General features: G+C 41.7%; 1 protein-coding gene and 1 long non-coding RNA gene across 2 annotated transcripts; both read right to left on the bottom strand.

Annotated features, from left to right (window-relative positions):
• Positions 1-13,165: 13,165 nt before the first annotated feature.
• On the bottom strand, positions 13,166-183,757 carry gpc4 (glypican 4). Its single transcript, XM_034181484.1, has 9 exons — positions 183,017-183,757; positions 67,399-67,557; positions 29,526-29,923; positions 21,822-21,987; positions 17,428-17,558; positions 17,199-17,345; positions 16,591-16,715; positions 16,341-16,513; positions 13,166-16,263 (listed from the first exon to the last, which is right to left on the bottom strand). Exons 1-9 carry the CDS (start codon positions 183,168-183,170, stop codon positions 16,025-16,027), a joined length of 1,692 nt encoding a protein of 563 aa, XP_034037375.1. The 5' UTR covers positions 183,171-183,757; the 3' UTR covers positions 13,166-16,024.
• LOC117520169 lies at positions 84,946-93,310 on the bottom strand. The gene is made up of 3 exons (XR_004563554.1): positions 93,301-93,310; positions 89,446-89,456; positions 84,946-85,023 (listed from the first exon to the last, which is right to left on the bottom strand). It is a non-coding gene; the product is annotated as an uncharacterized LOC117520169 (long non-coding RNA).
• Positions 183,758-210,145: the final 26,388 nt, after the last annotated feature.

The following is a 210,145-nucleotide window of genomic DNA, read 5'->3' as shown; positions in this document are numbered from 1 at the left end:
TAAAAATGGTACCAGTCTGGTCTCCATGTCATGAGGATTCAGAATATATATAGTTTTTTAGGGCTACATTGTATTATAGTTTGGGTGGGGTGGAATTAGAATTGACCACTTTATACTTTTTATACTCAGGCTTGTTGACATCATCAGGATGGGGGGGGGGGGGGGATTAGAATTGTGACTGCTTTATAATTTTTGTACTCAGGCTTTTTTGATGACAGTAACCATAAAAGATAAATAGATAAAGAGAATAGATTAAAGCATTAATTTTTTGGTTACGTTCAACGTTTTAAAAAATGGTACCAGTTTGTTCCGCATGTCATGAGGATTCATAATATATATAGTTTTTAGAGCTACATATTATAGTTTAGGAGTTTATCCCAGACAGACAGACAGAATTAGCACTTTATGTTGTGTGGGCCGCCAGAAGAGGAGGTACTGCTGGCCCACCACCAGAGGGCGCCCTGCCTGAAGTGCGGGCTTCAGGCACGAGAGGGCACTGCCGCCACGGACACAGCCGGGGGTGACAGCTGTCACTCATTATCTCCTGACAGCTGTCACTCATTCATGCTTCATCATCTCACTCCATAAAATCCGGATGTCATCTCCACCTCATTGCCGAGATATCGTTGAACCGTTCAGGTAGTATTCTCAGCCTCAAAAGTAAACTGTATGTCAGTCTGAACTCTTATTTGCAGCCGTTTTCCTGTGGTGTTCCTTGTCTGTGAGACCGGCGTTCGGTGTGACCAGCGACGGAGTCGCTTCACACCTCTACCAGATAAGTGTTTGAGACAGGAGCTGCAGGAGTGTGTGTGAGAGGTGGAGGTGGACTCTCCACCATTGTTGCTACTGGGTGTGCACACACCCATATCTTATTGTCTCTTCTCCCTGCCAGCAGTACCAGATCCGACCGTCGAAGACGGTGGCCACCTGGGGACTCGGGACATGGCGGCTCCAGTATTCTCCGGGTTCGGTGGCGGAGGAAATCGTGTGGTTCTGGTTCATCTCAGGACAGATGTCTTCTATCCTTGAGCCTGCCCACACTTCACCCTTGTGATTGACTGTAAATTTCACATTCCTCTGTGTTGTGCTCATTCACAACAGTAAAGTGCTCATATTTCACTCTTTCATTGTCCGTTCATTTACGCCCCCTGTTGTGGGTCCGTGTCACTACACTTTCACAACAGGATATCTCGGCCAATGTCATGGATCCCGAGGGGCGTCACCCATCTGTTGGACAGCCAATGGAAGAGCGGGGTGCACAGGCGTCTGCAGGAGGCGTGCTCGGTGAGTTGCAGCAAATCCTCACCGCCTTTACCGCTCGGCTGGATTTGATGACCGAGCAAAACGTCATCCTTAATCGCAGGATGGAGGCTCTCACCGCACAGGTGGAAGAGCGCGATCAGAGCGCTGCTGCGGCTCCTCCTCCTGCCGACCCGGTGCCTGATATTAACGTTCCACTGGTTGTTCAACGAACCCCCCCACCATCCCCTGAAGCATACATAAGTCCCCCTGAGCCGTACGGGGGTTGTGTGGAGACGTGCGCGGACTTTCTGATGCAGTGTTCGCTCGTCTTTGCACAACGACCCGTGATGTACGTGTCTGACGCCAGCAAGGTGGCTTATGTTATTAACTTGCTTCGTGGTGAGGCACGCGCTTGGGCTACAGCGCTTTGGGAGCAAAACTCACGGCTCCTTACCTCTTATACTGGGTTTGTGAGGAAGTTCAGAACAGTGTTTGATCACCCTAACAGAGGAGAGGCCGCTTCAACAGTGCTGCTGTCAATGCGACAGGGGCGCCAGAGCGCAGCCGAATATGCAGTCGACTTCCGCATCGCGGCTGCGAGGTCCGGGTGGAATAACGTTGCGCTCCGCGCCGCCTTCGTAAACGGACTGTCGTCGGTCCTGAAGGAGCACCTGGTAGCTAAGGAAGAACCGCGGGATTTAGACTTATCGATCTCGTTATACGGTTAGACAATCGGTTGGAGGAACGCCGTCGGGAGCGAGACGAAGGACGTGGCCGGGCACGCCGTCCCTGTCCGAAAAGGTTCCGCCCTCCCCACGCTCCACAGCCTCAACGCTCCATGTGGCTATAGCTCCCCCTGCTGACGAAGCTATGGACGCGAGCAGGGCCACATTTAGCCCACCTATTAGACAGCGGAGGCTGGCCCGCGGGGAGTGTTTTGTCTGTGGTTCTAATGAGCACCTGCAGAGAGACTGCCCCAAGCGGTTAAATCACCAACGCCCGCCCCTAGAAACTGGGCTAAGGGTGGGCCAAGACATTCACGTGGGACATACACATATTTCCACACGACTCCCAGTTACAATCCTAAGCGGGGATTTAACCCTTCAAGCCCCAGCACTGGTGGACACGGGGTCAGAAGGGAATCTGCTGGACAGCAGATGGGCAAGGGAGGTAGGGCTCCCTCTGGTAGCGATTCCTTCGCCATTGCAGGTGCGGGCACTAGATGGCACCCTTCTCCCTTTAATCACGCACAAGACACAACCTGTAACTCTGGTGGTGTCTGGAAATCATCGGGAGGAGATCGAGTTTTTTGTGACTCCTTCTACCTCCCGTGTGATTTTGGGTTTCCCATGGATGTTGAAGCACAATCCCCGGATTGATTGGCCGTCTGGGGTGGTGGTTCAGTGGAGCGAAACCTGCCATCGGGTGTGTTTAGGATCCTCGGTTCCTCCCGGTTTACAAGCTAAGGAGACCTACATCCGGGACTCATTAGCTGCCGGGCTGATCTGGAACTCCACCTCCCCGATGGGTGCAGGTTTCTTTTTTGTGGGCAAGAAAGATGGCGGACTCCGTCCATGCATTGATTACAGGGGGCTGAATGAGATTACGGTTCGCAACCGATACCCGTTGCCGTTGTTAGATTCCGTGTTCACCCCCCTGCATGGAGCCAAAATCTTTACTAAGCTGGATCTTAGGAATGTGTATCACCTGGTTCGGATCCGGAAGGGAGACGAATGGAAGACGGCATTTAACACCCCGTTAGGTCACTTTGAGTACCTGGTCATGCTGTTCGGCTTCACCAACGCCCCCGCGACGTTCCAAGCCTTGATTAACGACGTCTTGCGGGACTTCCTGCACCGATTCGTCTTCGTATATCTTGACGATATTCTCATCTTTTCTCCGGATCCTGAGACTCATGTCCAGCATGTACGTCAGGTCCTGCAGTGGTTGTTAGAGAACCGACTGTTTGTGAAGGGCGAGAAGTGCGAGTTTCACCGCACTTCTTTGTCCTTCCTGGGGTTTATCATCTCCTCTGACTCCGTCGCCCCTGATCCGGCCAAGGTTGCAGCGGTGAGAGATTGGCCCCAACCAACAAGCCGTAGGAAGCTGCAACAGTTCCTCGGCTTCACTAATTTCTATAGGAGGTTCATTAAGGGCTACAGTCAGGTATTTAGCCCCCTGACAGCCCTGACCTCTCCAAAAGTCCCCTTCACCTGGTTGGATCGGTGCGAAGCCGCGTTCAAGGAGTTGAAACGACGGTTCTCTACTGCGCCAGTGTTGGTGCAGCCCGACCCTAGCTGCCAGTTTGTGGTTGAAGTGGACGCCTCTGACTCAGGGATAGGAGCCGTGCTATCCCAGAGCGGAGAGACCGATAAGGTTCTTCACCCGTGTGCCTACTTTTCACGCAGGTTGACCCCAGGCAAGCCTGGTGGTCACTGTTCTTCGGGCGTTTTGACACGAAGAGGAGGTCAAAACTGCGCTGTCGGATCCACCGGAGCCCTGGGACGTGGAGAAGATCGTCCGGAAGGCCCTGGAACGAAGCCCGGACCCGGGAACTGGACCTAAGAACAGACTATACGTCCCACCAGAGGCCAGGGCTGCGGTCCTAGACTTCTGTCATGGTTCCAAGCTCTCCTGTCATCCGGGGGTGCGAAGGACCATGGCAGTTGTCCGGCAGCGCTTCTGGTGGGCGTCTATGGAGGCCGACGTCCGGGAGTACATCCAGGCCTGCAACACCTGCGACATGGGCAAGGCTGACCACAGGAAGGCACAAGGACTGCTCCAACCGCTTCCTGTGCCTCATCGCCCCTGGTCCCACATCGGCCTGGATTTTGTCACGGGCCTCCCACCGTCCCAGGGCAACACCACCATCCTCACGATAGTGGACCGATTCTCCAAGGCGGCCCACTTCGTGGCCCTCCCGAAGCTCCCTACGGCCCAGGAGACAGCGGACCTCCTGGTCCACCACGTTGTCCGTCTGCATGGGATCCCTATTGACGTTGTCTTGGATCGTGGTCCCCAGTTCTCCTCACACGTCTGGAGGAGCTTCTGCTGGGAACTGGGGGCCACCGTGAGCCTCTCGTCCGGGTACCATCCACAGACGAACGGACAGGCAGAACAGGCCAACCAGGAGTTGGATCAGACCCTCTGCTGTGTGACATCCGCGCACCTGACGGCCTGGAGCAACCACCTGGCCTGGATCGAGGATGCACATAACAGCCAGGTGTCTTCTGCCACCGGCCTCTCCTCGTTTGAGGTGTGTTTGTGGTACCAGCCCCCATTATTTCCTGTGGTTGAGGGAGAGGTCGGTGTGCCCTCGGTCCGGGCCCACCTTCGGAGGTGCCGTCAGGTGTGGCGCACCGCCCGTTCTGCCTTGTTGAAGGCCCGGACGAGGGCCAAGGCCCATGCAGACCGCCGGCGGTCCCCGGCCCCTGCATACCAGCCTGGGCAGGAGGTGTGGCTATCGACGAAGGACATCCCGCTTCAGGTGCAGTCACCGAAACTGATGGACAGGTTCATCGGACTCTTCCGACTCCTCAAGGTCCTCAGCCCTGCCGCAGTGAAGCTCCAGCTCCCAGCTTCTCTGCGGATCCACCCGGTGTTTCACATCTCCAAGATCAAACCACACCACACCTCACCCTCTGTGCTCCCGGTCCGGCGCCGCCTCCTGCCCGGATCATTGACGGGGAGGCGTCCTGGACGTCCGTCGAATGGGCCGGGGGTTCCAATATCTGGTGGACTGGGAGGGGTATGGACCCGAAGAACGCTCCTGGGTGAAGAGGAGCTTCATCCTGGATCCGGCCCTCCTGGCCGATTTCTACCGTCGACACCCCGATAAGCCTGGTCGGGCGCCAGGAGGCGCCCGTTGAGGGGGGGGGGGTCCTGTTGTGTGGGCCGCCAGAAGAGGAAGTACTGCTGGCCCACCACCAGAGGGCGCCCTGCCTGAAGTGTGGGCTTCAGGTACGAGAGGGCGCTGCCGCCACGGACACAGCCGGGGGTGACAGCTGTCACTCATTATCTCCTGACAGCTGTCACTCATTCATGCTTCATCATCTCACTCCATAAAACCTAGACGTCATCTCCACCTCATTGCCGAGATATCGTCGAACCGTTCAGGTAGTATTCTCAGCCTCAAAAGTAAACTGTATGTCAGTCTGAACTCTTATTTGCAGCCGTTTTCCTGTGGTGTTCCTTGTCTGTGAGACCGGCGTTCGGTGTGACCAGCGATGGAGTCGCTTCACACCTCTACCAGATAAATGTTTGAGACAGGAGCTGCACGAGTGTGTGTGAGAGGTGGAGGTGGACTCTCCACCATTGTTGCTACTGGGTGTGCACACACCCATATCTTATTGTCTCTGCTCCCTGCCAGCAGTACTAGATCCGACCGTCGAAGACGGTGGCCACCTGGGGACTCGGGACTTGGCGGCTCCAGTATTCTCCGGGTTCGGTGGTGGAGGAAATCATGTGGTTCCGGTTCATCTCAGGACAGACGTCTTCTATCCTTGAGCCTGCCCACATGTCACCCTTGTGATTGACTGTCTGTAAATTTCACATTCCTCTGTGTTGTGCTCATTCACAACAGTAAAGTGTTCATATTTGACTCTTTCATTGTCCGTTCATTTATGCCCCCTGTTGTGGGTCCGTGTCACTACACTTTCACAACCCTTTATGTATATAGATATATGAGTATATACACACAACCCCAATTCCAATGAAGTTGGGATGTTGTGTAAAATGTAAATAAAAACAGAATACATTGATTTGCAAATCCTCTTCAACCTATATTCAATTGAATACACCATAAAGACAAAATATTTAAAGTTCAAGCCGGTAAACTTTATTGTTTTATGCAAATATTTGCTCATTTTGAAATGGATGCCTGCAACACGTTTCAAAAAAGCTGGGACAGAGGTATGTTTACCACTGTGTTACATCACCTTTCCTTCTAACAACACTCAATAAGCATTTGGGAACTGAGGACACTAAGTGTGAGTGTCATGATTGGGTATAAAAGGAGCATCCCCAAAAGGCTCAGCTGTTCACAAGTGTCAGGAAAGATGACTTTAAGCTTGCTTTCAGCTTGTTTTCATCTTGGAATATAATACGTGCCATGGAATTAATATACATGCTGTTGGATTAAACTGCACAGTGTTTGGTACCTTCCAGGAGTAGGTGAGGTCATACCGGACTTTTCCATTACAAATGGGGAGGCCCACGGAATGAACTCGGTGGTGAAGACGAGGGATGTCTAAGAATGATTCTAACATGACAAGTATGATCAAATGAAGTAGTAATGTGTTAAAATTAAGAGTTGATTAGAAGATGTATTTTACAAATAAGTGAAATGAATGATTATATGAGTTGTTTTTCATAAAGAGTGCAGAGTCAGAGAAAAAGAGGAAGTGAAGAAGATGTCGTAAGTAGGGCAAGAAAAGCTGATGTTAAACAACTGATCAAATGATTAAGATGTTGGTAAAAATGAAAAGAATAATAAGGAATGAGAATGTTTGTATATGATCATATGAATTGTTTTTATGTGAAAGAGAGTTGTAATGAAATGATTGAATATGATTGATGTGATTTTGAAGAAATGATTTAAAAGAATGAATTCTCGGAAAAGCTGAAGTGTTAACAGAAAAGAGGAACTTGAGAAATAAGTTACTGGTAGGGGCTGCGGGGATTTCCAGTAAAGCAGAAGGAGAAGGGAGGAGGTTTTGAGTCAACAGCGTCCCCATGGTAACCAAGATCATCTGAGGACGACTGGAGTCAAGAACATATATAACTTGTTGAAACACCAGAAAATGGGGTTATTCTTCCAGGGAGAGGTGCTGTTGCCACTACTCCCCTGCTACGAGGAGATCACAAGACTTGACCATCTTGTGAGCATCAATTGGAATCGTGGAGTGAGAGGATTGGAGCCATAAAAGATCATTTGAGAGAGATTTCAACTCCCAGTCAGGCCGTCCAGTCATGGAGTAGCAGAACAATGGAGTATAACCACTAGCCTTAAGTCTGAGTGGGGAATGTTCAATGATTTCTCTCTCAAGGAACATCACCGCATACCAGAATGGATTAGATCAACTTTTGGTTGATTGAAGACGGAATAAATTCTTATGTGGATTAACTTCCTGAAGGATTACAATGTCACACAAGGATCGTGATCAGCTAACGACTAATAGCTGATGAAGAGGAAATCAAGTTCATCGAGCTGGGGACCTTAACCTCGAAAGCCTTCCTCCCTCACTCCTAGGAAAATTTGTTGAGAAATCAATCCAGTCCCAGTCAAAGTAAGATCGGTCAGAATTATTGAATTAAAAAAAACAAAAATCTCTGCCAATCATTATTCTAATTATACTCGAATTACTGTTGTGAAATTATCACCATATAACCTATTTTGATTATGTTATCGGCACTTGCAAAACCTGCAATAAAATTCCAAGTATGCAGTTAAAGTGTTAAGGCTCGGACATTGGATTATTGATGCTTCTTAAGGTGTAAAAGTTAAGTTTATTGGGTGTACAACACCAAAAGGCTCTAAAAGGTTAGTCTGTTTTTTTAATGAAATTAACACATCCTGGGGACTCGCTGTACGAGTCACTAAATTTAAAATCTAGCAACATTCCAAGAGCCCTGATCCATAAGAGGAGAGCTGCCGTTAACGGGCGTGGCCGGTTCGTATCCTGGTTCCTGAGAAGGCTATTCGACCGGGGTACGAGATCATCTTCAGTGGGGTGGACGTCCGGATGGAGGCAGTGAGCAGCTAGACGAATCTCCTCGCCACCAGCTTGAACAGCCTTTGAGAAGCCCTGCCGGGTAATACCCGTGGAGACACGAAGGTCGGACCCCAGAGACGGAGAGCTGGTTTTACACAAACACACTCATCGGAGGGTGAGCGTGTGCCGTGTATCTAAAAAGCGGGATCTGACAAGCAAAGATGGGGTGAGGATCAACACTTTGTGAACAACTGCGTGAAAAAATAGACTGAATCAGAAGATACAGAGAAGCTGGAGAATGCCCGTGACCTTTGATCCCTCAGACGGCACTGCATTAAAAACCGACAACATTGTGTAAAAGATCTTACTGCATGGGCTTAGGAACACTTCAGAAAACCATTGTCAGTTATCACAGTTCGTCACTACATCTACAAGTGTACCATGCAAAGTGAAAGCCAAACATCAACAACATCCAGAAACGCTGCCGCCTTCTCTGGGCCCGAGCTCATTTGGACAGATGCAAAGTGGAAAAGTGTGCTGTGGTCTAATGAGTCCACATTTCAAATTGTTTTTGGAAATCATGGATGCCATGTCCTCTGGATAAAATAAGAAAAAGACCATCCAGATTGTTACCAGCCCAAAGTTCAAAAAACAGCATCTGACCGTGCTTACATTTGTTAAAATAAATGTCACATTTGAGTTTCACCATGAAGATTTAGTCAATGATTAATACTACCCAACTAGTATACTAATGATTTTCATTGGTTGTCCCAACCCTAGTGTTAAGTAAGTGACAGCCCAACCACGTGTAAACTGAACGATAGCTGTTCTGAATTTTCAGTAATCCTTGCAGCATCCACAAACCATCTACCAGGTGGAAGATGTGTATGAAAAATGCCTTAGGGAAAAAAAACAAAGCTGCATTTTCAAATGATGTGGTGCACCAAAGCTCAACACAAAGTAATTCTTCATCCTCATGACGTGATCTTTTAGCCTTGTGACCTACAGGATGGTTGTGTTTATTGTTTTTGGGTTATTGCTAACATAAATCTCCACCGCGACGCGCAGAACTCCTCAGCACGTCTGTCTCAATGTGCCGAAAAAGTGCTGATGTCCACGTCTTTTCACAATTCCTGTGCTAGTCAGACGACATACCAGATCAAGACAGAGTCCACTTTAGAAATGAACGGCACATTCCACTGTTACATGAGTTTTTGTCATGGAAAGAGGAGCGGAGGAATTCCGCGCGTCGCGGTGGAGCCGCATGGTGCAAAGCAACGCCGTGATGAAGCCTCACAGGACATGTTGGGGCATGTCCAGCTTATGCTCAATTTCTCGGATAATCACACAACTGAAAAGCAACCGACAGCCATCTGAAATCCATCTGAAAGCCATCCTGTGAGACCAACACGGAGGTGGTTTTGTGCCGCGTAATGAACGGCTCTGTGGCACATCCCTCCACTTTTCTTTCCATGAAAAAAACTCCTGTAACAGTGGAATGTTCTGAAAAAGTGCTGATGTCCACGCCTTCTGCCTTTTTGTGAAAGTTAGATGACGTCCCGGATCAACAAAGCCTTCACGCTGGAAATGATCTGGTTGTTTCAGCGGGGTTTGAGCCTGTCGATCGGCGCTCGGAGCGCGGCGCGCTTTCAGCAGTTGTGGGCGGTCTTTAAACCGTCTGGATCACTCCTTAATCTGTGTAATCCCCATAAAACCGTCCCTGAAAGCCATATTAATTTTCCGAACTGTGTCCACCTGGAGGTCTCTCACAGTTTCTGGAAAAAAAATTGATGCAGCCTAGCTCCAAATCATTCAGGCATTTATTTGCAATAAAAAAAATGATGAGAAGGGTGGACCACTGCTCACACAAAGCCTGCTCACAGGCGAATGATACAACCGACAGGTGTGAAAAAACTCACGCATGCGCACGAAGGTTCAAGCTTGGCTGATGCAGTCACACGTGATTCAAATCCATATGGTTTTTGAAAAAAAAAAATAAAAAGGTCCGATACTTTTTGGACAGACCTCGTACATAATATCTATCCCAGTAATACTCCCACCAGGTTTGCGGGAAATCCATCCAGCTGTTTTTGATTTAACTTGTCCACAGACACATGAACACACAGACACACAGGCAGTGAAAACAAAGATATTACCTGTCCGGAACACATCAAAGATTGTACATGGAAGATCTCCACCTAGGAGTTGTTCATCTCTAATACTGGCAGTATTGACATTATACCACAGATTTCTAGAGCTTTCCCAGCTCTCAGCTGTTTCACAGTTTGCAAGGTCATTTATGTTTAGTGGTTGGCTGTTGCCTGGAGAATCAGCCACAAGACCCCTGAGAATAATAATCTTACACCTTGCAGTGCAGTGGGACCCAGAGTAGTACCAATCAGAATTAGCCACAATAACCCTGACAACAGAGATATCTAACATCTCAGCAGGAGGATCAGACATGTACACCTGCTCACAGTAGGCAGTTCAGTTAGGACAGTACAGCAGAGACATCTGTCAAGACCAAGGTGTCATCTGTCTTGACTGCAGTGGGACTAGCTGTAGGTTTGGAGGAACATAGTGCTTTGATTCCTCTGTAAACTGTGGGTCATAGAGTCACATGAAGTGTGAGTGCAAACAACACAGGTCCACTGAAGAAATGTTACTGCCACGATTGTTTAATATTACGATTACTATTTGGACAATACAATCATTTCATTCAGAAACTTTTGGATTCAAAACAGTTCTGGTTTGTCACCTTATTGATGTGACATGCATTGTTCAGCATGCAAAGATGCAAAAGGTTTCTTTTTATCATGCATGCAGTGATTCATTGATAAATTCATTACTGCATAAATTTTTCAGGGGAGACAGGCATTATATGGGGACACAGGGTGAAATAATTACAAAAATCTTGACACCTTGGAACATGCCATGTACAGAATGCATGTATCCACATACCTTGTGCTTTTACCTTTTATAAAACGATCAAGATTTACCTCAGGTTGTATGAATAAATATTGTGTGGACACAAGCGTCTGTGTAAACGTTTTCCACTGTTAATGTCCTGATATGGAAGTGAATAACCAGACTGATTTGATACACACACTTTGCATCTTTGGCTTACTGATGCTGTGCTCGAAACAGTCAAGCAAATGTGGCGCACAAACCTGCCACATTTTATCATGAGCCTGTTAGGGCGGTTGTACGTAACCCCCAGTGCGACTGGGCAAGAAGACGACTGCGGGTAACTCAGTGGCAGATGGTGATTCACCAGATTACGGACTCTGCTAACCTGGGCCCCCCCTCACCGTCATCGCAGCCAATTTTCTTATCTCACTGTACAGCCTGAAACATCCATGAATCTGGATGATATTCAGAGTACCATCAGGTATAAACACCCCCTCATATGAACATTAGTTAAAGTCCAAGTGGTCCCAGTGATAATTAGGAGCTGTAAGCCCCAAACTGGAAGAGTAGCTCCAGCAGATTGCAGGCACAATATATGAGATCATCATATAGTCAGTCCTGAGTGCAGGACGAGGAACACCTAAGAAGCTGTGCAGAACCCTCAAAACTCCCACTGGTAGATATGCAGGGCCGGTCCTGGAGGCGGGCTGACCGGGCAGCCGCCCGGGGCGACATCGCAGGAGGGGCGGCACGACCGTGCGGAAAAAAAAAAACGGGGTGGGGGGGAGTTGTCCTGACGGGGGGGTTTGTGGTTTCATTACGGCAGAGCGGCGTCCCCACCTTCCCGTCCCATGGCGGCTTTCCTCTCACTCATTCCCGCAGCTTCACAGTGCTATAAATAGTAGCGAAGCAAATCATGTAGCGAAACGAGACGAGTCATTGGATAAATGCTGGGCTTTGTCCCACCCATCGGATGCTCAGCTTCTGCATGATGATTGGATGATCTGTCTGAGGCTGAATCCCTTTTTGATTGACAGCGAAATGAGCGAATCAGCGATCTTTTGGTGTAAACATCCGTGGGAGCATTTTAAATTTTCATTATTTTCTGAGTTGAACCGGAGACTTTCCTAATCCTCTTAGTGGCATTTTCTTTGTTAAAAACGACTAGCGACAAATCGAGCTTGTATTTCTGGTGAGCTGCTTGTGTTTGGAGACTGACTTCTATCGCAGTTTCTGTTCCTACCGAGCAGCGGGTGCTGCTGAGCTCCTCCACCGTCACAAAGCGCTCACAGGCGGACAAACTTCACACGAGCCTCGCGCCAGTCCCAGCTAGTGAGCTAGCTAGGTAGCAAGCTGCACATAATGGCAGACAATTTGAATGCTGTGGACCAGATTTTGGTGAAGCCATTTGATAGTCTTCCTTACGAAGAAGCCGTGGCTGCTGTCATGGCTTCAGCTCTCAATGGTTTGCAGACCAAAGTTAAAGCAACAGCCCCCAGGTCAATGTTTGTGCATTGCTATGCTCACAGACTGAATCTGGTTCTGTCTCAGGGGGCTAAATGCTTATCTGAGTGCAGAATATTTTTTGCATCACTCTCTGGGTTTGCCACATTTTTCTCAAAATCCACAAAGAGGATGTCTTTTCTTGAGTCTGCAGGCTGCTCAAGGTTGCCCAGAAATGCTCCTACTGGATGGAATTTCACATCACGGATAGTGAGCACTGTGGCAAACTATTATGATGCCCTCCTGCAAACTTTTGAGATGATCATTGCAGATAAGTCCATGGATGATGACACATTAGACTGTGCCAATTTCTTTGTGTTTTATTGCAGTAGTCATTAAAACCGGAAATTTGTTCTTGAAAATAGCTGTTGTGAGTTAATTTGTGGGATTGTGGGTGTTCAGGACGAAGTTAGTGTTTTCATGGGTGGTGGCCACGTTAGTGTGCGGGGGGGGGGGGGGGGGGGCACGCAGGGAGTTTCGCCCGGGGAGTAAATCACTCTAGGACCGCCACTGGGAATATGTGAGTGAGAGAGAGCATGCATGTTCTCAAAGTCATGTCAAAAATCATGAAAACTGTTATTTTTCTTTTAATGATGAAGTAGCAAGCATCACATCCCACTGATGTTGTCCGTGTACCTTTAGTTTCTGTATCTGTAACTGCACAGACGGAGGTAGAGCACAGAACGCCACAGACATGAACATGACTCACAGAAGGCATCATACAAGGTTCACAATTCAACCCTTTGAAGTGACAAAGTGGCAAGTTATCAAGTAAAAAAAAAACCCTTTCACAACAGTTTAAATATTGGCAGTCTTTATTTCAACAAGACTAGGAAATGTTTAATATACATTTTCTATTACAATTTAACATCTATCTCTTCTCACTTTCCATAACATTTAGGAGATACTCTGACAAGTAGAAATCTGGCGTACTGTTAACGGCCTCTTTTAGAGACATCTAAAAACGGCTGCTCTTTATTTACACTTTAAAAAAAAAATAAACAAAAAATCTTTTCAGTCACTTTCTCCTTGGAAAATGAGTCCACTGTGTTCTTGTGCACTAAAGGCAGACGAAGGGTCCCAATACCCGTCTAACAACGTTTAAGTCACGAGACTGAAGATGCTCTGTGGATGAACTCCTGCCTGTTGGGAAACGTCACTGCCCTGGCCCGCAAGCACAGACATTTACCATCTACACCCAAAACCTTCCCTGTAACTTTTGGAAAGTTCGACTTCATCGTACTCTGCACGACTTTTCCATGTGACCCGAACACACGCACCAGCCTGTGTAGAAATGTTGGTACACTGAAATGGAAGGAAGCCACTGGTGATCTGCAGGAATTATGTCTGAACTGCTGCTGCAGCACGGCTTCAGCGTGTGTTGCGGTTTGCATAGGTGCTTCATCTTTTTGGACATCAAATCCTTCAAACTTCGATTGTTGTTCAACACGCTCACTGATTTGATAAATGGGGACATGACTTACAAAGGGAACCAGACTTCAGTTCACAGTCAGCCTGACAATTTGGAGCCAAACAAAGAAGCACAAGACTGAACAAATTCCCTTGACCAATATTTGACATCTGTCCATCACAGATCAGTTTGAACCCACAGCGGGACATACATTTGAATCATGTTTTACATTTTCACAAAATGCATTTAAAGCTCCAAATCTGATCCTGTAATTGTTAAATCAAACACTATGCAAAACTAATATTTATCACCTAAATTTCACAGAGCAGTACATTATGAATACTGTATATGGGAGATTCTTTTGTTAGTCCCACATGCATGTTTGCATACAATATTAAACATACACACACACAGTTATTGTACAAAAGCTAACGTAGGCAGCTAACTTTCATAAATGAAATCACAATGCAACTTACAGACCTGATTAAAAATGTGCTTGTCAGCTGGTAACAATTGGAAATATTGTACTGGTAATTTGAGCAGATAGAAATCTGCAGCGCTACAGTCTTATTTATTTATTTATTTTAACTGAAGTGGCTAATATTGTACCAAAGATAAAAAAAAGGCACTATATTGCATTAATTTGGCATAAACGTCTGACAATACTTCAACATTCAACCTTCAGTTGAAATGATGAGACCTTGAGGATGAGGAGTCAGTGCCTGAGAATGACACCGGCCATCTAAGAGGTACAAATGTGTATTGTGAAAAACAAACAAAAAAAACTGCACATGGACTGAAAGTGCCGCTGTTACCTGTGCTGACTGACTTCTCGCACCACCGAAAACTAGCAGTAAACTCCACTGTAGTACCTAATATACATCTTCATACGAGAAACGGCAAAAAAAAAAGGCACTCGGAGAGCGCATACCTTTGCCAAGGATACATACGTTCCGGAAAATATGTTCCGGATCAAATTCTAAATAAAATCCCTCATTTTCGAGGACATTATCCATCTGCTCACCAAATTCCATCAACATCCTCTCACAACATTTTGATTTAAATGTTGCTATGTGCCAAAAATTCTTCTGGATCACCTCCAATATTTCCTGGAACATTATCTATCTAATCATCAAATTTCACTAAAATTTTGCTTTCTGTTATGGAATCATCATGTTCTGAGTTACCATGGTAACAGACAAACAGTGGTGAAAACATTACTACCTCTTTGGTGGAGGTTTAAAAAAATAAAAGGATTCTCTGGTGTAAAACAACGTACTTGAGTCATCTTGATTTAATTTGATATAAAAAAGCATCATCTTTTGTCCTTCTTTGCCACCTTCTGTTTAGTAAGACGTTCAAAGCCTCTGAGGCTTAGGGTATCAAACAGGGCACTCAGGACTCGTCCGCTTTGCCTTCTTTCACACTCATGACAGGTGAGTCCCTCTCCGTCCAGTGGTTGTTATTCACTGGAACGTCAGCCACACATTCCGACTCCATCACACAATTTCTACTCAGCCTCGCTCGACTGCATCAAGGAGAACACGCAAGAGGTACGTCGTCAGTATGGAAGTCCTTAAAGTGAGACATTAAATTAAAAGTGATGAAAAATTTAAGCTGTGATAATACTCATAGCAGACCTACAATCTGTAGGTGTGGGCCCAACGCCCCAAAAAGCTCGTCTAAAGGATGAGGTCATCTCCACGTGAACCATCAATGCCTGTGTTGTCACTCGTATCTCAGAATTCCTGATAGATGGGCTTCATTTTGCCTTGATGTTTTCCTAATGCTTCTCTAAAATGGGGAGGAGACGTTGTATTGTGAAAACAGACACGTGAGAAGACGCCCTCAGAAACACAAAGATACGGCCCACCACAGGCAGTAAGTGTTCAAACATCACTCCTGTTCATCTGATCACAATCTTCAAATTATGAGGCGATAACGGCCACAATAAGACAATATATATATTTTGTTGGCAACGCTGCAACCATAGCTCCAAAAAGAGCTACAAAAGAGTAAAAGAAAGGAGGACTTCTTGGACAGAAAATCATATTGCTGTACACTCATGTCCATAAACATACAAACAAATAATTAAAAGTGAAGTTATGGTAATATTAAGAACAGTGTTCCCGCAATGCTAGACAGTCCAAGGACCTGAAGGCAGTCTTTCCAAAGTCTCTGTCAGTTTTCTCCTTCGCTTCACTGTTCCTGCTTGTTCTCTTGCTCTCACCCTGCTGAGGCAGTTTTATCTCAAGTGGGGAGTGAGCAGGTTCAGGACGAGCCCACAGAGCGCCAGCGCAATGCTCCCGCTGCTCCCCTGTGGCAAACAGGCGCCGCTCCCCGTCGACGGCTTGCTGTTCACCCGTGGAATAATATGAGGTTTGGCCGGGTTCGGTGGGGTTGAGAAGTACATGTCCCGGTCTGTGTTGCAGAGCGGAGTGTTGCAACCGCTGCCACTCTCCTCGCCCCCACTGCCCTCCTCAGCTGCACACACAGAAACACAGGTCAGACATCGACAAGCAGGTAAATGAACCGGAGAATCCAGGCTCGACCATCCTCACCGGTATCAGAAGAGATGTCATAGCCGCTATGTGCCGCCTTGAGTCGGCTCGTCATTTCCTTCAAAACGGCAATCTGACTGCGAATCACGATGTCTGGCTTTGTTATGTCCACATCCACGTCAGGGTTTGATACCTGATTGGCCAGTCCATTGCCAATGACAACAGACTCGTACCTGTGTAGAGTAAAACACGGGTATTAGCCAAGGGACCACGCTGCTTTCAAACACAGATTTACTTGTGTGCCACAGACCTGCTTTTAGCTGTTCCGTTCCAGCACTCATCCCCGGGTGCAGTCCTTTCTCCTGCACAAACCGTCTCCGGCAATGTGGACCAGAACTTCTTTGCATGTTTCAGCTTCTTTTTCACATCCTTGGTCTGTGTCGAAGACAAAGTCCACCATAAAAGTGATAACCAAATAAGAGCTAGTGACACGCTGATGCTAGCACGGATGGTACTTGTGTAATAGTACTTGTTAATGCAACATAGACAAAAAGGCAGGAGTCAGAACTCAAGTGGTTTGTAAATATTCTAAACTACGATGACAAAAATAAAGGCAATTACAACATTTACTCGTCTGCAAAACTGCCCAGACGGGGAGGGAAAGACAAGTGAAACCACCCAAGTTAAATGACAGTTTAGTACTTGGTGGGCCAGTGTGCAGATCAACATCGGTTCTACTGTGGCGACCCTGACTGAAGGGAGCAGCCGAAGGGACTTACTTTTACTACTTGGTGGTTGCCAGTAGTCGGGTTCTCTTATTTGGAATATGTATTTGTCAGTGCGAAAATCTAGTAAGTGGTCATCCTTAATCAGATCGAGAGAATCTTGGCTTAGCTGTGGGTTTTTGCCAAGACTTACCAATCTATCTAAACTGGTCCCGGCTGCAGTAGTGGGCCTTGCATCAGGGCTGTAGGGACGGAAGCGACCTGTGAAGCCAGAATCTTTGACTGAACGTCGGGAACGGTCGGCCCCACGCTGTTTAGGCTGGCCACACCCCTGGAAAACCTGCCAGTGTGGGACAAATGTAAAGATGAGTGGAAGAAAACATCTCCAGACATTGTATCTCAGACACTGAAATGATACTGACTTTCTGCGACACTTGAATGCTGTTGTCTTGCATATTCATGATGGCCTCAGAGATCTTTACGTCGATGGGATCCACGATAGACTCAAAATTAAACGGGCCTTCAAGCCTGTCAGCCAGACCAAGCATGGCATCTAACGAACACAATTAGAAGAGCACAAGATAATTCATTGGGGGGGGAAACTTTTCCTCTGTGAAGTTCTATCACGACGTTACACATAACTCCCACTAGATGGCAGCATGCACCAGCTGCTGCTGTGCTGGAGGAGCTTGTTGAACTCAGGTTATGTCAGAAACCAGGTCCCCACACACAGTCCGAGTGCCAACTGTCAGTCAGCCTAATCGACAGATGTAGTCATCACAGCGCAGAAACTACCAACATTTTTAGCAGTAGCGTTATAAATAAACAGTATGAATAGAGGAGGGCAGCAGATAAATTAACCACTCTATAATATGTAGATGATAAGGTACTTTCTGCACACGCACACACACACACGCACACTGTACAACCTGTGTATGTGCTCCCATGCTTATCCTCCTTATGTAACATTACATAACATTCATTTAGCTGAACTTTCATCCGACGTGACTTATAAGGAATCACAATCAAACTACTGTTCAAAGGGGAATTTTGCCACAACAACAAACACTTTTTTTTTTAGATTTAAAGTAGACTTCAGCATAGTGACGAATACCATCTTTAACTCCTCATACAAATCACCAAGTTAGTATGCAAAAACGTAATGCCCCGTGTCCATATAGCATTTTTTTTTTCCTGTGAGCCGGCGTCCATTTGTCAATTGGTCAAAATGAGAACACAGCGCATGCTGCCTCATGAAAGAAAAAAAACAAAAAAAAAACACTGCACCCTGCATCTTGTTTCAGACTGGATCACTTTTTTTGTGTGCCAGTTCAGGGGGCTTTTACACTGAAAAATCTCTGAACTTAGCATAAGGACATTGTGATGTTACTGCAGTTCATTTTCAAGCAAACAGGAGCAGGGGTTTATTACTGCTGATACGGTGCATCCGGAAATTATTCACAGCACTTTTTTTATGTTACAGCCTTATTCCAAAATGGAGTAAATTCATTTTTTTCCCCCTTAAAATTCTATTCACAACACCCCATAATGACATGAAAAAAGTTTTTTTTTTTTTATTGTTGATGTACATGATTGTAATTGATGTACATGACATCAATTCCAGCCTCAAGTCTTCTTGAATATGATGCCACAAGCTTGGTGCACCTATCTTTGGGCAGTTTTGCTCATTCCTCTTTGCAGCACCTCTCAAGCTCCATCAGGTTGGATGGGGATCATCGGTGTACAGTCATTTTCAGATCTCTCCAGAGATGTTCAATCAGATTCAGGTCTGGGCTCCGGCTGGGTCACTCAAGGACATTCACAGAGTTGTCCTGAAGACACTCCTTTGATATCTTGGCTGTGTGCTTAGGGTCATTATCCTGCTGAACGATGAACCGTGGCCCCAGTCTGAGGTCAAGAGCACTCTGGAGCAGGTTTTCATCCAGGATGTCTCTGTACATTGCTGCATTCATCTTTCCCTCCAGCCTGACTAGTCTCCCAGTTCCTGCCGCTGAAAAACATCCCCACAGCATGATGCTGCCACCACCATGCTTCACTGTAGGGATGGTGCCTGGTTTCCTCCAAACATGACGCCTGGCATCCATGCCAAAAAGTTCAATCTTTGTCTCATCAGACCAGAGAATTTTGTTTCTCATGGTCTGAGAGTCCTTCAGGTGCCTTTTACTAAGGAGTGGCTTCCGACTGGCCGCTCTACCATACAGGCCTGATTGATGGATTGCTGCAGAGATGGTTGTCCTTCTGGAAGCTTCTCCTCGCTCCACAGAGGAATGCTGGAGCTCTGACAGAGTGACCATCGGGTTCTTGGTCACCTCTCTGACTAAGGTCTTTCTCTCCCGATCGCTCAGTTTAGATGTGTGTCCAGCTCTAGGAAAAGTCCTGGTGGATCTAAACTTCTTCGATTTACAGATGATGTTGGCCACTGTGCTCATTGGGACCTTCAAAGCAGCAGAAATGTTTCTGTACCCTTCACCTGGATTTGTGCCTTGAGACAATCTTGTCTCGGAGATCTACAGACAATTCCTTTGACTTCATGCTTGGTTTGTTCTCTGACATACACGGCATGTAAATGAGATATGTTCAAACATCTTCAAGCTGTGTAACAATTTATTTTGTGGTGAGCTGCATAAAATAATGAAAGACAAGCGAGAGCTTTTGTCTCTTTGGCACTCTGCCACTAGGAGGCGCTCTTATTTTTCAGATAAAACACAGGGACGGCATCAAACACGGTGTACTTTTCACAATGGTGACAACATGGTGACAGTTAACTCACTAAACCTACACTAAACCTAACTACAAAAACACAATAAATCAATAACACTAACAACACTGTTAAACTATCATGGACTACAATAATAACGTTTAAAACCCCACAACCCAGAACTCCCATAAAGCATTGCAGCACAAGAATTTACAGGTTTACTGGCCCGGCGATTACTCCAAATTAATTATGCTGAGTATCATCATCATGACATTAAATTATTTTCACGATTACGCATTTCTTAATGCAGTTATATGATCGGCAGATTTTACTGTTCATTCATATGTAGGAGTGCAGAGCGCATTTATTTTATTATTTCCCCTTCCCTTTCTGTGACAACCAATCACAGCTCTTACAGGACCCCCGTCTCCTCACTAAGATAGGAGTTTCTGTCAACTCCTTGCCCAGAGTTGCTCTCAGATACCTCTTGGGGTCTCTCTTAGGCTGGGAGTCCTTCCCAGGATATTTTATTTTAAGTTAGGAGCTCTTTGAGAGGACTTTGGAATGCACCGAGCATAAGGGCCCAGGTGCACAAGGAGAATGGGGAATGGGTGGGCTTGAACAGAGAACCTTCTTACTGGGAGGTGTACTAAAAGTTTATGCCTCCATACCTCTCCATTTTACAGACATACTAATGAAGAAAAGAACTACATTTCATCATAGGGTGCTTGACTGTGTATCGATCATTTAAAGGTGATAGAGAGAGGTTGAATGGGGCATTAATCCTTGTTCTGTGATGTGATATGTAGCCCCCAAAAAATTGGGTCTATAATGGCTCAGAACCTTCCTAAAAGGCTCTCTGAAACAGCTATGTTACTATGCTGGGTTTAGAATGCCTCATTAGCTTTTAATGGCGTTGTTTCGGAGCTTATTTGGCAACCTCATTATGAAATGCACGTAGGTGTTGGCGCTGATCGGTTGCCGTTGTTTGATTGGCTGCCCTTGTTCTCACTGAAAATGCCGCTAAGAGGATTAGGAAAGTCTCCGGTTCAACTCAGAACAGAATGAAAATGATCGCTGATTCGCTCATTTCGCTGTCAATCAAAAATGGATTCAGCCTCAGACAGATCATCCAATCATCATGCAGAAGCTGAGCGTCCGGGCCAACCGAGGCCCGCCCACTGCCCCATAGACCCCCAGACACGCAGAGCGTCCAATGGGCGGGACAAAGCCCAGCATTTATCCAATGACTCGTCTCGTTTTGCTGCACTTGTGTCGCTATTGAAGTCTGTGGATGACGGTTTAAAGCACTGTGAAGCTGCGGGTTTGAGTGAGAGGAAATCCGCGTCGTTACCAGTGATAAGAAGCTGATTCTGAACAAAAGTTGAGCGCGTTGTAGCGAAAACGAAACGACAGTAATCTTCACTAACTTATTTAACAGATCAGCGGTTAAAAATGAATAAAAGCCAGTGATCGCGTACATTGCTTTCCGTGGGAAGAATATGTAAAGATCGTAGTCCGCTATGACAGCCTGGGAAGGCACACCTGTAGCTCGCCATTGCTCCTCTTGCAGTGGTAGGAATGTGTGGGCACAACCTTATGAATAATTAATTTCGAAGGGGCGTGTGTGTGTGGGGGGGCTATTGGTGAAAAAGTGACGTAACTTTTCTCTCAAACACGGATTGGCCTGTTTTCTGGCGGCAATTCAAAAAAGGAGAAATACTTGAAATAGAGGTTCTGAAACTTGCTGGCACTTTGTGTGTTTTCCCCACAGCGGGGAGAATCTGAACTAACACCAAAAACATGACAAAGATGATTTTGATTCTCTATCCCCTTTAATTACTCCAATTTCATCATGTCAAACTAATTTTGTGGACAAAAGGGTAGAACACAACATAAGTTTAAATGAGACTTGATTAGGTTCTATCAAGGTTTTACGATTAGACAGAATATCCAGTTGCGACATGTAGAAGTTGGAACAGAAAAAAAAACTAAGACTTCGCTGCCAACTGCAACACTGTGACACAAAGAGATTTTCTGAGGTTAAGCCAAGCATGGCAACAGAATATTTTGCCCATTCACACGCTGACCACTTACCGAGGTAATTGTTCCATTCTGTGTCCAGGTCGGCCTGGTTGGCCAAACACCCCCGCATCACGTTCAGACAGTAGTTCTGGCAAGGTTTGAGGGCCACCTGGCCCGAGCAGTACGGGCAGTACAACATCTTCATGGCTGCTCGCACACAGCCAGGAGAGGCGCTGACCTGCAGGAGGCAGTCAGCAGTCTGTTATGATCACACCACAGCTGACAGCAGAAAAGCCCGACTATCCTCCCCAAATCAATCAGACGCTTTTTTTTTTTTCAGAGAAACATATGAAGGCAGCAAGCCAAGAACAGAGGGACAGAGCCAACACCACAAGATGCTACGTGCACTCAAGAGATTAAAAAGGACCTTTTGCAAATTGCTTCGTATAATAGTGTCATTCTAAGTGGTAAATAAAACAACTTTTTGCAGTTATTTTCAAAATTTTCATTTTCTATTAATAATTATCGTGCTAAACAAATTCACTAAAAATTAATCGCCACTAGAGGTGCTGAATTTAAAGCAGAAGTGTGATATCAAATCAAAATCAAATCAATTTTATTTATATAGCGCCAAATCACAACAAACAGTTGCCCCAAGGCGCTTTATATTGTAAGGCAAGGCCATACAATAATTACGGAAAAACCCCAACGGTCAAAACGACCCCCTGTGAGCAAGCACTTGGCAACAGTGGGAAGGAAAAACTCCCTTTTAACAGGAAGAAACCTCCAGCAGAACCAGGCTCAGGGAGGGGCAGTCTTCTGCTGGGACTGGTTGGGGCTGAGGGAGAGAACCAGGAAAAAGACATGCTGTGGAGGGGAGCAGAGATCAATCACTAATGATTAAATGCAGAGTGGTGCATACAGAGCAAAAAGAGAAAGAAACACTCAGTGCATCATGGGAACCCCCCAGCAGTCTAAGTCTATAGCAGCATAACTAAGGGATGGTTCAGGGTCACCTGATCCAGCCCTAACTATAAGCTTTAGCAAAAAGGAAAGTTTTAAGCCAAATCTTAAAAGTAGAGAGAGTGTCTGTCTCCCTGATCTGAATTGGGAGCTGGTTCCACAGGAGAGGAGCCTGAAAGCTGAAGGCTCTGCCTCCCATTCTACTCTTACAAACCCTAGGAACTACAACTAAGCCTGCAGTCTGAGAGCAAAGCGCTCTATTGGGGTGATATGGTACTATGAGGTCCCTAAGATAAGATGGGACCTGATTATTCAAAACCTTATAAGTAAGAAGAAGAATTTTAAATTCTATTCTAGAATTAACAGGAAGCCAATGAAGAGAGGCCAATATGGGTGAGATATGCTCTCTCCTTCTAGACCCTGTTAGCACTCTAGCTGCAGCATTTTGAATTAACTGAAGGCTTTTCAGGGAACTTTTAGGACAACCTGATAATAATGAATTACAATAGTCCAGCCTAGAAGAAATAAATGCATGAATTAGTTTTTCAGCATCACTCTGAGACAAGACCTTTCTAATTTTAGAGATATTGCACAAATGCAAAAAAGTAGTCCTACATATTTGTTTAATATGCGCATTGAATGACATATCCTGATCAAAAATGACTCTAAGATTTCTCACAGTATTACTAGAGGTCAGGGTAATGCCATCCAGAGTAAGGATCTGGTTAGACACCATGTTTCTAAGATTTGTGGGGCCAAGTACAACAACTTCAGTTTTATCTGAGTTTAAAAGCAGGAAATTAGAGGTCATCCATGTCTTTATGTCTGTAAGACAATCCTGCAGTTTAGCTAATTGGTGTGTGTCCTCTGGCTTCATGGATAGATAAAGCTGGGTATCATCTGCGTAACAATGAAAATTTAAGCAATGCCGTCTAATAATACTGCCTAAGGGAAACATGTATAAAGTGAATAAAATTGGTCCTAGCACAGAACCTTGTGGAACTCCATAATTAACCTTAGTCTGTGAAGAAGATTCCCCATTTACATGAACAAATTGTAATCTACTGGATAAATATGATTCAAACCACCGCAGCGCAGTGCCTTTAATACCTATGGCATGCTCTAATCTCTGTAATAAAATTTTATGGTCAACAGTATCAAAAGCAGCACTGAGGTCTAACAGAACAAGCACAGAGATGAGTCCACTGCCTGAGGCCATAAGAAGATCATTTGTAACCTTCACTAATGCTGTTTCTGTACTATGATGAATTCTAAAACCTGACTGAAACTCTTCAAATAATAGACCATTCCTCTGCAGATGATCAGTTAGCTGTTTTACAACTACCCTTTCAAGAATTTTTGAGAGAAAAGGAAAGTTGGAGATTGGCCTATAATTAGCTAAGATAGCTGGGTCAAGTGATGGCTTTTTAAGTAATGGTTTAATTACTGCCACCTTAAAAGCCTGTGGTACATAGCCAACTAATAAAGATAGACTGATCATATTTAAGATCGAAGCATTAATTAATGGTAGGGCTTCCTTGAGCAACCTGGTAGGAATGGGGTCTAATAGACATGTTGATGGTTTGGAGGAAGTAACTAATGAAAATAACTCAGACAGAACAATCGGCGAGAAAGAGTCTAACCAAATACCGGCATCACTGAAAGCAGCCAAAGATAACGATACGTCTTTGGGATGGTTATGAGTAATTTTTTCTCTAATAGTTAAAATTTTATTAGCAAAGAAAGTCATGAAGTCATTACTAGTTAAAGTTAAAGGAATACTCGGCTCAATAGAGCTCTGACTCTTTGTCAGCCTGGCTACAGTGCTGAAAAGAAACCTGGGGTTGTTCTTATTTTCTTCAATTAGTGATGAGTAGTAAGATGTCCTAGCTTTACGGAGGGCTTTTTTATAGAGCAACAGACTCTTTTTCCAGGCTAAGTGAAGATCTTCTAAATTAGTGAGACGCCATTTCCTCTCCAACTTACGGGTTATCTGCTTTAAGCTGCGAGTTTGTGAGTTATACCACGGAATCAGGCACTTCTGATTTAAAGCTCTCTTTTTCAGAGGAGCTACAGCATCCAAAGTTGTCTTCAATGAGGATGTAAAACTATTGATGAGATACTCTATCTCACTTACAGAGTTTAGGTAGCTACTCTGCACTGTGTTGGTATATGGCATTTGAGAACATAAAGAAGGAATCATATCCTTAAACCTAGTTACAGCGCTTTCTGAAAGACTTCCACTGTAATGAAACTTATTCCCCACTGCTGGGTAGTCCATCAGAGTAAATGTAAATGTTATTAAGAAATGACCAGACAGAAGGGAGTTTTCAGGGAATACTGTTAAGTCTTCAATTTCCATACCATAAGTCAGAACAAGATCTAAGATATGATTGGTGGACTCATTTACATTTTGAGCAAAGCCAATTGAGTCTAATAATAGATTAAATGCAGTGTTGAGGCTGTCATTCTCAGCATCTGTGTGGATGTTAAAATTGCCCACTATAATTATCTTATCTGAGCTAAGCACTAAGTCAGACAAAAGGTCTGAAAATTCACAGAGAAACTCACAGTAACGACCAGGTGGACGATAGATAACAACAAATAAAACTGGTTTTTGGGACTTCCAATTTGGATGGACAAGACTAAGAGTCAAGCTTTCAAATGAATTAAAGCTCTGTCTGGGTTTTTGATTAATTAATAAGCTGGAATGGAAGATTGCTGCTAATCCTCCGCCTCGGCCCGTGCTAAGAGCATTCTGGCAGTTAGTGTGACTCGGGGGTGTTGACTCATTTAAACTAACATATTCATCCTGCTGTAACCAGGTTTCTGTAAGGCAGAATAAATCAATATGTTGATCAATTATTATATCATTTACTAACAGGGACTTAGAAGAGAGAGACCTAATGTTTAATAGACCACATTTAACTGTTTTAGTCTGTGGTACAGTTGAAGGTGCTATATTATTTTTTCTTTTTGAATTTTTATGCTTAAATAGATTTTTACTGGTTATTGGTGGTCTGGGAGCAGGCACCATCTCTACGGGGATGGGGTAATGAGGGGATGGCAGGGGGAGAGAAGCTGCAGAGAGGTGTGTAAGACTACAACTCTGCTTCCTGGTCCCAACCCTGGATAGTCATGGTTTGGAGGATTTAAGAAAATTGGCCAGATTTCTAGAAATAAGAGCTGCTCCATCCAAAGTGGGATGGATGCCGTCTCTCCTAACAAGACCAGGTTTTCCCCAGAAGCTTTGCCAATTATCTATGAAGCCCACCTCATTTTTGGACACCACTCAGACAGCCAGCAATTCAAGGAGAACATGCAACTAAACATGTCACTCCCGGTCCGATTGGGGAGGGGCCCAGAGAAAACTACAGAGTCCGACATTGTTTTTGCAAAGTTACACACCGATTCAATGTTAATTTTAGTGACCTCCAAGTGGCGTAACCAGGTGTCATTACTGCCGACGTGAATTACAATCTTACCAAATTTACGCTTAGCCTTAGCCAGCAGTTTCAAATTTCCTTCACTGTTGCCTGCTCTGGCCCCCGGAAGACAATTGACTATGGTTGCTGGTGTCGCTAACTTCACATTTCTCAAAACAGAGTCGCCAATAACCAGAGTTTGATCCTCGGCGGGTGTGTCGCTGAGTGGGGAAAAACGGTTAGAAATGTGAACGAGTTGGCGGTGTACACGGGGCTTCTGTTTAGGGCTACGCTTCCTCCTCACAGTCACCCAGTCGGCCTGCTTTTGCGGCTGCTCGGGATCTGCTGGAAGGGAACCAACGGCGGCTAAGCTACCTTGGTCCGCACCGACTACAGGGGCCTGGCTAGCTGTAGAATTTTCCACGGTGCGGAGCCGAGTCTCCAATTCGCCCAGCCTGACCTCCAAAGCTACGAATAAGCTACACTTATTACAAGTACCATTACTGCTAAAGGAGGCCGAGGAATAACTAAACATTTCACACCCAGAGCAGAAAAGTGCAGGAGAGACAGGAGAAGCCGCCATGCTAAATCGGCTAAGAGCTAGTAGCTGCGCTAAGGTAGCGGATTCCTAAAAACACACAAAGTGAATAATGTGTAAATAATTTAGAGGTGATTCAGCAGAGGGAGTGCTTTAGTTAAGGCATGTGAAGATTACACTGTGAAACAAATCGTTATCTAGTTAACTAGATCAATCTAACTGCGCAGATTAAACAGCTAACAGATACAGCAAAACATCGCTGTGCTCCGGAACAGGAAGTGATACAATACCGCAGTGAGAGCCAACCACCAGTAGAGGCAAGCAAGAGTATAATGGACTCTTCTCTTATAAGCGTGTGGGGCAAGCCATAAGCGCTTCATCTCCTTCACTTCTTACACAGACACCAAACAGAGTAATTGAATGTTTTTTTAGAATTTTTATTATTTTTTGTTTTTGTCTTTGTGGATTTCTTTTCATTGCAGGAAGAGCTGACTGATAGCTGTGATAAATGCTGACGTAACGTTAATGAATGAGGCGCTGTGACTCACCAAAGCACTGGTGTTCTCTGGTTCAGGCTGAAAACACAAAGGGCCTCTTTTAAAATGCTACGTTTCTTCAGCCCCCAACAAGGAACTATTTTCAGACGTCGTTGTCCAAAATCAGGAGGATTATGTGGATAAGACCCTGGTCCCACTGAATAATGAAGGATGAATAATGAGCCACGTAGCATGTTTTTTTGGTACGAATCCAGTTATTCAACAAACATGGGAGAATAGTGGCTCTTAGAGGCAGAAAATATGGCTAATGAGGCTCATCTCTGAGCATGGTGTTAATTTCAAGAAGTTCAAAATTTAGCAACAAGAGCGTGGGGCAGTTTGTGTACGGGTTACTACGAGGACTAACGAGGATGTTAGAGGCATGTTTGTGGTGAGGACGAGGCTGTTAGAAGCCCATTATCTGAGCACTTGGCAGCTACGAGGACGAGACAGGTTATTTTGGACAGGCTATTTTGGCTCCACCCTCTCACACACTTCGTCGTGACTATGCCACCTTCTTTGTGTGCTGGATATTGTATATAAAATAATTATTTCATAGTGGATTAATCATTTTCTGTCAGAGTTGTGCTGTTGAAAATGCCACGAATTGCTTCTGGAATCGCAGAGGACCGCTACTGCTGGAGCCTTTTTTTTCCTCTCTACCTTCTGTGCTGCATGAGGTGGTAAACGTATCTTAAACAGCCTAAATGGTAATTATTTGTAATGTTTTATATTGTAACGGCTTGGTAAAACCGTTGCATGTTCACTCCTTATGAGCAGCTGTAAAAGTATGTTTATAACAGATTTAACATCTCAATATAATCGATCAGATGAGCTGCGCTGTGTGTCCGCTGATGCAATAATTACTGAAATTTCTGATGTGGCTCATTATTCATGGCTTTACTATTTGGGGGGACTGAATAGTTTTCATCAGGCTGTTTTACATAACGGCTGAGTAGATCCTCGTCATTTGATTGATGGTTTGTATGTCACGCAACATTGATTATTTGTACCATTTGCCATTGTGTTTCATTTACCGTGCAATAGTGCTTTTTAGCGTTCAATTTTGGTTCGGTATGAAATGTGCTATTGCACACCACCGCATGTGCTCACACTACCGGGGACAGCGTTTAGCTAAACATGGTAGAGTTTGTTTTGCTGATGGATGAGGATTTGAAGGAACTAATTGATGGTGCTAATTCTTGTAACTCACACAAACACACACACAAAAACAAATCCACTATGCCGTAAGCCGACTGTAGGCATGAAGAGCTGTTAGGATGAAGTTAGGATGAAGAGCTGGGCAAATTTCTAATGATTTTTTTTTTTTTTTTTGCTGGATTGAGGAAAACAGACAGCAGTCTGTATACAAACTCAGTGCATGGCGTCACGGACTACATCGTCATCTGACTGTTTTTGCACAATTTTGGACTCATGTTGGACTGTTTGGAACCTGTTGACATCAACGAATCAGTGACACACACCAAAATGTAAGTCCCTTTTTTGTTGTTTATAAATTAATAAAATATCAAATGACAAGGATCTATTTTAGCCATTGTATAAAACAAATGATTTTTTTTTTATTCATTCAATGGAACAAATATTTCATTGAATGGTATGTTCCATCTTTCAGCTCATGAAATATTTGTACCGTTGAAGTCATAAAAACATTCATTATTTGTATAATGATGAATTGGACTGAAACAAACAGGTAAGATAAGACTTCATATTTGAATTGTTATGTTTCCGGGCTCACGTTGGCTTTGGCTCGCAGCGCATTTACACACTTACTGTCAAATAATGTTGAGACTGCAGTGTCTTTCAAAAAAAATTTTTGGTTTCGAACCCATTCTCAGCAGGACAAGTGAGGAATTGTGGGTCACCACCACGTTAGTGGCTGCGTCTATACATGAGTGAGTCAGACTCTATTTTAAACAGCCAGCCAAGTCTGTCCAGACACAGAGGCTGTTTGTGACAATCGCGCTGATGGCACCTGAACTTTGTGAAACGTTTGTCAGTACGTCTTATTGACATTCTGCCTCTCCTGCACACAGAATTCAATATGGATACATTAAGGTGGGAGCTTGGTCTCCACATGCATAAGTCATAAAATTTCTGACCAATCAGATGCGTTCTTTATAATTTTTATTTTATCAATTTATTAATTATCAAAAACAAAAAAACTTCTAAGAAGGATGGGAAATGCATGTTTTTAGTATGTTTTATCAGATAAAATGAGAATTATTTTTCAGCTAGCTCCTCTTTAAAACAGACTTTACCAATCATATGCATAAACAAACAAAAACTTACTAACCTTAGAGACCTTATTGACCACCTCCGGTAAGAGTGAGAGTCCACGTACAAATGTTCGTGCAGCAATGAAAGCTCGCGTCAAATGGACGCGCAGTTTGCGAGGCACATCGCCGAAGGGCTGTAGCTGCTCCGTGTGGCGGCTGACGCACTCCATATAGGCGTCGCTGAACTCGTATTGCACATTGAGCAATCGGAACATCCTCTCCAGAAGGTCGGCCCAGAAGTCTGACAGCATGGATTCCAGGTTGACGGCAGAGCTGCCAGACACATAGTAACGCTTCAGTGTGTCAAAGAAGTTCTTGAACATCTCTGCGTTCTGCACGTACAACATCCCATATGTTTGTACAAACATGCTGTTCAGCGACTCCTCTGCATTGTTCAACAGCTCACGGAAAAACTCTGTGGAGAGAAGGAGCGTGGATTAGTGGGACCAATATTACATGCAGCATTAACATGTAGGCGTGTTTATCTCTACAGGAACACATTTATTTCAATGATGCAAAAGTTAAATTTGTTGAGAAACATGTTTAGAGACCCAGAGAATGAGAGCAAATTTTAAACAATCCCTAAACAGAAATATTTGGATTTTGACTGGATAAAGGAATCTTATTTTGAACTTCAACACACACCACTGAATACTCTAAAGAAAAAAAGAAACGCACAAAATATAGAGCTGGGCAAGGGGATGGACCAAAAAGTATATCTTAGCATTTGATTAGATGGTATGTAATACTGGTGTCACGGTGCACAAAAGTCATGGTTCGGTACATATGTGTGTTGAGATGTGAGGGTTTGGTACGAGGTCAGTACAGGAGCTTCAATCTGAAGTCTCTTTCACACCTGGGGTGCTCCCAGTTGCGCCATGCATCATTATGACAACGTCACGTGGAAGCGACTCAGTGCCGAGACGATGCAGCTCGGCCGCATAACAGCGCGAGGGGCGCAAAGGAGGAAGCAAGTCGGGCGCCGAAAAATTAAACCTGTTTAATTTTTTTGGCGTCCTGTGCTCGACGCAGAAAGGAAGCGGTTCCAGCAAAAGTCGGGGCAAAGAGGCGTAACTCGGGGCAAAGAGGCGTTACCCGGCGTGACTCGGAAGCCAATTTATGATTCCTGTTGTGTTCCATTGTTCCCGCAGTATAAATCACGCAGGACTGCTTTTATACCGTGTACTCAATGCAGTAAAAACTACACGCTAAAAAAAAAAAAAAAAAGACAACAGAAAAAAAATAAATGCTGATTACAGCTCAGCTTGTTCTCTATGTGGAGCTGTCAGGTGAAGAGATGCACTGTGAGGCAGCAGCAGCTTCTTCTCTCACAAATGTGTTTAAATAAAATCCATAAAAGTCCTGCTCACAGACTGATTGCCAGAGACATCCAGTAAAAAGTCCGGACATCTCTAGTCCACTCATGGACGTTTGTTCACGTGCGCACATGTGAACAATTAAAAGAAAAAGGCGTTAGTTCCTTGTTCTCTGCTCAAACTCTGTCATCACAGTTAAAAAAAGGACAAAAAAAGGACATAAGTCCTGCTCACAGATTGATTGCCAGAGACAGGACATGTCAACATCAAGTAGAACTCCAGACATCTCCACATTTGGTTATGGACGGTTCATTCACGCACGCATCTTGCGGTCAAAGGAGGAAAGATAAACTATAACAGAACTCAGAGCGCAGCCCTGCAGCTCTGCACAAGAACAAATGTAAAGTAGAAGAGAAGTCAGCGTGCACAGTCTGTCTGCAGCCAAACTGTGCACTCTGACTTCTCTGTGCAGAGAACCTACAGGCTGCGTTCTCACCTCCTCTCTGCCCCCTGCTGCGTGCACCTGACGCAGATATTCCTGCGTTGTCATGACACCACAGGAAGCAACTGGGAGCAGCCCCGGTGTGAAAGGGGCTTGAGCAGCACAGAGCTGCCATCAGACACTTTGGCACTGTGAGACAACGTGTAAATGTAAACCTTTTCATTAAATCTTTATGAATTGATAACATCTCTTGTCAATCGCGTTACAAAAAAATAACAGTGCAACACGTTATTCTGTCCATTTTAAGTTTGTTTTATTTGTACTCAAATGACAGCATCTCATAAAACCTCGCTCACTCACGCAGTGTCGCTATTCGGCAGCTGTGTCATCCATGAAATTTTACACTAGTTCATATAAAACATCAATTTCTAAGTTGGTGGCGTTTTCTGTCTAAACTCAAATGTGCACTGATCTAATCCTGGGACAGTGATTCAACACAAACACGTATCAGTACACTTTCACATTCAGGTTCGTGTTTCAGAAGAAAAACAAAAATTAACCAACTCCGTTTATGGTCACAAACTTTCTGATTGGAATCATTTGTTCATTTGCTTTAACTGCCTCAGGGGTGTAGCCACGCCACCTGCACTAAGGGTCTGGCCACACATCCTGCACAGAGCAAGGAACTAGAGTGACACACAGTTAGTGGAAATGAGATGAAATGTCAGTGACTTACAAAAACAAATAAGCATGTGTCTATCATATTGCACAGTCATACTGTGTATTCTGCGTGCAGTTGTGTGAACCGAACTGTCATATGCGTACCATACGTTCAAAACAAATACATGTATTGTGATACCACCAGTATGTAAGAATAGCTGTTGCAATTACAATAATTATTACAACAGCAGGTAGGAACTCACCGCTAACTCAACCACTAATGTAACAAATGCTCTTAATGTTATAAATAATTTCAATTTCTTTTCATTTATATAGCACCAAATCACAACAGAGTTGCCTCAAGGCACTTCACACAAGTAAGGTCTAACCTTACTAACCCCCAGAGCAACAGTGATAAGTAAAAACTCCCTCTGAGGAAGAAACCTCAAGCAGACCAGACTCACAGGGGTGACCCTCTGCTTGGGGCATGATACAGATACAAATTACAGAAGAAGTCATAAAAGGAATATACAGGAAATGCTGTTGGTGCACAGGACAGGAGGGTCTCCAGCACAAATACAACTCCCATCTCTGGATGGAGCTGCACCTTAAACAGAGAAAAAACAGAATCAGACATCAGAAAGACAAGAAATGCAATATAATTTGCCGCCAGCATTAAACAACAAGAAAAACAGGAACTACTAAGGTGATCACCGGCCACTAGCCCTGAGCTTCACTAAAAGACCCAGAATTTAGGTAAAGTTGAGGCCCTGGCACGCTCCAATTCCTAATAAAATGAATTAAGAGTGAAAAATGTAGAACTATGGTATGCTAGCCATACGAAAGGGAAAATAAGTGCGTCTTAAGTCTGGACTTGAAAATCTCCACAGATTCTGACTGTTTTATTGATGCAGGGAGATCATTCCACAGAACAGGGGCACGATAAGAGAAAGCTCTGTGACCCGCAGACTTCTTATTCACCTTAGGGACACAAAGTAGTCCTGCACCCTGAGAACGCAAAGCCCAGGCCGGTATGTAAGGTTTAATTAGGTCAGCTAGGTAGGGAGGTGTCAGTCCATGAACAATTTTATAGACTAGTAGCAGAACCTTAAAATCTGATCTCACTGGGACAGGAAGCCAGTGAAGAGACGCCAAAATGGGTATAATGTGGTCGAACTTTCTGCTTCGTGTCAAAAGTCTGGCTGCAGCATTTTGAACCAGTTGGAGAGCCCTAATGCTGGACTACGGTAAACCAGAAAATAGAACACTGCAGTAGTCCAATCTAGAAGACATAAATGCATGGATCAGTGTCTCAGCATCAGCCATAGACAGGATGGGACGAATCTTCGCTATATATACCTCTAAATACCTCTTTCCATGAATATATAAACTCAAATTCCACTATTATTAAAATAAATGTTGCATCAACAGCATTATGTGCCATGAATGTACATCTATACACACATGGCCCACTATACACACTGATGGAGTATTGTGTGTACATTTAGAGGCATGTTTCCGTGCAATTTCTCCTGCTACTGCAATAATTATTACAATAGTCGAGGTTCCCTTGCTGTTTCGTCAAGGTCACCCCTGCCTATTCCCATGTAATGTGGAGATGCGTAAGGAAGATCATCCGGTATAAAACCTGTGCTAAATAAACACGCTGTGGTGACCCCAAGTGAAAACAAGGGAGAAGCCGAGTGGAGGTACTTAATAAAACAGTGAATTATTGCAATAGCAGGTGCAATATTTGGTCTTGTATTATATTCCAATATGTATCACTTAAGAGCAGCACAGTTCATACTTCAGATTTAAAAGCTTTTTTCTTCTGTTCACTACTAAATACAGAGGGAGCAACCGTATTATACATCCAAAGGTATTTTGAAAAACATTACTGGTACATTTTGAACAAATTATTGCTTGAATTTTAAATGAAAATCTTTCACATTATCACATACAATGGGATCACCACTGATAGGACGGACACACACACACACACACACACACACACACACACACACACACACACACACACACACACACACACACACACACACACACACACACACACACACAACAAGCAGCATTATGTTGTAACTTTAAAATGGTAAATGGACTGCATTTATGTAGCACTTTTCCATCTGCATCAGATGCTCAAAGCGCTTCACAATAATCCCTCATTCACCCCGATGTCATTTAAGATGGCATCAGAGCATTCTAGGGGTACTTCTGTTTCATGTAATGGAAATGTAAAAGGATCCATTTCAAGACTAAAGTTTTCTTATACCAGGCAAATTCCATGACGTAGAGCAGGGGTGGGCAACTTGTTCCAGAAAGGGCCAAGAGGGTGCAGGTTTTCTTTGCAGCCACTGATTCCACCAGGTGATTTCACTGACTGACTGATTTCACTGCTCAAAGTGACATTAATCAGTTTCAGAAACACTGAAACCTAACTGAGCATAGCAAAACAGAAACACAAGGCAAAAAATATTGTTTATGATTGATTGATTGATAGAAGGGCATTATTGAACATGTACAAATTGCACGTAAGACAATAGGATTTTAATCATTAATTAAACAAGGCAATGCTCATATGGCCAAGGGTATTTTAGCATTTGTTATATTTGATGCTTCACAGATCCCACGGAGTGTCTGCTTATGTTAACTACAACTGTGTTCTAAATTTGAATGACATATAGTGACATTTCACAACAAAAGACATTTTGGAAAGCAAGCAGTGCTCAATCAGAATAAAGAAAAAATTCACGCCTGCCACTTCATTAGGTTTCAGTGTTTTTGAAACCTAACTGTCATGTCCATAAGCTGTCCCAAATGATCCCCACTACAAAACACAGTCATGTCATCAGCAAATAAAATGCAACTCACAAACTTAGAAACCAAACATATGTCATTAATATACAAAAGAAACCACAAAGGCCCAAGGACTAAGCCCTGGGGCACCCAACAATTACACTTCAAATATTCAGAATTTATCCCACCAACATGAACACACTGATACCTATTGTGCAGATAACTTGCTATACAATCGTGGGCTAATCCTCCGATGCCATACTTCCATAGTTTATCCAGTAATAAGGTGTGATCTATGGTATTGAATGCTTTCTGTAAGTCAAAAAAAATCCTACAGTATACGAGGGCTGTCCGTAAAGTATAGGTCCTTTTTATTTTTTTCAAAAACTATATGGATTTCATTCATATGTTTTTACGTCAGACATGCTTGAACCCTCGTGCGCATGCGTGAGTTTTTCCATGCCTGTCGGTGACGTCATTCGCCTGTGAGCACTCCTTGTGGGAGGAGTCGTCCAGCCCCTCGTCGGAATTCCTTTGTCTGAGAAGTTGCTGAGAGACTGGCGCTTTGTTTGATCAAAATTTTTTCTAAACCTGTGAGACACATCGAAGTGGACATGGTTCGAAAAATTAAGCTGGTTTTCAGTGAAAATTTTAACAGCTGGTGAGAGATTTTGAGGTGATTCTGTCGCTTTAAGGACTTTTCACAGTGCGAGACGTCGCGCAGCGCTCTCAGGCAGCGTCATCAGCCTGTTTCAAGCTTAAAACCTCCACATTTCAGGCTCTATTGATCCAGGACGTCGTGAGAGAACAGAGAAGTTTCAGAAGAAGTCGGTTTCAGCATTTTATCCGGATATTCCACTGTTAAAGGAGATTTTTTAAATGAAAGACGTGCGGGCGGACTGCAGCGTCGGCTCGCAGCCGCCGCGACGCTCCGTCACAGGAAAAACACCTCTGTTGGAAGCCTTGAGGACAAGTTGGAAAATCATATACTCACTCCACTGAAAGCCATCAAAAGCCAACTGGATTTTAACAAATGGTTATCAACACGGAGGTGTTTTTCCTGTGCCGCCGCGCCGCGTCGGCCGCGTCCCGATGCGCGGACCCGTCCGCACGTCTTTCATTAAAAAAATCTCCTTTAACAGTGGAATATCCGGATAAAATGCTGAAACCGACTTCTTCTGAAACGTCTCTGTTCTCTCACGACGTCCTGGATCACTAGAGCCTGAAATGTGGAGGTTTTAAGCTTGAAACAGGCTGATGACGCTGCCTGAGAGCGCTGCACAACGTCTCGCACCGTGAAAAGTCCTTAAGCGACAGTATCACCTCAAAATCTCTCACCAGCTGTTAAAATTTTCACTGAAAACCAGCTTAATTTTTCGAACCATGTCCACTTCGATGTGTCTCACAGGTTTAGAAAAAATTTTGATCAAACAAAGCGCCAGTCTCTCAGCAACTTCTCAGACAAAGGAATTCCGACGAGGGGCTGGACGACTCCTCCCACAAGGAGTGCTCACAGGCGAATGACGTCACCGACAGGCATGGAAAAACTCACGCATCCGCACGAGGGTTCATGCATGTCTGACGTAAAAACATATGAATGAAATCCATATAGTTTTTGAAAAAAATAAAAAGGACCTATACTTTACGGACAGCCCTCGTATTGTTTGTTTTCAATTGCATTTGTAATATGTTCCACAAAATCAATTACTGCCAATGAAGTAGTCCAATTTTTTTTCTAAATCCATATTGCTGCGTATTTAGTATGTAATGTTTGGATATAAAATCATTTAACCTGTTCATGAATACCTTTTCCAGAATTTTTGAAAACTAGAGTAACAATGAGATTGGCCGGGAGTTTGAAAAAACATGTTTGTCACCAGATTTGAACAGCGGTATTATTTCAGCTATTTTCATTTTGGAAGGAAATCTCCCAGTCATTAATGACAAATTACAGATATAAGTTAAAGGCTTAGCGACACAATTATGGAGTAATCCTGTCGTGTCTGATGATTTGCGGACGTTCATGCTGGTTATATGGTCGCAAATTAAGCTTTAACGGATATTTGCATTCCCATTTGTTTGCACTGTTTATTTTTCTGTAGGTTTTCTTGTGTGGCTTGTCGCATAAATCGACAGTTCTACGTCCCAACAATATTGTGCATGCGTGCGCATGTGCAGTTGTGCAGAGGACTGAACTGTCGACTGGAATGACATCTCATCAGAACACCGGTCAGGGCGTGGAGTAATACATCTAAAAGTGAAACAGTCAAATATTTTGCCACCGCTACCCCGATATTATACGGTCTGAAATCTCACACGATTAACCAATCAGATTTGCGGAAAAAATGTAACGATTAGAATTTTTTTTTTCATCAAAAACATGTCAAAATTATTGCAATCAGTGGATTGTTTTTCCCTTTTAGTTTATGAACTATATCAATTATTTCATATTCATCAGTTTCTCTGATAAACATTGAATCCGAAAGGTTATTTCTTGTGGGACTGTTATCCCAAGAACACATATTAGAAGGTACTATTGAGTTTGCTAAGTTTTCCCCATGTTAGCAAAATCATTAAAATGATCTACTATGGCTTTCTTTTCCTTAACAATTGTTTCAGTATTTGTGTAAAAATATACTGGATAATGTTTGACAACTTTTTTATTTTTGATGATTTTGTTTAAGAGCTTCCAAGTACCCTTAATGTTTGTTGTTTTTTTTTTTTCAATAAACCACTGTAATACTGCCTTTTGCAAGATCGCATAATATTGGTTAGCTTGTGTTTATGTCTTATATTTACACACAGCTTCAGTTGTTCTGAGTTTTAAAAATTGCTTGTACAAAACTTTTTTTGCATGCATTCAGCAGTCCCTTTGTGATCCAGGGTTTAGCAGTATTTCACTTATTACCAGGGGCAGATCTACTGGGGTGGCAAGGGGTGGCAACTGCCACCCTAAAAATAGCTCTTGCCACCCCAATCAGAAGTGGGTGACATTTTTTTCAAAAAAGGGACCTCGCAAATGTCTTTAACCGGCGAAAACTGTGCTCTCTGAGCACCCTTGAATGCAGCACAAGCTGCGCTTCGCGCTCTCCCTAGAGAGGCTTCACTTTCATTTCATAACGTGACAGTGGAGCACTTTTTTATTGCTGAGGGGAGAAAACACTTTGTTGTGGATTTAGAGGAACATTGGAAACAAGAGAAAAGGGTGTGAGGAGAGGACAGAAGGATGGAGAGAGGGATGAGCAGAGGACAGAAGGATGGACAGAAGCCAGAGGACAGAGGGATGGACAGAGGACAGAGGGATGAGCAGAGGACAGAAGGATGGACAGAGGGATGAGCAGAGGACAGAAGGATGGACAGAGGACAGAGGGATGGACAGAGGACAGAAGGATGGACAGAGGACAGAGGGATGGACAGAAGATAGGACAGAGGGATGGACAGAGGACAGAAGGATGGACAGAGGGATGAGCAGAGGACAGAGGGATGGACAGAGGGATGAGCAGAGGACAGAAGGATGGACAGAGGACAGAGGGGTGGACAGAGGGATGAGCAGAGGACAGAAGGATGGACAGAGGACAGAGGGATGGACAGAGGGATGAGCAGAGGACAGAAGGATGGACAGAGGACAGAGGGATGGATAGATGACAGGACAGAGGGATGGACAGAGGACAGAAGGATGGACAGAGGACAGAAGGATGGACAGAGGACAGAGGGATGGACAGAAGCCAGAGGACAGAAGGATGGACAGAGGACAGAAGGATGGACAGAAGACAGAAGGATGGACAGAGGGATGGACAGAAGACAGGACAGAGGGATGGACAGAAGACAGGACAGAAGGATGGACAGAGGACAGAGGGATGGACAGGGGATGGACAGAAGACAGAGAACAGAAGGATGGACAGAAGCCAGAGGGATGGACAGAGGACAGAGGGATGGACAGAGGACAAAGGGATGGACAGAGGACAGAAGGATGGACAGGACAGAAGGATGGACAGAAGCCAGAGGACAGAGGGATGGACAGAGGACAGAAGGATGGACAGAGGACAGAGGGATGAGCAGAGGACAGAAGGATGGACAGAGGACAGAGGGATGGACAGAGGGATGAGCAGAGGACAGAAGGATGGACAGAGGACAGAGGGATGGATAGATGACAGGACAGAGGAATGGACAGAGGACAGAAGGATGGACAGAGGACAGAGGGATGGACAGAAGCCAGAGGACAGAAGGATGGACAGAGGACAGAGGGATGGACAGAAGCCAGAGGACAGAAGGATGGACAGAGGACAGAAGGATGGACAGAAGACAGAGGGATGGACAGAAGACAGAGGGATGGACAGAAGACAGGACAGAAGGATGGACAGAGGACAGAGGGATGGACAGAAGACAGAGGACAGAAGGATGGACAGAAGCCAGAGGGATGGACAGAGGACAGAGGGATGAGCAGAGGACAAGCGCTGATACACACACCCTTGAGGTGTGTTTCTGTGAGTCTTCAGCTCAGGTAAGACTCATACAGCTTCTCTGCTGTCATTTGATTAAATATGTTGTTTTCTACTATAGTGGTGCAGCTTAAAATTTCCATAACAATCATTCAGTTTGTGATAAAAGCATGAAATGTGGCACAAATATTCTAAATTAACTAATATTTATTTTCAGATATGGAGGCATCCTGGAGCTGACCTCTAATGAGCTACAGGGGTCAATAAAGAATTACACAGGGGTCAAACTTTAACAATGCTGCAATCATATTGAAAAGTATACCACGTTATTTATCTGATTACACAGCTTCCAAAAAGGTATAGTTTGGACTATCTATGACTGAATGTTCTGGAGTTATGAGGTAAAAACAGCAAATATGGTGACAAAGGTGAGTTTCAGTTTGTACAGGGGTCAAACATTAAACTTGCTCCAATTTTGGTAAAAAATTATGCAAATTCTTGGTTTAGTTAATAGTATTTTAAAAAGGAATAGTTTGCACCATCTATCACACTAAGTTATCATGTTACGAGGTAACATATGTCACATGTCATAGAATCCAATCGATTTCAACCTTGTTTGACCTTTCTCACCATTTTTGCTGTTTTTACCCCATAACTCCATAACATTCAGTCATGGACAGCCCAAACTATACATTTTTGGAATCCTTATGATCACACAAATAGTGCGATATAGTTTTCAACATGATTGGAGAATTTTTATATTTTGACCCCTGTGTAATTATTTATTGACCCCTGTAGCTCATTAGAGGTCGCCTCCAGGATGTCTCCATATCTGAAAATAAATATTAGTTAATTTAGAATATTTGTGCCACATTTCATGCTTTTATCACAAACTGAATGATTGTTTTGGTTATCTGCTGCACTACTACAGCAATGTTCATTTTGTCATCATGAAAACACAATTTACAGCGCTTGAAATTACCATTCCACTCACGCATTTTTTACACACATTGTTTATAGTTTTTTCTATATTGGTCTGCAAAAATGTTGTTTTAACATTACATGAAAATTGGTCCGTGGCACAAAAAGCTTGCGGGCCGCTGCTCTAGGCTATATGAAACTTGGACTCGTGACGCTATAATCCAGATTCCTGACCTATAATAGCATAATACATAAACATTACATTGCCACCCCACATAATAGTGCCTGTCCCTGCTTGTCACCCCATGAATTTATCTCTAGATCCGCTCCTGCTTATTACCAAGTTTTAACATCAATGGACAATGTTTATCATATAAATAATGGAGATAAACGCTATATGTATTTGACTATGAGAAATACTATACTTTAGAAAATCTATGTTAAAGTTTCCACAAACAAACAAAAGCTTGTTATTTTTAATTGAGTTGTACAATTCAGTCAATTTCTCCACAAAAATATCTGATCCGGGAACTCTATAGATGCAACTTATATTTTTTGTTTTTTTCACATACAATTTTCACAGTAACACATTCCATAATGTTGTCCAAAGATAATGACATATTTTGAACAATTTCACAGTGATGGCTATATCTAAGATTGCCACACCTCCACCCCGTTTATTTGCCCTATTTCTAGCAAGCAAAAAAACAAACAAACAAACAAAAAATAATAATCATAACCTTCAAGCTGGACAGAGTCAACATACTCATGTTTTAACCATGTCTCGGTCACTGCAATAACTGAAAAATTATTTATTAGCAGTTTTTAAACAGTCCAGAATTTTGGAGAAATTCAAAGAAAGACTTCTGTTATTAAAATGTATAATAGAGAATGTCCCATTTATGAAGGAATAATGCTTAAATTGTTTCTCAGTAAAATAATTACAAAGATGATTTCTATTTTCAAGAAAAAAAAAACAGTTTTCTGTGTTATGACACAATTAATCTATCATCTATAAGTATACAATTTTGAATAAAATGCAAAGGAATGAATTACAGGAAGTGGAATGGTAAAGCAGAGCGGGTGAAAGGTGGAGCGTCTCTGTCAGATCCTCCATCGCTGCAGACGTGCCCTTCAACGGAAACGTCTCTCCACATCAGGCTGCTTCAAACTGATCATCAATGGCATTTTTCTGTTGTCACAATGCATTCTCTCTCCTTTCTCCCGGCTTCTCTTGGTCTGTCCTCCAGAGGCATTTTCAATAGGATTACTGAATAATGTGACCCCCCTCCCTGTCCATATACGGACCTGTACACCCCTCCCTCTCTCCTGCTTTCACTTCATCAGTTCCTTCAGAGAGCTCTCTTCAGGAGAGACGAGGAACAATGACCTACTTCATCCTGAGGAATGTCTATCACCCCTCCTCAACCCCCCACTCCATCCCCAATAATCCAAGCCCCACTCCCACGATCACCCCTCCTCAACCTCCCACAAAACTTTCTTAATCTCAAGAAAATGAGAATTCCTTTAGTCTTCCAAACATGTGATGAAGCATTCACCCTTTCACTCACATTTTTTAAATGCTCTCTCTCTCTCTCGCTCTCTCTCTTTCTCCTCGCTAAGCACACAACCTGGATACTTCCAGGTTGGCTTTGAAATGTAAAGTTCCCATGCTCTCACAGACGCATGCACAGTTCCCAAGCAGCGCTGTCACTTCCACTTCAAACTGATACACTGAAGAAGAAGAAAAAAAAAAAAACGAGGGTAGGGATGGTGAAGATGGTTTGAAGCGGGTTAAACTGAGCGTTTAAAAAAAAAATCCAAATCCCCACTGTCATCAAGGATACCGGAAACACTGCAGCTCTTCCATGTGCTCTGCCCCCTCCAACACCCCCCCGCCATCATCACGTCCCCTCACAACACGCTCACACACACACACACACACATACCGGGGAGCGGGCACCACGTTCCACGCTCCATTGCCAGAGATTAAAACAAAAGATACACCCCCACAACTGGAATGTCACGGCGACCACAAGTTTAAAGTCAGTGGAGATGAGGAGGAAGAGAAAAGCCCTAAACGTCACCGTCTCCTCTCGACAGCGGACTGAGTCTACGGTGAAGAGACAGAGGCTGAAACGAGTTTCCACACTGAGTGGTTTGGAGGTTCTGCTGTGGCCCAAGCTGAGGGTCGGCAGTACGAGCTGCTTCACACAGGCATCTTGCATTGTCATTAAAAAATAGTTTATGACAGGCAGCCGTCTGCCAACAGTCCAAGGAGCCGAACATTCCCGCAGGATTCTTCCATTATTTAAAAAAAAAAAAGTGCTTGTCAGACAGCCAATGGGCTGAGAGAATGTAGGTGAAAGGTTACACGGCAGAGCTGCAGCAAAGCGAAGGAGTTCTACCTCCGTCAACACGCGTCTTTCCCTTCCTTCCTACCTCACGCGCCATTTCCACATCTTCAAAAATAGCACAAAATTATGAGTAATGATGTCAGGCCCAATCCATCACACCAACAAGAGCCGGCCTCCTCCCACTCAGTCCTCCCACTTCCTCCTACAAGGAACTAACGCAGCCCCCCCCAACAATGTCCCTTTAAACTCTGCTCCTCCCAATCCCAGCCCAGGCAGTAATTGCATCCTATTTGTGCCAATTAGTCCCTGCGCTCTCCCTTTTCTCTCGGGACAGGATTCTGTCCCTCCTGCGGCTGCTGGACTTCAGCGGTCGGGATGGACGTCTCTTGTCGTATGTGTGTGTCTGGAGGCAAGGGGCTTTAATCCAAGTGCTTAATGCCCAGACACAGGCTCGCTCTGCAGGACGGGGTCAGTGCAACCGGACAGACAGGCTGAGCCCAGGATAAACACTGGCTGAGCACAGGGAGCAAGGGCAGAACTATTTCTGTCCCTGGTCTTAATTGGCCATAACTCCTAGCTCCAGGCGCACTGAGAGCGCCTGTCTAATCACATACACCACTTCCTGAGTTGGTTAGCGTGTGTGCGTACTGCACTTTTGTAGTGGTGTTTATGCATTTACAGTGTCTGCATGCACTGGACCATTCCTGGCCGAGCATCAATCCCCACCCCCTGTTTGTTGAAGACTCAAACCAACCAAAAACTAAATGATTTCTTGACCCAAGACACAGTAAAAAAAACCAAAACATTTTCACAATGTTTTCTCACCTTTTCTGTGTCTTACCTGTGATGGCATTGGTATGTGCCGGTAGTAGTTGTGGTGGAAATGAAGTTTATGTTAAAATGTGCTCTTATTTTGAAAGACTGTTTTGGAAGAAAACAGAAAGTGTTACGGGAGAATGGCTAGCTTTGTGTAGGTTAAAATGCTTGAAGTTCAGTATTGTTGCAAGAGCTAAATAAAGGATCGGAGGTTAAAAAGCATTTGCTAGAATCACTCACGCATAACAAGGCATGGTGTCAGAAGCGGTGAGCAGCAGGGGAAAGGCAGCAGGAGAGTTTAACAAGTTTAGGGATGGCAGACAAAGAAGGCATGCGGGCTTCCCAGCTAGCAGCTAATACTCCTCCGAATGCACCTTTGGCAATTTAACCTCCAGAGGCGATTGACTTTTCAAAATCCCACGACTGGGAAAGATGGATTCAGAGATTTGAGGAAGTTGCACGACGATGACGTCAATTTCAAAGTTTGCAGTCTAGCCTCGTTTCCACCAAGCGGTCAGGGTTGGTACGCACAGTACCACCAGCAGTACCCTTCTGTTTAGCAGGCAGAGCATTTAGTGTCAACAAGCACGTCACAGAGCACGTATGCTGTCGCGGCCTCGCCCCTCCACACGGAGTCCACACAGTGTAATTTAACATTTTTAAAATTAAATTTCATTTTATGTTGTCTTAGTGGATCATGGGATTTATTTTCATCACATATCGAATACTGAAGAGTCGACTGACCCCTGTGGTAAATGCTGGTGTGAATTAATGAGGCACTGTGACTTTCTTTCATCTTTTAAAATAAGTTAATTTTCTTGTTGTGGGACAAACCGTCGTGTTCTCTGGTCCAGATTGAGAAATGCACCTGGAGCAGACAAACACAGAGGGATGTCTTTAAAAACACATTTCTTCAGCCACAACAAGGAACTAAAGTATTTTCAGATGTCGTTTTCCAAAATAAGGACGCTTTATGTGGATAAGTTTTCATCAGGCTGTGATGATGAATCTGACTGAAACACTGAAACAGGTAAGATTAAGACTTTATATTTACTCAGTGTGTGAATGGATTTAATATTTGAAACAGTCTGAACTGTTTGCATGAGGACTCCAACTTTCGCTTTAGCTGCTGAGCCAATCAATGGACAGCAGCGGGTTAGCACCTCCCTTTTGCAAACAGTCCCTAAAATTTTGGACCCCAGCTGAAGGGTGCCAAAAAAGTGGTACGTACGAGTTGGTTATTTTGGTGCCCATTCCTAAATCTGGATGTGGAAACGCACAAAAATAGTGTACCAACCTGGACCGCTCAGTGGAAACAGGACTGATGAGAGTTGCAGCGATAGTCGCACAATGTGAAGCATCGAGTAAGCTATTAGAACGGATTTAATTAATGATTTGTCAGGAAGCAAAAATTGTGTAGTGTGTCGGTTTTTGGTGGATTTTGGCCTCTGATGGAATAAGTGGACAAACACAGATTGTTGGTGTGCAGCACACCTCACGTCACGTGACGGTTTTTCTCCTGCAGATGAGAAACCAGCTTGACGTCCACTGGCAAGTTACAAACAAGTACAAAGTCAAAACAAATGTGTGACCTTCGGGAAAGTTCTCTGGCTGATGTCTGCTCAAAGTTTTGAGCATGCACACAGTCTTCTGAAGGATTTGCCAGACATCAATTGACATCAGCTAACAAGGAACAAATAAACAAATGAGAAAAGGATTTGTACAGGACAAAAAAAAAAAGGCTATTTGCAATTTCATTTTTTTTTTTTTTTTTTTAATTTGTGATGAATCAGAGAATTTACTAAAATGGGTGTTTCTGACGAACGTAATACTGACTGTGCTCGTGCATCAGCCCATCCCCTCTTCAGGCAGAATTTCACACGGAATGCCCTGGGCGCTCTGACACGCAGGTACGGTAATTTAAGTTACTGTTAATGTTATAGTTGCCGTCATTAACAGTAAATGCAAAATTTGGTCTTGATCTACCAATGACAAATGCTTGATCCTGGGTGTCTCCACGTGACAACTACAAATAATAGGAAGGCCGGCCAAGTGGTTAGTTAGTGGTTAGTTACTGCACTTGGTTTGAGTGTGGAAGGCTCGTGGTTCAAACCCCAACCCTTCCACATGTCTCAGTGTAATGTGGAGTTGCGTCAAGAAGGGCATCCGGTGAAAAACGTGCCAATTCAACATGCAGATCCACCTTGGATTGGCTGTGGCGACCCTGAGTCCAAACAAGGAAGCAGCTGAAGGGACGTACTAATGGAGTGTGTCACCTTATCCAGTGAGAGAGCAAACTAATGGCCCAGGTGGCAGAGAGCACAGCAGGTCTTTGTAAAAGGATCCCACATCTAATAGTTCACAGGCATGCAGGTCTGCACTTAGACAGCAGCAAAGTGTCTGTGTGGATGAATTGGGAGGATGGGGGACAAATAAGAGGACAGGAAATGAAAAAACAGTAAACAGTCCATCATGTCAAGGGCTGACTACTACTACAGGTCAATTATCCTCAGTTTCAGGGTTTTCATTCACGTAACTCATTGTACAGAGTAGGGGTCTTTACTAAGTGATGTTTTAGTTCCCAAAAGTTGCTTGATTTGTTTAAATCAACTTTCCTTTCAACCAGCTTTTCCCCTCTGGCAAACAGCAAGCTATCCCTAAAGTCAATGAAATAAACAAGCAAATGTCACTTAAAAAACAAAAGCCGTTTTTCCCAAATGTCACTTGAGGTTTCTGAATTAGCTTTGGCACACAGTCGCATCACAGGTTCAAATTAAATGGATTTTTTTGGGTGCTGATAGGAAAGAGATATCAGGGAGCAAAAACTACCTAAATATATAAAACTTACAAACAGGGTTGGGCAGGATCACTTTGAAATGTAATCCAAAAGTAATCAGATTACAAGTAATCCAAATGTATGTACATACATTCATGTAATCCACATGTATTCTTTCAAAGTAATCCTACCCAACCTTGCTTACAATACTGATATACTGTATCTGCCAATACATAAAAGTGCTTATTTTTCATTAACATTTACCAAATAAAAGTGGGGGTAAAAGCCTAACATATTATATGTATACAGAAATAAAGCGGTCTGGGAGCGTATTCCGTCATCTTGGATTGTTTTATTTAGAAAACCAACCAGCAGACCTCACACTGCGTTCACTCGGATTGTTGCATTGCTCATCATTTGCCAAAAACAGACTTCTCATCTATTTTGGGGAGCGCTATTGACTTGGTTGCGACATCACTCCCAGTTTACTTCCGCGTCAGGTCCGTCGCTGGTGTGAAACGCCGCGGGTGTCGGCGCATTTTACCATAGAAATACATTGTGTATGTGGGAGTGGTATTTGCTCTTGAATTCCAGATTTAAGTTATTATTTATTTGAATTTCATTGTATTTCTGTTGTTGGGACCTTAGTGTGACCTTCAACTATTCAGAGGGTTTGGATAATATCGCCCGGGAGCGATATAAAACCAAATTAGCAGCAGCAGGACTGACATCTCGTCCACGAAGCTGGACGATAGAAAAATGACCCCACACAATGGCTAGATGTTCAATGATTATCCTGATATTTATTCCTACCTCATAGACACACCAGGTATTTTTTATATCATTTATGTTGTGTATAAACTCAGCCACATGGGGTGATCAGCCAGTACATTCTGAGTGCCGGTCCCAAGCCCGGATAAATGAGGAGGGTTGCGTCAGGAAGGGCATCTGGCGTAAAACAAGCCAACCCAACTATGCAGACTCAGAATCGAATTCCCATACCGGATCGGTCGCGGCCCGGGTTAACAATGTCCGCCACCGGTGCTACTGCCCAACAGGGTGCCGGTGGAAATTGGGCTACTGCTGGGCGAAGACGACGAAGAAGAGGAGGAAAACGTTGCCACGAACAGCGGGAGAAGAAGAAAACTAGAAGGGTGGAAATGAGAGTGGGGACTTTGAATGTTGGTAGTATGACTGGTAAAGGCAGAGAGCTGGCTGATATGATGGAGAGGAGAAAGGTAGACATATTGTGTGTGCAAGAGACCAAGTGGAAGGGAAGTAAGAGCAGGAGCATCGGCGGTGGGTACAAGTTGTTGTACCATGGTGAGGACAGGAAGAGAAATGGTGTTGGGGTCATTTTAAAGGAAGAGTATGTTAAAAGTGTGCTGGAGGTTAAGCGAGTGTCTGACAGGGTGATGAGTGTGAAGTTAGAAATTAAAGGGGTGATGATGAATATCATCAGTGCATATGCCCCACAGGTAGGTTGTGAGATGAAGGAGAAAGAAGATTTCTGGAGTGTGTTAGATGAGGTGGTGGAGAGTGTGCCCAAGCATGAAAGAGTGGTGATAGGAGCGGACTTCAATGGGCATGTTGGTGAAGGGAACAGAGGTGATGAGGAAGTAATGGGTAGATATGGTATCAAGGATAGGAATGGGGAAGGACAGATGGTAGTTGATTTTGCAAAAAGGATGGAAATGGCTGTGGTGAATACCTACTTTAAGAAAAGGGAGGAGCACAGGGTAACATATAAAAGTGGAGGAAGGTGCACACAGGTGGACTACATTCTTTATAGGAGATGCAAGCTAAAAGAAATCAGACTGTAAGGTGGTAGCAGGAGAGAGTGTCAGTAGACAGCATAGGATGGTTGTTTGTAGGATGACTTTAGAGGTAAAGAAGAAGAAGAGAGTGAGAGCTCAACAAAGGATCAGATGGTGGAAGCTGAAGGAGGAAGACTGTTGTGTGAAATTTAGCGAGCAGGTGAGAGAAGCACTAGTTGGAGGGGAAGCAATTTTGGACAACTGGAAAAGTACTGCAGATGTGGTGCGGGAGACAGCTAGGGCAGTACTGGGTATGACATCTGGACAGTGGAAGGAAGACAAGGAAACTTGGTGGTGGAATGAAGAGGTCCAGGAAAGCATAAGGAGAAAGAGGTTGGCGAAAAAGTTTTGGGATAGTCGGAGAGATGAAGAAAGTAGACAGGAGTACAAGGAGATGCGGCGTAAGGCGAGAAGAGAAGTGGCAAAAGCAAAGGAAAAGGCATATTGCGAGCTGTACAAGAAGTTGAATAGTAAGGAAGGAGAAAAGGACTTGTACCAATTGACCAGACAAAGGGACAGAGCTGGAAAGGATATGCAGCAGGTTAGGGTGGTAAAAGATGCACATGGTAATGTGCTGACAAGTGAGGAGTGTGTGCTGAGAAGGTGGAGGGAATATTTTGAAGAGTTGATGAATAAAGAAAATGAGCGAGAGAAAAGGCTGGATGATGTGGCGAGAGTAAATCAGGAAGTAAAAGAGATTAGCAAGGAAGAAGTGAGGGCTGCTATGAAGAGGATGAAGAGTGGAAAGGCAGTTGGTCCAGATGACATTCCAATGGAGGCATGGAAATGTCTAGGAGAGATGGCAGTAGAGTTTCTAACAAGATTGTTTAATAAAATCTTGGAAAGTGAGAGGATGCCTGAGGAGTGGAGACGAAGTGTGCTGGTTCCTATTTTCAAGAACAAGGGTGATGTGCAGAGCTGCAGTAACTACAGAGGCATAAAGCTGATCAGCCACAGCATGAAGTTATGGGAAAGAGTAGTAGAAGCTAGGCTTAGAAAACAGGTGAAGATCTGTGAGCAGCAATATGGTTTCATGCCGAGAAAGAGCACTACAGATGCAACGTTTGCTCTGAGAATACTGTTGGAGAAGTACAGAGAAGGACAGAAAGAGTTACATTGTGTGTTTGTGGACTTAGAAAAAGCTTATGATAGGGTGCCAAGAGAAGAGTTGTAGCATTGTATGAGGAAGTCTGGAGTGGCAGAGAAGTATGTTAGGGTAGTGCAGGACATGTACAAGAATAGTGTGACAGCGGTGAGATGCGCAGTCGGAATGACAAACTCATTCAAGGTGGAGGTGGGATTACACCAAGGATCAGCTTTGAGTCCTTTCTTGTTTGCAGTGGTGATGGACAGGTTGATAGATGAGATCAGACAGGAGTCCCCATGGACTATGATGTTTGCAGATGACATTGAGTCTAGTCTGGAGAAGTGGAGATATGCTTTGGAGAGAAGGGAAATGAAAGTCAGTAGAAGCAAGACTGAGTACATGTGTGTGAATGAGAGGGAGCCCAGTGGAATAGTGCAGTTACGAGGAGTAGAAGTGGTGAAAGTAGATGAGTTTAAATATTTGGGGTCAACTGTTCAAAGTAATGGAGAGTGTGGTAGAGAGGTGAAGAAGAGAGTGCAGGCAGGGTGGAGTGGGTGGAGAAAGGTGGCAGGAGTGATTTGTGACCGAAGAATATCAGCAAGAGTGAAGGGGAAAGTTTACAAAACAGTAGTGAGACCAGCTATGTTGTATGGTTTAGAGACAGTGGCACTAACAAAAAGACAGGAGGCAGAACTGGAGGTGGCAGAGCTGAAGATGTTGAGATTCTCTTTGGGCAAGTGACAAGAATGGACAAGATTAGGAATGAACATATTAGAGGGACAGCTCAGGTGGGACGGTTTGGAGACAAAGTCAGAGAGGCGAGATTGAGATGGTTTGGACATGTGCAGAGGAGGGACCCAAGGTATATAGGGAGAAGGATGCTGAGGATGGAGCCACCAGGCAGGAGGAGAAGAGGGAGACCAAAGAGTAGGTTCATGGATGTGCTGAGAGAGGACATGCAGGTGGTTGGTGTGACAGAGGAAGATACAGAGGACAGGGTGAGATGGAAAGGATTGATCTGCTGTGGCGACACCTAACGGGAACAGCCGAAAGACAAAGAAGAAGAAGAAGATTTATGTCGTGTATGCATTGTGAATTGCTGGTCTGCTCCAGGAGGGGCTAGCTGCTGATTATTTTCCCCGAAGTAACGCATGATTGATGTGACGCACAGATTTTAATATTCTTTCTCGCTTTGTGGCACAACCCACTGCCTCACATTGCTGAGGCATTAAAAAAAACAAAACGGTGAAAATGAAAAAACTCGCATCAACTTAACATTGTCCGCTATGGATTGTCTACAAACCAGCTGGCGTTGCTAAGCATGTTGCTAAGACCTCACAGGCAGAGTTCCTGGATGTGCGACCGAGTCAATATAATGACACCATTTCCAACAGCCAAGTGTGTTTCTGCAGGGTTCATTCTGGAAAAGGTCTCATATCAGCAAATATAATACAAATACTGACATCTCTGTGAAAGGCTCAGAGAGACTGACATCAGCTAAGAGATTTATTGGTCTGAGCTCATCCACCCGCACTTGATGCCGTGCACGTACGTCTGTTGTGGGCGCCCACTGCAGGCCTGGTCATGCAGACTCATTGTGGTTGGATTTTCATCCTTCAAACGCCTTGCCTACTTCCTGTCTGTACTGACACCCACACAGATGTTGTTATAGACAACACACGTTCATCGCTGAATGTTTACGGATGCACAACACCCATTGTGAGGAATTCAGTAACAGTCATCTATAACATATCTGCACATGCCTGAAATTGAAGGTGAAAACATTTGGTGCAGCAAGAGTCAATAAGGAAAGGATTATTCAAGTACCAGTTTCACTTTAATACCTCGATTGTTATTGAAATACTCATGTTGGAGGCAAAACCTTTCAGACAACCCTCATATATAGCGGATATTTAGAATGCCATTTCCAGCAGGTGGTTCGTTTCATCCACTGTTACTATTAAACACTAATATCAAGTCATAAATCAACTTTGAACTTGGGTGACTCTGATAGGTCAAATGGAAATGAGAGTTTAACTCAAAGAAATATGGATTAAACATGGCAGAAGAATGACATGTTAGCCAAGGATGAAGTGGTTCAATTCTGGACAAAACTGAGGAAACACCAAGGCCACAGAGAAACATATTCTGGTAACAGTGAATCCCAAATAATTATTTTGCATGAATCAGTGTCAAACACACAAGGTGTAGTTGTTTCCCACTCAGCCCCTACTTGTTCCACTTATTCTGGGGATCTTCTAAACAGTAAGTTTGCTTCTTTTGGACTACTTTTCACAAGCGCAGGTGCAATCATTTGTTTCTCTTGAGTAATGTGGGATCACTGGTCTGAAGGTGAGAGACTAATCTGAATTAGGGCTGCAGCTATCTATTATTTTAGTAATCGAGTATTCTATCAATGATTCTGGTGATTAATCGAGTAATCAAGTATTCGGATAAAAAGTACTTTTGCATTTTTAAACAACATCAATATTCAGGGGCACTCCCTAAGGGCCCCTTCACACAGTAGGAGTAAGTACAACCAGGGGCGACTCACGGCGGAACAGCTCATATGAGCGAACCACGAAAACATCGAGCCGACTGGCAGGCATGCACGATGCCGATGTGGTTACACATTGCGCAGCTGCTGTGAAGAAAAATAAAAATGTAAAAATACATGCTGCAATGGTTTTGTGCACATGGAGCATGTGTCTAACCAGATCGTTACTCTGGATGGCATTTCCCTGATCTCTAGTAATACTGTGAGAAATCTTGGAGTCATTTTTGATCAGGATATGTCATTCAAAGCGCATATTAAACAAATATGTAGGACTGCCTTTTTGCATTTACGCAATATCTCTAAAATCAGAAAGGTCTTGTCTCAGAGTGATGCTGAAAAACTAATTCATGCATTTATTTCCTCTAGGCTGGACTATTGTAATTCATTATTATCAGGTTGTCCTAAAAGTTCCCTAAAAAGCCTTCAGTTGGTTCAGAATGCTGCAGCTAGAGTACTGACGGGGACTAGCAGGAGAGAGCATATCTCACCCGTGTTGGCCTCTCTTCATTGGCTTCCTGTTAATTCTAGAATAGAATTTAAAATTCTTCTTCTTACTTATAAGGTTTTGAATAATCAGGTCCCATCTTATCTTAGGGACCTCGTAGTACCATATTACCCCATTAGAGCGCTTCGCTCTCAGACTGCGGGCTTACTTGTAGTTCCTAGGGTTTGTAAGAGTAGAATGGGAGGCAGAGCCTTCAGCTTTCAGGCTCCTCTCCTGTGGAACCAGCTCCCAATTCAGATCAGGGAGACAGATACCCTCTCTACTTTTAAGATTAGGCTTAAAACTTTCCTTTTCGCTAAGGCTTATAGTTAGGGCTGGATCGGGTGACCCTGGACCATCCCTTGGTTATGCTGCTTTAGACGTAGATTGTGGGGGGGGGTTCCCATGATGCACTGTTTATTTCTCTTTTTGCTCCGTATGCATCACTCTGCATTTAATCATTAGTGATCGATCTCTGCCCCCCTTCACGGCATGTCTTTTTCCTGGTTTTTTCCCTCAGCCCCAATCAGTCTCAGCAGAAGACTGCCCCTCCCTGAGCCTGGTTCTGCTGGAGGTTTCTTCCTGTTAAAAGGGAGTTTTTCCTTCCCACTGTTGCCAAGTGCTTGCTCATAGGGGGTCGTTTTGACCGTTGGGGTTTTTCATAATTATTGTATGGCCTTGCCTTACAATATGGAGCGCCTTGGGGCAACTGTTTGTTGTGATTTGGCGCTATATAAGAAAAAAGTTGATTGATTGATTGACATGGGAACACAATGCGAGTAGATGCTGTGAAAAGAAAAATTACATGCCACCCACGGGATTCGAACCTGCACTTTCCAAAAGCTCTGATTGCCAGTCAGAAACGTCACCACTGAGCTACCATTGCTGTCCTGTGAAAGGTGCGGGAAAATGCCTGTTATCAAGAAGGACATGGATGTATATAAGAAAAAATAAAACCACACACCATATAAAAACACCACATTTTATAGAATCTCTCTTATCAATCTATTTTTTTTTGGGGGGGGGGGGGGGGCACATACAACAGACTCGGAGCTTTAGGATTTGATGTTATGAGCCCTGACAAGGCAGCAGTGCTTCCCGCAGTATGTCTGGCGAGTGCCATTTAAACAACTGACTGCGGTTCCCTTTAAATGCACACTGCGTATTTAAAGCGAACTGCAATCAGTCTATTTCAGATGCTCAGCGTGGACCCTCTTCCTCTTAAAAGGTTTTATTTTACTCTGTGTTGCACTGGAAAGTTGTAGCTTTTGGTACTACATTGATTAGCTCTTGCACAGCTTATGAGCATGCTCTTCGGCTGCAAAGTCTGACATAACGTGTCGTGATACAACCCCTGGCAAAAATTATGGAATCACCGGCCTCGGAGGATGTTCATTCAGTTGTTTAATTTTGTAGAAAAAAAGCAGATCACAGACATGACACAAAACTAAAGTCATTTCAAATGGCAACTTTCTGGCTTTAAGAAACAATATAAGAAATCAAGAAAAAAAAAATTGTGGCGGTCAGTAACGGTTACTTTTTTACACCAAGCAGAGGGAAAAAAAATATGGAATCACTCAATTCTGAGGAAAAAATTATGGAATCATGAAAAACAAAAGAACGCTCCAACACATCACTAGTATTTTGTTGCACCACCTCTGGCTTTTATAACAGCTTGCAGTCTCTGAGGCATGGAGCTAATGAGTGACAAACAGTACTCTTCATCAATCTGGCTCCAACTTTCTCTGATTGCTGTTGCCAGATCAGCTTTGCAGGTTGGAGCCTTGTCATGGACCATTTTCTTCAACTTCCACCAAAGTTTTTCAATTGGATTAAGTTCTGGACTATTTGCAGGCCATGACATTGACCCTATGTGTCTTTTTGCAAGGAATGTTTTCACAGTTTTTGCTCTATGGCAAGATGCATTATCATCTTGAAAAATGACTTCATCATCCCCAAACATCCTTTCAATTGATGGGATAAGAAAAGTGTCCAAAATATAAACGTAAACTTGTGCATTTATTGATGATGTAATGACAGCCATCTCCCCAGTGCCTTTACCTGACATGCAGCCCCATATCATCAATGACTGTGGAAATTTACATGTTCTCTTCAGGCAGTCATCTTTATAAATCTCACTGGAACGGCACCAAACAAAAGTTCCAGCATCATCACCTTGCCCAATGCAGATTCGAGATTCATCACTGAATATGACTTTCATCCAGTCATCCACAGTCCACGATTGCTTTTCCTTAGCCTATTGTAACCTTGTTTTTTTATGTTTAGTTGTTAATGATGGCTTTCATTTAGCTTTTCTGTATGTAAATCCCATTTCCTTTAGGCGGTTTCTTACAGTTCGGTCACAGACGTTGACTCCAGTTTCCTCCCATTCGTTCCTCATTTGTTTTGTTGTGCATTTTCGATTTTTGAGACATACTGCTTTAAGTTTTCTGTCTTCACGCTTTGATGTCTTCCTTGGTCTACCAGTATGTTTGCCTTTAACAACCTTCCCATGTTGTTTGTATTTGGTCCAGAGTTTAGACACAGCTGACTGTGAACAACCAACATCTTTTGCAACATTGCGTGATGATTTACCCTCTTTTGAGAGTTTGATAATCCTCTCCTTTGTTTCAATTGACATCTCTCGTGTCGGAGCCATGATTCATGTCAGTCCACTTGGTGCAACAGGTCTCCAAGGTGTGATCACTCCTTTTTAGATGCAGACTAACAAACAGATCTGATTTGATGCAGGTGTTAGTTTTGGGGATGAAAATTTACAGGGTGATTCCATAATTTATTCCTCAAAATTGAGTGAGTCCATATTTTTTTTCCCTCTGCTTGATCTAAAAAAGTAACCATTACTGACTGCCACAAATTTTTTTCTTGATTTCTTATAGTGTTTCTTAAAGCCAGAAAGTTGCCATTTGAAATGACTAATTTTGTGTCATGTCTGTGATCTGCTTTTTTTCTACAAAATTAAACAACTGAATGAACATCCTCCGAGGCCGGTGATTCCATAATTATTGCCAGGGGTTGTAAATCTCCGTCCGGACCCAAACAAAGAAAACACGTGTTTTTCTCTGCACTCGTTGGTTCTGGCGGCACAGTGTAAACAGTGAAAGAATGCCACAGTGTTGTGTGCCCATGTGCACCAATCGATCTTATACTTCGCCGGATTTGTCTTTCTATACATTTCCGACTAATGGTAAAGAAAAAAGTAGATGGGTACAGCTGATAAGGTAAATAAAAACGACTATATTAGATATGTTACTGCCAAGTGGACCCAACAGATAATGTTAATGTCACCTTCGCAAAAGTATTTAATTTAGATCAGTGACTGCAAGTGGGACGGGTATCGTTAAGAATCTAGAAATTATTCATTATTCAGTTCACATTGTGCCAGAGCTAGCTTATGGCCGGAGATTAATACCTCTGACCACTTACCATGACGAAAACGCTTGTTTTTGTCTCGCGACAAAACCAGACTGACAACAAATATGACAAACGTAAGTACTTTTATGTACCTTTTGAGGCATTTTGTGAATGCAGAAACGCGCGGTTCCATGTCATTAAATAAACGCACCCTCGCGCACGCTCCGCTGTGGAAAAAGAGATTAGCTGCCTAATCAGTGGGTCAGAGTCCGGCGATTTAGCCAAACTGACAACAATTATGAGTAAAGTAAGTACTTATGCATTTTTTGTAGTTTCGTGAGGCATTTTGTGAAGGCATAAATGAATGAATGAATGAATGAGAGAATTATTGTCACTGTCATCACAAATGCAACAACAAAATTATGTTTACACTCCAATTACCTCAGACAAAATACAACAATTAATCCACAATTATTACTTGTTTACCGTAATAATGGCACACATCAAAATTAAAGACAACACATACACATTTGACATTGTTTATGTGCACTGAACTTGAAGCAGTCCGTCATCTGAATTGAGGCAAAGTGGGTGAGGGCCGCTGCAACATGAGTTGCACTGCCAGCACGAGCCGCGCCGCCAGCAAATGCACTTCGTCCTCAAAATGCTCTTCGGTGACATAAACCTAACGCACCCTCTCTTCTTTAGCGTTTAATGGCAGCCGGCATCCTTATTGTTACATTGTACCATCTGCAACATTTACAGACATCACCCGAGCAGAATCAAACGAATTCAAGCCCTTTTTAATTTGTTCTGGTGAGCAAGAAAAGAAGTTTGCCAACGTAAACAAAGTGACCGGCTCAGCCATCGCTGTAGAGAAACCCTCGTGCGTAGTTTGTTTGGGTCTGGAAAGAGATTTATCACATGACGCGTTACGTTATGGCATTGCAACCAACTAGTCTTCTTCTCTTTTTTTTCCTGGGGACATTACAGCGCCACACATAGGCCTGGCATATGTACTACAACGTTAAATGGAGCGTCGAGGCACAGAATTTGCCTCGAACATTTTTTGTAATTGAATTATTCGAGTTATTCGACTAAACGTTTCAACCCTAATCTGAATCAAACATCGGAAAAGAAAAGGCATGCGTTCTTCACTACAAGAATTTCCATGGTATTTATTCATCACTCATGTGAGTCATGTCAATCAACTTGCAGGTTGATCTGTACTGTAAAGATGCTAAATTGTTCAAACTGACACCTGCTCCTGAGCAACTTCAGATGAAAACCCTGCAGAGTATTGAGTGTGGTTAAGCAGGCAGTCTGTTGTAAGATGTGCTTAAAGGGGTGAACTCACCTACCACGAAAGGCTATGAGGCACCCCAACAGTTTATAACCACGGTGCACACCAGCATATTTGTCTCAGACGTCTGTCTTAACAAGATCACAGTGTGTTGAAACTGTAAAAAATGAATAAAGTGCACCACGGATACAACACAAGTTCATGACAGGGGGCATTGCGGTGCCCAAAAGAGCAGGTATTCAATCATATGAAGCTTGTTTCCCCACGACAAAACTGGTAGCAATGGAATTGTTCATTTTTTGGTGAACTAACACACACATACACACACACACACTGCAGTCTGGGCTGCACAAGAGCACCTTATGCACACAAAGTCTGTTTTTTTTAAAGACGTGTGAGCGGGACCCACCGTGGCGGGTGGTGCATGTTTGACCCAACTTACAGAGGTGTTCTGAAAATGGTCCATCTGAAACTGCACGCAAGATACAGATAAAATACTGAGTCCCTTTTCCAACGTACTTGTCTGAAGGGAGATTTCCTGCGGTGCAATACACCGATTACTGCCCACATGTGAGCTCAAACATGTGGGAGCACCCGTTAATGACACCACAGTTCAACTGAACAACTGATACTAATATTAACAGTACTTTGATAACACAGTCTTCATTTAGTAACTTTAAAAACAGGACTGGTTTCTCATGTTATGAATGAATGTTCAGTCTTGGTCGGTACACAAATCCACAAAATATTCCTTCTGCCTTCATGTAAACCTTATGTGTGCAACATGATTGATTGATAAATCCCTTATTTATTCATATGGGACATGTTTTTTATGGTTTTATGTGGGGATGTGGATGAAATCCTCAGTAATTTGCTGCATCTGAACAACATTAACGGACGAGCACAAAGTCAAAAGTTGAGTCACGGTGTCAAAACAAATAAAGCCAGTGAGAGGAAGTGCAGAGGTGATTGTCCAGGAACCCGTGGTTCAGTTCTAGCTGGTCTGGTGCATTTAATGACCCTGGAACACAGGTGAACAGCAGCCTGATGCACGGCGCACACCGGCCCGGACTATACTGGGGCGTCTATTTTTGGATGCGTTTAAAAAATGTGACAAAGTCTTGAATGGATGTTGTGAATTGAAAACCCACACTTTAAAGGGACCAAGTGTGGGAGGGCTGGAGGTTTGGTCCAAACCCATGCCTAAACGTGCATCAACATCACATTACATGGCACTACATGGATCATATGTGGCTTGATGTGGATCATATGTGGCGACACGAGCCACCTGAGGCTGGATGGGTCTCAAATGACAGGTCAGTTGTGACTCACTAGAGGCTGATACCTGGCACATGTGAGGTACAGAGAGGTACATAGAGGCGCGTTAGTTTTGGATACGTGACGGCTTAAAACGTGAATCATTCTTTGAATAATTGCTGACATAATAGATGTAAACTCCAAACCAGCTGCAAAGCATCAATTCCAATCCAATCCAATTTATTTGTGGAGCACATTTAAAAACAACAAGGTTGACCAAAGTGCTGTACAACAAAGATGGATTGGAAATGGATACATGGTAAACAACAGTGGCAATAAATTACTTTTAAAGACTTCCACAGCACATGTTGCAGGTCTGGCTGCGGTAAAGCTTTCTTAAGATTTAAAATTTGTAATCAACTGTAAAATAAAACTTCCCTTCTCCCTTAGGCTTCTCCCTTGTTTCACTCGGGGTCATCACAGCAGGTCTGAGGTTGATCTGCATGTTGATTTCACAGAAGTTTTACACCGGATGCCCTTCCTGATGCAACTTCACATTACATGGAGAATAGTCAGGAGTCACGCCCTATGACTGCTGGGAGTTGCGCCAGGACCCCATGAACTTTAAAGGACATGTCCCACAGAAATCCTAACAACTTAGATTTAGGCTGTTACTGACCATCCAATGATACACTGCGATTACTTTGTGCACTTCCGTGACTGGTTTTACAGTATACGGTATTCACAACAAACAGCTATGGAGATAAAGTACTCATTTTTCCAACAGTGTTTACGTAGCTTTGAGGAAAAACATCCCAATGTGCTGTTGAACAGAATGTTGCTGCCAACATTACGAATGGAGCCAGAGAATAATTGCAATAAGTGTGATGTCACGTTATGATGACTTGTTTTTAAGTGATATCTGTTCATTTTGATGCAGTCACAGTAAAAGCAGCAGCCACTCTCCACTGTAAGAAGACTTCGTGTGCATGCACATTGAATTTGTCATGAATGCACTCTGTTAAAAACAGTCTCTGATAGAGGTTCAGCTTTGTGCACACTTGTAAGTGTTGTCATCGATATAACTGAAAAATCTAAGAAATACATGTGTGATCAGGCAGCCTGTAAAACAGTGATTTCCCGTGCACGTTCACGGCGATACCCATAATGGGGTTAAAACGTGCTGCTATGGTACACAGAACAGACTCCGCACACATCGAGATCCAAAATCTGACAGACTCCCTCAAAGTAAAATAAAATGAACAAAGCTTATCAGCTCCACTGAGGACAACAAAATACAAAAGGAAAAAAAAACCTGAACAGAGCACTCACCCACTTGTAGAATGATTTCCAAGATTAAATATGTAAAGTCCACACCATGAAAGAAGTTGTCACACACAGATCATGTGCACCTGCCAGCCAAAGAACAATGTCCAGGTCCACGCCATCAGAGAGGTCCTGGCTGGCACAGTCACACACGAATGGCGTGCGATCACCAGCCAGAGAATAATGTCCAGGACCATGCCATCCTCCCTGCTTCCACTGTGTTTACGCCCAACTCTGAGCGTGGGGGCTGACCACAACCACTGTTGGATATAAGTGTTTTACATTTTTATGAATTAGCTTATTTTAGCTTTGCATACTAATTGTATTCAAATGTATTGAAATTGAAGATACGAGGTCTGTTAGAAAAGTATCGGACCTTTTTATTTTTTGCAAAAACCTGATGGATTTGAATCACGTGTGCTTGCATGAGCAAACCTTGAACCTTCGTGCACATGAGTGAACTTTTTCACGTCTGTCGATTGCATCATTTTCTGGTAGGCAGCCTTTGTGTGAGGACATGTGCAGTGCGCTCGGCGGATTTTCATTTCAAGGAAAAAGACGGAATGACTGGAGCAGCGCCGCATCAAATTTTGCCAGAAACTGGGCAACAGCCAGGTGGAAACCATTTGGATGATTCAGGCGGCTTTCGGTGACTTTTCAGTCGTGTGACTATCCGAGAAATTGTGGAAGAGGTGGGCATGTCACAGCATGTCCTGTGAGACTTCAACATGGAGGCGCTTTTGCTCCGCCGTCAGCAGCTTCAGCATGAATTTCACCGCCACTCTTTTCATGGCCAAATCTTCTGTCACAGTGGAATGTGCTGAAAAAGTGCTGATGTCCACCTCTTCTGCAATTTCTCGGACAGTCACACGACGGTCCCGCATCACCAAAGCGTTCACTTTGGAAATTATCTGGTCATTCCAGCATGTTGATGGCCGACCGGAGCGCAGCTCGCTCTCTACCGTTGTGCGGCCATCTTTAAACCAGTTGTACCGCTCCTTAATCTGTGTGATGCCCAAAGCATCGTCACCGAAAGCCGTGTGAATCTTCCGAATGGTTTCCACCTGGCTGGTGCCCAGTTTCTGGCAAAATTTGATGCGGCGCTGCTCCAGTCGTTCCGTCTTTTTCCTTGAAATGAAAATCCGCTGAGCGCACAGCACACGTCCCACACAAAGGCTGCCTATCAGAAAATGATGCAATCGACAGGCATGAAAAAGTTCACGCATGCGCATGAAGGTTCAAGGTTGGCTCATGCAAGCACACGTGATTCAAATCCATCAGGTTTTTGAAAAAAATAAAAAGGTCCGATACTTTCTAACAGACCTCGTATATATATGATATTTTGCTCATATTTAGCTTTGCATGCTAACAATGCTAAACGTTACCACATTGAATAAAATGTTTTGTGTTCATTATTTTGAAAAAGTAACAAATGTTTAGAAGTATGTGCACTGTCCCAGTTCCACTGAATTAGTTATTGTATGGACTGAATAAAGTTGATTTTAGGTCCCGGTGTGATATTTCTTCCGTAATGTTTTTAAGGAATTTATCATGATGCCAAATTAATGAAAATGTGTATGCTTATGCTTTGATGGGTGTTCAATTGAGTTATGATGGTTTTGAAATGATACAATATTATACGGCTTGATTAAGGATTGTAATATGTGCTTATGATGAATTGTATTGACCAAGTGTAACTGCTGACATGTGTTGTTGACTTTCTGTTGGTGTAATATGCTGGTTTAAAAAAGCCAGGCATTGACTACTTTTGAATAAAGTCATTATTTGATGCCAGCGTGATGTTTCTGCTGTAATATGTTTAATGATCTGATGTTTTATTAAAGTGCACATAATCCTTTGGAAATGCTTTGGATGATTTATCATCCAAATGATGTGACCTTTTTCTGTTGACTTCCTGTATAGGAACTGAAACTTTTCACTGTGTTGGTAACAGACCTGGGCAGCACGGTGGCTTAGTGGTTAGCACTGTTGCCTCACAGCGAGAAGGTTGTGGGTTCAATTCCCGTGGCCTTTCTGTGTGGAGTTTGCATGTTCTCCCCGTGTTTGCGTGGGTTTCCTCCGGGTGCTCCGGTTTCCTCCCACATCCAAAGACATGCAGGTTAGGTGGATTGGAATCTTTAAAATTGTCCGTAGGTGTGTGTGTGTCTGTTTGTCTATTTGTGGCCCTGCGACAGACTAGCGTCCTGTCCTGGGTGTACCCCGCCTCGCACTCTATGACTGCTGGGATAGGCTCCAGCCCCCCGCGACCCTTAATTGGACTGAGCGATAGAAGATGGATGGATGGATGGATGGATGGATGGTAACAGACCTGTGGTTTCTCGCTGTCTGCACGTTGGCGCACTAAAACTGAAGACACCTCCATATATGGACTGTAAACAGGTTTAAACTGGTTTTAAGGAACAGATGTCCAGGCAGACATCTGACTTAGGCGTGAAGTGCTGGTAACCTCTCCGCCTTTAGATTCTGAGAACCAGTTCACCACAATATTGGCGAGTTCAAGAGGACCAATCAGTTTGCCCCAGACACCCCCACTATGCCATTTCTACGAAGACCTTTTCCCCAGACTTCCCAAAGACCTTTAATGTCATCCCTTGCCCTGGCCACCAATCAGAAGATGATAACACCCCAACTGAACTGAACTGTATAAAGACTGTGTCTTTCCAGCATTCGAGGTTCTTGGCTGAACACACAACCTATTGGTATCGTTGTTGCGTAATAAAGTGTGTTGCACTGAACCCACCCTGCGCTCGGTGATTGATGACAATCTGCTGATCTGTTCTGCTGTATTGTTCAATAAACCCTTTTAAGGTCTGTATAAGTGCAAATTGAATTCTGAGTTTTTCTGTGTCTCTCACAGTTCACGAACACGCGAAGAACACTTCCAGGTCTTTCGGGACGTAGGGAAGGGTGGTATCCTCAGCACTACCAGCATGAGACGTTTTTTCCATTGTGATCCTGATTTAGAAGAAGAGGGATAATCCCAGCTGGTGCAGAAAGGTGTGTTCAGCCCTCTGGCCATGACACACTTTCATGCCGAACTTTCTCGGCCACTTCCAAAAGTGGCTCACTCTCCGATCATCCCCGCTATTTTGGCCTGCTCCCACAGCAGCTCGGCTGTCCGCTCCTCACAAAGTTCTCATGATTCTGGCACGTTAGATAGAAAGTCCGTTATTTCCTGAAAATAACGTATTCCCCCTTTTTCTAATGTAAGAAATACATCTGCATGTTCAGGCAGCCTGTAAAAACAGCATTATGGAGACATTCCACAGACATGCAGTAGCAGCAGCAGTAAAAGTCCTGCGACACAAGCAGCACATGTTAGGATCCAAAATCCAAGAGACTCTCAAAAAATGAAGAGTTTCAGTGTGAAGTGTGTCATCTCCTCTCTGTACAATGGGCCTCATGTATCAACGTTGCGCACTTGTGTCGTAAATTTACGGTGTAAACTTGAAGTACACCAAAGCTGCCGTGACATGTATCAAGCAGTGCGCACCTGCCCATTTCCAGCGTACGCCTGACGTGACCTTGATAAGTGCGGTGGGTGAAAACAATCGTAATTATAATAAACACGCCCATAAATATTAAGACTCCGCTTCAGACACACCCTCATTTTACGACATGGAAGCCAGGAAGACGGCAAAGAAAAAGAACTCCACCAATCACAACGCATGCCAATAGAGTGTCAAAAGCGGCCGTCGTATCAATTGTTTTGTAGTATAATCAAAAAAGTGTTACAGTGGTCCCTCGTTTATCGCGGGAGTTACGTTCTAAAAATAGTCCGCAAAAAGCGAAGTCTGTGAAGTAGTCAGCGTTATTTTTTTTTATAATTATTACAGAAGTTTTAAGGCTGTAAAACCCCTCACTACACACTTTATACACTTTTCTCAAACAGGCATTAACATTTTCTCACGTTTCTCTCGTGTGTAAACACTCTCAAAGTTCAAACCTTATTAGAAAAATCAGACCAAACTGTTCTCAGGCCCAAACATTTGTTTGAGAAATAAAAATAGAACGTTTTCCTATAAATAATTATGATGGCTTTTAGAACTAACAAATTTAATTCTAACGATCAACGTACGAGGTTGGACACATAAGAAATTATTAATAGTGACTGACCAGTATTTCACAGATCGTGCCTCTGCGTCCTGACGCCGCGCCTTTTTCCACTCACACCTGGCTGCAGGTGTCTGTTTCCGAGTGACAAACACAGTTAAGAGTAGTTGTTGGCGCTCTTTTTCCTTCTGGGCGAGAAGATTCTTATAAACAGACACGCAGACCACAAGCACTGTAAAAAAAAAAAGCATGCAAAATTGGACTAAAAAACGCGAAACGATGAGGCCGCAAAAGGTGAACTGCGTTATAGCGAGGGACCACTGTATTCTCTTTTCACATGTCAATAATTTGGATTTATTTATTCTTAAAATGTATTTCTTTCTTTATTTTATTGTGACAAACGAATGGAGACGACACAACCTGATTGCAGCACGGGCAAAGGGAATGACAACACTACAGTTGTAATTATAAATTTCATTGTCTAAAATGATCACACCACATAAAGTTAAGCTCAGAGCTGCTCTGGCTCCAGGCTCTGGAGAAAAAGGCGAGCAGCGCTTTCTCTACAGTCAGCGCTGTGGCCACGGATCGTGCTCGATAGACCAACAATCCCGCAAAAGCGGGATTTGTATTGATTATTATGTAGTATAATCAGGAAAGTGTTATTTATGTAACATATGCATTGATTTGTATAATGGCACTGTTTATCATGTTGATAATTTACATTTTTATGTGGATTCCAGTGCTGGTTCATTTTGGTGTACAACCCCTGGCAAAAATTATGGAATCACCGGCCTCAGAGGATGTTCATTCAGTTGTTTAATTTTGTAGAAAAAAGCAGATCACAGACATGACACAAAACTAAAGTCATTTCAAATGGCAACTTTCTGGCTTTAAGAAACACTATAAGAAATCAAGAAAAAAAGATTGTGGCAGTCAGTAACGGTTACTTTTTTAGACCAAGCAGAGGAAAAAAAATATGGAATCACTCAATTCTGAGGAAAAAATTATGGAATCACCCTGTAAATTTTCATCCCCCAAATTAACACCTGCATCAAATCAGATCTGCTCATTGACATTGACCCTATGCCATGACATTGACCCTATGTGTCTTTTTGCAAGGAATGTTTTTGCAGTTTTTGCTCTATGGCAAGATGCATTATCATCTTGAAAAATGATTTCATCATCCCCAAACATCCTTTCAATTGTCCAAAATATCAACATAAACTTGTGCATTTATTGATGATGTAATGACAGCCATCTCCCCAGTGCCTTTACCTGACATGCAGCTCCATATCATCAATGACTGTGGAAATTTACATGTTCTCTTCAGGCAGTCATCTTTATAAATCTCATTGGAAAGGCACCAAACAAAAGTTCCAGCATCATCACCTTGCCCAATGCAGATTTGAGATTCATCACTGAATATGACTTTCATCCAGTCATCCACAGTCCACAATTGCTTTTCCTTAGCCCATTGTAACCTTGGGTTTTTCTGTTTAGGTGTTAATGATGCCTTTCGTTTAGCTTTTCTGTATGTAAATCCCATTTCCTTTAGGCGGTTTCTTACAGTTCGGTCACAGACGTTGACTCCAGTTTCCTCCCATTCGTTCATCATTTGTTTTGTTGTACATTTTTCGATTTTTGAGACATATTGCTTGACGTTTTCTGTCTTGACGCTTTGATGTCTTCCTTGGTCTACCAGTATGTTTGCCTTTAACAACCTTCCCATGTTGTTTGTATTTGGTCCAGAGTTTAGATACAGCTGACTGTGAACAACCAACATCTTCTGCAACATTGCGTGATGATTTACTCTCTTTTAAGAGTTTGATAATCCTCTCCTTTGTTTCAATTGACATCTCTCGTGTTGGAGCCATGATTCATGTCAGTCCACTTGGTGCAACAGCTCTCCAAGGTGTGTTCACTCCTTTTTAGATGCAGACTAACGAGCAGATCTGATATGATGCAGGTGTTCGTTTTGGGGATGAAAATTTACAGGGTGATTCCATAAATTTTTTCCTCAGAATTGAGTGATTCCATATTTTTTTCCTCTGCTTGGTCTAAAAAAGTAACCGTTACTGACTGCCACAATCTTTTTATCTTGATTTCTTATAGTGTTTCTTAAAGCCAGAAAGTTGCCATTTGAAATGACTTTAGTTTTGTGTCATATCTGTGATCTGCTTTTTTTTCTACAAAATTAAACAACTGAATGAACATCCTCCGAGGCCGGTGATTCCATAATTTTTGCCAGGGGTTGTATAATTTACACCATCTCTCGACCTGGTGTATATTTTCAGCGCAGCCTACGCCAACGACCACATTGATAAATGCAAGTAGCGCAGCCGTTTTGGCGTACATATATGCTCAAATATCGCCGTACTCACGTTGATACATGAGGCCCATTGTATGTAAATCCGAGCCATCACTTCCGAATGAACGCTCAGAAGCTTCGTTATCAGACTTAGCAGCATTTGAGTCACTCTGTTGGCCATAGGGATGTTTCTGCATTGCTATAATGTATGTTACACTCAGAGAAACGAAGAAAAATGCAGAGTAAGGCGTTTTCTGGAAGTCCACCTGCTGACTCGCCAAGCAAGAGGAATAATTAGCAACTGCTTGTGCACTGACAGCCTTACAATCATGAATACTTTGATGTTGTGTTGCTAACTGGGATGTTAAATAACGTGCAACATGTCCTTTAACTGGAGTAAGCAGGCATAGAAAATGGATGGATAGGCAGAGGGCGGCCTTGAGCTGGGAAACTTCCGCACCAAAAACAAGCGCACTTAACTGCTTAGCCAAATTCCAAATTTTACAGAACTCGCTAATTCCACTAAAATGGGCAAACCGTTTGAATAAAATTTGTCTCAAGTTTTATCAGATTGTGTCTGCAACATTTGTCCTAAAAGCTGCCTGACCATTTTAGAGAAAGTGATGCCAAAGTACAGTTGTTTTAGAGCGAGAGAAAAAAAAAAAAAATCAAAGTGGAAAGTTGCACATTTGAATAAAAACAAAAGAAAAGTACGGACTACTTTTTGAAGAGGAATGGGTGAGGCTGGAGATTGGGACAAAGGGCAGTAAGAAAGTTTGGGGTTTGGGGGGGGGGGGGGGTGGCGGCTCAAGCAGCCACTGTATTCCGACACCTCACATTCCTGTTCACATCTGGCTGCAATACACAAGCTCACTGTTACTGATGATCCCTCAGCCCTTTTCACAGACACATATGATCTTTAGGTCTCTGACCTGCAGACTCAAGCGCACACCAACACATGCAAATGTACACGGAAATTGCTCAACCTGCAGTGTTAAAAGTAGTGTCTTAGATTTCCCATCTGTGGAACTTTATCCAGATCTACAAGGCATTTTAGGGGACTCATTCTACACCCCACCCAAAGTTTTCACCATTTTATTAAAACTGGTTTATCAGCTTTTAAGGAATCTTTTAAACAACCAAAAAGCTGAAACCAGAGCAGCTCCAAGTTGAAGGTGAAACCAGCACATCACGTAAGAGCATGCGTCCCATCTTGCTAAAAAAAAAAAAAAAAAAAATGGACTCGTTCTTTCTTTTACAGTTGGTCTGCTGAAGAAAATCCTTCTTTCATCAACTCCTTTCTTTGCAAAGCTCCAACGGTGACACGGTTGGGTGACTGAGGGTATTCAAAGCTGCCCTGCTTCCAGGGTGACTCAGCACTGCTGTTTGTTCCCATGTGCTGCCACCCTCAGCAAAGAAAACCTGATCCTAATATTTACAAGCATGCATGCATGCATGTGCTCGTCGTACACAGAGGAACAGGAAATACACAGAATACACAATCTGAAAATGTGTGTGGTCCGCCTGGAAGCATGCATGTCTCTGCAGACACGGGAAGGGGGTAGTGTGGGTCCAGGCAGTAAGAGGGAGAAGAGGAATCGAGCTGAGATGCAGAGACAGGTGGACGGGGACAACTGATGCAGACTGTTCCTGCACCAGTCAGCGGGGAGCGTCCGTCAAAAACACGCATGTGTCACAGCTTTTGTGGACTCAGAGACGGTTGTAGTGCCTGTGTGCATTTGTGCAATCGTGTTTGCTTACTGTCAAAGTGGTTGTGCCTCTGTTTGAAGTTGTTTTGTAGGTTGGTGCTAAGCTGGGAGACGGGGGCTTTGATCTCAGAGTGGCTCTGCTGGCTCAGTTTCTCCTCCATCTCCAAGGTGCAGCAGGAGAAGCCCTGTGGACACACTTTCAGAGGAGCTCCTAGAAGAAACGAGAACAATACAACACTCATTTCAGCATTCTCCACAAAAACTGCATTGTAAGTTGCAGAATCACAATAATCAAGTTATAATCTACAACCCCAATTCCAATGAAGTTGGGACATTGTGGGAAATGTAAATAAAAACAGAATACAATGATTTGCAAATCCTCTTCAACCTATATTCAACTGAATACACCACAAAGACAAGATATTTAATGTTCAAACTGATAAACTTTATTGTTTTTGTGCAAATATTTGCTCATTTTGAAATGGATGAAATGGACACGCTGGAGGGACTACGTCTCTCTGCTGGCTTGGGAACGCCTCGGGGTTCCCAAAAACGAGCTGGGGGAGGTGTGTGCGGATCGGGAGGCCTGGGCGGCTTTGACTGAGCTGCTGCCCCCGCGACCCGACCTCGGATAAGCGGAAGAAAATGGATGGATGGATGGATGGATGGATGTTTCTCAACGTTCAATTGCAAGGAATTTAGGGATTCCATCATCTACAGTCCATAATATAATCAGAAGCGTCAGAGAATCTGGAGAACTTTCTACATGTAAGCAGCAAGGCTGAAAATCAACATTGAATGCCTGTGACCTTCGATCCCTCAGGCGGCACTGCATCAAAAACCGACATCATTGTGTAAAAGATCTTACTGCATGGGCTCAGAAACACTTCAGAAAACCATTGTCAGTTAACAAAGTTCGTCGCTACATCTACAAGTGCAATTTAAAACTCTGCCATGCAACGTAAAAGCCAAACATCAACAACATCCAGAAACATTTTGCCTCCTCTGGGCCCGAGCTCATTTGAAATGGACAGACGCAAAGTGGAAAAGTGTGCTCTGGTCTGATGAGTTCACATTTCAAATTGTTTTTGGAAATCATGGACGTCGTGTCCTCCAGACAAATGAGGAAAAAGAACATCCAGACTGTTACCAGCTCAAAGTTCAAAAGCCAGCATCTGTGATGGTATGGGGGTGTGTTAGTGCCCATGGCATGGACAACTTACACATCTGTGATGGCACCATCAATGCTGAAAGGTACATCCAGGTTTTGGAGAAACACATGCTGCCATCCAAGCAACGTCTTTTTCAGGGACGTCCCTGCTTATTTCAGCAAGACAATGCCAAGCCACATTCTGCACGTGTTACAACAGCATGGCTTCGTAGTGAAAGAGTGCAGGTACTAGACTTGTTTTAAAGAATTACTGCACACTTTCTGAAAATCCTATAAACTTCATTTCACTTCTCAAATATCACTGTGTTTGTCTGCTATATGATATACAGTGAGGAAAATAAGTATTTGAACACCCTGCGGTTTTGCACGTTTTCCCACTTAGAAATCATGGAGGGGTCTGAAATTTCATCTTAGGTCCATGTCCACTGTGAGAGACATAATCTAAAAAAGAAAATCCGGAAATCACAATGTATGATTTTTTAATAATTTATTTGTATGTTACTGCTGCAAATAAGTATTTGAACACCTGTGAAAATCAATGTTAATATTTGGTACAGTAGCCTTTGTTTGCAATTACAGAGGTCAAACGTTTCCTGTAGTTTTTCACCAGGTTTGCACACACTGCAGCAGGGATTTTGGTCAACTCCTCCATACAGATCTTCTCCAGATCTTTCAGGTTTGGACTTTCAGCTCCCTCCAAAGATTTTCTATTGAGTTCAGGTCTGGAGACTGGCCAGGCCACTCCAGGACCTTGAAATGCTTCTTATGGAGCCCCTCCTTAGTTGCCCTGGCTGTGTGTTTGGGGTCATTGTCATGCTGGAAGACCCAGCCATGACCCATCTTCAATTCTCTTACTGAGGGAAGGCGTTTGTTTGCCAAAATCTCACAATACATGACCCCATCCATCCTCCCTTCAATACGGTGCAGTAGTCCTGTCCCCTTTGCAGAACAGCACCCCCAGAGTATGATGTTTCCACCCCCATGCTTCACGGTTGGGATGGTTTTCTTGGGGTTGTTCTCATCCTCTAAACATGGTAAGTGGAGTTGATTCCAAAAAGCTCTATTCTGGTCTCATCTGACCACATGACCTTCTCCCATGCCTCCTCTGGATCATCCAGATGGTCACTGGTGAACTTCAAACGGGCCTGGACATGTGCTGGCTTGAGCAGGGGGACCTTGCTGCCCTGCAGGATTTTAAACCATGATAGCATCATGTGTTACTAATGTAATCTTTGTGACTGTGGTCCCAGCTCTCTTCAGGTCATGGACCAGGTCCTCCTGTGTAGTTCTGAGCTTTCTCAGAATCATCCTTACCCCACAAAGTGAGATCTTGCATGGAATCCCAGACCGAGGGAGATTGACAGTCATCTTGTGTTTCTTCCACTTTCTAATAAATAATCATAACAGTTGTTGTCTTCTACCAAGCTGCTTGCCTGTTGTCCTATAGTCCATCCTAGCCTTGTGCAGGTCTACAGTTTTGTCCCTGGTGTCCTTAGACAGCTCTTTGGTCTTGGCTATGGTGGACAGGATGGAGTGTGATTGATTGAGTGTGTGAACAGGTGTCTTTTATACAGGTAACAAGTTCAAACAGGTGCAATTAATACAGGTAAAGAGTGCAGAATAAGAAGGCTTCTTAAAGAAAAATTAACAGGTCTGTGAGAGCCAGAATTCTTGCTGGTTGGTAGGTTTCAAATACTTATTTGCAGCAGTAACATACAAATAAATTATTACAAAATCATAGATTGTGATTTCCCAATTTTTTTTTTTAGATTATGTCTCTCACAGTGGACATGCACCTAAGATGAAAATTTCAGACCCCTCCATGATTTCTAAGTGGGAGAACTTGCAAAACCGCAGGGTGTTCAAATACTTATTTTCCTCACTGTATTTAACTGAAATTGCTGATCCAAACATCCAATGATTTATAAAGAAAAATCATTGAAATTCCTTCCGGAAGCTCTTGGCAACCAATGTCATAAAAAATACATTTAAAAACATTAATATATATTTACAACATAAAAGCATATTTACTCTGGACAAGTAATATGTACAGAGGGTGTATGTATATAACAAATTAAGCATTGGGCGCTGGCAAAAGGGTAGAGCAAGCAGCTGGGCTACCAATATGGAGACCTAAAACTTGCTCACGCTACCTGTCTGAGTCCTTGGACAAGACAATGTGTTGTCGTCTCAGTCCCTCCAGCTACATATACAGTACAGGCCTTGGCTGGGGAAGTAACTTGAGTTACAGGAGGAATCATAGACTCTCATCCGCTTCACGCCATCACCTCTGGAGAAAAGCGCCTGCACCCATGCACCTCCGGATGTGTATAAGATTTAATTTAACCAATTCTGCCAAAAGAAGTAGTCAAACACTGCATCAGAGTTCTGCCAAAAGCTTGTTGGTGGCTACCACAAGGACCTGGTCAAGATAAATCAGGCGTGAATACTTGTAACCCTGTGTTGACCACATGATTCAAAGTAAACTAAAAATTCTGCATCAAATTCCCAGAGGTTTCTTCCCTACTGAACCTGGATGTTGTACAATCATTCTGCCCCAGAAAAGAACATTTCAAAGAAATACAGAAAGCCCAATAGTGCCACAACAGTCATGCCCATGATGAATGTATTTAAACTTCTGACCACAACCATATATATATATATATATATAAATATATATATATATATATATAATTTGAAGCATTTCAGGCAGGACTACACAGAACTTTGAGAATATTAAACAAGTCTGTATTTTAGTCTGAAGTATTTATTAATCCAAATGCACTTCAGTCTATACCAGTGTAAACATCAAGTGCTCCCACTTGGTTTCGTTCCTGAATACATTTCACATGCTGCACAAGCAGCTGAGTGTTCTATACAGAGAGAGGGGGGAAAAATGTTATTTGACGTACTGCCCGACCTGTGGAAAAACTCTCCATATTCATCTCGGCACATACACTTTATTTTTCTTGTTGCATGTACAGACTTAAACTTCAGCATTTAATTAAGGAGGTGTTGTCTGTCCACATTGTTTGGAACTTTATCAGGCTGTCACATGTGATACAAACTATTTCACACATACAATGTTTAAAAAAATGAATTAAAGCTCAGTTCTATTTTTTAATGTTAGATTATAACTGTTGCTCCTACTAACATTACCCTGAGTTTTAGAGTTGCTCTTTCTTGATGGAGCTTTTTACTGTTTTGAGTGCAGCTGGAAGTGGTACGGTTTGAAAAGGAGTGTGAAATCACTGTTTAGTATGTTCAGAATAATTATGCATATAAATTGCAGGAGCATCTGGCACAGTTGACAGCCACCCTGCCAAACCTACAGAAGAGGAAACAATTACCTTAATCATAGGTGTGGTTGTAAAAACCGTGAAACTGAAAAACACAACAGTTTACATTGAGCAAACTGTGTGCTGTGTACCATAACTAAACATGAGGTTTGAAACTGTGCGCCCTATTGTGCACACGGTGCAAAGCACAGTGCAAGTGTTACTGCCAATTTACGCTTTCGTCATTTTCAAACCCAGCGGCTGCATCCTTTAAATTACAGCGCAAACCTCCACCAAGGCCAGAGGGTCACTTATTCCACATCGTTTCACGCATCTACCATCATGTTTCAGATTTAGTGAAGAAAAAAAAAAAATCATCCAACCATTATGGAATAACGCTGTAACATAAAAAAAATGTTGAAAAAGTACATAGCTGTAAATACTTGACCATGAACTGCTTTACCTACATTTCAAGCTCCAACATAAAAGCAAAATGTAAAATATTTTCCAGTTTGAAGAAAGATATTCCACTGTTAGAGAAGATTATGAAAGTGATGGTAAATTGTGTGCATATTTTGCTGCATCTTCATGTGGTTCAACAATGTCTTTAAAGATGAATGAGATAAGAAGCTACACCACAATCAAGTCCAATGACAAAACATACTGTATAGCTAACTAAATTGTTTTTGCCAATTTGACTGGGCATCAAGACTAATCATCATTGCACCAAAGTTTAACAGTATTTTCATAATGACAAACTTTCTGAAATATTACTGTGTAAACAAGAATCTGTCATATTTTTGGCAGATGTATTACTTAATATATATTCTTGTTCACAGCTTGAGGGCTCTAGAAGAGGCTGATATTACATCCCTGTGTTAGAGGGAATATATAGCCATGGCCCTCAGCTTTTAGAAGGTCGTAGAACATGTCATTCGGGAGTATGTCCCTCTAAAATGGTGACTGAATTGTTAATGGGTATGGATACAGATTTCACCTTATGTTGCTGTTATTGGATCTAAGTGAAGTTTTTGCTACAGATAATCACTGTATTTTGATGGAGAAAAGTGAAAACTATTCTGATATTTCTGGACAGATACTTTTGTGTCTGAAATCCTACTAGGTGGATTAACTACATTGTGTTCATAATAACTGCAAAACATCTGAATTCGCAACTATAAAGTATAAAGTACCTCAGGTTTCTGTTCTTGTTCCACTGTTATTACTGGTATTATGTCTTTATGCAGCAATTTTGTCAGATAGTCATGGGTTCACTGTTCTGTTGAAGATCTGCAGATATGCCTGTGACAAACTGGGCACCTTCTAATTTTCCACCTTTGAACTCAAATTAGATTGAGATGATTTCTACTGATCCTCTTCGACAGGTACAACTTTTGGATCAATTACCATGGTAAATCATCATTTATTTATGTAACATTTTTTTAATCCTCCTCAGTTGATTGTAATGTTTTATTTTCTGACATGCCATGTAAGAGAATAAGATGATAGCATTGTATGTGAAGTCAAAGTCTGTAAACTTTTTGTTATCAATAAAGACATGTAAGCCACTGGTTTCTACAACTCCAGTCCATTCAAGCATTGAACAGTGCAGGAGAAAGAACACTTTTGTGATTAATGCCAGGTGTATCATGAAAAAATTCTGAAATTCGGCCCCTGCCCTGCACAGCAATCAAAATACCTGCATATACTGTAGGCTGCCTATTACAATATGTCCTCAACAACTTCTTTGAGATCCCACAAATTCCTGTTGGTTCAGTTCCTGTCACTAGGTGGCATGAAACTGGAAATGAATCATGAACAGTGAGGAACAAAAATTTATTTTTTTGTCCTGTACACCTTAGAAAGGTTAGTACTGGAGCACTCCTGTTGGCCATGTGGTTTTGTGGCTGAACAACACTCCCTGTCTATTTCATTTGTACAGCATATACACAGTGGGTGATGACCACATTTCACAGTTCGCCTTTCCTAAATGGCTGTTGTGGTGGCATTCTTTTTTTTTCATTTCTCTCTGTGAATTATTTTATGTTTCAAAGTACTCCTGAGCTCCCTGTCAAAACATTGCATGTTGATAAATCCCCAAGTCATACTTAAACCAATATTGGTCCAAAACCTTTATAATCCTTGCCCTCAGCAAACCTTTACATACAGGCCAATGCCAGTCTGTTTTTTTTTATCATTTGAACTTGACAGGTTGCAGTATTTTGAGTGGACCTAATCCATAATGCTTGATACCACTCTTGGCCAAAACCTATAACGTATTCCAATCAAAGCTGTCAGAATGTGTGTTAACGTCTGAGGGTAACTTCATTCATTTACAAGATTTCTGCAGTACAATATTAATGTCAGAGGCAAAAAGTAAGTGTGAATCAATTAATGCGAACTACAAAATATTAAACTGTCTTCTTCCTTAAATGAATGATATCTGATTACATTCTTGACTTTATTATTAAATTACATTAATGGAAAAATCAAAATACATTATTAAATAAATACACAAAACACATATCTGAATCACAAATGATTAATTTTATTAGATGCATGTTAAACTCATATGTTGGTATCAGGAAAGTATTTTTTTTAAATACTTTCTGCTCCGCTAATCTGCTAACCGATAATTATCAAAGCTAATGTTTTCATTATGGGATTAGTTTTTCAGATAATTTGAAAACCATCAGCGGATTAATTATCTTCCGATAAATTTTAGACTGCTCACCTATTTTTGCAGGTGTGATGAACAAAGCTTAACAGTTTACAATTATTTTGACTCCGGTTATACGTATCAGATGGTTGTCAAATCAACTTTTTGGCTCAGCAAATGGCTTTTTTTTAACAAATAAAAAATGGCATATTTTACAAAAGCACATTTGTATGTAAACAGCAGGGGTGGTGGCCAAGTGGTCAATGTACTTGGTTTCAGTTCAGAAGGCTCCGGGTTCAAATCCCAACCCTGCCACATTTCTCCATGTAATGTGGAGTTGCATCAGGAAGGGCATCCGGCGTAAAACCTGTGCCAGTTCAACATGCAGATCCACCTTGGATTTGCTGTGGTGACCCCGAGCGCAAACAAGGGAGCAGCCGAAGGGACTTACTTTTACATTTATATGTAAACACCATCACACACCTCATATTAACGTGTTGGTTTTTATATAAAATGAATGAGTCAACCAACCAGTGTTAGCAGAGGCTCATTTAGCCATAATCCCTTTAGCATCTGTCTGTGTTTGTTACAAAATTTCAGAATTAGTGTATTATTTAAAATTAAAAGATATATGTTATATTTTAACTTACAAATGACAGAATTGACATTAATGGAGTTTTTTCTGTCTGTACTAATTTTCTTTACACTTCAAAACATAAATCAGCACTGCTTTATTTTCCAAGACCTCCACCTCACAGCAACACTGCTATTGAGTAGAGAGTTGAGCTTTGCAGCTTCTCTCAGCTGCTTTACTACTACAAGCTATGTAGTAAACAGGAGCTTCCAGCAGTGGGCAGAGTGCACAAAGACAGAAGTGCTGACTCATTATTTGGGTCTGTGGTAGTCTTTGACGCTGCCATCTTGTTAGTTGCAAGTGTACCCGAGACAATACTGAAAGTTATCGGTTAGCTGTAGCTTCCGATAAATGTTTGGGTGGTTTAGCTTCATAAAAGACAACATTTCAGTTAGCTGATTATCTGTTATTGAAGCTAACTTTTTGGTTCGCTGTGCCCACCACTGAAAATTAGAAACAAAGCATTTACTTGATGTAAAAAACAGAGCAGGGGTCAGAGTACACGGCTAGGCAGTACACGGCTAACAATACTATGAAGAGAGCTGGTAAGTGACAAAAGTCAACGAACGAGCAAAGAGGAAGTGAAACAGAAGCAGTTTAAATAAAGACAGGTGCTAATTGGATAACAAGATGCATGTGGTGAGAAAAGGATCTGGAAGGGGGTGTGGTCAGGTGAATCCAAGAGGGGAAAAGAGAGGCAAGAAAAGGCAGTGACAAGTGGGCAAGGAAATGACAGACAAAACAGGGTGTGGCCAACAGAGATGAGGAAGTGCAAGTGCAGGACAAGAGAGTGCTGTGATCCGAATACATGAGAACAGAGATGAGTGTAGACAAGGGGCAGACAAAGACAGGATGAGACAGGCAGGTGTAAGTGAACATTGAAAGAATACGGACGATGACAACTAATGGCTACACAAAGGAAACACAAACTGGCAGAAGTGAAAAACGAACCATCAGAAAATAAGTACTGAAACAAAACTACATGAGAACTGGTAAGAGAACAATAATAAAACTAGGACTGCAAGCAGTCATATATGGGCCCTCGTTCCGTGCAACCGCCTACCCAGACCAGTGGGTGCCCTTGTGACCACATGTGGGCATGTGCATGCAGGAGTAACCACTCATCACACAGTTAAAATTTTAAACAAATCACACAATGCATCAAGGAGGTATGACATGTTGATTGTTCATCCACTAGGGGGCGCTCAGTGTACAAACAGAGGGGCTGGGTGTGTTCAGGGGCCAACCATCATCATACATGTGAAGTTTCAAGTCAATCAGGCAAAGCATGAAGGAGTTATAATGACTTGATGTTCCATGGCAAAGGGTCAAAATGGCGGCACCATAGCGGCCACACCCTTCAACATAGAGAAAAGCTTTCGATAACTTTTGGTCAGTATCATCTCTGGGTGATCTGTAAGAAATTTGAAGTGCATTGGACAAAATCCCTAGGAGGAGTTCATTCAAATACAACATGTGGAAATCATGCCAAAATGAGAAGAAAATTCAAAATGGCCGACTTCCTGTTTGGAGTAGACCCATGGTGCAAGAGACTTTTTTGTACGTCTATGCAAGTCACACGTGTACGAATTTTCATCTACCTACTCCAAAAAAAAACCCTATGGGGAGGGGGTTTTGAAAGTTTCAAGGGGGCGCTATTGAGGCATTTTGCCCCGCCCATGGGCGACGCCCCTATGAATTGTAAGAGGTTGTCGTGCTCGACCTGTGTATCAATTTTCATGATGATGTGACAAAATTAAAGCCATCAAAAGGAAGAACGTAATTTCATGGCGAATGGGCAATATTCGGTACGCCGCCACACGGACGCCGTTACTCGTAACTTCACGGCGTTCATCGCCTACATTCACCAATTTGTTCTGCATGTTTTAAAAGTGGAATGAAGTTGATTGGGTTAAGTATGTGACATCAGGACGTCTTAAAGTAAAAATAGGACATTTCCCACCACCACCGGGGGGCACTATGGCGCAGGTGGGAACTTAAGATATGTAGACATTCAGGGCGGAGCCCTCATCATGTCCAGCAAGTTTGAAGGATCTACGATGAAGTATGTGGGCATGACAGCCGTTCAAAGTGAAATGGCGTGCTCCGAAAAGCTCGCCAAAGTTTGACGACCCCTAGCAGCCACGCCTTTTGACTTAATTAGAATCTTTTGATAACTTTTGATCACCATTGTGTTGTGATGATTTTGACCAAATTTGAAGTCGATCGGATGAAATCCCTAGGACGAGTTCGTTCAAATGTAAGTAGTGGAAATGGCCAAAAATGGCAAAAATTTGCTCAAAATCGAAAATTAAAATGAAAATGGCCGACTTCCTGTCGATATTTCACCATGACAGTAAGAGACTTTTTTGTGCGTCCTGGCATGGTAAATATGTGTACCGAATTTCGTGAGGCTACGATGAAAAAAGCCCAATGCGGAGGGGTTTTTGAAAATTTCTAGGGGGCGCTATTTCGCGATTTTTCTGCGACCATGTGCGAGGCCCCAAAAATATCGCATTTCGGATCCGGCCGGATGACTTTGGAAAGTTTGTGAGTTTTTGAGCATGGGAAGAGGCAGAAATTTTGATTTCAAGAGTGAGAATAATAATAATAATAATAATAATAATAACTAGGACTGCAAGCAGTCATATACAGGCCCTCGTTCCGCGCAACCGCCTACCTAGGCCAGTGGGTGCCCTTGTGACCGCATGTGGGCATGTGCATGCAGGGGTAACCACTCATCACACAGTTAAAATTTTAAAACAAATCACACAATGCATCAAGGAGTTATGACATGTTGATTGTTCATCCACTAGGGGGCGCTCAGTGTACAAACAGAGGGGCTGGGTGTGTTCAGGGGCCAAGCGTCATCATACATGTAAAGTTTCAAGTCAATCAGGCAAAGCATGAAGGAGTTATCATGACTTGATGTTCCATGGCAAAGGGTCAAAATGGCGGCACCATAGCGGCCACACCCTTCAACATAGAGAAAAGCTTTCGATAACTTTTGGTCAGTATCATCTTTGGATGCTGTCAAAGAAATTTGAAGTGCATTGGACAAAATCCCTAGGAGGAGTTCGTTGAAATACAACATGTGGAAATCATTTCAAAATGGTCTGCTTCCTGTTTGGAGTAGACTCATGGTACAAGAGACTTTTTTGTACGTCTATGCAAGTCACACGTGTACGAATTTTCATCTCTCTACTCCAAAAAAACCCCTATGGGGAGGGGTTTTTGAAAGTTTCAAGGGGGCGCTATTGAGGCATTTTGCCCCGGCCATGGGCAACGCCCCTATGAATTGTAAGAGGTTGTCGTGCTCGATCTGTGTATCAATTTTCATGATGATGTGACAAAATTAAAGGCGTCAAAATGAAGAACGTAATTTCATGGCGAATGGGCAATATTCGGCACGCCGCCACACGGACGCCTTTACTTGTAACTTCACAGCGTTTATCGCCTATGTTCACCAATTTGGTCTGCATGTTATAAAAGTGGAATGAAGTTGATTGGGTTAAGTATGTGACATCAGGACCTCTTAAAGTAAAAATAGGACATTTCCCACCACCACCGGGGGGCGCTATGGCGCAGGTGGGAACTTAAGATATGTAGACGTTCAGGGCGGAGCCCTCATCATGTCCAGCAAGTTTGAAGGATCTACGATGAAGTATGTGGGCGTGACAGCCGTTTGAAGTGAAATGGCGTGCTCCGAAAAGCTCGCAAAAGTTTGACGACCCCTAGCAGCCACGCCTTTTGACTTAATTAGAATTTTTTGATAACTTTTGATCACCATTGTGTTGTGATGATTTTGACCAAATTTGAAGACGATCGGATGAAATCCCTAGGACGAGTTCGTTCAAATGTAAGTAGTGGAAATGGCCAAAAATGGCAAAAATTTGCTCAAAATCTAAAATTAAAATCAAAATGGCCGACTTCCTGTCGATATTTCACCATGACAGTAAGAGACTTTTTCGTGCATCCTGACATGGTAAATATGTGTACCGAATTTCGTGAGGCTACGACGAAAAAAGCCCAATGCGGAGGGGTTTTTGAAAATTTCTAGGGGGCGCTACTTCGCGATTGTTCTGAGACCATGTGCGACGCCCCCAAATTATCGAATTTCGGATCTGGCCGGACGACTTTGGAAAGTTTGGTGAGTTTTTGAGCATGGGAAGAGGCCGAAATTTCGATTTCAAGAGTGACAATAATTATAATAATAATAATAAATAATAATAATAATAATAATAAACAGCGCAATTACAATAGGGTCCTCGTAGGACGTTGCCTACTCGGGCCCTAATAAAGACTAACACAAAACCCAACTGGAACTGGCTAAGACTAGTAAAACAAAGTGGTTAACCAAACGATAAATCAAACAGCGACTAAGTGATAAACAGAAAACAAAACCGATACTACAACATAACTGATAATATCATAAATGAGAAGAACAAAATAAACAAGTGATAGGCTAGGGGAGGTGATCTAGTGGTTGTGTTGGGCTTGAGACCAGGAGATCCTTGGTTCAAATCCCGCCTGCCTGGAAAATCACTTGGGCAAGGTCTTTAATCCCCTATTGCTCCCGGTGTGTAGTGAGCGCCTTGTATAACAGCACCCTGACATCGGGGTGAATGTGAGACATAATTGTAAAGCGCTTTGAGCATCTGATGCAGATGGAAAAGTGCTATATATATGCAGTCCATTTAAACAAGGAAAACACAAACTGACTGAACAAAACCAGAATGGAACTGAATTATGGCTAAAGAATGAAAAGTAGCAAAGTGGCAAAAGAAAACAGAGCAGAGAATAAACAGGTGACAAAAATAAAACACTAATAAATCAAGGCCGGGGCAAACAGAGGGTATATGAAAGAGGGAAAATGAAACCATCACCCTGATCAGGGCCAAATCCAATCCAAACTACAGCACCACACTCACAGAGTACAAACCTCTGACAACACTATTTTGTATTTTATTATGTGATTTCTTAGCATTTTTCATTTTTTATAAATTTGCAAAAATCTCATTTTTTTCCACATTGTCATTATAGGGTATTGTCTGTGGAATTTTGAGGAAAAATGAATTTCATCCATTTCAGAATTAGGCTGTAACATAAAAGAGTGGAAATTGTGCAGCACTGTTAATACTGGATGCCCTTTATCTAATCATATTAGTATGTAGTATCAAGTAGACTTTATTAGCCCCCCAGGGGCAATTCGTTGTGCAGCCAGCAGTAGAACACATTCAGACATACATAGACATAACATGATCTAAAATATAGCATAAAAACTCACCATGAAAACTCACCACACAGTAAACATAATAACTCAATAATAAGAAAACCTAGTTAAAAACCATTCATGTGATAGTGTTTAAAAATCTAATAACAATAGGAACAAAGGAGTTTTTATACCTATTGGTCTTACATTTCGTAGACATAAATCTACGACCAGATGGAAGCATTGCGGACAGTTCACTCGCCTGGCATAAATGTTTTATTATTGCTGTTACCAGCTCTCCCTGCATCCCACAATCAAGTTTTATGTCTCTTTTTTCAGGACGTGTACTTTCAAAATATATATGCTATAGTTGTGTTTTATAAGTGTAATAAAGGTTTACAATCAGAAATAAGAAAGGAAAAAGTAAAATGGAAAATAATTTTCTACACACATTTATTCAAAACACACAGCAAACTATAATAAACAAGTAACACATCAATCTTAAAAACAATCTTTGGTGTGTCATGTGAGGTGAATCTGCCCTACGATTGGACACTCACATCACACAGCTTCTATTAGGAGTACAAAGATGGTGGACGGTGGCTCGAAAGTCCGCAGAGCTAACTTTTCAGCAAAAAAAAAAAAAAAAAAGTAAGTTTCTATCTCATATCATTAAAAAGTTATTTATAATTTAGTAAAGCTTGGTCTTAGCTGTCGTATCCAACGGCGCCAGCCCGAGATGGTTAAACCCTTAGATCTTCAGCAAATGTATTTATAAAGAGAAACTGCATGAACTACACAAGTTTTTTATTTTCTAATAACAAGTTTATTCAGTGAGGAGAAACAAATGCTAAATTATTGTTGTGTCGTAACTTAATTTTTGTTCAGCCTTTGTGACCCGTCTTCATGAAGTTAGATGCAAAAATGTTGAAATTGGCCCGATCCTGCAATCATAAAGAATCCTTAAAAAAATGACTGGATCTGGATCGTGTTCTGGATCATTACAAAAATTTAATCACGTCTAAGTTAGGCCAAGATACACCCCTGGTAAAACTTTTTTGAGTAATCCTGCTAACAAACCAACCAACTAACCAACCAACAAACAAATGGACGCGACCGAAAACATAACCTCCATGGCGGAGGTAGTCGGGCGCAAACATGGTATAGAGCCCGTTTACGTGTTTACCAACAAAAACCAGGTCTGTAGTCCAGCTATGTCTAGCACTGTACAAAGAGCGCAACATTCAGGTACACCTGACATAAGGGGCTTCGCAAAGTACCTTCACTCTGCTTCCACATATTGTCACCAATCACTGACAACACTGTAGTATTAATATTGTGGTGTATTAAAAATAATAGGCAAAATTAAAAAAAAGGGAAGAGCAAGGGAAAAAAATACTTGGAGGAAAAGCATAAGGTGCACTGACACTTGCACGCACGTTGTCATGATGATCCCAGCCTCTGTGATCCCAGCTGGATGCCATGCTTTGTTCCACCACCTGCCGCATGCTCTTTGTTGAACGCTGTGTATATAAAATAATTATTTTGTAGCATCGCTTCTTGAATCACAGAGGATTGCTCCAGCAGTGCCATTCACGCACGCACACTGAATAAGCTGGAGAAAGCATTTGGAGCCATCTAAAAAGGATAATTATTTGTCATGTTTACATTGTCATGGCTTGGTAAAACAGCTGCACTTTCTTTCCTTCTTGTGTGCAGTTTTTAAAGTATGTTTATGATAGATTTAACATCTTGTTATAATCCCTCAGACAAGTTGCGCTCTTATGCCATCCGCTGACATCACCACTCGCTCTGTTCACTACTTCTTTACTCCACTTGATGAGCTGCATGTCATGTCGGTGAGCAGATTGCGCCACGTAGCACAACATTTATGCGTGAAGGATTTTCTAAACATTTCAAAATCCTCTTTCTGCAATTGCATGTGCCGGCGCATCTCTCATGTTCAGTCTACACCTGTTAAAGATAACTTTACTCTCCTGCACGACACAGGTCATGCAAGTGCATGAATCAGTGTCAGCGCACCTATACTCGTCTTTATCACGCATGTTCTAAATTCAAAAATGAATTAAAGTATTTTGAAGACTGGGAATTATCTAAATGTTTCAGGGAAAATTTAAATAATTTAACTTGTATTAAACTTGATGCTCTTGAATGTTCAGAATGAATCTATGTATGAAGGTCTACTGTCTGTGACTAAGGCTGAATCTCAATGCTACCTCAGCCCTTCCCTTACCCCTTCCACTCTGTTTTGCACGGTCACGACAGACAGAGGGGTGTCTCAATTCTCTTTGGAGTGAGGCGGAGGGGAAGGCGGAGGGCTACAAACCCCTCCACAACCCCTGCACACTCCGTTTGGAGGGGTAGGAGGAGCTTACTGCTGTCTCCGAAAAGACAAACACAGCGCCGAAAGAGCCACACAAATGAAGCGGCTTTTATTACAAATTACACTGTTTAGAAAGTTATAACTTGCCAAAAAACTTTACAGGCAGTTGCCTATGACAGCAACGTGTATGCTGCTGGATGCATGTTGTATATACTGTCGTTCTGAAGAATATCGTAACTTTGCTCGTGCGCTGAGGTGTTAAAATGCACATACACACGAACGCTACGATAAGACACTTTTATATCTCACAATGGAGAAAATCATGATAAAGGACAAGCACGTTAATTTGTATGTTCATAAATCTTTGGATAATATCGATCCCTGCTGTTGGATTTCAAGGTCTGTAACGTGTGTGTATTTTGTAAACAAACAGGAGCCCTGAACACACTCGTCTCCTAATATACTTTCAGGCACAAAATGAGGAGAAGTTTCATCAATGGGAGTAAGTTGGAAAATATATACACACACATGTATATGTGTAACATAACCTGATGTCCTAACAGACTGATATTATTTGTCAAAGAAATTTCTAAAGGAAATAGGACTGGATGCAAAAAAATGGGAGAATTTGAAAAAGAAATATAAGGTTAACAGAACTAGATGCAGCCCATAACATACATACAGGTGCTGATCATATAATTAGAATATCATGAAAAAGTTGATTTATGTCAGTAATTCCATTCAAAAAGTGAAACTTGTATAATGTATACATTCATTCCACACAGACTGATATATTTCAAGTGTTTATTTATTTTAATTACTAATTAATTAATTACTAATCAATCAATTAATGATTAAACAAAATATTAATTATTACTAATACTGACTGATTATTATTAGTATTAACATTAATCAATTACTTATTAATTATTAATACTATTAATTATTATTATTATTATAAATTACAAATTAATTAAATTAATTAACATGACATGATTGTGATGCGTGAAGAAATCTGCGACTTCTTCTATTTCTTTGCATTTACGCAGAAAGGCAAGAAAATAAAAAGAGCAAACAGGCCACTGCAACAAGTTGCATTTCGGTTGCCATGTTAACAAACAGTGAAGACGGCAGTTTGACACCAGCAGGTTTTTTTTTCTCCTAAGGCGGAGGGGTGTCTCAATTCATAGGGCTAGAGGCATACTACTTCGCCTTACCCCTTCTTTTAAAGGGGTAGGCGTAGGGGTAGGGCCAAGGGGAAAAGGTACAAAAGAGAATTGAGATTGGGGGTAAGTGTATCCATAATAAAACTCCATGGGGAAAAATAGCAGATCATCATCATACAAAAACATTTCACTGAACAAATGAAGATTATTGTGGTTTGTGTTGAGTTCACATACTTGAATCAGCTTCCAACCTGAACTCTTATCACAAGAGAAATGAGCTGTTATTTCCTGTGTTATATTGACATTTGTGTGTTTCTTTAATGATTTACCTCAAAGACAAGAGTAACAGCGCAGAGGGACTGCTACATATGTTCTTACTATTTATCCGGAAAAATGAAAACAATATTTATAAACTTGAGAGGACATACATCAGTCTGCCGGGAAAATAAAATTCAAGTTTTCACTTCAGAAACATTTTACTCAACAGGAACAATTAACAGCCTCGTGTGTGAAGGCACACTGCTTCTCCCTTGGGGAGATGCTCCACCCATAATCTCTTAATTTTTATTAACCAAGCATCCATGGATAAACTACAGTTACTGGTCTTTTTTATATGAACACTCAAGCAAATAAAAACCTTCACCTTGCTTCAGGCTTCACGCTCCAACAGGCTGGAGTTAATTAATCCTTTAACAAGATAGTCGTCCTGTCACTTGCATCTGCTTCCTCGATATCATGGCTCCGGGTGCCCGGGGCGTACCTGTTCAAAGGGAACGGCAGATGCCACTCTGGCTGATGTCATATTCAGACTACAAAATGTCCATCACTAATGAACACAGTAAATCTAACGCTTTTGCAAACAGCGCCAGCATTGTGCAGGCATTACCTCAGCATAACTAGGAAAGTGCACTGGGACAACTGTCCACTGTGCAAGTTCATTTTGTATTCACTTTTAAAATCTGGGACACTGACTAACTTATACTGTCATGTTCAGATGTTTGATTTTAATGTGGTTACACAAAACGCAAATAAAATCATCAGGCAGAATGTTCAGCATATGAACAAACAAGCCAAAAGTGATATTATTGCATATTTAGAATTTTGTGTAAACCTTTTATATTACATCATTTATGGGGAGACACGTCAGCAATGTACCATGATTTGAACTGTACCATGACCTAACAACTATGATTTATACCGAACTGTGAGGGGGCTGTACCACTGCACTCCGTTTTAAACTGAAGGAACAGAAAGTCACTAGTCAAAGTATGAATGGAAAGTACACAAATACAGTGGTCCCTCGCAATAACGCGGTTCACCTTTCGCGGCCTCGCAGTTTCGCTGATTTTTTTAGTCCAATTTTGCATGCTTTTTTTTTTTTTTTTTTTTTTTACAGCGCATTGTATTCTGCGTCCTCATCAAGCAGGCCGGTTGCGGCATCACGAAGGGAGAGCACGTGCATTGTGTTCTGCGTGTCTGTTTAAAAGAATCTTCTCGCCCAGAACAAAAAAGAGCGCCAACAACTACCCATAACTATGTTCTTCACTCAGAAAAAGACACCTGCACCGAGGTGTCACTCAGTGGAAAAAGACGCGACAGCGGAGCGGCGCCATGATGAAGAGGCGCTATCAGAGGAACTGTGAAATAGTGCTGGGCGGTATACCGGTTCATACCGAATACCGGTGTTTTTTGTTTTCTATGATATGAATTTTAGAAATACCTCCATACCAGTGAGTGCGTTGCGTAGAGCGGCGGAACGCCGTGCCCACAGGGCATTGTTTGAGTGGTGACAGTTTAGCGATTAAACCAAACAAGCAGCACGAGTACAGTCCCTGTAGAGTGAACGGATGTTTAGCGGTGAGCATAATGGCAAAACAGGGGGAAAGTTCTGAAACTGAACAACCAGAACGAGAAACTGAAACGGAAGAACTTGTACCGAAACGAGGAGCTGTGTCCGTTGTTTGGAAGTACTTTGGGTTTAAAAAGTCAGATGTCGACCAAACTACAACACTATGCAAATGCTGTCGCGCTAAAGTTGTAGCAGGAGGAGGAAACATGAGCAATTTACTCCACCACCTCAGCCGCAAACATGTCCTGGAATATCAGGAATGTAAACTACGAGCTTCGTCCTCTTCGTCTGCAGGTAAAGTTAAAGTAAGCGGCACACCTTTTCTGTTTATGTTATTTATTTATTTATGGATGATTCCTTACTGAATGTTCAGGGAATAAAGAAGTTTTACTTCAGTTACTTTGGAGTTACTAAGTTTACTTTGGAGTTACATGAGTCATATAGTTTACATAGTTTACATTGTTTTCGAAAGATGTTTAAGTTGGAAAACTTGCATAATAAAAAGGTCTATTTTGACTATAACAATCAAGCATTCTGATTCCTCTTCATTAATACTAGTGTGGACATTTATTTTTCTACAATATTCACTCCTCTTAACAGTAGAATACGCCATTCCAAGCCATTTTATTGCAGTAATTATTCTCTAAATCATTAGAAAATAAGGCAAACACCCAGTTGTGCTTGAAAAGAAAAAATACTGTCAAATACCGTGAAACCGATATAATTGAGAAAAATACCGTGATATACATTTTTGGTCATACCGCCCAGCACTACTGTGAAATACTGGTCAGTCACTATTAACAATTTGTTATGTGTCCAACCTCGTAGGTTGATTGTTAAAATTAAATTTGTTAGTTCTAAAAGCCATCATGATTATTTATATGAAAACGTTCTATTTTTATTTCTCAAACAAATGTTTGGGCCTGAAAACAGGTTGGTCTTATTTTTCTACTAAGGTTTGAATTTTGAGAGTGTTTACACACGACAGAAAAGAGAGAAAATGTTAATGCCTGTTTGAGAAAAGTGTGTAGTGAGGGGTTTGACAGCCTTAAAAAGTCTATAATAATTGTAAAAAATAATGCTGACTACTTTGCGGATTTCGCCTATTGCGGGTTATTTTTAGAATGTAACTCCCGCGATAAACGAGGGACCACTTTTTAAAATTTAATTAAAACTGAAAATCAATAAAGAAGCCTGTTCAGTGGCAATGATTTCAACACCATCCACAAACTTTGTAAAGGCCGCAAAACTAATGGATCGTCTACTTTCTTTGCGGTCCCTCTGCAGATATTTATATTTGGTGTTACAACAAGTTATTATTATTATGTCTTCATAGATAATTGGCAAAGCTTCTGGGGAAAAGCTGGTCTTGTTAGGAGAGACGGCATCCATCCCACTTTGGATGGAGCAGCTCTCATTTCTAGAAATCTGGCCAATTTTCTTAAATCCTCCAAACCGTGACTATCCAGGGTTGGGACCAGGAAGCAGAGTTGTAGTCTTACACACCTCTCTGCAGCTTCTCTCCCCCTGCCATCCCCTCATTACCCCATCCCCGTAGAGACGGTGCCTGCTCCCAGACCACCAATAACCAGTAAAAATCTATTTAAGCATAAAAACTCAAAAAGAAAAAATAATATAGCACCTTCAACTGCACCACAGACTAAAACAGTTAAATGTGGTCTATTAAACATTAGGTCTCTCTCTTCTAAGTCCCTGTTGGTAAATGATATAATAATTGATCAACATATTGATTTATTCTGCCTTACAGAAACCTGGTTACAGCAGGATGAATATGTTAGTTTAAATGAGTCAACACCCCCGAGTCACACTAACTGCCAGAATGCTCGTAGCACGGGCCGAGGCGGAGGATTAGCAGCAATCTTCCATTCCAGCTTATTAATTAATCAAAAACCCAGACAGAGCTTTAATTCATTTGAAAGCTTGACTCTTAGTCTTGTCCATCCAAATTGGAAGTCCCAAAAAACAGTTTTATTTTGTTATTATCTATCGTCCACCTGGTCGTTACTGTGAGTTTCTCTGTGAATTTTCAGACCTTTTGTCTGACTTAGTGCTTAGCTCAGATAAGATAATTATAGTGGGCGATTTTAACATCCCCACAGATGCTGAGAATGACAGCCTCAACACTGCATTTAATCTATTATTAGACTCTACTGGATTTGCTCAAAAAGTAAATGAGTCCACCCACCACTTTAATCATATCTTAGATCTTGTTCTGACTTATGGTATGGAAATAGAAGACTTAACAGTATTCCCTGAAAACTCCCTTCTGTCTGATCATTTCTTAATAACATTTACATTTACTCTGATGGACTACCCAGCAGTGGGGAATAAGTTTCATTACACTAGAAGTCTTTCAGAAAGCGCTGTAACTAGGTTTAAGGATATGATTCCTTCTTTATGTTCTCTAATGCCATATACCAACACAGTGCAGAGTAGCTACCTAAACTCTGTAAGTGAGATAGAGTATCTCGTCAATAGTTTTACATCCTCACTGAAGACAACTTTGGATGCTGTAGCTCCTCTGAAAAAGAGAGCTTTAAATCAGAAGTGCCTGACTCCGTGGTATAACTCACAAACTCGTAGCTTAAAGCAGATAACCCGTAAGTTGGAGAGGAAATGGTGTCTCACTAATTTAGAAGATCTTCACTTAGCCTGGAAAAAGAGTCTGTTGCTCTATAAAAAAGCCCTCCGTAAAGCTAGGACATCTTTCTACTCATCACTAATTGAAGAAAATAAGAACCCCAGGTTTCTTTTCAGCACTGTAGCCAGGCTAACAAAGAGTCAGAGCTCTATTGAGCTGAGTATTCCATTAACTTTAACTAGTAATGACTTCATGACTTTCTTTGCTAACAAAATTTTAACTATTAGAGAAAAAATTACTCATAACCATCCCAAAGACGTATCGTTATCTTTGGCTGCTTTCAGTGATGCCGGTATTTGGTTAGACTCTTTCTCTCCGATTGTTCTGTCTGAGTTATTTTCATTAGTTACTTCATCCAAACCATCAACATGTTTATTAGACCCCATTCCTACCAGGCTGCTCAAGGAAGCCCTACCATTATTTAATGCTTCGATCTTAAATATGATCAATCTATCTTTATTAGTTGGCTATGTACCACAGGCTTTTAAGGTGGCAGTAATTAAACCATTACTTAAAAAGCCATCACTTGACCCAGCTATCTTAGCTAATTATAGGCCAATCTCCAACCTTCCTTTTCTCTCAAAAATTCTTGAAAGGGTAGTTGTAAAACAGCTAACTGATCATCTGCAGAGGAATGGTCTATTTGAAGAGTTTCAGTCAGGTTTTAGAATTCATCATAGTACAGAAACAGCATTAGTGTAGGTCACAAATGATCTTCTTATGGCCTCGGACAGTGGACTCATCTCTGTGCTTGTTCTGTTAGACCTCAGTGCTGCTTTTGATACTGTTGACCATAAAATTTTATTACAGAGATTAGAGCATGCCATAGGTATTAAAGGCACTGCGCTGCGGTGGTTTGAATCATATTTGTCTAATAGATTACAATTTGTTCATGTAAATGGGGAATCTTCTTCACAGACTAAAGTTAATTATGGAGTTCCACAAGGTTCTGTGCTAGGACCAATTTTATTCACTTTATACATGCTTCCCTTAGGTAGTATTATTAGACGGTATTGCTTAAATTTTCATTGTTACGCAGATGATACCCAGCTTTATCTATCCATGAAGCCAGAGGACACACACCAATTAGCGAAACTGCAGGATTGTCTTATAGACATAAAGACATGGATGACCTCTAATTTCCTGCTTTTAAACTCAGATAAAACTGAAGTTATTGTACTTGGCCCCACAAATCTTAGAAACATGGTGTCTAACCAGATCCTTACTCTGGATGGCATTACCCTGACCTCTAGTAATACTGTGAGAAATCTTGGAGTCATTTTTGATCAGGATATGTCATTCAAAGCGCATATTAAACAAATATGTAGGACTGCTTTTTTGCATTTACGCAATATCTCTAAAATCAGAAAGGTCTTGTCTCAGAGTGATGCTGAAAAACTAATTCATGCATTTATTTCCTCTAGGCTGGACTATTGTAATTCATTATTATCAGGTTGTCCTAAAAGTTCCCTAAAAAGTCTTCAGTTAATTCAAAATGCTGCAGCTAGAGTACTGACGGGGACTAGAAGGAGACAGCATATCTCACCCATATTGGCCTCTCTTCATTGGCTTCCTGTTAATTCTAGAATAGAATTTAAAATTCTTCTTCTTACTTATAAGGTTTTGAATAATCAGGTCCCATCTTATCTTAGGGACCTCGTAGTACCATATCACCCCAATAGAGCGCTTCGCTCTCAGACTGCAGGCTTACTTGTAGTTCCTAGGGTTTGTAAGAGTAGAATGGGAGGCAGAGCCTTCAGCTTTCAGGCTCCTCTCCTGTGGAACCAGCTCCCAATTCAGATCAGGGAGACAGACACCCTCTCTACTTTTAAGATTAGGCTTAAAACTTTCCTTTTTGCTAAAGCTTATAGTTAGGGCTGGATCAGGTGACCCTGAACCATCCCTTAGTTATGCTGCTATAGACGTAGACTGCTGGGGGGTTCCCATGATGCACTGTTTCTTTCTCTTTTTGCTCTGTATGCACCACTCTGCATTTAATCATTAGTGATCGATCTCTGCTCCCCTCCACAGCATGTCTTTTTCCTGGTTCTCTCCCTCAGCCCCAACCAGTCCCAGCAGAAGACTGCCCCTCCCTGAGCCTGGTTCTGCTGGAGGTTTCTTCCTGTTAAAAGGGAGTTTTTCCTTCCCACTGTAGCCAAGTGCTTGCTCACAGGGGGTCATTTTGACCGTTGGGGTTTTACATAATTATTGTATGGCCTTGCCTTACAATATAAAGCGCCTTGGGGCAACTGTTTGTTGTGATTTGGCGCTATATAAAAAAATTGATTGATTGAATTGATTGATGTTTGGTATTAAAGCTTTCAGCTGTGAGCAACTTTATCTTTCACCAAATCAAAATGCAGCTGGGTGTAGAATCCCCCTTAACTGCACTTTACATGGATTAATTGCAACATTCAGCTCTGAGCCACCTTTGGCCGGCCACTTTACAGAACCCTGCTCTTATCCAGGCGCTCTCTGTCCTGACTGATAGCTCAGGACTTCTCACAGACTTTCAAGAGGAAAGGATTATCTCCTCACACACTTTGCAGGTGAACTTGCCAGCAATGATGCACTCATCAATCAAAGTAAAGTCTTTTAAAAGAGATATTTCCCCCAATTTGACTTTGTATACACAATAAGACAACATATTGCACAGAAAACTGTTGAATGCAGAGGTGGGACGAAGTCACCAGCAAGTCACTCTCAAGTCGTGCATCGGCAAGTCACAAGTCACAAGTCAAGTCTCAAGTCATAATGACCACCAATTGGTGCAAGCTGACTTCAGACTTGTGACTTGAGACTTGCCAATTCACAACTTGACAGTGACTGCGTCCCATCTCTGGTTGAATGCAACATTTATTATTGGTGAGTTTGTTGGTTACTTATTTCCAATTCACTCTTTAACATCTATAATGTCAGGAAATACTGAAAAACATCAGTCACAATATCTTTCGGAGCCTTGCGTTGTGGGATCATTGGTCAAACCCAAAAATGTTGTCAATAATACACTCAACAAAAATATAAACGCAACACTTTTGGTTTTGTTCCCATTTTGTATGAGATGAACTCAAAGATCTAAAACTTTTTCCACATACACAATATCACCATTTCCCTTAAATATTGTTCACAAACCAGTCTAAATCTGTGATAGTGAGCACTTCTCCTTTGCTGAGATAATCCATCCCACCTCACAGGTGTGCCATATCAAGATGCTGATTAGACACCATGATTAGTGCACAGGTGTGCCTTAGACTGCCCACAATAAAAGGCCACTCTGAAAGGTGCAGTTTTATCACACAGCACAATGCCACAGATGTCGCAAGATTTGAGGGAGCGTACAATTGGCATGCTGACATCAGGAATGTCAACCAGAGCTGTTGCTCGTGTATTGAATGTTCATTTCTCTACCATAAGCCGTCTCCAAAGGCGTTTCAGAGAATTTGGCAGTACATCCAACCAGCCTCACAACCGCAGACCACGTGTAACCACACCAGCCCAGGACCTCCACATCCAGCATGTTCACCTCCAAGATCGTCTGAGACCAACCACTCGGACAGCTGCTGAAACAATCGGTTTGCATAACCAAAGAATTTCTGCACAAACTGTCAGAAACCGTCTCAGGGAAGCTCATCTGCATGCTCGTCATCCTCATCGGGGTCTCGACCTGACTCCAGTTCGTCGTCGTAACCGACTTGAGTGGGCAAATGCTCACATTCGCTGGCGTTTGGCACGTTGGAGAGGTGTTCTCTTCACGGATGAATCCCGGTTCACACTGTCCAGGGCAGATGGCAGACAGTGTGTGTGGCGTCGTGTGGGTGAGCGGTTTTCTGATGTCAATGTTGTGGATCGAGTGGCCCATGGTGGCAGTGGGGTTATGGTATGGGCAGGCGTCGTTATGGACGAAGAACACAGGTGAATTTTATTGATGGCATTTTGAATGCACAGAGATACCATGACGAGATCCTGAGGCCCATTGTTGTGCCATACATCCAAGAACATCACCTCATGTTGCAGCAGGATAATGCACAGCCCCATGTTGCAAGGATCTGTACACAATTCTGGGAAGCTGAAAATGTCCCAGTTCTTGCATGGCCGGCATACTCACCGGACATGTCAGCCATTGAGCATGTTTGGGATGCTCTGGACCAGCGTATACGACAGCGTGTACCAGTTCCTACCAATATCCAGCAACTTCACACAGCCATTGAAGAGGAGTGGACCAACATTCCACAGGCCACAATTGACAACCTGATCAACTCTATGCGAAGGAGATGTGTTGCACTGCATGAGGGAAATGGTGGTCACACCAGATACTGACTGGTATCCCCCCCCAATAAAACAAAACTGCACCTTTCAGAGTGGCCTTTTATTGTGGGCAGTCTAAGGCACACCTGTGCACTAATCATGGTGTCTAATCAGCATCTTGATATGGCACACCTGTGAGGTGGGATGGATTATCTCAGCAAAGGAGAAGTGCTCACTATCACAGATTTAGACTGGTTTGTGAACAATATTTGAGGGAAATGGTGATATTGTGTATGTGGAAAAAGTTTTAGATCTTTGAGTTCATCTCATACAAAATGGGAGCAAAACCAAAAGTGTTGCATTTATATTTTTGTTGAGTGTAACAACGATATGAAATAAAACATGATGGAAATTCTCATGTTTGAGAAATTAGAACAAGTGAATAATTGTCATTTCTGTATTGTGAATATGTTTATTAACAAACCCACGGTCCTTCCTGGGGTGAAATTTCATTGGATTAAAAAAACAAAACAAAACAAAAAAACAGTGTTGCATTTTAATTTTAACAAACTGCACAAAGACATTAAAATAACTGAACAGCTTTACATTGGATTTTGTTTCAAGAATAGAGACAGTGAAGTTTAATATTTTATCAAGATTTTTATATTTTTTTATGGCACTGCCCATTATAATTCCAGACTCACATTTTAATACTTGGAACAAACTAATTTCACGTTTTATATGGGCAAGTGCCAGACCAAGGGTTAAATTTAAAACACTCCAAATATGTAAAGAAAGTGGTGGCTTGGCTGTTCCTAATCTGAAATATTATTATTTTGCAGCCCAATTAAGAAATATAGCATGTTGGTGTTCTCCTAAATCTGAAACCGGATGGAAACAAATTGAGATAGATTTAGAGCCTATACCACCAATGGCGTTATTGGGAGACAGTATGAACAAGCCAAATAGCAAAAACTGTATTGTAAAGAACACTTTATTTATATAGCATAGAATAATCAGAAAATATAATTTGTTGAAGACAGTTGGCATTTTGGTCTGGCCCTCCTTCTTTTCATGGTTTCAACCAGGCAAGTTGGATTCCACATTCTCAACTTGGAAAGAAAAAAGTTTATCAGCTCTGTGTACATTTATTGAGGGAAATACTTTTAAATCTTTCGGAAAACTGAAAGTAGAATTTAATTTGGATAATTCAGACTTATTCATATATCTGCAGGTTCATCATTTTTATAATGTTGAAATTAAATCTGATGACCCCAGCACAAATAATGCTTTTTTGAAAGTATTCACAGACGCTTATAAACTTTTATCTAGTAAAACAGTATCCAAACTTTATAGAGGGCTGCAAAAACAAAAAGGTAATAACACATTTTATATAAAATCTAAATGGGAAGAAGAACTCCAGCATTGTCCTGTTAGAGGGTGATTGGCTCAAGATGTGCAATACACAACAAACCACAACAAGCTCCAAAAGGTGGAGGGAATTTGGGTGGAAGTGCCTCATGTGTTTCTTCATTACTCCTCAAATTACAGCTAAAGTACAAGGGTTTGATCAGCCGTGTTGGAGACAATGTGGTCACTCAAATGCCAATCACTCTCACATTTTTTGGACATGTACAAAATTAAAACCTTTCTGGGACAATGTATTTGAAACAACACAAAGTATTTTCTCATATGCAATTCTCAGGGATCCCTAAATCTATCTCCTGGGCCTTCTAAGAGGTTTTTCAGAAAAAGGACATGTACCTTTTTAAAGTTTTGTCAGTTGCATCGAAAAAAGCTATCACAAGGAACTGGATTAAACCTGACCCTCCAAGTCTTAATCACTGGCTGGACATTAAAGAAGAAATCTACATTATGGAGAAACTGACCTTTTCTCTTAGACTTAAAGGACATGACTGTTTGTTTTGTTACTGCAAAAACTCCAATAAAAAAAATAAGTATTAAAAAAATAAATAAATAACTGAACAGCTAAATACTGGAGCAGCTGTGTCACAAAAGATATGAACAGCACGCTGCAAAACTAGAGAAAAAAAAAGATACGCATTACAGATCACACAAAATTAATGTTCGCCACTATGCCTTACAAAATTTGTGGCTCTTAATCTGTGGATATTTATTTGCATTAGTTTTACTAGTTGTTGGGCAGCATGTCTCATGGCCATATTCTTGTTTATTTGATAACTTAACCCTCTGGGGCAGATGCCATCATATACGACGGCTGGGACCAAGCTTTACTAAATTATAAATAACTTTTTAATGATATGAGATAGAAACTTACTTTTTTTTGCTGAAACGTTAACTCCGGACTTTCAATCCACCGTCGGCCATCTTTGTACTCCTCATAGAAGCTGTGTGATGATGTACACAATGTGAGTGTCCAATCGGAATTGGTTCACCGTCACATGGTTTTCCAAAATCTAATTGTAGGGCAGATTTACCTCACGCGATAAACCAAAGATCGTTTTCAGGAGTGATATCTTACTAGCTGGCCCATTTGAATAGCCCCTAACTCCTCCAATGTGCCCTGCGCCATTACGCACAGCGAAAGTGAAAGCAGACAGAGAGCCTTGCTGACAATCTCACATGCTCAAACAAAGAGTGTGTAACTATCAGGATTGCTCCACTAGTTTGCATTTGAATGTTACTGGATTACTCTGTGGCTCTCTCCCTCTGGCGTAAAGCACTGTTTACCATATCAGTGGGGTGAGGGAGAGGGGCCGCTCCTCAGACTGGAGCATAAATGCATAGACCATTTTGTATATATTGTTCAAAATGTGCATGTGTTTATTGTTTGAACTTTTTTGTTGTACAGTCTTTCACACAAGACCTCAAATTACCTTTATAAAGTGTCAAAACAGTTGTTTATTACAGTTTGCTGTTTGTTTTGAATAAATGTGTGTGGAAAATTATTTTTCATTTTACTTTTTCCTTTGTTATTTTTGATTGTAAGCCTTTATTACACTTATAAAACACAACAAAAGCATATACATTATGAAAGAACAGGTTGTCCTGAAAAAAGAGACATAAAACTTGATTGTGGGATGCAGGGAGAGCTGTTAAGAGCAATAATAAAACATTTATGCCAGGCGAGTGAACTGTCCAAAAAAATGCCCTCGGACCCCAGAGGGTTAATATCTTCTCTGGAACACCACGATACATACTGTTTTTTGCTACACAGACAAAACACAGTTTCACTTTTACACATACTGTTTTAGATAATACAACGCAAGCAGTCACCCCATATAAATGTCAAATGCAACAGTTTTCAACCAAACGGCCCACCCATCTGGTTGCGGAGTTGAGGGGCAGGAGGCAGGCAGAGTGCTGTGTGATCAGTTTGCAAGCTGTTTTAGCAACTCTCTGTTTAGTGAAGGCATCTTTCAATACAACATCTAAAACTGAAGTCTGTTTCCTGTCAGTCTTTGTCTTCTGAGTTCGATGCCCATATTAAACCAGGAAAAACCCCTTCACAGTCATCACTGGAGTAAAACCAATGGTGAAAAAAAGCAAAGTGGGTACAGTGTTCTAGCAAGCTGTGCATTTGCAACGCATTGAAATTTGAATGAATAAGAATGTGCGGAATAAAATATTCAGCTGAAAGAGCCCCACACGGCCGTGTTGGCTGCCTCGATGTACGGTACAGTCAGCGTCAGCTCTGCTCCACTCGAACTGCCTCCATAAACCTGCCAGGACGTGTCTGATTTCCAACACAAACTGATACGTAAAGCAATCATCGACTGAATAAAATTATACTGTGAAAAAATATCGCAGGGAGATGAAAGTCAATGTAAGATTCTTCTCATGAATGTAGAAATAACAGGGGATCACAGCCCCAGGAGTAAAGAAATGTTTTTGGAAACCATAGTCACTTTCTAATGTCGTTCAAGTTGCAGATATAAGTTAGTCTCACAGGAGAGATCAAAGTGCTTTGTAAAATTCTTTTGTCATTTCAGTGTTGCTTCAGAATTTCTACACACAGATATAAAATGCTAGCATGGGAAAGACAGAGGCTAGAGCTGCAAAAGCTACTTTTACAAAACTTATGTGCATTAGTGTACACGTCTTTAATTTGAGCAATTATATTCATTACGTGCTCACACACTATTGCTGGGTATTTCCAACAAGATCCTAAAAAGTGCTTGATTATAAAGAGAGCAACTGCCAACTCTGACAACTGGAATCTTAACATCCAATTAAAAGGCGAGTCAGAGGAGAACTACTGCAAAGTTGCAGCTGCAATAATGTTTTGTTTTAAATATGACTGGTGGAATTTAGGAGCATACAAGGATCCTTTCACTAAATCTAGGCACCACCGACTTGTTTAGTTTTCTCCGCCGGCTTCTGGACTTCTGGACTGGCTTCACGGGCTCCTGCTACTTAAGAGGTTTATATTTCATATAGACTTGAGGAGGAAAATTATCTTTAACTTTTTTTTTGTTATTTTTGCTGGATTTTACACAGACTTTGAGGGAGACGTGTGCAAGACTTTCACAAAGTAGTACAACTCACTGACCTGTTGTCCAGCTATGTGCACTGTATATTAAAACAGGTATTATTATAACGAAACAACAATAACATTATAAAACTAGAAGCACTCAGAGAGCGCAAACCTCTGCCAAGGCCATAGAGTCACTGACGTCACACGGAATACCCTTTGGCAAAGAGACTTATTCCACGTCGTTTCACGCATCTACTGTCATGTTTCAGATTCAGTGGGTAACCCTTAGATCTTCAGCAAATGTATTTATAAAGAGAAACTGCATGAACTACACAAGTTTTTTTATTTTCTAATAATTTTATTCAATGAGGAGACACAAATGCTAAATTATTGTTGTGTCGTAACTTAATTTTTGTTCAGCCTTTGTGACCCGTCTTCATGAAGTTAGATGCAAAAATGTTGAAATTGGCCCGATCCTGCAATGATAAAGAATCCTTAAAAACAAAAAAAAATTACTGGATCTGGATCATGTTCCAGATCATTACCAAAATTTAATGACTTCTAAGTTAGGTCAAGATACACCCCTGATAAAAATTTCATTGAAATCTGTTGAGGATTTTTTTGAGTAATCATGCTAACAAACCAACCAACCAACCGACGCGACTGAAAACATAACCTCCTTGGCGGAGGTAAATATAAATAATGGCCATTTCCTTAAGTCGAGAAGCTCATGTTTCTAGATGACTATTGAGCAATAGGCAGGGTTCCACCTAAGCAATGGAATAATGGTGCTGCACCATCATGTTATATGTCAGCGCCATCATGCATTTTCTCAAATGTGTCTCGTTTTTCCCAGGTAATTATTATTCATTTTTTCATGTTGTTACATGTTGTGGAGCTTTCCCAGGCTGCAAGTACCAGTGGTCAGCAAAATCAGACTGTGGAAGGGCTGCGTGTGCACGTGACAGCAGCCTGAGAAAACCTGGGCTGTGGAGCGGAGCTTTTCCACATAAGACACATTAATAAATCAGCTGTGCACCCTGTTGATAAATAGAAGAAAACTCTAATCAAATCTGATAAGAATCAGCCTGATAAAGGAAATTTTTGAATAGTTAAACTTGAGTCACTTAAATTGTGCGTCCTTTCACTTCGTTTGCAAGGTGCAGAGGCGCCAGTAGATCAACACACAGCGCTGTCTGTTAAAAATACACAAACACACTGCTTCGTTTTAAATAGGCATTAGGTCTATTTTGGATGATCAACAGTGTACATCTGTTTCGCTGTGCGGAGTCGACAAGAACTGCCAGCGAACCCTCTTTCTCTTAAAAGAGTTTACTCAGTGTGCCACTTTGTAAAATTCTTGCTTCTGCTGCTATACTGATTAGGTCCTTACACCAGTTACGTGCACGTCTTTGTCTCTGTCCTTTGTGGGAGTGTTACAGTGCCACATACAAACCTGACATATATACTACAGCGCTTTCAGTGGGTTTGTGTGGATTTCTTGAAGCAGTGCCATGTTTACTGAAAACGAAAAAGAAAAAGATCGTATCCATTTCAATGTGGACACGGCCTTAGTCTATTATTTTAGGTAAGATGTAAAACTGAAGTTGCAGGAAATGGTTTCCATTGATATTTGAAAAAGACAAAATGCTAGAGCAGTGGTGTCCAAAGTATTCTAGAAAGGGCCAAAAGGGTGCAGGTTTTCTTTGCAGCCATTGACTCCAGCAGGTTTTATCCACTGATGAACTTGTCGCACCTGCTCAAAGTGACGTTAATCAGTGAAATCACCTGCTGGAGTCAGTGGTTGCAAAGAAAACCTGCACCCTCCTCTTGTCTCTTTCTGGAATACTTTGGACACCACAGTGCCAGAGCTTCTCCCTAACTGATCTACAGCTCAATCATGCTCTAAATTTCCGAGAAGAGCCCTGAACAGGCTTGTCAAAACATCCAGACGTTCAGCGCTGGAACAGTGGACTCAGCCATTAATAACATATCTTAGTGGTGCAAATGTTAAAATGTCAACTTACTTGTTCGGAAATCACGTTTTAAACTTTTTAATGTACCTATGTGCTGCAGTATGTGTATTGCAATATTTTCCCAGTGATACTGTATCAATTTTCCTGTTCCTCATACTGAGACATTGAACATCCTTAAATTTCCATCCTATCCCTGTGATCACTATCACCGCTGCTACTGTAGATGTTGCTGCAGAGTGAGCAGACTGGGTGGCCCTCAGTACTTTGTACCTGTCACTTCCAGCATTATTTCAGAGACGAGCATGGTGGAAAATCTAAAATCAACACCTTAAAAGTCTTAAAAGACATCTAAGGGTACTTTAAGTTTTAAACCAAAACAGTAGTGTTGGATGGCACACTGGTCTTCCTGGTGCATAGTCTTAATTTCTGGTATGGTGAGTGTCACAGTGCTAACAGGGACTAGAAGGAGAGAGCATATCTCACCCATATTGGCCTCTCTTCATTGGCTTCCTGTTAATTCTAGAATAGAATTTAAAATTCTTCTTCTTACTTATAAGGTTTTGAATAATCAGGTCCCATCTTATCTTAGGGACCTCATAGTACCAATAGAGCGCTTCGCTCTCAGACTGCAGGCTTACTTGTAGTTCCTAGGGTTTGTAAGAGTAGAATGGGAGGCAGAGCCTTCAGCTTTCAGGCTCATCTCCTGTGGAACCAGCTCCCAATTCGGATCAGGGAGACAGACACCCTCTCTACTTTTAAGATTAGGCTTAAAACTTTCCTTTTTGCTAAAGCTTATAGTTAGGGCTGGATCAGGTGACCCTGAACCATCCCTTAGTTATGCTGCTATAGACTTAGACTGCTGGGGGGTTCCCATGATGCACTGAGTGTTTCTTTCTCTTTTTGCTCTGTATGCACCACTCTGCATTTAATCATTAGTGATTGATCTCTGCTCCCCTCCACAGCATGTCTTTTTCCTGGTTCTCTCCCTCAGCCCCAACCAGTCCCAGCAGAAGACTGCCCCTCCCTGAGCCTGGTTCTGCTGGAGGTTACTTCCTGTTAAAAGGGAGTTTTTCCTTCCTACTGTTGCCAAGTGCTTGCTCACAGGGGGTCATTTTGACCGTTGGGGTTTTTCCATAATTATTGTATGGCCTTTCCTTACAATATAAAGCGCCTTGGGGCAACTGTTTGTTGTGATTTGGCGCTATATAAATAAAATTGATTTTATTTTATTTCAGTCATTTCCCAAAGTTTGTGAGTATTGGTGAGGGTAGGAGCATAAATCAAAAGCTGTGCCTTCTAGCTCAGGTTTCTTTTCACCACAATGGTCTAGTACAGTGTCCACAAGACCTCAGATGCAGCCTCAAGTTGTCTGTCAATCACATTCTCTATCTTATCCCCTTTTGTGAACAAGAACTAGAGGTACACCTCCACTTGGAAAAATAACTCCCTGGAGCTGCTCAGTGTGTCAGAGGGCAGTATCTGAAGCCAACACAACCATATAATCCACAAACTGCAGAGATGCAGTTCTGAGGTCACCAAACTGGACACCGTCCAATTCCTACCTGTGCCTTGAAACATGCTTATTAACAAGCTTCTTTAGTGTCTACTCCTTTCTCTGCCCCCTGACCAAGGCAGTGTCTCTACGTCTGGAGTTGGTCCCCAGGCGGTGGATTGTGTCTAACTGTAATTAGGATGGATTAAATGCAGAGGACAAATTTTGTTGTATGTGTATGTACATTGACAATGACAATAAAAGCCATACATTATTATATGCACAGAGGTCCTCATGTTATCTGAAACACTGACAGGTCAGTGTGCCTAAGGTTTGCAAAGCGGTGAAAGGAAAATGTATGAACTTTATTTTCATATGATGTTACAGCTTCTGCATTGTAGTACATTCATACAATAAGAATATTTGCACTTCATCTTTGTGTAATTGTAAGGGATCTTTCACTTCAGTGTGTTCAGTGACACTGTGCAATACAAATACTGCCCTAATTAAATGGAATGGAAAATTAAAATGAAATAGCTTTGAATCAATACACCTGCAGGAGACGCGCGAAGCCTCTGCTTCTCTTTCCATGACAAAAACTCCTGTAACAGTGGAATGTGCCGTTCATTTCCAAACTGGACGCTGTGTTTTATCCGGGATGTCATCTGGCTAGCATAGGAACTGTGAAAAGACGTGGACATCAGCACTTTTTCGGCACATTGAGACAGACGTGCGGAGGAATTCCGCGCGTCGCGATGGTGCCGCATGGCGCAAAGCAACGCCGTGATGAAGCCTCACAGGACACGTTCTGGCATGTCCAGGCACATCCACAATTTCTCGGATAATCACTCCATGGAAAAAGCACCAACAGCTGTCTGAACGCCATCTCAAAGCCGTCCTGTGAGACCAAAACGGAGGTGGTTTTGTCTCGCTCTAGTAGCGAATCCATCGTGACGCGCGACGCCTCCGCTCAGCTTTCCATGACAAAATCTCTTGTTAAAAGTGAAATCTGCCGGAAAATGGTTGATGTCCAGCTCTTGCGATAACCACAGAAATTGCACACGATGGTCACGGATCCATACAGCCATCCGTTTAGAAATGAAATGGTCGCTCAGCCTGTTGATGGCGGCTTCGGAGCGCGGCGCACCACCAGTCGCTCTGGGCAGTCCTTAAAGCGACAGTAACACTCCGTAATCTCTTTGAAGCCCATAAAATTTTCACCAAAAACCATCTGAATTTCTCAAATGGTGTCCACTTTGATGTTCTCACAGTTTCTGAAAAAATTTTGATCAAACAAAGCGGCAGTCTCTGAGCCATTCCTAAACAATGAAAAAAACGACGAGAGGGGTGGACCACTCCTCACTCAAAGCCTGCTCACAGGCGAATGACACAACCGACAGGCGTGAAAAAACTCACGCATGCGCACGAAGGTTCAAGCTTGTCTGATGCAATCACACGTGATTCAAATCCACATGGTTTTTGAAAAAAATAATAAGGTCGGATACTTTTCTAATAGACCTCGTATAAAATATTGTGCCCATGTATTATGTCGCGTTCACACTGGACGCCACGCAAGCGACAGCGGCGAGAGGTTGCCATGTAATCCCTATGGAAGGATGCGTTGTGGTGCCACAAAAGTTCAAGCCACGCGACGCGATGGACACGAATAAAGCGACGCGAATAAAGCGATTTTGAGCGATTTCTGCATTTGTGACATGATATCGCATTGCATCGCGTCGCCCTCTTCCCCAAGTTGAAAAACTTTTTCGTCTTGTCGCGCTGCGATGACCAATCAGGGACTGGATATGTAGGACATGAACATATCTGTAGTTTATACATGATGTGGACATGTCCTGTCTCTGGCAGCCAGCCTGTGAGCAAGACTTATGTCCCCTTTGTCCTTTATTTCACAATTATGACAGAGTTTGAGGGGAAAGCAAGCAGCAGCACCGCAGCAGCAGCCAGTTTTTTTCCACGTGCGCGGCTGCGCGAGTGAACGAATCATCCGTGAAGATAATTTTATTAACTACACAGATGTACAACAAAACAAATGGTGACTAGTTTATAACACAATTATGACAGAGTTTGAGGGGAGAGCGAGCAGCAGCACCACAGCAGCAGCCAGTTTTTTTTCCATGTGCGTGTGAACGAATCATCCGTGAAGATTATTTTATTTATTAACTACACAGATGTATAATAAAACAAATGGTGAATGGTTTATAACACAATTATGACAGAGTTTGAAGGGAAACTGAGCAGCAGCACCGCAGCAGCCAGTTTTTTTTTCATGTGCGCATGAACGAATCGTCTGTGAAGATAATCTTATTAACTACACAGATGTATAATAAAAAAATGGTGACTGGTTTATAACACAATTATGACAGAGTTTGAGGGGACAGCGAGGAACTGCAGCGGCAGCCTTTTTTTTTTTTTTATTGTTCACATGTGCGCGCACGAATGGGACAGGAGATCCTCAAACTGGGTCCTGGAGAGGCGGAAGTACTGCTGAAGTGGCCATCATCCAGACGCAGCTCATGCAGCAAATAAAGAAACCCCCCGAATTGGGAACGTCTCATGAGGATGTTGTGAAAGCAGGGACGGTGCCGCTGATGACATTTGTCAGCTTGCCACAACAAACAGAGCACAACAACTCACTCCGTGTGATAAGGTCCGCCATTTTGACTTGACGGCGAGCAGAATGGAAGCTCCTATTTGATGATGCATTGGGGCGAATTTTCACAGCGAAAGCAGAGCGACACACCAGGTGATGGTGACGTGTCCATCGCCAGGCAAGGGATGTGAATTTGTGGCATCGCGTGGCATCCGGTGTGAACGCGGCATTACAGTATGCATCATCTTGAATCATTACAAATAATGGCCCAATTTCTAATGTGACCACAGATGGTGACAGCACCTGTCAAAGGTTTGGATACTCTTCTCCATTCAACTGTTTCTCCATTCACTTTCTTCAAATACTTGTTCTTTTCATTTTGCTGCTACCTTTTGTGTTTTTGTTGTATTTATTATGCATCCCTCTCTGCAGAGTGTGTATGTCATGGACTTGACACATGAGGCTTTCTGACTATTGTATTCTTGACACAACAAACAGACTGCACTGACTGGACCGGGGAGAGACCGGGGTCTCTGGCACAAATGTTTTTGGTGTTAGACAATATGAACACACCAGCTTTGTGGTTGGCCACACCTTAGTCTGAGACCAGCACACACACAGCAGGCTTTACATTAGAGGTTTTGGCCACTGTGTCCTGGGACACATTAGGTACATATTGAAAATCTGAGTCCCAAGGAGGAGCACCGAATCCCAGCACCTAAAGGCAGCAAAGCTGTCTCGCATCAGCGTCGGATTCAATTCATGGAGCTGTTAATTTCAGGAGCTACTCAAGTGGCCTTTACAGATTTATGCTCAAACGCACAGCAGGCTGACTCCTCTCTCCTAAAATATGCAGTGTGTTTTCACAGAGGAGGAAGACAGAGAAGTTGTCAAAATGACTATGTCCTTGCAAATTAGAGCGTGGATACCCGATCCAGGCCTGATGGGGTAGGTCGGGTTCGGACAAATATTTCAAAACAAAACTCAGTTTGGGTCGGGTTCGGTCACGTCAGCACAAAGACTGATACTGAATTTTTGTGAAGCGACGTCCTCTGTAAACTCGGCGCTCATAATTAATGACATGTTAGTGTTGTTAACCATGTAATTTAAGACTTTTTTGTTTTGGCGGACAGCCTGGTATCTGAAGCGTGAAATAGCAGAGTATGACTCATATGAAGCAATGCTTCATTTTGCTTCACTTACAGAGACGAGCCCACTCTTTCATATTACATTTCGATAATATAACTATATGGTCGAGCCTGACTCTTACAAAACATTGCTTAATTACAACCTACTTCAAAAATAATGAAGCCTAACTGCTGATTTGCATTGCATTTGTCATGAACAAGCCATTATTTTATTTAGCACCATCCAGATTTATCTGTGAGTTGCCTATAGTCTCTTTGACAGGTACTGAAAATTTCATGGACAAATTTCGCACGGTTCCAGAGATATGCATGAAATTTACCCCAAAAATAGTACTTTTTTCATCGTTGAATGTTAAAGAAATTACCTTGTATTTTGTCAGTTTGTTTGTGCTTCATACTAACACACAGTAATACATTTTTGTAAAGGTAGAAATGTCACGTTTCTAAGGCAAGCTAAAACTGTTGCAAGCATAACGTTGAGAATAAGTCCTTGATTTATTTGTGTCAAAACCTTAGCTACATCTCCTACTCTGCTTCAATAGAATAATTATATTACTTGTTCAATAATACCAGGAACTAATGGACAGAATTTCTTTGTTTCAGGCTTCTGCAGACTAACGAAGATACCTGCAACTGTTGTCGCAGGCGTTACGCACATTATAGTATATATGCACTGATCATTTCTAGCAATGACTGAACCGAGACCAATAGAAATATTGAAACTCTGATATATAACCATAAATAAAATAACATTTCACAAAAAAGACCACTTTTAAATTTTGATGGTTATGTCACACTTTGGCTTTGGCCTTACGTCTGCCAAGGACGGAATAAAATCACTGGCGTTTATTCATTTGTCTGTCTGTTTGTCTGTTAGCAGCATTACGTCAACACTACTGCACAGATTTTGACGAACTTTTCACCACAGATACATATTAGGCCATGGAAGACTCCATTGAATTTTGGAGGTGTTTGTGATTCCGGATTAAGTTTCACTTTATAGGCTTTGACGGATCACGTAAAAACTACTTCACGGATTCTCACTGAATTTGTACCACAGATAGATATTGGGGGCATGGAAGACTCCACTGAATTTTGGAGGTGATCCGGATCTGGATTGGCAGACGTTAGAAATCTCTGATTGCTCGTTTCGCTTCGTTTTCGGAGCCGATTCTGACTGTTATGAAGCAGTGCTTCATTTTGCTTCACTTTCACCAGAGAGCAGTGTCAGATCAGTTTTGTTTCAGCGTCGAATCTGTAAAGCTTCATTATGAAGCTCATTTGATTCAATGAAAAGTTGTTGAGTTAGCCTTAACATTATTTGAAATAAAGCAGCTGACTTGATTACACCATAAAAATGAGTTTGTTCAGTTGACTCAGTGTATCAACAGAGGGAGCGAGCCTAAGACCGTTTGAGAACTATGGTTTTAGATCATTCCAGCATGTTAAACACAGAGGTTAACACATTTAAAACACAGTCTAGTGTCACAATCCCTCACATAGAACAGTGCTGCACTGTGGCACCATTTAAACTGAACCCCCTCAGTCTGGAATCAGGTCCATATAAGCCTCAAGTTGAACTCACCTCTCCCTGTACTCATCCCTCACCCAGGGCCGTTCCTCCTCACCCCCAGACCCACACACACAGGGACTCGTACACCAAGGCACAGTTGGCAGCGCTTACCAAAACATATTCACACATCACATCACTGCTCAACACATGGCTCTTTGTACCAGCCAGACTGTAGGTAGAGGGAGCAGTACACACACACCCACACACAGACACTGAACTTTTAAGGTGAAACACTCGCTCATTCTCTTCTCTACTACGGCCTCCTGTTTGCACACAGCTCAGCCACACAATCAAAAGGACAATATCCATATGGAAAATAGCCACAGTCACCAAAGTACACACATACAAGTCCAGTGGTCAATATTTCAGAGGCAGGTCTCTACGGATTTCACGTTGTTCACCTGAAAACCTAAGTTTAAGAAAACCAAAGAGTCTTAGCTAATGCATTTTTTATGACAACATTTTGGCAGTCAGTTTCTCAAACTGCTGGGAGAAATACAATGAAACAAACTGGAACAGTATGTGTGACATTTCAGCCTCTCAGTTTCACAATAAGCTTTCAAAGTGCAGCAGTGTACTAGGGCAGCAACTCAAGATTGCTTTCATAATCAATTAATGGAATGAAAATAGCTTTTGTAAAAATATTATGGTGATTTTATTCTTTATTAGTTACATTTTCTTTTTCTTATGCTAGCGTGTCTTTCTATTGTGACCTGAATAAAACCACTGTGCCTTTGCGTGCTAGAAAGTGCTGATAAACCAGTATTGAGACAGGATGTGAAAACATGTTTTTCTAATTTTCTGATGATTCATGTAACCGAGACAAGGCCGAGTTTGTTTGTGTTATTGGGCGATCAGGAGACGAGGTCAAGTTGTTTCTCTCATTGAGGCAGGGGTGACACATGCAGCTGAATCAGGATGGGGGGGTTGTATGGTATTTCATTTTTAGGTCATGATACAAGAAGAAACAAGCCTGCACTGCACGCAGGACGACAAGTGGACCAATCAAGAAAGAATACAACAGCTTAGTGTAGTGACGCAATGTTCTGACAGAAACTCAGATAGTATATACAAGGTCTGTTAGAAAAGTATCCGACCTTTTTATTTTTTTCAAAAACCTGAAGGGTTTGAATCATGTGTGCTTGCATGAGCCAACCTTGAACCTTCGTGCGCATTCGTGAATTTTTTCACGCCTGTCGGTTGCATCATTTGCTTGTAAGCAGCCTTTGTGTGAGGATGGGTGCAGTCTCTCGTCGTTTTGTTTTTTTTTGCAAGGAAATGGCAGAACGACTGGAGCAGCGCGACTGCATCAAATTTTGCCAGAAACTGGGTGACAGCCAGGTGGAAACCATTCGGATGATTCAGACGGCTTTCAGTGGCTTTTCAGTCGTGTGACTATCTGAGAAATTGTGGATGAGGTGAGCATGTCACAACATGTCCTGTGAGGCTTCAACACAAAGGCGCTTTTGCTGCGCCATCAGCTTCGTGCCAATAAATTTCGCCGCAACTCTTTTCATGGCCAAATCTTCTGTCACAGTGGAATGTACCGAAAAAGTGCTGATGTCCACCTCTTCCGCAATTTCTCGGATAGTCACACGACGGTCCCACATCACCACAGCGTTCACTTTGGAAATGATCCAGACATTTCAGCATGTTTGATGGCCGCCCGGAGCGTGGCTCACTCTCCACCGTTGTGCGGCCGTCTTTAAACCGGTTGTACCGCTCCTTAATCTGTGTGATGCCCATAGGATCTTCACCGAAAGCCATCTGAATAATCCGAATGGTTTCCACCTGGCTGTCGCCCAGTTTCTGGCAAAATTTGATGCAGTCGCACTGCTCCAGTCGTTCCGCCATTTCCTTGCAAAGAAAAAAACGACGAGAGACTCCACCCATCCTCACACAAAGGCTGCTTACAAGCAAATGACGCAACCAACAGGCGCGAAAAAATTCAGACATGCGCACGAAGGTTCAAGGTTGGCTCATGCAAGCACACGTGATTCAAATCCATCAAGTTTTTGAAAAAAATAAAAAGGTCGGATACTTTTCTAACAGACCTCGTATGGGTTCAGGGATAGGTAGACGGGGTTCCTGCTCAGAGCCTGATTGCTTGGGCAAACTAAGCATGAACCCAGAGACTTGCTGTTATTGTTGCTTTGGTTCATTCTCTATATTGAAGGCAAAGTCAATCTGAGAACTGGACTGAGTCCTGGTCATCTTTCCCGCTCTCATCAACGGACATGTGGGGTGTGACCGAGGTAAATTGTTAAACAATTTCATATTGATGTTTTGGGTTTACAGTTGTGTAAAACTGTTGTAAAAGGTCTGCTCCAACACTTCCTTGTTAACATAAGGCAGCTAGGCACAAGATACTCAAGATAATCTACAACCGGACAATAAAGATAAGAAAATTTAATCATATTTTCAAAATACCTTTAATTGAATTTAAACTTTATTTAACCAGGTTAGTCCCACTGAAATCTAGCCCTCTTTTGCAAGGGAGACCTGGACAACCCTGTCGCATGGCCACATATAAACAAACAAACATATTCACACACACGCACACCTACAGACAATTTAAAGTTTCCAATTCACCCAACCTGCATGTGTTTAAATGTACGAGGAAACCGGAGCACCCGGAGGAAACCCACACAAACACGGGGAGAACATGCAAACTCCCTAACCCTAACAGTGTTAACACACTTACACTCACACACTTACTCAGTGATCCTTTCTCATTTACAGGTTTTAAAAAGACTTTGTGTTATGGATAAACTAAAAGCTTCCAGCTGCCTCAGGGAATTCTTCTGAGGGACTCAACCATGCAAGTACTTGAAGATGGACATGGGACATGGACATGTACAAGTGTCACTCAAAAGAGGTAAACTGTCATTTATGGCATCCAAAAACAAGGCAACAGCATGTTGTAAACAAACATCTGATTGTGTATCAGGGTATTGACTAGCACGCTGCTGCTTTTTCACTTTTCCTTTTGGAGGGGGGGAGCTTCTAAACGGCTCATAAAATAAGTCACTTCCCTTTGACATTGTTCTGCCTCTCAAACTGTGTTCTCAGAGGAAGGATGGTGGGGGAGGTGAAAACGACTCAGACAAAAACCAGATTAGACACCTCAACGCCCCCTTGGCCTGCCATCATGTGACCCTGAACCAGACAGCCATCAGGGTGCGCCCCCCCACACACCTTGACCGCACCACCACAGGCTTAACCAGTGAGGTCAGGGGTTAACAACCACTCCTCTGAGAGAGGTCTTGTCCTCTGACCCCCCCCCCCCCCCCATCCCCGTCTAACAGCCAGTACATCCACCACACAGTAATTCACCCACCAAACCCTCAGTCAGTCCAATAATAAGACCACCATCCAAAAACAAAAAACACGTCAGGCGACTGAGTTGTAAAAGCCATAAACTACAAACCTATCTCATCATATATTTCAAGTCACCAAAAAAAGTCCATGAATGATGATTTCTGTACTCTACTGAACGTAGGACATCACTAAAACTGCTGAAAGAGCTGTGAAGGAGGCCTCAGGGTTCTCCATGTGACAAGCCAGCCATCAATGTCTGACACTAATTGGAGTCTGGTGGTCCGACTGAATCTAATCTTTGAGCATGCAGCCATCACTGCTACATAATTCAAAGACAGGATTTACAGCGTGCTGCTTCTGATTTATACAACTTGATATGATTCCACTGTCAGCCAGGAGCAGCAGTGCAGGTTCCTTAAAGGTCATGGAACAGCTGCCGCAGTATGGGGTACCCGGATTGCTGCTTGTGTGACGCAGTCTCTGTACAACCAAAGTAGATGTGTCAGCATTCTCTGCATCACATCAGACCTGTTCCCAGTGGGTGTTGGGCTCTGCCAGGGCTGCCCCCCTTGTCAACAGCCCTGTTCATGATTTTCATGGTCAGGATTTCAAGGCACAGGTAGGAATTGGATGGTGTCCAGTTTGGTGATGTCAGAACTGCATCTCTGCTGTTTGTGGATTATATGGTTGTGTTGGCTTCAGATACTGCCCTCTGACACACTGACCTCTAACCTCTAGTTCTTGTTCACAAAAGGGGATAAGATAGAGAATGTGATTGACAGACAACTTGAGGCTGCATCTGAGGTCTTGTGGACACTGTACTAGACCACTGTGGTGAAAAGAAACCTGAGCTAGAAGGAACGGCTTTTGATTTATGCTCCTACCCTCACCAATGCTCACAAACTTTGGGAAATGACTGAAATCAAATCAAATCAATTTTATTTATATAGCGCCGAATCACAACAAACAGTTGCCCCAAGGCACCTTATATTGTAAGTCAAGGCCATACAATAATTACGGAAAAACCCCAACGGTCAAAACGACCCCCTGTGAGCAAGCACTTGGCTACAGTGGGAAGGAAAAACTCCCTTTTAACAGGAAGAAACCTCCAGCAGAACCAGGCTCAGGGAGGGGCAGTCTTCTGCTGGGACTGGTTGGGGCTGAGGGAGAGAACCAGGAAAAAGACATGCTGTGGAGGGGAGCAGAGATCAATCACTAATGATTAAATGCAGAGTGGTGCATACAGAGCAAAAAGAGAAAGAAACACTCAGTGCATCATGGGAACCCCCCAGCAGTCTAAGTCTATAGCAGCATAACTAAGGGATGGTTCAGGGTCACCTGATCCAGCCCTAACTATAAGCTTTAGCAAAAAGGAAAGTTTTAAGCCTAATCTTAAAAGTAGAGAGGGTGTCTGTCTCCCTGATCTGAATTGGGAGCTGGTTCCACAGGAGAGGAGCCTGAAAGCTGAAGGCTCTGCCTCCCATTCTACTCTTACAAACCCTAGGAACTACAAGTAAGCCTGCAGTCTGAGAGCGAAGCGCTCTATTGGGGTGATATGGTACTATGAGGTCCCTAAGATAAGATGGGACCTGATTATTCAAAACCTTATAAGTAAGAAGAAGAATTTTAAATTCTATTCTAGAATTAACAGGAAGCCAATGAAGAGAGGCCAATATGGATGAGATATGCTCTCTCCTTCTAGTCCCTGTCAGCACTCTAGCTGCAGCATTTTGAATTAACTGAAGGCTTTTCAGGGAACGTTTAGGACAACCTGATAATAATGAATTACAATAGTCCAGCCTAGAGGAAATAAATGCATGAATTAGTTTTTCAGCATCACTCTGAGACAAGACCTTTCTAATTTTAGAGATACTGCGCAAATGCAAAAAAGCAGTCCTACATATTTGTTTAATATGCGCATTGAATGACATATCCTGATCAAAAATGACTCCAAGATTTCTCACAGTATTACTAGAGGTCAGGGTAATGCCATCCAGAGTAAGGATCTGGTTAGACACCATGTTTCTAAGATTTGTGGGGCCAAGTACAATAACTTCAGTTTTATCTGAGTTTAAAAGCAGGAAATTAGAGGTCATCCATGTCTTTATGTCTGTAAGACAATCCTGCAGTTTAGCTAATTGGTGTGTGTCCTCTGGCTTCATGGATAGATAAAGCTGGGTATCATCTGCGTAACAATGAAAATTTAAGCAATGCTGTCTAATAATACTGCCTAAGGGAAACATGTATAAAGTGAATAAAATTGGTCCTAGCACAGAACCTTGTGGAACTCCATAATTAACCTTAGTCTGTGAAGAAGATTCCCCATTTACATGAACAAATTGAAAGAAAGAAAGAAAGAAAGAACCTTGAAAGAACAAGGTTGGAGATAATAGCGGTGGAAATAACATTCCTCTGTCGGATATTTGGGTTTATACTCAGGGACAGGTTGAGAAGCTCGAATATTCAGGAGGGACTCTGAGTAGAGCTGCTGCTCCTTCACTTTGAAAGGAGCCAGTTGGGGTGGTTCCAGCATCTTGTGAGGATGCCCCGTGGTCATCTCCCAAGGAAGGTCTTCCAGGTACAGCCAACTTGCCAGAATCCCCAAGGAAGACCCAGGACAAGGTGGAGAGATTATATTTTCAAAGTGGTTCGAGTTGAAGGATTTGGCTAAGGATAGAGAAGTGTGGAATGAGCTGCATCGTCAAATGAATAAAGGAATGAAAAGTTTGAAAGATGGATACAACATGAAAAATGTCTGGTATGTCTGTGAAAAACTCAAAAAAAAAAAAAAAAAATGTACAAACTGAGTAGCCAAGAAGTACATGAAACAATAATCATGGGTGCAGACGGTACGATTAATTAGCATACTGTGCTCCCTGTTGTAACATGCTGAGTGCTGCCAGTCTACAAAGCATTACTCACAAAGGCTGCAGTAAATTTACACATCCTGCAGCTATAACATTTTCCTCGCACTCCTCACTTCTCTCAGGGTGCAATTATCCCGAGGGGTAACGAGGACTGGTGCCACTTGCTTTAACTTTGTGTTTTGCTCCACGGTCACACAGGCTGGTGTTCTAATGAGTCCACAATTCCTTTTTTTTATTTCAAGTTTATACATTGTTATTCATAATATCCCACAACTCGTTTTAAGGGGTACAAGCTGAAACCACATCTTAAAGGATGGATTAGAAGTAAAGCTGCACAGCTTCGTTAGAGGCTTTCCTGTTACACCACGATGGAAGTGAACCTCCCTCCATCCTTCTTTTTCTTCACTGAAGAAGAAAGAATATAGACACAATGATTAAAACTCTGTGCAACTTTTTATGAAAAGCATTCCTGTCCCAGTTCTCGCTCAGACCAGGTCAGTTCTGAGAGCATAAGCTGGTGCCGCACATTGACACATCCACTTCACCACAGAACCCACAACCACCCAGGCAAACAACTGGCACATCACTACCTCTCAGAAGTCAACAGTCTATCTGCCACAGCCAGGCAAATCACGGGCATCGCTGCCCTTTTCCACTTAGAGTGATCTGTTACACTGAGGCGCCTGCATGCAGGATCGTGTCCATGTGACACACTGCCAAACTGCTGTGAGTGACACGCTCCATAGTATAATCCAGTGGTACCCTAGGATCCAAGAGGCCTAGCACCAAAGTCATCACCTTAGGTCACAACTTAGTGTCCATGTCTCACAGCCATACAGCAACACAGGAGGCACTAAAGGCTCGGACCTTGGTCCTCCAGCCAAGGTATTGGCATCATCAAACACCTCTCTACAAGGACGTCCTGACTGTAAAATCTCTTCCAATCCTCTCGTGAGATCAGAGGCTGACGACCTCGAGACATGAATGTCAGTGCAGAGGAGGGATGGGCATTGGAAACCGGTTCTTGTTAGCAATCAATAAGAAATAATTCGATCCACCGACATCAGTAGCTTTTTTGCTTAATGATTCCCTTATAAATCGGTCCTTCAGTTCACATTACGCCTTTGCTTTTGAAGGTGTTTATCGGGAAAAAGATCATTTCTCCTTTGTCACTAACTGGGACGCTTGTCTTGTTGTGGGCAAGAAACGAGAATCAGCCTCCGTCCTCTTCCCGTTTTGTGGGACTAACTGCACAGCTCCAAACACTGCGCGGCTCTGTGCCAAGTAAAGTTGGAAAGATAGATTTCGAAAACAAAATCTTATCAATACCCATCCCTAGTGAAGTGAATCTGTTAACTATACCAATTTTGTCTTAAAAAACTGGAAGAAATGCAGTTCAGGGCTGGTTTACTCAACATGCTTTTAAAATAACAAATGCATGTATAAGGCAGGTTAAAAAAAAACATGTATGTCCATGAAACAAACTACTAAGCACATTTGCAGGGGTATTTTTAGGAAAATTTAGCAAGAGGGCAACACCAGATGTGAGAGATGGTGGGGGGGGGGGGGGTGAAATCTGAGGTCAAAATGGAGCATTCTAAGACTTCTTGAAAGACCAGAACAACAACAACCAGGACAGTAGCCAGGATCTTAAAAAAGGGGGGGGGGGGGGGGGGGGGGGTTCGTTTTTGGTGAAAGTGGACCCTTTCTGGTAGGGAGTCTGGGGGCCTTCAGCAGCCCCCAGAAAATTTTGGGATTTTGATGTCCAGGGATGCATTCTGGAGGTTTTTTTTTATTTTTTTGATAACTATTTTCACTGCATAATGTGTAGTATTTGTATTTTTTTGCACATTTTACACTGTTTCTTTGCCTTTACCCCAGATTGATATCACAACCTACTTGTTCATTTGATAAGATTACTATCAATCAATCAACATTTATTTGTATACCCCTTTACAGCAGCCAGACAGTGTCCAAAGTGTTTTACAGTAAAATTAAGTAAGAAGAATTCACAAAAATAAAACAAACGCACAACAGAATTAAAAAGGCACATAAAAACAAAACATGTCACAGTGCCACCAGGTGTTAAAAGCTGTTTTAAATAAATGAGTATTGAGCTTTGATTCAAAAAGTGCTGGGTCAGAAATTGTGTGTAAATCATGAGGTAATTTAACTACCACAAAACACGATCACCCCAGAGTTTGCATTTTGACCTCAGAACATCTAAGTAAAGTTGACCAAATGCCCATAATGTCCTACTGTATGTGTGTAGAGTTAAAATTTCAGACAAGTAAGATGGTGCAAGTCCATCAATAGCTTTGAGAACAAACATTAAAATCTTACATTCAATTCTAAAACAAACTGGAAGCCAGTGGAGTGAGTAAAGTACAATTCTTTAACTTGACAAACCTCAAAGCCTCCCTCATATTATCATTTTGTGACAAAGCACCAAATTTGGCACACATATTCTAAATTAACTAATACTTATTGTCAGATGTGGAGGTATCCTAGAGTTGACTTCTCATGACCTACAGGGGTCAATGAAAGGGGGGGGGGGGGGGGGGTCAAAATTTAAAAATATTCAAATCATACTGAAAGGTATATCATATTATTTGTCTGATCATAATGATTCCAAAAAGGTATAGTTTGGACTATTCTTGACTAAATGTTGTGGAGTTACAGGGTAAAAACAGCAAAAATGATGACAAAGGTCAAAAGATGGGTCAAAAGATAAAATCTTCCAATGTTGGTAAAAAATTATGCAAATTGTTGCTTGATATGCCATATGTCACAGAATCTAATGGACAGCAACCTTGTCTGACCTTTACTTTGGAGACCAACCATTCAACACAGACAAAACTATTCTGTTTATTAATCCTATTAGCTCAACCAATCTCAAATCTCAATCTCCCCAGTTGTGGGATATTAACCTTTCATATGATTGGAACATTTTTAAATTTTGACCCCTGTATAATTCTTCATTGTCCCCTGTAGGTCTTGAGAGGTCAGCTCCCAGACACCTCCACATCTGAAAATAAGTATTAGTTAATTTAGAATATGTGTGCCAAATTTCATGCTTTCGTCACAAAATGCACAATCATTTTGCCTATCTGCTGCACGAGGAGGAGTTTAAGGTTAAAAACATACACACATTCACACTGGGCTGTTGCTCAGTACAACAACAGACTCTTGCTCAAAGGAACTGTGCCAGTACTTGCTGAGAGATGGGAAAGTACGGCCTGTTCCCATTTCCCCATTCACTGTTTTCCAGTTTGTTTCAGAATCCAAACCAGTGAGATCTTAATGACAAACTAAGCTAGCTAATAGTTAGCTAATAGTAAAACTATGCACCACTTTTACTGGTGTTAACAGGATAAATAACACAACCTGTCATATTTAAAAATAAATAAATAAATAAATATTAATAAGAAGAAAGTTTCACTACCCAAACAATCAAATCAGAAAATAAGCAGCATGATCACAGATAGTTAGTTATAGGCCTTGTAAATAAACAACAAATAGATTACTAATCTTCAGCAATAACAAAGAACACTTGATTCTGCAGACAGAACAGAGTGTTTCTCTTAATGAATCACAATGTACTTCAAAAGCCAATACAAATGACATTGCCAAATTCTCATCAGTTGAGTGTCACAAACAACAGAAAACGGTCATCAAAGAACACAAATAAGAGCTAAATCTTTAGTGAAATGAAAAATGAGCCAAGAATCTGTCTGTTATTCTTTACACAGCAACTTTCCAAAACATATCAAGGAACAGAAAACCACTAGCATATTCAAAAATAGAAAGAAAAAACACTGAAACTGGATTTTTAAAAGCCAAGATAAACGTAAACTTCCACACGTTACATTTATCCAACACAGTAACAGTCTGTCTGCATGGGTACAGTCAAACGCAGGACACACTCACCGCAAAGGAGAAATATTCAACAACATTAAGCTGTCAGCCAAAACTGTTATTAGAGACTCAGCTGTTCATGTGGAGATAATCAGGGTAGGGCCTTACTTCCATCGACACTGTTTCTACAATTTAGACATGCACAAAAATAGTGTAATGGCAGGTTTGTAGCAGTAAGGCCCAAACCAATAACGTTTTACCAACTAAGATCAAACTCACAAGTTCAATGCAGCAGCATTGAATGCAATTCAGAATTGGTCTGAAGATATGGAAGGCGCTAGACATTAATTTGCAATAAACGTGGAGTTACACTTATCAATGTTCAAGCACCACCAAAAGTATAAAAGGATAGTATATTTATAATTCCTGCACGTGTTCTCGATCATAAGGAAGGACAAGGGCAGTAAACTAGTTGACACTAAGGATGTGAATCTTTCAGTATCTCATGATTTGATTTGGATGCATGGCATCATGATTCAATTCAAAAATCGATTTTCAATTCTAAACTAATTCAGTACACAGAGCTGATAATTTCAGGAGCTACTTAAGTGTGCTGCAGTGTGCTAAGAAAGGTGGTGTGGCAGACGATGGTACGAAAGCAAAGTGTGTCTAACATGATTTATGTTTTTATTTGAAAAAGGTCAACAAAAGTGAACTGATGACTACATGTGTTCATTTTCCATGACGCTGTAGGGGCACAGGTCTTTAGAAATGAAACAGGTGTTGGATCTAATTACTCTTTTTCCACATTCAGAATTGGCTGGAAATTTGTTAAAGTGAAGCAGAATAAAATAAAATAAACTTAGGATTTGTAATTTTTTATCTACAACTTCAGCCAATTAAATTTAATAGGTAAATATGATGCAAAATTAGTATTTGATTATTATGTTATATTTCATGTCATGTGATGTTATATATTAGTCACAAATAAAGTTTAAAATGTTAAAAACACATTAGTATTGGATGGATACAGTGTTTGTTGCCGTGTTCATAAATGTACATACAGTAAGTAGTTTTATTCTGTGAACAGTAGGGAGCTGCATCAGACACTTGAACACCGTGGCACAGAGCAAAAATGTGAACTCTCCTTTTTCATTAAATGTTTTTGAATTGGATTCCAGATCTCATCATTCGTGCTGGATGAATTTACTCTGCAGCACATTGTTTGTTTGTTTTTTGCTGCTGTTGTTTTTTTGTTGGACAAGTACCACCCTTAATATATGTCAATTTTAAGATCATTTGATTTTTGTACAAATTACAGCATGTTATAAATCATCACTCTGTACAGATTAGATCGTAGGCAGTGTCACTATTCTGCAAAACATCACACCCATGAGACCTTACACTAATTCATATAAAATGTCAACTTTGTAATACACTGGTCACATTGTCTACCTAAACGTGCAAGTAGAATGATCTGAATTAACCCTCTGGGGCCAACGTCGTCGTATACAACAGCTGAGACAAAGCTTTACTAAATTATAAATAACCTTTTAATGATATGAGATAGAAACTTACTTTTTTTTTGCTGAAAAGTTAACTCCGCGGACCAGCCATCGGCCGCCTTTGTACTCCTCATAGAAGCTGTGTGATGATGTGAGCAATGTGAGTGTCTAATCGGAATTGGCTCACCGTCACATGGTTTTCCAAAGTCAATTCGTAGGGCAGATTCACCTCACGTGACACACCAAAGATTGTTTTTAGGAGTGATGTGTTACTAGTTTATTATAGTTTGCTGAGTGTTTTGAATAAATGTGTGTGGAAAATTATTTTCCACTTTACTTTGTCCTTTTTTATTTCTGATTGTAGACCTTTATTACACTTACAAAACACAACTATAGCATATATATTTTGAAAGTACAGGTTGCTGTGAAAAAAAGAGACATAAAACTTGATTGTGGGATGCAGGGAGAGCTGTTAACAGCAATAATAAAACATCTATGCCAGGCGAGTAAACTGTTCAAAAAAATGCCCTCGGACCCCAGAGGGTTAATAAGTAGACAGGGATTCCACACAAATACAGATCGGTACCCTTGGGCTATTATGTTCCTAGTTTAGAAGAAGACAGTAAGTAAACAAATCCCATTTATTTTTCCAAACACTTCAGACGGAGTGATGCAGGCTGGTCCGCTGTTGTGTGCTGGCCACTCTAAGTGCTCTATGTTCAAACTCACAGCATGCTGTCTCTGCCTCCTGAAGACAGCAGGAAATAGAGACAGCAGCAGTGAGAAGAAACAAACAAAATGGAGATATTTTTGAAAGTTTTGAATGCATTTTGAATCATTAAGGTTAACAGTTGCGATTCTAACATACAGTGATTTGTTTCAGCACCCCTAGTTGGACACCAAGATTTTATGTAGGGCTGCAACTGATGATTATTTTCATAATAGATTAATCAAATTAATTATTTTCTTGATAAGTTATTACATCCATAAAATGTCAAAATGAAGAATGTCAATCAGTGTTATCCAGAGCCCAAGGTGATGCTGACTTGTCTTTTGTCCTCTACCTAAACATAATCAGTTTACTACCTGTTAGCAATAACATTAGATTTGATTAGGATGGAGAAAATTACTTATAATCTTAAGCTGAAAGGGGACAAATATGACAAGCAATGGAAAAAGTGGAAAATCTTCTTAAATGGCACCAATGTAGTGACATAAATATTTTGATTTGATATTGTAATATTGTATTAAAATATCTGTCAATCTGTTATAGAAATCTGTAACTTCAGACTGTTATTTTACTGTGACTGATGTTATTGTTGATTTAATGTTGGTATGAACCTTTAAAAACAATAAAAATAAAGTTAAAAAAAAGATTTCATTAGATATACTTTATTGATCTCACAGAGGAGAAATTACGTTTACACTCCAGTTACCTCAGACAGCAATTAGTCCACAATTATTACTTGTTTACCGTAATAATGGAACACATCAGAATTAAAGGCAACACATACACATGACATCGTTTATGTGCACTAAGTTTGAAGAAGTCCGTTATCAGAATTGAGGCAAGTGGGTGAAGGCCACGCAGCAACCCCGAGATGCGCCGCCGTCAGCTTGGAGGGAGTGACAGGGGCTGCAGCTAAAACTGCACCGCCCCCGCCGAAGGGGGAAGGAGTGACGTTTAGCAGGCGCCAGAAAGGGGGGTGGTGATGGGGGAAGGAGGGGGTGGGGGGAGGGAATGGAGCATGCTTCAGTCCTGTGAAAAGCAGTTTATTGTCTTTGTGAGATGAGATAAGAAACAGCCAATGTTCCCCAGGCCCAAAAAAATCCTTCTGGAGGAAAAACAGTCGGGCAATTTGACCTTCAGGCTGTAATGTTGTGGTTTGAGCAGTGAAAAACGCTTTTTAACAGTTCCACTTGCACAACCTTCTTCTTCTTTGTCTTTCGGCTGTTCCCGTTTGGGGTCACCACAGCAGATCAATCGTTTCCATCTCACCCTGTCCTCTGTATCTTCCTCTGTCACACCAACCACCTGCATGTCCTCTCTCAGCACATCCATGAACCTCCTCTTTGGTCTCCCTCTTCTCCTCCTGCCTGGTGGCTCCATCCTCAGCATCCTTCTCCCTATATACACTGGGTCCCTCCTCTGCACATGTCCAAACCATCTCAATCTCGCCTCTCTGACTTTGTCTCCAAACCGTCCCACCTGAGCTGTCCCTCTGATATGTTCATTCCTAATCTTGTCCATTCTTGTCACTCCCAAAGAGAATCTCAACATCTTCAGCTCTGCCACCTCCAGCTCTGCCTCCTGTCTTTTTGTTAGTGCCACTGTCTCTAAACCATACAACATAGCTGGTCTCACTACTGTTTTGTAAACTTTCCCCTTGCTGATATTCTTCAGTCACAAATCACTCCTGCCACCTTTCTCCACCCACTCCACCCTGCCTGCACTCTCTTCTTCACCTCTCTACCACATTTTCCATTACTTTGAACACTACCTCATCTAATACACTCCAGAAATCTTCTTTCTCCTTCATCTCACAACCTACCTGTGGGGCATATGCACTGATGATATTCATTATCACCCCTTCAATTTCCAACTTCACACTCATCACCCTGTCAGACACTCGCTTAACCTCCAACACACTTAACATACTCTTCCTTTAAAATGACCCCAACACCATTTCTCTTCCTGTCCTCACCATGGTACAACAACGTGTACCCACTGCCGATGCTCCTGCTCTTACTTCCCTTCCACTTGGTCTCTTGCACACACAATATGTCTACCTTTCTCCTCTCCATCATATCAGCCAGCTCTCTCCCTTTACCAGTCATACTACCAACATTCAAAGTCCCCACTCTCATTTCCACCCTTCTAGTTTTCCTCTTCTTCCGCTGTTCGTGGCAACGTTTTCCTCCTCTTCTTCGTCGTCTTCGCCCAGCAGTAGCCCAATTTCCACCAGCACCCTGTTGGGCAATAGCACCGGTGGCGGACGTTGTTAACCCGGGCCGCGACCGATCCGGTATGGGAATTCGATTCTGAGTCTGCATAGTTGGGTTGGCTTGTTTTACGCCGGATGCCCTTCCTGACGCAATCCTCCTCATTTATCCGGGCTTGGGACCGGCACTCAGAATGTACTGGCTGCACACCCCATGTGGCTGAGTTAGTTCCACTTGCACAACCAAATCCCAATTATGAATTAAGAATATTCACCGGCCTCTGAAATCTTCAGCTTCAACTGCAAGGCACGCATCAGCTCCAAGATGTCATCCAATTTGCGAGTTCAAGAGTCATCGCAGTCTGAGAATGCACTGCCTTGCCAACCTCGTTAATCATGATGGACAAGCGAGGGGCCGTGGTTCTTGATGCCGCCGTCTTGCCAATTTTCCGGAAGATCAGGGCAGCACATAAGCCAGAAAGTACCAGCCCTGCTACCATAAGGCCAAAAATGAATAAATCCTCAACGTCCTCAACGCAGAAAGGCGCCAAGCATGCCACACGCCAGGAACTCCAGGAGTCGAGAGCATAGCCCGCAGGACACGTTCCATCTGGGCAGGTAGGATCCCCCGGTCCTGACCTTCTTGTAGAAAAAATGGTGTCAATAGCGTTCAGAGACCAGCTGATCAATTCCATGGTTAATTCAATAGTAGTCCAATAGATCCAGAATCCAATATAATTTGAGGAATTCACAGTCTGGTGAAGTAGGGACTTGAAGGTTAAAGGCAGAGAACAGAGACAAGGGAGAGTGGAGGAGATGCGACCGCCCTCGTTGGAGTCCCAACCTGCAGTGGGACTGGCTAATAATAATAATAATAATAATAATAATAATACTAATAAACTATTCAAATTTTAGAAGCTGAAACCAAAGAATTTGGGTGTTAAAAAACTCAACACATTTAACTGATGTCAAAATTGTTGTAGATTAACTTAGTCAATTCACTGTAGCTCTAGTTTTAGTGATCTGGGGGCAGTAAAGCCCTATTCTGAAAGGATGAGCTTTATATGGGGAGGTGGAGTAATGTGACTTTACCACAGTACATCTGATATTTATGGCTAATTCATACAGGATAAGAAACCTCAGAGATGGGAGTGGCTAGTCAAACAGGCCCGAGGCACGACTGTCACAGAAAAAAATTAAATTAAAATAAAAAGTTAAAACACAAATAAATAAAGACCAGAAGAGTCTGGTTGCAGTATGTGCACTCTCCCACAGAGCTTTTTCAGTGAGCAATCTTCTAACTAACCCTAATCCTAACCGTAACCCTAATTTGCAATCAGGAAGCGATTCCGTGGTTACATTTCCCACATGCGACGTTGGAGGCACAATGTGCATCTTGCATGCTGTGCCTCTTCTGCAACCAGACACTATTGGTCATCTTCACATTTTTCCCCCCACTTTTTTTCTGTTTTTGGTTGTTTTCACGTCTTACAGTGGTGCACACTATGTGTGTCAAAGCATAGCAAGTGCACAGAACTCCTCCCAAACAACAACAAAAGAGTCCTCTCCTGATGACTTTGTATTTAACGGGTCACTTTCTTTTTAATCACGTTAGCCTGTGTTGGAGCAGGGAGACAACTAAGAGTGTCAGGACAGTAGATCTCGAGGACCGAACCTGGGCATGCCTGCTCCACAGTGATGAGAAGAAGACTGTCACCTGTGCGTGACCACACACAGTACACACGCACACAGATAAGCTCTGAAAGCCTCCTCTTTACCGGTGTGCTCGGAAAAATCTAGCACTCCTGGTGACGTGAGATATTCTACTCCGCTTACATCATTTAGTCAAGAGTATTTTTTTGGTTTAGCAGAGTGCCTGCCAATGAAAGGTTTCGGCTGCAGTGGAAACCACAAGACTCTGGATAATGTCCGTGTAAAATGGTGTTTCCGAAAATAAATTAAGAATTAAAATTTCAAACAATCCAGCTGTCAAAACATCAAACTGCCAAAAATAGCCCTGTATACTGGCAAGACTGCTCAAAAAGAAAAAGTGCATTACTACAGCAAAGCAAAAAAGCCCAACACAACTCATTATGTTCACTCAGTTGCTTCTTTTCAGACAAAAGTACTTTACCGCCAGGGGGATCTCTTTGTTTCTGAGTTTGTGTCAGCATCTGTCACGATACTCTTTGTTTGTACAAAAATCAAACACCTTTGTCCAGCTCTGTGTGGGACGAATGTCAATTTTTTTTTTTAAATGAACACCAGCACATAAACAAAACACGTGTTACGATCCATAAATCTGTGCTCCGTGTCACCAGACTCCATTTCTTGCTAATTATTAAACCAGTCGGGGCCTCCAATTAAAACTCTCCATTTGTGAACATTCCAAAATGCTGTCATCCATGAACATTTACCCAGAAGCCCCGGGGAGATTCCACAACACTGCCCTGGCCTGTGGCTGTTTCCCTCTCCTGTCCCAGCACTGCATCTGTCTTTGTCTACCTACACAAAAGCTCCCTGCCTATGCCACTTCCCAGGTCACCGCTTTGTCAGGGGCTCAGCTCACTCCTGCACCTCTCCAAGTACATTTAAAAAGTCAGACACCAAGTACTAGGGTTGTTCCCAGAGTCCACCTGCTGCACAATTTACATGAAAAATCATGTAGTCCAAGCCACTTTGAGTTTTATCTCTGCATTCAACCCACAATGACAGAAACATAACTGCCCATTTGAGAGTATGTCGATAATGGATCAGATTCAGCAAAAACACAGTGTAACACTATTACAGTCTTGGAGAGAATGATAGGTAACCTTGAATTTTAAGTGTAGAATTCATAATGTGTTCAGAAATAAACACAAACTAGCTTTTATTTTATTTTACAATACAGAATAAAATGACCAAATTTTCTGAACATCAACTACAAATGCTTTCAGTGAAATAAAATAAATACATATGACAGTTATAGGGCACTGCAGTCTTGTTTGAACTCTGCGTGACATCCCAGGATTTGTACCACTTATGGGGACCTCCGGTCCATTCTGCAATATATATACAGCATACGTTCACACGTAAAAATGGTGTACTGTTTTGTTTTCAGCTTTTTCAGTTCCCAGTGGAGAAGAAAAGATGAGGCAGATGGCCGACGTGTCGGTAAGTGTTAGCATACACAGCTAACCAGAGTAGCTCCGTTCTCTTGCCTGCAAAACTGCCTCGACACATTTGTGCTACGGACAAAAATACATATGGTGCATATGACAATTTCACACTGTCATTATGGGGCACTGTGTGTAGAATTTTGAGGGAAAAAAAAATTAATGTCATCCATTTTGGAATAAGGCTATAATATAGAACATTGTGGAAAAAGGAAAAAAAAACATTTTGATTGATTGCAGTTTGTTTGTATTACAACATCTGGAAAGAGGTGTCATTTGATTCAAATGGCGTTTCGCTTTGATTTTATTAATTCCGACTGGACTCTATCGTTCTAATTTGACTCGGCAAAGAGCCGCGCAGCGTTTGGAGCTGTGTGAACAGAGTGGAGGACGATTCTCATTTCTTTCTCCCAACAAGACAGGAGTCCCAGTTAGTAACTTTAATCTGCACAAAAGTGACTCACGATTGACATATTCAGGGATGAAAGTGGTGAAAAACAAAAAAAGCTGAAACCCAAAATTACCCCCCAACACCACCTGCACAAAAATGTTTGAATTCTAGAAGCTCTGAAATGCAATCTGGGACTATTCCAGACGATAAACTGCAGTGAGTGCAGCATCCATTTAGTGAGAAAAAAAACCCAGCTTTCCTTATTCAAATTCATTCCAGTAGTATTCTGCTCTTACTAGGATGCAGCAGTTTTCTAGTTTGGCAGATAGTTCTGGAGGAAATCACTGAAGAAATTAACAAATTGAATATATGGTTTGACTGAAACAAATTGTCATTAACCTTAAATAATTAAAAAAATGCAATTTTTAATACATTTGACTCTTTTACAGGCCATTAATTATTATACAGAAAACAAATGCACACAAATGTGCTGAGATGCGAACAGCTTAATGCTAACTTTAACACTGAAAACGCCATAGACATGCTAATGTGTTAGCATCAGTCCTGTTTTAAGTTATAAAATACATCTATCAACTGTTTCAGAAGACCATAACAGGTCAGTTTAACATAAAAAAGGTAAATATTACTCACAGACATATGCTCTTTGGGGTTTTAGCGGGGAAAAGTAAGATAAAGTGAAATAAAACAAAGAAGCAGTGAAGCAGCAGATCAAAGCACTGCTTCACTGGTTCAAGGTTCAAAGCAAAACCGTGCTGCAGAAACAGTTGATTACAGACCCGCTGCAGGGTTTGTAATCAATGTAGAGAAATTATCATTTTCCTGACAAACACCCCCCAAAAACAACGGCCACTCTGAATGACGGATAAGGGAATTGTTAAGCAAAAAGGTTATTAATGTCGATGGATCAAATAATTTCTTAACGATATCCGAAAAGAACCGGTTCCCAATACCCAACCCTATTAGCTCCCGTCCTCAAATGAGACTGCGGTGCCCAATTGGCACACTTTAATAAAGTTACAATAACTCACTTTTACAAACAGATTTCTTAAAAAAAAAAAATGCTACACAATGTGCTGTCACCCCAATCACAAGTCCCAGAAACCTATTACACCAAAGTTTTCATGGCTATCTTGGTGACTTTGTAACTGTGGTACTTGAAAAGCCAAATATTTTCTAAGGTGGTACTTATTGTAAAAAGATTGAGACACACTGGCCTAGAATATTGACTACTGTACAACTTGAGCGATATCTATCACGGTATATTCATTCATTCATTCATCTTCCACCGCTTAGTCCAATTAAGGGTCGCGGGGGGCTGGAGCCTATCCCAGCAGTCACAGAACGCGAGGCGGGGTACAGCCAGGACAGGATGCCAGTCTGTCGCAGGGCCACAAATAGACAAACAAACAGACACACCCACACACACACACCTACGGACAATTTCAAAGATTCCAATCCACCTAACCCGCATGTCTTTGCATGTGGGAGGAAACCGGAGCACCCGGAGGAAACCCACGCAAACACGGGGAGAACATGCAAACTCCACACAGAAAGGCCACGGGAACTGAACCCACAACCTTCTCGCTGTGAGGCAACAGTGCTAACCACTAAGCCACTATCACGGTATATTTGTCTTAAAATGTTCATGTAAAAGCTTTTGAAATGGGAAACCATTGCCATGACAACTGTTTAACAGCATTACAAAGACATATCTCACATTCATTTTAGAACAGTTATTTTGCAAAACTGTAATGAACAGAAAAAACAGTGCAACTGCAATAAATAGGAAAAGTGCAAACATTTCCCCACTATATAAACACTTTCTCATTCAACATGCACACAGCAGCTCTCATAATAAAGAAATGAAACACACATAGCTGCTCGTCAGTTACAGGGCTGCAGGAATAGGCCTGCACAGCGTGAAAACAAAGGCTCTTTGAAGGATGTCGTATCTTATGGATTTGTTCTTTTCCATTTTCTCCCCCCCCCCGCCCCCCTCAAAGACACAGATGCTAATTTTTTTTTCCCTTTGAAGGGCCATAAATTAATCTGGATGAAAGGCCACAGGCCAAAAATAAATGAATGAATGAATGAATGAATGAATGGATTTATTCGGCACACACACAAATCCGAAAGAACAGAAACATACCAATAATATGAATGTTATATAAACAAGCCTGTGAGTCCGAAAGGGTGTGGGCAGAAGCAAACGCCCACCCCTGCTAGAATGAGTCCAACAATTATAACAGTCATAACAACATATACACAAATTCACAACACACTATCAATCAATCGATTCAATTTTATTTATATAGCGCCAAATCACAACAAACAGTTGCCCCAAGGCGCTTTATATTGTAAGGCAAGGCCATACAATAATTACGTAAAAACCCCAACGGTCAAAACGACCCCCTGTGAGCAAGCACTTGGCGACAGTGGGAAGGAAAAACTCCCTTTTAACAGGAAGAAACCTCCAGCAGAACCAGGCTCAGGGAGGGGCAGTCTTCTGCTGGGACTGGTTGGGGCTGAGGGAGAGAACCAGGAAAAAGACATGCTGTGGAGTGGAGCAGCATATCAACAAAGACATACACTTCAATATTCAATTACATTTCAATTCATGTATAAGTATGTTATGTATAAAGCGCCAAATCACAGCAAACGTGGCCCAAGTCACTCCATATTAACCCTGCCGACCCCCAGAGCAAGCACTAGGCAACTGTGGTGAGGAAAAACTCCCTCTTAGGAAGAAACCTCAAGCAGACCAGGCTCTAGGGGGTGACCCTCTGCTTGGGCCGTACATATATACCTGTATACGTACATACATACACACACATTATATACATATACACACTCACATATATACCTATATACAATACATACATACACACACATATACACATACATACACACACACATATACACATACATACACACACACATATACACATACATACACACACACATATACACATACATACACACACACATATACACATACATACACACACACATATACACATACATACACACACACATATACACATACATACACACACACACTACATATACATACACACTACATATACATATATACACACACTACATATACATATATACACACACTACATATACATATATACACACACTACATATACATATATACACACACTACATATACACACACACATACATATACATATATACACACACTACATATACACACACACACATACATACACACACACATATACATATATACACACACTACATATACATACATATTGACTGATTGATCATTTATTTTGAGTTTTACAAAATAAGCTGTCCATAAAGTATAGGTCCTTTTTATTTTTTTCAAAAACTATATGGATTTCATTCATATGTTTTTACGTCAGACATGCATGAACCCTCGTGCGCATGCGTGAGTTTTTCCACGCCTGTCGGTGACGTCATTCGCCTATGAGCACTCCTTGTGGGAGGAGTCGTCCAGCCCCACGTCGGAATTCCTTTGTCTGAGAAGTTGCTGAGAGACTGGCGCTTTCTTTGATCAAAATTTTTTCTAAACCTGTGAGACACATCAAAGTGGACATGGTTCGAAAAATTAAGCTGGTTTTCAGTGAAAATTTTAACGGCTGATGAGAGATTTTGATGTGACACTGTCGCTTTAAGGACTTCCCACGGTGCGAGACGTCGCGCTGCGCTCTCAGGCGGCGTCATCAGCCTGTTTCAAGCTGAAAACCTCCACATTTCAGGCTCTATTGATCCAGGACGTCGTGAGAGAACAGAGAAGTTTCAGTTTCAGCATTTTATCCGGATATTCCACTGTTAAAGGAGATTTTTTTAATGAAAGACGTGCGGACGGGTCCACGCGTCGGGACGCAGCCGGCGAGGAGCGGCGGCACAGGAAAAACACCTCCGTGTTGATAACCATTTGTAAAATCCAGGCGGCTTTTGATGGCTTTCAGTGGAGTGAGTATATGAGAAATTGTTTAACAGGCAGGACATGTTCCAACTTGTCCTTAAGGCTTCCAACGGAGGTGTGTTTCTTGTGGCGGAGCGTCGCGGCGGCTGCGAGCCGACGCGCGGACCCGTTCGCACATCTTTCATTAAAAAAATCTCCTTTAACAGTGGAATATCCGGATAAAATGCTGAAACCGACTTCTTCTGAAACTTCTCTGTTCTCTCACGACGTCCTGGATCAATAGAGCCTGAAATGGAGGTTTTCAGCTTGAAACAGGCTGATGACGCCGCCTGAGAGCGCTGAGCGACGTCTCGCACTGTGGGAAGTCCTTAAAGCGACAGTGTCACCTCAAAATCTCTCATCAGCCGTTAAAATTTTCACTGAAAACCAGCTTAATTTTTCGAACCATGTCCACTTCGATGTGTCTCACAGGTTTAGAAAAAATTTTGATCAAACAAAGCGCCAGTCTCTCAGCAACTTCTCAGACAAAGGAATTCCGACGAGGGGCTGGACGACTCCTCCCACAAGGAGTGCTCACAGGCGAATGACGTCACCGACAGGCGTGGAAAAACTCACGCATGCGCACGAGGGTTCAAGCATGTCTGACGTAAAAACATATGAATGAAATCTATATAGTTTTTGAAAAAAATAAAAAGGACCTATACTTTATGGACAGACCTCGTATATATACACATATATATACATACATACATATATACATACATACATACATACATATACATACATACATACATACATATACACATACATACATACATACATATATACACATACATACATACATACATATATATATACACATACATACATACATACATATATATATACACATACATACATACATATATATATACACATACATATAATTATAATTATATAATTCTACAGCTAGCCAGGCCCCTGTAGTCGGTGCGGACCAAGGTAGCTTAGCCGCCGTTAGTTCCCCCCTGGCAGATCCCGAGCAGCCGGGAAAGCAGGCCGACTGGGTGACTGTGAGGAGGAAGCGTAGTTCTAAACAGAAGCCCCGTGTACACCGCCAACCCGTTCACATCTCTAACCGTTTTTCCCCACTCGACGACACACCCGCCGAGGATCAAACTCTGGTTATTGGCGACTCTGTTTTGAGAAATGTGAAGTTAGCGACACCAGCAACCATAGTCAATTGTCTTCCGGGGGCCAGAGCAGGCGACATTGAAGGAAATTTGAAACTGCTGGCTAAGGCTAAGCGTAAATTTGGTAAGATTGTAATTCACGTCGGCAGTAATGACACCCGGTTACGCCAATCGGAGGTCACTAAAATTAACATTAAATCGGTGTGTAACTTTGCAAAAACAATGTCGGACTCTGTAGTTTTCTCTGGGCCCCTCCCCAATCGGACCGGGAGTGACATGTTTAGCCGCATGTTCTCCTTGAATTGCTGGCTGTCTGAGTGGTGTCCAAAAAATTAGGTGGGCTTCATAGATAATTGGCAAAGCTTCTGGGGAAAACCTGGTCTTGTTAGGAGAGACGGCATCCATCCCACTTTGGATGGAGCAGCTCTCATTTCTAGAAATCTGGCCAATTTTCTTAAATCCTCCAAACCGTGACTATCCAGGGTTGGGACCAGGAAGCAGAGTTGTAGTCTTACACACCTCTCTGCAGCTTCTCTCCCCCTGCCATCCCCTCATTACCCCATCCCCGTAGAGACGGTGCCTGCTCCCAGACTACCAATAACCAGCAAAAATCTATTTAAGCATAAAAATTCAAAAAGAAAAAATAATATAGCACCTTCAACTGCACCACAGACTAAAACAGTTAAATGTGGTCTGTTAAACATTAGGTCTCTCTCTTCTAAGTCCCTGTTAGTAAATGATATAATAATTGATCAACATATTGATTTATTCTGCCTTACAGAAACCTGGTTACAGCAGGATGAATATGTTAGTTTAAATGAGTCAACACCCCCGAGTCACACTAACTGTCAGAATGCTCGTAGCACGGGCCGAGGTGGAGGATTAGCAGCAATCTTCCATTCCAGCTTATTAATTAATCAAAAACCCAGACAGAGCTTTAATTCATTTGAAAGCTTGTCTCTTAGTCTTGTCCATCCAAATTGGAAGTCCCAAAAACCAGTTTTATTTGTTATTATCTATCGTCCACCTGGTCGTTACTGTGAGTTTCTCTGTGAATTTTCAGACCTTTTGTCTGACTTAGTGCTTAGCTCAGATAAGATAATTATAGTGGGCGATTTTAACATCCACACAGATGCTGAGAATGACAGCCTCAACACTGCATTTAATCTATTATTAGACTCTATTGGCTTTGCTCAAAAAGTAAATGAGTCCACCCACCACTTTAATCATATCTTAGATCTTGTTCTGACTTATGGTATGGAAATAGAAGACTTAACAGTATTCCCTGAAAACTCCCTTCTGTCTGATCATTTCTTAATAACATTTACATTTACTCTGATGGACTACCCAGCAGTGGGGAATAAGTTTCATTACACTAGAAGTCTTTCAGAAAGCGCTGTAACTAGGTTTAAGGATATGATTCCTTCTTTATGTTCTCTAATGCCATATACCAACACAGTGCAGAGTAGCTACCTAAACTCTGTAAGGGAGATAGAGTATCTCGTCAATAGTTTTACATCCTCATTGAAGACAACTTTGGATGCTGTAGCTCCTCTGAAAAAGAGAGCTTTAAATCAGAAGTGTCTGACTCCGTGGTATAACTCACAAACTCGTAGCTTAAAGCAGATAACCCGTAAGTTGGAGAGGAAATGGCGTCTCACTAATTTAGAAGATCTTCACTTAGCCTGGAAAAAGAGTCTGTTGCTCTATAAAAAAGCCCTCCGTAAAGCTAGGACATCTTTCTACTCATCACTAATTGAAGGAAATAAGAACAACCCCAGGTTTCTTTTCAGCACTGTAGCCAGGCTGACAAAGAGTCAGAGCTCTATTGAGCTGAGTATTCCATTAACTTTAACTAGTAATGACTTCATGACTTTCTTTGCTAACAAAATTTTAACTATTAGAGAAAAAATTACTCATAACCATCCCAAAGACGTATCGTTATCTTTGGCTGCTTTCAGTGATGCCGGTATTTGGTTAGACTCTTTCTCTCCGATTGTTCTGTCTGAGTTATTTTCATTAGTTACTTCATCCAAACCATCAACATGTTTATTAGACCCCATTCCTACCAGGCTGCTCAAGGAAGCCCTACCATTATTTAATGCTTCGATCTTAAATATGAGCAATCTATCTTTGTTAGTTGGCTATGTACCACAGGCTTTTAAGGTGGCAGTAATTAAACCATTACTTAAAAAGCCATCACTTGACCCAGCTATCTTAGCTAATTATAGGCCAATCTCCAACCTTCCTTTTCTCTCAAAAATTCTTGAAAGGGTAGTTGTAAAACAGCTAACTGATCATCTGCAGAGGAATGGTCTATTTGAAGAGTTTCAGTCAGGTTTTAGAATTCATCATAGTACAGAAACAGCATTAGTGAAGGTTACAAATGATCTTCTTATGGCCTCGGACAGTGGACTCATCTCTGTGCTTGTTCTGTTAGACCTCAGTGCTGCTTTTGATACTGTTGACCATAAAATTTTATTACAGAGATTAGAGCATGCCATAGGTATTAAAGGCACTGCGCTGCGGTGGTTTGAATCATATTTGTCTAATAGATTACAATTTGTTCATGTAAATGGGGAATCTTCTTCACAGACTAAAGTTAATTATGGAGTTCCACAAGGTTCTGTGCTAGGACCAATTTTATTCACTTTATACATGCTTCCCTTAGGCAGTATTATTAGACGGTATTGCTTAAATTTTCATTGTTACACAGATGATACCCAGCTTTATCTATCCATGAAGCCAGAGGACACACACCAATTAGCTAAACTGCAGGATTGTCTTACAGACATAAAGACATGGATGACCTCTAATTTCCTGCTTTTAAACTCAGATAAAACTGAAGTTATTGTACTTGGCCCCACAAATCTTAGAAACATGGTGTCTAACCAGATCCTTACTCTGGATGGCATTACCCTGACCTCTAGTAATACTGTGAGAAATCTTGGAGTCATTTTTGATCAGGATATGTCATTCAAAGCGCATATTAAACAAATATGTAGGACTGCTTTTTTGCATTTACGCAATATCTCTAAAATCAGAAAGGTCTTGTCTCAGAGTGATGCTGAAAAACTAATTCATGCATTTATTTCCTCTAGGCTGGATTATTGTAATTCATTATTATCAGGTTGTCCTAAAAGTTCCCTAAAAAGCCTTCAGTTAATTCAAAATGCTGCAGCTAGAGTACTGATGGGGACTAGAAGGAGAGAGCATATCTCACCCATATTGGCCTCTCTTCATTGGCTTCCTGTTAATTCTAGAATAGAATTTAAAATTCTTCTTCTTACTTATAAGGTTTTGAATAATCAGGTCCCATCTTATCTTAGGGACCTCGTAGTACCATATCACCCCAATAGAGCGCTTCGCTCTCAGACTGCAGGCTTACCTGTAGTTCCTAGGGTTTGTAAGAGTAGAATGGGAGGCAGAGCCTTCAGCTTTCAGGCTCCTCTCCTGTGGAACCAGCTCCCAATTCAGATCAGGGAGACAGACACCCTCTCTACTTTTAAGATTAGGCTTAAAACTTTCCTTTTTGCTAAAGCTTATAGTTAGGGCTGGATCAGGTGACCCTGAACCATCCCTTAGTTATGCTGCTATAGACTTAGACTGCTGGGGGGTTCCCATGATGCACTGTTTCTTTCTCTTTTTGCTCTGTATGCACCACTCTGCATTTAATCATTAGTGATCGATCTCTGCTCCCCTCCACAGCATGTCTTTTTCCTGGTTCTCTCCCTCAGCCCCAACCAGTCCCAGCAGAAGACTGCCCCTCCCTGAGCGTGCTTCTGCTGGAGGTTTCTCCCTGTTAAAAGGGAGTTTTTCCTTCCCACTGTAGCCAAGTGCTTGCTCACAGGGGGTCGTTTTGACCGTTGGGGTTTTACATAATTATTGTATGGCCTTGCCTTACAATATAAAGCGCCTTGGGGCAACTGTTTGTTGTGATTTGGCGCTATATAAAAAAATTGAATTGATATAGATATATATATATAGATATATACACTATTTACACACAGTTCATTTCATACAAAATGGGAGCAAAACCAAAAGTGTTGCGTTTATATTTTTGTTGAGTATATTTGACTAGCATTTCAACTACAGGATCATGATGTATAAAAATAATACTTTTGACCATGGTTACGACACCGGCAATAACAGGTATTATGCAAATATGTTAACATCTATTATATTAACAAACATATAGTAAGATTTTATTATCATTATTATTATCATTCTTTTTTTTATAATATAGTTTACAATTATGGCTATGATATATATAATTAAATTGATGTACAGGATAATTCCAGGTATTTTATGAAAGTTTGTGTGTCCTAGCGAGACCCCTTCTATTGCTGACAAGGCAAAAAAGCAAAGGTAAATTAACTAGAAATAAATTAAAAAGACGTGACGATCACGCACCTCTCTCCTCATTCATGTATTTCAACAGAACCCTTTCTTTGTATCTTTTTTTGAATTGATGGATGTTAGGACATCGCTTGAGCTGAGGTACCAAACTATTCCACAGCTTAATGCCACACACGGACACACAGAAACTTTTCCCGATAGTTCTCACTGCCTTGACTTTAAAGTTACCACATCCCCTAAAATTATAGCTCCCTTCTCTCTGGGAAGGAAGAGACTTCCTTCCCAGAGAGAAGGAAGTCTCTTCCTGTGTGTAGTCATTCCCTAAATGACTACACACATACAATTACATTACAAGTAAATAAACAATATTATAAATCTTAAATTTAAACAAACAAACACTTCTCTTTGGTCTGCTTAACAGTAATTTATTTATGTCCAGAGTGCTTGTCAACTGGCAGACGCACAGGCCCAACAATGTTCACCTGACACACGCGTGGACACAAGAAGAGACAAGGAAGAATAAGCTTGTGCTGCAGTGATAATGTTTGTGTTTTAGAATGTAACCACTGTGAACAATCACAAGCAACATTTTATTTCTATGATTAATAACTATTTTAGCTGATGTCTTCCTCTGTCTCCCTTCCAAACTACCTACACGGGACAACAGTCAAAAACAACCCAGTTTGTATTCTGGTGTGATACATGGAATGTTCATGCATCATCTCCTGACTTGTCCATAAAAAAACTGGTTGTAAATGTGATTTTTCTTAAAAATAATCTTTATCTTCACTTTGTCTAATTACTTATGGCTTCTGAAAATGTTGTGACTGTGTGTAAATTGTCCATAATTCCTAAATGGTTAATGCAAGTTTATTCATTTATTTATTTAAATGAAAATCCTTGAACAGCGTGGTGGCCATGCAGTTAGTGCACTTGGTTTCAGTGCAGAAGGTTCCCAGTTCAAACCCCACCCGTGCCACATTTCTCCATGTAATGTGAAGTTGCGTAAAGAAGGGCATCCGGCGTAAAACTTGTGCCAATTCAACATGCAGATCCACCTTGGATTTTCTGTGGCGACCCTAAGTACAAACAAGGGAGCAGCCAATGGAACTTACCTTGAATTAAACATAAAAGTCTACATTAGGAGCAGATCTTGGCTGTTTCACTGCGGAGCACAGAGGCATAATAACAGAAATTGTCACTGTTTAACTCCTTATGGAGCCAACTGTTGCTTGGGGGGGGGGTTCAGATCATAAAAACAAAAGCTCAAACCATGAACACGTATAAATGATGTCTGTTCTGAGTGCTGGAGGCCATGATTCATGGGAACAGTTTTTGGTAAATTACATCTTTCAAAAGAAACAACAACATAAACAATGTTCGATTTTATCCACTTTCATCTTCTCCCTAATATTCATGTCAAAATTCCCCAACACACAAAAAAGTCACAGTGCCTATAACATCCTACAACACTAACTATAAAAAAAGAAACTAGAACACCACAAACCTCCGCCAACACTAGTTTCCAATTCCACAAGGTCAAAGTGCTGTTAGTGGCTTTTCAGCTGAAATATGACTATAGATCAAAAAGGCTTTTCAATGTTAAAACCAAATATCTGCTAAATCCGCAATATGGATCAAATGGGGATCAAACTTAAGTCTATTCACTGAGAGTGCCAATTTGCCTTATTGTCACCTTATTGTCACAAATGAGAGTGAAATGAGAGTGACCAGTTCCTGCCAATATCCAGCAACTTCGCACAGCCATTGAAGAGGAGTGGACCAACATTCCACAGGCCACAATTGACAACCTGATCAACTCTATGCGAAGGAGATGTGTTGCACTGCATGAGGCAAATGGTGGTCACACCAGATACTGACTGGTATCCCCCCCCCCCCCCAATAAAACAAAACTGCACCTTTCAGAGTGGCCTTTTATTGTGGACAGTCTAAGGCACACCTGTGCACTAATCATGGTGTCTAATCAGCATCTTGATATGGCACACCTGTGAGGTGGGATGGATTATCTCAGCAAAGGAGAAGTGCTCACTATCACAGATTTAGACTGGTTTGTGAACAATATTTGAGAGAAATGGTGATATTGTGTATGTGGAAAAAGTTTTAGATCTTTGAGTTCATCTCATACAAAATGGGAGCAAAACCAAAAGTGTTGCGTTTCTATTTTTGTTGAGTGTGTATATATATATATATATATATATTCAGTATTACTAAGCACTCTTCAACCAGACAGGGCACTGAGATCTGGATTATACCAAAGGAACATCTGATGGTAATATTCTTGTTTATATATTGTAAAACATTCAACAGGAGGTGCGGCTCAAGAGAGGTGAGAAAGGTGCCCCAACACACACACACACACACACACACACACACACACACACACACACACACGCCCAAATTAAATGTGTACTGGGAAAAAAAGTATTTTCTTCTGTGATAGGATTCTGGTCACAGAAGACAAGAAGAACAAGACACATGTGCCATGAAACAGCTGAAATGCAGCCAAACAGACAGCATCTGCTGTGTGATGCACTGCAGGTCACCTGCAGAAAAAATAAATTCACTTAATTTTTTTTAACAGTCTACTCCTGGTTGGGCTGTCACCCCACTCCTTGTCTGGAGGTAAAGGCCCTGTCACACCTTGAAAATTTAGCGAGTGTATGCCAACTGTATTACAAAAATGCTGGCATAAGTAGGGCTGTCACGATTAGGAATTTCTGGAGACGATTAATGTGATTGACAATTATATTGTCTATTTTTTTTTTCATTTTTCCCTTCTTTATATTCTACTATCGTAGTATGATTACACAACTCTGGAAGAACGTTTGGCTTCTGTGAGTGGAGAAACTGAGAATAGTGCAACATTTTTATTTTTATCTTCATTTTACATACAGTCCCAACTTTTTCTGATTTGTGGTTGTTTCTGTTGCATTTCTGAAATTACAGAACTGCTATAAAGAACAGTGTGAACATTTTTTTTATCGTGTTTTAAAACTTTGTGGAGCAAACACCAAACTCTTATAAAGAAGGAAAAACACCTGGACATGTGCAGGAAAACTGATATAAACTGAACAGAACAATGCAGGCTGATTTCACTCCCCATATTTTTGCATAAATAAATCAGAATAAAATAAGAGGTACCTCACTTTGAAATAATTAAAACATATAACTGCAGCTTATAATAACTTTGAAAAATAACAGAAATCAGCAGCTTGTATTTTTATTCTGACTCCAGTTCATTTTAGTGTGATGAAGTCATCCTTTTTTCTCATCAGTCATGTTTTGTGCTTAAACACGACATTAAGCTCAAGACTGAACAAATACATACCTTTGGAAAATAAACAGCTGTTAAAGTTCAGCTTTTTGTGATCTGTGCCTCTGCACAGATTCTCCATAGCAGGGTTTTTTTAACCCGTGTGTGTGTGATTTTTGCTCAGTTCATTTATATATTTTAGGGCTGAAACGATTACTCAAATAACTCGAATAATTCGATTACAAAAAATGATCGAGGCAAATTCTGTGCCTTGAAGCTTCGTTTAAACGTAGTACATATGCCAGGCCTGTGTGTGGCGCTGTAATGTCCCCAGAAAAACAACAGTAGAAGACTAGAGCATGCTCTCAGGCTGTGTAACAGCTAATAATTTAGACCTTAAAGATTTCCAATGCGACACAGAGTAAAATAAAGCCTTTTAAGAGGAAGAGGCTCCACACTGATCATCTGAAATAGACTTACTGCACATTTAAACTGAAGCAGTGTGTTTGTCTGTTATTAAAAACACGGTCTGCTAGACATGCTGAGTGACTATTGACCTGACGGCCGGGTTCCTACAGTCGAAGCCGGCTGCTGTTCAGACTCACACTAAGTGTTTCGCTTTTTCTGGGCGACACACAATGCTTCACAAAAACGGTAACTTAAAAAAAAAACAGTAACTGCGAGGATGCATGTTCAACCTCCTGCTGAAATGCATCTGCTGAATCGCAGAGAAACAGGGACGATAAAAAAAAAAAAATATCACGTAGGGATCCAGTCCACCAACCTTAAAAAAAAACTCAAAATGGTTACATTTTACAAGTTGGGGGAAAAAAAAAACAGAACAGAAAGCCACATCCCACTGCCATTTCAGCAAAAGGTCAAGACTTTGGCACAGGGACACTGTGCCATTGCTTAGGGAGAGCCGTGGACTACTGATGTTGTTTAAAAACGCAAAAGTACTTTTTATCCGATTACTCGATTAATCGTCAGAATAATCGATAGAATACTCGATTACAAAAATAATCGATAGCTGCAGCCCTAATATATTCTCATTTTTTAAGGATGTTTTAAGGATATTTGACCGTTTATTTCATCTTGTGATCTCATAAATTCAGTATACGATGCGCACATGGTGTGAACAGGTCGGTGCCATCAGAAGCACACATGTAGAGAAAGTACAGAGTAAAGGCAGCTCCACGGTTGGTTTGGTTTTTTTAACATGTTCACTCGGGTTAAAATCCTCTCTCTGCTCCGCGCTCGCTGTCTCACATGCACTGATGGTTCACAGCAGAACGTAACGTCTCGTGCCTCCGTTCAGAAATCTCACTCCCTCACCTGCTACCTCCCTTGCAGTCTGTAGCGAGTTGACTCCGCATGCACGCACACACACACACACAGCTCCTTCGGTAAACTACCCATTTTAAACGGCTTTGAATAAGACGGCCACTGTTTTAATCGGCCGTCTCATTCAAAATTTGAACGTCCAAATGACAGCAGGATGGCAGCCTAAAACTATGAATTGAGAGGGAAAACAAAGACTTAAATAAAATAAATGACTCGTCAACTACTAAATTAGTTGTTAATGATTTCAATCGTCAACGTAGTCGTGACTAGTCGACGAGTCGTGGCAGCCCTACTTAAAACCGAAATGCATCCACAGCGGTGCCGTGGTACGTGGCTTTGGAACCAGAACCTCCTCACGCTCCGTGTTATTATCCGAGCCTCGCTAACCATCCGACCAAGACGAGAGGGAAACAGAGTGAGTGAGGCAGCGTGCGGCTGCTGCAGCACGATGACGTCAGATTCTGAGTCGTTTTATGCAACTCTGTGGAAAAAATAAGTAATTCACGGTAATCGCGATTATAAAAAATATTCGCGAATATGAAAAATAATCGCGACTGGCGAATAGTGTAATAACTATGACTGCCCCAGGCACAAGTCTAATAAGTTAAGGGTAAGATTTTTATAAGTTAAGAGCATGTTGAAGCTCGCTGATATACATCCTAATACACTGCACTCCTTGAAAAATTTTGGGCATGCTGAAAATTTTCAATGAATGCCAGCGTGTGACTCATATGCCTTGCACATGCGGGACTTAAGTTGTAGGTAAGTTATGCGATTGTTGGCACACGTTTCTTGTAATTTACTCATAAGTCTAAATTTGTCCATCAATGCTGGCCACTGATTGGCTGAAACCTGCAGTCCTCATGCGGACAGACTGTTTCATTCACACACGGAGTAAATATTACCTGTTTGTTTCAGTCTGATCCATCATGTATCCACAAAAAGCTCCTGATTTTGGAAAATGACGCCTGAAAATACTTTACTGTTGTGGCTGGAAATGCAACATTTTTAAAGCAAGTCTCTTGGTGGTTTTTCTGCTGCAGGTGCTTTTCTCAGCCAGTGTCGTGCTCTGAACACACAGAGGCGCTGTGATGATTTAAACTTTTAAAGCACCAGTTGACCGCAATCAGGTGTGATCATCAGACAACCTGAGTGATCAGAGCCGAATGAGGTGCTGTGACTCTTTAAACTTTTAAAGAGCCGGTGGACCACGATTAGGTGTGATCAAATGATGACATATGATAGCAATCTTGATTTTTTTCCTTTAAAAAAAAAAAAAAAAAAAAACTTAAATCTATCAGAGGGACTTGGCCGCAATCACCCTAATTTTTCACTGTGTGCACATAGTTTTTTTTTTTCAGGCAACACACCTTCTGAGGAGCTGAAGAGCTCCAGTGTTTGTGATGTACTGCCTTTACAAGAGTCCACAGTGATTCTGTGACAAGATCCATGTGTGCATTAGCAAGCCAGTAAACATAAGTGAGTAAAAAGAGACAGTCCCATTCAAGGTTTGTAACGGCAAGTGGAGGTTCTGCAAACAAACAGAGAAGACAAATTACAGCCCAGCATGATTATCACAAGTTAAAAAAAAAAAATAAAATAAATAAGAGCCTTCCTGGTTTGTTCCTCTACACCAACCAGCCTTCCATCTTTCTACAGACTCAGGGCACACAAATGAAAACACACTTTACTTGAGCCTAAACACTTTGCTGTGAGACCCTCCGTAAAGATAGATAGACAGAGATAGACAGATACTTTAATGATCCAAACACTGCAGTGCTGTGGACAAAACAGACTCCTGTTGACACTTACAACCAAGTCCTCTTTCGATGTGCTTCACATGCTGATTGAAAGCCATCTAAGGACACATACACTTAAACCTTCTTTGTGGCATGGTCATACATGCACACACACAGGCACGCGTGTGTGCACACAATGCACATAGCACATGACACCACTCCTTCCAACTCCACAAAAATGCAAAAATCTGTGCTGAAACATATGAGATCTTTTACACAACAGAATATATTTCATCACTGCCAGTAAAAACCAGCAAACCCCACCTAAGGACACGGAGTGATGTTTATAACAGACATCCAAAAGCAGCTGAAGTCCACCAGATGTTGAGACAGGATGGGGCCCGACAAAGCCCCCCCCAAGCAGAATGAGGTCAAGTACAGGATCAGGTTTCTGGGAGCTCAAAGCTACAAAAGGGCAGCAAAGATTCTGATATACCTGTTAGGCCTTACGAAACTGGACACCAGTGAAGGAGGTAAGAAGAGAACCACTCATAGCTGACTGTCAATGGATGAGAAATTTAACAGTACAATGGTTTAATGCACCTCAGTCATGCATGGCTTGGTCTTTTCTGGATGACATGTGATCAATGAGTCAGTAAATCATACCTACTTTACGTTTAAAATACACAATATTTCAGCTCCTGATGAGCAATCCTGCATTCCCACATAAAGACCAATGTTTCTGCCAGATCTTAATCTTACTGACCAAATGATTTCTAGCCATGGAGCCATCATTTACAGAGTATTTGATGTTTTTTTTTCTGCATCTTTTTCCTCTCTCACCAATAGGTCATAAGCCAGCAGGAAATCCGCCACAAGTTGAATTCTTTATTTAATTTTTGCCATTTTGATTAGCTGTTTTTAAACACGTGGCATTAACTCGTGAGTAAAAATTAAATTCAGAGTCCCGTGGAAAAAGCTGGCCATGCCCACTGCCGTTTCTGTTGAACAAAAGATGTTTTACAAATGAAGGGGGAGGGGACTTTGGGGTTTCAGCAATATTAATTAAAAGGTCACAGATCACAGCGAGATTAGGCAAAAGGTATGAAAGCAAACTAGTTTGGAAAACGGAGCTAAGTGCGAGTGACTGCCTCAATAGTGGTGGTCTTGATGTAGGCCTTGGGAGTAATTAGCAGATATTACAGATCCTCTGGCCAGCTCCCAGCACACAGATTCCAGTCCAAACTCCCAGGCAAGTCCCTGGCTTTAGTCCTGCTCTGCTTTCCCAAACCACATCAGTCTCTGGCAAGTCGCAGAGAGCTGGTGGAAAAAGACCGGTACAACATCCATTCTTTGGACTTGGTTCAAATTTAAGCCACCTGATGAGCAGCAACAAACTACACTCTTTAGAGTGTGTGGGGCATCAGCTCTGGCTACAAGATGTAACATGACTACTAGTGATGGACATACTGAAGCTTTTTGAACCAGTGAATCAATATGAAACAATTGTGTTGAAATGGCTCAGTGTTTCAAAGCATTTGATAGAATTAAATATGGAGACATCTGCTGGCCAATCATCAACATAGCACTTGCATGGAACAATATAGAGCAAGGTGTCATTAAAAAGTAAGGCACAGTTATGTATGTTTAATAATAAAGGTTCAATAAGTATCTTGAAATTTTTGACTATATTTTGTTTCAATGACATTAATAATATACTTGTGTTATATATAATGTGGTAGCACCATCACAAAAAATTGTATGTAATGGAGATATAAATTGTGAAATGCTTCTGCAACTACAGACAGTTCTGAAAATACTTGTACAAAATGACAGATTTGGACATTTTTAAGGTTTTTTTTTTTTATTTAAAAACAAGATCATCTCAGTGGTGTTAGGATTGAGTCTGTTCCTCTTCTTTGTTACTACCTCTCCAGTTTTGAAGAAGACCCTCTTACACGGCATAGACATTGCTGGCATATGAAGACAGATGTTGTCCAGCTTGTAAAGAGTTGGATAAACAGGAATTTAGCAGTTTGTCTTTCCTTAGGTTCTATGTAACCTGTTGTGAAATAGTTCTATTATAATTTATATGCCGTGATATATATCATTATTGCAAGAGGCTGCAATGTATATCACAATATAGATTTTAGGCCATATCACCCATCCCTAGTCATTGGTATCATGACCAGGAATGCTCTGATCCAATATTGCCATTAGTACTCAGAATATACTGGTCTTCAAATATTGCATGGACTATTCTGAGAACCGCTGGATTTACAGCTGGGAAAACACAGCCAAAGTCTCTATTTTTTTATTATTATCATCATTATTTACAGTTTCAACTTTGGCATTGCTTTATATTCATTAAGCTTGGATGATGGGGTAGATGGTTCCTGCTCTTTGCAAATAGGATGTGGGTTTGGATCCACACGATTCCAGTTCCTTCCTGTGTCAAGTTCGCATGTTTTCCATATGTCTGAGGATTTTTCCCAGGGTCTCTGGTTGCCTCCCACCACTAAAGCATGCACGTAAGGTTCATGTCCCAATACGGTGAGTGGCAGGATTGGCACTCAAGTCACCATAAAAGCCTTCACCCATTTCAGAACCGCAGGAGTGCAGATTCATGTGGTGCTAAGGTGTCATCCCCATCAGCCTTTGCTGACATGCAAAGCAGAAGGGCACGATTCAGTCAAATCTTTATTATAAAACTAATGACACTAAGTAATACCACATGCCATGTCCATACAGGGCTCAAATTAGTATGTGCATGTGCTAGTTTGTGCATGTATTATTCGAGTGGTGCATGTAATTTTATACTGCACTTGCACTGCTGCAAGTAACTTTATCCAAGTTTTATCAACTATAAGCACTGGTAAAATGAACCAATAAAGGAATAAATAAGGGAAAAAACAATTTCCAGTGTGTTGTCTTCGTCTTCCCTGCATTTTATGACTCAGACACTTGTTGTGCTCCATTTGTTGTGTTCGCGCGCACACATGTAAAAGAAAAGAAAAAAAAACTGGCTGGCTGCGGTTCCGCTCTCTCTCTCTCCCCCTCAAACTCTGTCATCATTGTGTTATAAACCAATCACCATCTGTTTTATTATACGAGGTCTCTTAGATAATAAACCGACCCTTTTATTTTTTTTTTAACTATATGGATTTGAATGACATGCGATTACACCAATCATGCTTGAACCCTCGTGCGCATGCGTGAGTTTTTTCACGCGTGTCGGTGACGTCATTTCCCTGTGGGCAGGCCTTGAGTGAGATGTGGTCCCGCCCTCTCGGCTGAATTCCTTTGTTTCACACGCTGCTCGAGACGGCGCGCGTTGCTTTATCAAAATTTTTTCTGGACCTGTGAGGAATATCCGAGTGGACACTATTCGAGAAATTAAGCTGGTTTTCTGTGAAAAGTTTAACGGCTGATGAGAGATTATGGGGTGTTTCTGTCGGTGTAAGGACTTCCCACGGAGCGGGACGTCCTGCAGCGCTTCCAGGCGCTGTCGTCGGCCTGTTTAGAGCTGAAAACATCCTAATTTAAGGCTTAATTCACCCAGGACATCGTGAGAGAACAGAGAAGATTCAGAAGAGGCCGGCATGAGGAATTTATGCGGACATTCCACTGTTTAAGGACATTTTTTTAATGAAAGACGTGCGCGCAAATTCGCCGAGTCGTTTCCGTGACGACTCGGCAAATCTGTGTGCGCCGCGACAGGAAAAACGCCTCCGTGTTGAAAACCATTTGTAGAATTCAGGCGGCTTTTAATGGCTTTCAACAAGTGAGTAACTGAGAAATTGTTTAACAGCTTGGGCATGTTCCAACTTGCCCGTTAAGATTTCCAACGGAGGTGTTTTTCCTGCCGCGACCCCCCGCGGTCGGGTCCAGCCCGACATGCGACTCTGCCCGCACGTTCTTTCATTACAAAATGACCGTTAACAATGGAATGTCCGAATAAACTCCTCATGCCGACTTCTTCTGAAAGTTCTCTGTTCTCTGACGACTTCCTGGGTCAACAGAGCCTGAAATGTGGAAGTTTTCAACTTGAAACGGCGAGACGCTGCCGCCTCGAAGCGCAGATCGCCGTCAGGCGCCGTGGACCGTCCTTAAAGCGACACTACCAGACCAAAATCTCTCATCAGCCGTTAAAATTTTTACCGAAAACCAGCTGAATTTATTGAATGGTGTCCACTCAGTTGTGCCTTACAGTTTTGAAAAAATTTTTATCAAACAAAGCAACAGTCTCTGAGCCATTCCTAAACAATGAAAAAAAAATCGACGAGCGGGTGGACAACTCCTCACTCAAAGACTGCCCACAGGCGAATGACGTAACCGACAGGCGTGAAAAAACTCTCGCATGCCCACGAGGGTTCAAGCATGTCTGATGTAATCACACGTGATTCAAATCCATATGGTTTTTGAAAAAAATAATAAGGTCGGATACTTTTCTAATAGACCTCGTACATCTGTGTAGTTAATAAAATTATCTTCACAGACGATTAGTTCGTGCACGCACGTGGAAAAAAAAAAAAAAAAAAAAAAAACTGGCTGCCGCTGCGGTTCCTTTACGGAACCCAGGAGATGTCACTTAAAGTGCTTTTTTTTTCCCTGCCCGTGATAATTCGTGCGCATATTTTTCTTTAATTGAGCCCTCGAATTAATAAAATGTGCGCACATTTTCCTTTCGTTTAAAATTAACTTCATAATATGACCTAAATTGTCATCCTCACGACGGGGAGACACTTCGCCCTCAGCATCCTTTTTAATGTGCTTAAACTCCAGATGATGTCATGCTGGGCAGCTGGAGTTCTCTGTATGTCCTTGTGCGCCCAAACCATGATGATACACTCTGACCAGATCCATTTCTAATGGGGAAATGTGTTACACTGTGTCCTGGTTTGTTGACTAATAGTCAGCATTTATGTGTCAAGACAATATTGAGTGCACGTTTTACAAATGTGGCCACGTGTAAGTAGATCGTGCCCTTATTTTACTTAAACAATGCTTAAAATGTGCGCACAATATCATAAAATGAGCGCACAATATCATAAAATGAACGTGCAATATAATAAAATGCGCACATTCTCTCCACATGCAAAACATTTTGCGATGACACTTCCAGGGCTCCGTAGTTCCTCGCTCTCTCTCCCCTGAAACTCTGTCATAATTGTGTTATAAACCAGTCACCATTTGTTTTATTATACATCTGTGTAGTTAATAAATAAAATAATCTTCACGGACGATTGGGTCGTGTACACACATGAAAAAAAAACCTGAGGGGAGAGCAGCAGCAGCAGCGGCAAACTCTCCCCAGAGAGGAATTAAGAGTGTGAACCATCAGAGGAGGAGTTTTAAGGTTGATATAAGACTGACTTTTGGTTGTGCAAGTAACTTTTTTTTGGTGCAAGTAATTTTTTTTTGTTACTAGCACCAGTACAAATAGGTTAAAAAAAATGTATTTCGACCCCTGCCATATAATTTAATTGTTGGTGCCAGAGCTTAAAACACAGCAGTTGCAGCATCAATGTGTTGAGGTAACTGTCGGCTTAGACAATTGGGTGTAACAGCACACAAAATGTCTTTGTCCATCGTCATAACTATTACATGAGGAATCATGGTGTTCCCAAACAGCAGGCCTGAATAATTGTGGAGAATCTGTCTACTGGGCTGAACCAACAACATCTGGCCTTTTGCGAAAGTTACTTGCGGGAAATACACAGTTTTGAAATGAGTTACACACAGAGGAAAAAAAGTTCAGCATGTGCAGCTGCTGTATTTGTTTGCTACACGTGTTGAACCAAAAGTCCGGTTCTGACAATTTTTGGGACAAATACATGTTACGTGACATTGACATGTGCCATCTGATCCTCACAGACAGACCAAGACGTAAATGACTATTACAATCTTCAGCAAAACATGCCATCTACAGGAATTTGTTAATAAAATAATCCTCTCAGTCAATATAATGTACGGCTCTACCACACAGCAAAAAGTAAGTCCCTTCGGCTGCTCCCTTGTTTGCACTCGGGGTCGCCACAGCAAATCCAAAGTGGCCACACAGCAAGAACTCATAAAATCTGTGTCATATTCTGCACTTCACACAAGAGGTGAAAAGTTTTTTTTTCCTGCATCCTTGAACAAACAGAAAAGCTTTTGGTAAATTTGTTTTCTTTTGTGAAATAGTCTATTTTCTGCTTTGGCATAATTTCTGTTTAAGGACAGACTGTGAAGGAGAACACTAAATGCGTACAAAAGACAAAGAAGGAAACAAAACCTCCCGAAGGAGCTACTAAAAACAAAAGTACAGGAAAAGAAAGTGAGCAGATGTGTCATTGAGGATGTACGAGGGAAGAGTGTGTAAACAGGACGTGTTAATGAGGAGTTTCAGAGAAAGCGACTTACACATTCTCCAAAGGCCCCGGCCAAAAACGGACAGTCTGGAACCGTGAGGTCCGCTCACAGTTCCAGACTGAATAACACGTTCTTAAAACAATGTACCGTGTGAAACAGAAAGGGGCGCCTAAGAGAAGCAAACCCTAAGTACAAGTTTGTGTGACTGAGTGAAGATGAGTCATTGTCCATACATGTATCCAGTTACCTCCCCAGATTCCCCAAGCCTGTGTCACACAGACACACTCGCTCTCTGGCTCCTGGCCCATTCCCCATTTCTTTTGGATTTTCACTTCAACTCGCCCTTGCACAAAACTCTTTCCAGTCAGTAAAATCCCCCCTCTCTGCCTCAGTCAGTCCCTCCAGTGCTCGCTTTGTTGTCATGTGTTCCCAGCTCTGGGGCTCCCTGTGAGTGGGTCTTGGTGGTCCAGTGTGGAATTCGGTGAGGGGGGGAAGGCAGGCTAGACCTAAAAGCTGGGTGTTCAATTGTTCCCACACAGATCACCCAACCCCGCCCCCCGGTCTGTCACTCACTTGGCCAATTGGTGCAGCAAAGCAAAGGATGCAAAGATGGAATTACGGATTTCCAGTCGACACACACGCGCACACTCGGCTATTCAATTGATGCAACATTCAGAGCATACCAAATGAGTTTAAGAGGGAACTTAACATTCCACAGTCCTGCATATTGAAGAAAAATGCTTCCCAAAGACCAAATCAGGCCTAAAATGACATTAACATTTCATGCACCAGGCTGATGGTGACAATACCAGGTAGACTTTACTCTTTATTTTTTACTTCACTGATACAGAACTTACTTTTTTGTAGTTTATAGGAATCCAATTTGCCTTGGAGTAACAATACAGCAGCTGCTGCTCAAAGAGTAGAACAAGATGACAGGAGAGGTCATTTCTCAGAAAGCTGATGGGAACAGTGAGATATCAGAGCGCTGTCAGGCACCTGTAGCTGCTCTTCCTTCTTCAGTTTGCCCATCAGGACGCAAGCAGCCAGGCAGACTCACAAGACCTCACCTTACGACACACAACCGAGATATCCTGATGCTTTAATTATTTTTTAAGTTTGTTAATACAGGGCAGAAAGCAAGACGTTCCCTCATAACCTCACTGTAACCCATTTCAAAGACGACCCACTGAAAGATATACGTCAGTGAACAGATTCAAAAAGAAGAGTTGCTCCACGAAGGGGCTCAGGGTCTGTTGATTGGCTGGCTGACAGATTTTTAGATGAATGCTAACTGCAAATTTTTTAAAACTATAACAAACAACCACTGCTACCTCTGTCAAAATATTTACTAATGACCACTGCCAGTAATAACTCTGCCAACTCAAAGACTAAATTTCAGAGAAATCCATCCATTAAGTTGAGGTCACTCGTGCGCAGACTGCAGTGATCACACATCGAGGGCAATATGGCTTTTTACACCCTGAAGAAAACCATAAAACATTTATCATTTATAAGTATATGATAAAATCATTATCAAGTTGTTTTACCAATGAATATGGCTTTTTACACCCTGAAGAAAACCATAAAACATTTATCATTTATAAGTATATGATAAAATCATTATCAAGTTGTTTTACCAATGAATATGGCTTTTTACACCCTGAAGAAAACCATACAACATTTATCATTTATAAGTATACGATAAAACCATTATCAAGTTGTTCTACCAATGAATATGGCTTTTTACACCCTGAAGAAAACCATAAAACATTTATCATTTATAAGTATATGATAAAATCATTATCAAGTTGTTTTACCAATGAATATGGCTTTATACACCCTGAAGAAAACCATAAAACATTTATCATTTATAAGTATATGATAAAATCATTATCAAGTTGTTTTACCAATGAATATGGCTTTATACACCCTGAAGAAAACCACACACCCTTCGGCCAAAGAGTGTATGGTTTTCTTCAGGGTGTATAAAGCCTTAGTCATTGGTGAACAACTTGATAACTGATAATATCCAACTGTTTCATACTGATTTTCAAAGCTAAAAGGCTTCATATTCTTTTGACAGCATTTCATATTTGGAGTTTCTGAAACCCAAATAATACTTAATTTAACCATTTTTTCCCCACAATGATAAGGCTTGTTTCACATAAAGCAAAATGCAGCTGAATTTTAATGGCATCGACCTCGAGAGGACTGTATGACATTTGGCCTGCCATTTATGAGTTAATTATTACAGGTGTTAAAACACTTGTCCACAGTTCTACACAGTTGGAACAACCCAAATATTGTCTTCTACCTGTCTCCTGTGGACTACTTATGTTCCAGTTCCCTTTTCTTATCTTATCTGCTGAATGTCACTGCAACAACACAACCTGTTATTTCCAAAACTGTAATGAGGTAGGGCGTGGAGCCACTGGCTGAGCAAGAAGAAGCCCACAAAGAGACTGCAAAATGTCTCAAGCTTACTGAGAGGCCAGTGAGCTGACGTCATGCATGATTTGAGTTTCAGTCAGAATGCAGTGAACTGATTCCGAGAGCAGACTGGAGGGAAACTAGCCATGTTACTGTTTGATCTTTGCTCGTGTTCCATACCTGGAGCATGACATCAAACAAGTCCATCAGAATAAACCAAAACAGACTATGATGGGAGAGCTGTAAAAACCAGAATGCAGCACCCAGCCCTGCAGCAAGCAGCCTCTGACATGACAGACACAAGCCTGGTCAGTGTTAACTGTTCCACAGAAGAGTGACAACTGACAACATTGCAATAACCTTTGTTCTAAGCCACTGTTGAATTTACGCCTCAGCTGTGCATTCTGAGCTGTGTAACAATTTTCTTTTTTCAAAAATCCTGTTACAGATGCTTTTTTTTTAGTTCTGTATTTTCTGCTGGATGTTTTTTTTTTGGTTTGTTTGTTTGTTTTAATTTACAAGATCAAGAGGTCCTGCCATTTATAATCTGGTGTGATGCTTGTGTCAGAGAGAAGCTCTAGCATTTGGCTTTTTGCAAATAAAAACTAGCATGTTGCCCATGGGGATCCACGGGTTCTAGATTAGGTAGTGTTTATAAAACAGGTCGCTGACATTTGTCAGTAGTAGTAAATTATGCAAGGTTTCTATAATGATTTAAACTGAAAATGGAGGAAATTAAAAATGAGAAAGGTTTGTGAATAATTGTATTTATTATTTGGCACATTTGTTCAGAGCTTGTCTGGTTACCAGGGACTGATTAATGGTGAATCATTTATTTATTTATTGTTTATTTGATGAGGACAATGCACATTAATTAACACTTTGTATATTTTCATGCCTTAGTGTAAATAAGCCAGATTTAGCTAAAAGCTACTTTCCATCTGAAGTCCTCAGACACACAACAAACAATTACAATAAATAAATTAAAACAAAATATGAGATTATGTACAATACATCTCACCTGTGTTGAGAGGTTTGATTGTCTTTGAGCCATTTTTAAGCTCATTTTTAAAAGCACTCAGGGTGGGACAGTCTTGTATCCTTGTTGGAAGGCTGTTCCAGTTTGTACAACCCTTCACCGAGATGGTGTTTTGTCCTGTGGCAGTTCGTCTGAGGGGCACCTCACAGTCCCCTCTAGAAATCATATCAACATCCATTGTTCATGGTTGTTACCCAATATCCCTAATTTCTACAAAAATATTTATCCTATTAACTTTCCATTTTTGCAGCATTCATCCTTGACCAAAAATAGATAAGCATACCAAACAGCAAATGTCAGCTCTCCCCAGTTTCTCTGTGATCGAGGTTAAACACACGCATACACGTACACAGAGGCCATTTAGCTTTTAATATGGAAATGGAAGCCATTTCCTGCAACTTCTGCAGCTTTACATCTTATCTAAAATTACAAACTAAGGACTTGCCCACTTGGAAACGGGTGCAATTTTTTTTTTTTGGTATTTGTTTTCAATAAGTGTTCTGTAAACCAATCGGACCGGGAGTGACGTTTAGCCACATGTTCTCCTTGAATTGCTGTCTGTCTGAGTGGTGTCCAAAAAATGAGGTGGGCTTCATAGATAATTGTCAAAGCTTCTGGGGAAAACCTGGTCTTGTTAGGAGAGACGGCATCCATCCCACTTTGGATGGAGCAGCTCTCATTTCTAGAAATCTGGCCAATTTTCTTAAATCCTCCAAACCGTGACTATCCAGGGTTGGGACCAGGAAGCAGAGTTGTAGTCTTACACACCTCTCTGCAGCTTCTCTCCCCCTGCCATCCCCTCATTACCCCATCCCCGTAGAGACGGTGCCTGCTCCCAGACCACCAATAACCAGCAAAAATCTATTTAAGCATAAAAATTCAAAAAGAAAAAATAATATAGCACCTTCAACTGCACCACAGACTAAAACAGTTAAATGTGGTCTATTAAACATTAGGTCTCTCTCTTCTAAGTCCCTGTTAGTAAATGATAAAATAATTGATCAACATATTGATTTATTCTGCCTTACAGAAACCTGGTTACAGCAGGATGAATATGTTAGTTTAAATGAGTCAACACCCCCGAGTCACACTAACTGCCAGAATGCTTGTAGCACGGGCCGAGGCGGAGGATTAGCAGCAATCTTCCATTCCAGCTTATTAATTAATCCAAAACCCAGACAGAGCTTTAATTCATTTGAAAGCTTGACTCTTAGTCTTGTCCATCCAAATTGGAAGTGCCAAAAACCAGTTTTATTTGTTATTATCTATCGTCCACCTGGTCGTTACTGTGAGTTTCTCTGTGAATTTTCAGACCTTTTGTCTTAGCTCAGATAAGATAATTATAGTGGGCGATTTTAACATCCACACAGATGCTGAGAATGACAGCCTCAACACTGCATTTAATTTATTATTAGACTCAATTGGCTTTGCTCAAAATGTAAATGAGTCCACCCACCACTTTAATCATATCTTAGATCTTGTTCTGACTTATGGTATGGAAACTGAAGACTTAACAGTATTCCCTGAAAACTCCCTTCTGTCTGATCATTTCTTAATAACATTTACATTTACTCTGATGGACTACCCAGCAGTGGGGAATAAGCTTCATTACACTAGAGGTCTTTCAGAAAGCGCTGTAACTAGGTTTAAGGATACGATTCCTTCTTTATGTTCTCTAATGCCATATACCAACACAGTGCAGAGTAGCTACCTAAACTCTGTAAGTGAGATAGAGTATCTCGTCAATAGTTTTACATCCTCATTGAAGACAACTTTGGATGCTGTAGCTCCTCTGAAAAAGAGAGCCTTAAATCAAAAGTGCCTGACTCCGTGGTATAACTCACAAACTCGCAGCTTAAAGCAGATAACCCATAAGTTGGAGAGGAAATGGCGTCTCACTAATTTAGAAGATCTTCACTTAGCCTGGAAAAAGAGTCTGTTGCTCTATAAAAAAAAAGCCCTCCGTAAAGCTAGGACATCTTACTAATCATCACTAATTGAAGAAAATAAGAACAACCCCAGGTTTCTTTTCAGCACTGTAGCCAGGCTGACAAAGAGTCAGAGCTCTATTGAGCCGAGTATTCCTTTAACTTTAACTAGTAATGACTTCATGACTTTCTTTGCTAATAAAATTCTAACTATTAGAGAAAAAATTACTCATAACCATCCCAAAGACATATAGTTATCTTTGGCTGCTTTCAGTGATACCGGTATTTGGTTAGACTCTTTCTCTCCGATTGTTCTGTCTGAGTTATTTTCATTAGTTACTTCCTCCAAACCATTAACATGTCTATTAGACCCCATTCCTACCAGGCTGCTCAAGGAAGCCCTACCACTAATTAATGCTTCGATCTTAAATATGATCAATCTATCTTTATTAGTTGGCTATGTACCACAGGCTTTTAAGGTGGCAGTAATTAAACCATTACTTAAAAAGCCATCACTTGACCCAGCTATCTTAGCTAATTATAGGCCAATCTCCAACCTTCCTTTTCTCTCAAAAATTCTTGAAAGGGTAGTTGTAAAACAGCTAACTGATCATCTGCAGAGGAATGGTCTATTTGAAGAATTTCAGTCAGGTTTTAGAATCCATCATAGTACAGAAACAGCATTAGTGAAGGTTACAAATGATCTTCTTATGGCCTCAGACAGTGGACTCATCTCTGTGCTTGTTCTGTTAGACCTCAGTGCTGCTTTTGATACTGTTGACCATAAAGTTTTATTACAGAGATTAGAGCATGCCATAGGTATTAAAGGCACTGCGCTGCAGTGGTTTGAATCATATTTATCTAATAGATTACAATTTGTTCATGTAAATGGGGAATCTTCTTCACAGACTAAGGTTAATTATGGAGTTCCACAAGGTTCTGTGCTAGGACAATTTTATTCACTTTATACATGTTTCCCTTAGGCAGTATTATTAGACAACATTGCTTAAATTTTCATTGTTACGCAGATGATACCCAGCTTTATCTATCCATGAAGCCAGAGGACACACACCAATTAGCTAAACTGCAGGATTGTCTTACAGACATAAAGACATGGATGACCTCTAATTTCCTGCTTTTAAACTCAGATAAAACTGAAGTTATTGTACTTGGCCCCACAAATCTTAGAAACATGGTGTCTAACCAGATCCTTACTCTGGATGGCATTACCCTGACCTCTAGTAATACTGTGAGAAATCTTGGAGTCATTTTTGATCAGGATATGTCATTCAATGCACATATTAAACAAATATGTAGGACTGCTTTTTTGCATTTGCGCAATATCTCTAAAATTAAAAAGGTATTGTCTCAGCGTGATGCTGAAAAACTAATTCATGCATTTATTTCTTCTAGGCTGGACTATTGTAATTTATTATTATCAGGTTGTCCTAAAGGTTTCCTGAAAAGCCTTCAGTTAATTCAAAATTCTGCAGCTAGAGTACTGACAGGGACTAGAAGGAGAGAGCATATCTCACCCATATTGGCCTCTCTTCATTGGCTTCCTGTTAATTCTAGAACAGAATTTAAAATTCTTCTTCTTACTTATAAGGTTTTGAATAATCAGGTCCCATCTTATCTTAGGGACCTCATAGTACCATATCACCCCAATAGAGCGCTTCGCTCTCAGACTGCAGGCTTACTTGTAGTTCCTAGGGTTTGTAAGAGTAGAATGGGAGGCAGAGCCTTCAGCTTTCAGGCTCCTCTCCTCTGGAACCAGCTCCCAATTCAGATCAGGGAGACAGACACCCTCTCTACTTTTAAGATTAGGCTTAAAACTTTCCTTTTAGCTAAAGCTTATAGTTAGGGCTGGATCAGGTGACCCTGAACCATCCCTTAGTTATGCTGCTACAGACTTAGACTGCTGGGGGGTTCCCATGATGCACTGAGTGTTTCTTTCTCTTTTTGCTCTGTATGCACCACTCTGCATTTAATCATTAGTGATTGATTTCTGCTCCCCTCCACAGCATGTCTTTTTCCTGGTTCTCTCCCTCAGCCCCAACCAGTCCCAGCAGAAGACTGCCCCTCCCTGAGCCTGGTTCTGCTGGAGGTTTCTTCCTGTTAAAAGGGAGCTTTTCCTTCCCACTGTCGCCAAGTGCTTGCTCACAGGGGGTCGTTTTGACCGTTGGGGTTTTTCCGTAATTATTGTATGGCTTTGCCTTACAATATAAAGCGCCCTGGGGCAGCTGTTTGTTGTGATTTGGCGCTATATAAATAAAATTGATTTGATTTGATTTAAACAAGGCACCACTGAAAAGGCTGTAGCATTTACACCGGCTCTGTATGAGGCGCTGTAATGCTCCCACAAAAAAAAAAAAAAAAAAAAGAGCGAGAGAAGATGACATGAAGCATGAACATAACCGGTGTAAGGAGCTAATCAGTGTAGCTGCAGAAGCTGTGGCTTACTGTGTATTTAAAATGAAGTAGTGTGTTCATGTATTTTTAAACACACACAAACACACTGCTTCCCTTTAAATACACAGTCAAGACCCTGCCACACCTTGCCGATTTAGCCAGTGTGTGCTAACATATTAAAAATGCGCTGAATACGCTGGTGTACTGTACGTCTATTAAGTTATGGGTAAGTTTTGCATAAGTTAAGAGCACATTGGCATACATCGTAGTTCAGCAAGTTCGGCAAAAAATAATTTCTGCATACACAATATTTTTGATGCATGCCAGTGAATGGCTCATACACCCCCGCATAAGTGGGCCATAGGTTCAGGTTACTTTACTGATACCATAGGTAGATCTGACAAGAGAAAGCATTCAACTTATTTAACATATAGGACAACACTGACGTACACAAAGACGTGACACAGACATAAAAGTGCTCAGAGCCTCATAGACCACAGCTTTGCAACCACCTAAAATGGTGCAAAATTTGCTATAAAGATTTGTTCATCTGAATAATAGCAGTTGGAACAAAACCGTTCCTGTAGCACTTTGTTCTACACTTCGGGACTGTAAACCTCTGACCAGAGAGAAGAAGGTGGAATTCCCCATGTAGAGTGTGTGACTGGTCATTTGTAATAGACGTGATCATCTTGTTGTAGGTAAGTTATGCGATTATTGACATACGTTACTTGTATGTTACTCACAAGTCGAAATACATCGAGATACTGCCCAGTGCACCCAAAACTTATGAGTAACTTGCTTTGAACCTATGAGCAACTTATCTCTGCATTTCTCAGCCTGAACCAGACAACACCGGCGCTGTCCCACAAAAAGACAATTAACATATTTTAAAAGTTGAAAGAGTCACAGCGCCTCATTCATTCATGTCAGCATTTACCACAGGGATCAGTCGACTCTTCAGCATTCTGCACGCGGTAAAATAAATCCCATGATCCACCAAGACAAATTAAAATAAATGTTAAATTAATATTTATTTCATTCATTTAAAAGAAAAACAGAAAAGCAAAAACAAAGCACCACAATACCTGAATGAAAAGGAGCAGAAAGAACAAGTCTTATGATACGAGCAAATTACTCTGTTTGGCCTCCGTGTGGGGGGGGGGGGGGCGCACACTGCATGGCCGCATATATGCACTGGATAAAGTCTATGTCGACAGCTACATACTCCGCCTACTAAACAAGAGGGTACTGCTGGTGGTGGGAATGCAAGCCAAACCAGACTTAACTGTTCTGACCCATACCACTCAGTGGAAACGGAGATGGCTAAATCGTAAAGGTGTGACAGGCCCATAAGTGTGTTGATCCACTGGCTGCTCTCCACCTCACAAACGAAGCAAAAAGACATGCACTTTAAGTGAATCAAGTTTAAGTATTCAAAAAAAAAAAAAAGACAAAAAAAAAAAATTGGGTTAATTTTAATTTTTATTTATATATATTTAAATCAGACTGAATAGTTTCATCTATTTATCAATGCAACTTTTGCGGAAAAACTGCACTCGTTTTTCAGACTGCATTTATGTGCATGTACACCCAAGGAGACAATTTATTCATATAGACAGAATAAATAAATAAATAAATAAATATCAAAAAATCACATTGTATGATTTTTAAGTCATGTGATCAATGTGATTTTCTAAAAAAAATTAGATTGTGTCTCTCACAGTTAAAGTGTACCTACAATAAAATTACACACCTCTCCATTCTTTGTAGGTGGGAATCTGTGGATCAAACACTTAAGGCCTAGTTCAAAAATAATGAAGCCAAAGTGTGACATAACCATCAAAATTTAAAAGTGGTGTTTTTTTGTAAAATGTTATTATTTTAGGTATGGTTATATATGTTGTGTGGGCTGCCAGAAGAGGAGGTACTGCTGGCCCACCACCAGAGGGCGCCCTGCCTGAAGTGCGGGCTTCAGGCACGAGAGGGCGCTGCCGCCACGGACACAGCCGGGAGTGACAGCTGTCACTCATTAATTCCTGACAGCTGTCACTCATTCTTCATCATCTCACTCCATAAAACCCAGACGTCATCTCCACCTCATCGCCGAGATATCGTACTTCTTTGGAGGTAACTTTCTCTGCCTATATTAATTGATTCTAAGAGCTATTGTTTTGCAGCTGTCAACCAGAGGACCGGCGTGGGTCGCGACTGTTTCGTCCTACGTCCGTCAGATAAGTGGTTAAACAGACGCTGCACGAGTGTGTGTTAGAGGTGGAGGTGGCATTCCCACCGTTGTTGTTACGGGGTGTACACACACCCACACTTGACTGTCTTTGTTCTTCGCCAGCAGTACCAGATCCGACAGTCGGGGACGGTGATCACCTGGGAATTCGTGACTTGGCGGCTCCAGTATTCACCAGGTTCGGTGGCAGCGGAAATCGTGTGGTTCCGGCTCTTCTCAGGACAGACGTCTTCTATCCTCGAGCCTGCCCACATGTCACCTTTGTGGACTGACTGTAATCATATTCTGAGATTGTCTGTGTATTCGTTGTGCACCTTCACAACATTAAATTGTTACTTTTTGGCTCATCTATTGACCGTTCATTTGCGCCCCCTGTTGTGGGTCCGTGTCACTACACTTTCACAACAATATATCAGAGTTTCAGTATTTGTTTTGGTCTCGGTTCAGTCATTGCTAGAAATTATCAGTGCATATATACTATAATGTACTAGAGCGTAACGCTTGCGACAACAGCTGGAGGTATCTTCTAGTCTGCAGAAGCCTGAAACAAAGAAATTCTGTCCATTAGTTCCGTTGGCGAGCTACAGCTTAGCATGCCGGACGAAGAGCTAATTCAGCCAGCACCGTCTTTGCTGAAGGCAAATGTTTGAGCGCATTTTGGATTTTATTATTTGCTGCATAAGAAGGAGCTTGACATGAATTGTGCAATGTGCAAAATCTGCAAAATGAAAGTCAAGTACTTCGGAAACACTTCAAATCCGCAAGCCCACATGCTACGTCATCACCCGGAGCTACAAGAGGGGAGCAGCAGTATCTGCCGACTACGACTACTGACCAGCGCTTCGCTAAACTGCCAGCCAACTTCGAACGAGCAAAGCAGATAAGTAAATTTACATCTAGAATCACTTGATTAACCTTGTAAAGCTGCATTTTCTTAAACATTTTTTTAAGTAATATAACTATTTCTCAGAGCTCTTTGAATCGAAAATCGATTGTGAATCGAATCGTCACCCCAAGAATCGGAATCGAACTGAATCGTGAGTTGTACAATTCACATCCCAACTGCTTATGGACCTATCAATGCAGAAAGAGCACAGATTTGATGTGCACACTTGAGATTTGGTGAAATATAATTTCTGTATTGATCTTCTTACACGTACCGTTAAGTCAACAAAAATTTGAACAATGATGATTTTTGTTATTTGCCTCTGTGCTCCATCACAATAAAACAGAGTTGAAATGAAACAATCAGATGTGTTTTAGTGGAGACTTTCAGGTTTAATTCAAAGAAGTAATAATAAGAAATATTTAGGGTAGGACAATGCTAAATAAGTAGAAAATTAAGATGTCTGCAGTAAAAATTATGATGGTCAATGAAATTGCGGGGTTTAAAGACAGACTTGTATGTAGGTTTTGTCAAAACTGTATCACAATCTGTCAAAGCAAGAATGCTGGAATCTAATCGCCGGAGTGTCAAATATGTACTAAATACACAAGCTGTGTAACAGTAGGCAGGTCTGATACCATTTTTGCACAGTAGTAAGTAAGTCCCTTCGGCTGCTCCCTTGTTTGCACTCCGGGTCGCCACAGCAAATCCAAGGTGGATCTGCATGTTGAATTGGCACAGGTTTTACGCCGGATGCCCTTCCTGACGCAACTCCACATTACATTGAGAAATGTGGCAGGGGTGGGATTTGAACCCAGAACCTTCCGAACTGAAACCAAGCGCATTAACCACTTGGCCACCACCCCTTCAAGTGTAAAAAACAAATACACAGTGAAAGTACTACTCCCATTCTGCAAGATTACTAACATTAATTTTTTTTTTTTTATCATTATGACAGTCATTTATTTTCCATTTAAGCAAAGTATTCAACCACAGGCCCCAAACAAATGATCATCTGGCAGGCAAGAAACACTGAAACTAGGTCTTGAACAGTCTTAGCATGAGTGATTGATACTGTGGGACCAACAGGAATTTACCAACTCAGCCTGCTGTTTTTTCTGTCTCACATAATTTTGTCTACATTGAAGTAATCAATGTTTCCATTTAAGTTTTACTGCATTAAAACATCTTTGTTGAATCTCAAGTCTGACTTCATCTAAGATGTCAGTAGTTTGAACAGAAACAAACATTCTTAGGTCTGCGCTGCCAACAATAACACGAGATGTTTGCGGTTGTAAATGGCAGGTTTTGAATCCTGTGTCTACAATTAGCCACATACCCCAACAGGCTGATTTATGAGGAATGTAGCAGAGGAGGTGAACTTCTTAAAAAACCACTTCTGTGAAAACTGGCAAGAATACAGGATATCTTGAAAGGAGGCAGCCAACGTAAGGCTAAGCCGCCATGGTTAAAACAAGAAGCATTATTACTTTGGTGCAGATCTTATGATCTCACATACACCATCCTGACCGACACTTACACACTTTTTGATGGAAAACACAAGTCCTTCTCTCTGTCTTTGGTCTTTCCTCCACTTGAAGTTTGTGCTTTTCATGTTTATAAATGGTGCTTTTCAAGTTACTTTTCTGTGAAAAGCCTGTATTTACAGCAAACGTTCCAAGGTTTTCCATTAACTAAACTCTAGAGGCTGCAATTGTTTGGCATCTCTTCAGTTTCATTATGAGCCAACAATAATTTATACCACTTATAATAACATGTATTATGTGGCTGATTAGCCGATTACCAGTCGGATATTTTACCATATCGGATCGGTTACGGTTACCATGACAATCCGTCAGCAAAGCATATTTTCAATACAAACCAGGAAGATAAAAACACGATTACAAAAACCAAGTCAGACATGAACATACTCCATAAATAACTAAACAGCATTGGAATGCTTTAATCTATTCTATTTATCTATTTATCCATTACAGAATTCATCTTTAATCTTAGACAAAAAGAACTTTCACTTTAATGTGTGTGTGTGTGTATATATATATATATATATATATATATATATGTGTGTGTGTGTTCGCACACGTGCGCTTTCAACACAAAGGCCCTAAAGACATCCGCCTTGGTGCTCCCAGTCACCACACCAAGTTTGGTGTCGATCACTTGATCACTTTGGAAGTTCACCCCGAACACAAAATCGGGCCGTATACATACATAGTCTTTTATATATAGATAGGGCACCGCAGTCTCGTTTGAACCGCATGATTCTGCAGGATTTGACCACTTATGGGGACCTCTGCTCCCATTGCTGCAATCACCGAAGCAGTCAGGAAAAGTGTTTTTTTTTTTTTCAGTTCCCAGTGAAGAAGGGAAGACGAGGCAGATGGGAGATGTTGTGTTGGCAAGCTTTAGCCTACACAGCTAACCAGAGTAGCTCCGTTCTCTCGCCTGCAAAACCGCCTCGACATGTTTGTGCTCCGGGTCATAAACAAACCGCAACATATGATGACTTTCCCCCTGCATCGTCATTTTTTCTTTACATTTTCACTTTGTTTGTGTGTAATTTGCCCAAAAACCCAGAGAAAATGCAGGGGTTTTTTTCTCCGGAAGTAGAGAAATTATGTCGTATGCGTCATATTTTATCCCTTTAGCACCCGCCCTCAAACGACACTGCGGTGCCCAATGGCCATATAATAAAGGAATTATTAACCTTGCTTGCTTGATCTGTACGGGGATATCAGACCTCTGTGTTTTTCATACGGGCCTCACTGACGCTCAGTCCGTACTGTCAACACCTGGGCCAGATATTTCCACGTACAGACCTATCGCTCGGTTAATAATCTTTTAATCTCTCAGACTGTCCTTCTGCAGAGCATCAATAGCGCCACCCTATCCACGCTCACATAAATGCACACACTGGAATCTTAGACCAGGCGGAGTCTGAGACTATGCACTGGTGCCACACATTTCTGCATCCACTACACTACAGAAACGGCCAACCAGAAAACCAGTCCATCCCCATCTGTTGGGGTCTTGAACACTGAAGTAACCTGTGTGCTAAATCACACTGAGAGAAACATGCCACATGGCTGAAAGGTCATGGTCAAAGTTCCCTCATAATGAAAGTGACACTCTTCATATTAGCCTCCCTAAGTAACTAAGCAAATGACACAAAGTCACTTCACTGTCTTAGGTCACAACCACACAGTAAGACAGGAAACACAAGGACCATGAAGCCTTGGACCTTCATTCTCCTGCAAAGACTGCACAGATTGAAGGAAGTCGTTCTGTCAAAGCACTGCAGAGCTGTTCAATTGTCAAGCATATACTCTAAACTAGATTGACTTTAATGTGCTTTCAGTGTGCCTTGTGCAAGCGTATTATGTAGTTAAATAAAAATTATCGGATCAGACTTTGTATCGGCAGATGCTCAGTAATAACTAACTGCACTCTGGATCAGGGACAAAAAAGTTTGTTTTTCAGTGTCATATCTACACAACCAATGTGTTTATGATTAAATTACTAACAAAACTGTTTACAAGAACACAAAGTTCTTCATTGTTCCAGTTTGTAATTTTGCTCTCAAAGTGCACTAAATGGATGCATTTAACTTTAATGTGCACAAAAATTTTTCTTCTAGTGGAGCGTGCCCTTGGATCCGCCTCGAGTCAGAGGTCCACCTGCCTGTTTCACAAAATCCGCTGGGAGATTCTGTTATGTGTGAATTCACCCTTCTAAATGATCTGTTTTCTTTCATTAAAAAGATCAGAAAATAGAACTGTGATATACATGTGTATGTCATTAATCTCACACCCTTTCTGTAACCTCATGTCTAGTTCAGTTTTAACACACACACTGGGTTATTTTCAAAAGAAAATTAATGGATTGAGGCTGACATTAAAGTGAACAAGTATTGCTCCTAAAAAACATGAGTGAAGATGTTCAATTAGACTGAACATCTGGAGACATTTCCCCAAAGCAACATCAAAGATTTCAACAGCAAACACCTTTTCTGTCTGCTTTAAAAACATTTTCTTTTTAGAGATGCCAAAACACTCTAATGACAGTAAAGCGCATTGGTTTCACCGTATCAATTATCTTAGGCCAAGTTCACATTAACAGAGCTCAGACTGAAGCAGTCAATAAACCTGAAAACAATGTCTACCCACACTGGAGTGTCTTCAAAGAACACATAAATTAGGCTCTTCTGAGATTTCTCCAGTGGGTTCAAATGGCAAATGACATCAACCTATTTAAGAGGAGAACAGAAGATTCCACTACCACAGATGAGCAGCAATCACAAAAGATGACATTACACAGCAATCAACCTTTTAAATTTCTAAGTTTGTGGACCTGCTGTAGTGACAAGTATACTGGATCATAGACTACTGATTATGTACTAGGCCCGTGTATTATTGCTGCATGCTAGTTTCAATAATGTCATGGGAAAACAACCTTTCGTGCAGAGGATTAGTGTCATTCCTTTTTTGTACACTGTAAGGGAGAAGGAATGTGTTAGGGTTTGTTGCCCTAATATCCAGCACAAAACCTGCCAATTTACATCTCCGTTTTTATGGGGATGTTCCACAGAGCCCCGTTCCTTCCAGTTTAATCCTGAATAGCAAGTTGGTGCACATTTTGAATCATCACAGTAACGTCTTGATACATCTATTTCAATCTTGAACAAACTTTGTATACGTAGTAGTTATGGGCAATCATCGGCCCCAGATTTGAAATTGGGATCCAGTTTTTGAACTGTTCAAAAATTTCATCCCGATTCTCAAAAATCACTTAGTACATGGTAAGTTCCGGTTATTCATATTCTTAAAAGTTTCAATCATGTCTGAACTTCTTTAAACAGGGGTATTCTTAGTGACCTCAGCTTGAAACTTGTGTGATTGTGCCTCTTGGGGGTTAAAGATTTGATGCCAAAGCAGCATCTTTTTCAGGGACGTCCCTGAAAAAGACGTTGCTTGGATGGCAGCATGTGTTGCTCCAAAACCTGGATGTACCTTTCAGCATTGATGGTGCCATCACAGATGTGTAAGTTGCCCATGTCATGGGCACTAACACACCCCCATACCATCACAGATGCTGGCTTTTGAACTTTGCGCTGGTAACAATCTGGATGGTCTATTCCTCTTTTGTCCAGAGGACACGACGTCCATTTGAAATGTGGACTCATCAGACCACAGCACACTTTTCCACTTTGCGTCTGTCCATTTCAAATGAGCTTGGGCCCAGAGAAGGCGGCGGCATTTCTGGATGTTGTTGATGTTTGGCTTTCACTTTGCATGGTAGAGTTTTAACTTGTACTTGTAGATGTAACGATGAACTGTGCTAACTGACAATGGTTTTCTGAAGTGTTCCTGAGCCCACACGGTAAGATCCTTTACACAATGATGTCGGTTTTTAACGCAATGCCGCCTGAGGGATTCTGATTATATTATGGACTGTAGATGATGGAATCCCTAAATTCCTTGCAACTGAACATTGAGAAACATTGTTCTTAAACTGATGAAATATTTTTTCACGCAGTTGTTCACAAAGTGGTGATCCTCGCCCCATCTTTGTTTGTGAACAGCTGAGCCTATTGGGGATGCTCCTTTTATACCCAATCATGACACTCTCCTGTTTCCAATTAACCTGTTCACCCGTGGAATGTTCCAAACAGGTGTTCGAGTATTCATCAACTTTCCCAGTCTTTTGTTGTCCCGTCCCAGCTTTTTTGAAACGTATTGCAGGCATCCATTTCAAAATGAACAAATATTTACACAAAAACAACAAGGTCTATCAGTTTGAACATTAAATATCTTGTCTTTATGGTGTATTCAATGGAATATATGTTGAAGTGGATTTTCCTATCATTGTATTCTGCTTTTATTTATATTTTACACAACGACGCAACTTCATTGGAATTGGGGTTGTAGAATACATTCAGTGGTTGACTTATTATGCGTGAGGCCTGACTGTTCCGGTTGCTAAGCAAGAAGTACCTGGAAGTGAAACCTGTGAAGAATCCTAAGCGCCTTCCCCGGCACTGAGAGCAGTGTGATACCCCTACAGTAGTTACAAACCAAACGATCACCTTTTCCTTTACACCAGGTCGTCATTGTAAATGAGAAAGTGTTCTCAATTGACTTACCTGGTAAAACATTGAATAAATAAATAAATAAATAAACACTTTGGGACAACAAGTGCTTTCTTCCCATCTGCACCAAACTGAGTAGTTCCATCATAAAAAGTACTGTTTCTGAATCGTATTGTAGCCCATGTATGTAAACGCATATCATTTTATAAAGAGAGAGATGCACACCCCCACTGAACAGCAAAAATGGTTTCACTCATATGACTTCTATCAAATCAGAGAAATGTAGGGCAATTAACTACATAGACGTGTGTACTTAATGACTTTTACTGTAATAAAGTTATACAGGCATAAACAAAAAACCTACATACTTTTGTGAGATTCTGGAGAAAACAATAACCGGCTCTTGGCCTACAAACTTTTGTGATGGCAAAATTATTCAATTAATCAGTCAAGCAACAGAAAAATAATCAGCTATTTTGACAGTCATTTATTTGTGTCACTTATCTAAAGCCCCTTTAATACTTTAAGTAAAAGCTGTGAATCCCCCTTTAGTTCGATTTAAGCATTACGTGCTAATAAATGGAAATGGTAAATAAATGGACGGCATTTATATAGCGCTTTTCCATCTGCATCAGGCACTCAAAGCGCTTTACAATAATGCCTCACATTCACCCCGATGTGAGGGTGCTGCCATACAAGGTGCTCACTGCATACTGGGAGCAAATAGGGGATTAAAGACGTTGCCCAAGGGCCCTTTGTGAATTTCCAGTCAGGCTGGGATTTGAACGGAGGATCTTCTGGTCTCAACCCAACGCTTAACCACTAGACCATCACCTCCGCTAAAAAAGAACTGATCCAATTAAATCAACTTTATTTATATAGCGCCAAATGGCGACAGTGGGAAGGAAGAACTCCCTTTTAACAGGAAGAAACCTCCAGCAGAACCAGGCTCAGGGAGGGGCAGTCTTCTGCTGGGACTGGTTGGGGCTGAGGGAGAGAGCCAGGAAAAAGACATGCTGTGGAGGGGAGCAGAGATCAATCACTAATGATTAAATGCAGAGTGGTGCATACAGAGCAAAAAGAGAAAGAAACACTCAGTGCATCATGGGAACCCCCCAGCAGTCTAAGTCTATAGCAGCATAACTAAGGGATGGTTCAGGGTCACCTGATCCAGCCCTAACTATAAGCTTTAGGAAAAAGGAAAGTTTTAAGCCTAATCTTAAAAGTAGAGAGGGTGTCTGTCTCCCTGATCTGAATTGGGAGCTGGTTCCACAGGAGAGGAGCCTGAAAGCTGAAGGCTCTGCCTCCCATTCTACTCTTACAAACCCTAGGAACTACAAGTAAGCCTGCAGTCTGACAGCGAAGCGCTCTATTGGGGTGATATGGTACTATGAGGTCCCTAAGATAAGATGGGACCTGATTATTCAAAACCTTATAAGTAAGAAGAAGAATTTTAAATTCTATTCTACAACCCCTGGCAAAAAATTATGGAATCACCGGCCTCGGAGGATGTTCATTCAGTTGTTTAATTTTGTAGAAAAAAAAGCAGATCACAGACATGACACAAAACTAAAGTAATTTCAAATGGCAACTTTCTGGCTTTAAGAAACACTTAAAGAAATCAAGAAAAAAAGATTGTGGCAGTCAGTAACGGTTACTTTTTTAGACCAAGCAGAGGAAAAAAATATGGACTCACTCAATTCTGAGGAAAAAGTTATGGAATCACCCTGTAAAATTTACATTGATATTTTGGACAATTGAAAGGATGTTTGGGGATGATGAAATCATTTTTCAAGATGATAATGCATCTTGCCATAGAGCAAAAACTGTGAAAACATTCCTTGCAAAAAGACACATAGGGTCAATGTCAACGAGCAGATCTGATTTGATGCAGGTGTTAGTTTGGGGGATAAAAATTTACAGGGTGATTCCATAATTTATTCCTCAGAATTGAGTGAGTCCATATTTTTTTCCTCTGCTTGGTCTAAAAAAGTAACCGTTACTGACTGTCACAATCTTTTTTTTCTTGATTTCTTATAGTGTTTCTTAAAGCCAGAAAGTTGCCATTTGAAATGACTTTAGTTTTGTGTCATGTCTGTGATCTGCTTTTTTTCTACAAAATTAAACAACTGAATGAACATCATCCGATGCCGGTGATTCCATAATTTTTGCCAGGGGTTGTAGAATTAACAGGAAGCCAATGAAAAGAGGCCAATATGGGTGAAATATGCTCTCTCCTTCTAGTCCCTGTCAGTACTCTAGCTGCAGCATTTTGAATTAACTGAAGGCTTTTCAGGGAGCTTTTAGGACAACCTGATAATAATGAATTACAATAGTCCAGCCTAGACGAAATAAATGCATGAATTAGTTTTTCAGCATCACTCTGAGACAAGACCTTTCTAATTTTAGAGATACTGCGCAAATGCAAAAAAGCAGTCCTACATATTTGCTTAATATGCGCGTTGAAGGACATATCCTGATCAAAAATGACTCCAAGATTTCTCACAGTATTACTGGAGGTCAGGGTAATGCCATCCAGAGTAAGGATCTGGTTAGACACCATGTTTCTAAGATTTGTGGGGCCAAGTACAATAACTTCAGTTTTATCTGAGTTTAAAAGCAGGAAATTAGAGGTCATCCATGTCTTTATGTCTGTAAGACATTCCTGCAGTTTAACTAATTGGTGTGTGTCCTCTGGCTTCATGGATAGATAAAGCTGGGTATCATCTGCGTAACAATGAAAATTTAAGCAATGCTTTCTAATAATACTGCCTAAGGGAAGCATGTATAAAGTGAATAAAATTGGTCCTAGCACAGAACCTTGTGGAACTCCATAATTAACCTTAGTCTGTGAAGAAGACTCCCCATTTACATGAACAAATTGTAATCTATTAGATAAATATGATTCAAACCACTGCAGCGCAGTGCCTTTAATACCTATGGCAGTGGTTCTCATCCCAGTCCTCAAGTACCACCTACCCAACACATTTTCTATATCTCTCTACTCTGCCACAAGCTGATTAGCTCATTCAGGTGTGCACGGCCTATCAAGTCCAACCAGTCATCTGAATGAGCTAATCAGCTTTTGGCAGAGCAGGGAGACATGGAAAATCTGTAGGTTAGTGGTACTTGAGGACCAGGCTTGAGAACTACTGACCTATGGCATGCTCTAATCTCTGTAATAAAATTTTATGGTCAACAGTATCAAAAGCAGCACTGAGGTCTAACAGGACAAGCACAGAGATGAGTCCACTGTCTGAGGCCATAAGAAGATCATTTGTAACCTTCATTAATGCTGTTTCTGTACTATGATGGATTCTAAAACCTGACTGAAACTCTTCAAATAGACCATTCCTCTGCAAATGATCAGTTAGCTGATTTACAACCTGACCTGATCCCCAAATGATCTGTCTTCTTCGACCTAGTAACAAATACAGAATGTTTTTACACAGGACACGCATGAAAAATAAGACTGCTAAATTCCAGAGCGTTTGATGTGGTAACGACTTTGATAGTGACTCCATATTTTGAACAAGAATTTTGTTTTCAGAGGTTTATAAAATTTTGATGTAAGCTGACGTTTGAACAAACTGTTATTCTCTGCTGGTCTCTCACATTACATTTGGAAACAAACTACCCAGTGAGCAGCCCCACTGACTTCATAAGTGAGCCCTGTCCAGCCGTTATGTTTATTTTATTTACTGCTGTTTGCGCTCTGTGTGCAGTGTGCATCCTGCACATCTTGGTTCTGTGCCATCAGAAAACGGGCAGTCTGAGACAGTGCAACTCTTCTCTCTTTGTGTGCAGGACATATGTCAGATCCCTCCGGCTTCTTATTTAATGCGTCAGTTTATTTCTTGATCCCAGAAGCTATTCAGAAGAAAATCACTGAAATGAACATGATCCCAGAGACAAGATTTGGAATACAGCGGGTAAAAGAGTGTTGAACACATCACCATTTTTCCCTCAGTAAATATATTTCTAAAGATGCTACTGACATGAAATTTTCTCCAGATGTCAGTAACAACCCAAGTAATTTGAACATATGATGAAAGGGAGGTGCAAAAATGCATGGAAAGCCAAGACACCAGCTGAAATCTATCAGTAATTAGAAAGCAATCCTGCCCTTTGTCAGTGTAAATTAATATCAGCTGGTTCAGTCCCAACTGATGGCCTATAAAAAGGTGTCTCATTACCAAGGTGTCATACAAGAAACATCTCATGATGGGTTAAAGTAAAGAGCTCTCTCAAGATCTCCACAACCTTATTGTCGCAAAATATACTGATGCCATTGGTTATAGAAAGATTTCTAAACTTCTGAATGTTCCAGTGAGCATTGTTGGGGCCATAATCTGGAAGTGGAAAGAATAACATTTCACGATAAACCAGCCACATTCAGGTGCTCCTCACAAGATTTCTAACAGAGGACTGAAAAGAATTATCAGAAGAGTTGGAGAGAGCTTCAGAAAGACCTGAAATTAGCAGGTACAATTGTTTCAAAGAAAACAATATTTGCACACCCACCAGACAAAACTCCACTGCTGAAGAAAAAGCATGCTTAAGCTCATTTAAGGTTTGCTGCACAACATGTAGACAAACCTGTGAAATACTGGGAGAACATAGTCTGGACAGACGAGACCTAAACTGAACTCTTTGGATGCCATAATATACACCATGAATGGCACTGCACATCGCCCCCCCCCCCCCCAAAAAAAAAACACTAACAGTGGCGTCTGGAGGTGGAACATCATGGTGTGGGGCTGTTACTCAGCAGACAACACTGTCAAACTTAATATAAATGAAGGAAGGATGGATGGAAAAATGTACAGAGACATTTTTGGTATATAAAAAAAAAAAACTACCAAGATGATGAAATGAAGGTGAACATTTCAGCAAGGCAATGATCCCAAATACAGACAAGGAAACTCTGAACTGGTTTCAGAGAATGGAAATAAAGCTGCTGGTCCAGCCAATCAGCTGAATGGAATCCAAAAAAAATTTTATGGAAAGAACTAAAGATCAAAGTTCATAGAAGAAGTCCACAGAACCTTCCAGATTTGAAGACTGTTTGTGTGAAGAATGGACCAAAATCACACCTGAGCAGTGCATGAGACTAGTTTCTCCATAGAGGAGCAATTTTAAAGGTGTCATTATCAGCAAGTATTGAATAAATTTCGGTACGCATGTTCAATATTTTTTCCCCTGCGTTATTCCATTTTATTACACATCACTTAATTTCTATGCATATTTGTTTTGGTTTCTTGGCACCTACTATGGATTGCATGGGTCCTTCATCCTCAAATTACTCCCAGTTTGCAGCTGAGCAACTCAACATCGTGTGAATGGCTGTTCCTGCAAAGAGTCATGGCAAATTGCTTTTTACTTTTGCGTCAGATGAAAAACTATGATGATGAAGAAGAAGCTTTACTGTCATTGTACACACATACAACTTAATCTGTCCTCTACATTTAACCCATCCTAATTACAGTTGGACCCAATCCAACCACTAGGAGCAGTGGGCAGCCAGAGTCCAGCACCCAGGGACCAACTCCAGATGAAGAGATGCTACCTTGGTCAGGACCCTAAATAAGCATGTAATAAACATGCAAGTTTGCATGTAATAAACACGCACACAGAAACGCCACGCAGAAAGGGTGGAAAGCGATCCCACGACCTTCTTGCTGTGAGGCATCTGTGCTAACCTCTAAGCCACTGTGGCATCATGAATTCCATTTATCATATTTTTTCTTTTGTGCAATGAGAGCTCACTGTCTGTTGCTGGGTTGTCTGTAACTCTGTGTCTTCCTCTGCTCCTCTCTCATGTGGGTGGGGTCCCACAAGGCTTAGTTCTAGGCCCTCTTCTGTTATCTCTATATCCTCCTGCTTAGTTCCATGCTTACACCCCTGTTACATATATACCGATTGAGGCCAAATGGCATCAGAATGACACATCGGACCAATAATCGGGAAGTATTGAGGTGCCGTCTGAAGATGGACAGCAGTCTCAAGGCAGTCTACATATTTGGTCCCATTCGCTTGGCTGTCCCGAGTGTGTTGCACAGTTCAAAACACTCTTGGCGCTGTCGAGATGGAACGCACATCTGATGGCAGCCGATGTGCCGTTTGTACACCATCTGATCACAGTCTACATATTCTGACGGCGTTATAGCAGCATTTGAAATGATCTGATCGTGGTTGATTCATCTCTGAGATGGATCGGTCATGGCAAAGCCTGCCAGCATGTTGTGCCATGTATGTCCACCTCCACTGGACCCCGTCCAGGGAGGGCAAAGGAAATGTTGGACATGTATGTGGCACGGACTCATCATGTACAGTGGGTGTGAACAGTGCGTAATCAAACCAAAAGCACCGTGTGCCACCTCAGGTGCACCCCACCGCTGTCACACATTGCACGCATCAGAGGCTCTGAGCTGAACAGATCTCACCGCTGTAATATACGTTTTATTACATGATCACCATCTAATAGACGTGGAACTGTTTAACCACCCCATGACACCATGAATATACATGTGAACTCGCCTCCGGTACAGCCTTCACAGCGCAGGGTGGACAATGGCCAAAGAAGCTTCTCTCATCCCACCTGCGCTGTGTGCCAATGACACCAGCCTGCAAATAAACTGTCCACCACAGCATAAAAAGATTATCCATGCAGGCACTGTCCTGAGTGTGTGCACGCTGCCATTCCAAATGGTCAGCGGCCTGTGCGCTCCATGTCCCCATGACAGCAGCTCAAAAATACTCTGTCCATTACAGAATAAAAATATCCATGCTATGTGCTGTCCTGAGCATGCACGCGCTGCCATTCCAAATGGTCAGCACGCTCCATGCCTCTCTGTGTACTCCATGCGCTCATCACGTCGCTGTTCCTGTGTTTACCATCCAGACGTTTGGACATCGGGCAGTCTTCAGCGCATTTTATCTGAGTGAATGGACTGCATTTATATAGTGCTTTTCCGTCTGAATCAGACACTCAAAGTGCTTTACAAATAATGCCTCACATTCACCCCAATGTGAGGGTGCTCACTACACACCGGGAGCAACTAGGGGATTAAGGACCTTGCCCAAGGGCCCTTAGTGATTTTCCGGTCAGGCTGGAATTTAAAACTGAGGATCTTCTGGTGTCAAGCCCAACGCTTTAACCACTAGACCATCACCCGAGTGTTGTCTATGTGATTTGGGTTCCTTGGCCCAGTGATGGTTGTGATGGAATGCATTTGTGATGGTTGAAGCCAACCATCACAAATCTAGGGGTTAAAGTGGACACTGATCTGAAATTTGAGAGATATATCAGAACAGTTGTTAAATCAAGCTTTTTTCTTTTGAGGCAGCTGCCCAAAATAAAGCCAATTCTTTCGAGGCAACACTTTGAGACAGTAAGCCTTGCCTTTGTTACTAATCAACTGGATTACCGTAATGCACTGTATGTGGGAGTTAGTGCATCCTCCAATGCCTGTCTCCAGATGGTACAGAGCACTGCTGCACATCTTTTAACCAGCACATGTAAATATGAGCATATTTCCCCCATTTCAGCTCCACTGGCTACTAATACTAATACTTTTTAGGATTCATTTTAAAATTCTTTTATTTATTTTTCAATCCCTGAATGCTCCTGCCTACAGTTCCTTTATATACAGAGTACTGTTAACTGAGAACATGGCGCAATTTTGAGGCCAATTGTGCTGATCTACTAAACAAACTTTATGTTTTCAACATTTTTAATCAGTTAACCACATACAACAACACATCCAGGTACAGGTACTATCAAAATAAATATAAAAATAGTTACACTATCAAATTTACAATTTATGATTATTTATTTAATTAATTGAAAGCCTAATTTATGCTTCTGCAACTCTAACTCTGTGTCATGACGTTGGTGTGTGTGACAGTTTTAAACTTCATCGTTGGATTATGCTTTATTCTGGATTAATTTGTCCCGCAACAACCTTTTCTTTCTACAAGCATCACCTCCAATTCAAAAGGTAGATGTACAATTTCCTCTGTTTCGACTCCATGTTGTAAATTTGCAGACTCTTCTGCCAAACGTATGTGATCCCGAAATTTAATCAGCCTGCGCATTGCAAAAACTATTAAAATATGAGAGGAAAGGGTGAAACCAGAAAAGCATCAAATCACAGCCTTTTGTGGAGTTTGATTTAACGTCATGCTTCCCATGTCTGAGCACGGTTTGAAAAAAATAAATGGTCGGGCTTTTACTCAGGGAAATGATTCTGGTTCCACTTTACCGGAATCGGCGAGTGTCAGAGTGTTGAACTTTAACTTTGTACCTCTGTTACTGTGCACATCCAGACTGCTCTGCCCGATATATGCAATGGGTTTTTAATGGAAATAGATTGCACTCGGACAAGACATTTTATCCAATGTGTGCAAAAATCCGTGACACAAAATTTGTTATGTACAGTGTTTATTACATTGAAAACCATAAAAAAAAAATCCAGTTTATACGATGATGGCTTAGGCGAGTCGTACTCTACATGGGACTGAACAATAAATTTACCTCTCAAAACTCTGATGAAGAAGTCGCTTCCATCCCACACGGATGACTTTATTTTCCCAGATTTTTCTTCTGTTTGGATCTGAAGGGAATCTGTACATCTTGAACCCCTTGTTGTGTCTATTTGTGCATCCAAATGCACAACAACCCGGCATTTTCAGCCAATAAATAAATAAAATAGCTGGATTTACATGCAGACAGCTTAACAGTGAATACTATTTTGGCCCCAAGATGGCACCATGAGTCAGGTGACCTTTCTTTTTAACCTCATCATGTCGCTACTCTCTGTATAAAGGGACTCTACTCTTGTTCTGTCCAACCTCTCTGACCTCCTACACTTGCTCTCTCAGGTCAGCTGATCAGCTGCTCCTGAGTGTGCCTAAAACTAAGCAGAAGCTCAGGGGGTAGCGCGCATTCACTGTTAAATTATGGAAGGGCCTGCCTCAGCAAATTCGACAGTCCTCATCTCTGTCTGCTTCTAAATCTCTTTTGAAACCCGTCTCATCTCCTTAGCCTTTGACACCTATTAAGATGTTGACTTCATTTGTTTGTAGAGAAGCTTGAATCTTCGACTGGACTGGACAAGCTTCTCTACTATAGAAACCACCTGGACAACTGAGAGCCTTCACAGAAACATTCATTTGTTTGATTTTATGTTATTGCTCTTTATCGTATGGTTATTTTTACTCATGTTTCATGGTTTTTAATTGTTTTAGTTGTGCTTTGTTTCTGATTTTATGTTTTTATGTGATTTATGTATTTTATATTGATTTTTACTTATTCAATTTCAATTTATTTCATTTATATAGCACCAAATCATGGCTGCCTCAAGGTGCTTCACACAAGCAAGGTCTAACTTTACCAACCCCTAGAGCAAGCACACAGAGCACAAGCAAGGTCTAACTTTACCAACCCCTAGAGCAAGCACACAGGTGAGAGTGGTAAGGAAAAAACTCCCTCTGATGATAGTGAGGAAGAAACCTCAAGCAGACCAGACTCAGAGGGGTGACCCACTGCTTAGGCCATTCTAACAGTTACAAGGTTTTTGCAAAGTTTTACACAGCTGAAGAAACAGGAAATCAAAACAACATAACATAGCAAAACAAAGGAAGATGAATTTGATTAGAAGTCCACATAGGAACATTAGGGCTGTTTATGTTATATAGTGAAAAAATAAAAGTTGTGAGAGACTTTGGGCCACATGTTTTTGTTCCACTTGGTGTTTTATAGGTGCAGACCAAATTTGAACTCAATCAGATAAGATTTAGAGGTCCCCCAGAGTGACACATTTTCCTCTCCCTCCGCTGGCAAGGCAACGTCACCCTAACGGGAGAAGACTCTGATGCCATTATTTTTCTTTTACAGGTACATGTGATGGCTTCTAATAACAAAAAGTGGTGGTTGGCTGGTCACCCAGAGGAGAACATTAGTGGAATTACTAGATTACTACATTGCTTGTTTGGAGAAAATTGTTGCTTTGTGGGGGACCCCTAAAAAATGTCCGATTACAATAAAATTTGGCACAGATCTTTTATTTTATTAGTGGAACAAGAACAACATGTGGCCCAAAAGATTTTGTAACATTTGACATTTTGAACAGGTCTAAGGCACATGCATGCGTGGATTTATTCTTATTTACAGTACTTTGGTCCACTGTGGTTGTTTTAAAGTGCTTAACAAATAAAGTTGGTTGGTTGGTTTGTTGTTAAAGTGCTGTTTGTTTCCTTATTTCATTTGTTACTATTCATTCATTCATTCCCACATTTAAAGACTGCCACACATTACAAAAAAAAAATATATTGGGAGCGGCAATTTAGTCTAAATATAAAGGTTCAAATAACTGAATGTGTCTTGGACTTTATTTACATCGATAGGGGTGTCTACAATGACATTACTAAAGACACAACACTCATTGTAACCCATGACTAACTATAGACTGTAGTAGAGCCCGACCGATATATCGGCCGGCCGATATTATCGGCCAATAAAAGTCCTTTTCAAAGTACTCACTATCGGCCGAAATTTAGCCGATAATTTCACATAAACAGAACAGTTACTGAAATAATGTTTGTGTCCACAATGTAAAATGTCCTTGCACCATTTGTCCAGTAGATGGAGCTCTGACTCCATTCAACTGAGAGCTGCTTACACCCCTGCTTAAATATGTTCATCACCGCCCCAGTAGTTCGCCGTCACACTGCACTGATCGGCTGACAAAAGCATACAAGTAAGTTTATAAGGATGTTGTTTTTAATAACTTTGTGATTAAATTCACCCCACATTTCTCTTGTTTCAGTTTAACTCAGTTTATGTAATAATGTGTCAAATGTGCTTCATTGCATTGGTCACTCTTTTTATTAAGCCCATTTTTGCATTTTTTGAACTTGAAAATTCTTCTCTGTTATAAAGTTAATCAATATGAGGACAAAGCTTCAGCTTTTTGCTCATACCTTTTTTGTTAAGGGTCCAAAAAAATAACATTTTATTCATTTAAAAAAAATTATAATAATATCGGCTTATATAATATCGATTATCGACATTTTTTTCATCCAAATATTGTTATCGGCATCAGCCTAAAAAAAAAAATCCATATCGGTCGGGCGCTAGACTGTAGGGTGTTAATACAGAGCATTGCCGTTGGGCGGTACATAAACAACCATTGAACTACATTACACAGAGCATCAGAGGTAATGAAATGGGCTTGGATAATATTGGATTAATGTCTAAATGGCAGTCCAGGTTTACAGCTGTTACATTCATCTGTCTAGATTACAAATATCACATATCTGGTCTTGTCTTGCAGTGGGAATTCATCATAATGCAGCCATGAGATCCTGATGCTGCTGATGTTCAATGTGTGTTAGTACCTCACCATGGCTGTCAGCCCCCTGGTGGCTGAAGCAGGAGCCTTCAAAATTCACAGATGTGTAGACAGCCTTATCGTTAAGAAATACAAACAGTACGGTTGTGTGCCTTTCAGCTGTTTCTTCAACGTCCCCACAGCGGATCCAGTATAGAGCCACATTGGGATCTGGCACAAGTGTTACGCCAGATGCCCTTCTGACGCAACTCAAGCTGTACCTGGAGGAACACACACAGCCTCTGGCCGTCCTAAGAGGTCTCCCATCCAAGCACTAACCAGGACCTACCTTGCTTTGCTTATGCAATCTGACAGGATCAGACTTAAACAGAGCAGAGAGGCTCCAAACACAAACAGTGCAGTTCTGTATGGTAAATCTGTGTCAAATAGGCAAGTCTCAAACACTGAGTGATCCTGCTGGAAAGATGCAAGCGAGGTAAGCCACCAAGACACCCATGACAATAAACCATGCTGTAGGAATTATAGACTTCTGTGGTTGGAGAAACTGTGCATGGTGCAACTTTTGTCTACTTAAAACATCAGTTATACAGCTTCATGATGAAGTGAAATGGATGAGGATTTTCTTTAAAAAGTACATGCAAAATTTTAGCTGTAGTTTGCCAGAAAGCACATGGGAAACTGGAGCCTAGATTATTATCTCTTTCCCTGCTTTACAATGCTTCTCTACTCTACTCCAAAATAAAACGGCAAATTGGAATGCAACAGGCAAATGTTGCCCCATTCCCAGTTTCTTCACTCACATCCACAGAAGCCCCCAACTTTTTTTGGAATGTCACAGTCATCACTGTCAGCCTTGTCATTACAGACATTGGTTTTTTTGTTATTTGCCACCGTTTGTCTAATGGTTTTTATGGTGTAACCCCTTAATTCTTTTTTTTTTTTAAGGGGGGTAGCAAGTCACAACTGCAATATTACAATCATGCACAAATGTAACTACAAAAACCGAAATAACCCAAAGGCTATTCAAATGTGTGCGTGTTTTTTTTAAGCTATGGCAATAGTACCCAAACCAGAACCATGGGGGGCAAAACATAGAGCTCCAAAAAGTCCATTCCACTTGGATGAAGCACAGATTCCGAACAAAACTTTTATGGATACGCCTAAACTCATGGCCCCTTAAAGTACAGAGGGTACAGTAGAGTTCCTCCCCCATGCCCCCCTCATTCTAGAACTCCCCTCCCCCCATGCACGTTTCCCTTTAACTCATTATTACCTAAATTGATCTGGCTTCTCACTGCTTTTTCACCATTAGCATAACAATTACTATTTATTACCAAGTGCTGCTCATGACTACATCCTGACACAGTCATGAGCAATGCACACACACACACACACACACACACACACAGGTAAAATGATAAAATCATGCCAAACAAGAAAGAATCTCACTCACAATGCACATAAATGTTTACTAAATCACAGCGGTCTGCTTGTACTTCGTAGCCGCAGGAGTCATAACTAAGGAAGTTCGGACATAAACACAGGCCTGGCTTCTCTCTGAAGAGGAATGGTTCCGAGTCCATTATAGCGCTTATTGTTAGGAATTAGCTCCAAGAATTTCCTAAATGAAGACTACATTTGTTGGCTGAAGCAGTGAACAGTTGCCAGGCGCACATTTGCTCAAAGAATGTATTCCCAAATGTTACACGGCTACTTTGCCAAGCGTGTACCGCGACTTACAACATGAGCTGAAATGACTAGTAGACTGACAGAAAACAGATAAAAAAAATTGTTCTCATCATTTAAGTTATTTATCATGCATACATTCCAAAGAGGATATGGTTCAATCAGTCAAAACTGACCATTTAAGATGAAAGCTTTGGACTACAGCAAAGAAACCCTTACACTTCTATTTCACTGACAAACCTATGAAGATATGCAACTTGATGTTAGTACCTCATTCTGCCAAAGTCAGTAAAAGTACTGGTCAGTTTGATGTTTAAAACCGAAACATGTAAGAATCATATATGTTGTGTTACTGACATTTTCTGAACTATAAAATTCAAAGTATGAACTGATACCAGTTTTAAAATAATTTCACTCACTGTCTCTTACAATACACACCAAGTCTGTTGCTGATATGTGGTGCGTGTGATATGTCCTTCTGACAGGCCAATAGGGTAGGAATTTCCAAAAAATATATACTTTTTTTCTCAACATTGTAGCCACTTTCATCCTACTTACAGAGACAGTACAAGTGCGTAGTCAGAGAGGCATGGGGTCAAACCCCCTCCACCCCATTTTTACATACAGCAATATTATTAATTACTGTTATTGTTAGTATTATTATCAAGGCGGTGCTGTTGGCTGGACAGTGAGGACTGGTTTCGAAATCCTAGAAGAAACACTGACGTAGGTCCCAAAATAGTTTATTGTAACAATACAGTTTTAAACGATTAAGCCCGATGGTGTGTGCTATATTATAGTTCAGGGGTGGGTAGCAGGGGCTGAGACACTGCAGGTTTTCATAGCAACCAATCACCTCAGCAGGTGGGTTGCTGATAAGCTTCTTCCCTGTACATCAACACCTGATCGTCAATGAAATCATGTGCTGAGACAACTGATCATTAATGAAATGTCCTGCAGAGGTGATTGGCAGTGTCTCGGCCCTTCATGGCACATGACTGCCCACCCCTGTCATAGTGGCTTTCATTTTCATGTACAACGTCCTGTATAAAGCAGCAATTGGTAGATTTGCTGACATACTGCAACAGTACCAGAGTGATGGCATGCCATGACACAAAATATCTCATCAGACCGTATTTACAATGTAGGGTTGGGCGATATGACTTAAAATTCATATCACAATATATAGTCCCTTTGCAAAACTAAATTGATTAAAATAAAAAATAAAAAACATAAACAGATATAATTAATTTTGAGCGCCTAATTCTCTGACTTGTTAGACATGTATTTTTTGCATTGGAATAATCTCATTTCACCATTCCTGTTCCTGTCCATCAGGAGGCAGTAATAGTTTGTCTGCTTTTGGTAGCATTTTTTTCCAGAGAGACACCACCACGTGGGTTGATGATCCTGATTGGCTCATGTCGTGGGATTCCACCAATGATAAAGCGAAAGGCTTTTTTTGTTTGTTTTCTCCGCTCCCCTGCCCTGAGACGGGGCTCTCAGTGCAGTTGAATGAGGAAATGTGAGACTGTTTACTGTGGCTTTCTGCAAATACACGAACCAAATATGACCATAAAATTCACCAAAAGAAAACACTGCGAAAATTATAAATCATAATTCAGGTTATAGTAGGCCTATTAACATAATTAAAAAACTTGTATAAAGCTTGATGCATGCACTTTTAAAACGCACTGAAACACAGACTGAGTCTGGTGAATCTAATGGAACAGTTGCTTATTTAGGTCATGTGACTTTTACATGACTGAATTCAGTCAGGCGACTCCAGAGGGTTAAAATAATTTATAATTTTAACACTCTTACAAGGAGAAGTTTTAAGCACTGACTGCAGCCTTTTACAGTTGTTCAGAGTCACTGAGGAAGATACGTCAATGACATCATCAACAAGCGTTACCGCGATTGGTCGGTGGAGTCCAAACCTCTACTGTCGGCCAAATTTATACTGTGAACCGAATATATCGTTTATACCGCCCAATGCTATTACAATGTATTCAATCCATGCAACGTCATGCCCAAAACCTTGAAAATGCCAGTACTCTACATGTCTGTGAACCATTTGTTTTAACCTTTATAAAAATGGCAACACAGAGTTGCTGTGAAGTCATACGACTTTGACTATGCACCACACCACGTAGGATTTGATCGGCCAATGTCAAAACATAGTTAAATCTCTGTAAATACTCATCTAAAACCTTAGAAAACACCATCTGCATTCTATAGTCATGAACTATTTGTTTTACCATTTATAAAGCTGACAGCACTGGGCCTCTGTGAGGTCACATGACTGCAGGCGAGTTTTCATTTCCCTCCAAATTACACAATATGAAGGAGACTTTAAAATAAGCTTAATGGAAACATGTATTTAAAAAATAAAAAGTATCACAAAAAAGACTCATAATAGCCATAGTTTGCAAAACTGCAATGAAAGCACTTTTTCGGCTGTTACAGGTCACATGACAAAGCTGATCTGCTCTGTGTCAGCCTGATCCCATCAGATCTCAGAAGCTAAACAGTGCGGGACCTGGTTATTACTTGGATGGAAGACCTCTTTGAAACACCAGCGGCTGTGTGTGTTTCTCCAGGTACCACTGGAGTTGCGTCAGGAACGGCATCCAGCGTAAAACTTGTGCCAAATATCGATGCAGATCTGGTTGTATCCGCTGTGGCGACCCCGAAACCACAAAAAAAAAAAAAAATGGGAGCAGCCGAATGGACAACAACAACAGGTCACATGACATACAGAAAGAGTCACATAACATTCAAAAATGTGTGTTGCGGTTCATCTGGACAGAGTAATGATAAGGTCACATTGGCTACAAATTGGTGAGCCAAGCAGTTGGTTTTGTCGCTTGATGGGCGTTCCCAGGACGTGCACACTACATCTCCGTAAAATGTCTTTTAAATTACTTCAGAGGTGCTATCTGGTTACAAAAACAGCGTTCTACGATTCAGAAGTATTTATTTCTTGCCAACTTTTACAAAATATGAGAAATGGACTTCTACACAAATACAGCTGTTGTGGCGCGTATTCTGCCATCTTGTATTATTTGGTTCGAGCAAACAGCTATCTGATTTTATGCTGCCTATTCACTCAGATTACAGGACATCCAGAAAGTTTTCATGGTGCTTTATTTTTACACATTTTGCTATGTTGCAGCTTTATTCCAAAATGGAGTAAATTCATTTTTCCTCCCTCAAAATTCTACTCACAACACCCCATAATGACAACATGAAAAATGTTTTTGGGGGGGGGTTGGTAAATTTAATAAAAATAAAAACTAAGAAACTAAGTATTCACACCCTTTGCTCAATACTTTGTTGATGTACCTTTGGCAGCAGTTACAGCCTCAAGTCTTGAAAACAATGCCACAAGCTTGGCGCACATATCTTTGGGCATCAGATTCAGCTCTGTTCTCTGGCTGGGCCACTCAAGGACATTCACAGAGTTGTCCTGAAGACACTCCTTTGATATCTTGGCTGTGTGCTTAGGGTCATTGTCCTGCTGAAAGATGAACCGTCATCGCAGTCTGACGTCAAGAGCGCTCTGGAGCAGGTTTACATCCAGGATGTCTCTGCACATTGCTGCATTCATCATTCCCTCAAATCCTGACTAGTTTCCCAGTTCCTGCCACTGAAAAACATCCCCACAGCATGATGATGCCACCACCCTGCTTCACTGTAGGGATGCTGCCTGGTTTCCTCCAAACATGACACCTGGCATTCACGCCAAAGAGTTTCATCTCTGTCTCATCAGACCAAAGAATTTTGTTTCTCATGGTCTGAGAGTCCTTCAGGTGCCTTTTGGCAAACTCCAGGCAAGCTGCCATGTGCCTTTTACTGAGGAGTGGCTTCCATCTGGCCACTCTACCATACAGGCCTGATTGGTGGATTGTTGCTGGTGGATCCAAACATCTTCCATTTGCGAATGATGGAGGCCACTATGTTCATTCGCACCTTCAAAGTAGCAGAAATGTTTCTGTACCCTTCCCCAGATTTGTGCCTCGAGACAATCCTGTGTCTGAGGTCTACAGACAATTCCTTTGACTTCATGCTTGGTTTGTGTTCTGACATGTACTGTCAACTGTGGGACTTTATATGTAGACAGGTGTGTGTCTTTCCAAATCATGTCCAATCAACCGAATTTGCCCCAGGTGGACTGCAATTAAGCTGTAGAAACATCTCAAGGATGATCAGTGGAAGCAGGATGCACCTGAGCTCAAGTTTGGGTTTATGGCTATGAATACTTCTGTACATGTGATTTTTGTAGGTTTTTTTTTTATGAATGAATAATGAATGTCATCCATTTTCAAATAAATAAGATGTGGAAAAAAGTGAAACACTGGCTGCACTGTAGCAGTGATGTTGGGTTGCCAGTATTTTCATAAAAAAAGACTTAAGGTCTAGTTTGGCCCTACCTAGCTGCCTCTTTCCACTGCAAAACACTCGCTCTGATTGAAAATAAATGGCAAGTCACCACTTAACCTCTATCTCTGCTGTCACTTGTAGCTAATGTAACCCTAGCTCATGAGACGGAATGCTTGTTAAACCTCATAAGAGATGTTGATAAAGCAATGAGTTAGAAAAAAACCCAAAATGGTAACATTTAGTGGGACTTATTTCCCTCACTGGAATGATAGTTGTTGAGAGGACAAACCCAGCAATCGTATTCCATCACTAAATGGCAAGACTGTCATTTCTCTATTGTGTTTTGTTGACATTCTGAAAATATCACTTAACTTTTGCGCAAATCTGTAAAGGAATCAAAGCTCATGACAACAAGCCGGTTCTTTATTGCAGGCTGCAAGGAAACCACTTTCAACTAATCCATAGCCTGCAGCAACGGGCGTTTAGAGTCAGTCGTGAACAGGAAGTCACAAATCAAGCCAATATGAAGTGTAATCCATGTGTTGTTGAATTGTGCTCACATATTTGGCAGCATCAAATGAAGGTAGTGGTGTAGTGGTGGGGACGCTGACAATCCCCCAGTGCTCCCACTTACACTGGCTCCAGTCAAAGTTAGGAGACTCCTTCCCTCCACCTTCTAAATCAACCAGCTCTCAGATTCAAACTACTTTGTAAATTTTCCAGCAGCTCTGAATGCAACACTTCATGCAACGTGTGCATGTCGTGCAACACTTTGCATGTGAAATAACAACTAAAACGCACACATAAGGAGAGAAGAACCTTCCCCATGCAGTCACACTGATTCACAGGATGTTTTACTCCCTTCAGGACTGTGCAATAGAGCTGAAACAACTAATCGAATTAATCGATTAAAATCGATTATTAAAATAGTTGTCAACTAATTTAGTCATCGATTAGTTGATAAATAACTTTGTTTTACCACAAATGTTTAGTTTCTTCCATATAATCAACTGAGCTTTGCTTTGAATCTTGAACCAATGAAGAAGTGCTTCGAGCTGCTGCTTCATTGGTTTCATTTGTTTTATTTCGCTTTATCTTAATTTTCCCCACTAAAACCCCAAAGAGCATATATCTGTGAGGAATATTTACCTTTTTATGTTAAACTGACCTGTTATGGTCTTCTGAAACAGTTGATAGATGTATTTTATGCTAACGCTTATGCTAATGCGTTAGCATGTCTATGGCGTTTTCAATGTTAAAGTTAGCATTAAGCTGCTGGCATTTCAGCATGTTTGTGAGCAGGGGTGGTGGCCAAGTGGTTAATGCGCTTGGTTTCAGTTCAGAAGGTTCCGGATTCAAATTCCACCCCTGCCACATTGCTCCATGTAATGTGGAGTTGCATCAGGAAGGGCATCCGGCGTAAAACTTGTGCCAGTTCAACATGCAGATCCACCTTGGATTTGCTGTGGCGACCCCGAGTGCAAACAAGGGAGCAGCCGAAGGGACTTACTATTTCAGCATGTTTGTGCATTTGTTTTCTGTATAATAATTAATGCCTCAGCGTTTGTTGTTGTAAAAGAGTCAAATGTATTACAAATTATAATATTTTTAATTTATTTTTATTTATATATTAATAATAATAGCAACAACAATAATAGTAATAATAACTAATAATGCTACAATACAATTTTAGAGAAAGAGACACGAGTCATATGTGTCATTGTGAATTGACCACATAGTTTACAAGTTATACAGAGACTGTTGCACATATAATGAGTCAGGCTACAGTTTTTGATTTAGGTTTTATGGTTAACTGGTTATGCTAATTGCTCGTTTGCAGCAACAAAAATACCTCTTTTTTTTCACCATATATTTTAGAACATTTATGTGTTTCAATGTTGTTTTATGGCAACTCAAAGCAATGTCATTTGAAATAATTATTTTTGTTCTTTATTATAAACTGTTTTATTCTTTATTATTTTATATTTCAACAGTCAAGGGACATTTGACGATTTGTTGATTTTCAAGTATTTTAAAGTTTTTCAAATAATGTTCTGTTGTTAAATAAAGTGATGGAAGGAGAGAAAAACTGTTTCCCTGGCACATTTTTTTAAAATTCCCCGCTAATCCGATTAATCGTGTTGAAACCATATCAGATTCATCGATGAGCCAAATAATCGTTTGTTGCAGTTCTACTGAGCAAAGCATCACCAAGTTGATTTTAATGACATATTAATGACTGAATGGAATCTAATGTGCAAAGAAAAGGAACAGAAATATGTTTTGTTTTTTGGCTTGGCCAGTAAAACATAACATAGCTGTGGATCATCAGAGTGATCAGATCCTTGAAAAGTTCTCTGCTTCAGGGCCATCAGGAGTCCTCTGTGGGGCTCGCTGTGGCCCCAGACCCCTGCTTTGGGAAACCCTTCAGTTTTAACACAATAAATACCACCAAGCCTTCGTCTTTTTTTATTTTTTAAACTCACCTTGTACTTTGTTGGGGACGTCGTTGACATTGAAGCCTTTGGAGCTGTAAGCAGCACGAACTTCGTTGCAGTTTTTCAGTTTTTGCTCCGCAGTTCCCGAAACACAGAACACAGCCAGCGTGCAAACCGCACACAGCACCAAAAGCGTCTTCATCTTGTGTCACTTTAAAAAAAAAAAAAAAAAAAAAAAAAAAAAAAACCCTACAGGCTAACCCACACAAAGGAGGAAAAATAAGGAGCGCTCAGGTGGAACTAAGCTAGGACAAAGTTTCAGTAACTCCCACGCTGAGCTTCGTCATGGAGACGCGCTGATTTCTGACTTCATTCACACACCAAAAAAAAAAACACTTCAACACTGGTTAGTAGTCGTCTGGTGAAAAGAAAAAACAAAAAACAGCAGCAGTTCTGCGTAAATGCCGAGTTCCAGACCCGAGGATAGAGGCAAAAAAAAACCCAAAAAACTTTCTGACTGCAAGCGGCGAGGCGGAATCACAGCGAACACTGTTTCAAAGCTTCGATCAGAGTGTCGAAGACGGTGAAGCCGAAACACACTCTCTCCTTTTCGTCCCAAAGTTCAGGACGCCGAACCTTCTGTCGGACAGGACGCTGGACTCACATACAGATGCGAGCTGAAAAAAGCCTGTTGGACACCCAGGAGGGTAAGTTCCGGGGACAAAGAGCTGGAAAACAGGAACACCAGGGGTGGAGCGTGGAGCCGGGACCAAAAAACCCTGGATCTGTCTGGAGTCTAGACTCCAGGACAGGAAGGTGGAGTTAGAGTGACCTTGGGGGGAAGAAAAGACACGTTAGATATAACCCAGTCCACAGCATCACAAATCTCTTTATTTCAGAGCCACCTTTGACCCGGGTTGTGAGAGGGCTTTGTTATCTGTTTTTACTGCTGCAAACACAGATAACAAAGAGATAAATCCTGTGAAATACACACAGTCCCCCGTGTGTCCGTCCAAACAGAAAATAAGACAAATCATTAGTGAAGATAAAGTGTTCGGTGGGGACCCACTGGAGGATCCTCAGAGGTCACAACGCTGAGAACGAGAAGCCCGAAACCCCCAGGCCTTACGTTTGACACCGAGCCCTCATCCGGTGTGAACCATAACACGCCGGGACATTTGTCTAATTATGTCCAATACTGAACCTCATTAGCGTTGACTAACACACACGTACGCTCCCACCAGGTTTAATCCCTATGAACTCACAACTGTTACACAGTTATGACCTTGCTGTTGACCTTTCAAGGTCATGTCATCCAAACTCATAAGTATATAATCACCGGGACAAATGTTTGACCTACGCCTGTGACAGGTTTAGTTTGATGCTCTGTTCTCATTTGGAACAAGAGCAATCTGAGATTTATCCGCCAATCCGGATCCAGATCACCTCCAAAATTCAGCGGAGTCTTCCACGGCCTTATATCTATCTGTGGTGCAAATTTGGTGAGAATCCGTGAAGTAGATTTAATGTGATCCTTCCAAGCCTATATAAAGTGAATTCTTGATCCAGGATCCATATCTGGATCCGGATTACCTCCAAAATACAGTGGAGTCTTCCACGGCCTTATGTCTATCTGTGGTGCAGATTTTGTCAAAATCCGTGCAGTAGTTTTGACGTAATCCTGATAACAGACAGACAGACAAATTAATAAATAAATGCTGATGATTTTATTACGTATTTGGTGGATATCCTGATTGCGCCTCATCAAGGTTTAGGTCAGCTTTAATCAGTGCTGCCCTGTAGGAAAGTTGCCTTTCAGGGGTGGAGAGCAAGATTTCCAGGGGGGGGGAGAGATACATATACTGTTACACCGGAACTGGCAGCTTATTGTCATTGACAACCACAGACGCAAGATGGTACAGATTGTCCATAACAAGCTGTAGCCGTGGTATGGGGTGAGCATTCCCCCCGAGGTGACAGTGAGCAATATTTACAGCCAGTATGCATGTGTATGCTGGAAAATGGAGGTAGCTTGGACGCTAAGTACAACGGCTGCAAGGTGACTTTTTCTCGCTTCTTCTTCTTAGTGCAGCAGATAACAGAATATTTACAGAGGAATACTTCAAATGGTGACAAAAGCATCAAATTTGGCAGAAGTACACCTTAGATATTACTCTTTTGAAAAAAACGACGGGCCACTTGAATTTTCAATAGGCGGCCATGTAGGGATCAATTGAAGAATTACATAGGGGTCAAAATATAAAAATGCTCCAGTCATATTGAAAATTATACCATATTATTTGTCTGATTGTAAAGATTCCAAAAAGGTATAGTTTGGACTATCTATGACTGAATTCTATAGAGTTATGGGGTAAAAACAACAAGAAAGTTCAGTTTCAATTTGTATGAGGTTTATTAGAAAACTAACCGGCAGTTTTATAAAAAAAAAAAAATAAAAAATAAAAAAAAACTATATGGATTTGAATCATGTGCGATTACACCAGACATGCTTGAACCCTCGTGCACATGCGTGAGTTTTTTCACGCGTGTCAGTGACGTCATCCGCCTGTGGGCAGGCTTTGAGTGAGCACTGGTCCAGCCCTCTCGGCTGAAATCCTTTGTCTGAGACGCTGCTGGAGACGGCGCGCGTTGCTTTATCAAAAATTTTTCAGGACATGTGAAGGATATCCGAGTGGACACTATTCGAGAAATTCAGCTGGTTCTCGGTGAAAAGTTTAACGGCTGATGAGAGGTTGTGGAGTTTCTTTCGCTTTAAGGACAGCTCACAAAGCGGATCGGCGCGGTCGGAGGTGGCGTCCGTCTGGCTGTTTCGAGCTGAAAACTTCCTAATTTAAGGCTCTGTTCACCCAGGTTGTCGTCAGAGAACAGAGAAGTTTCAGAAGAAGTCGGCATGAGGAGTTTATGCGGACATTCCACTGTTAAAGGAGATTTTGTCATGAAAGAACGTGCAGGCAAATTCGCCGAGTCGGTTCCATGACGACGACGCAAATCCGTCTGCGCCGCGACAGGAAAAACACCTCCGTGTTGAAAACCATTTGTAAAATTCAGGCGGCTTTTGATGGCTTTCAACAAGTGAGTATCTGAGAAATTGTTTAACAGCTGGGCATGTTCCAATTTGTCCGTTAAGGTTTCCAATGGAGGTGTTTTTCCTGTTGTGACCCCCGCGGTCGGGTCCGGCCCAACATGCGACTCTGCCCGCACGTTCTTTCATTACAAAATCTCCTTTAACAGTGGAATGTCCGGATAAACTCCTCATGCCGACCTCTTATGAAACTTCTCTGTTCTCTGACGAGGACCTGGGTGAACAGAACCTGAAATGTGGAAGTTTTCAGCTTGAAACAGCGAGACGACGCCACCTCGGAGCGCAGATCGCCGTCAGGCGCCGTGGGCCGTCCTTAAAGCGACACTTACAGACCAAAATCTCTCATCATCCGTTAAAATTTTCACCGAAAACCAGCTGAATTTATCGAATGGTGTCCACTCAGTTGTGCCTTACAGTTTTTGAAAAAAATTTGATCAAACAAAGCAGCAGTCTCTGAGCCATTCCTAAACAATGAAAAAAACGACTAGAGGGTGGGCCACTCCTCACTCAAAGACTGCCCACAGGCGAATGACGTAACCGACAGCCGTGAAAAGACTCTCGCATTCCCATGAGGGTTCAAGCATGTCTGATGTAATCACACGTGATTCAAATCCATATGGTTTTTGAAAAAAATAATAAGGTCGGATACTTTTTCTAATAGACCTCGTACAGGGGACAAAAGTTAGAGTTGCTCCAATTTTGTTCAAAGGTGATGCAAATTAGTTAATAGGGTTTCAAAAAGGAATAGTTTGCATCATGTATCATATCATGTCATAGAATCCAATGGACGTCAACATTATTTGACCTTTACTTTAGAGACCAAGCATTCAACACAGTCAAAACTATTCAATTTATTAATCCAAGTAGCTCAATCAACAATTTGCACCATGTTTTACTAAAATTGGAGCAACTTTAATTTTTGACCCCTGTACAAACTGAAACTGACCTTTGTCACCATTCTTAAGGTTTTTACCCCATAACTCCATAACATTCAGTCATAGATAGTCCAAACTATACCTTTTTGGAATCTTTATGATCAGACAAATAATGTGGTATAATTTATTAGGCAAGGCAAGTTTATTTGTATAGCACAATTCAACACAAGGCCATTCAAAGTGCTTTACAGAGACATTAAAAGCAACAAAACATAATTTAAAACAGTAAAAACAGTTGATTAAAGAAGAAAATAGAAATGAAGAAATACAGTAACACAAAATAAAAGCAGGCTCAATACACTGAGCAGTCAGGATTAGAGCCCGACCGATATGGATTTTTTGAGGCCGATAACGATATTTGGATGAAAAAAATGCAGATAATCGATAAATCGGCTGATTTGCCGATAGCCGATAAATCAGCCGATATTTTGTTTTTTTATGAATAAAATGTTCTTTTTTGGACCATTAACAAAAAGGTATGAGCTAAAAGCTGAAGCTTTGTCCTCATATTGATTAATTTTATAACAGAGAAGAATTTTCAAGTTCAAAAAAGTTCAAACAGGCCAACTAGTAAGATATCACTCCTGAAAATGATCTTTGCCATATCACGTGAGGTAAATCTGCCCTGCAGAGTTAACTTTTCAGCAAAAAAAGCAAGTTTCAATCTCATATCATTAAAAAGTTATTTACAGTTTAGTAAAGCTTAGTCCCAGCTGTCGTATACGACGGAGTTGGCCCCAGAGGGTTAATGGCAAACGGCAGTAATTCCCAGAACCCTTACGGACGACCAGTGAATTTGAATGTTTCAACGTCTTAGCAGTAATCAAAAGTTTTTCATGCTAGAAATAAGGTCTACACAACGTGGGCTTAATAAAAAGCATGACCGACGCAATGAAGCACATTTGACACATTACTACATAAACTGAGTTAATCAAACTGAGTTGAACTGAAACAGGAGAAATGTGAGGTGAATGTAATCGCAAAGTTATTACAAACAACATCCTTATAAACTTACTTGTATGCTTTTGTCAGCTGATCAGTGCAGTGTGACGGCGAACTACGGGGGCCGGTGATGAACACATTTAAGCAGGGGTGTAAGCAGCTCTCAGTTGAATGGAGTCAGAGCTCCATCTACTGGACAAACGGTGCAAGGACATTTTACATTGCCGACAAAAACATTATTTCAGTAACTGATCTGTTTATGAGAAATTATCGGCGTTCTATTGGCAAAATTTCAGCCGATAGAGAGTACTTTGAAAAGCGCTTATATCGGCCGAAAATATCGGGCAGCCGATATATCGGTCAGGCTCTAGTCAGGATATGAAAAGAAGTAGAATAATAAAAGGCATAAATCAGCAATGTGCAGTTGAAAAGTACAGGCAGTAAAATACAGCAGGTAAGTATTTAATCTAAGAGGACGTTTCAGTAAACAATAGTGTCTTGAAAGTTTGTTCCACAGGTGAGGAGCAGAGGAACTGAATGCAGCCTCACCTTGCTTGGTTCTTGTTCTTGGAACACACAACAAACGTGTTCCAGATGATCTAAGGGTTCTGGATGCTTCGCAGGGACCAGTAGATCAAGCATGTATTTGGGTCCGAGACCATTTAGGGGTTTCTAGACCAGCAGTAAGATTTTAAAATCTATTCTTTGACTCACAGGAAGCCAGTGTAGCGATTTAATGACCGGTGTAATATGGTCCAGTTTCCTGGTGTTTGTAAGGACTCTGGCGGCAGCATTCTGAATCAGCCGCAGCTGTTTCATAGTGTCAAAAAGCTTGTTTGTTCTCTCTTTCTAAGAAAAAAAAATCCACCCGCCCTCATGACTTCTTTCTGATGTCAAGGATGCTAAACTAATGTCATGTTTTTTGTTCTTTTTTTTATGGGGCCTTATTTCACCTAGTCAATCTGTGGTTGTCTGCATTTTGGGTTCAGTGTATTCATCTGTCTAAAGCCTGTTTTATGCTTTATGCGTAACTCTGTGGCCACGCAATCATTAGAGGTGGGCGGATCGATCCTAATATCAATAATATCGATACCAACGCTGGTATTGATATTGAACGATCCTTGTGTAAAAAGATCGATACTCAGGCAGTGCGAAAGCGTTGCGTCTGTCCGTCTGTCTGTCTGTCCGTCTGTCTGTGCTCAGCATAAGTCCAGTCCTGTTACTGCCAGAGTCTTCAAATTCACAGGGAACATTCTTGGGACACAATCCTTGGACAAGGTCAAAGATGTCTAACATTGACCTATTTTAAGAGGTATTTAGAAGGTTAAAATGTCATATTTGGTTCCTATTTTAATGATATGATCTTGCGGATGGTACCGTGGTGATGTCACTTCCTGGTATTGCTAGCTACTAACTTCACTTTGTTTTTGGCTAAATATAACACCTTTCTCATATATTATGTAAAAGCTAGGCAGAAATAAACACTTCTAAAACTGAATACGCTGTTTGTATAAGCTGATAACACCTCTGGACTAATTTACGAGACATTTTGTGGACGTCAGCCTGCAAACTAACTTCCGCTAACTCAAAGCTAACTTCCACTCTTGTCAAAAGCGTAAAATGTAGATATTGTTTATGATTGATTGATTGATTGAGGGGCTTTATTGAACATGTACAAATTGTACATAAGTCAGTAGGATCTTAATAATTAATTAAACAACTGCAAATTATAAAGAAAACAATGCTCATATGTCCGAGGGTAGTTTAGCATTGCGTTATATATCTTCCTTTTTCTGGACTAGTTTATCCCTCAATGATCTCCTCTTCTTTATACAAACCAGCGTTACATGGAATTTCCCTCCATGAATTGCTGATTATTTCAGCATCTTTGTAGTTTTCAACTCCGTGTTGTAAAGATTGTTCATATTTGCGGACTTCTTCTGCCAAACGTTCCTCTATTTGAGTCATGATCAAGATGTAATCAGGTTGCACACTGCAAAACCTTTAATCAATTTTTAAATATGATGGGAGAGGAAGGAGTGAAACTGGAAAAGTGACCAGTCACAGCTCGTGCGGTCTCCATCGTTTCAACGCGTAGTTTAAATTTTTGGGAGGTGCACATCACCCTAGAGAGAGGGGCTCGGAGAGGGGTCACAGCGACGCAGAGCGCTCTGCGTGGCTACGGAGCTGCAGAGACGGAGTAGCATAAATCAGGCTTTACGCCCAGTGGCACTCTGTACGGCTCTCAACAGCTTAGACCAGGTTTTTGATGGTGAAAGGCACAAACGTTTCTGGTGACGGATGTAGTTCCCGCTGTACACGCCTAAGCTCACCTTAAAGAGGCCAAGGAGTCCTACAGGAAGAAGGTGGAGAGAAAGCTGCAAGACAACAACATGAAGGAGGTCTGGGATGCAATGAAAACCATCACAGGCTGCAAAAGCAGCAGCTGCAGCCCAGTAGATGGGGGTGTGGACAGAGCAAACCAGTTTAACGACTTTTTTAACAGGTTTGATTGTTCTACCTCTGCAAACCCCCCATCAACCCCTCCCGCAGCAGTTATCACTTCATCACTATCAAAACCCCCAGCAGATCAGCCCTCACCCTCACCATCATCATCATCACCGTCAGCACCAAAACCCACAGTGGATCAGCCCTCGTCCTCACCCTCACCATCCTCACCACCATCATCATCATCATCGTCACAGTCAGCCAGAACAAGCACCCGCTCTCACCGTCCTCCCTCCTTCACGGCAGACCAGGTCAGGAGAGAGCTAAGGAGACTCCACCCCAGGAAGGCAGCAGGCCCGGATAAAGTGTGTCCCAGAATGCTTAAGGCCTGCGCCAACCAACTGGGGGAGCCCCTCCAGCATGTTTTCAACCTGAGCCTGCGTCTCAGAAAGGCCCCAGTCACATGGAAGACATCCTGTGTCATTCCAGTTCCTAAGAAGGCACACCCGAAGGAGCTGAATGACTACAGGCCAGTCGCTTTGACATCCCACGTGATGAAGACCATGGAGCGACTGCTGCTGAGCGTCCTCAGACCTCAGGTCAGACATGCTGAGGACCCACTGCAGTTTGCATACAGGGAGAAGGTGGGAGTGGAGGACGCCATCCTCTACCTCCTTCACAGGGCCCACTCTCATCTGGACAGGGGTAACAGTGCTGTGAGGGTCATGTTTTTTGATTTCTCCAGTGCCTTCAACACCATCCAGCCCCTGCTACTGAGAGACAAGCTCATGGAGATGGAGGTGGACACTCATCTGGTCACCTGGATCACTGATTATCTAACTGGAAGACCACAATACGTCAGACTCAGTAACTGCACCTCGGACACAGTGATCAGCAGCACTGGAGCACCACAAGGAACTGTGCTCTCTCCAGTTCTGTTCACTCTGTACACATCAGACTTCAATTACAACTCGGAGTCGTGCCACATGCAGAAGTTTTCAGACGACACTGCTATTGTGGGATGTGTGCGAGAGGGACAGGAAAGAGAGTACAGGGACCTGATACAGGACTTTGTGGAGTGGTGCAAATCAAACCACCTGCAGCTGTACATTGCCAAAACAAAGGAGATGGTAGTGGACTTCAGAAGGTCCGGGCCCACTCTGCAGCCAGTCTCCATTGAGGGGGTCGATGTGGAGGTGGTCCAGACTTACAAATATCTGGGGACACTTATGGACGATAGGTTGGATTGGTCAGCCAATACTGACACCCTCTACAGGAAGGGACAGAGCAGACTGTACTTCCTGAGGAGGTTAGGGTCTTTCAGGATCTGGCATAAACTCCTGCGAATGTTCTACCAGTCTGTGGTAGCCAGTGTCCTCTTCTCTGTGGTGGTCTGCTGGGGGAGCAGCATGAAGAGGAGGGACGCCGGGCGACTGGACAGGCTGGTGAGGAAAGCTGGTTTAGTGCTGGGAACAGAGCTGGAGACACTAACATCAGTGGCAGAGAGAAGGACCCTCAGTAAACTGCTGGCCATCATGGACAATGTTGAGCATCCTCTGCACAGCGCCATCATCAGGCAGAGGAGCTCATTCAGCGGCAGACTGCTGTCCCAGTCCTGCCACACGGACAGATTCAGGAAGTCTTTTGTCCCTCAGGCCATCAGACTGTTCAACTCTTCCCATCTCAGTAAGAAATAATCCTGTGACACATCTGTTTGACCTTTTATTGCTTTCTTTTGCACTACCAACACTGTTTACATTGTGTACTGTTTACACCTGTGCTACGTCCTCACTACTGCACTACTACATTTACTCCTCCGTCATATTCTCTGAGACTGGATGCTGTACTTGCACACAAATTTATTTTATTTTTAGTTAGTAGCTTTTATTGATTAGTCCATTTTTCTTTTATTTACTTAACCCTATTTTGTGTGTCTGGTGCAATGTGTGTGTCTTGTCTAATGTGTAAGCTGCTGGATGCCTTGAATTTCCCTCTGGGATCAATAAAGTATCTATCTATCTATCTATTTATCTGATATTATTGCACACCTCGTTTCAAACCAACACGCCCACAAGAGCGCAAGCTGTTTTGTGGCAAATTTTCGCTTACCATCTAGTGTTACAAATGGCTTTTCCAACTGCTTTTCATTTCCTGCCAGCGGGTTCTATAACAGCAACAACTAAGCACGTGGCACTGGGTATCACTGTCCAGTTGTGCAGTTTGTCTTCAGACATTTTAATTTAATACAACATAATTTGTCGTAACTTCTTCAATTAAAAGGCAAGCTTGTGTTACTGCAACTGGAGAGTCAAAATTGCAGTGCTGTTCCTTACACAAACACGTGCCAAGCTGTCCTATAAGCAGCTGTGTGTTTAGTTTGCAGCTGCCTGTCATATAGTGCGTTGGATGTTGTAAACTACAGCGACCTGCTGCAAGTGTGGTGCAACTGCACAGGTGGACAGAGAGTATAACCCTGTCAGGGGAGAGGTAGAAAGCAGGTTTGTAAATTAAAAAAATATACCGCAATGCTAAAATACCCTCAGCCATATGAGCACTGTGTTCTTTTATTTATAATTTGCAGTTGTTTCATTAATTATTAAAATCCCATTGTCTTACGTACAATTTGTATATGTTCAAATCAAATCATCATTTGTTCATGTTGTGCAAATCAAAGAATATTTGTAGATCACCCTCTGTGTATTTGCTGTATTAATGAGAAACTCCTCAATCCATTCGTCCTATTAAGGTTTCAAATCCCACAAAACCTCGGAGAGATCGCCGCGCTGTGAGATCTCAGTAACATTGAGAACTGCATTGAGACACTCTGATCATGCTGCACTTTAACCGCTGCACACAGACAACACCATTAACATCACATCATAAAACTATTTTTATATTGTGCCTAAAACTCTCATGAATATATTCTCTGGGTTTATAGACGTTGTTATTGTGTTTATTTTATGTAAACGTGAGAATCACAGTCTGTCTCTCCGTTATTTTCAGTGGGAGCTGCTGTGAGCTACAATCGCTTCCTGATCATGTCGTTCTGGGGGAAAGTCAAGTTTGCTCTTTAACGTCTTGATTATTGTTCTTTACAACACTGTTTGTCCTCTTTGTTCCAGACTGATATATATAATATGTCTGAAATTTGGTTTGCGTTTATTAAATTCCACGCAGATTAAATGTAGCAGACACGGATTATTTGTTATAATTGTTTTAGCAAGTTTTCAGGGTATCATGCAGCAGTCTCTTATTAACGTGATGAAAAGCATAAAAAATTACATTTTTGTAGTATAATGTTTATTTACAATTGTCATCGTGGATTCTGTATGTTGTTTTGACTGCAGTGACTCTCTGGCGCGCAGGAGATTATGGGAGACATCAATAGGGTGAATAGTTAGTTAGCATTGAGTAGTTAGCATATACGCTAACATCCACAAATTGTCTTGTAAATGACTGCAGAGATGTTATCAGGTTCCAAAAACAGCATTTTCAGTTTTAGAAGTGTTTATTTCTTGCTAGCTTTTTCATAATAATTGACACAGAGGTTATATTTAGACACAAACAAAACAGGGTTTTGCAGCTAGCTACCAACCTGTGACGTCACCATGCTAACGTCCACGAAATGTCTTGTAAATACGTTCAGAGGTGTTATTTGGTTCCAAAACAGCGTTTTTAGTTTTAGAAGTGTTTATTTCTCACTAGCTTTTTCATAATAATTGATACAGAGGTTCTATTTAGACACAAACAAAACAGGGTTTTGCAGCTAGCTACCAGCCTGTGACGTCACCATGCTAACGTCCATGAAATGTCTTGTAAATAAGTTCAGAGGTGTTATTTGGTTCCAAAAACAGCATTTTCAGTTTTACAAGTGTTTATTTCTTGCTAGCTTTTTCATAATAATTGACACAGTGTTGTGGGATGTTTGGCTGGCTTGGTTTTTGTTTTCTGTTTCTCCCACCAGGTGGTATGCATTCAGGACTGAGTGGCTGAGCATTAGGACCTCACCCTGAACACCTGAGGCTTGTTTTCACGTGCAGGTCATCAGGACTCACAGCTGTGGTGTATTCTGTCTTGATCAGAGATTGCTGCATTTAAACCTTGAATGCACAGTGTGTGATTGCCAGAGACTCGACCTTGTGAGCAGACGTGTGAGATCGACGTCAGGAGAACAATCTCACCATTACGGACGCAGAGACCGCTCCAGATTTGATGCCACAGTCTGTGAAGGAGGATTGGGTGAGGTCTCTCTTCAGCACACTTCCTGAGGTAATTTGGTTTTGGTGACTTTTATGAAGTAATGACAGTGGATTTGGTGTCCCTCACACCTTGTGTTATTGAGCTGTCACGTTATGCTAATTGTCTAATCAGCTTCTGCTGTCTGTCTTGTAAATAAGTTCAGAGGTGTTATTTGGTTCCAAAAACAGCGTTTTTAGTTTTAGAAGTGTTTATTTCTCACTAGCTTTTACATAATATATGAGAAACATACATATAAACACACAAAACAAAGCGGTTTCGGTGAGAGCAGCTACTGACGTCACAGTGCAGTTCTGCTCTGATTAGCTCTCACTCCGCCACTCAAAAACAAAACTGAACAGATTGAAACAGACTGTCTCTTAAAATAGGTCAAGATTTGGTTAGGTAATGACCATATTACACCCATTCTGGTGTCCCTTCACTGACTTCCAGTTTCTGCCAGATCGGATTTTAAAGCCTTGTTGTTGGTTTACAAAATTGTTCACGGACTGGCACCTTCCTACCTGGTGGACTTGGTTAAGCCCTACGTACCTGCGAGGCCCTTGCGTTCGCAGGGCGCGGCGCGTGTGTTCCGAGGGTGAAGAAAAAGTCTGTGGGGTATAGAGCCTTCTCCTACCGTGGTCCGACTCTTTGGAATGATTTGCCTGCAGTTATTAGGCCTTCTGACACGGTGGAGACTTTTAAATCAAGACTGAGGACCCACTTTTTTAGACTGTCTTATCATTAATCTAATTTGTTTTTATGTTTGCCTTGAAATTTTGTTTTATTCTGCTATGTTTTATCTTTTTATTGTGCCCTTCTTGATCTTAATTTTGATTTTAAATTACTTTGTGTTGTTATGAATTGTGTGAAGTTGCCTTGGGGCGACTCTGCAGTGAGATGGCGCTATATAAATTAATAAATTAAAATTGGTTAGCCATCTTTGAACTTGTCCAAGGTCTGTGTCCCACAAATGTTCCCTTGTGAATTTGAAGCCTCTCGCAGTAATAGAACTGGACTTGTGCTGAGCACAGACAGACAGACAGACGGACAGACAGACGGATGGACGAACGCAAAGCCTTTGCAAAACCCGATGGCTATATTTGATGGTTTTTGGTAATAACTTTACAGTACACAAGAAGCTGAAATAATGAAAACTATTTTATAATGAACATGACCAAAATGTCGAAGCTGACACTTGCAGTGTGAAGGCACTTCTGCTTCCACATTTAGGCCATGTGGCGCATTTCACTATACATGATCCAGCACATAGGTGCCTGAGTGTTGTGGCAGACTACATCTGCCTGTGAACCCACAGTGGTTCCACGGTGTCGTGGATGAGGCGAAGCATGGAATCAGTCCATGCTCCCAGACTTGACTTGATGTTCATGCTGAGGTGTCGGCCTACATTTGGAGGGGAAAAAAATAATCATTTATAACAATGAAGAGAATCATTTTTTGGGATGCTCATTTCAGTGAAATTTTAACATGTTTTTGTACACGTCTCTCTGTTTGTAAATGTTTAACATTCTTATCAGCTATTGGGATTCATGTTAAACAGACACTGAGGGCACCATATCCTCCTGCTCTCTGGCTCTGAACTTTGCACTTCTTGTTCTTGGCCCGTTCTTATATCAGCAGCAAACCAGCAATTTGTTTGACTTCGCTGTTTTGTCAAACTGGATAAGTTAAATCAATGACATCCTTAACTTAAAAAAACTTAAAAAAAAACCCTTTCTTCCACCACAGACCTTCAAAGCAGCAGAAATGTTTCTGTACCCTTCTGCCGATTTGTTCCTCGAGACAATCCTGTCTCAGAGGTCTACAGACATTTCCTTTGACTTCATGCTTGGTTTGTGCTCTGACTGTCAACTGTGGGACCTCATATGTAGACAGCTGCGTGTCTTTACAAATCATGTCCAATCAACTGAATTTATCCCAGGTGGACTCCAATTAAGCTGTAGAAACATCTCAAGGATGATCATTGGGAACAGGATGTACCTGAGCTCAATTTTGAGCTTCATGGCAAAGGCTGTGAATAGCTATGTGATTTGTTAATTGTTGTTTTGTTTTGTTTTTTGTTTGTTTGTTTTTTGTATTTTTAATAAATTTGCAAAAAAAAAAACCTTTTTCACTTTGTCATTATGGGGTATTGTGTGTAGAATTGTGAGAAAAAAAAAGAATTTTGTTTATTTTGGAATAAGGCTGTAACATAACAAAATGTGGAAAAATGAAGTGCTTTGAATACTTTCTGGATGCACCATAACTATTAATATATTAACACATTCTCTGAAAATAAGAACAACCCCAGGTTTCTTTTCAGCACTGTAGCCAGGCTGACAAATAGTCAGAGCTCTATTGAGCCGAGTATTCCTTTAACTTTAACTAGTAATGACTTCATGACTTTCTTTGCTAATAAAATTTTAACTATTAGAGAAAAAATTACTCATAACCATCCCAAAGACGTATCGTTATCTTTGGCTGCTTTCAGTGATGCCGGTATTTGGTTAGACTCTTTCTCTCAGATTGTTCTGTCTGAATTATTTTCATTAGTTACTTCATCCAAACCATCAACATGTTTATTAGACCCCATTCCTACCAGGCTGCTCAAGGAAGCCCTACCATTATTTAATGCTTCGATCTTAAATATGATCAATCTATCTTTATTAGTTGGCTATGTACCACAGGCTTTTAAGGTGGCAGTAATTAAACCATTACTTAAAAAGCCATCATTTGTCCCAGCTATCTTAGCTAATTATAGGCCAATCTCCAACCTTCCTTTTCTCTCAAAAATTCTTGAAAGGGTAGTTGTAAAACAGCTAACTGATCATCTGCAGAGGAATGGTCTATTTGAAGAGTTTCAGTCAGGTTTTAGAATTCATCATAGTACAGAAACAGCATTAGTGAAGGTTACAAATGATCTTCTTATGGCCTCAGACAGTGGACTCATCTCTGTGCTTGTTCTGTTAGACCTCAGTGCTGCTTTTGATACTGTTGACCATAAAATTTTATTACAGAGATTAGAGCATGCCATGGGTATTAAAGGCACTGCGCTGCGGTGGTTTGAATCATATTTATCTAATAGATTACAATTTGTTCATGTAAATGGGGAATCTTCTTCACAGACTAAGGTTAATTATGGAGTTCCACAAGGTTCTGTGCTAGGACCAATTTTATTCACTTTATACATGCTTCCCTTAGGCAGTATTATTAGACGGCATTGCTTAAATTTTCATTGTTACGCAGATGATACCCAGCTTTATCTATCCATGAAGCCAGAGGACACACACCAATTAGCTAAACTGCAGGATTGTCTTACAGACATAAAGACATGGATGACCTCTAATTTCCTGCTTTTAAACTCAGATAAAACTGAAGTTATTGTACTTGGCCCCACAAATCTTAGAAACATGGTGTCTAACCAGATCCTTACTCTGGATGGCATTACCCTGACCTCTAGTAATACTGTGAGAAATCTTGGAGTCATTTTTGATCAGGATATGTCATTCAAAGCGCATATTAAACAAATATGTAAGACTGCTTTTTTGCATTTACGCAATATCTCTAAAATTAGAAAGGTCTTGTCTCAGAGTGATGCTGAAAAACTAATTCATGCATTTATTTCCTCTAGGCTGGACTATTGTAATTCATTATTATCAGGTTGTCCTAAAAGTTCCCTGAAAAGCCTTCAGTTAATTCAAAATGCTGCAGCTAGAGTACTAACGGGGACTAGAAGGAGAGAGCATATCTCACCCATATTGGCCTCTCTTCATTGGCTTCCTGTTAATTCTAGAATATAATTTAAAATTCTTCTTCTTACTTATAAGGTTTTGAATAATCAGGTCCCATCTTATCTTAGGGACCTCATAGTACCATATCACCCCAATAGAGTGCTTCGCTCTCAGACTGCAGGCTTACTTGTAGTTCCTAGGGTTTGTAAGAGTAGAATGGGAGGCAGAGCCTTCAGCTTTCAGGCTCCTCTCCTGTGGAACCAGCTCCCAATTCGGATCAGGGAGACAGACACCCTCTCTACTTTTAAGATTAGGCTTAAAACTTTCCTTTTTGCTAAAGCTTATAGTTAGGGCTGGATGAGGTGACCCTGAACCATCCCTTAGTTATGCTGCTATAGACTTAGACTGCTGGGGGGTTCCCATGATGCACTGTTTCTTTCTCTTTTTGCTCTGTATGCACCACTCTGCATTTAATCATTAGTGATTGATTTCTGCTCCCCTCCACAGCATGTCTTTTTCCTGGTTCTCTCCCTCAGCCCCAACCAGTCCCAGCAGAAGACTACCCCTCCCTGAGCCTGGTTCTGCTGGAGGTTTCTTCCTGTTAAAAGGGAGTTTTTCCTTCCCACTGTCGCCAAGTGCTTGCTCACAGGGGGTCGTTTTGACCGTTGGGGTTTTTCCGTAATTATTGTATGGCCTTGCCTTACAATATAAAGCGCCTTGGGGCAACTGTTTGTTGTGATTTGGCGCTATATAAATAAAATTGATTGATTGATTGACATTCCAGGTGAGGGGTTTTCATGCAGGTGCAGTCAGGCTCATGGCACTAAAAAAATACACATGCACACGATAAATCCAAACTGAATGCACTTTACAGAAATGTGTAAAAAGAAAATGCATTTAATACCTGCCATGATGACAGCTTGTTAGTTGATGCTACAGGTTGTCGTCCTAACAGTAAACTGGTTGCATATTACTCAGCGGTTTCCACCACAACCATCGCCTCTTCAGCTTTCTGCTGGCTGCAAAAATGCATTTAATGATCCACCAAGAGAGAAAAAAAGTAGTTACACTATTAACAACAACTAAGGCATTTCCCGTAAAGCTCCACTGGCTCTAGATTGTTTATAAAATGGATAGCTGATGTTTTTCAAGGGTGGTAATAAATTGTGCAAAATTTCTATCATGAGTTGGAATAGTGTGAGTCCAGAATGTTTTTAGAACCTTAGACCTCAATGACAGGGAGTGAGGGTTGGACACAAATGCAAGGCTCAGTCAGGCAGCTCTGGTTCTCCTTGAATTGCTGGCTGTCTGAGTGGTGTCCAAAAAATGAGGTGGGCTTCATAGATAATTGGCAAAGCTTTTGGGGAAAACCTGGTCTTGTTAGGAGAGACGGCATCCATCCCACTTTGGATGGAGCAGCTCTCATTTCTAGAAATCTGGCCAATTTTCTTAAATCCTCCAAACCGTGACTATCCAGGGTTGGGACCAGGAAGCAGAGTTGTAGTCTTACACACCTCTCTGCAGCTTCTCTCCCCCTGCCATCCCCTCATTACCCCATCCCCGTAGAGACGGTGCCTGCTCCCAGACTACCAATAACCAGCAAAAATCTATTTAAGCATAAAAATTCAAAAAGAAAAAATAATATAGCACCTTCAACTGCACCACAGACTAAAACAGTTAAATGTGGTCTATTAAACATTAGGTCTCTCTCTTCTAAGTCCCTGTTAGTAAATGATATAATAATTGATCAACATATTGATTTATTCTGCCTTACAGAAACCTGGTTACAGCAACAGGATGAATATGTTAGTTTAAATGAGTCAACACCCCCGAGTCACACTAACTGCCAGAATGCTCGTAGCACGGGCCGAGGCGGAGGATTAGCAGCAATCTTCCATTCCAGCTTATTAATTAATCAAAAACCCAGACAGAGCTTTAATTCATTTGAAAGCTTGACTCTTAGTCTTGTCCATCCAAATTGGAAGTCCCAAAAACCACTTTTATTTGTTATTATCTATCGTCCACCTGGTCGTTACTGTGAGTTTCTCTGTGAATTTTCAGACCTTTTGTCTGACTTAGTGCTTAGCTCAGATAAGATAATTATAGTGGGCGATTTTAACATCCACACAGATGCTGAGAATGACAGCCTCAACACTGCATTTAATCTATTATTAGACTCAATTGGCTTTGCTCAAAATGTAAATGAGTCCACCCACCACTTTAATCATATCTTAGATCTTGTTCTGACTTATGGTATGGAAATTGAAGACTTAACAGTATTCCCTGAAAACTCCCTTCTGTCTGATCATTTCTTAATAACATTTACATTTACTCTGATGGACTACCCAGCAGTGGGGAATAAGTTTCATTACACTAGAAGTCTTTCAGAAAGCGCTGTAACTAGGTTTAAGGATATGATTCCTTCTTTATGTTCTCTAATGCCATATACCAACACAGTGCAGAGTAGCTACCTAAACTCTGTAAGTGAGATAGAGTATCTCGTCAATAGTTTTACATCCTCATTGAAGACAACTTTGGATGCTGTAGCTCCTCTGAAAAAGAGAGCTTTAAATCAGAAGTGCCTGACTCCGTGGTATAACTCAAACTCGCAGCTTAAAGCAGATAACCCTTAAGTTGGAGAGGAAATGGCGTCTCACTAATTTAGAAGATCTTCACTTAGCCTGGAAAAAGAGTCTGTTGCTCTATAAAAAAGCCCTCCGTAAAGCTAGGACATCTTACTAAATCAAATCAAATCAATTTTATTTATATAGCGCCAAATCACAACAGTTGCCCCAAGGCGCCTTATATTGTAAGGCAAGGCCATACAATAATTACGGAAAAACCCCAACGGTTTTTTATTTATTTTTTATTTGTGGGGTTTTTTGTTTTTTTTTTGACCATGGATTGATGTTTTACTTGCATCTATTCATGTTATGTGGAATGACCATTAAAAAACACGTTGAATTTTTTACATCCGCCAAGGATGTAATAAAATCATCGGCGTTTATTTATTGGCTGCATCTATGGGTCCGGTACTGGTCAAGTAGGCCCTCTGCTATTGACACGGGAACATTTCTGTGACTCTAGTGGATTTATTATTGGTCCGGAAAATGATTTCCGTACCCATACCAATAGTACCGTACCTATTGGCGATGCAATTGGCTTGTATGAAGCCAAATGACATAATGCAATCATCAGATGTTGCTCACTTATGGACAGGTACGGGAGAGCACATTATTACCCATATTGACACGGAAATCCTCTTGCTGTACCTTTTATTCACATTCTGAAGGTACGGGAAAATATGCTGTATCTTTAAGTTATTGCCAATAGGTAAGGGAATTGTTGTGTACCTATTATCTGTCTGTTAGCTAAAACTACTGCATGACTTTTAATGAAATTTTCAACCCAGATGACTATTAGGCCATGAAAGAACCCATTAAATTTTGGAGGAGATCTGGAACATGATCCGGGATCAAGTTTCACTTTATATAGGCTTTGAAGGATTATGTCTAAAGTACTTCACAGATTCTCACATTTTCACCACGGGTACATATTAGACCATAGAAGACTCCCTTTAATTTTGGAGGTGATCCGGATCCGAATCTGGATTCTGGTTCAAGACTTCACATTATATACGATTTGAAGTATTATGTCAAAACTACTGCACGGATTCTCACCAAGTTTGCACCACAGATAGATGTTAGGCCATGGAAGACTGTATTAAATATTGTAGGCGATTTGAATCCGAATCCGGATTCTGGATCAAGATTTATCTTTATATAGGCTTTGAAGGATTACATCAAACTACTTCAGGGATTCTCACCAAATTTGCACCACAGATTTTTGGAGGCGATCCGGATCCAGATTGGCAGACGTCACAAATCACTGATTGCTCTTGTTTCTATATATTTTTTGCCCCCACCCCATTTCTAAACATGCCTGAACTTGTTGGGTGCTATGGAGACATGTGTGTGCACTTTCGCCAAGCGATTTGATTTTTTATTTTTTAATGGGGGCGGTGGATGGGTGGGGGGTGGGGGGGTTGTCACCCTCAGCAAAATGACATTCCTCCTTTTGTGTCCACATTCCTCAGGCGGCTCCATTCATTCTGTATGACTGTGGCTGGTGAAGGGGAAGCCAGCGGTTGCTGAGGAACAGGAGGAGGATGCTGGAGCTGTGTGTTTGGGAGAGCATAGGCCCAGCGCTCCTCTCAAAAGGCCAACAAAAGGTAAGAAAATGCTCCACTGCCATGGTAATTAGACATGAATGAGCTTTGAACGATGTGACATGTCTCCAGCTTTTCTTGTTGGCAGAGGAATTTTGACATCCAGCTTGGTAAAAATTGAACTGGACTGGGGAAACCATACAGGCATTATGTGCTTATTTTAATTCATAAGCAGCCTCATAAAATACCCGAACATAGACATCTTTAGAACTTTACAGAGATGCTGTTTGCTGCCGTTAAGAAGACCCCTCATTAGTGCATCCTTGCTTGTTTATACAAAGGTGACTTCATGCTGCCCCTGAAGCCAGCAGCGTGACGTCAAAGGCGTTGTTTATAAGTGTCAGATTTAGCATACATGTTGAAAATATGAGTACCTTAACTGTAGCGTGCCATCGATGGAGGTGTTTGCATCTTCTTGAGTTCATGTTGATTAGAGTTCCTTGATTTCAATAGCTGGATTTCCATTACAGACTTGCACAGAAGTTTAGCAAAATTTTCAGTGTCGACAAACCAGAATAGTGGAATGACAGCGTTTCCACTAACTGATGGAATGTGATGAGAACTGTCACTCTAGCAAGGCTCTCGAGAACCGCAGCTCCAGTACAGATGGCTCGGTAAGTCCCATGAAATGTTTTCATTTTGTTTGTTTGTTTTAGATCTAATATTGCTGTAACTTCATCTCTGATAACATTTACCAAGCTCTCTATTTCTTACTTGATTTATGCTTCTACAACTTCGTAACTCAATGTCTATGTAATGACGCTGAGGTGGCCGTGACCCTGTCGAAATTCTCTGTAGCGTTGGTGGCTGTTGTGCTGCAATTTACCACCATAGTAGTCGGGGGCGCAACGTGAAGAACTTTCTTTCCGTCTGCACTGTTCCTGGTCTTTTTTTCCTTTTTCTAGACTAATTTGTCTGTCAACGAACTCCTCTTCTTCTTCTGTGGTTTTGAAGCTTCACTGCCAGCAAAGTTCAGCAAAGTCCAGCAGGATGAATAAAATCTAGCAATGCAGGTATGTACTGATAAAACACCTAAAAGGATTTTTTGCCGGACTGGCGTAGGGTAACATACAATCACAGAGGCACGGTGTACAGTAGCACAGCGTTGCATAGACTTGCTCTACGCCAAATGTCAACAAAGAAATTAAACATGCTTAGTTGTTTGCGTCAATTTCGCGGACCCCTTTGCGTCCCTCAGCGTATTGCCACATAGAGCTACATAAGCTAGGCGCAGTCAATACGCCGCATTATGCAACTCTACGTTGTCCCGGTGTGAAAGGGGATTAAGGACAACACCTTCAGCACACAACTACTACAACACACTAGAGTTGCAGGTGATTGAGAAGCGAAAGCAGCGATCCTACTGTATGCTCCAGACTAAAGCCCAGGTTACACATAGACGGTTTTGTCGGCAGGGTAGTACGTAGACCGAAGTTCACGGTAGTTCCGGCTGTTTTCGAGGTGGAAAGGGGCGGAGTATTTTGCCGGCGTTTTGAGTGCCGTACTAGCCGCAAATACGCGGATAAAATGCCGCTAAATCTGCCGAATAAAGCGGCGTTTTGACGCCATAGCATCCGGCACACGTCAGGCAGTGGGGGTTAATACCCAGTTCTATCCTTTACAATCGCAGGTTAAGATGCGCGTGAGAATGGCGGTGTTCTGCTGCCACCGATAATGCCCTGTGTACCGCTGGATTTATCCAGGCAAATCCTGCGTTACTCCAGGAACTTTTGCATATAGGCACCGCCCCCAGAGTATAATAGGCTGAAGCAGCTGTCACTGCAGGGGGAGGGTGCTCATCTCTCAGCCTTTTCTTTTCCGCTCCTTTTCCCCTCCTCAACGTGTTGCTCATCTCCACTGCAGGGCTCTCCTCTGCTTCTGAACCAGACATCTTGGTAAGTCCTTGCCGCTGGCAATTTTCTTTTAGGAGGCATACTGGAGCTTCTCTGCAAAAATATCTGGAGCTGGCCGCGAGTGAGAGGCCTGCATGCAGCGTGCTAGCGTTTTTATACTGACCGCAGCCTATCGGCCATTTGGAACATCGTTAACCGGGAGGTGGCATTTAGAACGGCGTACTGTCTGCTAGCGCCGCCATTTTGTCTGCCTCTGTCGCCGGTTAAAACGCCTTTGAGGACACCGATGTGGGCTCTATCGCCGTTTTACACGCCGTTGGTTAGGGATACAACGCCGGCCGCCAATTACGGCGATATAAACTGCGGCACTACAGGAAGGGGCAGGATGAAACGGCAATTAAAAAGTATCAAACACCGTTGTTTGCGTTGTCTCCGTCATCACGCGAATTCTCCGGGAGCGCTCCCGGAATTATTTGACATGAATAATTTTTTCGACGATTCCCGGTAAAGCCGGAACTAAGCCACACCCCCTAGTGCCGGCGTTAACAACGGCATGTGATCCTTAAGACGGACAAAAACTCTTCCGGGATGCTTCTGGGAGCTCTTACCGTCTATGTGTAAACGGGGCTTAAGTGTCTCGAGACCCTCTGACAGGACTTCACAGCTGAGCGTAGGTCTGTAGCTGACTTCCTCAGTGCAGGGGGCCACTGCATCCAGTTAGAATGAGCTTGTTGGATTTCATGTGATATCTAGAATTTGTGATATTTGATGTGTATAATATCATGTGATAAGTCTAATGTGATTTGTAAATGGCTGTGTATGGTTGTCCATTCGGGTGCTCCCGTTTTGTGTTCGGGGTCGCCACAGCGGATACAACCAGATCCGCATGCGGTCGCTGTATCGGACCGTCGTGGTGAAGAGAGAGCTGAGTGGGGTGGCAAAGCTCTCGATTTATCGATCGATCTACGTTCCGATCTTCACCTATGGTCATGAGATTTGGCTCATCACCGAAAGAACGAGATCGCGAGTACAAGATGAGATGAGATCGCCGAGATGAGTTTCCTCCGCAGGGTGGCTGGGTACTCCCTTAGAGATAGGGTGAACAGCTCAGTCACTCGGGAGGAGCTCGGAGTCAAGCCGCTGCTCCTCCACATCAAAAGGAGTCAGTTGAGGTGGCTCAGGCATCTTTTCCAGATGCCCCCCGGATGCCTCGCTGGAGAGGTGTTCCGGGCACGTCCCATCGGGAGGAGGCCCCGGGGAAGACCCAGGACACGCTGGAGGGACTACATCTCTTGACTGGCTTGGGAACGCCTTGGGGTTCCCCCGGAGGAGCTGGGTGAGGTGTGTGTGGATCGGGAGGTCTGGGTGGCTTTGCTTGAGCTGTTGCCCCCGCGACCCGACTCCGGATAAAGCGGAAGAAAATGGATGGATGGATGGATAAACAAAATAACTAAAATTTTGTGATGTGATCTTTTGTCCTTTTTTCAGTAAGGGTTTGAGCTTTTGTCTGCGCACCCCAAACCTCACACCTCTGTCCCGTCATACTGGTCCATCCTTAACGGTCTTAATGGTGGAACAACAATACCAGAACATTCTGTGTTTGAACATCTTAGACAGAACAGCTCGATGGAATAAAGCAACAACATTCCTGCCTCGAACAAGCTGTATAAAGTTGTGTGTGTGTGTGTGTGTGTGTGAACTTTATCCATGTTCACAGTGAGTAAACCATCTGAACAGAAAATCCAACAGTTCACAGTAGTTAAATATTTGTGATAAATAATGTCACACTGACTTGTGACTGTGCTGTCTCAACATTCACCCACTATTACCCTAAAAAGAAAACACATGAGAGCTTCCATTATCATTCAGAGTCAAACCCCCGTCACGGGTTAACTGCTGCTCTGTCTGTAGCCACCCTCTGCTCATCTCCTCATAATCTGCCTCTCTTTTCCATTTTAAAAGCAACAATCCAGGTTAGATAAGAAAAGCACAGCTGGATATCAGTGGCTTTTTAAAAAAAAAATGTGTTTGTGTGGGTGGTGTGAAAAGCTACAGAAACAGGATTTTGAGGTGCGTTTGCTTTGACAGGTGTGTTATCTGTGAAGCTGTGTGTGACTGCGCTTTTCTGGGGAAGAAGAAGAAACAGAGACAGGACACAAACAGTGAGCTCTGATGAACTTTGCTTCGGGCCTCTGTTAACTGGTTGAAAGGTTTGAATGTAAAGAGGCCTCAGTGGTGTGTGTGTGTGTGTGTGTGTGTGTGTGTGCCACGAGCGCTCCATCGTCTGCGGGGAGTGACATGTGAACACAAACGTGATTCACGCGCTGCTTTGAGGATCTGTGAGTTACGAGTACAGTCCAGAGACACTTAAATGATATGATTGGTGGAGGGCTTTGAAATAGCTCAATGGGTGAAAAGTAGAGGTGGGCGATACCGGGAATTTTGGTATTGATCCAATACCAAGTAAATACAGGCCCAGTATCACCAATATCAATACCGATACAGATACTTTTTCATATTTAAGCTTCATAGATCCAAAGGATCCAAAAGACGTAGGATAGAATTTCACCAAACATTTTATGTGACAACAAAATACTTTATTATCACAATCAACATTTTTGTTTAAAAAAATATCACTCAACACAACTTAAAACAAAATATCCTGAGGTAGAGGGCTGACTCGAGGAGAGCGCTGAGTGGGTGGGCCAGGCTGAACCTATCTGCATGGCTGTTGGCTGGCGCCGCTGAGCCACGTGACGGCGCAACAACAAAAGACCAGAGGGGGGAGGGTGTGCTGCTCCGTGTTGTGTGACACAGCGCAGCGCTGCTCTTACAGACAGAGAGTAGACTTTGATGAATCTGCGTGCGCAGCAGTCAGTGCGTGTGGGAGAGAAAAAAAGCTTGAGTATCGATCTTTTTACACGAGGATCGTTCAATATCAATACCAGCATTGGTATTGATATTATCGATATTAGGAGCGATCCGCCCACCTCTAGTGAAAAGCACTTAAAGTAACACATATATACTCGCAACAATGTCGTATTTAAAACCGCTGCAGCATGTTTGTCTCATTTTCTCTGTTTCAGATTCATCTTTGCCGTTCAAGTTGAATTCCAACCTGAATATGTTTCCAATTTTACTTCTTTTGAATCTGTGAAATTCAATTTATTTTTAATTTTCTGATGCCCTCTCTCTTTTAACTGTTGCCACCCAAGTTAATGTCATTTCCCCAGAACTACTTTCAGTAAAAGTTAAATATTTTATCTCGTCCAACCATGAATTCACACGAGTGCTTGAACTGATTTCTGTATGTGGATCAAAGCTCACAGCTTTTTGTACTCAGTATCAAGAATGCAACACTTTAGGTCTGCATCTCTAATACGTTTTGAGATATGGCTACTAGACAAGGGATGCTTGGGCTCAATCTTAGCAATAAAAATGTGCATTATGCAAAAGAATGCAACATTCCAACATTCATAACTTGAAATTAAATCAGCTGAAAATTTGGAAAAGACTGAGTAGATGCTAGAAGAAAACCATAAACAGATGAAAAACATAATAAAATTTGAACGTTTAGTCAGATACAATCTGAAAATGTAACATTTGGAAGTTGTTAAAATGGGTAAAAGTGGCATTAAAAAAAAAACAAAATTCATAGTGCGACAAATATGTAATTGTAAAAACGAGGGCATTCTTCTCTGTTGATCTCAAGCTACTAACCTCTGATAATTTTGCAACTGGAGCCTGAGTTCTAAAGTTACTAATATTGCAATGCTGCACACTTTTGTGCAATGCACTTTTTTTTTTTTTACTAAAATTGGTCATAGTGTTAGTTCTGACAAGTTCTGACAGTCAAGTTCAGCTCACATCAGCTGACTCCCTCATACACATTCCTCACAGAGCATCCTGTTTAACTGCCACAGCTGGCATAGCTGAATTGCCACCCAGCCCCACCCCAAGTCCTCCTGTTTTTAGGGACCGTCCACATGGACAGCAGTTTAGGTGTATCTGCAAAAGTTTTGTTTCATATCACCATTATGTCCACATGGAACCGGTGTTTTCGGAGCCCGAAAAATGCTACCATTTGAATATGGGTCCCAAAGTAGATAAATCTCAAAATGCTGCCTTTGCATTTGCACGTGTACAACCAATACACAACTTTTGTGAAACAATGAGTCATAGCCCCACCTCTCTAACCTCAGCCTTAACCCCTGCTGCAAGACGCCACGTTAAACAGCAGCAACAACGAAGGGCTACAGATTTGTATTCATACTACAGAAGCTACTGAGCTTTTTGGGGCCACCACCTGCCTGTACTTGCTTCAGATGTTCTTTAAATTGGCGGAGATCTGAGATTTTGATATGGTACTAGTGTTGTGACGAAAATCTTTCTCTGTCGGGTGTCTTGGATACTGCGCCTGAATATGCGCCTATTATATCGCCTTATTTGGAACAACACAATTCCCAATCAACATTCTCTTCTAATAGTCAATATATAATCCAGTGCGGCTCGAAGCAGATGTTCGACCCCTTCTTGTGGTGCTGACGCCTGCGTGGATGTCTCATCTTCTTTATATTATGTTGTTTGATTTCCTGTTTTCTGTTTCTTCAGTTTTGTAAAACTTTGCAAAAACCTTGTAACTGTTAGAATGGCCTAAGCAGAGGGTCACCCCTTTGAGTCTGGTCTGCTTGAGGTTTCTTCTTCAAATCATCAGAGGGAGTTTTCCTTACCACTGTCTCCTGCGTGCTTGCTCTAGGGGTTGGGAAGGTTAGACCTTAATTGTGTGAAGCACCTTCATGTGATTTGGTGCCGTATAAATAAAATAAATTGAATTGAAATTGAAGTTTGACTTTATCATCAGTCCAGCGCCTCAGCTTTTGCTCTTGCTTTAGCATTTGTGTTCATCTTCTTCTTCTTCTTCTTCTCTATGCACATGCTCTGTGTCTTCCTCTCTGTTTTCTTTGTGGGAGCGTTACAGCACCACATACAGGCCTGGCATGTATACTACAGTGTTTTCAGTCATTTTCAGAGGGTTCATGTGTATGTAGATATTTACTGAAACTGTGCCATGTTTATGAAACACTTTTTGAAAATGACAAAGAAAAAGATTGCATAGGCAAAAAGGTCTGTTTCCATGTGGACAAGGCCTGACTTATTTGCTGTTATTTTGCTGTCTCTGCTGCCTGCCCTGTTCTGCTGGTCTTGCTATAGCCTTTCCATGCAGGCACGTGGAATGACAAAGAGAAGAAGGAGCTGAGCCGGAATGCGAGGCTCTAAATTTTACAGTCGTTTTACGCTCCTATTCTCACATATGGTTATGAACTTTGGGTAATGACTGAAAGAATGAGATCGCGGATACAAGTGGTGGACATGAGATTCCTCCGCTGGGTATCTGGGCTTACACTCCTCCTGCACAGGGTGAAAAGCTCAACTATCAGGGAGGGACTAGAAGTAGAGCCGCTGCTTCTTTGCATTGAAAACATCCAGCTGAGGTGGTTCGAGCACCTGGTGAGGATGCCCCCTGGTCATTGGCCGTGGGAGGTCTTCCAGACACCTCCAACTGGGAGAAGGCCTCGGGGAAGACCCAGGACATGTTGGAGGGATTATATTTCCCAGATGGAAACAAATAATCGGCAGAAAATGACTGAATGAATGAATTTTAATATTCACACAGTAATATTATTAGATACAAGAAATGGCT

This window comes from Thalassophryne amazonica, chromosome 11, assembly GCF_902500255.1.
Source record: "Thalassophryne amazonica chromosome 11, fThaAma1.1, whole genome shotgun sequence".
In the NCBI taxonomy this organism is placed as follows: Eukaryota; Metazoa; Chordata; class Actinopteri; order Batrachoidiformes; family Batrachoididae; genus Thalassophryne; species Thalassophryne amazonica.
This window is presented reverse-complemented; position numbering and strand designations above follow the sequence as displayed.

What these genes read in the sequence shown, in the direction of transcription:
- gpc4 (XM_034181484.1), bottom strand. Translation starts at nt 183,170, where the DNA reads ATGAAGACGCTTTTGGTGCTGTGTGCGGTTTGCACGCTGGCTGTGTTC. An exon ending in CGTCCCCAACAAAGTACAAG is followed by an intron (nt 67,558 to 183,016) that starts GTGAGTTTAAAA and finishes CGTTTCTTCTAG; the next exon opens with GAGCTCCTCTGAAAGTGTGT. An exon ending in TGACATCTCTTCTGATACCG is followed by an intron (nt 16,264 to 16,340) that starts GTGAGGATGGTC and finishes CTGTGTGTGCAG; the next exon opens with CTGAGGAGGGCAGTGGGGGC.